This window comes from Brachycentrus maculatus, unplaced genomic scaffold (genome assembly GCF_059751285.1).
Source record: "Brachycentrus maculatus isolate JH-2025_06_01 unplaced genomic scaffold, ASM5975128v1 h1tg000242l, whole genome shotgun sequence".
In the NCBI taxonomy this organism is placed as follows: Eukaryota; Metazoa; Arthropoda; class Insecta; order Trichoptera; family Brachycentridae; genus Brachycentrus; species Brachycentrus maculatus.
In genome coordinates, this window is record NW_028280993.1 from 404,017 (window position 1) to 648,209 (window position 244,193).

At 32.8% G+C, this 244,193-nt stretch overlaps 2 protein-coding genes and 1 non-coding gene across 5 annotated transcripts; 2 read left to right on the top strand and 1 right to left on the bottom strand.

Moving 5' to 3' along the window:
* Positions 1 to 2,877: 2,877 nt before the first annotated feature.
* On the bottom strand, positions 2,878 to 8,939 carry Aven (Apoptosis and caspase activation inhibitor). Its single transcript, XM_088265118.1, has 5 exons — positions 8,807 to 8,939; positions 6,664 to 6,806; positions 6,126 to 6,313; positions 4,013 to 4,595; positions 2,878 to 3,191 (listed from the first exon to the last, which is right to left on the bottom strand). The coding sequence occupies exons 1-5, from the start codon at positions 8,839 to 8,841 to the stop codon at positions 3,073 to 3,075; spliced, it is 1,068 nt and encodes a 355-aa protein (XP_088121244.1). The 5' UTR covers positions 8,842 to 8,939; the 3' UTR covers positions 2,878 to 3,072.
* A 1,289-nt stretch (positions 8,940 to 10,228) lies between these two features.
* Positions 10,229 to 231,254, top strand: DAAM (disheveled-associated activator of morphogenesis-like protein). 3 transcript variants are annotated; one of them, XM_088265074.1, is made up of 20 exons: positions 10,229 to 10,939; positions 55,769 to 55,850; positions 175,850 to 176,005; positions 202,304 to 202,432; positions 211,439 to 211,606; positions 212,937 to 213,170; positions 214,700 to 214,840; positions 216,564 to 216,792; positions 218,209 to 218,436; positions 219,528 to 219,862; positions 220,375 to 220,530; positions 221,693 to 221,767; positions 222,244 to 222,573; positions 224,051 to 224,190; positions 224,308 to 224,469; positions 225,655 to 225,834; positions 227,489 to 227,612; positions 228,137 to 228,376; positions 229,408 to 229,593; positions 230,383 to 231,254. In XM_088265074.1, the coding sequence occupies exons 4-20, from the start codon at positions 202,388 to 202,390 to the stop codon at positions 230,722 to 230,724; spliced, it is 3,315 nt and encodes a 1,104-aa protein (XP_088121200.1). In that variant the 5' UTR covers positions 10,229 to 10,939; positions 55,769 to 55,850; positions 175,850 to 176,005; positions 202,304 to 202,387; the 3' UTR covers positions 230,725 to 231,254. The 3 variants fall into 3 exon arrangements, with proteins under 3 accessions (XP_088121200.1, XP_088121199.1, XP_088121202.1); XM_088265073.1 differs by lacking the exon at positions 10,229 to 10,939 and adding an exon at positions 55,523 to 55,684; XM_088265076.1 differs by lacking the exons at positions 10,229 to 10,939; positions 221,693 to 221,767 and adding an exon at positions 55,523 to 55,684.
* Positions 45,060 to 45,132, top strand: TRNAF-GAA (transfer RNA phenylalanine (anticodon GAA)). The gene has a single exon. It is a non-coding gene; the product is annotated as a tRNA-Phe (tRNA).
* Positions 231,255 to 244,193: the final 12,939 nt, after the last annotated feature.

A 244,193-nucleotide genomic window follows, 5' to 3' on the forward strand; every position in this document is an offset into this window, starting at 1 on the left:
AAAAAAAGATAAATTTATATATCCTTTATTAACAAATAATTAATTTGTCACGAAAATAAAACGCTAAACGCAATCACTGTCGCTTGACTTATGTACTGTACCCTATTTTTTTTAGAAAAAAAAACTTAATTACTCTTAAAATGTTTGCAATATTGCGAGAATTTCCCAACATTGCCTATATATAATAAGTTTGATTACAACGATTGACGGATTATTTAAAAAAAAAATGTGTATATTTTGTGTATTTTGGGGTCATACTTTATGATAAATGACCGCGAAAGCAGTCATATATCATAATATATGACTGCAAACAAAAAGCGATTCAAACCGTTTTTTCATGATCACAATAAGTGGATTCTACTGTACTTCCTTTTGAAATATTTGTCAGTTTGCATTTTTAAAACAAAACACTTTGCCTCCTTATTTCGGGAAAACTTATTTTTTTAAATGGTGTAACGTGCGATATGCAGATAAATATCAATTATAGGTGAATTTTAAAATTTGTATAATGTAAATATGAGTATTAGAGTCATAGCCCAAAGATAGGCATTTAGCGTGTGTAAAGAGATAAATATATGCATATTTTAAAGGTAATTTACCAAAATATTTTATGTATACCTAAGTATGTGGTTTTTATTAATGAATTTATCAGCCTGTCTGCTAGTATCAAGTAGTTTTATGTCAAAATGCAATGCATATAATATGTAGGTGTGTTTAACTCTTTTCCCGCCATAGGGACACCTCTGTGACATCTTTGTCCACCGCGTGTTTGGCACACTGCTTGTGACACCATTGAAAGTGCCCACCGTATGTTGACACACTGTTTGTGACACCTTTGATAGTATCCAACGCGTGTTTGGCACACAGTTAGTGACAGCATGTTGACTGACATTTAAACCTCAATTTGTCTGGTCTGAGTGTCACATTATAATGATTTCTAGCTTAGAACTTAGCAAATTTTTCACATTACTAACATCTGTGAAAATAATCCTGAAAAAAAACTATTTTATTAAATTACATGATACAATTATATTATATTTAATATTTTGCATGATGCAATGCATGATTTATTATCATAATGGTTTGAAATTTACTTAAATGTCTGTAACTGTAGTAAAAACCTACATAGTTTTACAAAAAAATAAGTGTTTTAAAAGTAATTCATAATCAATGTCATAATGTTGTAAATGTGTCACATCTGATTCCAAACGCAGAGTAATTTTCAATAGTTTAAAACAAAAATTTTAATAACCGTGTAATTAAATTTTTTGTTTTAAACGCGATAAATATTGTGGATTAGTTTTAGAAAATAAATCACATATTTACGATGTAGTTACTCATTTGTTGTTGTAATACGTCATTAGTGGGTATAACTCGCATGAACGTATAGTGCACATTGGATGTTGTCAGTAATGCAAAAAATATTAATCAATTTATATTGTAAGAAGCATAATATATCGTTCACTCCTTTCAACAACGCCATGTATCAAAAAACTAGATTTTTCAGGAGATCGTGCTTAAAGTTAAAAAATATATTTAAATGTATTCAAAATAAATATCAAGCCACTTATTGAACTTTTTACTGTGCAACAGATCTTTTTAGGTAAAACCTGAGTATTTTTTATGCATTTGAAAAATATTTAGTGTACTTAAAAAATAATTAAACAATACATTTTCTTCAAAATGCAAAAACAACACTTTCTGCCCTGTAGCGGGTAAACATTAAGTTAAAAATATGCCGCTTTTGCTGAGATATAGTACATTTTCTGGGCATTCCGAAAACATGCGCAACTGAAAATTGACGATTTTTGATATATGACGTTGTTGAAAGGAGTGAGCGATATGTCCTTATTGAAATAATACCACAATATTTCTGTAGGTTTTTGATCTGTAACGATGTTATTGATGTTATCGTCACACAATTAATGTTGCAAAATGTACCTTACATGAATATTAATTACGTAATAATGTATCCGTTAATCCACATTCCTAAAATGTACCATTATCATTACATAACATATTATTAAATAAATAAAGATGTATCTAAATGTTATTTTATTTTTCCTCAATCCTTTTCCCTTACAACTTTATTTTTATATTCCAATTTACAAATACACTCAGACCTCGCTTTGCGTCGTTTCACTTTGCGTTTTTTCGAAGTTGCGTCATTACTGAATTAATACTCATTTTCGCTGTGGGTCGTTGTTTTTTCGATTAGCGTTGTTTTATAAATACAGCATTTTGAGTGTGTCTTATTTTTGTGTTGTTTAATTTTGATAAATTTAACTTCTACAAAATCTGAATTGACAGCTGACCAGAAGCAAAGTTAAAGCTGTCTACACTATGTAGTTAAAACATTAGCTTCCGTTTATAATTCATGACCTGGATTGGTGCCTGAAGCGCAGGATTGATCAGCTTGCCTTCATGTAATTAACACATTGTTTACGGCGTGCACATACAATATTTGTGCATTTCAGAAACCTTCAGTTCCTTTAAAAAAAAAAATCTCATCTTAAACGTTCGATTTCTTGTCATATTTGTTTTTCTGTGTAGCGGACAGGTGTCACTATAATGCAAAAATGTTATCAACTTTTTCTGGTTTAAAAATATAATTAAATGTCATAACTCTTTTAATGCAATCTAATATTGCCTGCGCCAAAATACATTTCTTTAACAAAGTTCACCTTATCTAATGTGTTAACAATCAAGGTAACTAGCAAAATAATTCAGTGTCCTATGCTACATTGGGTGTATATAAGGTTTTTTTTAACCTCCATTCGTTTACGAGATACAAACATACATACATTACAAAATACATTGTAATAACAATAATTACAATACATAGGAGGAGAAAGAGATAGGAGAAAAAACAAAAACAATGATTATTCTTTTTTTTATCTCCTATTTCTATTGGATAAGGGTAAGAAGAAGTTATTTTTTTACAGAAACGTAATAAAATTTATAAGCAAAGAAAGTTAAGTTTTTTTTTTAAATATATTGTTGATGTGTATAATTTTCATAAGTTAAAACAGTGTAATAGAATAAAAAATATAAAATGATCAGATTTTATGATTACGATTCTAAATAGTCATCAAGCCATTTATCAAGGTCCAATTCATTAGAATCAGCAGGATTAAGAGATTTCTCTGGTGTGGGAGTGACTTCCAATACATTTTTCATAGGGCTGTTTCCTGAAAGAAGAGTTTTTAATACATAGTTATTTAGGTTATACAGATATTACGGAGGTCATTACCGTAGATAATGTGTTGACAAAACAGTTATATCTTGAAGCATGCTGCTTTTAACCTCTTGGATATATGGATAAACCTGAGGTACCACACAAAATGAGTCCCAAAGAAATCTGAACAAGGTAGCAGAAAACCCAATTATCAATAGCTCTTTTACAAATGTTTTTATTTATTTAATGATTTTATGGTTAATGCATTTTAATGTTATTTTATGAATAGGAATTTTCTTATTCGACTGTGAAACATGGCACCTTACAAAGGCTAAAACCAGCCGTGTGCTTAGCTTTGAGAATAGGTGTCTGCGAAGAATTTTAGTGACTTTGTGAGGAATGAAGAGATAAGGCGTAGGACGCATTATATCTTGGTCACAACTGTCATCAAGAAAAGGCGATTCAGTTGGCTAGGCCATGCACTCCGCATGCCTCCCAAGAGCCGCCATCAAGCTTGCCTCTTTTGCAAGGCATCAGGTTCGCCCCACCCAGGACGACCACTGCTGAAAATTCGTGTGCAGTTATCGCGGACCTGACCGGAGGATGCAAGGGAGCTGGCAGCCGACAGAGGAGCTTGGAGACAGTTTGTGGACTCCACATGTTCCACATGGGGAGCAGATATGGTTAAAGAAGAAGAAGATGGTTAATAGGAGAATGAAAGCAAAGTTCGTTTGACCAAACGAGGTATATGTTTTGATGTGTTTTTGCATTTTTAATCTTGTGGTTCTATGAAAGTTTTCATGGAGTGTGTAATGTATTGTAATTTGCGAATACCTGTAATTTTCACTGGTTCAGTATTGGTAAGTCCTAAAATTTCATCCAATTCATCATCATGGTCGAAGGTAGCTTTTTCCATTTTCTGTACCTCGACATCTACACTGGCTGGTTTATTAATAACTTCGTCTGGCTGTTCATTGGAACAATTTATTTTGTCGATATTTATTGAGGTTTCTGACGATTCCAGTTTAAAATCATCCACATTTATATTTTCATCTCTAACTAATTCTGCATCCGTTACGTTGTCCTTTGTGCCAGGTTTATTTTCATTTAAAGAACGTTTCTTGATAAGAGACTCGGTAATTTCTTTTTCCTGTTTTTCAATTGGCAAATTCCTCTTGAATTTGGCTAGATTTTTGTCCGCCGCGGCCGACATTCTGGCCACTTGTTCGCTCGAGAACATAGAAGGGTCTATTCTATTTCTTTCGTAAAACGGAATGCAAGAGAGCGCGGATGATACATAATTTAAATCTAAAGAAAATATGTCACTGTACTGCGATGATTTCTTCTGAGTTGTCCATGTTTTTTCATTCTTGAATTGAAAATGTCCACCCTGTGATATCGGCATGTGAAGAAGTTGCTACAAAAAAAACTTATTTTGTCAAAATCCAAATAATGTTTGATGTATTATAATGAAATCAATCAATATGTCACCTGAATACGGAACTATTTTAACACATTTCGGACGAGTTAGTTTTACACCTGTGGACCGCTGGCGACGGGATTTGATAATTATGTACATATTAGTTAAGACCTTAATCTCTTTAGATTGATACATAATATTCATTAAAAAACATTGAATATGTAATTCCTTCTTTTCTGACTTTTAAATGAGGCCAGCACAGAAGGTAGAAACGCCCTTCCCATCCTTAACCTGTTAACTGGGCGGGACGCATAAATACGTCCAACGCAAACAATATCGGGTATGGGAAGGACATATGAATACGTCCTTGAAATATGTTTATTATATTATATATGTGGAAGTATATTTATCGAACAACAAAGGTATTAGTCATCCACACATGTCTCGACATCAATTTAAGAGACGGAGTGAATCAGTATTCGCACCCCTTACAAGTTGCGTAATTGGACAGCGGACCGCCCGGTTAACAGGTTAAGCATCAATCGACCGAGCGGGTTAAAATACCTTTCCCGTCCTTAGTGTGTTAAATTGCATACAGTCAATTTCTTTTTTACACATTTATTGTGTTCTTTATGCTACCAATTTTGCTGTGCAGAAAGTTTTAATATTAAACAAATAGCTATTTAAACATTACGAACTACATATTCAAAAGAAAATAATACTAAATAATTGTCAGAAAACGCTTCCAATGTTTAATTGCCTCACCTGTAAACCTTCCCTACATGCATCTAGGATAGTTCAGTATACAGGTGATGAATATACTGTTCAATTTTGGAATAAATTGAAATATGAATATTTTCCTCACACTTGTCACATAGTCATCTATATCCTATCAAACATTTCATTGCTATATCCATGAATCTGGAGTACAGGATTAATTCCTGTTGTCATATAATCATGATCGAGTGAACACCGTGTCGCTTTCGGCAGATTGCCCTATGCACTAGCACTTGGGTGCAAAAGAAAATATTTATACGTAATGAAGAGTGCAGCTAACACAAATTAGAAACTTTTTCATTTGAGTTTCACTTAGTAAATACCACTATTTCTTAAAATCTATTGTGACACGTGTATCAATGCATTCCGGATCATTTTCAAACACCGTATGTGAAGCTAAATCTAAATTAAAAATAAGAAACAGCTCCTAACCCCTCTTCACCCTTTAATGTCCCAAGGACACAACTCTAAAATTTAGACTTAGCTTCACATACGGTGTTTGAAAATTATGCGGAATGCATCGAAACCCGTGTCAGAATAGATTTTAAGAAATAGTAGCAAAAATAATTTTAAAAATAGATGATTTTACCACAAAGTGACTGCCGAATCAATTAATGAAATTAGAAACTTTTTGAATCTTGAATTTCTGTTTTAATATTTATTTAAATATATATTTTTAAACTTGGTGACTTTGTTGCAGTGTTTAGACACAATGTGACAATGATTTTAAAAAATTGAATTATAACATACTTCGAAATCTGCTCCGTGTGTATTTTCCTCAACAATTTCATAATAATCATCGGGAAGCTCATAGTTCTTCCAATTACTTCTGATTTCTCTTTTAGCGTATGATTTACTAATGTTGTCGGTGATCACGATTTCATTATCTTTTTGATCTGCGAACGAGGGTGACGAATCTCTCTGCGGCTGGGGAGCAACTAGAAAGACAAAAAATAAAAGAACGCTTTATACTTCGTCCGTCTCCGTGGTGTAATGGTCAGCGTGTTTAGCTACCGCGCTGGAGGTCCCGGGTTCGTTTCCCAGGGGAGGGGGGAAATAAATCTTAGTGATTTTACACTGTAATATTTATTTAATATTACCCTGGACTGGTTCCTGAAGCGCAAGAGTGATCACCTTGCCTTCATGTAAGTAATGATCAAGATTACACTGCGGCAATTCGATGCAGTGCTCTATGCACCATTGAGTGCGGATAAGGGTTATAAGTAAGTAAGTATAAGTTAAAATTATAGTTTTTTTTATGAAAATTTAAAAAAAAAGTTTTAATTACCAGAGGTTTCGTTAGCAGATTTTGGAGCTGGTTTTTTTGGAGCATGTTTATCTTGCTGCTGAGCAGGCTTCTTTTGGTCATTAGCACCACTTTTAGCAGATTTATCTTGTTTTTTATGTGGATCTTTCCCTTTGTTTTGAAATCTGTAAAATAAATAATAATTAATTAGGCAAATTAGGGGGTGAGAATAAATATTAGTGAATTAACACTCTAATATTTATTTGATATCACCCTGGACTGGTCCCTGAAGTGCAGAAGTGATCACCTTGCCTTCAAATAATTACGATCAAGATAACATTGCGTCAATGCGATAAGGGTTAGAGAGAGAGGCAAATGAAAATAATAATTTGAAATTATTTATACTAGGTCTGTTTATTGATTGTCAAACCGCGTCATTGGTGGCATTTTTTTGTTGATTATTAAAAATTAAACACTTTTATAAAATTACTAAGAAGCACGATTAGTTAAAAAAAAGTTTTTGTGATCACCTGTCGGTGAAAACATCTGTAGTTTTCAAAACTAGTCGTGTGAAATGAAATAAAATTCAATTTGTGGTCTAATACAAACAAGTGTTTAATTTTTAATAATCTACATGTCATTCCACAAAGTTGATGTCAAATCAATAAATATTACCATTTTCTTGTCTTTACATTTAACAAAAACTTTTAACTCACATCAAAAGTTTAATACAACAATATATGTTTACGTGGCGTGGAATATGTCTGTTTTTTTGTGCCTAAAAACTATGATTTGTAGACAGCAATGATTTTATGTTACTATTTAAAGAAAGTGATTTTTTCACTCTAATATTTATTCAATATTACCCTGGACTGGACCTGAAGCAGAAGTTAGATCATCTTTCCTTCGTGAGTTCGATCAAGATAACACTGTGTTTGTATAATGCAGTGCCCTATGCACCATTGGGGTGCAGATAAGGGTTTGAATTGAATTTAAAGAAAACTGTTACAGAATCTCATTGAATGCTTGTCAAAGCTTACAGAGAGCGTGCCCTCAGTAAATCACAGAGCTATGAAATAATAAAATTTAAGTGGATAATTTTGACGGGAATAACAAAGAATGTGAAAGACAAAAAAGAATATCTGAAAATGCCAAATTGCAAGCATTGTTGGATGAGATTGATGCTCAAATGCAACAACTTGCGGATCAATTAAATGTGAGATGAGAAGCCGTCTCTATACATTTGGAAGCCATATTGTTTTGAGGATATATTAATCAAGAAAATAATTATTTAATTAATTAAAAGTCTTATACTCTATAACAAATAAATGAAACAAAGATGGCTACCACTATTTTTTTTTTAAAAAGGCAATTTGTGTTGCCACAAACAGTGCCTGCTTGCGTTACTTTTTTATTGAGTTACTATGTCCAAGTACATACATCGCTCACTCCTTTCAAGAACGTCATAAATCAAAAGTCGTGAATTTTCAGTTATGCATGTTTTCGAAATGCCCAAAAAATGATTTATATTCCAGCAAAAGAGGCATATTTTTAACTTAACATTTACCCGCTACAGGGCAAAAAGTGTTGTTTTTGTATTTTGAAGATAAGGTATTGTTTAATTTTTTTAAAAATAAACCAGTTATTTTTTAAAGGGAGAAAAAACCTTCAGGTTTAACCTAAAAAGATCTGTTGCACAGTAAAAAGTTCAATAAGTGGCTTGATATTTATTTGTAATAAATTGTATTATATTTTTAAACTTTAAAAATGTTCTCCTGAAAAATCACGTTTTTTGATTTATGACGTTCTTGAAAGGAGTGAGCGACATGTCCTATACACTTAATGTCCAAGTGACTATGACATCTGGATTATGCATCACCGCTAATCATGGCCCTACTAGGCTTCAACTTTAAAAGTTTTATAGCCTACACCTACTCATGAATGGATTTACTCTTTACGTTTAAAGTTACTATAATTTCTTGTTATTCATAATTGAAAATTCTAGGCAAAAACGCTCGCATACTTGCGTTACTTATTCAAACATCCTCCTTTTATTGTGGTTTCTCAGCTATGCCACAAATTCGCAAAAAAATCACAGAACTCCATTTGTTCCACCAATGATGGATGGCTTCAATATATTTATTTCATTTCACACACTAAATAAAGTTATTAAAGATTTACTTACTTTTTATTCCTTGATTTTACTTCTGCCTTATCCATTTTATGTATATTTATTCAATTGATAAAAAGATATGAAATTCAATGAACGGACCAACAAAGCGTATACATTTGTATAACCTCAAAATGAGTTGAAAGTTAAAGTGACAGTTGACAGCTGCCAAATACGAAATTATTGCCATGCGCCATTTCATAAGTAGGTAGGTACCGAAACAATGGATATTTTATAATAAAAATTATTTATTTACCTTGGCGTAAGAATGGTAAATAATAATAAAAATATTTTATAAACTGCATTTTTAGCGGTATAAGTAATTGTAAATGATAAAGTTGCAAGTAATGAATAAAAAATCCTGTAAATCGGACTACAAAAATTTATAAAATTAAATTTTTAAAAAAATTATCTAATTTCCTAAGGGGGTCAAGATACATAAAAGTGCCTTTTCATTATTATATTTCTTAAATGCTACCCTTGACTGGTGCCTGAAACGCAAATCTGTTCACATCGCTTTCAAATTAACGATCAAGATGTGTCGATGCGATGCCGTGCCCTATGCATGATTGGGTGTAAATAATGGTTACAAAAATAATAATAATTTTTTAGGTAGGTGTCAGGTTGTGGTCCCGTGGTTAGTATCGCTGACTCTTGGGTTAGAGTTTCTGGGTTCGAACCCACTCTACCTTTTTGGGCATTTCGAATACAAAATTTCCCCCTCTCTCCTTGGTCTCCTTTTCTTTGACCTCCATTTGTCAAACGCCCTTACTACATGTTGGACTTGGGCCCGATTGATAACGCATGTGATTAATATATTGTGTAGGTATAAGAACGTGAAATTTTGTACTGATATGTCTTGGTGGAACAGCGTTTTATGAAATATGGATAAAATAACAACTACATATATAGTTTTTTCCACATATATTTTATTTTACCAGTGACCAGGTTTCGTCGTTACCGACATCATCATAAGTCTAATAATATATTTTTTTAAATGTCTACTACAAAGATAATACGTGTAATATAAAAATATTGTTATATTTTTATATAAATAAAAATATATTGTACATGAAAACAAAAAAAGAGTATTATTTTATTATTAAAAAATATGCTCACCCTTTTTTTTTATTGATTTGGCGTTTAATTTGTAGAACTCCATTTAAATTTATTTTTAAATATCAAAATCAAACAGATTCAAAAGATTTCTTAGAGTCTACTAAATTGTATTTTATTATTAAAAACACAAAAAATAAAAACAGCGCTAATTGCTTTGTCTTGTTATTGCATTATCAAACTTATGTGAAATAACAAACTCTAAAAAATCAGTGTTGGATTTTAATATTAAAAAAAAAAAATTGTTTACTTACCGTAAATAATAAGAACATCTCAATATTTGAGATTCAGTTGTGTCGCGATTGTTTTCCCGTCATGCGCGTAGCATTTTCTTGTTAAATATTGTAGTAGGAAAAACAATTTGTTAGTCTGGGGAAAACTCCTTGTCAGTTGCACTCGCTCCGCGGGAAATCGAGTGCGTTGTTTCAGTTGATAATAAATAAAACAAACGTCACATTCACCAGATTAAAACACCATTCAAAACGGAAATTATACATATTTTTAAAATGTTGTGTTACCAAAATATTATTACTAGTATATCTACAAAGTGAAATTCGAATGTTGTATTGGAGAGACGCTTTAAATATGAAATAAACAAGGAGTATTATGAATATTAAGTATCAATAAATGGATCAGAGTCGTGCCTGATATTTATGCACTTTTGTGGTTAAAATATAATTTCCACTGTGTCTCGAGAAAAGTGGGTTTGTCGTGAGCTTACTAGCGGTTGCAAATTGTATTGCAGCGATTTGACAGTTGTCGTAATAAGCTAACAGCTCGCAGACTGCGGGTACAGCAAGATAGAAATTTAGATGCTTATCAGCTGTGAATAAAATCGTGTTAGATATTTTTATTGTAGTATTGGGTGCCGTATTATCATCTCCATGCGTTATCGATCGGTTTACCCCTAGACTAGTAAGGGAGGGGAAAGAGTGCGGACTTTCAGCGTCTCTATCACTGCACCGGCGGTCGAACAACCGTCGGAAAGGGGAGGAAATAAAAGGATTTCAGAAGCGGATTGCGACGGTGAAGGTATGTAGAAAAAGCCCCATTGTTTGTTTATGATTCGCGTCGAGTGCTCGCATGCATGCATGCATTGTGCACGTGGAAGCTTTATGATCAATAAAACCGTCTGCTCTCGAGAGGTTCTTACAAGTGGGTAGGTCTGACTTCCTGATGAATGGGCTAACGAACTGACTTTTAAGAAAATGTAATAATGCTTAAAATGATCGAGTTCCTGGAGCTGCTGTTGGTGTTGAATCAGAGGAGGGATATTTTGGAAATGTTTGGAATTCGTATTATATCTGGCTAATTACACGAAGCGTTCAGTTCCTTTGATAAATATACATATTATGGGAACGCGGTTTAGAGATGAAAAATGCGATGATTCATTGCATTTTTCGAGTTTATATTTATTCATCGCTAGTATTAAGATCACGTCATGCGTAACTCCTAAATATCTTAATGCTTCCATAAATTATTTTCATATAAAGCATACATATTTAGAATTTTAATTGAAAGCTTTTGAAGAATGTTGTTTGCATATTTGCGTTTGAACTTATCTTATATTGAGATGTCAAAATTTAAAAATAACTCCTAAGTGGAGAAACCCAGATTTGTGAACAAGTATTTGGACACACTCAAAATGTTGTGAATTAATACATAATTTATGAAACAAGCACTCGTATAATGTACCCTCGCTATAGCAAGACCCAAAGAGAATATATTATGTTATATTTGATTGTAAATGTGTGTATGATTAATATTATATTAATTTTAAGAGCTAGGCTCTTGTATATCTAGCATCTTCCATCGCCCGCTGTCCCAAGCCAGGCTTATACTACACGGCGCTTGTTTTCTTTTAACTTTACCACATAACTCCTTGGTCTTCCTAGATTCCTCTATATTTTCCTCTCTATTCCTGGAGTGATAGGGTCATCGTACCGCTGGATGTGTTAGATAAATATAAATTAATGAATAAATGTACATAGGTTGGTACGTAACAGATAAAATGCCAGATTTATTATGCATTACTCAACAGCACCAATCAACCTGAAGCTATCCATCCATCCATATTTGGATGGTAATTATCGTAAGCTTTGATCTACCGATCCATGAACATTTTCTTGCGATAATATTGCAAATTTCCTTTTTAGACTCGATGTTTGGTTTGGTTTATCTAGTTGTCAGATGATATCTGTAGGTGCGAGGTAAACGATCGTGATTCCAAAACGTGGAAGGTTTAGGAGATATAAAAACATTTTTTTTACAAATTTTCGCTGACAGCTTTTTGAAAGAAAACTTAATTTTCTTTTTCTTTTTTGATTTGCCTCAATGGATAGGGCAATGCATCGGATCGACACGATATACCGTCAATTACATAACGAATTATGAATTTGTTGGTGCTAAGGCGCTTTTTTAATTTGACATCAATTTGCTTTGTGGGAAAACATGATGGTTTAAATATAAAAATAAAACACTTGTATAAGACCATTTTTAGTGTATTTTTTAGAAGACTAGTTTCGAAAACATCTGTAGTTCTCGAAACGAGTCGTGTTTATATCAATAAACTCTTAAACAGGTGTTTCATCATTATATTTAAGTCCTGTCGCGTTTGTGTGTTGTAAATTTGAAACAGGACTCGGACTTCTTCGGTAAAAATCTGGCTTAAAAGATTTAAACAACCACTAAATAACAAATTTTTGTCATAGCTTTGTTTTTTATTTCCTCTAAACTTTGTTATGTAATATTAAATTACTGTATTTAATAGACGTTCGTAAATAAATGAAATAAAATTGAAAATATACGAGTACATAAAGGCAAGGTGTCCTACACTTCAGATTTTTGGTATAAAAGTAGAATTTATTTGATGGAATACAGATGGCGTCAATCAAGGAGCTCAGGGTGAACGACGGTGCGGATTTATGGAAAAGGAACTGGAAGAGGAATATTATGTAGGAAAAGAGGAATAGCAGTACATAATGGTAAGGGCTGCATATCCATACTCGTATCAGTTTGTGCGGCTTGCACAATGCTAATTACACGTCCCTTGACGAATTTATGAATAAATCTAATATTTGAAGATATAAAATGATTATTTTTATAAATGAGATTTTTAAAAGAATTGTTACTATTAAAAGTGAGAAATTGTATTAAGGACGGTAAATATATTTTATTGTATATGAGTACGTGTTTATTTTCTCGACATTTTTATAATTCGTAATCTACGCGTTGCAGCTTCATATGCATATTTGCATTGCACAAACTCCATAGTTAAGTAAACAGAAAATATTATACTACTGTAACACGAGCTATGCTATTTACAGACATGCATATTTATGTAAAAAGGACACTATAATTTATTAGATAATGAAATAAAACCGAGTGAAAAATCTTCTTTCTTGAAGAAAATAAGTGTTCATATAATTTATATCTCCGCATTTTCCATTTTGATAAATTCTCTCTCTAACCCTTATCTGCACCCCAATGGTGCATAGGGCACTGCATCATATAAACGCAGTGTTATCTTGATCGTAAACACATGAATGAAAGGTGATCAGCCCTCAGCTTCAGGTACAAGTCCAGGGTAATGCTGAATAAATATTAGAGTGAAAAAATCACTTATATTTATTTGAGCCCCCTGGGAATCGAACCCGGGACCTCCAGAACGGTAGCCGAGCGTATTATTCTGTTTTAAAATCATCGAAATATGCAGTTTTCTTATATTTGATTCGAGTTTTTACTATTTATTTATTATTACATATCGCTCACTCCTTTCAAGAACGTCATAAATCAAAAATCGTCAATTTTCAGTTGTGCATGGTTTTCGGAATGCCCAGAAAATGTACTATATCCCAGAAAAAGTGCCATATTTTAAACTTAATATTTACCCGATACAGGACAGAAAGTGTTGTTTTTGCATTTTGAAGAAAAGGTATGTTTTAATTTTTTTTAATATTCTAAATATTTTTCAAATGGAGAAAAAACCTTCAGGTTTTACCTAAAAAGATCCGTTGCACAGTAAAAAATTCAATAAGTGGCTTGATATTTATTTTTAATACATTGTGTTATATTTTTAAACTTTAAAAACGTTCTCCTAAAAAATCAAGTTTTTTGATTTATGACGTTCTTAAAAGGAGTAGGCGATATGTTAATAAAAATCGTTTATATTTTTTTATTGATTAGACGTATGAAGGCGTCTCTAAATGAACAAATAGTATGTAAACCGATTGACACAAGAAAATAAATATGTTGATAAGAAAAATAGAACAAGTTAATTTTTTTATAGAAATACCATCAAAAGATAACCTAAAATGATTATTTCAGATAAACAATACGACACATAATTTTTCTTATTTACGGCGGGATAATGAATAGTCCACGACTTTATTTTCTTTAAACCCAGGTAATATTTGACGTGATTGAATTATTTGCTTAAAATACCGTTTTAGTATTGAAAAAAATAAGTTTTCTTCGAAATAAATATATGGTTTTGAAAAGTAAAGAGTTATCGAAAGGCAAGAAGAAATTTTATTTTAAAAAAATGTATAAAAAAAAAACAAATTCTAATTTGTATTCTAAAAAAAATAAAAAATAAAAAATGTGCGCGGAGACTCGTCCGCCCCCTCGCGTAGCCGTTCGTTTACTGAATTGTATGTTTGCGAGTATCGCCTTATTATTTTTAAACCCTTATCCGCACCGGCTGGTGCATAGGGCACTGGATCATGTAAACGCAGTGTTATCCTGATCGTTAACACACGAAGGAAAGGTGATCAGCCCTCCGCTTCAGGTACCAGTCCAGGGTAATATTGAATAAACATTAGAGTGAATAATCGCTTGTATTTATTCAACCCCCCCCTGGGAATCGAACCCGAGACTTTCAGTACGGTAGCCGAGCGCGCTGACCATTACACTACGGAGGCGGACAATAATAAATATAATATTTTTTGACATCTCATCAAAGATGAAGAAGAGTATGGAAGTCTTGGCATTTACGGGGCTGACGACCGTCATAGGCTGGTTTAAGTGATCACTTTACACACGTGTAACATTCACCAATTCTACGCGATGTTGACAACCACACTACTCAAATTCTTGGAGGTTCTATATATCGAAGTCATACAGGAGAAAGTGACCAAGTGCATTGTTTTACAAATACGTGATCATTGACTATTTGATATCTTACTAGCTTAATATTGCCCTGAAAAAATCCCAAACCATTTTAAACTTGGAGGTATAATATATTGACTTGTTAAAAATGACTAACTGCATTGGTGTTTATTTTCTTGCCAAGTAAAAGTGACTTAAGTAGCCCTCCTGAACATTTTACGTTTTGATACTTGGTCACTTTCTCCTGTACGACTACGATATATATATATGAACCAATTTTTAAACATTATTCTTGAATCACTAATTTGTGATTGGAGATAATCCAGATTTTGTGAACAAGTATTTGGACACACTCAAAATGTTGTAAATAATAAATATATAATAACCATATCCGCTCCCTAGGTGGAGCATATGGAGTCCACAAACTGTCTCCAGGCTTTTCTGTCGGCTGCCAGCTCCCTTGCATCCTCCCAAGTCAGATCCGCGTCCCGAAGTTCTGACGAGAACTGCCGATAAATATAGCTGGTGTTTATAATTTAAAATGAGATTTCCCTGTTAATGGCAGGACAAGCGGGAACAATGTTCAGCATCACTTCTCAATGGGCGTGTTGATGTTGATCTCGTTGGTGTTATGTTTTTGCAGGTAATTTTGACGCAACGCTTTCACAGTTCACGGCGAATGTCCGCAGCTTCCATCTCGCGGTACTATTTCTGAATTTCATAAATAAACCGTGTGTTTTTTTCCGCCATGAGATGCGTATTGGGCGCGTAGTATGCGAGAGATGTTTGTTAGGTTAGTTTAGATCAAAGAATCTGTTGAAGAGATTTACGAAGTCGGAAATAGCCGGTGTGGCGACATGGCGAAAATAAATAGTTCTCGTACCAACTTTATGGTATGAAAATCAAGAAAAAAGAGTGATATAAAAGAATGCGTTGCAAGTGATTCAATAGGTAATGCCTTCGAAAAACTTTCAGACGTAATGATATGTAGTAGTAAACCTAGCACAAAGGAACAAAGTAATATATTACCCTATTTTTTTGACATCTCATCAAAGATGAGAGAAGAATATGGAAGTCTGGGCATTTACGGGGCTGACGACAGTCATAGGCTGGTTTAAGTGATCACTTTACACACTTGTAGCATTCACCAATTCTACCCATTATTGACAACCACAATACTCAAATTCTTGGAAGTTCAATATATATGGACCAATTTTGAAACATTGTTCTTGAATCACTAGAACTTCACTAGAGACATCTATTGGTGAGATGAAAATATTTTTTTATTGAGCAGAAACTCTTTTATTAGTATGTGAGGTTTTAATCCTGGATTATAATCACACACATGAGAAACGCCAGAAAATAGCATTTAAAAATAATGTTCTCATTTTCAAAAAAAAATGTTTTTTCGATAAAATTTGATCGAATCATAGAAGTTCAAAAATGTATTACTTCACCTTATTTATCGATTTCGCGTTAAATTTGTAGAACTCCATATTTATATAATATTTTAATTGTCACTATTAAATTATGGTACTGTATTTGTCAGCTCTTTAACACGTGAAGTAATAAATATTTTGAATATTAAAATCAAACGCTTGTTTAAGTCTACTAAGTCTACTAAAAAAAATTGTGACAATTGTTTAGCCTTATTGTTTCACAAGGCGAAAAAATTGTCACGAATTTTAATTTTTTTGTTTTTAAAAGAAAAAAAAAAATATACAACTTATAAGACTCAAATCACCATTTGATATTAATATTTAAAATATATGTACACATCTTCACCTGTTAAAGAGCTTACAAATACAGCACCATAATTTAATAGTGACATCAGAATACTTAAAATTCAAAGTTCCTGTTGTACAATATATAATCATTCGGAGATTACTCAAATTTTCCACCTATGGGAATCATAGTTATGTAAATATTTTCCATAATTTGAATATAAACATCTTTAAGCCTTTATTACACGCAATTTATGAAACTAATGCGACCATTAAAAAGGTAATATGTCTCTGGGTGAGGATACATTTTTTGTCCGCATTTTTGTTTTGGAAGAATGTGACATGTCACTGCCAAAATATTGTCATCCGACGTGACGTGTGTCCAATCAATTCTGGGATAATCCTGATAATAATTAATATCAAAACATGGAGTTGTCCTTGTATTGCGAATGAGATATTCTCTTATATAAAAGGAAATACTTGTTTGTCAGCAAGAATGAATTATTTTTGCACTGCCTACAAGGCGTTTCCGCAATCCTGAATGTGAATATATTCGTAATAATATGTAACTAGCGGATAACAGCCAGCGATTGCCACGACCGCAACCGCAAAATATAATAAACTAAAAATATCGTTAATAAAAATTCTGTCTTTGCAAACATTCTTCGCCTCTTCCACATTCCCTCCTCATATACACCCGTCGATTATTTCCACTTCCGACTTCAAGTATTTGACATACCTGATCGTGCCAAGTTGTCATCTGTCTTCCTCTACTTTTTTTCCGACTACATTCGCCTTATAAATTTGTTTATCGTTCTTTCATGTCATGTGGTTGTCGATGTCGCATATGGTGTGCTCTCAGGGTTTTTTTGTTTTTTTTTTTAATTACCTAACGTCCAAGTGACTCTGAAATCTAGCTACGGCTTATGTAACACCGTTTATCATGTCCCTACTCAGGCTTCAACTTTATACGTTTCATAGCCTATGCCTACTTGTGAGTGGATTTACTCCTAAAACAAATGTATTTTAAAAACGAATAAAAAAGTGTTTAATGCTATTCATATTTTGACTCTACATCTATATTGTTCATACATATGTAACTACTTGTAATCTTCATGTAGACCTAAAGCGTGTACCTTCAATTAAAAATAGGTTAAGGTGTATTCATTCGTTGAAAAAAAAAAAAAAATATATAAATATATATATATATATATATATATATATATATATATATATATATACATATATATATATATATATATATATATATATATATATATATATATATATATATATATATATATATATATATATATATATATATATATATATATATATATATATATATATATATATATATATATATATATATATATATATATATATATATATATATATATATATAAAAAATAGAATAACAGAATTTATTAAGTGTATGTCTGGGCGAGAGCCGGACGTCACTTCACACCCGATAAAATAAAACTTAATTTATTTTTTAAATTTTTATATAAATAAATACGGAAATTTTTATTTTATTTTATTTTATTATTTCCTTAGCTTCCCATAACTCTTCATTTCAAAACCATTTATTTATTTCTAAGAAAAACTCATTTCTTCATTACAAAAACGGGACTTAAAGAAAAACTTCAATTTCGTCAAGTGTTATCTGGGTTTAAAGAAATTAAGTTGCGATTTAACGTACGAGCATGTTGGGCCTTAACCACGACTTGTGTGTGTATTATGGCGTTGATGGTTGATAGGTTGCTCGCTGAAGGGTGACGGAATCGTTGTTCCGTGAAATATTTGCAAATTGTATCGTGACATGTGAAGACGGACGGACGGAAATCGGAAATCGACAGAGACCGGCCATTATTTAAACATCGTTGTATAATTGGCTTGTATTTTCAATAATAAAGACCTTGGAGCTTTTTAATTGTGAGTTTCCGCATTAAAGACAGTAGGAAAAATTCGATGCCGCAGTCAATTTTGTTTGGAAAAGGCATATTTTTGTCTAATGAAGAATCGTGAATCGTGACACGCATGTTACAACAATTCGTCAAAACCACGGAATAGTGTAAAAGAGTAGAGTTATTTAGTCTTACATTTTATAAATGTACCTATAGTATAAGAGTTTTGTCCACTTCCGTTGTGTAAAAATATTTAGTGTATTTAACTACTGTGCTGGAGGTCCCGGGTTTGATTTCCAGGGTGGGAGGTCAAAATATTTTTAGTGATTTTTTCAGTCTAAAATTTATTCAATATTATCCTGGACTGGTACCTGAAGCGGAGGGCTGATCACCTTTCCTTCACGTGTTAACGATCACGACAACACTGCGTTTATATGACGCAGTGCCCTATGCACCACCGGGTGCGGATGAGGATATGTAGAATGAAGGATAGTTTTATATTTTTTTTACATAAAGAGTAAATCCCTTCCATGTATGAACAGACATTGAAAGTTTAAAAAATATATAATTATGATTATAATTAGTAGTGTTGCATAAGCCTTTGCTAGAATTTAGAGTCACTTGGATGTTAGGAAATTTCAATAAACACGATAATTTATATTAGTAATATTAAAATGTTTTGAATAAAATAATCTGGTGGGGCATTTAGGCTAGTTTAAGTGATCACTTTACAAACGTGTAACATTCACCAATTCTGCCCATGATTGACAACCACAATACTCAAATTGTTGGATGTTCTATATATGTGATCCAATTTCGAAACATTGGGCTTGAATCACTAGATCTTAACTAGAGATATCTATTGTGAGATGAAAGTAGCTTTTTATTAAGCACACCCACACTTCCATATTTTTCTTCATCTATGTTGAGATGTCAAAAAATAATGAGAAATTAAAACTCAAATGATTTTATTCAAGTGTTTTCATGTAGTTTGTTTTAGCGATATGTGGGTCGTTTATTTTTTATACATTATCTGCTGAAGATTGTTTTATAGTAACAGCTGTTTCGTTTAGCAAATGGATATTCGAACTAGAGGTGCTTCTCATTAAATATAATTTATAGTATCTGCTCTTATCTATGTAAAAGAAAAACAATGCTTTTTACTATATAGAAACAAACTTCAAACGTATGGCAATTATATTATATTTCAGCACGAACAATCGCTTCAAACGCCTATGTTAAACACAGGGGTAGTTTGAGAGGCCACTCACATCATTATAGGGGTGGTCGGAGTCAATTAGCCCCATTGACAACACGAGGATTCATTTTAATCTTCAGTTTTATCATTTGAAAATCTACGAAAATATGCTTCACATCAGATTAACTGCTTAATTATTTGAATACTTGCGCAAATTGATGGGGTGATGTCAATTATTTAGATTGACCTAATTTGAACCACTCGAAGAATAGTATGAAGAACTTTGAAAATAAAAATTATATTAGAAAAAGACGTGATATTCGATAGCCCGCAACTTAATTTTCTTCAAAACCAGGTAACATTTAACGTAATTGATTTTTTTCTTCTTAAAATATCGTTTTTGTAGTGAAAAAATAAGTTTTGCTTCGAAATAAATATGTGTGTTTGAAAAGAAAAGAGTTAGTGAGTTTAACACTATTATTCTAGTTCTACTTATAAAACCTATACCCTTATACCCTTTACTATGACTAAATTATATTGTATACCCACACACAGGCCATGCCTTTGTGGGATCTTTTTTGTATTCATTTTTATATTTTATTCATATTTTTTTGTATTTGAATTTATGTTATGTAATGCAAAAGAATTAAAAAAAACAAAATAAATCAATATATTTATATTTATATATATATATATATATATATATATATATATATATATATATATATATATATATATATATATATATATATACACATATATATATAAATATATATATGTATATATATATTTATATATATATATATATATATATATATATATATATATATATATATATATATATATATATATATATATATATATATATATATATATATATATATATATATGTATATGTATGTATAAATACTTAAAAATATATTTTTTCAAATAATGTTCTTCAAATAAATTTAATTCCAATACGCGGAGACACGTCTGGTCACTTGCACAGCCGATCACTTACTGAATTGAACATTTGTGAGTACTCCCTTAAGCAAATCGAATTTTGACTTTTTTACCTATACATACATGTTTTTTTTTTCAATATATTATTATTATTTATTTATTTTTAAACTAATCCCTCCCCCATCTATGCCAGAGAGACCTTGTCAAAATATTACCAGTCTACTATTGCCTGTATCCCATTAAAATGTCAAAAAAATTTAACAACAAGCTTCATAAAATCCGAATAGAACGAATTCCCACTAAAGAGAAAAAGAAATAAATAAATACATACAAGACCTTAAGTCAAATTTTATGGCCTTTTTTTACATTTCGTTTTTATAAACTGATCGGTCTAAATTTAGGCGCGTTCCTTTGTTCCCTCTAAGTCCGCGCGCGTGCGCAGCGCCCACATCACCGAACTTCCTTTTCATTCTTTGTTTAGTCCAGAACCACTACCTAAACGGTTTAGCTGTAATCGTATAAAATAATAAATAACAAAGGTGTTTTTTTAAATGCCATCTAAATATTTTGAATGTCGTACAAGTCAATCCAATGAATTTTTAAATGCATTTTTCTAACGCCATGGCAGGTAGCTTTAGTATTTCATTAGTTGATTCGGCAGTCAGTTTGTGGTAAAATTTATCAATTTTTAATTTGTGTTTTACTTAGTAAATACTACTATCAATGATTAAAGCGTCCCTTCTATTGTCTATGTTCCCACTGATAAGCTCCTACCCTCTCTTCAACCTTCAACGTCCCAAGGACACAACTCTAAAAATTAGACTTGGCTTCACATACGGTGTTTGAAAATTATGCTGAATACATCAAAGTACGTGTCGCTATAGATTTTAAGAAATAATGGTATTTATAAAGTAAACCTTTAATTAAAAATCATAGTATTTCGTTTCAAAAGTATTAAATGCCTTCGTTCCTCATATATGTATGTAGATATGAGTTGGAGACGTCTAGTAGAACAGTGATATATGTATATGGACATCAGTTGGAGTCATCTGGTAGAACAGTGACATATATGAACATGAGTTGGAGACGTCTGGTAGAATAGTGATATATATGGACATGAGTTGAAGACGTCTGGTAGAACAGTAAAATATATGGACATGAGATGGAGACGTCTGGTAGAATAGTGATATATATGAATATGAGGTGGTGGCGACCGGTAGAACAGTGACAAATATGGGCATGAGTTGGAGACGTCTAGTAGAACAGTGACATAAATGGACATGAGTTGGATACGTCTAGTAGAACAGTGACAAATAAGGACATGTGTTGGAGTCGTCTAGTAGAACAGTGACATATATGGACATGAGTTGGAGACGTCTAGTAGAATAGTACAGAAAGAAAATCAGAGATTCCTCCTTTAATTTATAAAGATTATCATAGGGTATATTCCCTTTTACAAAAATACCTAAATTGGCATAGTGTGAGTGTCATCGAAAATACACATATTCTTTCAGCGTATTGGTACATATCTGTAAGCCATTTGTTTGGACCAATAAAGGTTAACAATGTTAACACTAATACAATGTGTATATCACACATCAAATATGTATAGCACCCATCAAAATTAAGGTCCCTGCCCACGGGGTGCCAAATTCTGATATTGTATGAGCAATCTAAGTGCTCCGTGTGAATGGCGCTTAAATATGTAGATGTGTGTGTAATCCCGATTACAGGCTCATAGTACTGTGAAATAGGAAGGACGAGGTACTTGGAAACGATTTGTTTATTATTCATACGGCGCGGGAATCTTCCAGGAAACGGATGCAGAATAGATAAAATCCACAGAAACTACTATTTATTTATACAATTATTAGATGCACACGCGGGCGCCTACGGACACATCTTCTTTACGTACATTATCGCAGCTCTCTACCAATGGGCTAACTAAAACATCATCAAACAAAACCCTCATCCGCACTCGATGGCGCATAGGCCACTGCATCATATGAACACAGTGTTACCTTGATCGTTAATACACGAAGGAAAGGTGATACAGCCCTACGCTTCAGGTTGACCAGTCCAGGGTCATATTGAATAAATATAAGAGTGAAGAAATAACTTATATTTATTTGACCCCCCTTCGCTGGGAATCGAGCCCGGGACCTACATGACGGTTGCCGAGCGTGCTGACCATTACACTACGGAGGTGGACAACTAAAACTTACTTAGTAAATAATAATATTTATTTTTTTTTAATTTATGAGAACCGAGTAAAATATATTTTAATTGTTTTTTTGTGGTTCTCACGCATATCGCTCACTCCTTTCAACAACGTCATATTTAAAAAATCGTAAATTTTCAGTTGTGCATGTTTTCGGAATGCCCAGGAAATGTACTAAATCCCAGCAAAACCGGCATATTTTTAACTTAATATTTTCCTGCTACAGGGCAGATAGTGTTGTTTTTGAATTTTGAAGAAAATGTATTGTTTAATAATTTTTTTGAATTTACTAAATATTTTAAAAATGGACAAAAAACATTCAGGTTTTACCTAAAAAGATCTGTTGCACAGTAAAAAGTTCAATAAGTGGCTTGATATTTATTTTTAATACATTTCATTATATTTTTAAACTTTAAATCTCCTGAAAAATCAAGTTTTTTTCAAGAGTGAGTGATATATATCGTAGTCATACAGGAGAAAGTGACCAACTAACAAAACGTAAATTGTTCAGGAGGGCCATTTAAGTCGCTTTTGCTTGGCAAGAAATCAAACATCAATGCTGTTAGTCATTTTTAACAAGTCAATATATTATACTTTTAAGTTTAAAATCGCTTGTGGATTTTTTCAGGGCAATATTAAGCTAGTAAAATATCAAATAGTCAATGATTACGTTTTTGTAACAAATGCACTTGGTCACTTTCTCCTGTATGACTACGATATGTCCATAAATTATGACTTTTGATGTCAAGCAACTTTTTGTTTCAAATTATGACTTTCGATATTAAGTTGTTTTTTTTTCAAGAGATGAGGGAAAAGTTAGTGTAAGATAAAGTAGTGTACTATACACAATTGAAAAAAAGAAAAAAAGGAATCCTATTCGTAGGTAGTCAGTCCTACCCGACATGTATTTTGTGGTTTTTTGGTACCAGGAAATCAGAAATTTGAAATCATCGATTGGAACGATGTCGACGCTGAATCAATTTGATGTCCTCGAAATAATAAGTCACGGTTTAAGAGATTTCAATATAACGATGTACAACAGAGATGTTGAAAAAATAAGAAAATATAAATATCACGAAGGAATGCAAAGCTGAGATAAGCATTATCGATAAAATTAAGAAAGGTGTGTTGAGATGGTTTGGACATGTAGAACGAATGAGTGAGGAAAGAACGGTAAAACAAATTTATGAGGCGAATGTTAGTGGGAAAAGAAGCAGAGGAAGACCGAGAAAAACATGGCACGATCAGGTATGCCAAATACTTGAAAGTGGTCAGGTTAGGAGTCGTAACAATCGGCGGGTATGTATGAGGAGATGCATGAACGTGGAAGAGGCGAAGAATGTTTGCAAGGACAGAGTGGTGTGGCGCTCTATTCTCTCTGCCTACCCCTGCGGGGAAGCGGCGTGATGGTTAGTTAGTTATATAAATATCACGACTCATACTCAAATGATAAGGCTGCATCAAATCAATTTTAAAGAAGGATTCAAAAACGTATCACAAAACACAAATTTTAACACTCTCCTTATCATTCATCGTTCACTATATTACCATACCACAAAGTTAACAAACTAATTAACTAACTAGCCAACACGCCGCTTCCCCGCAGGGTTGGCAGAGAGAATCGCCACACCACTCTGTCATTGCAAACATTCTTCGCCTCTTCCACATTCATGCATCTCCTAATACCTACCCGACGATTATTAAGACTCCTGACGCGGCCGCTTTCAAGTATTTGACATACCTGGTTGTGCCAAGTTTTCCTCGGTCTTCCTCTGCTTCTTTTCCCAACATTCGCTTCATAAATTTGTTTAACCGTTATTTCTTCAGTCATACGTTCCACATGTCCAAACCATCTCAACACACCTTTCTTAATTTTATCTTAATCAATAATGCTTATCTCAGCCTTGCATTCTTTCTTTATTTCATCATTCGAACATCTATCAAACATCGTTTTGCCACGTATTCGTCTGTGGGATTGCATTTCAAAGTTAACAATGCTTTTAATATACAAAACACATTAATTTTGGTCATTATTGGATTTTTACAGCAGTAAGAAATAAGATGTACATTATAGATACTTTACTTTGATAAATTTCAGACTCTGGACATGTAGGCTGAGACTCGTATTCTTAAAACCCACATCAATCACCCTTTAAAAAATGTAATCTCCAAAAGGAAGAACTCATTTATTCAAGTAACTAAAACCTTAATCTATCTAAAATGCTTCTTATACTAAGTGCCACTGGTCTGATGGAACCTCTAATAATTCAGACTCATCTTGAATATGTTAATTTTGTTAAAAGCGACGTTGTTTTGTAAAAAAGAAGGATTCATTTGACGGGAACCAAGGGTTTCTGAATAAATGGTTGAAGTTTTTTGACTAGTTTTCTTGTTTTGTGTGAGCCGGTGTTGTTTTGAAGACGTCGTTTTGGTCCTTATATGGAAGCCGGTGGGGTCCGTGAACCTCTCCATCTTATTACTTTACATTTTGATATTACAAAGCCCAGGGGAGGAGGGAGCATGTGGCATTGTGTCCGATGTCCAATAGTTCCATATTCTGGTTTCTCTATTGCTGGCTGTGGGAAGAATGTGAAAATACGTGGGCGCCTAGATTATGTTGTGATACGTCCAAGAAAAGGTCACCTTCTACCTTCTCTGGAACATGGGACATATATCTTTTAGTAATCGAAGACGTATTTTTATGTTATAACAGTTCTACCTCCCATCGACGTTTCGGCCATGTTTTGGGAATACATACATGTATGGTGAGTAGGCATATACCCAGTACATAAGTAAATTCATATCCTATGTACACACAAGTGAAATCCTAAAACTAAAATCATATACCTAAATAGCTTCAATGGTAACATACAATTATTGAATTGTTTAAAATCCCGCCTTTAGCGAGTATTTTTAACAAGAATTTGCACTGATGAATTACATGAAATTATAGTAATTTTAAACGTAAAGAGTAAATTCATTCACAATTAGACAAAGGCAATAAAACCGAATAACGTTTAAAGCCTAACGGGCCATGATAAGCGGTGTTACATAAGCTGCAGCTAGATTTTAGAGACACTTGGAAATTAGGCAATTAAAAAAACCACGCTTTGGGGTCTTGTTTAGGACACTGTGATTTGAAAATTATGTCAAACGGAAAAATATACATAAGTACAAACTCAAAAACTGTTTGTATTTTCACACGTTGGGTTGATGAGAACATCTGTAGTTCTCAAAACTAGTCGTGTTTACATAAAAACTCATCATAACATGTCATAATGTTATTCCACACAGTTAATGAAAAATCAATAAATAATGTGAAAAAATTCTAATTGTACCCATAGCCCAAATTGTGAGTGAGTGGTATTCATAATATGAAGTGGTATTCATAATATGAAGTGGTATTCATAATAGAATTGTGTTCTCATATTATGAGGACACAATTCTTCGTCAACTCTATTTAACAACATTTGGACATACTTCGTATTGTGAATGAAGATATTATATCAAACTGTATTTTAATTTCAACGAAGGCGATACTGGAATGATCATGTAAACAGAATGTCAGATGACAGACTTCCACGTATCGCCCTTCAAGGAATCCCTGAAGGACGCAGACCCCCAGGCAGACCTCCAAAAAGGTGGAAAGACAGCTTGGAGTCAACATCCCAAGAGCTACAAGCGGAGGCATAAACAGATCCTCAGGATCTAGAAAAAGAAGAAGAAGAACTATTTTAATTTAATATAAAATATATTGAGCTTATCAATAAAATTAATACACTCGTATCTGTGTACTGAATACGGATTGACGGCTTGTCAATGATATAGTATGATACTCAACTTCCACAGTATAACGTGAAGATATAAATCTTACATCTTGGGGGTCAAAGCGCTCCGATGATGTCATGTGATGTGTGAGAAATTGTCTAATCAGTATGCTAAAAGTCTATCAGGAACCTACGAGGAGCAGTGGCAATGTCGCCAATGTCAATATTATGACAAATAATTACTTTTTATTGCTTCCGTCATGTCATTCGTCTGTAATGACAAACAGTTAGTTTGCCATTTATTCATATTTTAATTTATTGTCTCTACATATTTTTTATTGATTATAAATCATCATCACCCAATTTGATTGGAATGCACAATCCTTTAACTAGATAATATCGACGTGCCCTACGTAAAGTGCTCTAACTACATTTTTGTCAATTTTGAGATATTTGGTGTACGTTATCAACTGACCGTTACCTACAAATATAAATAACCAAAAAAATATATAAAATAAATTACGCCTAGTTTTCAGGCGTCTAAAACGCTATCTACATTGAATTTTCGAAATTAACTGAACTCCTAAAACGCTAACTACTTAATTTTGACAAAGCATTAAGTTTTAAAACGATTAAATACATTATTTTATCTTGTTTTTAATGTATAATACTAGTTTAGAATTTCAGATAAAACCATTAATTGATAAAAACAAATCCGTTGAAAAAATCTTCTTAGCTCTCTCCTGTAAAGTAACAGATTTGCAGATAGAGTACTTTACGTAGGGACCGTCGATATGTTCTCTGAAGCCATGATTTGCATTCATTTACACATAAGCACACACAATTTATATTCTACTCTTTTGGGAAAGCGCAACAAGTTCGTGTGGATTGATATTACTGAATTAAGAAATTCCAGAAATCCGTCTCGCTGCAGTCTCAAGTCATTTTTTTGTTTGTTAGACCTTCTTCTTCTTCCTTCTTATAAAATCTATAGATCCTAGGATCTATCTGTTCCGGTATCCGCCTCTTGTGATGTGGACTGCCAGCTGTCACGCCATCGCTTTGGAGGTCTTCCAGCTCTTGAAGAGCTATTTGGTCCAGTCTGTTTTCTTGCATTCCAGAATCGACTTCGCTGTCTTGCCCATCTGACTATATTTTCCGTACTACACATTTTTTGAATTTCCGTGTTCTTTATTCGGACTCTTCTTGTTTCCAGTTATGCACCTCAATGTCCTCATTTCTGAAGTTCTTTGAAGAGATTTGGTTCTCGCTGTATCATATCTTGTCTCCCGTATGTGGCAATCGGTCTTACACATTTAATATTCATGTCATTTTTACTTTGCTTTCAATATTTATGTGTTTATTCTTCCAGATATTTTCTTGTTTGATAGACCCATAATCAGCTTAACTACAACTATCCACTCTAGATACTACAGATGCATTTATTAGGTGCAGCATCTACTGTCAAATTCTTGCGAATGCTCTTAATAAGATTCTTAAGATCAGTATACATGTAAGAACACGCCCGATGATGGAATGTTACCACAATGTAGTATTAACTACAGGATATCTGATTCTAGAAGCACTTCAGAGGGCACAGGATCATAGGACGTAAAGAGATGTAATCCGCAGTACGCAGGAACAATTTAGCAGTACATAGTGTCAGTTATGAATCATACTATGGAGAAAAGAAGATTGACTAAGGTTAGGATACTCTGAGCAGTTCTGAAGCGCTTTTTTATTTTCTTAACATTTGTACATTTATATGTAAAGTTAAAAAAAACTGAAGATATATTTATTTGACCAATAATACTGTGATTTCAAGTCGTTAATTTTTATTCCTAATATAGCATTAACACCGTTGACCAAAATGCTAAGACGACAGTCATTCAGAAGCTATTTATTATAATAGCTAATGCCGCTTAGACATCTTATCATAAATCATAACGATACACCTATCATGAATTAGTTTGCAAAAGCGCAAAAGCAAACAGCGATAAAAAGATCGTTTATCTTATTGATGTTGGTTTTAACTCAGAGAAAATGCAAAGAAGGCTACGCTGATGCGAAAGACGCACAAAAAAAGGCAATCTACTAGTTTTAAGCCTTCACTAGGCATAAAAAGTAGGTTATGAACGGAATATTACATATACCTACCTAAAACATTGTGCGTTAAACTAATGATAACTACCGATTAAACGATATAAAAATTTGTATCGACTTGAAATCGATATAAATTTTTCATGCGTTATTTGTCTCGAATTTTATATATTTTTTATCGCGAGGTATGATCTAGTTTTAACACAGTTTTATGGGTATATATGACTGTTATCATATCATAAATTTTTGATCAGCTATGAAAAAGGTAAATAATCTAGTAAAAATCTAATTGGCAATCAGACGTTTCCTAACCGTATAAAAGCGTAGGGTAAGTGCAATAATCAATGAGTTTATTAAAATTTCTACTTACTTTCCTTGGATTTTTTGTTTAACATAATGCAACGGGTTTCGTTTATATAAATTTTAAGCATATGCATTTTATATGGATGAGGTCAGAATATACGTGACAAGGTTGGACTTTTCGTTTCAAGATCAAATTTTAACAGGATTCGTGTAGAAAACTAAAAAGCAATAAGCATAAAAGTTATAATAATGTAATGCGAGTATACTGTAAGAAATCGATTTAAAAAATAGTATACAGTATTACGTAGCTCCGTTTTAAATAAATATACATTTTATTGAATTTTAGTGCGCAAATGGATTTCTATCCGTCAATGAGAAAATAATAATTACATTTTCATAATTATGTAATGGAAGTAAAAAGGAAGAAAAAATGAGAGAAGTCGTATCGAAGAGTGACTGAACAGGTTTCATAGCTCGTTATTATGAAATGAATGAAGCTACGCCTGGCTGCGACAAATTCGATTTTATTATTTGTCCAGTCAACGTCCGAAACTGTGTCCAGAATGAGTGATGACCAGCATTGTCCCTGCTTCGTTCTGATGATAAGGGCTAAATGAATAACGACCCTGTCTGCCACCCCTAGCAGGCTCCACCCACGTCGCCTGGCCGACTTTATCAGACTAAATATTTTACTCGTCAGCAAGCACAGTCCCCTATGATTGGGGGTGCATTTATCTCGTTTTTGAATCCAGGGCAATTATTAAATGTTCGGCTTACTTGGTCGAATTAAAATGACATTAAAATTAACTATCAAGGGGACGTAATGGTTAGCGTGTTTAGCTACCGTGCTGGAGGTCCCGGGTTTGATTCCCAGGGCGGGTGAAAAAAATATTAGTGATTTTACCATGCACTTTAATATTTATTTAATACTACCCAGAGGCGCAGGAGTGATCACCTTGCCTTCGTCTAAGTAACGATCGAGATAACACTGCGTCAATACGATGCGGTGCCCTATGCACCATTGGGTGCGGATAAGAGTTGGTACAACGTTTACTTTAATAAAATGCTTAACATTGGGCAAAAATAGTCTGGCTGCGAAGAGGTAAGAGAATAAGCATGTCATTTATATGAATGAGTTAAAAATTAAAATACGGAAAATGATACAAAGGAAAAATTATGTATTTCAATCTTAATTGAGTAAAATAAATAAACATTGAGTGTAAGTCCCTCTTCACGTAAACTTTAAAAACGATCTCCTGAAAAAACAAGTTTTTTTTAAAAATATATGACGTTGTTGAAAGGAGTGAGCGATATGATATGTGACGCGTTTCATCTTATTATGACATTATCAAACACTCTGATAATGTCTGGAGTGTTTGATAATATCTTAATAAGACGAAACGCGTCACATGTCATTTATACAAATAAAAGTAGAATTCAATCAAATAACCGTGTTTAATTTTGGATATATTACCCAACAGCACATTTAAAAGGCTGCTGAATTTTAATAATAGTAAATATTTAAAAACATTAAATTCTACGTTACAAAATTTGACAATAATTATTAAAACTTTGGCTCAAGGTTTTGTCTCGATAATTAAGGTGGATAATTACGTAAATGTTACCAAGAAATTGAAATTGAAATGACATTGGAGTAAAGGATTGTATTATGGAGAAGATTTATAAGGATCCAATAAATATTAATTAATATATCTGTTATACAGAGATATAATATTGATGTAAAGTTGATGGACACATAATATGAAATTGTAATGATTTTATCATCTCAAATGAAGATCATTGCGCGATCTTAATGATGTCAAGTATATTTTAATTGTAGGATATAAATTCGCAGATGTTTATACCGTGAATAACTCCTAACATCCTGTTTCAATATTTACATACACATGTTTGGTATTGCATTGTTACAGCGATGTCAACACCAACGCATTTATTTTTATCGAAGGCAAATAAATTGAAGAAGTGTGGACATAAAGATCGCTGGGTATCAGTACCAAAATGACATATTTCACAAGATAATTACGAATATCGCTTCTCATTGAGCTGGTAGTTGAGAAAAACTTAAATATTCTTCTGAGTCATGGTTCTTGTGACTGAAGATGATGATGTTTTCTGTTGTGACGTGCATCATGGCTTCTCTCCATCTGAAATGATATTGTGCCATCCTCAGCATTTTCAGGAATGAGATTCTTGTATCAATTTCATATTATTTGGCTTCTTCATCGCGATTATCTTTCTTTTACTGTATCGATTTCCACGACTCTTAATATTTTATACACTGTCTCCGGCACCTCTATAACCTAAGTGCTGTAGAGTTTGCAGTAGGAAGAGTTTAGGTAGGCGTTCTCTCACATGCAGTTAGCTGATTATGAAGTCATAACATTTTACAAAAACAGACTGATGTTCACACAGAAGTCCAGAGGAAGACAGAGAAGATGGAACATAACATACTCGTATATCTGTTTTAATATACACCCTATCTTCCTTTTCTTCTATGTTATATAGTGCGGTCAGGTAGAATCCAGATTACAGATTCTGATTGATCAAATCACAATGAGTTTTCTTGCTTCATGGCTTATAAAAGGATAACCCTTGAAGCTTATGGTAAATTGCTATCAATAGATCGTTTCGTATGTCATATGATACATACTTTATGGTGTAAGAACATGCTGTTATTTGCATACCACGAAATGTTGGACACATTTTTAAAATAAAAGACAAAAAGCCAGTAACTCGTTATACAGTGCTAAAATCACTGAAGTTAGATCACCTTGTGTGATACATACGAGTTACATATCGCTCACTACTTTCAAGAACATCATAAATCAAAAATCTTCAATTTTCAGTTGTGCATGTTTTCGGAATGGCCAGAAAATGTACTATATTCCAGCAAAAGAGGCATATTTTTAACTTAATATTTACCCGCTACAGGGCAGAAAATGTTGTTTTTACATTTTTAGAAAAGGTATTGTTTTTTTTTTTTTAAATATACTTAATATTTTTCAAATGGAGAAAAAACAGTCAGGTTTTACCTAAAAAGATCTGTTGCACAGTAAAAAGTTCGACAAGTGGCTTGATATTCATTTTTAAAACATTGTGTTATATTTTTAAACTTTAAAAACGTTCTCCTAAAAAATCAAGTTTTTTGGTTTATGACGTTCTTGAAAGGAGTGAGCTATATGTAGTGTCAGATTCATGATCTCATATGCTCAAATTTCCTGTCTGTACCGACTACGGAAAGGTTGGTCGTCGGTTGCTACTCGGTTAAGTTGAACTTCCAGCTTCCAGCGATGACGTCAACAGGTCAGTTTGCATTGACTCGTGACCTGCTTGGTTGACAGAATGTCCTTTTCGTCGCATTGTGTATTTCTGTTTGGCTAAGTCGGAGTTCAGAGCCAGCAGTGGTAATAAATACGCGGATTATTGCGGCGCAGTGACTAATAAATGCCCTGTGACGGGAGACGTCGGACGAGAGGGACAGACGTATCCGAGTCTGGACCGAATGACTACATCCGCACCGTTCTCGCCTGGAACACTATGAAATATTTGAGCAGAGCAGGATTTGGTGTGTTAATTTATAATACATGTATTGTTGTGTTTAATTGATTATGCTATGTGGCGTATTGGTTTTAAATGTTTAAAAATTAAGTTTTTATAAAAACTTTTTTTTTGGTATTGTTGCAATATACTCATAGTTTTTCAACCACATTAAATTGTCTCATTTGAACTTTTTTAGATTAAGTATTTTTTCATTTTTAGTATTTGTTTTTAAATGCAAATATCAGCAGTTTAGGATTTGTTATAATTAAGCCTTGTTAAGCATTGTTACTTATTTCATATCTATTTAAAAATATTTAAATTGAATTTTGTTTTGTGACAAACGATGTACGCAATGGTAAAAAAATTGAAAATCAAATGAACGAGCGCCTATTTTAAAATTCAATTTCGATTTTTTTCTTCCTATCGTGCCACTCCTTGCTCAAAGCTTGAAATCATGGCAACTAAAATGTTTTCTGCAGACGATCTAAACAGCATCTTAGAACCACAGTGGAACCCCTTGCTTAAGTTTTAAGCCAATATATATATATATATATATATATATATATATATATATATATATATATATATATATATATATATATATATATATATGTATATATATATATATCTTCTCTGATACTACATTGATCAATTGATATTTTATGTTAACATCCTTTAAACGGTTTTTAAAAAATTACTAATTTGTTTCTTCAGAATATTTAATGTTTTCGATTTACAAATCCTTATCAAGCACCTATCGATTTTTGGGGTTGCTTTGTTTGTTCTGGCAATCCATCTTTTAAAAAAACTATTGAAGACTAAAAATATGATTTCATCCATAGTCGGTCACATGAAGCTAAGGTGTCTTTAAATCGATAGGGTTTTATTTGAATATTTTACATTGAATGTTTATTTATCTGTTTATTGATTTTACTGCTGGTGTTTTTTTTATATAGCCCGATAAATAATCGAGGAAACGTAAGTTATATTTTGCTAATTTAATGCTATCCTCGCGTTTTAAGAAACGAGAGATAATTTTTATAAACCATTTTATTAACGGTGACACAACACATGATTTATTTTTACATTAGACGATTTCAGTACTACGGTGCTTTGAAGAAGCGTCATGTGAGGGTAGCTGGAATGTAACAATAATACAGCATATAACTATAAAAAATATATAAGTTTTATATTAGTGACCTACGTGCACATTTGACAACAATATTCATCGATTAAAACGCATTTGTCATGAATTTATTTTCAAGTGCTACTAAATAAATGTAATGATTCCTAACTTAGTTTGCTCTGAAAGCTTCCGCCTTACTCGCAGGTCTGGTATAGAAGCTCTTGGTTTCCATTCGGACCCAAGATTTAGTATGCTGAATATTTTTTATTTATTTACATAGGTACCTACATGATTGATGGTTGTGCAACCGATCCGGCACTGCTCCACCCCACACAAAAGTCTACCCCAAACACAGCACACGCCAGGCCGGCTATTCAGTCGATACAGCTGTCTGGCGCGGCTATCATCTACCGCTGACGGCGACGTACTAAATTCTCCATCCTTCCTCCGTCGATCGCGTGCAGTAATTCAACATTCAAACTTCGAATCTCTTATAAATTAGCACATTGTCCCAAGTACCTACCGGGACAATTATTTTCAAGTGCATTTCGGACCGTTTGATCAATATTTATATTTTTTAAACTATTGTTCAAAAGTTTTTTTTGTTGCAATTACTGCAATTTTTCTGTGGTTTTCGTATGTTTTTGGCAACAATAGCATTGAGAGATTTATTGTGTAATTATTTCTAAAATGGTGTTTATTGAGTATCATGACGGTTAAATGTTTATTTTCGTAGAATAGTAAACAAAAGTGACATTGACGTTTGGGTGGGCGAGATATAAAAATATCTGTGTGTGTTTGACCGTGTTTTTTTTACCAGTGGAATGTGTATACGATTTTGATCATTCTGTTCAATTTTCTGGGATTTATATCTTACGGATATATTGGAAACGTGTTTTAAATCGTAAGTGAATAATTTTAGTACCAATAAAATGTCGGTTTTGATTTTGAAGTGTTATGGGGTTCCATCCCTTGAAGGGTATTATTGATTTGTTGTTTTCTGTGGGCGTCATGGGGTTTTCAACATATTTTATTTTATTTTTTGACACAAGGGTTTTGTATTTCATTACGAACAGATAAAACATTATCATAATTCATTTTTTAAATATGTTTTATTAGGTTAACACTGCGTAGCATTAACGCAGTGTTATCTTGATCGTTAATTATACACATGAAAGCAAGGTGCTATTATCTTATTTGATCTCAAATATTGTTCGTATTATTACTTTATATTCTGTTATAATAGATTAGGAAGAGTTCTTTGCGGTGGTATGGACATGTGGTGCGAATGGATAACGAGAGAATGACTAAGAAAATCTATGTGGCGTATGTGAGAGGGAAAACAGAACGTGGACGACCGAAAAAGACTTGGCACGATCAGATCAATTAGAACCTAAAATTTGGCGGTGTCATAAGTCTGCGTAATCGGAGGGCATGTATGATAGATGTATGGATGTGAAGGAGACAAGGAGTGTATGTCAGGATAGAAGAGTGTGGCGTTCCATCCTCTCTGCCTACCCCTGCGGGGAAACGGCGTGATAGTAGTAGTAGTAGTATAATAAATGTTTAAGATCATACTGTACCATTTTAATATTGGATGCAATGGATGATGCAATGTTTTTAAAAGAAAAAAATTAATGTGGAATATTGGCAATAATGCAATTCAAAATATTACTAACTAACTAACAATCACACCGCCTTCCCGCAGGAGTAGGCAGAAATAATAGAATACCTGACCACAATCAAGTACCCATTTGAAATACTTGATTATACTAAGTTTTTTTGTTGTTGTATATTTTGGTTAGCGTGTTTAGCTAACGAGTGGGAGGTCCCGTGTTCGATGCCCAGGGGGTGGAGATAAAAATAAATATCAGTGATTTTGCGCTCTATTATTTATTTAATATTACCGTGATCACCTTGCCTTCATGTAAGTACCGATCAAAATAACGCTGCATCAATACGACGCAGTGCCCTATGCACCGTCGGGTGCGGATAAGGGTTTGATGAAGGTAAACATAACGGGTCCGTCTCCGTAGTGTAATGGTCAGCACGCTCGGCTACCGTACTGGAGGTCCCGGGTTCGACTCCCAGGGGGGGGTCAAATAAATACAAGTGATTTTTCAACTCTGATTTTATTCAACACTACCCTGGACTGGTACCTGAAGCGGAGGGCTGATCACCTTTCCTTCGTGTGTTAATGATCAAGATAACATCGCGTTTATATGATGCAGTGCCCTATGCACCATCGGGTGCGGATGAGGGCTTTAAAAAAACATAACTTATTTATTATTACGATTTGATTGTATGTATGCACAATGTATGGTATACGACTAAGCACAATATTTCATAATTTAGTGTAAGCATCTCTCCCTCACTCCCACACAGAACCGAATTATCCCTCGGCCGGATAACTTATGAATATTGTTCTCGGGTTGCCTTCGTTTTTTCGGTCGGCCGTCTCGCCTTTATCGCCTACAAATCAGGGTTTAGTTGTTTTGTGCGGGCCTCCCTAATTTATATGCCATCGCCGCGATTCCACGACGCCTTCTCACTATGCTAATGTATCGCATTCGTCAAATAAATTAAAATGTATTGTTGCGCTTCTAACCTTAGATTTGTCATATTATTTTTTAACATCTCATTAAAGATGAAGAAGAATATGGAAGTCTGGGCATTTACGGGGCTGACGACCGTCATAGGCCGGTTTAAGTGATCACTTTACACACGTGGAAAATTCACCAATTCTACCCATTATTGACAACCACACTACTCAAATTCTTGGAAGTTCTATATATATGAACCAATTTAGAAACCTTGTTCTTGAATCACTAGAACTTCACTAGAGACATCTATTGGTGAGATGTAAAGAAGCTTTTTACTAAGCAGAAACTCTTATATTATACTCTTAGATTTGTCATTATTTTTATTGTTATTGTGGTTGACCAAACGTTGTGACAGTTTACTTGTCATAAAAACAGTTCAGTATCGAAAATTGGCGTTTATTGTAAATAATACTCGTGATAAAATATCGCTCACTCCTTTCAACAACGTCATAAATATATAAAAAATATCGTGAACTTTCAGTTGTGCATGTTTTCAGAATGCCCAGAAAATGTGCTATATCCCAGCAAAAGCGGCATATTTTTAACTTAATATTTACTTGCTACATTTTGTGTTATTTTTGCATTTTGAAGATGTATTGTTTAATTATTTTTCTAAATATAATAAATATATTTTTCAACAGGAGTAAAAACTTTCAGGTTTTACCTAAAAAGATCTGTTGTACAGTAAAAAGTTCAAAAAGTGTCTTGATATTTATTTTTAATACATTGTATTATATTTTTAAACTTTAAAAACGATCTCCTGAAAAATCAAGTTTTTTGATATATGACGTTGAAAGGAGTGAGCGATATGTTCTCTTTTCAACAGTAAGAAGGGTTTTTTTTCTTACCTATAGATTTAGCGTTCAATATGTAGTATTTTTTTACATCCCATCAAAGATGAAGTAGAATATGGAAGTCTCACCAATAGATGTCTCTAGTGAAGTTCTAGTGATTCAAGAACAAGGTTTCTAAATTGGTTCATATTTATATATATATATATATATATATATATATATATATATATATATATATATATATATATATATATATATATATATATATATATATATATATATATATATATATATATATATATATATATATATATATATAATATATATATATATATATATATATATACATATATATATATATATATATATATATATATATATATATATATATATATATATATATATATATATATATATATAGAACTTCCAAGAATTTGAGTAGTGTGGTTGTCAATAATGGGTAGAATTGGTGAATGTTACACGTGTGTAAAGTGATCATTTAAACCAGCCCATGACGGTCGTCAGCCCCATAAATGCCCTGACTTCCATATTCTTCTTCATTGTTGATGAGATGTCAAAAAATAATGTGAAAATAACTCCTGTAATTGGAGATAATCCAGATTTTGTGAACAAGTATTGGGACACACTCAAAATGTTCAATATGTAGAACTCCATTTTAATTTATGCATTAAATTTGAAATCAAACACTGATTTTTTCAGTCTACTAAGTTGTATTTTATTGTTAAAAACACACAAAAATAAATATTTTGACAATTGTTTCGCCTAGTTATGGCATTTTCAAACATGGGTATAAGGTGTTGTAATATCTGTGAATTGACTGATTTTTTTAATGCAATATTTTAATGCAATACCTTCTTCGTCGCTCGTCTTGTGCCGTTATTTTTCGATTTTTAACGACTTTTTGACAAAATTTATGTCTTAACCACGTTGTAGGTAATTAAAACAACATTATTGACTTCTTCATATAAAAACAACTTATTAAAATACGTATTCATTTAGAACTCGTAAATCATTTGAATCGATGAAATATGGTCGCAATTAAAATGCATTTTAAGTATCTTTGATTCAATAGAAGATTTATGAATGGTATTTACTATATCCGCCTCGGTAGTCGTGTGGTAAACACATTGTGCTCTCATCCATGAAGTTTAGATTTGTTTTCTGTCGAGTAGTTTTGCTGATAATATTACAAGATACTTTGAAATATATTTTTTTGAAGATGGGAGTTGCATTTATTTACCTTGCTTATTATGTACAAGGGTTATCATAATAAATCGATTTTTGTTTCTTCTTGATATTTTATTTAATTAATTTTATTCTGTGTTGGCAACAGGAGGGATAATCTAGTGTGGACCAATCAGGAACTTCTCAGCATTTTCTCATTGCTGGGAGGAAACCACGTAAAACTCCTCAGGAGAAGTCAAAATGTTGACTGTCGTCATTAGACCTTCCGTTCCACTAGAAGAGTGTTTGGCATTTTGTGTCGTAGCTTGGGATATTTTGATTCATAACATTTCCCTCAGACGAATGAATTAAAGACGATGGAATTAAAAGTGAAGAAATTAATACCAATGTAAGGCTGAACTAGGGATAGTTGAAAAGATAAAGAAAAGTTAAAAAAAGGTAATATTAGGCATGTGGAGCGAATGGATAACGAGAGAATTTGATTAAGAAAGTATATTTGGCAAATTTGAATGGGAGAACAGAACGAGGTCGATCAAATAGAACCTAAAATCTGGTTGTGTCAAAAGTCTTCATTACCGGAGGGCATGTATGCCTAGATGTACGGATTTGAAGGAAGCTAGGAGTGTGTGTCAGGACAGACGAGTATGGCATTACATCATCTCTGCTTACCCCTGCAGAAAACGGTGGGATGGTACCTAGTAGTAGTAGTAGTAGTAACAGTAGTCGTTTCATTACTTTTAATCTGGGTTGGAATGTTATATGGCATTTTGCTTACTTTTAATTTATCAGTAAGATAGCACAGAAATAAATTAATTCACTGTATTTCGTGTGTAGATAATATTAACTAACTAACTAACTAACCATCACGCCGCTTCCTCGCAGGGATAGGCAAAGAGAATAGAACGCCACACCACTCTGTCTTTGCAAACATTCTTCGCCTCTTCCAAGTTCATGCATCTCCTTATACATACCCGCCGATTGTTACGACTCCTAACCTGACCACTTTCAAGTATTTGGCATACCTGATCGTGCCATGTTTTTCTCGGTCTTCCTCTGCTCTTTTTTCCACTTACTTTACTTTAGATAATATTAGAACAGGATATTTCATCATTGGTATAATTCCGTCAACCAAAAACAAAAATAAGCCTTCTGAGACAACGAGTCGGTAATCAGTGAATCAATGAATCAGTGAACGGGAGAATGAGCGGATCGGCGTTCGTAAACGTGATTCTATTAAAATTGAGATTCAGATATCATGGTCTGTTCAGTATCCGGACGTATCATTAAGATCCATTTGTTCACGAACGACCCACATCTGGTATAACAAGAAGCGAAGCAAGTCAAACACAGATGAGTTTGGCAATCTATACTACCTTTACGGATGGTTAGGTGATTAGTTAGCAATCCAGTCAAATGGCGATTTTGGCGTTCGTGAAAGAATGCAAGGCCAAGGAAAAAGCCAGTGACTTCAGATAAGAAAAGGGTAGATAGGTACCTTTAATCTTTTGCTACTGTTAACTCCCTTCAGGTAGGCACTTTGAAGCGACTTCTAGCGAGATTTTTGCGAAGTAAACAGCAAAATATATTCTTCAAAATTTTACATATCGCTCACTCCTTTCAACAACGTCATATATAAAAAAACATGATTATTCAGGAGCACGTTTTTAAAGTTTAAAAATATAAAACAATGTATTAAAAATAAATTACTGGCCACTTATTGAACTTTTAACTGAGCAAATGATCTTTTTAAGTAAAACCTGAAGGTTTTTTTCTCCATTTGAAAAATATTAAGTTTATAAAAAATAATTAAACAAAACCATTTCTTCAAAATGTAAAAACAACACTTTCTGTCCTGTAGCGAGTAAATATTAAGTTAAAATATGCCGCCTTTGCTGGGATATAGTACATTTTATGGGCATTCCGAAAACACGCACAACTGAAAATTGACGATTTTTGATTTATGACGTTCTTGAAATGAGTGAGCGATATGTGTAGATATATGGATGTGAAGGAGGCGAGGAGTGTATGTCAGGACAGAAGAGTCTGGCGTTTCATCCTGTTTGCGTACCTTTACTGTCGTGATGGTAGTAGTGAGACCCAACACCCAATACTTTATCGTTCTTTCGGCGCGCTGAAGTGACTCGCCGGCGAATTGAACCGGGTCTGTTATTAGAAGCGAATTAATCATCCGAAACGTCTGCCTAGGTACCTACCTTGTAGGTAGGTAGGTAGGTAGTTAGGTACCCGCTCCTCGCGCGGACTTCCTAAAATGGCGCTCGTCCATCAGGACTCGTTTGTGAGATCGGGTATACTGGAGCAACATGTGGATGTGGAATGCCATGCGCTGTGACTGACCACTGACCGGCGACTGCCTAGCAAAGTAGTCTATTAATACTTTACACACATACATAATAATTTCATTCTGGATTACTTTTATAGTAAAGCATCAACTCAATATGAAATATAAAAAATATATATATAAATAAGAAACAGCTCCTACCCCCTCTTCATCCTTCAAAGTTCCAAGGACCTAGAATTTTCACTCATGAATTACATGAAATTAAAGTAACTTTAAACATAAAGAGTAAATCCACTCACGAGTAGGCATAGGCTATGAAACTTTTAAAGTTGAAGCCTGAGTAGGGACATGATAAACGGTGTTGCATAAGCCGTAGCTAGATTTCAGAGTCACTTGGACGTTAGGTAATTAAAAAAAAAAACAAAAAAACACAACTCTAAAATTTAGACTAAGCTTAACCATATACGTATATGGTGTTTGAAAATGATGTCCAATAGATTTTTTAGAAATAGTGCTATGTACCAAGTAAAACTTAAATAAAAAAAAAAATATTTAAATAATTGTTTAGAATGAATTATTGTTTACACTCGGGAATATATCATTTTAGGTTTATTTTGAGCTTCTTCTTCTTCTTCTTCTGCTACAAAGCTTCTTCTTCTTCTTTTTCTAGATCCTAAGGATCTATTTGTGCCTCCGCTTGTAGATCTTGGGATGTTGACTCCCAGCTCTGCTGTCCAAATTTAAAACACAGTAAGGGACATTTTTTTGTGGTACGTTTTTTTTTGCATTTATGGACTAAGTAGACTCTACTTAGTCCGAAAATGCAAAAAAACGTACTACAAAAAAAATGTCCCTTACTGTGTTTTAAATTTGGACAGCCGAGCTGTCTTTCCACCTTTTTGGAGGTCTGCCTGGGGGTCTGCGTCCTTCAGAGATTCAAAGGATATTTTGATAATATATGCAAATAATAAGTCTGGGCATTCATGGAGCTCACGACCTGGCACTAGCTTGTTATAAAATATATTGTTATAAGTTTGTAATTATACGCTGTTTAAAATGTATATTTATGACATTATCTATAATATACGAAGTGCTTCATTTAGGAATATGACAAATTGAATAGTTTCCGGTGTAGTTTATCGTGATATATATATGTGATAGACGATAATTTATGCAAATTCATTGTTTTTGTACGAGCATTCAAATCAAACGTTTTTTACACCAAAGTTTTGACCATATATAATAATTGGCTACAGATTTATGCTTCTCTAGAACAGTGTTCCGCAAAGCGTGTGCCGCGGCACACTGGTGTACCGTCTAGTTTTGTGAAGACAACACACCTACAAATAGCTGAGCTTAATTAAGCAGGCACACATTTCGTATTTAACATAATATTTTGTGTATGTTTTCGCATCATATTAGTTTTAATATGAAATAATCTTCGATATTTTCATTGGTGGACCTCTAAAATTTCTTGATTTGGCAGGTGTATCTTGAATAGAAAAAGTTTGTGGAACACTGCTCGGCTTTCCAATCTTAAAACAAAGTAAGGGACATTATTTTTAAATAAACTTTTTTTTTTGCATTTTTGGACTAAGTGAATCTACTTAGTCCAAAAATGTAAAAAAAAACATTTAAAAAAAATGTCTCTTACTGTGTTTTAAGTTTGGACAGCCGTGCTCTATCTAGAGCATATATATTTGAGCAATTAAAACCCAAGCATTCAGAACGTATGTACTTGATGAGCAATGAGCAGTTATGATTCACGCACTTTATCGGTGTTCAGATCTCGCATAGGTGTTATTGTACCTTTGCTCTGAGCAGACCTTTGTTCCTTTCCATGACCCCGACTGAGATCAATAATAGTACAAATGTAGGTCCGGTGTCAACTCGTCCACTCGCCACATGTGTTATACCGCTCACTCCTTTCAACAACGTCATATATAAAAAAAATTGATTGTTCAGGAGATTGTTTTTAAAGTTTAAAAATATAATATAATGTATTAAAAATAAATATCAAGCCAATTATTGAACTTTTTACTGTGCAACAGATCTTTTTAGGTAAAACATGAATGCTTTTTCTCCATTTGAAATATATTTAGTATTTAAAAAAATTATTAAACAATCCCTTTTCTTGAAACTGCAAAAACAACACTTTCCGCCGTGTGGCGGGTAAATATTAAGTTAAAAATATGTCTCTTTTGCTGGGATATAGTACATTTTCTGGGCATTCCGAAAACATGCACAACTGAAAGTTGACGATTTTTGATATATGACGTTGTTGAAAGGAGTGAGCGATATGTGCTCTATCGCCATCTTCATTACTAATCGCTAGAGTTGCATTATTTTCTCGGACCTTATACCGCGTCGGGTTTCATATCTGGGCTATTGTTGCCTATAATCTCGAATGCTGATTCGTCGGATCGTGATGTTTTGGATCCATATTTATAAGACACAGGTCTTATACGGATTGCTGTTGTCCCTTTTGGAGCTGCATGACGGTGCATAAATGTATTATTTATAGAGGCACGTTCGTTTCGCCGGCAGAGAGAATCGGATGAATCGGTATTGTTTGGGAATAGCACACTTTGTTGTGATATGTCGAATAGTCATATTTTTCACTAAAGATTCGCTTTCATAACTGCGATAATTACATGCGGCAAACGTCCCGTCCCGTTCACGAATAAATAATCGCCATCGGAGGAACTCGCAATCAGTGATCGGCAGCGCTAGAAGCCGGTCGTGTCTCTGCGCACGACTTAAAATAATATCGAAATTTGTCTTTTAAAAATAAAATGTAATATTTAAAAAAAAAAAATATTACGTATTTTTTCATAACACTGTTTTCGTATTGAATAAATAAGTTTTTCTTCGAAATAATTACATGTTTTTGAAAAGAAAAGATTAATTTGAAAAATGTAAAAAAATATTTCTTCAATGTATCTTCTAAAGAAAAAATCTAATTCTAATATGTAATATAAATAAAAAATGTGCGTGGAGAGACGTCTGACCCTTCGCGCAACCGATAGCTCACTGAATTGTATGTTTGCGAGTACTCCCTTTAAGACATTAAGAATCAAGACTTAAGCTGTTTAAAACCATATAAAACTAATTACAACGGATCATTAAAAAATAATCACTCAACTCAACCATAGATGGTGCCCAGAACTCGCATGTGAAAGAAGATGTCAATTGAACGATATGTATACAACTTCCAAAATTTGAATAGTGTGATTACTTATACACGATACACGTGTGACATTCAACATTCTACCAATCATGGGTAGAATGTTGAATGTTACACGTGTACAAAGTGATCATTTAAACCAGCCTATGCATGTCGTAAGCCCAATAAAAACCCACACATATTCTTATTCACCTATGTTGAGTTTATATTTTGTTGCTTGATAGTGAAAGGGATATTCGTGATTCACTTTAGCTTTTCTTATCGATTCAACTTTTTATACAAACGCGCGTAAATTGGTACCGGTTTTTTTTAAAAAAATAATGTATTTACAAGTATCATATAGTCGAATCGTAATAATTTTATTTTAATGACCTGACGATGGAATGATTTTCCGAAACCGGTAGTCACGAATAAGTGTTTATAAAAGTGGTATTACAGAAAGTAAACAATGTATGATAAGGAGAGTGTTATATTACCATACCTACCACAAAGTTATTAATGCTTTTAATATACAAAATATATCATATAGTTCTTAGCAAATACTAGGCCTAGTATTTGTTAAATACTAACTTAATTTTCTTTAAACCCAGGTAACATATGACGTAAATGTTTATTTCAAATATTTTTAAAAACCGTTCTTGTATTGTAAAAATTAGTTTTTCAAGGAAATAAATAAATCGTTTAGAAAATAAAAGAACTTTCAAAAGGTAATGAGTTAAAACAATATATATTCTTAAAAAATCCAATATGTTTTCTAAAAAAAATGCTAGCGACCTGACGACCGGCTCTATGCGTTGCTGGAAGCCAATTGAGTTTTATTATTGCGAGTATTGCCTTAAGTATCAGTTTAATTAAAAACATGCATAAGTTTTTATAAAAAAGTAAAAACTGTTGACATATTGATAAAAATATATAAAAAAATAATTTCAAATAAAAAAAAAATTAAAATTAAAAAAAAACTGTACTAACATGAAAATTGTTTTATATTTTGCGTATTCCGCGATAAGAGATAATTTATAAAAAAAATATTCTGTATTTAGGTATAAAGTTAAAGATACTATTTCATGTGTTATGACAGTTCTTTTTGGCGCTAGTATCGTCAGCCGAAATAGCTCAGTTGGGAGAGCGTTAGACTGAAGATCTAAAGGTCCCTGGTTCGATCCCTGGTTTCGGCAGCAAATTTTTATTGTGTTAATATTTTTAATTTATTTTATTTTATTAACATTGAATTTTTTTTATGTAAAAAATGCTTTTGAAAAAATATATACAATACATATAAAGTTGAGATATTATATTTTTGTCTGACTTGCGGTGTTTAAATATAACTAACACTGCCAACTAACAATCACGCAGCTTCTCTGAAGGGGTAGGCAGAGAGGATAGAACGCCACACCAATCTGTATTTGCAAACAATCTTCGCCTCATCCACATTCATGCATCTCCTCCATACCCAAAAATATTTATGCTTTTATATTTATGTTAATTATCGTTATGTACAGTACTTTATTAATAACAAGTACTAAATTTATATATTAAATGTTAAAATCTTAGTAGGCTCAAAAAAACACTGCTTTTTGAGCCTACTAAATTGTATTTTATTGCTAAAAAAACAACATAAATATTAATTTTGTGACAATTGTTTCGCCTAGTTATGGCATTTTTCAAACGAATGTGACGATTATATGGACAGATTGTCCTTATATAGCTATAACGAAGCAAAACAGTTGACATAAAAAATATTTTTTGGGTTTAAAAAAAATTAATAGTTCTCAAAAAATCAGTGTCTGATTTTAACATTTAATTTGGACCTACCTAAATTAAAAGGTAGTTCTACAAATTAAACGCCAAATCTATTAATAAATAAGCAATTATGTACTTATTTTTTAAGCCAATCCAGTTCAATTATAAGTGATCACTTAAATCACCAAATGACAGGTCGTAAGCCCGGTATATACCCAGACTTCCATATTACCATCTCAATGCAAATTTAATTTCTGCTGCGTTTTCCATACCAGAATGGGAGATCGACACCTTGTTATTATCAAATGTCAAAAATTAGAGGTTAAGTGTGGTTTGAAAAATAATTTGGCACATGCGCAATAGTGTCAGATATCAGAAAAATTGCTGAAATTGACGATGTTTTAGCGAGTATTTTTGCCTAGAATTTTCACTCTTGAATTACCTACATGAAACTATAAGTAGTAAGTTTCAACATAACGAGTAAATCGTTTAATCTGTACAGCTCTATTTAAATTTATGTATTAAATAGAGCTCTACAAATAGATCAAACACAGATTTCACGAGTCTACTAAGTTGTATTTTACTGTAAAAAAACACATAAATTAATATTGTGACAATTGTTTCGCCCAGTTGTGGCATTTTCAAACGAATATCTTGTCTTTTGAATATTGAAAGCATTAACTTTGTGGATCATATTGATATATTATTATTTAAATGTGAGTGGATCAGAACACAAAGTATTTTTATTTCTCGAAATAAAATAGAATATCTTATCGTTCGTTTGAAAATGCCATAACTAGGCGAAACAATTGTCACAATATTAATTTGTATGTGTGTGTGTGTGATTTTTTAAAACAATAAAATACAACTTAGTAGACGCATGAAATTTGTGTTTGATGTAACAATTAATACATAAAATAAAGAGTATATCCATTCTCAAAAAGTTATAGGCTATAAAAATTGAAGCCTAAGTAGGACCATGATAAGTGGTGTTTAAAAAAAGTGGTTACACGATCAATGCTCAAGAGTGGACGACACAGATAAATCCATCTCCGATCGCGCAGTCAATATTTTGTTTCTGTTGATATTGACCATTGACGTTTTCGTATTAATCTTTGCGATGAAATTCAGTTAGTTTTTCGACAGAGTTGGATGCGCATCTTTCTCCCCTAACATTTACCGTTGCCTCACAAATAAAACTATTCCTGTTCCCCCTATTAAACGGGGACTTTTAATTTTAAGGGATCATCTATCGTGACAGCAAAAGCCGTGTCTGTCTCAGTAGCTTTCCGAGAACTGTTAATCCCAGTTGGGGATACTATGAAGAAGGTGAAACTATTTTTGTAATAGGGCTTCTGTCTGAGAAGTAATATGATAATGTGATACTGCACGGCGTTTAGGAGGGGAACAGTGGAATATAGTGTTAACCTTTGGCTTCAAAAGTATTTTTAAAAACCTTTGAAAGCGTGCGAAGAAAGAAAAAAATCTTGTCACCCATATGGTGCATAGAGAACTGCTTTCGCTTGATGTGATGCCAGTTCAATCACCAATTATAGGACTATCAGTCCCGGACTCTTATAGTTTCTTGGATCGTCTTCGTGAGTTTACAATCTTTGTTTAGTCTTTCTTTCATGGTCACTCTTCAACTCGACGTACCCGCTACGACGCATTTCGAATATAATTTTAAGCCAGGTTAAGCCGCATCCGTAGTGTGATGATCAGCACGCTCAGCTACCGTTTGGGAGGTCCCAGGTTCGATTCCCAAGGAGGGGTCACTTAAATATTAGTGATTTTTCACATTTTTATTTATTCAATATTACCCTGGACTGGACCTGAAGCGGAGGGCAGATCACCTTTCCTTCAAGTGTTAACGATCAAAATAACACTGCGTTTATATGATGCTGTGCCCTATGCACTATAAGTTACGGATTTTGAAGAAGAAAAAGGTCAAGCAGGTCGTTCTCTGTGGTTTCGCTGTGTCTGCTCTGGTCTCTATCCCATATGCGGCAATCGGTCTTACACGTGTCTTCTACATTTTTACTTTGCTTTCAATATTCATGTGTTTATTATTCTAGATTTTTCCTCTTAGGCAGCCCGATATTGCAGCTGCTTTATTGACCTGTCTTAGAGTCTCATCATAGAGGTTGCTAGCACTACTGACGCCAACTCCCAGATACTTGAACTCCATATAGCTAGGAATCTTCCAAATGTATATTTTCTTTCTACGGCGCTGATCACCAAACTATCTCACTAATTAGCGACGTCTCCACGATATGTCCATAATTTATTGGACACCAGTTGGCTTCTTCCAATCTAAACAGACTATAAACTTATCCTTTATTTAAACCCAATTTCGTCCGTGAGTCAGAAACTTCGGAACTGATTTGAATACGAGTTCGGAACAGCAGTCGGCTCTAACGAGTGCCTATTTTTAGATCGCAAACTTGAACAAAGACTTTATGGCGTACGAGAAGCATTTGCTAATTTTACGAGACCCTAAAAATGATGTATGCTGATATTTTTAGCAATGCTCCGTGTATGATTTAAACTTTTTACCATATGTCCACTTTCATTTATGAGCTCTAATTTTATTATGTTTAAATTCCATCATTATACTGATGTTTTCGGCAACAATCCCTTATGCCTTATCCGTACCCAATGGTGCATTGCATCAAATTGAAGCAATGTTAAGTTGAATATTAGTTTCATGAACGCAAGGTGAACAATCTTGTGCCTCGTGTACCATTCCAGGGTAATATTAAATACGTTTTACGTGGTAAATACCACTATTTCCTAAAATCTATTATGACACGTGTTTCGATGCATTCCACGTCATTTTCTATCCGCATTTTCAAACACATACGGTGTTTGAACACAACTCTAAAATATAGACTTAGCTTTACATACTGTACATGAAAATGATACGGAATGCATCGAAACACGTGCCACTGTAGATTTTAATACAATAAAATGTTGTATTTACCAAGTAATACTTAAATTAAAAATGGATAGATACTACCATTAATTTCAATTAATGAAAATAACACATTTCGCTTATATTAAGTAGCATTATATGCGCACATTAAAACTGTCACATTTCAATACAATTTTAACTCAAGATAAAAAGTATCTACTTTATTAAAGTTATGTGCAAATTATGCAGCATTTTGAGTGTGTCCAAATACTTGTTCACAAAATCTGGATTATCTTCAATAATAGGAGTTATTTTCGTATTATTTTTTTGACATCTCATCAAAGATGAAGAAGAATATGGAAGTCTGGGCATTTACGCGTCAGCCCCGTAAATGCCCAGACTTCCATATTCTTCTTCATCTTTGATGAGATGTCAAAAAATACCTAATTTAAGTTTATCTATGTGTTGTTTGATTAGCCCTCTTTTTATCCCAATCTATTAATCAATTAAATTTCATTAAAATGCATTTCTATAGTTTAGGCAAGCGGTTGATGACAAATTGGGAAACATTTATTAGTTGTAATGAACCCCAGATTAGATTAATGTGAAACTAGTCTTAATTAGTTGGGAGATTTATGTAACCAGCTTTATACCATGTATTACATGATCAAATTAATTAAAAGTGCTCTTAATTACTATTAAGGGAGATGGAAGTTCTTAAATATATGTATTTTATCATGAACACTTTACTACTACTACTACTACTGCCATCACGCCGTTTTCTCGCAGGGATAGGCAGAAAGGACGGAACGCCACTCTTCTGTCCTGACATACACTCCTCGCCTCCTTGACATCCATACATCTAGCCATACATGCCTTCCGATTACGCAGACTTTTGACACCACCGGATTTTAGGTTCTGATTGATTTGATCGTGCCAAGTCTTTTTCGGTCGTCCTCGTTCGGTTTTCCCGCTCACATTCGCTACATATATTTTATTAGATATTCCCTCGTTATCCATTCGCTCCACATGTCCACCGTAAAGAACTCTTCCTTATCTTTTCAATTATTCCTTGTTCAGTCTTACATTCCTTTCTTAAGTCTTCGTTTAACAATGATTTTCCACACATTCGTTTGAGGGAGTACATTTCAATAGCGTTCACTCTGCTTTTATCCTTCCTCTTCCAGTTTCATGTTTTGCTTGCATTCATGTCGGTACCAGCACGCCGTTTACTTACGAACGATAAAATCAATAAATTAGATCAAACAAAATGAACAAAAAAATAAAGTACCGAGAATCAAATTACATCTAGGCACTTTTTCTAATCCTTATCCGTACACAGTAAAGTAAATGTAAAGTAAATGCATAGGGCACTACTTCGTACACAAGCAGTGTTTTTATAATCGTTATGTACAATAAGAAAATGTGGCCAACCGCAACCCTGCGCTTCAGATACCAGTTTAGGTAATATTAAATAAGTATCAGAGAGAAAAATCACTTAAATTTATGTTGACATAATAAAAAGAACAAATTTATATAATAATTATAATAGCGCCATTTTGACCCCCCTGGGAATCGAACCCGGGACCTCAAGCATGATCTATGTATTAACTTTATAAAACCCTCATTTTTGCTTTCAATTTTTCTCATATTAAATATCTAAAACTTGAGAAATTAAAAATGAGGATAATGAATGGTGGTAAGCAATTAATTTTGAAATTTTTATAGAATCTAATTTTCTAATTCATCATTCGAAAATAAAAAGTTTATGGTCAAATAAATATGAAATATGCGGCTGAAACGTCTGCTTAAAGTACCAACACACAACGGCATAATATCCTAAATATAAATAATCATATAAACGGCTGTGAAAATCTAAGAAATTTAATTTAAAAAAATCATTTTACGTTATGTTATATAATATTATTTTTTTTCTTCTGAATCCCTTAACTCATCAAATATTTTTCAAAATCGAATTTTTCTTTCACTTCGAATAAGATTACATTTAATAACATTTTATTCATAAAAAGGTTTTTTCTTTTCTTTATTTCTTTTTTCTTTTTTATAATGATGAGCACACAGTACACTCCCACACATCCAGTTTCCGTCACGCACGCGACCAACAAAAAAACATTGTATGCATTTGAGAGTTTAAATACCCACACCGCATCACCTGAACCCACAGCTTCCCAAACTCATTACTAAACTTACATCATTATTCATATTTTAAATATTATTTTTTATTCAATTTGAAATATTTGGGAAATAAATACACCAATAACCTTCCTACAGATGTAAAAAAAATTAAGAAATTAAAATGCTATAAAATAAATTAAAAGACTTATGTTTATACTCGTTATAATAGATATAATACTTTTGTTAATCAAAGAATTAAAAAAAATATATATATATACAATATATATATATATATATATATATATATATATATATATATATATATATATATATATATATATATATATACATATATATATATATATATATATATATATATATATATATATATATATATTTATACTACTACTACTACTACTACTACCATCACGCCGTTTCCCCGCAGGGGTAGGCAGAGAGGATGGAACGCCACACTCTTCTGTCCTGACATACACTCCTAGCCTCCTTCACATCCATACATCTAGTCATACATGCCCTCCGATTACGCAGACTTTTGACACCGCCAGATTTTAGGTTCTGATTAATCTGATCGTGCCAAGTCTTTTTCGGTCGTCCACGTTCTGTTTTCCCTCTCACATTCGCCACATATATTTTCTTAGTCATTCTCTCGCTATCCATTCGCTCCACATGTCCATACCACCGTAAAGAACTCTTCCTAATCTTTTCAATTATTCCTCGTTCAGCCTTACATTCCTTTCTTATATCGTCGTTTTTAATTCTGTCATACAATGATTCTCCACATATTCGTCTGAGGGAGCGCATTTCAACAGCGTTCACTCTGCTTTCATCCTTCCTTTGCCAGTTCCATGTTTCGCTTCCATACATTAGTGTCGGTACTAGCACGCCGTTGTGAACCGCTAGCTTGGCTTCCATGGACATATTCTTATTCCCAATCACTCTGTTAAAAGCACCATTTATTCTATTCCCTGCATTCACTCTTCTCTCAATATCCTTATCCACTTTTCCATCCCTTGTGAACATGCTTCCTAGATATAAAAATTCTTGCACCTGTTCTAGGGATTCATTGTGCACGATAATCTTGCATTCTGTCAAATCTTTCTCTCTTTCAAACACCATGACCTTTGACTTACCTTCATTCATTGCCAGATCATTTTCCATACATACATCGTACATTCTTGACACTATTAGTTGCAAGTCCTCCGCGCTGCTCGCTAGCAGTACGGCGTCATCCGCATACAGCAAGCAACTAACAGTTATATTCATCATTTTCGCTCCGACTCCCATACTTTCAATCTCTTTCATACAATGGTCCATATAGAGATTAAACAACCATGGTGACATTACACATCCCTGCTTTACGCCTTTGGATATTGCAAACCATGATGTAATGTCCCCATTCACTCTTATACTAGCTGTGCTGCCCTCGTAGAGGGAAGCAACTGCTTGTATAAGTTTATTGTCTACTCCATATTTTTCCAGCACGCTCCATAATTTTATCCTATCAACCTTATCATACGCTTTCTGCAAATCCACGAAGGCACAGAAGAGTTTCTAATTTTTAGCCAAAAACTTTTCCGTCAGCATTCGTAGTGCAAAAATTTGATCTGTGCAACCTCTTCCACTCATAAAAGCACCTTGCACATCCCAAATCCGTTCTTTCGTCACCATTCTAACTTTTTCAATTATAATCTTACTATAGAGTTTACCGACAGAGCTTAGCAGGCTTATCGCCCTATAATTCCCACACTCTGCGCGAGATCCCTTTCCCTTGAATAGAGGCATGATTACTGCCCGTCTCCAATCCAGAGGTGTGTATCCTTCCTCAAGACACAGGTTAAATAGTCTGTGAATCCATGTGAGGGTGGTCAGTCCACCACATTTTACAAACTCTATAGCAATATTATCATACCCAACAGCCTTACCGTTCCTCATTAATTTTAAGGCATTCGTTATTTCTGACAAACTTATCTCACATACCATACCCTCACTCACCCTTGCCTTATGGGTGTCTCGGTGGAGACATTGCCGTTACTTTCATAAATTTCCATAAAGTATTCTTTCCATCTTTCTTTCACTTATATATTATATATATATATATATATAAAGAGAAAGAACTCTTTGCGGTGGTATGGACATGTGGAGCGAATGGATAGCGAGAGAATGACTAAGAAAAAATATATGGCGAATGTGAGAGGGAAAACAGAACGTGGACGACCGAAAAAGACTTGGCACGATCAGATCAATCAGAACCTAAAATCTGGCGGTGTCAAATGTCTGCGTAATCGGAGGGCATGTATGACTAGATGTATGGATGTGAAGGAGGCGAGGAGAGTGTGGCGTTCCATCCTCTCTGCCTACCCCTGCGGGGAAACGGCGTGATGGTAGTAGTAGTAGTAGTAGTAGTAGTAGTAGTATATATATATATATATATATATATATATATATATATATATATATATATATATATATATATATATATATATATATATATATATATATATATATATATATATATATATATATATATATATATATATATATATATATATATATATATATATATATATATATATATATATATGTATATATATATATATATATATATATATATATATATATATATATATATAATATATATATATATATATATATATATATATATATATCACCCACAAAAATAAACAGTAAATAATAAGTCTTAAATTTCAAGTTATGTTCATTTAAATTTAAGTCTCACTCGTACACGAATGGAGGTTAAATAAAACAATCCCTCTTCAAGCACAAGAGCTTAGTCTCTTTATTGGAAAGAACAGTGTTAATATTGTAGAGTAGAAATGTCTAGAAAATTAATCAAATTATAAAAAAAAACTCTTGTAACCGTATTAAATACATAAATCTGTGATAATATGAAATTAAGATATGCTTTTAAATATTATATTACGATTATAAAATAATATATAATCTACTGTTTATATTATTATTTCGTGATCAGTTTGAGAACCACATTATAGGCCACACCTCCCACGTGTGTCGGACGTGACGTCACATTACTATCTGTCAAACTGTTGCAGACGTTCAACAACAGATGGCAGTTGTATCTCTACATCAATCGATAAATTTTAATAATAAAAACGATATATAAAATTAATAATTTGAACCCGGGACCTCCAGTACGGTAGCCGAGCATGATGAATATTACACTACGAAGGCGAACAAAAATATATAAACTAACTAACCATCACGCCGTTTCTCGCAGGAATAGGCAGAGAGAAGGCAGGCACGCCGCATCAATCTGTCTTTGCACACAATCTCCGCCTCTTCCACATTTATACAACTTCTCATACATACACGCCGATTATTCCAACTTCTTACCTTAACACTTTCAAATGCCAAATATATTTTTTTAACATTTTTGTTATTGTTATACGGATGTTTTCATCTTTTCTGGTAAAAATTAAAGCTAATGTTTATGTTTTAAGTTTTCGAAACTAGTCGTATATATAAATTAAACTCATTTAAGTGGTATATTCAAGTGTTTAATTAAAAAAAAAACAACATATCATTCCACAAAGTTAATGCCAAATCAATAAATAATATAAGGTTTATGTATGTATTTTTCAAGAAAAAAATAGTTTTTAATAATATTTTCAAACTTATTTTATTTTGTAATATAATTTAGGTATATTATTATAATGAAAATGTAATATAATATGATTTGGTATCACCTGGTCACATGTGAATAAATATTATTTAGGGTGAGTTAATTTGAACAGCTGTTGCGAAACTATGAGGGTCGTTCCAAATATTCGCACTGTGCGCATGCATATCAATTATAATAACTCTTTTTATGCGTTGGATAAAATAATCATTCAACTAAACAAATAGCGTGTTTAGCTACCGTGCCGGAGGTCCCAGGTTCGATTCCCAGGGGGAGTACGTTGAAAATAAATATTAGTGATTTTACACTATAATATTTATTTAACATTATCCTGCTCTGGTCCCTGAAGCGCAGGAGTGATTACCGTGCCTTGTAAGTAACGGTTAAGATAACACTGCGTCATAACGATGCAGTTCCCTATGCATTATTTTATGCGGATAAGTTTTGAATTAGGACGTTTCAATTTTCAAAAAACGAAAAGGTCTTTTCATTAAACTTACTATTATTTTTAACATTCTTAGTAATTTTATTTTAATTTAATTTTATTTGGAAATTTAACAAAACAGTTATATACATTTGTTAACATCAACGAGTAACACAAAACAGGTATTTGTACCATTCCAGTTACAAAATTTCATATTTGCATCGTTTAGAAGCAGTGTTATATTGATCGTTAATTGCATGAAGGAAAGGTGATCAGCCTTCCGCTTCAGGTACCAGTCCAGGATGATATTAAATAAATATAACACAGAAAAACACCTATATTTATTTTCACCCTTTTGGAAATTTAACCCAGGACCTCCAGCATGGTAGCCTAGTGCACTAACCACTACACTATGAAAGCGGATTTTTTATTATAAGTTAAAATATTAACTAGAATTCTGAATGTAGGTAATAGCCTATCAAATGGCGTCGCGAAAGTGTCACAAATTCAATTTGAAAAAGAAAGTCATATATTCGATTCGATCTGCCTCGGAGTGATATATAATGTTTATCAAAAGGCTTCTTAAAAAAACTATAGTTTGATTGATCGCACAAAACTTTTTAGACACACCTCTCGTATGAATTTGTTATGACTTGTCACTTTGTGTGCGTTGTGCATAATGCCATGTGATTCGAATTACAGTGGCTACAAGTAATTCCTGCGGATTGAGTCTTTTTACAAAAACAAAGACGGTATATTTATCAGTTTAAAAAAGTTGTTTTACTTTGATCTTCGTTGTTATATTAATGTGGTTTTTAATTTGGCAAATTAATGGTTTGTTCATGAATTCCATGATGAAATTGATATAGAATTTGTGTTTTTAGCGATGAAACTAATAGTATGTTTTTGATATTTCAGAAGTGTGATGTGAGAACGTGAATCCTGACTATTGCTGCTCCACAAGGGTTGTTTGAATAACTCTATCCTTCAAGGACGAGGGGTAAGTTCTATACAAAATATTATTTTATTGAATGCTAAATAAAATTATTTTTTCGAGAGTGTAAAAACCGAGCAATACACATTTTACTTTATAAACTTTTGAAATGTAAATTTATTTATTTAAAAAAAACATTGGTTGACATGTTATTATTATTTTTATTATTGTGTCGGGTTGTGATCCCGTGGTTAGAGTCGCGGACTCTTGAGTCAGAGTTTCTCGGTTCGAACCCTCTCTACCTACAATTTGATACTTATTTCTAATAATTAGCCGCTTAGGCTCATTTAAATAGTATGAAATTAAAGTATTTTTGTAAATAGTAAAAACACAAATATTTCTCTTTTTTCATAAAATAATTAATTAAGTATTTTTTTTGTAATTAATAACCAAGTAAATTTAAGTAATAACCCTATTTGAAATATTTTACCTAGTCCTTGAAATAAAATAAAAATAAAAACTCCACGCCTTTAATCCCTCTAATTTCAAACATCACATAATTATAAACTCCTTTATCCTACGAATATTTTTTATTTCGGGTTTAATACGTATCCGTCCCCAAAGAAGACAAGCTTTTCGCTATATATACAAGCTAAATATTATTATCGTATATAATTTATTGTTGTTTTAATCAATCGTTATGTACATTTCAGTTATTTACTTTTTAATAGTGTTTTCAAAACAATGGTGTATTATTGTCGTGTGGAGACTAACCCGATTTGGTCCGAAATACGCAGTCTGCATTACAAGAGAATTCCCGCGTGCTTTGAATAAAGTTTTTGACAGTGTTTTCCTAGAATTTGCCAAATTAATGCGTACCTAGTTGAGGTGTTTTTGAAAAACAAAAAAGCACGGAATGAGGTCTTACTAAATAAATATATAAATAACTTTAACTTTCCTTCTTGTTTGTATTTATAATATTTTTAGCATTGTTAAACTGGTTATTAATCGCCAGGAAGTTTATGATTTTCAAAATAAAATTAATGAATATTATCTTTTTTTGACTATATAGAATTAAAGGTAAACTTATCGACACTACGTAGTTAAAACGTTATGATTCATATGTGATTGATGTTAAGAGTTTCTATATGGACAACCCTTTGAGTGTGTACAAATACTTGTTCACAAATCTGGATTTTCTCCAATTAGAAATAGAAATCTATATGGCAGTTTATTTTGATTATTTATTTATAATTTGAAATAAAAATATACTCATGGCATTATAAACATCCTAAAATTCTTCTTTGGTGACATCGTCGTATTGTTATCATCCGCGCCACTGGCATATATATACATATATATATATATATATATATATATATATATATATATATATATATATATATATATATATATATATATATATATATATATATATATATATATATATATATATATATATATATATATATATATATATATATATATATATATATATATATATATATATATATATATATATATATATATATATATATATATATATATATATATATATATATATATATATATTGTACTTGTTTGAGGATCATTTTTCATATAACTCAATTTGTTCACCGTTACAGTGGCGTCCCAAGAATATAAATCAGAGTCTCTAAAACAAAATATACAATAAATAGTTAGTCACGCACTTAGCGCGCGACTATTTACTACGTGATATCAATGTGAAATCATTTCAAAAATGTCACCGGGCCACTGCCCCATAAGGACATAGGAAATTGATGCGTCGATATAACACTGATTCTATAACAGAAGAGTTTGATCGATCTGCAAATTCATCTGCTATGATGATGATGGTGATAAACATAGATTCGTTGACAACATTTTGAGTGTGCCCAAATACTTGTTCACAAAATCTGGATTATCTCCAATTACAGGAGTTATTTTCATATTATTTTTTGACATGAACATAACTATATATATATATAAATAATATAAATAAAAATGAAAATGGTATTTTCTGGCGTTTCTCATGTGTGTGATTATAATCCAGGATTCGGATCTCACATACTAATATAAGAGTTTCTGCTTAATAAAAAGCTTCTTTACATCTCACCAATAGATGTCTCTAGTGAAGTTCTAGTGATTCATGAACAAGGTTTCTAAATTGGTTCATATATATAGAGCTTCCAAGAATTTGAGTAGTGTGGTTGTCAATAATGGGTAGAATTGGTGAATGTTACACGTGTGTAAAGTGATCACTTAAACCAGCCTGTGACGGTCGTAAGCCCCGTAAATGCCCAGACTTCCATATTCTTCTTCATCTTTAATGAGATGTCAAAAAATAATATAGATTCGTTGATTTTGGACTCGCACAATCGACCAGACAATATATCGTGGGTATACTGGCAAAAAACGTTAACTTGAAAATATGAAATTTTGACTAAATGATGCATATTATAATGTTTTCAACGTTCTATAAACTGACGAAATACGCTAAGTAGTTAGAAATGTCATATTTATGAGGATTAAATAGTAAATTCAACATTAATTTTATTAGCAGGTATTTTATGAAAGCTAAAAGCTGTATAGAACAGGGATTATTCAAACAGGGTTTTAAGAGTTCACTTTTTTTGCCAGTATACATGTACGTATATATGTACGTTTGTATAGTAAAGAGCCCACACCGCATATACCCGACGTAATTTGCATCAAATGTGAAAACTGAACCGGGAACCCACGCCGTGTCAAGGATGATGGGCCAATAATAAGCCAAGGATGCGAAGGATTCAACTATCAACATTGCAGACACAAGTCGCCGTCCATGACGCAAATGTCAAGTGAGCTATTATATTACGATGCACTTGCATAAGATATCATCGTAAGAGAATCATATGTATACCTATATTAATACAAATATATATGGTTGTTGCAAATATCAAAATCTCCTAAAGTTTTATAATGAAAATATAACCAATATTTTTAGCTTTTCCACTTTATTTTTATTTAACCAGCGACCGGGTTTCGTCGTTACCGACATCATCAGACTGGTGGGAGGCTATACAAATTGTTATGTTATATATAAAACAAGGCAGGAGTTGATAACCATGATTTGATATAATTTTATTGAGAAATTAATTTAATCAAATCATGGTTATCAACTCCTGCCTTGTTTTATATATAACATAACAATTTGTATAGCCTCCTACCAGTCTGATGATATCGGTAACGACGAAACCCGGTCGCTGGTCAAATAAAAATAAAGTGGAAAAGCTAAAAATATTGGTTTTAACCTAATAATATATAAAAAATGCAATTCCATCACGAAGTGTCAGTGGATAATATAAATCTATTAAGAAAATATAACCTCGTTTTAAAACCATAGGTGATATTTTAATTATAAAATGGAAAATCACAAAGTTATTGCTTCAAATATAAATTATATTCTCCTCAAGCTATTCAACGATTAGGTACTTAGAAATTTTGACACAAAGTTGCATTTAAATAGGCTCGTGTTTTAACACAAACCTACGACTGGTGAAAATATATTTTTTTGAATTTTTAATACAGCTTTTTAAATCAGTAATTATAATAATAATAAAACCCTTATCCGCACCCCAATGGTGCATAGGGCACTGCGTCATATAAACGCAGTGTTATGTTGATCGTTTACACATGAAGGAAAGGTGATCAGCCCTTCGCTTCAGGTAACAGTCCTGGGTAATATTGAATAAATATTACAGTGAAAAAATCACTTAAATTTATTTTACCCCCCTTGGGAATCGAACCCAGGACCTCCAGAACGGTAGCCGAGCGTGCTGACCATTACACTACGGAGGCGGACAGGCGGAAATCAGTAATTAAGTATAGAATAATGATATGTTTATTATATCATTAATTAAGTATAAACAACAAACATTGATTGCAGGTTCCTCTCTCAGCACAAGAAATTAGTCTTTTTTTGAGAGGCACAGCGTAGCTAGTGAAATATCTAGTAAATGAATTATATTTCGTTTATCAAAAGCATTGATAACTTTGTGGTATGGTAATAAAATACTCTCCTTAGCATCCATTGTTTACTTTGTGTAATACCATTTTTTTTCTAAAAAAAGTGGTATTACACAAAGTGAACAATGGATGGTAAGGAGAGTGTTATATTGTAATATTTTTTGTATATTCATTCAGCTCTAATGTTAGTGAAGAACTTTATGACGTTGTTTCTTTTAAAGTATATGTAAATTATTTGCAACTTTTTAAAATTTCAATATAATATTACAGTACTTGAGTAGCAATACAGGTACAGTACTGTATATTTTACTAACTTTTTAATTATTTTCAAACAAAATTAGGTTATACTCGTATATAATATAATAATTTTATGTGATGATAAACGTGTTCTTCAGTTTTGTCATGTTTTTCAAAAGTTTTCCTACAAATGTTTTTCTTCAAAATCATGTCCGGATTTCGGATTTCCTGGGTTCCACTACAAAATAAAATGAAATAAAATTAAATACATATGGTTTAAGCGTGGTTCTAAATAAGGAAATTCCTACGACAAAGTATAGAGGTCACCGATAGATTGTTTAAAATAATTTCGCTATATTTGCATGGAGAAAGTGTTTGAAGTAATCTGAGTAAACTAATGCTTAGCTAAATGTGGACATCCGGATTTTTGCACTATTGACACTGCGATCAATAACAAAACGGAATGATTGCTTTTAGAATTTTCGACACATTTTAAAAATCACTTTCGTTTATTGATATTAACTAATTATCACGCTTCCCCGCAGGGGTAGACGGAGAGAATAGAGCGCCAGACAATCTGTCTTTGCAAACAATCTTTGGCTCTTCCACATTCATGCAGCTCCTCATACATATCCGCCGATTATTCCGATCCCTGACGTGATCACTAAATATTTCAAATTTGACCGAGGAAAACTTGATTGTGACAAGTTTTCCCCGGCCTTCCTCTACTCCTATTACCAACCATATTCACCTCATAAATTTGTTTTACCCTTCTTACTTCACTCATTCGATTCACGTGCTAAAACCATCCCAATACACCTTTCTTAATTTTACCGATAATGCTTATCTCAGCTTTGGATTCATTAAATCCTAATTTCATATTTCGATCATCTATCATACATCGTTATGCCGTACATTCGTCTGAGAGCTCGCATTTCGACCACGTTCAGTCTTCTTTCATCTTTCTTTTGCCAACTCCATGCTTCACTTCCATACTTCCAAGGGTTTGGAACCAGAGCTCCGTTGTGTACTGCCAGTTTAGCTATCAGTGTAAACGAAATTTACTCATGTAAATGGGGACATTTGGTAAACACACATGTCACCCAAAGTGTGTCGTTGGTCGCAGACAATCGGACGCTCCGTATAGAGCCGGACTCCTGCGAGTACGTGATCTGAACTCCAGCCGAGGTCACGTCCGCCCGCTTCGGAGAATCCGATCCCAATAGAGTGACGGATGGATCACACAGTGAAAATGTTAACATAATTAAGGCTGACTCTAAATGACATTGAAAAGAGGCGAGAGAAATTAACCTTCGCGGCAAATTACATACGAGACACACACAAAACATACGTGTTAACGTAAACGAATAGCATACTCTAATGGTACACATTACTATGTCAATGAATTTTTCCTTTCCCCGAAAATGAATATAAGTATACGTACCTACATATATGCCCCATCAACTATTGTTGTCTCCCGTAAATTATTACTGCACATGTAAAAACTATTACCTGAGTACCTAGACGTGTATAGCTATATAAGGACCGTCAGTCCATTTCATCTTCACATTCGTTTGAAAATGCCATAACTAGGCGAAACAATTGTCACAAATTTGATTTTTATGTGTTTTTTTTAAAACAATAAAATACAACTTAGTAGACGTAAAAAATCAGTGTCTGATTTAACATTTAATACGAAAATAAAATGGAGTTCTGCAAATTAAACGCCAAGTCCATAAATAATTTAATGGTGGAGACTGACCGCAGCATTTCGTCGTAACGTAACACGTTACGATGCGAGCATTCAGGCAGTCAGTACAGCGAGACAGAGTGGTGTGACGTTCTATTCTCTCTGCCTATCCCTGCGGCGTTATGGTTGGTTAGTTAGATGATAAGGTGATATATATTTAGATGGAAGTTTCATTTATCATAAACAAAACAAAAATAAAGGATATCATGTATCGCGTGGCATGACTCAAATGGAAATGGGCAGGACATATTGCAAGACAGGACTCTACAAGATGGACCCCAATTTTTTTTAAGATGGAATACTTGGGAGAATAAAAGAGGCGTCGGAAGACCCCAAAAGAGATGGTCCAACGACATAGCTGCTAGGGGGGGGAGGGTAAAAATCGGCTGCAAGCAGAAACCGACCAAAATAAACGGAAGGATGGACGGAAGAGGCATAAATGCAGCAGTAGAGGACAGACGCAGACGGTTAAAAAATATTTTTTGTATTTGTATAGTTTCTTGCATTTTTTGTCGCTAGTCGACGCAATTTGGCAGCCTTGATCGATCGTTATCATCTATTCGGAAATCGCTCGATAATCATATCGGTGATATTTTGTTGAAACAATATTGAACATGTACGGCACCAGAAATGCCCATCGCTATATATCCGCGCACCGAGGAAGTCAATAAGACCACGCAAGGCCGTTCGACACGCATGAATACCGATGTGTCCACAATAACAACTAACAAAGTCAGGTTTAACATGGAAAATTCTCCGATTTACGATCACTCACCCTTACGATTCTGAATTCAGATTGAATTGAACCATGTTTAAGTATTACTTTATTTGCCTTTGTAAATTTTGAAGAAATGTCAGTAGATATTGTTATTATAGGTATGTATTTTTATTATCAAAGAATGAAACATTTTTTTAACAATTCTCTCATTATGATTCGTTGTTCTTCTTATCCTCCTTCTTTTTCTTCTTGGTGTAGGCCTTGTGGCCTGTTTTTAAGAGGGATTAGCCTCTAAAAAAAATGTGCGAGAGTCTGGATGGTTCCATTCTCCTCACATGAGCATACCATTGTTTTCTTCGTTTGCCTTCCCCACCTAACGACATCTTCAATCTCGCATATTTCTCTTATCTTGGTGATCCTTATTCTATCATATTCGTCGTTTACTTTGTGTTATACCACTATCTTTTATCTCGAATATTGAACACTATCTATTGACGTCCTAGATCAAACCAGTAAATTACCTTAAACTACGTGGAAATGCTTCAATCTTGGAAGTGAATGTTGAGAGTGTTATAAATTGTCTTTCAATTGATTGTATAGATAGAGCATCGAGCTATATATCATGTCCTTCGTATATTTCGTATTTTTTTCATCGTTGAAATTTTGTATGTTAAGTACGAATTCCATGTCGCAAGTCGAGGATGGCTTGCGCTAGAAACGCACACATGTTCGCGAATAACTATTATTCTCGTCACTTTGTTCGTGTCTAACTGTTTCCGCACCTCCTTTGATACAAAGTCATACTCCGACACGTTCGTGACAAGTTGGCTTTAGATAGTTGACCCATTTAATAACACTCATTTCGGGCTTTGATTTATGGCTGCGTTTTGCCTCTGCTGGGCGTTGGCCGCTGTTGTTTTTAGCCAAACTGCTGTCTTCACTCGGCAAGGGTTGGATGGTACATTATATCAGTGCTCCGCAAACTTTTTATGTTCAAGATACATCTGCCAAATCGAGAAATTTTTGAGGTACGCCAAAGAAAAAACAAAGTTTATTTAATATTGATTTATTAGAAAAATTAATATAAAGCGAAAACATTTATAACATATCATGTTTAATGCGAAATGTGAGCCTGTTTAACTGAGCGTGGGCGATCAAAAGATGGAACAACATTTTGAGTGTGACCTAATACTTGTTCTCAAAATCTGGATTATCTCCAATTATAGGAGTTGTTTTCATATATTTTTTTAACATATGGAAATATGTTTATCATGTGTGTGATTATAATCCAGGATTTGGATCTCACATACTAATAAAAGAGTTTCTGCTCAATAAAAAAAGCTTGTTTTCATCTCACCAATTACAGATGTCTCTAGTGAAGTTCTTATGATTCTAGAACAACGTTTCGAAATTGGTTCATATATATATATAGAATTTCCAAGAATTTGAGTAGTGTGGTTGTCAATAATGGGTAGAATTAGTGAATGTTACACGTGTGTAAAGTGATCACTTAAATCAGCCTATAACGGTCGTCAGCCCCGTAAATGCTCAGAATTCCATATTCTTCTTCATCTTTGATGAGATGTCAAAAAATAATACGAAAATTTTGAGCATTGTTCATAACGATGATCTTCAAAAAAGTAGACTTTTTTCCGCGGCACGCCAACTAATCACCACGGTACACCAGTGTGCCGCGGCACACACTTTGCGGAATACTGTATTATATTATAGGTGACCTAATTGATAGCATTTAGGGGTGCAGAAATAATGTCAGATCTCACGCCCTTATACGTAAAAGGTGAGCTGAAGGATTCCTGGAAAATATTACGAAAGCGTGATTCACCAACTTCAATGAACAATTCTCCTATCTATGATATTTTTTTTATAAATATCACTCATTAAATGCGTTCCCTTAGACGAATGTGTGGAAAATCGTTACATGGCAGAATTAAAAAAGAAGGTATTTGAAAGGAATGTAAGGCTGAACTAAAGATGGTTGAAAAGATTTGATTTTTTAAAATATTAATTACCTAAGAAAATTTGTCTTGCCTATTATGTACAAGGATATATAGGATATTCAGTTTATGTATCATAAAAATGATAGTGGTATGTATAGTAAATAATAAATAAATAAGGTTGATCTCTAAAAACTGTACAATAGATACAATGGATTCAATGTCTTATATCACTCGACATTTCGCTCACTCCTTTCAAGAATGTCATAAATCAAAAATCGCCATTTTTCAGTTATGCATGTTTTCGGAATGCCCAGAAAATGTACTATATCCCAGCAAAAGCGGCATATTTTTAACTTAATATTTGCCAGCTACAGGGCAGAAAATGTTGTTTTTGCATTTTGAAGAGAAGGTATTGTTTACTTATTTTTAAAAATATACTAAATATTTTTTTAATGGAGAAAAAACCTTCAGGTTTTACCAAAAAATATTTATTGCACAGTAAAAAGTTCAATAAGTGGCCTGATATTTATTTTTAATACATGGTGTTATATTTTTAAAAAATTATTTCAAGAAATAAAAATACTTTGTTTTCTGATCCACTCACATTTTTATTTTTCCAACTAGTTTCGGCAACAACCTGTTGCCCTTCACTTCAGGGTTACATTTATAACTTATAAGTTTATATTAAGTTATAAATGTAACCCTGAAGAGGGCAACAGGTTGTTGCCGAAACTAGTTGGAAAAATAAAAATGTGAGTGGATCAGAAAACAAAGTATTTTTATTTCTTGAAATAATTTATCAAGATGATCCACAAAGTTAATGCTTTCAATATTCAAAACATTATATTTTTAAACTTGAAAAACGTTCTCCTGAAAAATCAAGTTTTTTTGATTTATGACGTTCTTGAAAGGAGTGAGCGATTTGTCACATAGTTAATTTATTTGTCTTATTCGTCTTGTCATATTTCATGAATAAGACACCACTGAATCTGATAGATCTTCATCCCCTATTGAAATTGAAAAGATTGAGAAAAATTCTTTGAGGTGGCATGGACATGTGGAGCGAATGGATAGCTTGAAAATGGCAAAGAGGACGAGGGTGGATGGAAAAGTCTTGCCACGACCAGATCAATCAGAACTTAAAAACTGGCGGTGTCAAAAGTCTGCGTAATCGGAGGGTATGTGTGTCTAGATGTATGGATGTGAAGGAGGCTAGGGAAGTATGCCAGAACAGAGGAGTGTGGCATTCTATCCACTCTGCCTACCCCTGCAGAGGAACGGCATGATGGTAGTAGTAGTAGTCACTCATATTACATTTTGTTACTACAAAAGGCAAAGAAAATGTTTCTTTGTGAAAAATCATAAATTTAAACATGTATTATTTATTGATTCGGCATTAACTTTGTGGAATGACATGATTATTTTAATTAAATTAAACACTTGAATAATCCATTGAATTGGGTTTTATTTTTATTTACGACTAGTTTCGAAAACGACAATTGTTTTCATCTTCTGGTTTTAACCCCCCTACCTATATTTATTAACCTATATATACACCTAAATATATTTTTATTCGTTTGTTTTAATTTGTACCAGAAGATGAAAACAATTGTCGTTTTCGAAACTAGTCGTAAATAAAAATAAAACTCAATTCAGTGGATTGTTCAAGTGTTTAATTTAATCAAAATAATTTAAAAATGAGTCATATTTAAATTGATGATATCAAGTTCCGTATTATCATTTTAATAAAACCATGGATTATTACTTTGCAAAACTGGTTTTCGCGTTTTTATCGAGAGAGAAGAGAGATGCATTATTAGCTGGCAAGATGCGTTTAGCATTTTTATACACAAACACATAAATTGTAATCAATTTATTCATTCCCCATGACACCAAATTCTATTTATACCACAGCTCACAACGAATTTATTAAATGATTATAAAGTGACAAGGTCTTCTCGGAGGATGCGCGAATTTTGCTGTTAAGAGGGCAGCATTAAAAAACTCTTACTTTTAATGAGCATGTCTTTTGAGTGATTAAGATATAAATTTGAATTTATTGATTATATCGTAGTCATACAGGAGAAAGTGACCAAGTGCATTTGTTACAAAAACGTAATCATTGACTATTTGATATTTTACTAGCTTAATATTGCCCTGAAAAAATCCACAAGCGATTTTAAACTTAACAGTATAATATATTGACTTGTTAGACATTACTAACTGCATTAATGTTTATTTTCTTGCCAAGCAAAAGTGACTTAAATGGCCCTCCTGAAAATTTAAGTTTTGTTAGTTGGTCACTTTCTCCTGTATGACTACGATATATGAATTGATTATATAATTAATTGATTATATAATTATAGAACAGGTAGATGATTTCATATATTTGGGAAGTATGTTTTCTAGGGATAAAAAGGTTGTTAAAAATATAGAAAGAAGAGTGAATGCTTTTAACAAAGTGAACGATACACTAAAATCAGTTGTAGCGAATAAAAACCTATCTAACGTAGCTAAACTGGCTGTACACAACGGAGTCCTGGTTCCGACCCTAATGTATGGAAGTGATGTGAAGTGAAGTGTCTGTCAAAATATAATTTTATTGAAAACTTTGAGCCAAAAAAACATATATTCAATATTCTTTTGCTAACATTTTTTGGGGTAAATACATCTAATAATAAAGTAACAACTATTTAGTTTTCTCCATATTTATTTTATTTGATCAGTGACCGAGTTTCGTCGTTACCGACATTACTAGTCTGATGATGTCGGTAACGACGAAACCCGGTCGCTGGTCAAATGAAAAAAAGTTTAAATAAACTGTATAGTTGTAATTTTTTAATATATATATTTAAAAGTTGATTATTTTAATTGTTTTCTGGAGGAAAATGTTAAAAAATAAATCATTTTTGCCTCAAACCAGGAGTGAAAAGTATTTTGCGCTATTTGTATTTTTTTCTTCTTCTTTTTAAAATTAAGAGTCTTTTGGTGTTTGATTTTTATTCCTTAAGATTTTTAGTGCAATATAATGAAATAATAATACATATTATTTTATTTCTATATAAAGAAAAGGTTCCTTAAAAGACATTGAAGACTATTGGTCACAGGTCATACTCATAAAAGGTATTAATAGCGAACGCTCACACCTTAATTTTTGAAGTGTATAATTAATAACAAAAACAGTTTTATTGTATTTTTAATAAAATTGATTTATTATTATTGATGCCAAAAGTCTCACAGTAACAACATAATGTCGGAACGAGTACGAGCTTCCAGGAGTTGAATTATTAGTATGGCTGGATTCCGATAATAATATACCCATGCGTTTTTTCTTCTTCATATTAAATATCAAATGTTTGTAAACATTTCCTCGTGTCTTCGCTCGAAATGTCAACTTCTTCTTTGTTTAACCGTGACTCGTTTAAATTCTTTTAAAATATCAAATTCCAAAACAAACTATTTATATTTATTATATAATATAATGCCCGCCTTCGTAGTGTAATGGTCAGCACGCTGAGCTACCGTTCTGGAAGTCCCGGGTTCGATTCCCAAGGGGGGGTCAAATAAATATCATGTGATTTTTTTTACTCTAATGTTTATCAAATATTACCCTGGACTGGTAACTGAAGCGGAGGACACCTTTCCTTCATATATTAACTCTCAATATAACACTGCGTTTATATGATGCAGTGCCCTATGCACCGTTGGGGTGCGGATAAGTGGTTGAAGAATATAATATAATATGTAGTTCTCGAAACAAGTCGTGTTTGACTTGATATCATCATGGATGAAGAAGAATATAGAAATCTGGGCATTTACAGGGCTTACGACCGTCATAGGCTTGGCTAAGTGATCACCTTACACACGAGTAACATTCACCAATTCTACCTATATTTGACAACCACACTACTCAATTTTTGGAACTTCTAGATATATTGATCAAACTCGTGACATAGTACATGTGAGTTCACGACCGCCATCTATGTTGGAATAGAAAAAGCTTTTTTGAAGCAAAGACTCTTTCTATTTGTATGCAAAGTCCGAATCTTGGATTAAATTCACATACTTGAACCCCGCGTGAAAACAATGGTTTTAAATTTTTATGTACAATAGCTTATAAATTGACCAGTTATTGTATTTGTAACATTTTGAGTGTATCTAAATACTTGTTCACAACTCTGGATTATCTCCGCTTAGGAATCATTTTTAACGTGTTTGACATCTCAACGTAGATGAAGAAGAATATGTAAGTCTGGGCATTAACAGGGCTTAGGACCGTTTATGCCGATGCGAACCAAGCCTATGACGAACGTAAGCCCTGTAAATGGCCAGACTTCCATATTCTTCGTCCATTTTGAGTGTGTCCAAATGGTTGTTCACAAATGTAGACAAATATTTGGACACGCTCAAACTTTTGTAGTCCTGTTAAGATTGATAAACTCAAAAAGTGGTATTACACAATTGTGTAATTTTTATTTACAACATTTTGAGTGTGTCCAAATACTTGCTCACAAAATCTGGATTATCTCCAATTACAGGAGTTATTTTCATATTATTTTTTGACATCTCATCACAGATGAATAAGAACATGATAATAAGAATATATTTTCATCTCACTTATAGATGTCTCTAGTGAAGTTCTAGTGATTCAAAAATAATGTTTCAAAATTGGTTCATACATGTATATATATATATATATATATATATATATATATATATATATATATATATATATATATATATATATATATATATATATATATATATATATATATATATATATATATATATATATATATATATATATTTATATATATATATATATATATATATGTATATATATATATATATATATATATATATATATATATATATATATATATATATATATATATATATATATATATATATATATATATATATATATATTTATATATATATATATATATATGTATATATATATAAATATATATATATATATATATATATATATATATATATATATATATTTATATATATATATATATATATATATATATATATATATATATATATATATATATATATATATATATATATATATATATATATATATATATATATAGAACTTCTAAGAATTTAAGTAGTGTGGTCAATAATGGGTAGAATTGGTGAATGTTACACGTGTGTAAAGTGATCACTTTTACCAGCCTTTGACGGTCGTCAGCCCCGTTAATGCCCAGACTTACAAATTCTTCTTTATCTGTGATGAGATAAGTAATATGTAATTTTTATATTGAAATCATCATGTTATTCAGCAAAGTTAATGTAGTTTAGTGATGAGATTGAATTTAGACAATTGAAAAGGTAATATTATAAGTTGGCGGATTTAGGTTACGGCGTTTTGTTTTCGTGTCGAGAAAGTCTGAGCTAGAGATGAAAGCACCTTTGATTAGAATGAGCGCAGATACTGACGGGTTGTTATGGTGGAAATTGAATTACGACCAGTTTTCTAAAAGTTGGAGTCGCGTGCGCACGAACCCTGACCTCCAGCTGCATATCAACCTACTTTACTCGCAAAATGCATCTTGCATTAGATTATCCTGCCGGTAATATTGCAAATTTAACGAGAAATTTAAGTAACATTTTGTGTGTGTCCAAATACTTTACGAATCTGGATTTTCTCCACTCAAACATATCATAAGTGAGCTTAGCGTAGTGAGTGTGGTTGTCAATCACGGGTAGAATTGGTGAATGTTACATGTCACACGTAAACCAGCATATGACGGTCGTAAGCCCCGTAAATTTCCAGACTTCCATATTCTTCTTTATCTATGTTGAGATGTCAAAAAAACTCCTTTTATAAGAAATAATCCAGATTTGTGAACAAGTAGTTGGACACACTCAAAATGTTCAATAAAACTCAATTAGCGGTGTACTTTTATTTGCAGTATGTATTTGATAATGTCTTAATAAAACCTGAAGGTTTTTTCTCCATTTGAAAAATATTTAGTATTTAAAAAAAAAAAAATTAAACAATACCCTTTCTTCAAAATGCAAAAACAAAACTTTCTACCCTGTAGCGGGTAAATATTAAGTTAAAAATATGCCTCTTTTGCTGGGATATAGTACATTTTCTGGGCAATCCGAAAACATGCACAACTGAAAATTGATGATTTTTGATTTATGACGTTCTTGAAGGAGTGAGCAGTATACGAGTAAGTAAATAAAAGTAGAATCCAATAATCGTGTTTAATTTTGGATATATTACCTAACAATTCAATTTGGAGTTCTACTAACTGTCTGCAGTTACAATAAGTAAAATCAGCACGTCTAGATGGTTCTGTATCAGATCCGGGAATGCAGTTGGGACAGCTTTCATTACAGTTTCGACTTGTGACCAGGAAGTAATCACGTCACCGAGCGGGGGTCCAACTTTCGTCGGATGATGTTGTACTGCACTCGGTTGGACGCATCTCGGCGCATCCATCACGGTGACATTCGGACAGGTAACAGGTAACAGGTTCGGGTTTTATTATTAGATGAGCGCAGGGATCGGATCCGGTTCACCTGGCAGTTATGATGCATTCGTGAAACGAAAGATTCGGTTTTGCTTTCTCCTCTTGCCAAAAATATATAATGTTATAACAGCAACGAAAACTTATTTCAAATATGCCTCAAGTTAATAGATAGGTACTGAATAGGGTCGTCACCACTATCATCACGCCGTTTCCCTGTAGGGGTAGGCAGAGAGGGTGGAACGCCACACTCCTAGCTTCCCTCACATCCATACATCTAGTTATACGTGCTCTCCGATTACGCAAACTTTTAACCTGATTTTAGGATCTGATTGCGCCAAGTCTTTTTCGGCCGTCTTCGTTCTACTCACATTCGCCACATATACTTCTTAGTCATTCTCTCGATATCCATTCGCTTCACATGTCCATACCACCTTAAATAACTCTTGTTAATTTTTTAACTATCCCTGGTTTAACCTTACATTCCGTTCTACTGAAAACGTCTTTTAAAAAATCGGCAGTAGCGTTTCAATGTTTTGAATATTCATGATGTTGCTAACGATGTTACTTTATTCTTCTCCTCACCCTTATCTGCACACTAAATAGTGCATTGGGCACAACGCCGTTTTAATGTTTGATTATAATGATGAATACATCTGGGCATTTACAATCCTTATGACCTGTTTATGTGATCAGCTTAAACACGTTAACACTCACTATTCAACCTATGATTGACAGCTATAAAAGTTAAATTCAAAGTTGTTAATTTTTTACATATCTCATGTTATCATTTTTATTAAGCCCCAGAAAGGGCTAGGGAATCTAGGGGACCCCCACGCCGAGAGTACCCGGAGGACCTGTTGGTGGACGTGCGCTGCTCATATGCACATTACAAAAGAGCCGCACAAGACAGGGAAGAATGGAAGAGAAGAATAGAGGAAATTGCCGCAAACCAATCCCAGGATTGAAACCAGAGAAGAAGAAGAAAGGGCTGTTGCTACGAATTTTTCTTCAATGACTCCGCGGCTATTTTAAGACTTGACATATCAACATCGGAGCAATCTCCTCGAATTTGCTTTGGAAATTAATATTTCATTGAAATTTGCCATCGGCACGTGAAATCTAAACGCCGCGCTCGTTCCCCTAATGCTCCGCGCCGACACGACTAGTTACGTAAGCGTGTACGAGTGGATATGGAAAATACCAAGTCGGTGTTGGTGCATTCTTTCTGCCGTTCACGATTAACATTTACCTCCAGATCAGACTGTCATCTCGCCAACAGCAGGGGTGATCAACCTTCCGAGGTCTCTGAAAGCCGAAACATCGAGCTAATTTATTGTAACTGCAGACAGTTGGTAGAGTTCCATATCGAATTGTTGGGTAATTTATCCATTCAATCCAACACGGTTTGTTGGATTGAATTCTACATTTATTTATGTATATGTTAATACGTGACGCGTTTCGTCTTCTTAGGACATTATCAAATACTCGAGCCAAGCCGATATCTGAGGCTATTCACAATATTTTGATTGTGGACAAATACGGTTTCATAAATCTGGGTTTCCCAACTCAAGAGTTATTTTACATCAGAAGAATATGGAAGTCTGAATATTTATAGGGTTAACGACTTTTAAGCTGGTCGAGTGATCACTTTACATGATTGTAAAATTCACCGTTCCACCAATGAATGACAACCACACTTCTTAAAATTTCGGAAGTCGTTCCATACATATCGCTCACTCCTTTCAAGAACGTCATAAATCAAAATACTTAACTTTTCAGGAGAACGTTTTTAAACTTTAAAAATATAATACATTCTATTAAAAATAAATATCAAGCCACTTACTAAACTTTTTACTTTGCAACAGATCTTTTTAGGTTTTTTCTCCATTTGAAAAATATTTATAATATTAAAAAAATAATTAAACAATACCTTTTCTTCAAAATGCAAAAACAACACTTTCTGCCCTGTAGCGGGTAAATATTAAGTTAAAAATATGGCTCTTTTGCTGGGATATAGTACATTTTCTGGGCATTCCGAAGACATGCACAACTGAAAATTGACGATTTTTGATTTATGACGTTCTTGAAAGGAGTGAGCGATATATGATCAATCTCAGGACGTACAAAGATGATTGTGTTCATAACAGCCATCTATGATTGGATTTAGAAAGCTTTTATTTAGCAGAGACTATTTTATTGCTACTTAATTTTCTTTGATCCCAGTTTATATATGAGATAATTGAATTTTTGCTCAAACTCGATTTTGAATTATTTAAAAAATAAGTTTTCCTTCGAAGTAAATACATGGTTTTTGTTAAAAATAGTTATTGACCGATAAGAAGTTAAATATATATGAATACACATATAAATATTTTTTCAATAGATATGCTACAAAAATTGAGCGCGTGAATACGTCAAGCCCCTAGTGCTGGGATTGCATTCTGAATATGAACGTTCAAGATTTTTGTAAAAAAAAAATACATCTGAAATTTAAATATATAATAATAATAATAAAACCCGTATCCGCACCCCAATGGTGCATAGGGCACTGCGTCATATAAACGTCATATAACACTGCTTTAAATATTCCATACGTTTTATTCCTTACTCAAGATATTCTTCTTTTGTCTTTTCTACGTTCTATGATACATGAGAATTTGGTAAATATCAGCCCTGTAAATGAAGCGGATATAAAGGCGCAGTTTGATGAATAGCACGTTCGAACAATTGAAGATAAAGTTATAACGGTTCTCCAAAGTGTTTCCTATCTCTGCTCTCAAATTAAAGTTCACATCCATATAAAATAAAACAATACAGGTTCAAATGGCGCTCCAATCTCTTCGAAGCTACGGAAAGGATCGATATTAATTAATAAAAACCTTGAATGATATAAAGCGAGACTTTTTTGTTTGTCGTGGGAGGTCTTTTAGTTAAAGGTGAAGTAATATTTAGCGTTCGGAAATATTATCTGCTTATAGTCAGGAAGATTTATCGCGACTCGGATCATTGTATCCCATTTAAGTGCATTTAAATCGTTTCCTCGTTTTAATTCATACTGTACTTCGTGATCTCATTTCTCCGGTTTCGAATAATATGAATTAGGGAAATAAAACTTTTTTAACTTGGAAAATGCGACTTTATCTTAATGTATTGTGACACGTATTTTGATGCATTCCGCAGCATTTTCAAACACCGTAAATGATGCGAAATGCATCGAAACACGTGTCATATTAGATTCAAAGAAATGGTCGTATTTAAAAAGTATAATTTAAATTAAAATATACTTTTTATTTATAATTTAAGTTAAAAATGTTTGTAAATGCTTTTTGAGGTGGTTTTAACAACGCGGAGCGAAAAGATGTCTAGAAATTTACTTAAAGAGTATATTTCCACTAATGTGATTAGAAAAATAGGACAAATACAGTTTCAATTATAATAAAATTTTTAGAAATAGTGGTATTTACCAAGTAAAGTTTAAAATAAAATGGATAGAAATTAATACTCTCCGTATCATTCAACGAAACACGTGTCACATATCGCTCACTCCTTTCAAGAACGTCATAAATCAAAAAACTTGATTTTTCAGGAACGTTTTTAAAGTTTAAAAATGTAATACAATGTATTAAAAATAAATATCAAGCCACTTACTGAATTTTTTTACTGTGCAACAGATCTTTTTAAGTAAAACTTGAAGGTTTTTTCTCCATTTGAAAAATATTTAGTTTATTTAAAAAATAATTAAACAATGCCTTTTCATCAAAATGCAAAAACAACACTTTCTGCCCTGTACCAGGTAAATATTAAGTTAAAAATATGACTCTTTTTCTGGGATATAGTACATTTTCTGGGATGTCGAAAACATACACAACTGAAAATTGTCGATTTTTGATTTATGACGTTCTTGAAAGGAGTGAGCGATATAACCATACCACAAAGTTGACAATGTTTTTAATATACAAAATATATGGATAGATATAACCTCAAAGTGACTGCCAAATCAATGAATGAAATTTTAAATTATCTCTAACACAGCTCTACATTCTTTTCTAACATTATTGATACATCCGTCGATTTTTCACTCGTCTAAAAAATCGCATTTCAACAATAAATAATTAGAGTAAGTCCCTCTCCAACCATAAGAGCTTAATCTCTTTATTGGAGAGAACTGCGCAATTAATTTTAAGGTTGTAAAGTAGAAATGTCATGAAAATAAATTTAATTATAAAAAAACTCTTGTAACTACACATATTAAATAAATAAATGCGTTCACTTTGCTGTAATCGTATTTTAGTTAATCTCGTTTATATTTTATTTTCAGTTAATTATTTTCTTTTACTTTAAAACTTGACAAAATTGAAAGTATATCTGAAATCAATATCAAACAGTTATACAATTATAGGTTCTCAAAACCGTTGAAATAATCCTGAAAGTTAAAAATAAGATATTTTTAATAGAACATTTATAAGCCAATGAAATCTAACCTCATATTATTTTTTACATCTCATCAAAGATGAAGAAAAATATGCAAGTCTGGGCATTTACGGGGCTGACGACCGTCATAGGCTGGTTTAAGTGATCACTTTACACACGTGTAACATTCACCAATTCTACCCATTATTGACAACCACACTACTCAAATTCTTGGAAAATTCTATATATATGAACCAATTTTGAAACATTATTCTTGAATCACTACAACTTCACTAGAGACATCTATTGGTGAGATGAAAAGAAGTTATTTATAAATAATTTGAAAATAAGTCCTGTAATTGGAGATAATCCAGATTTTGTGAACAAGTATTTGGACACACTCAAAATGTTGTGAAATCTAACCTCGGCTAGTTGTAACATCAAATGATCGTTGTGACTTTATAACACAAAGTGCAAATCAAATTGATGCGGCAATTGTTTGAAGTCGAATCGTGTTGCTAAATTGCAACATATTTAATCAAAACGCATAATACTTCCTCGTTGCATCAACACATAAACCATCTTCTATTGTGATGCATCAAATTTATTGACGACAGTCCTCATTGTGTCACCTGCATTCGATTTGATATGAACATAGTTTTTTTTACAATGATTAAAGAAAACACTTCGTTTTTTACCACTTGAGTTTTATTATAGACTACATGTTTCAGAAGTTAAACTTCCATCATTCAGGTCTGTATAGTAACTAAAATATAAAATATAAAATTGTTCTATAAATAAGGAGAGGGGAAAGTAAGGGGAAGGGGTTAGTCAAGGGACGGAGTTTGAAAACAAAGGAAAAATGGAAAGCAATGGTGAAGAATTTTGAAACAATATATTATTTAATAAATTATTATTAGAATTCAGGTTTTTTTGTATTTCTAAATTTTCAAGATAATTCATAACGTGGCCTTTATATGGATATTAATTATTACACAAGGTGTAATAATTTTAATTTATGAGAGTAAAATGAGTGATTCTGTGATTTGCAAATTCCGAAAAATAATTACTAACAAGACCGCTATGATGTTCTTTAATTCTAATCTTTAAATTTCTCGCAGTTTGGCCAATATATTTTTTATCACAATCTCCACATGAAATTTCATAAACACTACTTTTTTGTAATAAATCAATTTTAGATTTTGAGTTATGAATTATCTTGAAAATTTAGAAATCCAAAAAAACCTGAATTCTAATAATAATTTATTAAATAATATATTGTTTCAAAATTCTTCACCATTGCTTTCCATTTTTCCTTTGTTTTCAAACTCCGTCCCTTGACTTTATTTTACAGACCTGAATAATGGAAGTTTAACTTCTAAAACATGTAGTCTATAATAAAACTCAAGTGGTAAAAAACGAAGTGTTTTCTTTAATCATTGTAACATGTCTTACCACAAAGTTAATGCCGAAACAATAAATAAAATATAGTTTTTTTTTTATATTATGACATCTAAACAGACGAAAAAGAATATGGAAGAATGACCTATCATAGGCTGGTTAAGTTATCACTTGTGTAATGAGAACGCTTTACCAGCCTTGAAAAGAACGTAGTAAACACCCAGACTTCCATATTTTTCTTCGTCTACGAGTATGTTGAGATGTCAAAAAGTAAAAATAAATTAAATTTATTTATTACGAAATAGAGGTATTAACTTAGAAGAATGTGCGACAAAACAATGTATGATAGATGTGCGAATAGTGAAATAAGGAAGGAATGCAAAGCTGAGATAAGCATTATCGATAAAATTAAGAAAGGTGTGTTGAGATGGTTTGGACATGTAGAACGAATGGGTGAGGAAAGAACGGTAAAACAAATTTATGAGGCGTAAGTTAGTGGGAAAAGAAGCAGAGGAAAACCGGGAAAAAAATGGCACGATCAGGTATGCCAAATACCTGAAAGTGGTCAGGTTAGGAGTCGTAACAACCGGCGGGTATGTATGAGGAGATGCATGAACGTGGAAGAGGCGAAGAATGTTTGCAAGGACAGAGTGGTGTGGCGCTCTATTCTCTCTGCCTACCCCTGCGGGGAAGCGGCGTGATGGTTAGTTAGTTAGTTATTTAGGTATTAACTTAGTAAAACTTACTAAGTACTACGAAAGTTAGTAATTTGTAAGTACTACAAAATACTGGTATTTACTAAGTAAAACTTAATTTAAACATTAAAACATTTTTACTTTTAAATAACTGCCTAATGAATTAATGAAATTAAAATTAAATACTTTCAATTGCATATTAGTACATTTGGTATGTAGATCTCTTCTTTAAGCAATAATTTAGTATTTTGTTGTTGTCGCCGTTGTTTTGATATTTGTATTTAATTTATACAGCAGCATTAAAATTTATTTTAAGCTTATGGCATACAGATCGATGGTAATTTACTAGATAGATGATTGTTTTTACTACATAAGGTTTGGGTACAAGGGGATGAGGATCGGCCTAAACTCATTTATTTATACCGATTTCTCATTTCTAGGTCAAATATTACCAGGATTTCTGAATACTGAAATAGTGTTAAATTTTGGCATCGCAGTGTAATCTTTCCTTTCTCTATATTTTTAACTCTCGCTTTGATTCGATGTCTCGTTAATTTGAGTGCATTCTTATGTAGCCCATAAGTCTATAGGTTTATTGGAATCGTTTTAACATCACTTTGCACCTTTCACAATCGTTATTAGTATTTCCCCATTGTTTGTCGATTTCCTTTTGGGCTTGTTATATCAGACGACTGTCGCCACTCGACATGCATGTATTTTGTTTTTGATAGTCTATTTTAATGAGGGCTTAATCAATCATTGTCTTCCGATGCTTTAGTAGAAAAACAAAGGATAATTTAAGCGTAAGCATATGTGTATAACTTTCACCTAACGGGACACGCTAAAACATTCGAGAAACTCGTGGACATATAAAAAATGGTTACATAAATTGGTTCACACTATTGCTATTTTTCATGTGTGTTTTTGGCAAGGTAAGAAATATTTTTTCGACATAAAATTTACCGAATGTTAAAAAAAATACGGTGTATCCGTTAAAATAAGAGTAGATCCTTTGGTTACATTCAAGTAGGTAATAATGCTTAAAAATGAATTACATCAAATTTAAGGCTTTACTCGCAAACACAGAATTCAATCACCGGACAACCACCGGAGGGGTCACATATCTCTTCACGCTCGATTAAATAATTTGAAATTGTTTTTTTTTTGTTTTTTAGAATATATGTAGGTATAGAAAAAATATTTTTATATATTTTTTTACCTCATTGCTTCTCAATAACTGTTTTCTTTTCAAAACCGTATTATTATTACGAAGTAAAACCTATGTTTTCAATGCAAAATGGTTTAAAAAAAAACAATTACGCAAAACGTTACCTGGATTTAGAGAAAATCAAGTTGCGACTTAACTTAACGTTGCGAATACTGGGCCTTAATATCACCCTGGACCGGTAGAAGATGCGCAGGGGAGATCACCTTGCCTTCATGCAATTAACGATCAAGATATCACTGCGTTGCTACGATGCAGTGCCCTATACTGGGTTCAAATAGGGGTTTAAAAAAAATCAGTTAAAATCTTAAAGCTCCAGTGTAAATTTGACAAAATGGCTCGTCAGTATTTCCCTTCGGTTTGGTTCAAAATTAGATCTTTGACTAAACTGGCTAGATAAGAAGCATCACGAGCGCCGTTTCGGGTAATGGCTGATATCTATTTCCGTTTTGCGCTCGCCGAAGCTGTAAAAAAGGGCGCCAAAAAGCTACGGCGAGCGGTAACGATCTCTCCGAGTGGCGACAAAGCGGCGACGGAGGTGACGCGCGTCTATATTTACATTTGTGGCGCCTGCGGAGATGCGAGTCATCACTCATTTTTTAAATTATACATAAATTATTTCGCTCCAATCACTCAAAACAATCCAAAGGTAGCCCTTATCAAGCTTTTGTTTTATTTTATTGAGGCCCACAGTATTCGATAAGTCGCAAATTGATTTTCTTTAAGCTCAGGTAACATTTTAATTAATTGAATTTATTCTTAAAACATGGTTTTTGTAATGAAAAAATAAATAAATATATGTTTTTGAAAATAAAAGAGTTTTGAAAGCAGATACTAATTATATTTTTTTTACACAACATCCGGTTTTTAAATGTACTGTTCTTCTAACCGTTATCTGCTCCCAATGGTGCATAGGGCACTGCAAAGTATATATATATATATATATATATATATATATATATATATATATATATATATATATATATATATATATATATATATATATATATATATATATATATATATATATATAATACGCGGTGAGTGTTAACTTGATCGTTGAATACACGAAGGGAAATGATAAGCCCAGCGGATGAAGCAGCAGATCAGGATAGTCTTAAGGCCCAATATACGATAAACCTCATCTTAATTCTCACTAAACCCTGGTAACATACGACGTAATTGTTTTTTTTTCTTCATAAAACACCGTTTCCGTATTAAAAAAATAAGTTTTGCTTCAAAGTGAATATATGATTTTGAAAAAGAAAGAGCTATTGAAAAGTAAAGAGTTAAAAAAAATAGATTTAAAAAAAAAAAACATATGTAATATTATAAAAAAAACCAAAACAAAAATCCAATACATATTCAATTCACACCTTTTTAAAAGTTTTTTTTAAAGGAAATATCAAGTTAAAAAAATGCCTCTTTTACTGGGATATAGTACATTTTCTGGGCATTCCGAAAACATGAACAGCTGAAAATTGACGATTTTAATTTATGACGTTTTTGAAAGGAGTGAGCGATATGTTGATATCTCGATAGGCACGTGGAACAATGGCAGTGTTGAGGTGTTCGCTGGAGGGCTACAAGCTACAAGCACCATGGATTATCGCTATTCACGCTTCGGCTACTTTCTCGGCTGCTGGTCACGTGTCTTATCTTGGCGTCTTTCATCACCATTATCTCAGATATTGAGACTTCTTTTGATGGCAGCAGCTAACCAAGGCAAGGGTGCGAAATGGTATGTGCAAGGAGGTACATGAATGTGGAAGGGGTGATTTTTTTCTCAAACAGCGCGTTCTATTCTCTCTGCTTGACCCTGCAGTGAAGCGGCGTGATGGTAAGAGGCACTGAAAATATGGTCAGTATTTTTTCATCCACAAAATTTTGAGTGTGTCCAAATTCTTCTTCTTCTTCTAACCCTTATCCGCACCCCGATGGTGCATAGGGCACTGCATCGTATAGAAGCATTGTTATCTTGATCGTTAAATGCACGAAGGAAAGGTGATCAGCCTTCCGCTTCAGGTATCAGTCCCGGGTCATATTAAATAAATATTAGACTGAAAATCACAAATATTTATTTTGACTCTCTTGGGAATCGAACCCGGGACCTCCAGCCTGGCGCGCTAACCACTAAACTGTGGAGGTGTCCAAATACTTGTTCACAAATCTGGGTTTCTCCACTTGGGAGTTATGTTTACAATTTGACATCTCAATATAGATGAAGAAGAATATGGTAGTCTGGGTATTGACATGGATTCTGACCTGTAATAGGCTAATTTAGTAATCACTTTACGCCAGTGTAATATTACACGTGTGTAAAATGATCACTGAACCAGCGTTTGACGTTTAAATACCCAGACTTCCATATTATTCTTCATCTATGTTGAGATATATATATATATATATATATATATATATATATATATATATATATATATATATATATATATATATATATATATATATTCATTGGTTGATGACGTTTTGTTGCTGTTTTTTTTTTTTTTTGATGAGATGAAGAGAAATTGTGTATCGTCACGTAGAATGTTTTTATAACGTACATAAAGATACGTAGTTGCGAACCTATTTTCCTTTATAATACCTTCATGTCCTACGCTACTCGTACATTTATCTAATAAATAAAATTCATAACTGTAAATGTCAAATGTACGTTTCACAAGACGTTAAATTAACTTCAATACGTGCCTACACGTACATTCATATAAAAATTCAACGTGAATTACGTGAACGACTCTAATTTATATTCATACATTACATGATTAAATGTTCTATGTAATTTGTTCATTTAAACCAGTGATTCCCAAAGTGGTCTATATCGATCCCCAGGGGTCTATGACAACTTGCAAGGGGTCTATGTTTTAATTTGAATTTAAAATATAAATGTATAAAACCTAACATGTGTGGTTCAAAGTGAGTAACACTACATATACCGGCTGTCAAAAATACATTTGAAGTTAATGAATTTGATAAAAAACAATATCAGGTAAGGCAAGGGGTCTACGAGATAAAAGAGTTTGGGAACCTCTGATTTAAACTAACTAAGTTACCATCACGCCGCTTCTCTGCAGAGGTATGCAGAGAAAATAGAACACCATACCAATCTGTCTATGCTAAATAATATCAGCCTCTTCCACATTCATGCATCTCCTTATACATGTCTGCTGATTATTCCGACGCCTGACCTGAACGTCCCCCGAGCAAACCTTCTCAATAGACCTTTATAAAAAAAACGTTGTGTTTGTGTAAGGAGTGTGGAAAAGGCGAAGGTTGTTTGCAAAGAATGAGGTTATGTGGAGTCCTATTTTTTTGCAAACACCTGCGGGGATGGGGCAGATGTGTTGCATGCATGAGGTATTAATATATGTAAATGTATTTTTATATATATATATATATATATATATATATATATATATATATATATATAAAAATATATATATATATATATATATATATATATATATATATATATATATATATATATATATATATATATATATATACACATACATACATTTATTTATATTCCATTTTCCTTTCTTAAGTCTGCCTTGCTATTATAGCGTCTCATTTTGCTATGACGAATGTATTCATATCACCACATTACAATGTTACAATATTTTGTATCGCTGCCTTGTTTCTCTTTATGTTTATGACGCCCTGGGCTTTCTACCATTGTAATATGGCGCCTGGCGATTTTCCCTTCTTTAGATTAATGGTCTTTTTTCTACCACGTCTTGTTCGACTGCCTACCTTTATTAGCTCCTCCGAGATACAACAAAACATAAGATTCATTTAACGGTCGACTGCCGTAGAGGTAACACGTCTTTCAACGCCCGATTAAAAAAATATATTGGATATTTTATGTTTTTAAGAATTAAAATAGTTTTTTTTAAACTTCATTCCTTTCATTGGATCTTTTCTTTTCAAAACCATATAATTTTTTTCGAATTAAGACTTATTTTTCAATACAAAAAACGGTATGTTAACTAAAAAGTTTAACAAAAAGCACAGAGGCTTGTGGCGTTCCATCATTATCTGGCTACCCCTGTAAAGAAAATAGAACGAGCAAGGCCAAGAAAACTTTGTAGGAAATCTGAAATTTGTGTCATAAATTTACACAACTATAGGAAAATGTATGACTAGATTTAAACATGGTAAGGAAGCCAGGAATGTATGTAACGATAGACGCTTGTGGCATTCCATCCTCTCTAGCTACCCATGCAGCAAGCGGCGTGATGGCATTAGTAGTAAAAGTAAAAAGTATATCTCTCTTACCTGATGTAATATTTTTTATCATATCTTATTCAAATACATTTGAAAACAAATAATAAAAATAAAACCTTTTTAAAAATGGCGACATTTATATTACGTGCAGTAGAGAGGTGCATAGACACGATTCGTCATATTTTAATGATAAATTAATGAAGGTACCTAGTGTGCAAAATATACAATGTTTCCGTATCGACTGATAGCGGAAATCGATATTCGTACATTCATCCATTATTTAGGAACTGATGTGGTGAATGAAAAAGCGCTATAGATTGATTACTCACGTAAAATAAGTCGTGCATATACTCCACACGTATTATAAAAAAGTTTTTATTTGAAATAAATTGAAAAAATCGCTTTCCAATATATATTGTAAAAATATATATTTTGCGCGGAGACACGTGTAGCTCTTCGCGCGTCCTGTCGCGTACTGTATTGCATATTTGCGAATGCACCCTTAATTCGGCTATCGTAGAATAGGTTACATAATGTAACCAAGCTGGGATTGATAAAAAGTTTTTTAAAGAATTAAAGTAACGGAGAGCTATAATAAAATAACAAAGTATTTAATACTCCTTTTGTCCGCCTCCGTGGTGTAATGGTCAGCGTGTTTAGCTACCGTGCTGGAGGTCCCGGGTTCGATTCCCAGGGGGGGGGTGAAAATAAATATTAGTGATTTAACACCGAAATATTGATTTAATATTACCCTGGACTGGTTCCTGAAGCGCAAGAGTGATCACCTTGCCTTCATGTAAGTAATGATCAAGATAACACTGCGTCAATTTGATGCAGTGCCCTATGCACCATTAGGTGTGGATAAGAGTTATAATAATAATAAAATTTAATAGTCATTGCCCATTGCGTAAAGTGCGTACCGACAAATATTCGTACCAATAGTTGTCAACGTTACTGCAATCGTTCGACACCATAAGTCATTTTGTGTTGTGACATTTATTGGTTGTATTGTGAACCGTTGTAATAGATTGGATCTATCTTTGAAGTACAATATCGTACGAAAAGAATGACTTGTAGCGATGTTTATGGCTGATAAGGTATCGTACGTCAAACACGGTTACATGAAATTACTATGCTTAATGTCTGGAGTCTAAACTCTGAACCATAGATTCTCAACGAGGAGGTAGCACCTCCCAGTGGGGGATGGAGGGGTCTTCTATGGAGTCCTAGGAGATTTAGAAGACAGAATGGAGCGTTTGGAAGGAGACATACACATATATAAACTATAAATAAAATGCTCTTTTTTTACCACTCGAGTATTATATTACTACGACTAGTTTTGGAATTTACAGATACTTCTTATCTACACGTTTGAAAATAAACTGAAGCATTATATGCTTTATATTTTTTTTGATTCGGTATTAACTTTGTGTTAGTTTAAGTTCGGTGTTAACTTTGTTTATTAGTCGTCCACGTTCTGTTATCCCTCTCACGTTCACCACATATATTTTCTTAGTCATTCTCTCGCTATCCATTCGCTCCACATGTCCATACCACCGCAAAGAACTCTTCCTAATCTTTTCAATTATTCCTCGTTCAGCCTTACATTCCTTCCTTATATCGTCGTTTTTAATTCTGTCATACAATGATTTTACTTTTTTACCTACGTAAACATTTTCATAATTTGAAAACCATAAATAATCAATAAAAAAATAAAACGTCTCTAATGTATAATTAAGTAGATAATTTTTTTTAAATGTTACTTTACACCTAGTTGTGTTTGTATGTTTTAATTACTGCGTGGTTTGTTTCGACGATGTTTCCTAATTTTATGATTCTCGATACGGCCGGAACAGATGGTAGATTAAAAGACGAACCATTGAAATTTCTCCGTTGACCTTGATCTAACTTCCCACAAACTGTTCGATACAATATCGATCAGGATATATATTACATACAGAAGTAAACGATTTAACAACACTGTGTAACTAACTTTTACTTTATTTAAGTTTATTTAATATTATAATACCCTGGACAAGTCCATGAAGCGCAGGAGTTTTCACCTTGCTTTCATATAAGTAACGATCAAGATTACACTGCGTCAATATGATGCAGTGCCCTATGCATCGTTGGGTGCGGATAAGGGTTTTTTTTATTTTTAAACCCTTATCCGCACCCCAATGGTGCATAGAGCACTGCGTAATACAAACGCAGTGTTATCTTGATCGTTAACCATGAAGGAAAGGTGATCAGCCCTTCGCTACAGGTACCAGTCCAGGGTAATATCGAATAAATAGTACAGTGAAAAAAATCACTTACATTTATTTTACCCCCCCTGGGAATCGAACCCGGGACCTCCAGAACGGTAGCCGAGCGTGCTGACCATTACACTGCGGATAAGGGTTAGAAGATACTTATGTAATGAACGTTTGTTTGTTTTTTACCGAATATAAGTAATGTTAATGTTATAACTACATAGTGTAAATGACTAACTTATATTCAGTAAAAATATGTTTTTCATTTATTTTATTTTCGAAATCTCTGTAACTCTATATTCCATGTGCTAAAAATCAATATATTCGCAACCCAGTATCGTTAAGTCTAACAAAAATTTTAAAGATAATAATTATTAATTTGGAATAACTTTCTTACGTTTGTTTGCAAAGCAAAGCATTGTTGTGCTTTCGTTCATTCAAGATACGTCAGTTATGTTAAGATGTTAAGATGTTAAGATGTCAGCGCAAATAATTTCTGATAAATAATTTTGATGCACAAAGTATCCGAGTATTTTTTTATGAGTATAGCTGGTTTAAAATATGTAGTTAATATGATAATTTATCAATTTTTCTAGATGTGCCCTAATACTTTTGTAAAATGATATATATTTTTTAATTAAGCTAGGTCTAAAAAATTTAAACATAGATATTTTTGTTAATAATTTTTATTTTATTTCTTGTATAAAGGCCTTTTTTTATTTTATTTCTTGTATAAAATAAAATAAAACATAAAATGATTAAAACAAATAACGAATAAAAAATAAAGGTGATAATACTGCTGTGAAGGCTAGTTTCTTCAACTTATTGATAATTAAACGATTTTTATTACTGTTGTGAAGATGGCATGTCATACGATTTGTTGGATTGGCAAGAGAACAATTTACCTTTTAAAATTGAAATGCCTTTGTCTCGCTTGCAATTAAATAAATAGTGTCATCACACCAGCGCCAGCGCCGGCGGTGCAATGCCGCATCGGATGGAGCAACTCCTCGTGGCGTAATTGTAACTCTTCGCTTTGCTGGAATGCACAATTACAAAGGAGAAGAAGCGATATTTCAGAGGATAATAAAACGAGATGAAATCATTAAAAAATGTGTCATTAACTTTTAGGCACGGTTTACACGGAGATATTTTGCTGCGCTTTATTTGCGTCATGGGTTATTTTTAGTAAAATTGCGTTTACACTCTAGATCAGTGTTTCCCGACCATATTTGTACCATGCCCCATGACAAGTATTTAAAAATATCCACGCTCCCAACCCCTAAAAATTTTTTAATAACTAAAAAAATTGTTTCAAATAAACAATGCACGTATACAATATTTACCATTAATATTATTTAATTTTCACAAATAAACGATATGTACACATATTATATCACATTGCTACTGGAAAGAAAATAAGTGCGATCCTTAGTTTGATGTGAGCTGCAAAGAGTTGTGAACTTTAACGTTAGGTAATTAAAAAAAAACCCTCAAATATTATCACGTGAGTAAAGGCCTTTAGAAAATTCAACAAATTTAAGTTGTTTCGTGGTAAGCTATAGTTTAGCGTAACTCGATATCTTCGTGTAAACGCCGCTCACGTAATCCTCGAGATATCTGGAGACGCCACCGTCTCTAACATACGTGTCTAATTGCGGACAGTTTCAAAATTTAACCAAACATCTAATCGCTGCATTCTGTGGTGTCGCAAACCGAACGAACCTTATAATAATTCACTTTTATTCTCTTCACAGTTGTGGACATGCCTCTTACAATCCGACATAATGCAATCGGAGTTTTGTCGGCGATAATTATTATCCGAATTGAGAAATTAAATTTACGACAGATGTTTTGTAGGAAGGAATATTTTTTTACGGACGAAATGCATTCTTGCAACACGGGTGTAAATCATCGCATATGAAATTTATGGCTACTGGATTATGAGTGAACTTGAAATGGTTGCCAGAAATGACAACGTTCCTTTCTACCCACTATGCTGCATCAAAGAAACTTATGTAATCATTTGAATGTTTATGATCACACTTATAATACACGAGTACTTGAGTTTGTAATATTTTTAAAAGCATAACACAAACACACACACATCTATAAATTAGCTACAACGTTTGTTGTTCTTACTTAAAAATGTAAGAAAAACATCCTTAGTAGCGAATGTGTATTTCCTATCCTTTTTTTCCTAATCCACACCAAATGGTGCATAGGTCACTTTATATCAATGTAATGTTCGTTAAATTGATCGCTAACAGTCCAAATTTAGATAAAACGTAAAGTATAAATTAAAGCAAATTTGTGTACGTATAATCTTGCTGCTACTGCTACTAGGATCATGCCTTTTTACTGCAGGGGTAGGCAAAGGAGATGGAACGCCACACGTATTTGTCTTGCAGATAGACTCTTATCATCCATACATCTAGTCAACTAGCCCTCCGGTCAGTTGACCTTCAACACGACCAGCTTATAGTCATGGTTTTTTTTTTATCATGGCTTATGTCGATAAATGGTTGGCAGATGTCAAGTTATCTTTTTTATTTCCCTAACTTTAGACGAACTCATTAATCCTTATTTGGAATGACTAGCTTTTTTCAATAAATTGATCAATACTCCTTCATATATCATTTAGGCACTATACACGTGAGTTCACTAGAGCCATCTATATTGAATTGTGAAAGCTTTTATTTAGCAGATACCCTTTTACTTGGATGTATGCAAAATTTGGATCTTTTTACGTACTGGCAAACGCCTGAAAACATGATTATCAAATATTTATTATGACCAGTCTATAAACCATGGCCAGCCTATAAACCATCCTATAACGGGTCATAAGCCCTGTAGATATCCATACTTCCATATTCTTCTTCATCTATGTTGAGATGAAAAAAATGTGAAATTGATCAATTCATTAAAATTCACAGATTCCACATAACTGTTTTGCTCAAAATGTTTGCATAATTACAGAACCCCATCAAAAAACAATTAAAGTCCCCAAAGCGGCCTTACTCCTACACTCATGGAAATTCACAAAATGTCTTTCTGGTAAGGCGAATAACCGTTTAGTGATCATTTTTAGGTGGAATATTTAAAAAAAACATCTTTCCAAACGATATAGACATAAACGCGATGTAGCTAGATGGAAATTAGATAAATTTCTTTCAATAATGTGACAGCCATGCCGAATAATTTATTTTTAAATGCTTTTAATTCACATATAATTGCATGATTATAATAAGCATTGAGAAATTCATTGCATCTAAATTACTCCTACGTACATCTTTTTTTACCTCACTGAAATATATTTAACTATTTTAAATTGAGAATATAATAATGAACTTGAAAGTGGTCAGGTCAGGAATCGGAATAATCGAGTGCGTATACATATATGAGGAGATGCATGAATGTGGTAGAAGAGTACAATGTTTGCTTAGATAGAATTTCAATTGTATCCTTTCCGCCTACTCCTGCGGTGAAGTAGCATTATGGTTGGTAAGGTTGTTAGTTATAAGAATATCTTCTTCTTCTTCTTCTTGGTACAGGCCTTGTAGACTTTTTAAGAGGGATTTAGCCTCCTGCGATGTCGTTTTCCAGCTGTCAATACATCTCTTTAGTGATCTGCCTAGGAATTGTCTACCTTGGGGTTGGCCGTCCAATTCAATGTGAGGGAGTCTGGATGGTTTCATTCTCTTTACTCTCGACTACTTCTCGACATTCTCAAGTCACATTTTTGATATATTAACAAAGATGAAGAAGAACATGGAAGTCTGGGTATTTACAGAGCTTACTACCTGTCATAGGCTGGTTCACACGTGTAACATTCACCATGAAATGGATCCGTGATATTGTAAATAATCTAAATCTAATGTAATATAAAACCTATTTGCGGTTCCTTTAATATAGAAGATTTTTGAATAATTATTTATTACACTCAAAGGTTATCGAGAATTTTGTATAATATACAAATTTAACGCTAAAATATTTGTCATTTATATTTAAATTCAATACTATTACTTTCTTTTTTTCTTATACAGACACATTCCATTGATTAAGAGCAGCTTTAATGATTTTATTCGTTAATATTACCAGCTAAGGATGATATATATTAAGCTGAAATACTTTATTTATTGTTTCGGCATTAACTTTGTGGTAAGACATGTTACAATGATTAAAGAAAACACTTCGTTTTTTACCACTTGAGTTTTATTATAGACTACATGTTTCAGAAGTTAAACTTCCATCATTCAGGTCTGTATAATAATAGTTTTTATACAACATTTTGAGTGTGTCCAAATACTTGTTCACAAAATCTGGATTATCTCCAATTACAGGAGTTATTTTCATATTATTTTTTGACATCTCATCAAAGATGAAGAAGAATATGGAAGTCTGGGCATTTCCGGGGCTGACGACCTTCATCGGCTGGTTTAAGTGATCACTTTACACACGTGTAACATTCACCAATTCTACCCATTATTGACAACCACACTACTCAAATTCTTTGAAGTTCTTTATATATGAACCAATTTAGAAACCTTGTTCTTGAATCACTAGAACTTCACTAGAACTTCCAAGAATTTGAGTAGTGTGGTTGTCAATAATGGGTAGAATTGGTGAATGTTACACGTGTGTAAAGTGATCACTTAAACCAGCCGATGACGGTCGTCAGCCCCGTAAATGCCCAGACTTCCATATTCTTCTTCATCTTTGATGAGATGTCAAAAAATAATAGTTATTATACAATATTATAGTTATTATAATAGTTATTATACAGACCTGAATGATGGAAGTTTAACTTCTGAAACATGTAGTCTATAATTAAACTCAAGTGGTAAAAAACGAAGTGTTTTCTTTAATCATTGTAAGCTGAAATACAAATAAAGGTTTAAACTAAAATACAAGTGTGACTTATGGGTAACACCTATTTTTTGGCTACCCAGTTAAGGCCCAATATACGATAAATCGCAACTTAGTTTTCTTTAAACCCATTTAACATTTAACGTAATTAACTTTTTTGCTTCAAATACCGTTTTTGTACGGAAAAAAAAATTTCTTCGAAATAAATATACAGTTTTGAAAAGAAAAGAGTTGGTGAGTTAAAAAATATTGTTTTAAAAAATAAATAAATATGTATTCATAAAAAAAGTCTAATTCAATTCACTAGGTAACCATCACGCCGCTTCTCCACAGGGTTAGGCAGAGAAAATAGAACACCACACCACCCTGTCTTTGCAAACTTTCTTTCCCTCTTCCACATTCATTATTCCTGTTATTCATTATGCCGATTATTTCGATTCTAGACCTGATAAGTATTTGACATACTCGATCATGCCAAGTTTTACATACATATTTAAAAAAAAAGTGTGCAGAGACGTCGACCGGCTACTAGCGATGCCGGACTGTTATTGAATTGGATGTACTCGCAAACAACCTAATATTCTCCCTTATAGTAATTATTATTATGTTTACTGCCGAATAAATGTGGAATTGTGTAATTGGCTTTTTTTATTAATGTAACTATTTTTTATTATATACTTTTACTAAATGTAAAGCTGTACAATTCCCGAATAAATAAATAAAAAATACGTTATTCTATGATTTTTTTTATTCGATGGTTGCTTTCAGGTTAAGGTATAAACATAAAATGTGTGTTAACGAAAGGTATCTCATACTGTTTTACATCGGGAAAGTTTGATGATTGACAATGTCGAAGCTCGAAATATCTTTATTGCCGAGTTTGTATGCCGTGTGTTGTGTTTAACTTTCGTTTTAACAGTCCTCGGTGCTCGGAGTACTTGGCTGCATCCGGGAGGCTAATTTATGGCACCACTAAGCGACCGGGAATCATATCATTTAATTATTTGGTGTGGTCACAATAAAAGTGATTGATTTTATGGCGAGAGAATACTCGGACACTCTGGCTGTGCAGTAATAAAGGAGAGATGTAAAGTGGACGACATGTGGTCGGAATAATGACGTCGCGTGTTCAATCTCCTCGTCTTCTCCCGACAGAAGAGATTCCCGTTTCCATGGTACGTTTATTGATTGACTAATATACGGGAAACTCATAATTGTGCCAGATAAAAATCCCGATAGTTTATATTTTGTACGAGTCAAAATCCCGCCAGCTCATAGTTCTGTCAGCTAAAAATGCAATTAATTCAATATTCTTAGAACTCATAATCCTGGCATCTCATAATTGTCTCAGCTCGTAATAATAGAAGCTCATAATTCTGTCAGCTCAAAATGTCAAAAGTCTATATTCTTATAACTCATTATCTATGAAGCTCATAATTCTGTCAGCTCAAAATGCCTACAGTTTAATATTCTTAGATCTCAATCCTGGTAGCTCAAAATCCCGCCAGCTCATAATTTTGTCTGCTCAAAATGCCAATAGTTTAATATTCTTACAACCCTTAATCCTAACAGCTCATAATTGTGTCAGCTCAAAATCCCGTCAGCTTATAATTCTGCGAGCTAAAAACGCCAATGTTCAATATTCTTATAACTCACAACCCTGGTAGATCATAATTCTGCCAGTTTAAAATGTCCATAGTTTAATATCCCTACAATTCGTGATCCTGGCATAATTCTGTCACCTCAAAATGGCTATAGTTCTAGTAGTATTACACAAAGTGAACTATGATTGATAAGGAGAGTGTTACTTGCGAGTAATACTGGAATACACTCAGTTTTCCGATAGTTTTGACATATAAATTAATCCTTCATAATGATATAATTTTCCAAACCAAATATCATTCTAATTGTCAAGTTATTTCTTTGTTTTAAATATGCGGTACCGCATATAGATTAAAACGCCTACAAGCTGCTGGTATGGTTATCAGAACGCTATAAATAAATTAATCGTTATATTATGAGCCTAGAATTAAACCGGCGATATAACCCACATGCCGTAATTATTTCCGCGGTTATTTTTACAATACTGGTTAATACATGCTAATACAGTTACCGAAATGCACGGGTTATTATTTGTGCGCCATTTTTTGAGAAAATGAATTTAAATATCCATACATTACAAGTTTTTTATTATTGATCCTATAGAAAAATTATGACGCCACGTTTTTTTCGTAGATCAATCAAAAGATATTTAAAAAATGTTTTCATAAATTTTATGTTAATTCAGTTATATATTTAGATTGACAATAACTATTTGAAATAAAAGCTGTCAGTATTATTCAGAATAAATCAAACATACTTCACAGTTTCATAAAAATAAAAATAGGTATATTATTATCATCAGTAAACACTATGTACATACATAATGTTTTCATGATGGTTATATTATATTTTTTAGACGAACAGGTGATATTCAGAATAAATCAGACATATTTCACAGTTTCTAAAAAATTAATCTAGAAATTCTCGTCAGTAAAAACTACAAACAGAATGTTTTCAAGATGGTTTTATTATATTTTTTTAAGAAGAACAGATGATATTTAAAATAAATCAAAGATATTTCACAGTTTCACAAATAAAGCTAGAAATGATCACAAGTAAAAACTACATACATACTTTTCCATGATGCTCATATTATGTTTTTTAGACGAACAAGTGATTCGGGTCGCATGTGCGGTCAGTTGTCAAATACGAAATTAGAATATGGGTCGAGTGAGGTAACAGTCCGCCTCCGTAGTGTATTGGTCAGCACGCTCGGCTACCGTACTGGAGGTCCTGGGTTCGATTCCCAGGGGGGGTCAAATAAATGTGATTTTTTCACTCTTATATTTATTCAATATTACCTTGGACTGGTACCAGAAGAGGAGGGCTGATCACCTTTCCTTCATGTGTTAACGATCAAGATAACACTGCGTTTATATGATGCAGTGCCCTATGCACCATTGGGGTGCGGATAAGGGTTTGAATGAATGAATGAATGAGGTAACATTAGAAATAATAAAAAAAAACCAAAAACATTTATGCCAACGTTTCATAAATATCTCTTATATCTGTGGAGAAAATATAGATCCATTTTTGTATTATCAAAAATTCAAATTATTATGAAAAGTAGTAGATAGTAGCAAGAGTTGGAAGGAATATTAAAAATAAACAGATTATAAAATAAAAATATCATTTTATTTTGAAAATTTGGTCGAGTAGCAAGAGTTGGAAGGAATAAAAAGATTTTACAATTAAAAATTCAAATTATTATGAAAATTTGTTTGCGGAAAAAGGAGTTGGAATAAATATTAGAAATCCATCCCGCCTTAATATAGGAGAGGGTTAAAAAAACGTCATAATAAGGGCCGGGTTTGCTGCTTGCCCTCCCGTTTCGTGCGTTTTCACCTGCACCTGAAACGGCCCCGCGCCAATCCGTGTTTTCTTTCTCCGCTCCACCTGCGGCCGCAGCGGCCGCTATCTGCCGCTCGCCAGTCGAACAGCGCCTTCCGCCGGGCGAGCCGTCTGCGCGAGATCATAGTAGAGTCATAATACTGCATTGTAAACACCGCGCGTCGCGAAAGTTTACGTATATATATCGGTGGACCAAAATAATACCGATCAATTAGTGACTGAAAACTGTGCTTTGTGGATGGGTTTGCACGCAAATTTATGACAATTATTCGGGAATATCATGCCAAAATAATATGGTAATTTATCGCCGGTTAATTAATTGTTAACGTTTATTTTATGATGCTACTGTAATTGAAAAAAGTAGCAGAGGAAGACCGAGCAAAACTTGGCACGGTCAGGTGTGCCAAATACTTGAAAGCGGTCAGGTTAGGAGTCGAAACAATCGGCGGGTGTGTATGAGGAGATTAATGAACGTGGAAGAGGCGAGGAATGTTTGCAAAGACAGTATGGTGTGGCGTTCTATTCTCTCTGCCTAACCCTGCGGGGAAGCGGCGTGATGGTTAGTTAGTTTATTTTATACCAAATATATGAGTGCATTATTTGCACACTTTAAACTTTCTTGTAAAAAATATTATCAGATAATACGTGTATATTGCGATTAGTATTTCTATCTAAGGTATAATGATCAAGTATTTAAAATACTTGAAAGTGGTCCGTTCAGGATTAGGAATAATTGTCGGGTATTTATGAGGAAATGCGTGAATGTGGAAGAGGCGAATATTGTTTGCAAGGACAGATTGGGGCTCTCTGTCTATTCCTACGGGGAAGCGGTGTGATGGTTTGTTAGTTTGTTAGTTTAGTATAATATTTAGATACCAAATACCATGTATGCATTATTAGCACAATTTAAATTTTCATATGAAAAGGTTTCTCAGATAATAGGTACATATGCATGTATTGAGTTTAGTGATTTTAAATATATTTTCATGTTAAGGATATGGTTCTAAACGTTATTTTTTGACATCTCATCAAAGATGAAGAAGAATATGGAAGTCTGGGCATTTACGGGGCTGAATGCCAATGACAATGCCCAGACTTCCATATTCTTCTTCATCTTTGATGAGATGTCAAAAAAATAATATGAAAATGACTCCTGTAATTGGAGATAATCCAGATTTTGTGAACAAGTATTTGGACACACTCAAAATGTTGTTCTAAACGTTATTATAAAAATACGTTTAGCTCATTATTTTGGCAAAAACAATTTTTTGTTTTTATTTTGTGGATGATTTACAGTTTTCTAATATCGTCCTCATTTCTATATTTAAATTGAACACCTTCATCATTCATCAGGATTCTTCAATCTCCGCATTAAGCTAAAGAGTCTGACATTTTGATCTTGAAATTAATTAGAATAATTAGTAAATTAACTTAAAATGCAAATAGGGGCATCTATATGTTAATATTGATTCTCAGCTACATAAATATTGACTTTTTAAAAAAATTTATTAAATATATATTTTTAATGTAAACAAAATGCAAATTAATATCAAATGTATTGGTATGAAAAACTCTTCTTTCCACTTCAAATGTTTTGGTACATTTTACGTTAGTCATTTGTATATTATTTCTTCTTACTTAGCTTAGCTTAGGTTATTTAAAAACAATCCATATGGCGTTATCCTGATGAAAAATTACACGAATGTCGATAAGTTTTACGTTTGAGATGTCTGTAAGATAAAAACGTTGCTCGTAGTTCAATAAAACAATATTACAAAAAAGCATTACATGGAATAATTAATAAATTTATTTAATATCTGTCTGGAATTGAACCAACACATCCTACAAAAGGATAAAGTGTTTTCTTGAATGTTTTTTACAGATACTTTAATGAAACTTTATAAAATAAAAATCAAACTTTGTTTTTAACCTCATTAATTTTTGGTACTTTTATTCAACTGGTTTCGACACAAACTTTGTCATATTCAGGGATGGACATGTACATCTATCCCTAAATATGACAAGGTTCTTGTCCAAAAATTTTGACAGAAAAGTACCAAACAAAAGTAGCTAAAAACAAAGTTTTAATTTCATTAAGTTTTGACAAAGGTTTCGCTGAGACACCCTTGGGGTAAAATAATTCATTGTTTTCGATCGAATTATTTTATATTTATGATAAAAATTATTAAGTCTTTTAACCATTTTACTATCATACATTTTCGATAGAATTATCTAGAAGCGCGATCGCGCTCTTCGACACACAACAATTATTCCAGAATAAGTCATAAAAATATACGTACTTGTATACCAATATAAAAAATACATATACACAAGTATTATTACTGTTAAAAAATTCAAGTACCAGGAAATGTTTGTTCAAATGTATCATAAACACACAGTTCTAAAAATACAAAGCGGTTTTTATTAAATGGCTGTGATTTCATATGCCAGTATTCAAATATAGTTACCGAATTGCTATATTTAACCCGGGTCTAGAAAAACATGATTATGATTTTTCTAGGTATTACTTTTTTTGTAAGCTAGTGTAATAGATATACGATATTGTTTATCGTAGACAGATCTACATAATTGATTATACAGGTTTTTCACTTTTGATTGGACGTTTTACTAACCAAATTGGACGTTATATTGTATTTAAAAAAAAATGATAAAAGGTATTCAAATTACTACTACAAATACCGTCAGTGTAAATACCTGCCCACATCTTTTATTCTTAAGACTTGCAAGTGCGTCGGTCGTCAAGTTGGCAAGCCGGCGCGATGTCATAGTCTGTGCGCGCGATGTGTACTCAAGTTTTCGGACAAGATTTTCAATACTGCTTCGAAACATGAGCACTACTTTTTAAAAAAATGTCCGCCTCCGTGGTGTAATGGTAAGCGTGCTTGGCACGGCAGCCCGGGTTCGATTCCCAGAGGGAGGGGGGTGAAAATAAATATTATTGATTTTACACTCAAATATTTATTTAATATTACCCTTGACTAATTCCTGAAGCGCAGGAGTGATCACCTTGCCTTCGTGCAAGTAAAGATCACGATAACACTGGGTCAATACGATGCAGTGCCCTATGCACCACTGGGGGTGGATAAGGGTTACAAGAACTTTTTTTAAATATATAAATTACAATATAACGTCCAATTTGTTTTGTTAAACGTCCAATTCGATTTGTCAAACATCCAATTTGATTTTTAATACGTATAAGTTGAAGAACAACATGTATGCGATATTGTATATCGTTTAAAGATCTATATAATTGAGTACATCAGCAGACTTCAGAGCGCCTCAGATAGACGAGATACAAATACGTGAGCACACACGTACATAATGTAATTCCAACTCGATATGCGGAAAGACATTTTTTACTAATACATTTTTAAATAAAGTAAATAGTTCTGCATTGTTGAATAACATTACCGCAATGGACGTTTTTTGCTGTTGTATTTTTGTTGCCATAACTGTTAAATTGCTCGACTCGCATGCCTCGACCTTCAGCCGCCGGGGATTTGCATATCGTGTGGAACCTGCTTTTAGTGTGGTTCGCGTTTTTTCGGGAGACTGCAAGGGCCATTACCGGACGCAGTGGTCTGAGGAATAATTACTAGTCAACGCTTCCAATCAATCCGGAAGTGGTTGAGAAATTCTGAAAAAAAAAACAGTTGACTTTAAATAATGATTTACCTAATTCATAATTACGTTTACACGTATTTTTCCTAAGGCCGTACTCACAAACAAAGAATTCATCAAGCCACACGTCTCTTCATGCACACCCTTTTTTCTTACACCCTCTTCTTACACACATTTTTTTTAGAATATATATTTAAATATTTTTTTTTTAGAATATTATATTTTTTTAAGAATATAAACTAACTAATTAACCATCACGCCGCTTCCCCGCAGGGGTAGGCAGAGAGAATAGAACGCCACACCACTCTGTCTTTGCAAACATTCTTCGCCTCTTCCATGCTCATGCATCTCCTTATACATACCCGCCGATAGTTACGACTCCTAATTTTTTTTTAGAATATGTATTGAAAATTATTTTTTAATTTTTTTTAAACTCCTTACCTTTCAATAACTCTTCTGTTTTCAAAACCATACATTTTTTTCATTACTAAAACCATGTATAAAAATAACAGTTATGTTTAATGTTACCTGGGTTTATAAAATAAGTTGCTAGCTGTTGGTTACTGGGCCGTAATATAAATCGAAACAAGATTTTTATGAATTAATTTATATTTGCGTTAGCTTTTTCGCCTTGCTAGGTTTTGATTATAATACGTTTTCGCAATAAATCAGTTGCCCGTAAATAAGTACAAAATTTGTTCAATGCAGTCAATAAAATTTCTTTTTCTTGGTGTAGGCCTTGTGGCCTGTTTTTAAGGGAGATCAGCCTCCTGCGATGTCGATGCCCAGCTGGCAATTCGTCTCTCACATGCGCATACCATTGTATTCTTCGTTGCCTTCCCCACCTAACGACATCTTCGATCGCGCATATTTCAAAGACAGAATGGTGTGGCGTTCTAAACTCTATGCCGACCCCTGCGAGAAGCGGCGTGGTGGTTAGTGAGTTAGTAAGATTAGATTTGAATGATCGAATCCAAAAAAATGTGGTTCTACTTACACTGTAGGTAGAAGCATGTGTTTTCACAGCTGACTATTATCTACGCATATTTTTTGCATATAATTATTTACGTTATTTTCTTGTTTTGTGGACCGCCTCAAGAGAGGCTTGTCTCAAATTATATATGATTAGTTCTGATTTATCGCCATACTTCCACTTTCACCCATTCGCGAAGGAATTGTAATCCGACCAGCTACCTACCCGAGAGGGTTTCGCTTTTAACGATGCGTTTTTAGATCGCGGATTTGATTAAATAAATTTAGTTAATTGAGACAGGAAAGGTGCAAAGGAGGCAAGTGCCATATTATACTTTTTTGTAAAAAATAATAAAAAAACTTACATCTTCTTCGAACCCTTATCCGCACCCAATGGTGCATAGGGCACTGCATCATATAAACGCAGTGTTATATTCATCGTTGACACATGAAAGAAAGGTGATTAGTCCTCTCCTGGTACCACAGTTTAGGGTAATATTGAATAAATATTAGAGTGAAAAAATCACTTCTATTTATTTAACTCCCCCCCTCCAAGGGAATCGAACCCGGGACCTCCAGAACGGTAGCCGAGCGTGCTGACCATTACACTACGGAGGCGGACAGAAAACTTTACATTTATTGAAATATTTATTAACATTATATAAATGTACTGTTTAACTCAATTCTTGTTATATTATTTATTGATTCGGCATTAACTCTGTGGAATGACATATTGATATTAAAAAAAAACACTTGTATAATACCACTTAATAAGCATGACTAGTTTCGAAAACTACAGATGTTTTCATCTACAGTTGAAAAGTAAAACTCATACTTCATACTTCATAGTCAGAGTTTATTGGTTTTGAATTCACTCCACTTCAACTTAGTGCTGCTCAGTTCTCGAAAGAAATTGAATTATGTATGATTATAATAAAAACAAAAATATTTATCATTAAAAAAATGGTCTTACTTTGTAAACATACATTGTATAAAATGCTCAAATTGATTTTGGTATATAAAGCGCTTCTCTACAATATTAGTGATACCCTTTACGTCATTTTTTGGTACCTATATAAATATTTCAAATATTAAAGAAAATAGAACAATCTCCTTTTTACCTTAGCTGCTTCAATTATCACCAAATGGTATTGGATACTAGAAAACGATAACAGAACATGATTAATGATTATTGCACTACACTTTTACAAAATGGGTCTTTTTTATTATTATTTAAATGTCAGTTATTCACACTTTTTAATAGGGAAAAGACTATAAAATTTTATTAACGATCAGCGTTTATTAAAGAGTTTGTTTTAATTAAAAGTATTTCCTTTGCGCATCATAAAGTAAAAAGAGGAAATACTAAGTACTTAACTTCTCACGATGTGCTCTCTTTATATTGATTATCAAAAATGAAATTTTTTATTGTCCGTTAATAACAAATACTGGTTTCGCAAGCTTTGAAATTGGTTCTAATAATGTTCATATAATTGAATTTCTAGCATAGAGGGTGTGGTACGGTAGCGGGTTTATTGCTATAAAACAGTGTTTTAAAGCAGTTATATATGTATATATCGCTCACTCCTTTCAACAACGTCATATATAAAAAAATCTTGATTTTTCAGGAGATTGTTTTTACATTTTTAAAATACAATAAAACGTTTTAAAAATAATTATCAAGCCACATCTTGAACATTTTACTGTGCAACAGATCTTTTAAGGTAAAACCTGAATGTTTTTTCTCCATTAGAAAACAATTATGTTTATTTAAAAAAATAATTAAACAACACCTTTTCTTAAAAATGCAAAAACAACACTTTATACCCCTGTATCGGGTAAAAATTAATTTAAAAATATGCCGCTTTTACTGGGATATAGTAAATTTTCTGGACATTCCGAAAACATAACTACTAAACTAAAAATTAACGTTATATATGATGTTGAGAGGAGTGAGCGATATAGTATACCTGTCATAAAAAGCGCCCTTTTATTTAATGTAAACAGAATTTGTTTATACCATCTACCGTTTACTTATGACGCTATATGAACTCTTAAATGTACTTTATTTTCAACCACTATCTACCCTCTGATTGCAAACAGCTATATAAGGTATTAGTTGGATGATAATGCATGAAGATATTCTTAGTAATAAGCCTGCCAATGTACATTTTTTTCTGTACATAAAGTACATAAAATAAATAAATAAATAAATGAGAATTTATTAATGCATATGATAAGGTTTAACCTAACCTACTTTTTACTAGTAAAATAAATACTCGAATAACGAGATAACTTCGTAATGTACATAAATTTTAAAATAAAGTAAAGTTGATTGATCTGAAAGTGACCACTCCGTATTAGTTCCAAACAACTTTTTCAACGCATTCCTTCTAGAACCGCCAACAATGTAGACGTCGACACTTCGCTCCACACGAGACCGATTATCACTGATCGAATGATATCAAAATTATTTCAACCGAACTCAACTGGTTTTACAATATTTATGCAAAATATCGAGCAATTTTCCGTTTTTTTGGCGGCAAATGCAAACCAAGGAATGTCGGTAAACTTGAGGATTTTTTGTTTTGTGGGGTTTGTGGTTAAGTCTTTTTATGTCAACCGCATGATCATATTGGATAGATAGTTTTTATCGATCACAGTCTTTCATGGTCACTCCGGCAGGTGCAATATGAGGAAGAAGAGGTTGTTCTACGAACAGGAAAATTGTATCACTGTCTAAAATGAGTCAGTGGGCATTTTATAAAAGCATAAATCGTTTATCAAGATTTTTATTTAAAAAAACACTTATACAAGACCACCTTTGAGTTTAAAACATAATATAGACACGACTATTTTATTTATTGTTTCGGCATTAACTTTGTGGTAAGACATGTTACAATAATTAAAGAAAACACTTCGTTTTTTACCACTTGAGTTTAATTATAGACTACATGTTTCAGAAGCTAAACTTCCATCATTCAGGTCTGTATAATAACTAAAATATAAAATATAAAATTGTTCTATAAATAAGGATAGGGGGAAAGTAAGGGGAAGGGGTTAGTCAAGGAACGGAGTTTGAAAACAAAGGAAAAATTGAAAGCAATGGCGAAGAATTTTGAAACAATATATTATTTAATAAATTATTATTAGAATTCAGGTTTTTTTGTATTTCTAAATTTTCAAGATAATTCATAATTTAATTTTATATTTTATATTTTAGTTATTATACAGACCTGAATGATGGAAGTTTAGCTTCTGAAACATGTAGTCTATAATTAAACTCAAGTGGTAAAAAACGAAGTGTTTTCTTTAATTATTGTAGACACGACTAGTTTCGAGAACTACAGATTTTCGCATAAACAAGTGAAAACAAAGACCATCCATAATTTGTATATTTTTATTTGATAAGAGCATCACTTTTTTCTCGAAACTAGTTGTGTTTACATTGATAAACTCAAACGTGGTCTTTTGTATATTTTTTTTATATATAAAAAAATCATCATGTTGTTCCATAAAGTTAAGGCCAAATAAAAAAATATATATCTCAACAAAGATAAATAAGTACGTTGGTAATTACCAGTATTTGTAAAAAATATATATGTATTATAAAAAAACCAAAAAATATCCAATTGAAATTATTTAAACAAAAATCAGCGCGAAAAGATATGTGACCCCTTTGGTGGTCCTGTGGAATGATTTGTGTGTTAGCGAATAATCCCTTCATGAAAATATCACGATCACTCATACAAAAGGTTCCAATAGCATTATTTTCCATCGAACAGTGTTGCCCTATTTCACTGCAGACAGTTTGCGAAAGCCGACCGCAGTATGAAGTATTCCATAATACAATTCTGTAATCCGTAATACTATTCCAATCCATTTAGTTATTGTATGGTACGTGAAACTGCTCGCATTCTGTATCGCCGTCTCTCTCCGTCCCGCCTGTCCTCGCGAGGGAGCGAATGAGACAGACGTAAGGTTCGACTATTATCGGCTTGAGCTCACTTATTGGAATTGGCGACCCCAATTTCGCTAATGCAACCGTTTTTACGTATAAAGTGGCCCTTTGATCAATTTCATATGAACGGTGACATAAGCTTAAAAAGTAACCTGTATATAATATATATATATATATATATATGGTGCACACTGGATCAGGAGTGATCACCTTGCCTTCATCTGTTAACGATCAAGATAACACTGCGTCAAAACGATGCAGTGCCCTATGCACCATCGGGTGCACAGTGGCGTGCACAGTTTTTGATCCGGGTAGGCAGAAGGGTTTTGTAAGGATATTGAAAGCTGTCCCACCGCATGCCCCGATCTGATACAGAAGCATCTAGGCTTCCTGACAGATTTGCTCTAGCTAAGCATTTAAAAAAAATTAAGTTGCGAAATTGATTGAAAATGTGAAACAATATAAAATTGTTTCCCGATTTTACTATGAATTGACTTTTTTTAAAGGTTTCGTAAGGATAAGGCATAGTAGGCACTGGTCGTGTTTCTATATGGGCCGATAGTAATCCAAGATAGGCGCTGCTTTTCTGCCCATATAGAATGCACGCCTTTGATGGTACATATAAAAAGGCGATTTCATTTCAATGATCTATGGACCGCTTTAAAAAAAACGATCAATGGTAATTTTTTTAAATAACGATTAATAGTCATAGAGTATCTCTGTTACGTCACGCATTTTCTATCTGTCATTATGACATCAATTTTCTTCTTTACAATAAGTCGTTACGATTCAGATTTTCGATTCGATTATTAAACGCCGATTAGTGCTACATTTGGTATCAATTGATTAAATTTTGTGTTTCTAGCTCCCGATGTATTTGATAGTATGAAACAATAACAAAAAAACTGGAATAAAATGTATGCATGTTTTCTCAAATATTTTCAAACATTGTTAACGGTTATTAAAAATTAAACACTCGTATTGGACCACTAATTGAGTTTTATTTCACACTACTAGACAGTATGGTATACGGTGTTTAAAAATGATGCATCGGAATGCATCGAAACGCGTGTCATAGTAGATGATGAAGATTTTAAGAACTAGTGGTATTAACTAAGTAAAACTAAAATAAAAATTGGATATATTTTACCACATAGTGACTGCTGAGTCGATTAATTAAACAATATTTCCATTTCGTTTGTAATGGCGGTGCATTATAACCAGTTTGGACTATACTAACACTTGTCGTGAACTCGTTATTCTTATTAAGGTCTGAGGTCTGAGTTATGTGTGTCACATTCTGAATTCCATTCAATAATGATTTGATTGTTATTTTTATTACATTCGGCTGTCCATATTGCAAAAAGGATTCTAATTTCTTACCATAATGTATGTAGCAATATTAATTAGTCCTCGTACTAGTTGGAACATATTCACGTGGGTTTGATTGAGATCTGTTTTTCAGTAGTAATTTTTATGAAACCGGAAAAAAATGTTAATAAAAATTTAATTCTAACAAACTCTTAATGTATTGCTTTGCTTTGTATTTAAATAAAAATATAAATGTTGTTCTGTTCAAAACCTTAAGTCTCTCAATAATAATTAAATATCTGGTTAAATTATATAGCGCCATTTTCGTAAAATACTACCTCAAGGGCGCTAATAGTTATTCACCGATTACTTTGAAATTTTAATACAATTTGTATTCGAATATGCGCGTGTTTTGTATACACCTATGACAGGTATTTTTTAAACAGCTTTTTGCTGAAATGGCAGCGCCACCTGTTGAATGTAAGAGCAACTCATGCAATCTAAACATTGCTCATGACGGACAGCATGCTCCTCGATAGCTAGTGTCACCTAGTATAAATATTTTCAATATTTTTGATTGCAATTTTTGTTTGATATTTTTTAATATTTATTTTCATTGATTCATAAGCATAGTGAAATCAAACATATTAGAAATGTATGCTTTCCAATTTTTTTCTTTTCCATTTAACTTGACTAAGGCACGGCAACGTATTGCCGGATGTATCTAGAATATAATAATGATCAGAAGTAACCACCACAATTACATGACTTTGTTTTTATTTTTAAATTTTAATATTTAACCCGTCATTTGCTCTAAAAAACTTTGAAATCCTGAATTTAGAGGTAATTTTACCAAATGTATCCAGTCAAATCTAATTTTTTTGTGACTCTTTCATTTATCAGGATAATCGTTTAAAAAAATCTCCTCGAAAAAGAAACATAGAGAACCAATGTGTTATGAATAAAAATCAATATACATATACGAGTATGTAGATGATAGATCAAGAATGACTTTCTGATTATTTTCATAAAACATTAAAAATCAAGAAAAATAGGTATTCAAAAAATGATTATTTACGATGTTTTAAATGACATAAACCGATATAAGTATAAATACTGATAATATTTTGTGCATTTATTTAAGCCCCAACGCGAATATTCCTGAATTATTTTAAGACCCCTTAAGAAAGAAAATTTATACCCGGATTTCATCGACAGCTTATCAAATGTCTCATTAGCTTTTTTAGCGCACTGTTTTGACACAAACTTAAGCTAGGTATTGTAAATTAAATCCTTAAGTCGTAAATAAGTTAGTATTTCTTCCTGATACACAAATTTTATTGGCTCTAATACTATTATGCCAATAAATTAACATGCTGTTTGTACAACGCTCGAACAAAACCGTTGTATTATTATGTTTAATTACCCAATATTTTAAACGTAGCAATCATAAAGCGATTATTTTAAATATTTAAATCACTAAATACTACTACTACTACTACTACCATCACGCCATTTCCTCGCAGGGGTAGGCAGAAAGGATAGAACGCCACACTCTTCTGTCCTGACATACACTCCTCGCCTCCTTCACATCCATACATCTAGTCATACATGGCCTTCGATTACGCAGACTTTTGACATCACCAGATTTTAGGTTCTAATTCATCTGATCTTGCCAAGTCTTTTTCGGTCGTCCTCGTTCTGTTTTCCCGCTCATATTCGCCATATATATTTTCTTAGTCATTCTCTCGCTATCCATTCGCTCCTCATGTCCATACCACCTTAAAGAACTCTTCCTAATCTTTTCAATTATTTTTTGTTCAGCCTTACATTCCTTTCTTATATCATTCTCAGTACAATATCATTATAAATAGTCGGATTGGAAGCGATAAAAGATAAAATCGTTATGTTTCTCCCAATTTACTAGAATTTAGACACTTTACTTAGGCTTTTACTATGTACATATTGTAGATAACTTTAACTTTACTTCTATTAGATATTTTCACCATTTACAATAAATCTTTACTTTATCTTACTGATAATAAGGAATAAAGTCCTATTTAAGAATACCTTAGACATTACTAATCAAAGCCAAGAAGTAGAGATTAGTTATTTATTTATAATATTTGGGGGTCATCAAACGACGAGACACAAATATAAGGCACTATAAAAAAATAATTGAAATAATTATTGATGAAAATATTAAAATACAGTTATAATATTAATGTAAAAATACATTAAATAATATCTTATGTTAAAATTATTGATCAATTATTCGGCAGTCACTTTGTGATAATATTTATTTTTCATTAAAATTTGACTTGGTATATACCACTATTTCTTTACGTTACAAGACTGTCTTTGAAAATGATGCGGAATGTATCACAATTGATTTTAAGAAAAAGTTGTATTAACTGAGTAAAATAAAATAAATAATAAAATCGACCTAGTTGGAGCGTAATATTTCATATTGAATCCCAGCTATGCTTTTAGGTGCGACAGCATACAAACTTCGGCATTATTACCTCATTGAGATGGAATGGTTGCATTTTGACAAAAAATACCAATTATTATAAGAACCCCTTGATGCTTTGCGATTTGACCGCAAAAATCGGTGGATTTCAAATTTACGGAAGTCGTTATGCATTCAGAGCGTTTTTAGTGGGTGGTATTCCGAAAGCACCCGGTTTCTCTGATCTTCGATGATGTGGCCGATAATTTGAATCTAATGGCAGGGTGGTCTGCGGTTTGGCTGAACAGATCACCGCTTCCTGCGAAGCCTCCACTGGAACGTGTTTTGGACAAACGGGGAAAACAATTATCGGGTTTGAAAATCTTAAAGGACTCTGGAGATTAGTCGAGTTGGGAAGTAGGCAGTGTCTCTTGTAAGTCAAGTCGCGTCTCGTAAAGATAATGTTACTTAATCTTCTACTTTGTCAAAAGTCATTTAATACAAAAATTTATTCTTCTATCCATTATCTACACCCAGTTGTGCATGGGGCATTGCATGCCATCAAATGCAAGAAATTCAGAAAGGCAAGATAGATTCGTATTGCGTTTCAGTAATCAGTGCAGGGTGCTATTATATATATATATATATATATATATATATATATATATATATATATATATATATATATATATATATATTTGTATTATATATATATATATATATATATATATATATATATATATATATATATATATATATATATATATATATATATATATATATATATATATATATATATATATATATATATATATATATTAGTGTCTAAAATTACTGATGATTGAACCTCCCAGGAATCAAACCTGGGACCTTCAACAAGGTAGCCACATGCGCACGCTACTTTATGAAGGCGGACAAATATTTAAAAATCTTCATAAAATATGTATTTTTTAATTATTCAAGATTACAATACGTTTTATCAATTTTGCTAAAGCAAGTAAAGTCTTGTTTTTAGATGGCCATAACATACGCCTTTTAATTTTTTTTTAATTAATTAGTTTCGTAACAATATTTTAATTGTATACAATTTACCAGCATGTGAGAGGTATCAAGTCCTGTAAATACCCAGTTTTCCGACTTAATAACTTCTTCATATATGTTTAAAAATTTTTATGGTGAACATCTTAAAACCAACCATTTTTTATTAAAAATCCAGTATTTGTGTACACAAATATTCGCATTCAAAATATTGTTAATATATCGTGACGCTGTTTGACCAACACATATTGTATCACAACACCCACAACGAATTTTATAAACACCACTTTAATGTGAGTACAAAAATGTGTTTATAAGCAGCCGAGAAAAGTATTAAAAATATTATTGAACAGTAAAATATAGCAGAACGCTCCCTTTTTTATTGCGAAATAATATTTCGATTGCACATACATTTTCTGACGCGTTTTTATCAATGATATTGATCGGTACTTACGATCCATGTAATGTTAAATGTAATAATATAATAATGATTGTCGATGGTCCTAGACCGCAGGTAATAAGCCATAAATATATTATCTTCACCTTGTGTGAACTTTTAAATTACAGGTGTGATCATATTAGGCAACTTTTAATCCTAATGTGATAGATATTAGTCACGTAAATTCAATCACATCATAAAAATAAGTACTTAGAACGCAGTCTATGAACGAGCGACCTTAGGTATTATATTGACACGCAATAACACGGCTTTTACTGATACAATAAAATTAAAAGATACCAACGAAAAAAGGATACTGATTATGAAATTTCTAAAAACCTAGATAATTGTACCTCTTGGTCATTCTACAATAGTATCTTATATGTACACTATGAGGAGTGATGCTGGTGACACGAGTGTATGACATGTAAAAAATAAATTGATGAATGTTGGTGACAAGTTTCAATTTATGATTTTCAAGGTCTACCCAGTATGTAGGTCTGAGTGAAAAATTGTGGTTCGAGTAAATGGTGAAAACGTATTTTTTCTCTTTATTTTAAATTCTTTTGCATTGTACAAACATGACATAAATTCAAATACAAAAAAATGAATAAAATATGAATACAGAAAAAAGATCCCACAAAGGCATTGCCTGTGTGTGGGTATACAATATATTTTAGGTCATAGTAAAGGTATAGTATTTAAATTACAAATTGTATATACTTCGCGCAATATATGTATAAAAACACATAATAATAAACACATAAGAGTAATAATAAATATTATATTGTACACACACATTTAATTTTTTTTTATTAATTGTTAAAAATGATTTACCGCTAAAAACTCAATTCTAAGCTAGAGTAACATCAAATCAAACAGACGTGTTGTACGTTTTTCTTTTTTACCTTAAATTTTTAGAGCTGAAATATTTTTTATTGGTGGTCCCTTAAGGCTCTAATCTAGGACTCCATTAAAACTTAAAGTACTATTGCTTAATGCTATTGATTTTGTTACAATGATTAAATGATTTTGTTGTTAAAAACATTCTTAAATTAAATTAATCGCTATTTATGAATCTAAATACTCAAAAGAAATTGCTACTTAATGATTTAAAATTTCCTTTAAATTTTCAATCAATGTTTTCCTTATATGTGCATCAATATTATTTGCTTAAATATTCGTATAAAAATAACAATACTCTCAACATTACGTCATTTAAAAGTCAAGTTCATTTTCATCTCGGCACTAACTCAAGCGTACATTCTCGAGTAGTTATCGTCGAGTTTATATTTAGTATAAAGTGTTTTATTTATACAGATACTCGCTGTATTGCCTGACCTTTCGTTGCACTCCTGAGACTAGTGAAAAAGTCAAAACAAATTATGATATTTATTACACAATAAAAATCACTCATGGCATCGTAAAGTTGTTCGTAATAAATAGCCTTGGATTCATCAAAAAGAGCAATATTTTATATAATCCAAACAGATATCGTATTTCACTCATATAGCATGACATAATTCAAGCTTAAAAATCAATATTTTGATGGAATATACCCGTTTATTTCAGAGGCTCGTCTGCATCAGGGCGTGCATTTGATATAGACAGAAAAGCAGTGCCTATCCTAACTTACCCGCGTGACATAATATACAGACGCAACTAGTACCTACCCTTCCTTACTAAGTAGTACTTAGCTTACCTTACTACCTACCTTTACTGCCTACCCGAATTAATTTTCTGTGCACGCCACTGGTCTGCAATTAGTATCCTAGTAAGAAAAGGAGTGATAAATGTAAAAAAATATATTATAAATATCCGAGACCAATTGAAAAGAAATATTTCTTGAATTCGTTTTGCATTTGGCGATAATCGATCTCAATGTAAAACCCTTCTTTCCTTTAACCCTTATTTTCACCCAATAGTGCATAAGCCACTGCATCGTATTGACGCAGTATTATTTTGATATTTACTTACTCGAAGGCAAAATGATCACTCCTGCGCTTCGGGGACCAGTCCAGGGTAATATTAAATAAATATTCGAATGTAGAATCGCTACTATTTATTTTCACGGCAGCTAAACACGTTAACTTTTACACCACGGAGGCAGACTGACACTCATATAGTCACTCATATAGCCTAACATAATTCAGCCTTTAAAAATCATGCAAATATAATAACTCGCATAGCTCTTTATTTCATAGGTTTGTCTGCAGGTAGGATAGTGAGGAAAGGGTTGATTGATGTATAAAATACATTTCAAATATCGAGACTAATTGAAAATAAATATTCCTTAAATTGCCTGTGATATTAAAAACCTTTTCTCGTTCTTTAAAAGCCTCTCCACGTTCTCTATTCTTCAATTTGACACTTTCATTTTTAAATTCTCGTAAACCCTTCCGTTAGCTTGACCTGAGCTTTTAAGAGATGCATTGTAGCCAACTTCACAGCTATCTACAATATTCATATACGAATATATTACTTTATGGTATTATTCTCTGCGCTAGAGTGTAGTGTACCTACCTACTCACCATTCACAAGTGTAACTCTCTCACGTTTCAACGGTTTATTTGTGTCAGATTCTACGAGGTACATCTAACAGCGACCGCAGAGATTTATCATTATTATTATTATTATCATTATTGTTATTATTTTGACATCTCGACATAGATGAAGAAGAATATAAAAGTATTTACAGGGGCTTGCGACCTCTCATAGTCTGGTCAAGTGAGGAGTTTTACGTGGTTTCCTCCCAGCAATGAGCAAATGCTGAGAAGTTCCTATTTGACCCACACTAGATCACCCCTCCTGTTCCCGACACAGATTCAAATAAAAACATATTTCATTAGATAGAAGAAACAAAAATCTACTAAATGATCTATAAACCTTGTACATAATAAGCAAGGTAAATAAAAAATGCAAAAAAAAAAGTCTGGTCAAGTGATAATATTACACAGGTATATTCACCATTGTACCCGTGATTGACAACCACACTAATAAAATTTTTCAACAACAAACTCCTAGATATATCGTACAACTCATAACGTTTTACATATAAGTTCACTGTAGTCATCCATGGTTGGTTTGAGAAAGCTTTTATTAAGAAGAGACCGTTTTCTTTAGATATTTGCAAGATCCTAAAGGGATTATTCTACATAAGTATTTGGAGACGCCTGAAAACATTATTTTCAGTTTTTTTAATGCAGCTTATAATTTTGAGTGTCCAAATCCTTAGTCACAAATCTGGGTTTATCAACATAGGAGTTTTTTAGCATTTTTGACATCTCAACAAAGATGAAGACGAATAAGGAAATCTAGATATTTACAGGGTTTACGAACTGTTATAGGCTAGTTGAGCGATCACTTTACACACGTGTAACATTCATCATTCTACCCACGATTGACAACCACACTACTCAACTTTTAGAAGTCATATATAACGCTCACTCCTTTCAACAACGTCATTTATAAAAAATCGTCAATTTTTAGTTGTGCATGTTTTCGGAATGCCCAGAAAATGTGCTATATCCCAGCAAAAGCGGCATATTTTAAACTAAATATTTACCCGCTACAGGGCAGAAAGTGTTGTTTTTGCATTTTGAAGAAAAGGTATTGTTTAATTATTTTTTTAAATAAACAGAATATTTTTTAAATGGAGAAAAAACCTTCAGGTTTTACCTAAAAAAATCTGTTGCACAGTAAAAAGTTCAATAAGTGGGTTGATATTTATTTTTAATACATTTTATTATATTCTTAAGCTTTGAAACCGATCTCCTGAAAAATCAAGTTTTTTGATATATGACGTTGTTGAAAGGAGTTAGCGATATGTATATATGATCAATGTCATGTACTCATATAATACATATATATATATGTATACACATATAATATGTATATATATGGTATACGACAGGACTTTTACTTTATTAATAACACAAAGAAAATGGCTATCGTTCTCACACTATATTATTCCAACCGGCGACTCATCTTGTCCTACTTGCATTTCTATCTCCAAATATCGGCCCTTCGGCACTCCAGCGGTCGCAAGTACCTACATAACATTGTATTCTTGTGTTATACCTGATAAAGCGTACTCAACGGAGAGACGAGGCACTATATGTAGGTACTATACTTGAGAGAACGACGTGTTCAATGATTGATGCTTTGTGAGAACACACATTCTGAATTAGCATACGGCAATCTCATTGTATGCCCATCGGCTGTCATTAGATACATACTTGTGGAAATAGCCATTACCTTCTTTTGACTGAATAGTGCATAGGTCTCTGCGCAAGACACCTGAATTTTGACCAAAAAATTACAAATCTGAGAGTCGCTTTGAATTACGTAATGGAAAATTTATTGGAGGGCGGCATATGTAACTGTATGATGAGGGTGTTTTTTTGTTATTTAATATAGTTCCAAAAGCTTTTTAAATAATTTTTATGAATTTCCTAGATATTTCTACTTACAATCTTAAAGTCAATAACGCAGCTCTCTCCAATTAAGAGACTGAGCCCTTGTGCTTGGAGAGGGACTTACACTTATTATTTATTGTTTATGTTTGTTGCAATACAATTTGATAAGTATTTTCATATCTTTTTTACCCATCCTTGCTGACCTACCTGACCACATATATATATATATATATATATATATATATATATATATATATATATATATATATATATATATATATACATATATATATGTATGTATGTTATGTGTAAGTGTGTGTGTGTGAGTATGTTGCGTGCATTTTTATGAAAATGTTAAGTAATTTAAGTATTTTCATATCTTTTTTACCCATCCTTGCTGACCTACCTGACCATATATATATATATATATATATATATATATATATATATATATATATATATATATATATATATATATATATATATATATATATATATATATATATATATATATATATATATATATATATATATATATATATATATATATATATATATATATATATATATATATATATATATATATATATATATATATATATATATATATATATATATATACATATATATATGTATGTATGTTATGTGTAAGTGTGTGTGTGTGAGTATGTTGCGTGCATTTTTATGAAAATGTTAAGTAATTTAAATGTTCAAATGAAGTTATAAACAGGTACAATAACATTAGCTGATTGGTATGTAAGTTAATTGATATTATTACCCAACATTGAGTCTAATCACACTAGATATGTGCTATTTGCGAACCTTTCAACGAGGCAATTAAAAACCTTCTAAAAGCATTAAAACTAAGTGATTTGAACGATGAGTTCATGAAACTGAGTAATCTTTACAAATTGCCATCTAATAGTGCTTCCGAAAATAAAAACTGTTGCTCACGTTTTTACTATATGGTACATGTTTCATGATTTGCATTCAATGCTTTGTGAAATTCTTCTCTAAGAGTGTAATTAAAAAAATAAAACCACTCTGAAGGATTCCGGAAGCGTTAGTATATTTTACTTCCATTAGTTTAATGATGTTAACAAATATTTATAGTATTGTGTATGCATTTGTTCAATTTCGTTTTCTATATGTTTTTATTAAAAAAAAGACACTTAGGCAAGACATAAGGGGGAGTTATAATTTTTTAACGTTTTAATAAAGATGAAGAAGAATATGGAAGTCTGGTCATTTACGGGACTTAAGACCGTCATAGGCTGGTTTAAGTGATCCCTTTACACACATGTAACATTCACCAATTGTAACCATGATTGATAACCACACTACTCAAATTCTATATATTATATATGATCTAATTTCGAAACAGTATGCTTGAATCACTAGATTTTCACTACAGACATCTATTGATGAGATGAATTTAAGTTTTTTTATTTAGCACAAAATCTTTCATTTGTATGTGAGTTCCGAATTCTGACTCTTTTCTTATCAAAACGATATTCCGAAGAGAACCTTATTTTTTCATTACAAAAACGGTATTTTAAGAAAATATATCAATTTCGTCAAATGTTTTATAAATGGAAAAAACTATACGATATTTCGTATAGTTGTTATTTTATTTTATTTATTGTTTCAGGTCTGTATAATAACTATATGTTATTATACAGACCTGAATGATGGAAGTTTAACTTCTGAAACATGTAGTCTATAATAAAACTCAAGTGGAAAAAAACGAAGTGTTTTCTTTAATCATTGTAGTTGTTATTTTATTGTACAACTTGAAATTATATTATTTAGACAAGAACTTCATCTTTTCGTGTAGTGTCATCAACGTGTACATAATCCAAAAACACTGTATTAAATATTAAATAATACAAATAATATTAAAAAAAAGTTTTCCCTTCATTTTAATTATCACACATCGGTAATTTTACACGATAATGATAGTATACAAGTATTATTATTATTATTATTATATATATTTTTTTGACATCTCATCAAAGATGAAGAAGAATATAGAAGTCTGGGCATTTACGGGGCTGACGACCGTCATAGGCTGGTTTAAGTGATCACTTTACACACGTGTAACATTCACCAATTCTACCCATTATTGACAACCACACTACTCAAATTCTTGGAAGTTCTATATATATGAACCAATTTAGAAACCTTGTTCTTGAATCACTAGAACTTCACTAGTTTCTGCTTAATAAAAAGTTTCTTTACATCTCACCAATAGATGTCTCTAGTGAAGTTCTAGTGATTCAAGAACAAGGTTTCTAAATTGGTTCATATATATAGAACTTCCAAGAATTTGAGTAGTGTGGTTGTCCATAATGGGTAGAATTGGTGAATGTTACACGTGTGTAAAGTGATCACTTAAACCAGCCTATGACGGTCGTCAGCCCCGTAAATGCCCAGACTTCCATATTCTTCTTCATCTTTGATGAGATGTCAAAAAATAATATGAAAATAACTCCTGTAATTGGAGATAATCCAGATTTTGTGAACAAGTATTTGGACACACTCAAAATGTTGTAAATAGTATATAAGTATTACAATACATCATTAAGACACAATTATCGTAGCCAGTTATTTGATATGTTGTTTCAACGTTAATTTTTCATAGACCAATGTCTTTCCATCTTGGATAATGGGTGAAATTTAACAACAGCTTTTGTAATTGGCCATGATCCCGTTATCCCTGAGTCTGATTGTGCCACGCCCATGGCTCGTTCTAATGTCTCTGATGGGGGCATGATGGCTTTCCACCTGGCGTTATGGGCGCATGGATGTGGTGTTTAGCTCCTAGCTGACCGCCATTAGCTCAGCTCACAACGTACGTGCTAAAATTACTTCTCTCCCGAGACATAGTATTATATTTACTATAAATTGATTTACCGTTTGGTTCGGGTTATCGTCTGTCTGAGATGTGAGCGAGTGTTTTTGCCTAGAATTTTCACTCTTGAATTACATGAAATTATGGTGACTTCAAACATAAAGAGTAAATCCACTCACGAGTAGGCATAGGCTATGAAACTTATAAAGTTGAAGCCTGAGTAGGGACATGATAAGCGGTGTTGCATAAGCCGTAGCTAGATTTCAGAGTCACTTGGACGTTAAGTAATTTAAAAAAAACTGTCTGAGATGTGTGTTATTCATATATATCTCCTTGTTACTTGCAATACCATCTAAGTTTGCAAATAAAAATATTTATTTAAAAAGAAAATGTAAAAAATGTTTCCATTTCGAACCCCTATCCGCACCCCAATGGTGCATAAGACACAGCATCATATTAATGCAGTGTTATCTTGATCGTTAACACACGAAGATAAGGTGATCAGCCATCCGCTTCAGGGTAATATTGAGTAAATATTAGAGTAAAAAAATCACTTATGTTTATTTGACCCCCCTTGAGAATCGAACCCGGGGCCTCCAGTAAGGCAGCCGAGCGTGCTGACCATTACACTACGGAGGCGGAAAAATGTATCTACTATCTACTCGAATATTAATAAATCGCAATAATTTTTTTAACTACTTGAATACATCATCATAATTATTAAAATATTTATCGTACATTGGTACATAAATTAGATCATTTAATTAAGAGTCCAGTTACACTATTGCTCATGTTAACAAAAAGCGATGTAATCGAATTTTAAACGAAAAAAAACAATGATGAAACAACTGTAACCGCAAAATGAGTTCCCACAGGTGGGAAGTAACTGTTCGTACTCCATACAGTACCGCGATGCACACAATTGCTAATATGAATTTCACCTACATATTACCAATTCATTGACTACGGGCCAAATTGATGTATCATGAAAAACGTATTGTGCTTATAAAATTCAAAGTGTATGGCTTAGTATATTTTTGACTTCGCAATATAGATGAAGAAGAATATGAAAGTCTGGGCATTCGCAGGGTTTACAATCGTCATAGGCTTGGTTCGAATTTGTTAAAAGTTGCCAAAAATGTTTAAAATCAAACTTTTTAATATATTTATATTATCCACTGACACTTCGTGATGGAATTGTTTTTTTAATATATTATTAGATTAAAACCAATATTTTTAGCTTTTCCACTTTATTTTTATTTGACCAGCGACCGGGTTTCGTCGTTACCGACATCATCAGACTGGTCGGTAACTGTCGGTAACGATGAAACCCGGTCGCTGGTCAAATAAAAATAAAGTGGAAAAGCTAAAAATATTGGTTTTAATCTAATAATATATTAAAATCAAACTTGATTAAAAGTTGATTAATTATGTGTAAAATAACTCTTAAGTGGGGATAATACAAATTTGTGAACAAGTATTTGGACGCACTCAAAATTTTGTGAATGCTTCGTGTAGTTTTGTACTGCTATTTTTTTGGTAGAACTGCATTTTATATAATATAATAAAACAAAAACTACATAGTTGTTTTCATACATGTTTTTTTTTAACACGAAAAAATATGTATTTTTCTCAATTTTGACAGAAAATCTTTAGTGTTACACAAATATATTGAGGGCGTACTCTCAAAAATACAATTCAGAACGCGACCGGCTGCGTGGGATGGCACACGTATTGCCCGCGCAATTTTTTGTAGAATATACGAGTATATTGGAATTAGATTTTTTTTTAGTTTACATATGTATTGAATTTTGTTTTATTCGTCATTTTTAACTCCTTACCTTTCAATAATATTTTCTTATGAAAACCATATATTTATTTCGAGGAAAAACTTATTTTTTAATATAAAACAGTGTTTTAGGAAATAAATTCAATTAGGTACGTCAAATGTTAAATGGGTTAAAAAAAATGAATTCGCAATTTACGCGCATGACGTGCATATCGCTCCACTCCTTTCAACACCGTCATATATAAAATAAAAACTTGATTTTTCAGGAGATAGTTTTCAATGTTTAAGTATATAATAAAATGTATTAAAATAAATATCAAGCCACTTTTTGAACTTTTTACTGTGCAACAGATCTTTTTAGGTAAACCCTGAAGGTTTTTTCTGGATTTGAAAAATATTTAGTATATTTAAAAAATAATTAAACAATACCTTTTCTTCAATGTCCGCCTCCATAGTGTAATGGTCAGCACGCTCAGCTACTGTTCTGGAGGTCCCGGGTTCGATTCCCAGGGGGGGTCAAATAAATATAAGTGATTTTTTCACTGTAATATTTATTCAATACTACCCTGGACTGGTACCTGAAGCGGAGGGCTGATCACCTTTCCTTCATGTGTAAACGATCAAGATAACACTGCGTTTATATGAAGCAGTGCCCTATGCACCATTGGGGTGCGGATAAGGGTTTTATTATTATTTTCCTCAAAAATGCTAAAACAACACTTTCTGCCCTGTAGCGGGTACATATTTAGTTTAAAATATGTTGTTTTTGCTAGGATATAGTACATTTTCTGGGCATTCCGAAAACATGCACAACTGAAAATTGACGATTTTCGATTTATGACGTGTTGAAAGGAGTGAGCGATGTGTTGGGCTTAAATATACAATACTCGTATTATGATGTTATTCAAATAAGTGACTGTATCAAATTTATTCAGTGAACAAAATGATTGAAAAATTGCATGGCTTCGTTTCAGAAGTAGGAGCAATGGCACTCGATTTCTCGGACCGTATAATGGGTAGTTATTGTTTCTCCGTTCGTCTTGAGCCGATTGGCTCATTACAATGCTTCTTCGTTCTGCGGTCGGGATAATGAGAAATGATCACGGCAGTTCACGACGCGGTTCATCGCGGGTTCTCGCTTTGATCCATGTACTTGGAAAGTGTTACACATATGGAAAAGTTATTATTAAACGTTCGTAAGGCAAAAGGTTCAATTTTTGTTTGAGCCTTTCTCGTCTGTGATTATGATTTGCCTAACACATTCACCGCGTTAAATGTATCGCGAGCAATCACGAGATGCTGACAAAATAGCAATGTTCAAAACGCTATAATACTGTTTATTGATTTGGCGTTTAATTTGTAGAACTCTCTTTTAATTTATGTATTAATTTTTAAATTTAACACATATTTTTTGAGCACTTTATTTGATTTAAAAAACACATAAAAATTAATATTGTGAATTGTTTCGCCTGGTTAATATTAATTTTTATGTGTTTTTTTAAATACAATACAACTTAGTAGACTCAAAACAAAATCTGTGTTTGATTTAAAATACATAAACTAACTATTTCCTTTGTATGTACTATTCACCCGCGGCTCATGTTTATACGTACTTAGCGATTTTAGAACCGATACTATAGGTGCTAAATTAAAAAAAAAAACACTTTCAAGATGACTATTAAATTGAAAAATAAACTGTCCAAGACTCAGACAGTTTATTTTTCCATTTGATGAATGAATTCTTGTATGTTATTTACTGATTCGGCATTAACTTTGTGGAATGACATGATTATTTTATTAAAATTAAACTCTTGAATATACCACTGTAATGAGTTTTATTATTGTTTACGACTAGTTTCGAAAACGACAGATGTTTTCAATTTATGGTACAAATTAAAACTGTTTTATATTTTTGTTCATCTGTCGTTTTCGAAACTAGTCGTAAATAAAAATAAAACTCATTAAAGTGGTATATTCAAGTGTCTAATTTTAATAAAATTTATTTATTAAACATAAAACGGGATCTATTTCGCCAACTAAATTTCGTTTGATAAACGATATAAAATTAGAAGAGTATATAATTTTTTGTTTACGATTCATATCGCAAATCATTGCATGTTTATCGTCATAATTAAGTGTTTACCTACCGTTTTTATAGATGAACGACACATAATGCAAAAGGTATTGCGTAAATAACTAAAATGTGAAAATACAGTGGAAGTTTATGTGTAATTTTTAATAAACTACCCAAGAAACATACTTTTTTCTTTAAAAACATATCATATGTAGTGTTGTGACAAGAATAGCTTCAAAATGATGTGTAACAAGGAACAAATCAACACTTTGTTGGACAAGTTTAATGTGGTAAGTGTATTTAATTTTTTTTTTCAATATTTTTCAAAATGTGATTATTGTAATATTTTTTGACTGCATAAGAGATATTGATGCCAAATTTTATATAATACAATAACATAATATTTTTACACTGTAATATTTATTTAATACTACCCTAGACTGGTACCTGAAGCGGAGGGCTGATCCCTTATGTGTTAACGATCAAGATAACACTGCGTTTATATGATGCAGTGCCCTATGCACCGTTGAGTGTGGATAAGGGTTTAGAAGAGAAGAAGAGAAGATAGCAATGAGGGTTTGAAAACTTTTTTTAGTTTAAAGTATGAAAAAAAAAATAGATAAAATTTGAATTTTATATCTCAAATCTGTTTTTCGATACTTAACGCGAAAGCGTCTCTGAAACTGTTTGATGAATTTAAATTGAGACTTATGTTTGAAAATCAGTTGATAGGTACCTACTTGAAAAAAAAAATCAATACCTAAAAAGAAAACTCCTATAATAACACTTTTGAATCGATTTGAGCTAATGTAAATACCACTAGTTTCGAGAACTACTGATCTTCTCATCAACAGGTTGAATACAGAACATGTTGAGTGAGTCCAAATACTTTTAGGAGTTATTTTAAATTTATGAAATCTCAACACAGATGAAGAAGCATATGGCAGTCTGGGTATTTACAGGGCTAATGACATGTCATAGGCTGGTTAAGCGATCACTTTACACACGATTAAGTTCACAACAGCGAATGGAACGTCATGAGTTTGATCATGTATGTATTACTTCCACAATTTGCGTAGTGTGGTGGTCAGTCATGGATAGAATGGCGAATGTTACACGTTTGTAAAGTGATCGCTTAGACAGCCTATGATAGCCTTGTAAATACCCAGACCTCCATATTCTTCTTCATCTTTGTTGAGATGTAAAAAAAAGTAAAATACAAACTGAAGCGAAACGAAAATACAAAATCTTTACAACATATTTGACAAGGTTATATGCATAATTAAGTACGCAAACACTAATCATATTTTTTCAGTTTTAAATAAAAAATCATTTTCATATTTTCTAAATAATAACGACGTGCCCTACGTAAAGTGCTCTAACTAAATTTTTGTCAATTTTGAGATATTTGGTGTATGTTATTAACTGACCGTTTTTTTTAGATCAAGGGATCTTGCATCCCGTTATCTACAAATATAAACAAACAAAAATTATATAAAAATAATTACGCCTAGTTTTCAGGCGTATAAGACGCTATCTACATCAAATTTTCGAAATGAACTGAACTCTTAAAACGCTTAATTACTATTTTACGCTTAATAACTCCTAAAACTACTTAATTTTGTTAAAGCAAAAATTTTCAAAACTATTTAATACATTATTTTATCGTGTATTTGAATGTGTAATATTAGTTTAGAGTTTCAGATAAAACCGTTAATTAATAAAAAAAATACATTAACTGATTCGGCAGTCACTTCTTGGTAAAATCTAAGATTTTTTCAACGTATTTTTTTTAAATTAATGTTTTACTTAGTAAATGCCACTATTTCTTAAAATCTACTGTGACAAATGTTTCGATGCATTCCGAACGTTACGTTACGTTACGATGCGTCACGGTGTTTAAAAATGATGCGGAATGCATTGAAACACGTATCACGGTAGATTTTAAGAAAAAGTGGTATTTACTAAGTAAAACGTTAATTTAAAACAATGCGCTGAAAAAATCTTCTAAGTTCTCTCCTGTAAAGTAAAGATTTGCAGATAGAGTACTTTACGTAGGGGCCGTCGATAAAATGGTGGACATGAACTTCCGTGCTAAATGATAAAACATTAAACGATTTTGATTAATTCTCGTATAATATGCACATCAATCTCAAACATTCAATCAGTAAAAATAAACCGACCACTGATTGATGACTGCCAAAGGTTTTGTATTGAATTCGACAAGAGTATAAAATATTGGCAGCATTATTATAAACGCTCGCTTGTTATTTGTGACCTTCGACTCGAACACATGTCTTAACGCATAAATCGTTAATGAAAATTAAAAAATGGATCAATACCCAGTAATTATGCCATATTTATATATTTTTTTCATCAGGTTTTTTGTCCACGTATGTTGCTTTTAAAGATACTACATATTGTGTCCATTTTTATAAATAAAAAAAATAGAAGCCATCACAAACTAAACAATTTATAAAATGTAAGTACATACAATATACATAGTAGCAAATGTATATTTTTTCTACAATATTTTGAGTGTGTCCAAATATTTGTTCACAAATCTGGATTATCTCAAATTATAGGAGTTATTTTTCATATTATTTTTTGAAATCTCATCAAAGATGAAGAAGAATACAACAGATTTCTCTAGTGAAGTTACAGTGATTCAAGAACAATTTTCGAAATTGGTGGTCGTTAATCATGGGTAGAATTGGTAAATGTTACACGCGTGTAAAGTGATCACTTGAACCAGCCTATGACGGTCGTCTGCCCCGTAAATGCTTAGACTTCTTTCTTCTTTCTTCTACTTTCTTCTTCTTTCTTCTTCTTTCTTCTTCTTTCTTCTCCTTTCTTCTTCATCTCTGATGAGATGTAAAAAAATAATGTGTTTATTTTTCTTTTTCTCACCTTTATCCACACCAAATGGTGCATATGTCATTTCATATTGATGTAATGTTTGTTAAATTGATTGTGATAACAATGCAAATTTAGATAACGTATTAATTTATATATATATATATATATATATATATATATATATATATATATATATATATATATATATATATATATATATATATATATATATATATATATATATATATATATATATATATATATATATATATATATATATATATATATATATATATATATATATATATATATATATATATATATATGATGTGGCTTTTGTGATACTTCAATGGTCCCACAGCATTTTTTTGAGAACTGTGTTAGATTAAAATTAAATAGATATATGTGTGAAACGGTGATTTTTGTCCGCTCCTGTAGTGAAGTGATTACCGGGTTCGATTCCCAGGGGGACAAAATAAATATATGTATTTTCGTGTAAAGTACGACCACTTATCTAATGTATTGAAATTCAGAGATACGATTTTTATATTCCGAATCTTTTAATATGAAATTAATATAAAAAAACGACAGATCAATCTATCAGTAAGAATGTATGGTATATAAACAACCGATTAAAATATTAAAAAAAAAATATTTTAATGCAAATGATTGTTGATGTTTTTGTTTCATTAACGACTCGAGTATATTTTAAATGCATTTATAATTGAGATCAAATAATTGCCTTTGGTTACTACCTGTTTAAAGGATACGTGATTATTTCAACTCACAATTATAGTTTTGAAAAATCGTGAGTAAATATGTTAACGTATCGTTATCATTTTTTACATATTTACTGCAGCAAAAATATTTTGAAATTGATTATCAAAAAAATTTATAATCAGCAGCATTAAAAATAATACAAATTAATTTTCATAAATGTTTTAGCAGTCAATGCAGTAATATCTATTGTATATTGAAAATAATAATAACACGGTAAATACCACTTTGATTATTAATTATTGTGCTATATTGTGACACATTTTCAATGCATTCAACAACTTTATCAAACGCTGTATGTGAAACTTGGTCTTAATTCAAGATTTTGCCTTTGGGACGTTGCAATATGAGAAGGAGGTAACTAACAGCTGTTTGTTTTTTTATCAGTGACAGCATGGACAATAGGGGATTTCGTAAATATTTTATTGTAAATTAGGGAAGATTTTTGTTATGTATACCTAATAATTAAAATTTTAAAATGTATATATATAGGATTTCAAATAAATTAAATTTAGGATATCTACGTTATAGCTTTTGAACGAGTAGGTATCATTGTTAACGAGTATGCGGTTTTAGAACTAGTTATTTTATTTTCGACAAACTTGCTTGTATTTTCATCCGTTGAAGAGAACATCTGCAGTTCTCGAAACTAGTCGTGTTTATATTGATAAACTCAAAAGTAGTCTCATACAAGTGAATTATTTTTATACTTGTATAATTTTAAATATCAGCGGAGTAAACGAAGTATTTTGATAAATTATTTTAAATATTTTTCTAAAAGGTTTTCCGGAATATTTTCCCTTCCCTTCCCTTCTTGATCAGTTTTATTTGTTTACATATATTATATTATACATCAACTTCCGTTAAGGTATGATTATTTTTGAATCTTGTAAAATGTTTACATCGCCATTAATACCTACAATCGATTCGTTTATTCTACATGTTTACAAACATCTTGCTTAAAACAGATTCTCTCTTAACATCCTGTGGTCCTGGTAATACAGGAAGATGTAGCAATACATTGGCCATGAATTAAGTGAAAATTTTATTTGTTTATTACCTTATATCACATTATGAATAATTAATGAGATATAAGGAAATGGATTAACTCCACAACCGTTATGATTGGATGAACTGGCATATGATTACATTGATTTGTATGAATTTTGTATGATACACATATGTATAAATTTTATCTTTACATATGTTCATACTAGTATGGACGTGTGTAATGTAAAGTTGCAATATATTGAAGAAATAAAAGATTTGTGTTTTTCGAATTATGGGATGTGTGATGCCATAAAAAACTGGAATAAATAACTAAAACTATATTGAATTTTGTCAATAATGTCTTTATTCAGGCTAAAATCACCATCTGATTTTTTTCTACCATTTAGTTAAAGTTTAACTTAGTAAATATCACTATAAAACAGTGGTATTCATTAAGTAAAACTTATGTTAAATATAGATAGATTTTCATCCTAAAGTGACAACCGAATCATGAAATCAAAAATTTAATAAATTCAGCAAAGATTTGGACACATTTAAAATATTATGAATACATAAAAGATTTTTTAATCAATAATTTTTTACCTTATTAAGCGCTTTTACAGTGCTTTGCAATGATTTCCTATAAATTAATCGTTACGATACTTTGCCGAGTGCTCGATATTATATCTGTTAGAATTAGAATTTAGTTATGAAATTATATTTCATAATATTGTACAATATCTCGAGTATATCCAAATTTTTATCCACAAATGATGGATTTTATACTTTGACCCACTCAGAATATTGTTAATGATGAGATTTAACATAAATAAAAAAAAAACATTTTATGGGATTTAATATTTATAATAATAATAATAATTTTGGGTTATTTATATAACGCCATTTTCGTAAAATACTACCTCAAGGGCGCTTCACTGTGAATGAATTGGGGAAAAAAAGATGGTGGAAATGATTTAGCAAACAAATCGCTCACTCCTTTCAACAACGTCATATATCAAAAATCGACAATTTTCAGTTTTGTATGCATTCCGAATGCCCAGAAAATGTAAAAATGTACTATATCCCAGCAGACGCGTCATATTTTTAACTTAATATTTACCCGCTACAGGGCAAAGAATATTTTTGCATTTTCAATAAAACATATTGTTTATTTATTTTTTTAAATTTAATAAATATTTTTCAAATGGAGAAAAAACATTCAGGTTTTACCTAAAAAGATCTGTTGCACAGTTAAAAGTTCAATAAGTGGCTTTATATTTACATATTTTTAATATATTACATTTGATTTTTTAACTTTATAAACGATCTCCTGGAACGTTGTATATGACGTTATATATGACGTTGTTGAAAGGAGTGAACGAAATGTGTTTTTAGTTTTTTTCTAAAGATCATCTCATTCTCATTCTTTCAGTGCATTCCACTCCATCGGTCTCATACAATTAATCTTCTACAATCTTAAATCGATATGATGAAGCTCCTGTAATCATCCTCCCCCGTACTAATTCATACTCAACATTATCCTATGCAATGTAGTCTTGCTGCAATCGATATTGCTGATTTGATATTCCCAACGCACCTGCCCAATGATTTGGCAATACCTGCAATTGTGTGGGCTATGGAAACATAATTTAAACACCAAGTTAACTATTGTCTGCATCCACAAACTACGTATATCCAAGGCGAGATATAATAATTGTTATAGCGCGAACAACGCATTGTTTACATAAATAATTCAGCATTGTCTTGTTTCCTGAAAGGTGTTCTAAATAATCCATTTATTTGGTCTAGAGCCGTTCGATACCAACGAACAATTTACTATTCAAATTAATGTTGAAATGATTCAATGAAACGCAAACCAAGCTGTGGGAGTGAATTTATCAATGCGTTAAAAGGTTATATTTAAGTTTTGATCTGACATTTCTCGGTGAAACTGCATAAGGTATTTTTAAAAGTGGTTGAAAATAATTTGTAACATACCGAAAACCCGTAAAAATAACCTTAAAATTCATGGGTAGGTAGGTATGGTGAATATTACACTCTGTAATGTGATCACTTGACAATTCTTAAACCCTGTATATACAGGGTTTACGAATTATATATATATATATATATATATATATATATATATATATATATATATATATATATATATATATATATATATATATATATATATATATATATATATATATATATATATATATATATATATATATATATATATATATATATATTTATATATATATATATATATATATATATATATATATATATATATATATATATATATATATATATATATATATATATATATATATATATATATATATATATATATATATATATATATATATATATATATATATATATATATATATATATAAACAAAGTAGGTATACATAATACTTTTATTATTTTTTGTAAATAAAACCAGGTCTTCTTCATAGCATTACCAAAATACCAAGTTCAAATTGAATACCGTTCCGTTGCGAATTGTTCAGTAATTCGTCTCTTTTGCCTTCTGCAACTTGTCGCGAATTGAAATGATTTCTTCAAAACTTCATTTCAATTTAGTTCAAGATGCAGGAATGTTTCCGAACTCATGGTTAGTAGACCGTCTCGGTTATGCGCAATCTTTGGCTCGGTAATAATAAAGTTACTGGAAAAATGTACTTTAAAAAAAAGTAAATTACAAAAACTTGCCTATTTTAATGCATTTTCAAGTGTAAAATCGACCCAGTTATAAGTATTTAGGTCGTCTTATCAAAGTCGTTAACATTTTAACATCTCAACACAGATGAAGAAGAATATGGAAGGAATTTTGGGTATTTACAAGGCTTACTTGTCATATATGTACCTGTCATTAGGCTGGTAACGTGATCACTTTACACACGTGTAACATTCACCATTCAATCCATGATTGACAACCGCACTACTTACATTTTTGGAACCCCTAGATATATTGATCAATCTTATGACACAGCACACGAATTTACATATTGGATTGATGAAGCTGTTATTTAGCAGAGACCCTTTTATTTTTTAGTAGTGTGGTTGTCAATTATGGGTATAATGGTGAATGTTGTGCGTGTGTAAAGTAATCACTTAACCGGCCTATGACACATTTTTTTGTACTTTAAAAACATTGTTAATTGTGGGATGGTAATTTAAACTGGCATTACACAAAGTGAACAATGAAAGATAAGGAGAGGGTTATAGGATATTATTATTTAAATGAGGGTAAAATTAAGGGGTGGGGCAAAGGTGTTAAAGACAGTATATTTACGTGAATTTTCCGGTCAAGGTAAAATTTTAACGGGGTTTCTGAATACGTGAAATAAAACTTCAAAAAGCAGTAATGAATTTCAAAAAACTGTTAACAGTTTTATCCATTTTTCGTCTGTTGTACGCTAAGTTACGGGATCGAATTTAAATTAGCGGTGTTAAAACTTTGTTAATTCCCCAACAATTCGGTTCGCTTTTGTAGCGAGAGTAACGTTAGGCCATTAGAATAACTGAAGACAATAAGTACTGCAAAGAGCACATCTGCCAGATGGTATAAGGTTTGAGGTTTTGCAAAAAAAGTAAACGGAGATTACAGTTCATGGATTGCGGAATTAATGGAGTAGATAGCAGTTGTTTTTTCTCGTCAAATCTATTTTAACAGCGGTACAGTGTAATTCTAATACCAGGCTTAACAATTGATTTTTAAACAAAACAAAAATATTTCAAATGTAGCCTGGTACTGTCATTTGAAAGTCAGGTGTAAGTTGTAAATGGCTGTCAATGTTCCACGTAATCAGATAGTAAAATTACATATTTTCTTCAAACTGAGATTCATAAAAACGCAGATAAATTAACGTCAGCTAGATCCGATTCCAACGTTTGCCGGTACACAGACGCCTCCAAAACCCCGACCAGCACAGCAGACAGACACGAAACACTGCCAAAGCATTTGCAGAACATCTTCAGGCATCGCATTTCCAACTCAACCACTATTCATCTTCTTCTTCCTGGCTCCATACCAACTTATCATCTTTGTAAACTGTTGGGTTCAGCTCTCCTCGTCCTCAGGTTGTAGGTCCTTCTGTCACATGCAACGTCACCTAGGGTCTAGGTCTTGGTCCTAAACCATGCCTTTGAATTTTTTTTTGCAGCATCCATGAATTCTTTGTTCTTCTTTTAGATGTTTTTCGAGGAAGATCCATGACGCTTGTCCATACCATCTCAATTGCCTTTCCTCGATTTAACTAATGATGTTAGTTACACCCAGGCTTCCACGAATGCCTGAACTCTTTATTTTATCTCTAAGGGACACTCTAGCTAACCATCTAAACATTCGAATTTCAGCAGTTTATATTAGAATAGAGTAGGTGTTATAGAGGAGAGAAGGTCTGATAATTGTTTGGAAGACTTTTCTCTTCAGCTTGGCTGGCATTTTCGGGTCACAAAGAACTCCCGATCGAATATTGATGTCGGTAATGACCATCATATAAAATAAAAGAAGACCTAAGCTAAGAGGATGTATTTTGATTATAAAAAATGCAGTTCTACCTTCTGGTCTTCCTCTAGATGTCTTTCAACCATTATTCATCGACATTTTACTACGGATCCCTTTCACACGTTGTGTTTTTTGTTGTTTTTGCCCGCGCCGCGAATACTTAAGTGACTTATACGAAGACATGGGCTGCTCAACGTATGAGGAGCTGAAGAGGGTTTAGGAAAATAGATTAGAAAGGTGAAGGAGATCTTATTTGTTGCTGCAGATCAATCCACATGATTGAGACCAGAGATGAAGATGTAGATCTGCTATAATTTGGCGGAAGGAAGTCTCTGTGAGATGAGTCACCTGCATGCCATTTCTCGCTAGTGGGTATACTATATAGCAGGAGTAAAGTAAGACCACGATATGTTGGCTCGGTCAGATGTAATGTGGCGTCTGGAACCGGTTGGGAGTCGAACCGCCCGCGGCTGGACCCGCCGCCAGACAGGTATCCGACTGGACCGCGTGACACACTGACACTTTTTTCATTTCGCCGACTGTCCAACAACAGTTGTGAGCTCTTTGCCTTTTTTGCGCGTACGGGATCTAAGATTGAGCATTGCAATGCCAATGCCAGCCTACATGATAAGGAGGAGTGGTTTCAACCCATAAAAGTTGAGTAACCGAAATTGTAATGAAGAAACAAATTATGGACATCCAATGTTATTATTATCCGACCATATTAACCAAATGTGGTACGTATTTGATTCTGTTTGATGAGTTTTTGATCTTGTGGTTTTGTATATGTTTTTTATATAGTGTGTTTTTGATGATTCTTGAATAATATTACGGTATTGTATTGAATCGACCTTTACGATTTTTTGTATACATGGACTTTTCGTTACAAGGTCAAATATTAACAAAATTGGCTTATTGACGTCTCTAGTTTCAATCAGCTTCAACATTTGCTATTGGTAAAGTGATCTTATCAGCTCACAATAGCGCACTTAATTTTGCATGGAATACTCTTTCACGCGCAGTATATGGCAGGGAAATGATTTTTTTTAACAGAGAAAAAAAATACGCTCTTAAGTGGAAAATAATAAAAAAAACATAATTTTGAATATGTATTTCAATAAAATCATAATATTTTTTTATATTCGTAAAAATGGATAGATTTCATAATTATTAGAGTAATTTTAAAAACAAACTATTGCTTGTAATTACACGTGAAAAACTCAATATTACGATAAAGTTATCGTTAAAAAGATGAAATCGTGTTGAAAATGCAACTCACAATAATTTAAACAAAAACTTAAATGTTTTTGAAGTTTTTCCATGTTGTGTAATTGCGGTAAAATTTTCCGTAAAAAAATCACTAATTATTTATAAATTAATGCTCCATGCTATTTTTACATTATAATTTTATCTTAATTTCAAGGATCTATCTGGGTTTAAACCAAATTTATAATTTATTTTTATCCATTTTGAGAACGAAATCATTTATCATTTTTTAATCATTCTCTCACCTCTGTTCCTGTCATTTTAGTAAAAATGATTCCAATTATTTATTATTATTATTATTTATTATTATTACCGAGTGTTATATTAGACACATTATTTTATTTTTATTTCTAACCTTGTGGGTGAAGTATCAACACGCAATGTGTCGTGTTAAATTAGATTTTAATAAATAATATTTTCATATACAACAATGTAACCAATGTGTGGGTTTGGCGAATAACTCGATACGTTATATTAGTTCAAATCGTTATATCCGAAGTGAAATTCGTAAATCACGCCTTTAACCCTAAATTTAAATCTTTTCGCTGTATTTAGAATGACTAAATAGTGTTAATTTTTTCTTGTTTTTTTTTGTTGGTTAGTGATATCGATTTACTATACCGGCAATAGTCATTTCAATGTAATTTTAAAAAATTCTGATGTTAATTATCTTTCTAACTCTCACGCATAATCTCATTTTCATTGTAAAATTTCATTCTCATTGTTTTTATCATTCTTATCTTATATAATTCTCTTTACAATTTTCATTCTCATCAAAATTTTCATTATCCTTGCAGTTTTCATTATCATTGCAATTATCATTGTTGCTGTAATTGTCATCTCTCATTCATATGTATTCTCACTATAATTCTCGTTATCACTGTCATTCTCATTCTCAATACATGTCAATTGTGGTCCTCATTATAATTCTCGTTCACAATAATCATGCGTTTATATTATTGTCTTTAGGGACTTCATTTAATTTATGTATTAATTTTAAATCAAACACAGATTTTTTGAGTCTACTGAGTTGTATTTTATTAACAAAAACACATAAAAAATTATATTGTGACAATTGTTTGATAATTGAAACTTAAATGAAATATAATTTATATACAAATAACTACATACAAGAGTGAAGTTTACAGAATACACAATTAATATAAGTATATTTTTTTGAAATATTTTTTATTGCTTTCCAACAAGTCAGTACAGTATTCTACACCGTAATTTTGAAAATTCCACTCACAATATTGCGTAACCCTAAAATTTAAGCGTTCGTTAGTGTCAAATTGATCAATGATCAAACTTGTCGAAAATCAAAGAATATAAATCAAACACTTAAACACACAGAAAACAACATGATTTACTTTAATTAAGAGCATTTAATGAGACAAATATCATGTTATAAGACTATTAAAATATATATTTTACGAGTCTTAGATATATGTTGATTTGATATTTTACAAGCTTACTGCTAACACGCGCTATATGCCAAATTAGGCTTTATTGGCCATTATCGTAAGTGATCATGTTCGCGTATACAATTCGCCGTAAAAAATGACCTTTATAGCGATTGAAGGCTGAGGTTGTAATAATAGGCACTAATTCGGACCGGACAGTAATGAGGAGAGTTTTATTGCCGCCTCAGCCAGCGACAGTGGGTTAAATGGACCCGACTTGCAGGTGCTGTTCCCCGACTTGCGATATCTCGTACTAACGACCAATCTTAAAATGCATAATTTATTTAAAAACTGAAATTACGATATTTGGGCTACAGATTTTTATCATTATCATTTTACTGAATGCAGTCGAAATGCGTTCTTTCGGACGAATGTGTGACAAAACGTTGTAAGATAGATAATCAAATGGCGATATAAGGAAAGAATGTAAGGCTGAGATAAGCAATATCGATGAAATTAAGAAATGCGTGTTAAGATGGTTTAAGCATGTGAATCGAATGAGAGAAGAAAGGATAGTTAAACAAAGTTATGAGAGTAATGTGGTTGATAATAAAGCAGAAAAAGATCGAGAAAAATTTGGCATGATCAAGTATTTCAAATACTTGAGAGTGGTCAAGTCAGGAGTCCGAATAATCGGCGTGCATGTATGAGAAAATGTATGAATGTGGAAGAGGCGAAGATTGTGTGCAAAGACAGATTGGTGTGGCGTTCTATTCTCTCTACCTATCCCTACGGGGAAGCAGCGTGATGGTTAGTTAGTTAGACTGATTTCTTGGAATGGGATGCTGAATTTGTAATTGAAATTTTTTTATTATTAAATGGCTGATATATTGTGAAATAATATCTATTTAAATATTGGCTAATCTAAAAAAATCGTCAGCAGTAATAAAGTTAATATTAATGATTGTAAATTGGGAAGCTGGAGTAGAAGTATTATGTATTTTTTTTTAAATTTACACATCGCATGAAATTCGGCTTACGCCTTTGAAAGCAAGCTCGTAACGCAAGTGGGGGCCTACCTGTAGGTATGTATGTTCTGGCAATCATTTGCATGGATTGTAACAAACATAAGATAATGGGTACCTATACATTTATTTGAATAGAAGTTAAATCTGTGTTGGTTCTTGTTCTATGAAAGCTATTGATGTTTTAGCGACGTCTGAACGTTTGAAATTATTGTATATGTAGTTTCTCTATTCACCTATGCAAGTTTTCTTAATGATAGTCTTTGACAGTTGTGCGCTGTACCTACCACAAATGGTTCATATATATTGTAAGAAGATAATGTGTCATACATTACTTCCAGATGTATTGAAATAGAATATTTCAGGTATTTCCGGTATATATACACGAAACATGAATGTTTATAGGTAAAAAGGGGTGATAATCAAAGGGGATTCATGTAACACATGGGTCGAGCCTGCAAAAAATATTGCATATTACCCATATTTTTACTATTATTGCTATCGTTTTTACCCATTTTTATATACAAAAAGGAGGTGTAAACCAAAGGGATCTAAGTGAAAAATATTCGAAAAATAGGTGAAATATGCAATAATATTTTCAAATTAATAATTTAATGCTTAACCTTTATTTAGACCATTTTTTACTTGAACCCACTATGGTTTTTCTTACATTTTTTTGCATACGTATATTAATTTACGAATCATGTATTTAAACTAAATAATTTATTTACATACATTCATATTAACTACGGTCTACAGAGGAAGACCGAGAAAAACATGGCACGATCAGGTATGCCAAATACTTGAAAGTGGTGTGATGAGGAGATGTATGAGTAATGAGGAGATGTATGAACGTGGAAGAGGCGAAGAATGTTTGCAAAGACAGAATGGTGTGGCGTTCTATTCTCTCTGCCTACCCCTGCGGAGGAGCGGCGTGATGGTTAGTTAGTTAGTTTTTATTCGTACGGAAATCCATAAATTTATATTATTTACCGTCATAATAAGATCCTTACAAAAAATATGATTATAATGTTTATCACGGAGTTTCAAGTGAAATATTGAATAATTGTGCGATATATTGGCAACAATTAAAAAAATATTATGAGCCAGGATTTTTTCCATTTAATATTTTCCCCGAAATCAACAAAAAAAACGTGTTTATCACATAAATCCACCATATGATACTTATAGTATTATTAAAATTTAAACACCACTCTTCTAGGAGTTCAAACTTAATATTAGGTTTGATATTCATCTGCCCGTGGTTTTTTACATAAGGTATTTAGAGGCTTCATAAGTTGAAATTTTTGTATCTAAATTACGCCATTATTTCATTGTTGGAATGACTTCTGTATTGCTAATTTAATTGGCCATATCTGATTGAGAAATTCTCGTTATTAGATTGCAATTAACTTCCATCTATCAATCTTATACTTGATTGAGGCAGAATATATGAGTAAATCCGGTTTTTACATTATTTTAAATAATTTTTGCGTGTTAAAAAAAACATAAACTTTTCATTGTATAATTTTTATATGATTTATTTAAGTGAAGTCAGTCGATAATTTACAACATTTTGAGTGTGTCCAAATATAAGCTTAAATAATATAAATGAAAATGATATTTTCTGGCGTTTCTCATGTGTGTGATTATAATCGAGGATTCGTACCTTACATACTGATATAAGAGTTTCTTCTCAATACAAAGCTTCTTTTCATCTCACCAATAGATGTCTCTAGTGAAGTTCAAGTGATTCAAGAACAAGGCTTCTAAATTGGTTCATATATATAGAACTTCCAAGAATTTGAGTAGTGGGGTTGTCAATAATGGGTAGAAGATTCTGAGCATCCGAGGGCATGGACCATCTGAATAATTAGCAATGAAGAAAAGTTATTTATTTCATGTCATCTTTTTGTTTAAAAAAATATTACGCTGTATATATATATATATATATATATATATATATATATATATATATATATATATATATATATATATATATATATATATATATATATATGTATATATATATATATATATATATATATATATATATATATATATATATATATATTGTATATATATATATATATATATATATATATATATATATATATATATATATAAATATAATATATAATTTGCATTTAACGTAAATATATAGCTCCACATTTCACATTATACTAAATTATTGTCACTTCCTACTTCCTGACGTTCAGCCACTCGCGTTTTCTGAATATCTACCCGATTTACTTCCTTTCAGTTTCCGTTTCGATAAGAAGCATTGCCTTTTAACTAATAGCAATCCAGTTTCACTAACTGCTCGTAATGTGATGGTGATTTTGCGCCGCCAACAGATCCTGTATGTGCGCTAAGCACACAGCCTGTCCCCGGGGCATACATACATTACTCGGCAAACAAGGTACAGAGATATTACGCAGATATTGATCTGAACGTTTCCAGCGTTTTCACTTCAACAGGCGTCGGCGTCATTTAATTATGGGCTTTAATTACCAAATGCCAATCTCTTAACGAGAAACTGTTTTTCTTTTTATTTTATTATTATTGTGTGTGACAGGTATGAAAATGTTATGATTTTTTTATAAAAAAGGTCTTCATTCTTCAAATCCTCAATGGTGTATAGGGCACTGTATCTTTTTCTTTCAAGTAAAAGAGAAATATTTGTGTTTTTATTATTTACAAAAATACTTCAATTTCATACTATTTCTGTGAGCCTAGGCGGCTCTATTATGAGAAATATAATAGGTATCACATTGTGGTAGAGTGGGTTCGAATCGAAAACTCTGACTCAAAAGTTCGCGATACTAACCACGGGACCACAGCCCAACACATCTATATATCTCGTAAACCCAGTATTATCTTGATCGTTAACACATGAAGGAAAGGTGATCAGCCCTCCACTTCAGGTACCAGTCTAGGGTATTGAATTAATATAAGAGTGAAAAATGACTTTTATTCATTTACCCCCTCCCCCTGGGAATCAAACCCGGGACCTGCATAGTAGTAGTTAAACGTGCTGACCATAACACTACGGAGGCGGCCTAACACCCGCGGGGAAGCGGCGTGATGATAAGTTATTTATAAAAAATAAAGCATATTTTGAATATCAAAACCATACAATTATTTCGAAAAAACTATTTTTTTCAATGCAAATACGGTGTTTTAGGAAAATATTAGTTACGTGAAATGTTACCTGGGTTCAGAGAAAATTAAGATGAGACTTATCGAATACTGGGCCTTAAAGAAAATTAATTTGCGGGCCATCGATTATCGCGTCTTAATGCCGAATCAATAAACTTATATGATTTCTTATAAATGTATGGCATTAACAGTGCATGACCTTATCTGCACCCTATGCATCCCTCGTATGTAACATATTATGGAGGACGCCCAAATGAATACAATTATAATTTGACATACGTAATGTATTATGTTTTTGTGAATGTATAGTTTTATTGCTATACATGATTAGTCAACGTTTAAAACCGGCCTATGTTAAACTTTAAACCTTGATCTGTTTTTCTACTTTTTTTATTGTGTTTATATTTTTTTCAATGCAAACATGAACCGCTTTGGATATAATATATATATTTATATATATATATATATATATATATATATATATATATATATATATATATATATATATATATATATATATATATATATCATATATGTATAAGGAATTATAGTCGAAATTCGTATGTGTGGCAAAACGTTATTGTTTTGTTAGTTAGATGTTTGAATGGTGATAGAAGGAACTATCTAACGAACTAACTGACCATCACGCCACTTTCCCGTAGGGTTGGCAAGATAATAGAACGCCACACTATTTTGTCTTTGCTAACGCATTTTTTTTGCAACACATGCATCTCGTGCATCTTCTCATACATAGCCGCCAATTATTATGACTCATGACTCGACCACTTTCAAGTATTTGACATACCTGATCATGGCAAGTATTCCTTGGTCTCCCTCTACTTCTAATTACACATTCGCCTCGTATATTTGTTTTAGCGCTCTTTTTTCACTCATTCGTTCCACACGTCCAAACCATCTCAGCACACCTTTCTCAATTTTATCGATCATGCTTATCTCGGCCCTGAATTATTTCCTTATTTCACCATTCTAACATCTATCATTTAGCCATACATTCGTCGGAGTGATTGCATTCTCGAAAAAATGGTTTAGTTAGATGTTTACGCACTAATTGAATGTTAACAAGATAAAATAATTTATTTCTCAATCATTGGCTGGTATATTGATTTAAATTCTACATGTAACAGATAAGGTTATTCAATTAAACTAGATAAATAAATTCATCTCTCTGCCTACCCCTGCTGAACGCATTATGCAGTTGGAATGGCTCACTTAGCGCGAGTTGGTAGTTAATTAATACAAATCATTTGCAAGTCACTTTGTTCTATCCGACCCGTTCAAATGTCAAAGGTAACAATGTATAACGTCATTAGGAGTCAAGTGGCATTCTGAATGAATAATACTCTTGCATTGTAACCCGTTTTTGCAAATTGTATAAATCACTTTTAACTATTTTGTTTTAATTATTTATTAAATAGTCCGCCTCCGTAGTGCAATGGTCAGCACGCTCGGCTACCGTTCTGGAGATCCCGGGTTCGATTCCCAAGGGGGGTAAAATAAATATAAGTGATTTTTTCACTGTCATATTTATTCAATATTACCCTGGACTGGTACCTGAAGCGGAGGGCTGATCACCTTTCCTTCATGTGTAAACGATCAAGATAACACTGCGTTTATATGACGCAGTGCCCTATGCACCATTGCGGTGCGGATAAGGGTTTTATTATTATTATTATTATTTATTAAATATCCGTAAAGTAGAACATTTTCATTATTTTTTATTACATCATACACATAATAAAAAATTGCAATGATGTGCAATAATGTAAGGTTTCACCCACTGAGATTAGAGAGAACTGATAAATATGCAAGAGCGAAGATGTCGTTGGGTGGGGAAGGCAACGAAGTAGACAATGGTATGCGCATGTGAGGAGAATGGAACCATTCAGACTCCCCACATTGCACTGTACGGCCAACCCCAAGGTAGACGATTTCCGGGCAGACCACCAAAGAGATGGATCGACAGCTGCGAATCGACATCGCAGGAGGCTAATCCCTCTTAAAAACAGGCCACAAGCCCTACACCTAGAAAAAGAAGAAGATATCTCTGAATCAACGAATCGATGTATGTGTGATTCAGTAAACCAGTGAACGGGTTTGCGAGCCAGATTCATTCAATATATCCGGTCAATATTAATGAACGGGTTTTAGATAAGATCGTTCACGAACCACCCACATCTACTTGCAGGTCGAATTCCATCTCTTGCATTAAGATAAAATGAATTTTTACAATACATAAATTCCAATGCAAACGTAATAGTATCACTTTATTTCACTGATCTAGACCTTTTGTCACTTGTCTGGTATATGTCCTATCTATATTAATTTAGAATCTAGATTCTAGATCATGAAACGATATGGTCAGCAACGTGAATGTGCTCCAAAGAGCTACAGCAAAAAGACAGTTGCTGCTGATATCAAGGTCCGGAAGGTGTCTTATCTGGAGCATATGCTTAGAGGAGAGAAGTACAGCTATTCCACCTAATCATAAAATAAGGTCTACGAGGTGTGGGCAGAAGGCAGATCTCTTGGCTCCAGAATATACGAGATTGGACGGGGTTCAGAACTGTATAGGCGCTGTTTAAAGTTGCCCAAGACTAGGACAATTACTCTCAAGTGATCAAGTGAAGTCGCCGTCAAGGGGACCTGACATGAAACGCACAGAAGACAAAGAAGAAGATCTTATGGCTAATGGTGTTTAGATTTATGAAGTGTTTTATTGATGGAAGTAGCTACGACAGATGTTAAGGCTTACGATTCAGTAGCTATTTTAAATTCCATGGTTTTCCGTAGTGAATAATACACTGTGGACTTATTTGTTTACCTTGTGATATTCACCGTTAATATATTCATGATTTTGCTTATTTGAGTACGCAGAATCGATGAGCCTTTTGATTGATTAATAATATCTGACGGTATGCAAATTATTTGGCAAAGCGGGATCTATGCTCCACATACCATACATGCGTAATTAAGTACCCTTATTGCAGTTAGCGAGCAATGGCGCAATTTAGTCTACTTATAACTTTTATTGTTAAGGCACAGATACACATGTTACTTTGGTCACCTCGTGTGTGTGTGCGTTATTAACGGGAAGCCAGAAAAGGATATTTAAAGAAATCTTACTTGCAGATCGTTTATTTATATAAGCTCATACACTACAATTACTATTGATATTAACTATTAATATTTAATCTAATTAATTAATGAAATATAGAAGTAAAAATGTTAAGTTAGATACACGTCCGTTAGAACCAAGCGATGCAGGCGAATCTCGGCCTCTTCTCTTCGGTTGGCCGCTTTTGTTGATTTCGTTCGGGAATCTCCGTAGCGAATTCGTATTATTCAGCGGTGCGAACTTGGCAGTGTAGCCAGACGCCTACATTACTAATAAAGCATGCTTAAGACGAGCATGCTCTTAAGATATATATATATATATATATATATATATATATATATATATATATATATATATATATATATATACATTGGCTTGAAAGAAGCATGCTCGTTTACATACATCGATACTACAATAGCATGCTCATGCTCAATATTTATTCATAAAACTATATGAAAATAATTTACAACATTTTGAGTGTGTCCAAAAACTTGTTAACAAATCATGATTATCTCCAATTATAGGAGTTATTTTTCATTACATACAAATGAAAGAGTTTCTGCTAAAAAAAAAAGCTTCTTTCATCTCACCAATAGATGTCTCTAGTGAAATTCTAGTGATTCAAGCACAATGTTTCAAAATTGGATCATACATATTTGAGTAGTGTGGTTGTCAATCATGGGTAGAATTGGTGAATGTTACACGTGTGTAAAGTGATCACTTAAACCAGCCCATGACGGTCGTAAGCCCCGAAAAGTCCAGACTTCCATATTCTTCATCATCTATGTTGATATCGCTCACTCCTTTCAACAACGTCACACATCAAAAAACTTGATTTTTCAGGAGATCGTTTTTAATGTTTAAGAATAAAATGAAATATATTAAAAATTAATATCAAGCCACTTATTGAACTTGTTACTGTCATTGATTGTTATCACAACTGATCTTTTTAGGCAAAACCTGACTGTTTTTTCTCCATTTGAAAAATATTTAGTATACTTAAAAAAATACTTAAACAATATCTTTTCTTCAAAATGCAAAAATAACACTTTCTGCCCTGTAGCGGGTAAATATTTAGTTAAAAATATGCCGCTTTTGCTGGGATATAGTACATTTTCTGGGCGTTCCGAAATTTCACTGGGAAAGCTTCCTTAATTAGGTTTGGACGATGGTCGGTGTTTTCAAACGAAATTTCCAAATTTCCTATAATAGACGCTGATTGACGGGACAAAGGCTTTATAAAATGTTTTGAATGTAGTATAACCCATATAGGTACAATGTTGTGTTTGCCAGCGGCATTTTCAAAGACAATTACGATTTTAAAATTTGTAATTACAGCTGTTGATTAACCAAACCGATCTTTAGAGAAACCGGCTGTCGGTTTGAAAATTCATTCATGAATTTGTTTGAGATAAAAGAATAACGAATGGCTTTAAACAAAAAGATACATGTTATTTTTACAATTTTATAAAATATAACTTTGTTTAAAAATCACTATAAATATTTTATTATACTTTAATTATAATGTCCACCGGTTTCGAAGCTAACCGGTAAACATTATAATTAAGTTATAATAAAATATTTATAGTGATTTTAAAACAGAGATACATTTTAATTATAAAATGTAAATTCTCAATGTTAGTGCCTCAAATATAAATGATATGTTATTTTTTAAATAACTAATGTCTAAGTGACTCAGAATTCTAGCTACGGTTTATGCAACACTGCTTATCATGTATCTACTTAGGCTCCAACTTTATATGTTTTAACCCTATTCCTACTTGTGAGTTGGTTTTATCTTTATGTTTAAAGTTATTATAAGTTCATGTAATTATTCATGAGTGAAAATTCTATGGAAAATCACTCACTTCGTTCAAAAACGTATTTCTCATATATAACGCGTCTTCAATATGTTATTGTGCTGTTAATTTTCGTAATTACTACAGGCATTGTGTGTTTAATCATATTTTCCAGTGTAAAACGATATTTTTTCAGTCAAGAATCGAAATAAAACCGATTATTTGCACAAATTGATCGAACAAAAGCATAAAAACGGCAAAATTGTTCTTTTTTCCCCAAATTTGTACGTATTATCGTTGGAAATTTTATTGAAACGGGTGGCATTGATATCGATTTGCACATGGATATCGTCGAAAAGAATAGCTTTGAAACTAAAAATGATGAACTGACGAATGATTAGCAGTACTTATTTGTTTTATATGATTTAAGTTTTGTACTGAAATTTTTCGGTGAGACTACATTTTATAGAATAAAATACAAGTACTTATGTAGTTTTTTCCACATGAATTTTATTTGACCAGCAAACGGGTTTCGTCGTAACCGACATCATAAGACTGATGAAACCCGGTTGCTGGTCAAATAAAATTCACGTGGAAAAAATTACATGGTTATTATTTTATTCTAGTATTTTTAAGTTGTTATTTTTTAAGTGTCATTCATAAGCAAAAATTAATTGATAAAAGTAATATGAATATAAATATCACGTTGCGATTTTGCTAAAAAATGTATACATTTTTCTAAACATGCCAAGGCTTAACAATTTAAATGGCTATGTTAAAAAATATATGTATTTATCAAAGACAGGATTAAGTATAAATACCTTTCCATGTACCTACCCAATTATTATTGCTCGTTGAATTACTTTTAATTTTGCATAAATTAAGTTCCTTTAATAGGTGGGTACTATTTCAACACCGGCGTCTCAATATTTCGTAAGGACAGTGCCATTTTGAAGTTGCTAAAAAATAAATAAATGTGGGTGCATTTGGCCATACGACATGGTGTGGTACTTGCTTTAATAGTAATATTGTCTTCAAAATATCCGAGTTTCGCAACTTAAACTGCATTCTGCGCTCTAGGTGGGATATCTTAATTGTTTCGAAACTTTGTCCTTTACAATCTTGAGCACTTAAATTTATCGAGAAATCCCACTTTATCAAGAAATGCGCGATAGTAATTAATTTACACTTGATTTGCATTCAAATGCACTTTCGATACTGTTTTATTCTAAATTAAGGGAAATAGTACCTACTTCGTCGATAAAGGAAATTAAGTTCGACCTTATTTACATACCAGTATTTATAATACACACAATGATTAAAGAAAACACTTCGTTTTTTACCACTTGAGTTTTATTATAGACTACATGTTTCAGAAGTTAAACTTCCATCATTCAGGTCTGTATAATAACTAAAATATAATATATTTTTTTTTTTTTAGTTATTATACAGACTTGAATGATGGAAGTTTAACTTCTGAAACATGTAGTCTATAATAAAACTCAAGTGGCAAAAAACGAAGTGTTTTCTTTAATCATTGTAACATGTCTTACCACAAAGTTAATGCCGAAACAATAAATAAAATATAATACATACGTTATACTTTGCTTTTTACATCTAGCAATTTTAATATCGTGAAACGTCGATATCAAGAAAATATATACGGGCTTACAAAAAAATATGCGCTCTTATATCATGATTTCAAAAATGATATTGATTGGCCAAATACTTGAAAGTGGTCAGGATAGGAGTCGTAATAATCGGCGGGTATGTATGAGGAGATGCATGAACGTGGAAGAGGCGAAGAATGTTTACAAAGACAGAGTGGTGTGGCGTTCTATTCTCTCTGCCTACCCCTGCGGTGAAGCGGCGTGGTGGTTAGTTAGTTAGTTTTATATTAATTTGATATTTTTGCACAATGTACTTATACATATGGAATTTTATTGATTGACTCGGCATTCACATTGTGACGTGTATTGTGTAGATGTATTGTATTTACATCTCACCAATAGATGTCTCTAGTGAAGTTCTAGTGATTCAAGAACAAGGTTTCTAAATTGGTTCATATATAAAGAACTTCCAAGAATTTGATTAGTGTGGTTGTCAATAATGGGTAGAATTGGTGAATGTTACACGTGTGTAAAGTGATCACTTAAACCAGCCGATGACGGTCGTCAGCCCCGTAAATGCCCAGACTTCCATATTCTTCTTCATCTTTGATGAGATGTCAAAAAATAGTATGAAAATAACTCCTGTAATTGGAGATAATCCAGATTTTGTGAACAAGTATTTGGACACACTCAAAATGTTGCGGTTTTATATAATTGCAATGTTGATATAAATATTTCTTTTATTGTTTTCACTGAAGGAATCGTGTCATGTTTTGAAGGTGTGGTTTTTTCTGACTCACTCGCTCCTCGTGATTTCGCTTCCGCATGTGTTCAATCCATCTCCGTTGCAAAGCGAATTAATAATGATTGTTACAAATATATTTTTTAAATTAGATTATTTATCGGAAATTTCAGCAATGAAGGTCTCTCTCCTCGAAAATAATGATTACATTTTATTAAAAATGTAATTTTCATTGCATGTATGCATTTGAAGTTTTTCAAATCCGGATATTTCAAATCATAATTATTTGCCTGTTGTTCTAGAGCATTTCATTGATGTATAATTATCTTTTTTTTCAATTATTTCAATTGTTTACCCGTATTAAAAAACATTGTTAAAATTTATCTTTTACCAAACGCCTGTATAAAAATGTCGGTTCCCGCAAATGATTGCAAAATCAAATTCATATTATAAATAATTTTTATATATAAAATAATTTATTATTACATTTAAAGTAAACTTCTTTTCCTTCTTATTCCTCATTGCTGAGGGCTGTGACCCTTGCAGAAGCAATGACTCTTCTCCAGTTATCCCTTGACTGCGCTGCACGTAGCGCTCCAACTACTGAGGTGCCTGCTGCTACCTTAATTTGATCGGCCCATCGTGTGGGGATCTTCTTCTCCCTCACTTTCCTTCCAGGCTACCGATCACAACTAGTCGTTCCAGGCTATCCTCGTTGCCACGCGCAACGTGTCCAAAGAACTGGAGAATCCGTCGGGTACAGATATTGGCCAGAGTCAAGCCATCCAAGCGTAGTTCCTGGCGGATGGAAAATAAAAGTAAACAGTGATATACATAAGTATCTTTTAGATTTTGAGAGGTAAGGAATTAAAAAATTTATATATTATTTTCAATATATATTCTTAAAAAAGTCAAATTCATAAATATATATTTTAAAACAATTGAGTGCGAAAGACGTCCGACCTCTAGCATGGCCGATCGCGTTCTAAATGTAGACGTTCGAGATCTCAGCCTAAATGAAAAAAATATATATATATTGTCACCGTCATTATTATTGTAACAAAGTTTGTCATAAGGAATATTGACAAGCATACATATTTTAGGTGGGTACATATGTATGTAATATTTTTTTTCTCCATCGGTTCTCCGTTCTCTTGTACCTCTCGAAATGGGCTTGAATTAGCGGCAGTAATAGTTTGAACACATGTGCTGTGGGAATGCGGTAGTCGATGGAGTTATTCAAACAATCGATTGTGTTACCATTTTTTTCCTTACGAATTTGCTTATGAATGCGAGCATTATCGCCCGACAACACTGGGTGTTGAATAATTCCTCGTACGAGTATTTATAGGTAATTCAAGATATATTCAAGATATTTCGGAGACAAAATGCCGATTTTGCGGCTGATATCTTTTTTATTCAAAATCATTTCTACGTGATTATTTTTACTACTATCATCACGCCGTTTCCCTGCAGGATGGAACGCCACATTCTTCTGCCCTAAAATACACTTCTAGTTTCCTTCACATCCACAAATCTTTTGTACACCACCAGATTTTAGGTTCTTATCGATCTGGTCTTACCAAGTCTTTTTCTGCCGTCATCGTTCTTTTCTCCCGTTCACATTCGCCAAATACACTTTCTATTTTTCTCATATCTTTGTGACTATTTTTATATTCACATAATATTCTTGTCCACCTCCATAGTGTGGTGGTTAATGGGTTCGGCTACAGTGCTGGAGGTCCCAGGTTTGATTCGTAGAGGAGGGCTAAAATAAATACAGTTGATTTTTCACTCTAATATTTATTTAATATTAAACTGGACTGATACCGGAAGCATAGGGGTGACCACTTTTTCTTCATATGTTCAACGATCAAGATAACACTGTTTATATATGATATAGTGGCCTATGCACCATTGGATGTGAATAATGGTTAGAAGAAGGTAAAGAATGTTCTTTTTGTTAAATATTAATTTATCAATTTGATCAATATGATAGGTTTATAATACTTTCATTAAAAATATCTGCCTTCCGTATTTGGTACTAATTAGTAATATTTTCCGGAATTTGCTTACATATTTTATGAGTAAATTCTTATTTTTATATTATGATTATGTTTGTGAAGTAATTTTCGCATTAGTGCCCCTTCGCACTGCAGTAAATCTCGCTTGAATTATTGCACCCGTCACCTCACTATTGGTAAATGCAGTTTCCAATTCGATTTTCTGTCGACATTTTCTGTTAACAAGTGGTGCTGCTACTGGTAAATCCATATAGAGTCGTCACGATGCGATTTCTGCTACGCGAAGGGAACTTAATTTGAATACTTTCAAAATCAGATGAATGCATTTCTCAAATCTCGCTTTTCTGAATTTAATGCAGCCAAGAAGAGAGATATGCATAATCTCTGTCAATCCGTGACAGCTTTCAACAAATCGACTTCTAGCTGTCCCAATTAAGACCTGAGACTTGTACTACCATTGCTTACAGAAAGCATGATAATGGTCATGATAATGTCTTTGACTTTTCCTTTTTGAACGCAAATAAGGTATTAATTATTTATAATTCACCATGAAGCGCCCTTGAGGTATTTTTTTTACGAAAATGGCGCTATATAAGTTATCCAATTTTATTATTATTATTATTATTATTATCATGTTATGTGGACACCTTATATTCGTTTCATTCACTTGGTCCCTAGACCCGAACCTTGAGGCACCCCAATCAAAATTAAAATTTCGAATTTTAAAACATTACGGACGGGTGTTTTCTTACGCCTGCGGACCACTGGAGACGGGATTTGATAATTGTGTACATATAGTTTAGACCTTAACAAAAAGATTGGGATATAATATTTATACAAAAGCATCAAGTAATTTCTTCCTTTCTGACTTTGAAATGAGGCCGGCTAAAATAGTATTAAACACTCTCCATTATTATTACGATTCGACAATTTTATTTTAATGACCTGACTATGGAATGATTTTCCGAAACCGGTAGTCATTAATAAGTATTTTTAAAAGTGGTATTACACAAAATAAACAATAGACGATAAGCAGAGTGTTTTAATACCATACCACAAAGTTGTCTTTAATATGTAATGCTTTTAAAATATAAAATATAAAAATACTATTCCCGTCCTTAATCATCCATCAATCTTATGATGCTTAATCATTGAGTTCACAACAGCCAACCATGGTTGGATTGAGAAAGCTTTTATTTAGTAGAGACCTTTTTTTATTTATCTGTGTCCTAGTGGAGAAACTCAGATTTGTGGCATTTTGGACATCAAGTATTTGGACACACTCAAAATGTTGTGGGTAATGGGTAAAGTTAGTCGATATTGTGGTAGGTGGTGGAGTTGCCTACCTGCCATTAGCGAGGAGCCGACTATGAAATAGTTTAATGTCATCGGGTAAGTGGAACACCGCACCTGGTTGCAGAGCTATTGCATAGCCGAGGCTTTAAAGTTCAGGTCCTACACCGGCCCCTTGAAGGTACCACCGCTCCGTTACGGCTGGGTGGCGTGGTTACGTCACAATTCGACTCGGAAAGATGCATCCTCGAAGGGAGCGGTTTGGCAGTGTGTTACTAGGTCACAATTATGTTATTACTAGCATTTTACTCATCCCAATCGGTCAATTATGTGTTATGTGGATATTAAAAAAAAAATTGTCCAAAAAAAAAAACAATGAATGCCACCCTGTTCAAAAAATCAATGAATTCAATCGCCTTCAATCTGTCGTAAAAATATTCTCAATTCTAAGCATTTCTTGTGTAAATAGCCTCAATTTGAAATTAGGGCTTCTCACTTTGTCTTCATGTGATTGACGATCAAAATAACACTACTACGATACAGTGCCCTATGCATCATTGGGTGCGGATGATGTTTGTAATAGAAGAAGGAAATTTTCGGTAAATTACCATAGAGGAAGCATCAATGTTCTTAGCGTTGGCGGTTTTATTTGACATACACATATATGCCTTAAATATATAAATATATAAATATAAATGTATATATTTATATATATTTATATATATATATATATATATATATATATATATATATATATTTATATATATATATATATATATATATATATATATAAATATATATATACATATATATATATATATATATATATATATATATATATATATATATATATATATATATACGTATATGATACATAATAAAGTGATCATTCAATAGACAAGTCTGGTTCGCAGGAAATTCAGTATAATTTTGATATTGCATTACGGCTCATTAAATTAAACATTAGTTGACATTTCATTCGCTTGTGTTTACAATAATTGGTTGAAAATACCGATCGCTTGTATTGTCGCCCCCACAAATCTACATACTCGTACAGTAGACGGTAATTATAACAGCTTCATACATATATCTACTGCGTGAGCTCAACTTTTGCAACTAGTGTGTATTTATGTAGTTCACAAATGTGTACGTTGGGCGCAAAAATATTTGTTTCTTTTTTTGCATTTGAAAAAAAACTTTAAAAATAATGGTGGGTTTATATCGGAATACTAGTCGATGCGCATCTTTGTTGGCAAACGAAAAATGGGAAGTACCATTATATGTGTAGTACAAGTGTATAGGGGGTGGTGACTGTTTTAAGAAGGGATGTTGGAAAAACGTGAATGCCACAACATAAAGTAAACATTCGAAACTTTTATACTGTGACTTACTACTAAGCGCCCTTGGTGTAGTATGTATTTCACGAAAAGGGAGCTACATAAATATTCAAAATTTATTATTATTCCCACCAAATTTATTATTATGTCCACCTCCGTAGCGCAGTGGTCAGCGCGTTTGGCTACCGTGCTGGAGGTCCCGGGTTCGATACCCAGGAGGGTCAAAATAAATATGGCCGATTTTCACTCTCATATTTATTTAATATCACCCTGGACTGGTACAAGAAGCGTAGGGCTGATCACCTTGCCTTCATGCAATTTACGATCAAGATAACACTGTGTCGCTACGATGCAGTGCCCTATGCACCATTGGGTGCGGATAAGGGTTAGAAGAAGAAGATTATTATTTTTTTTACTACTGATTACGTTTTTTCCTCTTTACTACTTAAAACCATTTCATAATATAAGTGTTTATTTTATTTTCAGCATAGTAAAATCTAAATCATAACTGCACATGTTAAAACTATTATTATTACAATTACATAAGTACCTAAAATTGTTTAGTTACATAAGGGCATAAGTTTGAAAATGCTATAACAAGGCGAAACAATTGCCACAAATGTAATTTTAATGTGTTTTTAAGAATAAAATATAGTTTAGTAGACTCAAAAAATAGTGTTTGTTTTTAACATTCAATAAATGTATAAATGAAAATGGAGTTCTACAAAATAAACGCCAAATTTATAAATATTTTAAAATCACTCATCTTGTTATATACGTAAATATTTATTTTAGAAAAAAAGGAGTCTTGTTGTAATACTTTTAGATAAGTAAATTAAATCATAAATATGTTAACAGAAATTAAAAAAATATTTTTTTTCACTGTGTCAGAAGTTTTGTCCTACAGTGTACTTACGTACTATGTATCTCGGTTCTGACGTAAAACCTACTCATTACAGATAATTGTAGCACACATTAATAGTCGTTATAGGAACGCTAAAAGCATCATCTTCGGCACACTTTATGAATAATTATTACTGAAATTATGCACGAGGTGAAAATACACGAAGGAATGCTGAAGGTACGGAACCAAATAATACTACATTTTTACATCTCAACAAGGATGAGGAAGAATATGCAAGTCTGGGGTATTGACAGGGCTTGTGACCCATAAATAATGCATTTGCATTCAAATAAAAGAGTCCCTGCTAAATAAGAGTTTTCTCAATCCTACATGGATGCTTGTTGCGAAGTCATATATTCTGTGTCGTGAGATTGATCAATATATCAACGATCGAAATTTTGTGGTTGTAAATCATAGGTAGAATGGTAAATATTGCTTTCAAATGCAAAATTGCCAAAAACCCTGCAAATACCCAGACAGCTACATTCTTCTTCGTCTATGTCAGAGATGAGAGTCAAAATTTGTCGAGATTTCGAAATTTTAAAATAACCCGTAAGTGGAGAAAATCCAGATCTGTGAACAAGTATTTGAACATACAGAGGCACAGCAAAACTAAAATTATAAGTTTGCCATATCGCTCACTTCTTCAACAACGTCAAATATCAAAAAATTGATTTTTCAGGAGATCGTTTTTAATGTTTAAGAATATAATAAAATGTATTAAAAATAAATATCAAGCCACTTATTGAACTTATTTTTACTGTGCAACAGTTCTTTTTAGGTAAAACCTAAAAGAGTTTTTCTACATTTGAAAAATATATTTAGAAAAACAATTAAACAATACCTTTTACTCAAAATGCAAATACAACACTTTCTGCCCTGCAGCGGGTAAATATTAAGTTAAAAATATGCCGCTTTTGCTGGGATACAGTACATTTTCTGGGCATTCCGAAAACATTCACAACTGAAAATTTACAATTTTTGATATACATATTAGGTTGTTGAATCCTTTCAAGCGATTTGGATAGAAATTGTGTCGAATTGTATTAAAAAATATAACTATATTAAATGAAATAAAAAATATTTGAACACCCTCAAAATGAAGTGAACCAAATTATAAATACCACTTATTTTCTTATGATGAGTATTTTTCTTACGTAATATTCAGATGAGATGCTCTACTGTTGGTCTGTATAAAAAAAGACAACATCGATTGCGTGCAGTTAGCGCTGAAAATTGCATTGTATATATTATTACATCACTCAGAAGTCAATCCACTTGCAGTGATTACGAAATACGAACTGATTTGCATTCCACTGCATCGATTGTCTATTTTTTCTCATGCAGATTTTAAGATACAATGAGCTGATCAGCTGTTACTCAGTTATTTCCAAGGCGTGAGTTACATATACATATGTAGGAAGTGTGTTAAGTGCGAGTTTCTTCTTACTATTACTATGTATAATATCATGCGTGGTAGTCGCAAGACAGACACATTTGAGTGTGTCCAAATACTTGCTAACAAATCTGTGTTTTCTCTACTAAGGAGTAACTTTTACATTTTTTTTGACATCTCAAAATGATGAAGACACACTCAATACGTTGTGAATAAAAAGCCACATAAAAAAATAATAATCATGTTTTCTGACGTTTCCCAGTATGTAAAAATAATCCAGGGTTCGGATCTTGCAAATATTCTCTGCTAAATAAAAAGCTTTCTCAATCCAACAAAGATGGTTGTTGTGAACTCATATGTACCATGATCATTGATCACATATAATGAGTTCCAAAAATTTTAATATTGTAATTGTCAATCATATTAAGAATGGTGAATGTTACACATGTGTAATCACTTAACCAGCCTATGACAGGTCATAAACCCTGTTGATACCCAGACTTCCCTTTATCTTCATGTTGCGATTATTTATACACACATATATATATATATATATATATATATATATATATATATATATATATATATATATATATATATATATATATATATATATATATATATATATATATATATATATATATATATATATATATATATATATATATATATATATATATATATATATATATATATATATATATATATATATATATATATATATATATATATATATCGCATTCTTTGAATTCAATAAACGCAAATACCTCTTCACGATTGAATGCATTAAATCAGACAGCATCGATGATTTCAATGACAATCGGTGTAATTCCTTTTACCGATTACAAAAATAATGGTGTTAGGAAAAAAACACTGCAAGGCCGTTCGCTCGAGATCCGTCTGTTACGTACACGTATTTATACGTGAAGTGTTGCAACCAGCCGTAATGTTGCCAACAGTAATGCGACGAAAAAATCCCATTGTCGGAACCGCCCTCTTTTGTAATGCCAACACCACGATTTATCGGATATTAGGATGGGTTTCCTAACCAATATTTAACAGCTTAATTTTTTACATATGTATTTATATATATTAAATATTTACGATTTAATAACTTTAGATGGTTATCAAAGGTCAAAGTTTTTAGGCATATTATTAGAAAATTTCAATGGTAAAGATAAAAAAAATAATAATTAAAAAAATTGGAACAAGGTGTACCACATATCACGGAGTTCAAACAATTTTTTTTTTTTAAATTTAAGTTTTATTTCGTAAATACCACTATTTCCTAAAATCTATTGTGAAATTTGTTTCTTATTTAAAAATAAACACTTATATAATACCATTTATTCAGTTTTAATTCATTACACACGACTAGTTTCCAAAACTGCAGTTATTTTCATCGACAGGTGATTACTAAACCTAAATTCAGTTTGAGTTATCTGCTATTGAAAACAACTGTAGTTTTTGAAACTAGCCGTGTCTAATGAAATAAAACTCAATATTTTTTTTCAATAATCAACATATCATTCCACAAATGCCGGTTTAAAAAATAAGACAGGTGTTTCGATGCATTTCGCATCATTTTCGTGCATTGATTTTTGATAATGATGCGGAATGGATCTAAACATGTCGCTCACTCCTTTCAAGAACGTCATAAATAAAAAATTGACAATTTTCAGTTCTGCATGTTTTCGAAATGCCCAGAAAATGTACTATATTCCAGCAAAAGCGGCATATTTTTAACTTAATATTTACCTGCTACAGGGCAGAAAGTGTTGTTTTTGCATTTTGAAGAAAAGGTATTGTTTAATTATTTTTTTAAATATCCTAAATATTTGTCAAATGGAGAAAAAACCTTCAGGTTTTACCTAAAAAGATCTGTTGCACAGTAAAAAGTTCAGTAAGTGGCTTGATATTTATTTTTAATACATTGTATTATATTCTTAAACTTTAAAAACGTTCTCCTGAAAAATCAAGTATTTTGATTTATGACGTTCTTGAAAGGAGTGAGCGATGTGTCACAATAGATTTTAAGATATAGTGGTATTTACCAAGTACAAGTTTAAAAAAATTAAAAATATATAGACATTACCACAATGTGACTGCCTTTTCAATTATGAAAATAAAATATGAAGAGGACATATCGCTGACTCCTTTCAAGAACGTCATAAATCAAAAATTTGATTTTTCAGGAGAACGTTTTTTAAGTTTAAAAATATAATGAAATGTATTAAAAATAAATATCAAGACACTTATTGAGCTTTTTACTGTGCAACAGATCTTTTTAGGTAAAATCTGAAGGTTTTTTCTCCATTTAAAAAATATTTAGTAAAAAAAAAAACTAACTAACCATCACGCCGCTTCCCCGCAGGGGTAGGCAGAGAGAATAGAGCGCCACACCACTCTGTCCTTGCAAACATTCTTCGCCTCTTCCACGTTCATGCATCTCCTCATACATACCCGACGATTGTTACGACTCCTAACCTGACCACTTTCAAGTATTTGGCATACCTGATCGTGCCATGTTTTTCTCGGTCTTCGTCTGCTTCTTTTCCCGCTAACATTCGCCTCATAAATTTGTTTTACCGTTCTTTCCTCACTCATTCGTTCTACGTGTCCAAACCATCTCAACACACCTTTCTTAATTTTATATTTAGTATATTTAAAAAAATAATTAAAAAATACCTTTTTTTCTGAATGCAAAAACAACACTTTCTGCCCTGTAGCGGGTTAATATTATGTTAAAAATATGCCGCTTTTGCTGGGATATATTACATTTTCTGGGCATTCCGAAAACATACACAACTGAAAATTGACGATTTTGATTTATGACGTTCTTGAAAGGAGTGAGCGATATATGTATTCAGGAAGTGAATGGACTATGAAACTCACCTGGGAATTCCTCGTCAAATTATTGGAGCGAGTAAAATGTTACCGGAACAAGCGTGGTAGAAATAGGTCATGGTTTTGAAGTAATAATAGGTCACGGTTTATATTCCAGTTTATTATTATTATTGTAGGTGCACTAAAATTTCTCATAATGTTCCCAATTTTACACTCATACGTCGAATAGCCTCTAGTTTATTATAACCAACTAACTAAATAACCTTCTCACCGCTTCCCCGCAGGGATAGGTAGAGAAAATAGATTAACACCAATCTGACTTTGCAAAAAAAACCGAATATTCCAATTCCCGACCTGATCGTTTTCAAGTATTTGACATAAGTGATCATGTCAAACTTTCCTCAGTTTTCTTCTGCTCCTATTTCCAACTTCATTCGCCTTATAAATTTGTTATGTAAATAAGCCCGCTGATGGTAAAACAAATTTATGAGGCGAATATAGTTGGTTATAGAAGGGGAGGAAGAACCCTACCCTAACCTTGCGGAGAAGCGGCGTGATGGTTAGTGAGTTAGTTATGTTAGTTTATTTAGTTGAATAGTATACTTTATTTGAAGCTCAATAAATAATAGAGTCCAATTCGGAATCATAGAATATAGGTCCATGTTGTGTAGAGTCCACTTGCAATGATAAATCTGCCTACATGATATGCTATGATCGTGATTCGTGACCATTCGCATTGATTATTCACGAACGTACTGAACGTGTTGGAGTTATGTACTTTTAAGTGGAGAACGAGTCGATGAAAGCAATGTGGGTAATTTAGGTAATTTAGATGTTTATTTGTAATGCACTCTTTACATAATGCAGGGATATTTTATATACACATATATCTTCTTCTTCCTGGCTCCATCCCGACTTATCGTCTTGGTAGACTGTTGGGTCAGCTCTTCTCTTCCTCAGGTTGTAGGTCCTTCTGTCATGGGTAATGTCACCTAGGCCATGCCTTCGAATCATGCTTTCTTTCTACGGCATCCAAGAGTTCTTTAGTCTTTCTTTACATGTTATTCGTAGAAATTCCACGGCGATTGCCTGGTTTAATGTGGTCAGGTTCTCATAGTACTCGTACACTGCATCATATCGACGCAGCGTTTTGTTAATCATCAATCAAATGACGGCAAGGTGATCAGTCCCGCCGTTCACCAGTCCAGGGTTATATTTGATAAAATTTAGGGTGAGAATCACTGATATTTATTTTGACCACCCTGAAAATCGATCCTGGAACCTTCAGCACGACAGCGAGACGCTCTAACGACTACACTGTGGAGCCGGACATATAAATATATATATATATATATATATATATATATATATATATACATACACACACACACACACACACACACACACACACACACACACACACATACACACACACACACACACACACACACATACACACACACACACACACACACACACATATTCACATATTTACATATAGATATAATGTTTTGGTTACATGCTTGGTATACGAAAATAGCAACGTGTTTATAAGTGATGATGTGATTACGGCTCTTACGATTATGATAATTGAATAAAAAATTATGAAGCGAAATGAGCAAATACAAAAAGAATGCAAGGCTGAAGCACTATCGATGAATTTGGGAAGAGCAATATCGGCTCAGAAAACGAAGAGTGAGCGAATGATGAAAGAGCGGATTGGTTGATTTACGACGCGAACTTTGTTGAACATGTACGATTAGAGAGGTCACGGACGACATGAGGTTGTTAAGAAGAGTAAACGCAGAGTAAAAGTAACTAGAGGAAATAAATATGGAATATGTTTTAATATTTATTATCTTGTACGTATGTATTGAAATTTGTAGAGGATTACAAAGTCCTTCTTTCTTCCATCTCAACTTATTGTCTCTCTAGACTGTTATAGTCAGCTCTCCTCGTCCTCGGGTTGTAGGTTCTTCAATCGTATACAACGTCACCTAGGTCATGCCTTTGAATCATGTTATCTTTCTGCAGCATCCATGATTTTTTTCGTCCTCTTCTAGATGTCTTACGAGAAAGATCCATGGTGATCGCCTGGTTTACAATATGTTCATATGAGTAGTACAGAGTTCAATGTATATTTTTCTGATTAAATTCGTAAAAATGGTCTATGCTCTAAGGAATTCATGAATTCATGAAATATGAGTAGAAAGAAAAAATAAAAGGGGTAGGTTTTAAACAAACGACAAATGACAAATACAAGTTATAGGTTGAAGACGGGTGCAAAGGTCACTTGAAGATGGCAGTGTCTAAATCTATCCAAATTTTCAATGTTTTAAATTATTAAAAGTTACTAATTATTGAAAGGGTAATATTGAATAAATATTGGACTGGTACCTGAAGCGGAGGGCTGATCACCTTTCCTTCATGTGTTAACGATCAAGATAACACTGCGTTTATATGATGCAGTGCCTTATACACCATCGGGGTGCGGATAAGGGTTTGAAATGATAAATGATGAATTATTGAAAGTGGTCAGATGCATTAATGTGAAAGAGGCGAAGGTTGTTTGCAAAGACAGTTTGACGGGCGTTTTCCTTTCTTTGCCTACCTCTGCAAAAGCGGCGTGATGGTTAGTTTGTTAGTAAGTTCAAATTATCCAGTTGCAACGGACAATTATGAGGCTAACCGAAGGTTATTCCGAATACGTGACACACAACCTATAATTATAATATTGGATTAATTAAATAATAGTTCAACGTGACTTTCAACTTATCTTATTACATCGGTGTGTTGTGATATCCATTGTGTGATCAGCATTAAATATGGGATAATTAAAACGCGCAATGTCTCAATCAACACCAAATTTTCCGGGTCTTGTTCTATTGGCTCAGTTTTGCTATAAACTAATGGCAAGTTTGATATTAGGTTTATGTTTTTACATTAGTATAGCCTTCATTAAAAACGATTGCTTAAAAATAATATTACTAGGCGCTGTGATTTTACTTTTGTGAACGATCTTCTACGCCATTCAAACACTTTGGTTACATTTTAAGGGATATTTCTGCGGCCATGTTCTGATTTTTTTCTCCATTTAAAGAATATTTAGTATATTTAAAAAAATAATTAAACAATACCTTTTTTTTTCAAAATGCAAAAACAACACTTTCTGCCCTGTAGCGGGTAAATATTAAGTTAAAAATATGCCTCTTGCTGGCATATAGAACATTTTCAGGGTATTCCGAAAACATGCACAACTGAAAATTTTCGATTTTTGATACATTACGTTCTTGAAAGGAGTGAGCGAAGATTGAGACCATAGATGAAGTATCCTACCTGTTATACAATGGATATTGACGCCTTTACTTAGAGTACTTGTTCACAAGGGAGTGATTAGTAGATGTACAAAGTTTATAAGTTAGTAAGTCAAAATTATTTCCTATGTGGACGTGTCGGGTCTTGGTTACGTCTTATTTAGTCTGTTCGGGCTCATTGTACCATCGTTGCTTTCTTTTCTTTCTAAATAATGAATATTTATTGTAATTTTTGGCACAAACCTCGGTCATAAATCTGGCGACCCGAACAAAGGGGTCTCGCGGCGCATGCGCGTGTCACACCGCATTTAGGTATACACGAATTTATTTCCTTATATTGTCGTTTGGGTTACATTATAATATATTACTATCATACGCGACACTAGAAAGTGTTGATACATGGTGATGACATCATCGTCTAATGGGTGGCTAAAGTGCCTTGTTGCTGAGAGGTTGCAGCATCTGTGATCTAATCGTGACCTCAGAAAAACAAGGGTTTATATAACTACTACCATCAGAGGATGGAACGCCACACTTGTCTGTCCTCACATAAACTCCTAGCTTTCTTCACATCTATACATCTATTCTTACACGCTCTCCGATTACGTAGACTTTTGACGCTACTAAGTTTGAGGTTCTGATAGATTTGGTCGTGCCAAGTCTTTTTTGGCCATCTTCGTTCTGTTCTCCCGTTTGCATTTGCCAAATAAACTTTCTTTGTAATTCTCTCGCTATCTATTTCTTCCACATGTCCATTCCACCTTAAAGAACTTTTCAGTTTTCTCTAGTTCAGTCATACATTTTTTTCTAATATAATCATTTAAAGTTATGGCATACAATGATTTTCCAGACATTCGTCCGAGGGAACGTATATCAAAGGCGTTCACTCCGCTTTCATCCTCATTTTGCCAATTCCATGTTTCGCTTCCATACATCAGTGCCAGTACTAGCGCTCCGTCGTGAATTACCAGTTAAGCTTCCAAGGAAATATTTTCACCAGAGCGTCATTTATTCTATATCCTGCATTCAATCTTCTCTCAATATCTTTATCCACTTTTCCATCCCTTGAGAATAGGCTTCCTAGAAATACAAATTCTTGCACTGAATGGTCTATCTTTGCCTAAATTCTTTCTTGTACATAAGTAATTTTGACTCAATCAGGGTTTTAATCAAGAAAACCAATTAGTTTTTTTTGCTGCCAAAAAGTGTCTGTAGTGCTAGATGAGTTTCATTTTAATTGTTAAATAATTCAAACATATTTCCTGCTGTCGCTGCAGGCAAGTACTTTTTGGTCGTTGGTAATTTATTAGAGAATGTTTAATAATACATAAAGCGGAAGGCTTCATCGAGAGTAAATTTGATTGTAAAATTAATGAGCTCGTTGTGTATAAAAAAATATGTCTCTAGTATCTTACGTCTTAATTACCCCCTGCGATGTCACTTTGCTACCATAGTTACGATTGAAAAATAAATTACCAATATAAAAAGATCACTTCTGGTCACGAAAGATCTTGTTAAATTTTAATTGAAATGTATTTAGTCGACAAGGTTATAATGAACAAGTGAAAATTATAACAACACATAAAGTAGGTGCGTCTAATCATGTTTTGTGTATGTATTTAAACCATTAAACTAATTCATGACCCGGTGACCTTAAAAGGTACCCTGAGGTACACCGCTTGGTCTGATTTGGTATTCGCGAAGCGTCCCTGGCAGTAGGCACTTGTGACTCACTTCTGTCCATCGAATTTAATGGCCACGGCCGATTGGAAATCGGATACATCACAATAAAAAAATATAGAGCTTTCAAATAGTTCGTAAAGGGGGCATATATAGCATACTTCGTAGATTTTTCGATGTGTTTTTTTTCTGTAATATTATATTTTTAATGTAATATTACATTTTAATAAGAGAATTTGTCAACTTAATCATTTAGAAGTTTTAGAAATAAAAAAAGCTGTTCAACAGAACTTAAATAGAATCAACAATCAAATAATCTTAAGGCAAAGTCCCATTTTAATATTTTTCCTATAAAATCCCACCCAATCTAAACACAGTTATCCTCTTCCTTGCTCCTACCCCACTTTAAAATACAATCACCCCCACCCCTATCCTTATCGAAACGCAACAATTTGTTCACTGTAGTTGGTTTTTAATAATAATGTGAGTGGATCAAAAAACAAAGTATTTTATTTCTCCAAAATAAATTTATTAATCACTAGGAGTTACAAAAATTTGAGTAGTGTGGTTGTCAATCATGGGTAGAATGGTGAATGTTGCACGTGCGTAAAGTGATCACTTAATCAGCCTGATATGTTATAAGACCTGCAAATACCCAGACTTCTGTTTTATATTCTTCTTCATCAATGTTGAGATGTCAAACAAATGTAAAAAAAAAATAATTAAAGTGGAGAAAATCCAGATTTGTGAATAGGTATTTGTACACACTCAAAATGTTGTAAAATGAGAAAAAAGAATTTTCACATCGTCTGCGAACTCTTAGAAACCCCTTCGTAGTACATTAGTTTGGCTAATTTGGCTAGTTCCGCAAGTCATTAATAGTACCTATGCTGTTGCCTGCAGACTTTATTGCGGTGTAGGATTTAAATAGGTGCATCTATTATACTTTCACGGATGTTGGCTTCGGAAATTGACTTCATGTTTCGGCAAGGTTTTTTTTAGAACAATGAAGTGATTAAAACGAACGAAAGTCACATTCGAAGGCTGGACGTGATGTGTGGAATGGATAATGCATCTAGATTAATGCATTTGGAGCATTCACTCGACGAAGCGGAATTTCTTGTATAAATCTTTGGCGCTGTTTATTTATCGTGTCAATTAGTTGCTTTTGCAAACAGCGATATCAAAATATTGTGAACCTTGAATAATGAACTTGACATATTCCCGAGTAATACATCATGTAACTTTTGAAATATTAAAGACGAAACTATTAAAATAGGAAAATAGATGATCAATCTGGAAATTGTGTATTCATTAATTTTTAATATCGGTGAATGTGTCAAAAAGTAAGGTTGTGTTACTCACAATTTTTTTGATTTGATATTAGTAAACTTGTAAATTTGACTCACATTTTACTACTGATTTAATTTTTGTACGGATTTTCTAACTTTGTATGGGTATGAAAAAAAAACACTAAATTTAAATGTAGAAACTAGTATTTTGTAAGGTATGATTAATATTTTTTATTGGATGGTTTCGTGGAAAGAGGGAAAAGTATCTTATAAAATTGTAGTTAAAAATTTAAATAGTTGTTACGATACAGACGAAACAATTAATAAAAATCATATTTCTTACTACTAATAAAAATGGAAACATTGTGTTACGTCGTCATAATCAGAGATACATAATTCTTGAAATATTGCATAAACAAACACACACACACACACACACACACACACACACACACATCCCTCGAAGAAATATAAAAATTGCGGTAATTTTCAAAGACAAAGAAATAGTATCGTTTAGCAGGCAACACTTATTGTGAAATGTTAAGCAAATTATTGGTTTGAATGTCGAGGTCAATGTTTCCTTACCATTACGACCGTAACGCAAACAATGCACTAGAGGTGCAAATTGTTACCTAACTGACCGTAGAAACAGGAATAATAGGGACTTCTGGAAACACTTCCCCGAGAATAGGCGATGAAGAGTGAACCCAATGAGCCGTGTTGCCTTCCGCTGCAAGCTGCTTCTTCTAACGAGGCTTTGGAACAATTGACCCCAGAGGTAATTCATCACACTGCAGTGCCAGCGCCTTCAACAATAGAACATAATGCCTGCTAAGGTTCATCGTTTTACTTTCTATTTTTTAGAGTATGCTATAACCCATATCCGGATACGGAGAATTTTAAATGTATTTAAATATACAATTCAAATAAATATTTTTTTTTTTACCATCCATTGTTTACTTTGTGTAATACCACTTTAAAAAAAGGAGAAAAAAGTGTTATTACACAAAGTACACAAGGGATAGTAATGAGAGTGTTTTATTACGAGCTAGTAATGCTTTTAATATAAAAAATATCATATTTTTATTAGATTAAAGTTTTGCGCTGATATTTCTTGGTGGAACTGCATTTTGTATCATAAAACAAAAACATTCTCAGAAAAATGTATGGCAAAACGTTGTATGGCTGATGTTCGAATGATGATATAAGGAAATAATGCAAGACTGAGATATGAATTATCGATAAAATTAAGAAAGGTTTTATTAAGATAAAAATAGGGTTTGGGCATGTGAATCTAGTGAGTGAAGAAAAGACAGTTTAAAAAAATATGGGGCAAATGTAGTTGGTAATAGAAGCAGATGAAGATGAGGAAATCTTAGCATGATCAAGTTTTTCAAATACTCGAAAGTGGTCGTCAGGTCAGGAGTCTAAACAATCGGCAGGAATGTATGAGGAGATGTATGAATGTGGAATGGGCGAAGATTGTTTGCAAAGACTACCCCTGCGGTGAAGCAGGGTGATGTTTAGTTTTATTCGTGCTTTCAAGCATTGGATTTTTACTCCTAAAGACAAAATCTTTATCAAGATAAATATCATGTTTTCAAAGGTATTTATTTATCTCACAATGTTCTTAGCATATGGCAGCATCATCTGTCAGTTCCAGCTAATAGATCAAATGATAATTTAAGCCAGCTAATGCCAGGAAATTTAAATTGTAAAGCCTAGTTGTTATGACCGCATTTTGCACCCCATGATACCCCACAAGATGGACCCCAAGAATTCTACGATGGAGACCTTGGGAGAACAAAAAAGGTGTCGGAAGACCCCAAAAGATATGGTCTGACGATATTATCGCTGTGGGAGGTAAAAACTGGCTGCAAGCAGCAACCAACCGGAGGAAATAGAAAGAAAGGGAAGAGGCCTATATCCAGCAGTGGAGGACAGAGGGTTCATAAAGAAGAAGAAGAAGAAAACCAGATATCGATCCGAAAACCAGAATGTTGATTTCAGTACTGTTCTTCGAATTCAGGTATTTTGAAAGCTACTTGATGATAATGATTACGTTCGGACAATTTGTTTTGATCATCGTTCTTCATCTTGTGATCTTTCCGATCGGAATTATAAAATGGTCATTTGTGCTGTGGACTATTTCTGTTGAGTAATAGAACGCCATTGAGGAACCCTATAATTCCATTTCCATTACCGGTCGAGTGCTTTGGATTATTCCTTGAAAGAAATTAATTCCATTGAATGGCCCGAGGAAGTGGAGTTCCGACACGTACTCGACACAGCATTGAAGGAGATTTCGACTCAACAAGTAAATTCGACGTTCTCTCTGTCTCGCTTGGATCCACGCACTCCAAGATGGGAGTGGATGAGATGGTATTAGTATTTTGAAATGGTTTTACAATACGTGCGAGCTGATATTCCAAGCTAAAGATTCGTATAATACTTTTCAGTGCCTCCTAGATCAGAAAAACAAAAGAATACCATTCAATTGATTTAAGTAAACCTTTCAATAATATGTTAGTACTTTTCAATGAACTATACTTAAATGATAAAAAATGTGGTTGGAAGTATCATATGTACGAGTATTAGTAGTCAATATTATTCAAATTTAGTTTTAATTTTTAATTCTCACTGAAAAAAAAACTACCCAAAATAATATATTAAATTCAGGTTTCCTGTATTGTTCAGGAATCCTCTGTAGAAACAATATTTTGAGTGTTTCAACACACATCACTTAAAAAAACTTTTTTTATTTAAACGTGAGAGAGATTCTGAATTATTTCGCATGCGAGGAAACGCATGAAAATATAAAAAATATACAAACATTCGATAAATTTCTTCATCTACGTTGAGATACCAATCAGAAATTGAAATAAATAGTGTATTCCAGCATTTGTGGATAGTATTCAAAAATTGTGAAAAATATAATAATAACAGTGCATAAGCCCTGTTAATACCCTTTTTTCTTTATTTCTTATAGTTAACTTCTTCGTCTATGTTGAGATACTAAATCTTTTTCTCGTGAAAAGGTTCTTTATCCATTATTCTATTTTTTAGAGAAAAAAACTGTGTTTTGTTTGTATTTCTCACCGTAAGTACCCCTTTAATATGCATCGTACTACCGTGCGGTATCATGGTCGAATCGTCTCGAACAATGATTGGTTCCCTTCAGCTCAAGTAACCCTTTACAATCGTATCTTCTGCTTAGCAGTTGCCATCTTGTTTGCTCTTTCTCCTGCTTATCGAACAAGTCCTTCACTTAACAGGTACATTTCATATCCAACATTTACTATTATTACATCTTTCGTTTGTTTCAATTTCCAATGCTAGTTAAAGACTATGACAGAATATCTCTTTTTTTTCTCAGTTGTTCTGCTCATCGCTTTACATCGAGGTCTTCTGATTCACTTTTGCAGCGCAAACTGTCTTACTCCACAGGTCGTGATCCTGGAAATTGTTCAGAGTGACATGCATTAAATGAATAAAGAATATATTATTGATTTCATCTTATTCCTCATTACTGAGGGTTGTGTTGTACCCTTGTAGAAGCAATGACTTTTCACTCCAATCACCAAGGTGCCTGCTGCTGCCTCAACTTGATCGGTCCATCGTGTGGGGATCTTCCTCTCCCACTCTTCCCCTTCAAGCTACCGGTCACAACCAGTCTTTCAAAGCTATACTCATTGCCACGCGCAACGTGTCCAAAGAACTGAAGAATCCGTCGTATATAGACATTGGCCAGAGCCAAGCCAACCAAGTTTAATTCCTGACGAATGGACTCGTTAGTGCATCTATCTGTCATGGGATTCGGAGCATGCGCCTCCAACACCACATTTCGAAAGCGTCTATTTTTCTCCTTTCTGCTGCTTTTATGGTCCATGTTTCAGCAGCATATAGAAAAATGGAGTGGACCAAACCACTGATTAGTTTATCTTGGTATTGTTACTCATACCTCGGTCTTTCAAGATTTTGTCAAGCTTAGACATGGCACTCTCTAATGATTATTAATTTAGTAAAACGGAAAAAAAACTAAATTATTGTTGAGGTACCTTCCAAAAGTGTGCAATGGAGTTGTTCCTGAATTATTTTTGTGTCATATTAAATGTCTCTCGGTATCCCGGTGCGTCGTCTTGTGTAATTATTTACTCTGTAATAATAGTGCTCTAAGTCACATTTATTATAAATGTGACGTCATTGTTTGCCAATTATCTTTTCGACTGATACAAGAAGACCTCTGTTTGGTGGCGTTACTGCGCAGGCGCAAGATAAGTTTAAAAGAAAATGGATTTTCCACAGAGCTACGGATTGTAATTTTTTAGTTGTAGTCGCGTCCACGACATCGCGTGACCGCGTTCGAGAATGCCGATGCATTAAAAATCGAAAAGAAATTGTAAATAATAGCCATCGAATCAATTAAAAATTAATACTGTGTTGGTAGTGCAAAAAAGTTTAGTTTTAATTTAAAAAAGGGGGATTAAGTAATATTCTTCTTCTTCTTCTGTGCGTGTCACTATCATTTGAGAGTAATTGTCCTTGTCTTGAGCAGCTTTAAACAGCGCCTTGACGGTCCTGATCCCCGTTCAATCTCGTATATTCCGGAGCCAGGAGATCTGTCTTCTGCCCACACCTCGTCTGAGGGTGGGCGTCATTTTTACTGTATTCAGTCTACTTTCATACTTATTTTGCCAACTCCATGCTTCGCTTCCATATATAAGGGCTGGAACTAGGACTCCGTTGTGTACTGCCAGTGAAGCATTGCTGATAGGTTTTTATTTGCTATAACTGATTTCATTACACCACCTATGTTCCCAGCATTCACTTTACAAAAATACTTATTAATTTATATAATTTATATTTGAAGCAACAACTTTGTGATTTTCCATTTTATAATTAAAATATAACTTTGTTTTAAAATCACTATAAATATTTTATTATAATTTAATTATAATGTTTACCGGTTTCGAAGCTAACCGCTTCTTTTTCAGTATTTTTCAGTTTTTTCCATTTTTCAGTATTAATCAGTCTTGAAATTTCGAAGTCAACAGCTTCTTTTTCAAGACTAATTAATACTGAACAATGGAAAAAACTGAAAAATACTGCTATAGAAGCGGTTAGCTCCGAAACCGGTAGACGTTATAATTAAGTTATAATAACATATATATAGTGATTTCAAAGCGAAGTTATATTTTAATTACTTATTAATTTATTGAGTACTTTTAATTTAATTAATTTATTGAGTATTTATTTAGGACCAGTACATATAATTTGCAAGAATAATAACTTTAAATTAGTCTAGTATTGTCACGGTATTGAAATCGAATTCTCTATTCTGTATGTTATATTTTTAATGTCAGTATGTCAACAGTTGCCTAAATAGCTATTTGCCTGGCTAAATACCTCGTAAAAATTTTCAAACTAATTACTTCAATTAATCTAAGTGGCAGCCATTAATAAGCGACCATTATTCAGTGACAAGAGGTTTGTTATTATAATAAATATTTAGAACTGCGTTCGCGACAGTAAAATGTGAGCTGTTTTAAAATAAGTGGATAGAAGTGCATGGGAAAAAATTCGCAGTTTTAAACATGACTGGGGGACATCGACTCATGTGGGAGGTAAGATTGGCCATACATATATATTTTCTTACTAAAATACAAAGAATATCAATCAAATAATGTTTCGGGGTCCTGGTTGGGAAACCCTATTGTTGGGAAGTGAAGCATAGAGTTGGTAAAAGAAGAATGAAACTAGACTGTATGCAGTCGAAATATAATCTCTGACAAATGTGCTGCAAAAAAATCTTTTAAAACGTTACAAAGAGAAATATTGTTTAGATCTATATGACTACTTGATTATTTGTTTAACAAATGTAAGTTATAATTTTAAATAGTCATACTTATGCACATAACAGTTTTTTTAGATTACTTTTAAGTGACAACCTGGAAATGGAATAATTTTGAAAAAAAAATATTTTGTAAATATTCTGTTGGTTTTTCAATAAATAAATAAAAATAAAACAGCAATGTATTATAGATGTATGAATTTGTTAAACGTATTATAATTGATTTATTAATTCGACAGTCACTTTGTGGTAAAATCTATAAATTTTTAACACCGTTTACGGTGATTAAAAATGATGCGGAATGCGTCGAAACACGTGTCACAGTAGATTTTAAGAAAAAGTGGTATAATATTTTGAATTTAAGTAAAACTTAAATTCAAAATGTATTATTATTGCATTGCTGTTGTTGTTTTCGTATTTTGCATTGATTATGACTACTATTTTGAATATTATTTGACCCTGCATAAGATGGCGTTTGATTGGCAGGCAGGTATAGCTGTCACTGAAAGACCATTTATAACGCCATAACTTGTGGTTCGGTTTTTATATCGATTATGTTAATGAATTAGATTTATGAACCTGAAAGTGATACATTCCTGACAGGCCATTGATTAAGCAGAGATTTAACCTCCGTTCCGAATGGAAACAGTTGAACTTGTTTAGTAGCCGCGAGGTCGAGTGTGGTACATTATCATAATCAGTTACAAGTTCACATCTCAAGCGAGAATATCTGCCCGTTTAGGAATGAAGTTTACTTTTGCCATGAATAAGCATATTATGCTTTATTTTTTAACGTCTCATCAAAGATGAAGAAGAATATGGAAGTCTGGGCATTTACGGGGCTGACGACCGTCATAGGCTGGTTTAAGTGATCACTTTACACACGTGTAACATTCACCAATTCTACTCATTATTGACAACCACACTACTCAAATTCTTGGAAGTTCTATATGTATGAACAAATTTTTAAACATTGTTCTTGAATCACTAGAACTACACTAGAGACATCTATTGGTGAGATGTAAAGAAGCTTTTTACTAAGCAGAAACTCTTATATTAGTATGTTAGGTCCGAATCCTGGATTATAATCACACACATCGCTCACTCCTTTCAAGAACGTAATAAATCAAAAAACTTGATTTTTCAGGAGAACGTTTTTAAGTTTTAAAATATAATACAATGTATTAAAAATACATATCAAGCCACTTATTGAACTTTTTACTGTGCAGCAGATCTTTTTAAGTAAAACCTGAAGGTTTTTTCTCCATTTGAAAAATATTTAGTTTATTGAAAAAAATAATTAAACAATACATTTTTTTCAAAATGCAAAAACAACACTTTCTGCCCTGTAGCGGGTAAATATTAAGTTAAAAATATGCTTCTTTTGCTGGGATATAGTACATTTTCTGGGCATTTCGAAAACATGCACAGCTGAAAATTGACGATTTTTTATTTAAGACGTTCTTGAAAGGAGAGAGCGCCGTAAGAAACGCCAGAAAATACCATTTTCATTTTTATTATTTATTGTGTATTATATAATATGCAGTTTCATCGATAAATGTCATTGTAAAACATTAATCTAATTAAATAAATATTTTCTTCTTCTGTGCGTGTCATGTCAAGTCTCCCCGACGTAGACTATCAATTAAGATTATGTAATTGTCCTTGTACGAAGAAAATATATGCATATTATCTAGGTATCTACCCAGATGGTATACCTATTGATGCGATAGAGTATGCATGTGTGATGCAGGGGAGAGTTGACTGTATTAACACGTGTCGTATCCACGTCCGTTTGGCGGCTACCGAGGTACGTTATATCAATACGAGAGCACTGTACGATAGAGTATAATGGGTGTGTAATGTGGGACGCAGGAAGTCGCCTCTGTACTGGACATGTGGAAATAGTATCGAACAAATATACTACAGTACCTAAGGACGGAAGGAAGAAACGGCCGACGGAGGATGTGGTTCTCAAAAGAGGAGAAACGTACATACGAGTATCTATTTATAATTGATTTATTTATTGGAAAACCAACAGAATATTTTTAAAAAAATAACAACAACAAAAAAAATTAATTCTAATTACAGGTTTTCACTTAAAAGTTATCTAAAAAAACTATCATGTACAATAATATTGTATTTTTTTTTTAAAAAACCCTTTTCCGCACCCCAATGGTGCATAAGGCACTGCGTCATTTAAACGCAGTGTTATCTTGATCGTTTATACATGAAGGAAAGGTGATCAGCCCTCCGCTTCAGGTACCAGTCCAGGGTAATATTAAATAAATATTACAGTGAAAAAATCACTTATATTTATTTTACCCCACTTGGGAAACGAACCCGGGACCTCCAGAATGGTAGCCGAGCGTGCTGACCATTACACTATGGAGGCGGACAGTAATTAATTTACTTAGTTTAAAAAATAATAATTGTAAAACGAACTCCCTCTCTAAACACAAGTATCTGCTTTATTAGAGAGGTAGAAACGTTATATTTATAATGTTTTGTATATTTACCAACTATTTTGTATTATTTAAACATGTACTTTGTAAAAAAAAAACAAAATTCCAAAAAAAAAATTAATAACTAAATAATATGGTAACTTATATTTCTTTATCAAATAATCAAATAGTCAAAAAGACATCAAAAATATTTCTCTTAAACGTTTTAAAATATTATTATACATTATTGATATCTACAATATTTCATTAAGCATTATATTCTACATATCGCGGGCTCGATTTAAAAATGAATTTTGGCATTATATAACATGTTCAAATCCTTTTATTTTCATCTAATTATGATAACTGCATAAAAATCGTAATGAGCGATTCTTTAACCCTTATCCGCACCCTATGGTGCATAAGGCACTGCATAGAAGCAGTGTTATCTTGATTGTTAAATACACGAAGGTAAGGTGATAAGCCTTCCGCTTTAAGTTATACCAGACCAGGAATTTATTAAATAAATATTAGACTGAAAAATCACTTATATTGATAATAAGATGTGCCTACAATTAAATTTTTTAATATCAAATATATATATATATATATATATATATATATATATATATATATATATATATATATATATATATATATATATATATATATATATATATGTATATATGTATATATATATATATATATATATATATATATATATATATATATATATATATATATATATATATATAAATTGAAAACAGGGATATTGTGAATGTAATAAAAATTATATAAATCGTAAAAATTCAGCAGAATAATGGCTGCCCAAAAAAATTGAATTTTTACATCAAGATAAGTGTAATCAAATGTGATGATTGCGTGTATTTGATAGTCATTTCAGATTTAAAATAATTTACGTAAACTTTCCCATGACAACGTTTTCTCCGCGTAGTTTAATTGAATTGTGACATGCGCACTCTGCATCTTCTCCGGTAATCGTCTTAATCGCATCAAATAATTACATCAAAAGTATAATTGTAATTCCTTACGTATACGTGGGGTCAGTAGTCAAGCATTTATTTGGAAAGTGAACCAATTACATTTGTGATTCGTTTTGATTTTGGGCCGCGTTCACATTGATTTTAGCACATGGTACACAGAGCGACGGTAATTTACCAGATAATTAAAAAAATATATATATTTTTTTTATTTGTATACATTTATTTAAATCACAATTTATACATATTTTAACTTTTTTTTTGCAGAGACCCACCAAGCCACCTTTTGTGTCTTGTCGGTGGAGTTCTTTTTTAACATATGTGCATTTTTATATATATATATATATATATATATATATATATATATATATATATATATATATATATATATATATATATATATATATATATATATATATATATATATATATATATATATATATATATATATATATATATATATATATATATATATATATATATATATATATATATATATATATATATATATATATATATATATATTATATAAAACAATAATAATCGCAACTTATTTTTCAATAACAATCGGTGTTGTAAGCAAAAATTCAATTACGTTTGATGTTACCTGGATTTAAAGAAAATCAAATTGCAATTTATCGTATATTGGGCCTTAAAACAACTTTTTCATCGATATAAATAGATGGTTTTGAAAAGATAAGAGTTACTTAAAGGTTAGGAGTTAAAAAAATATAAAAATATTTTTTCATGTCAATTCCAAAAAAATCTAGTTCCAAATATATTTTTTTTAAACTTGTGCGCGTGTATATGTACGTCTGTATGTCGCGTACTAAATTGTATATTTGAGAATACACCCTACCCTGCACAAATCATAAGTCACAAGTCATATGTAAGAATCCTGCTTGGACAATTATATACAACATTTTGAGTGTGTCCAAATACTTGTTCACAAAATGATTATCTCCAATTACAGGAGTTATTTTCATATTATTTTTTGACATCTTATCAAAGATACACATATGTAAATTGATCACTTAAACCAGCCTATGACGGTCGTCAGCCTCTTAAATACCCAGACTACCATGTTCTTCTTCATCTTTGAGATGTCAAAAAATAATATGGGTAATTATTATTTGTCCCACCCAAACATCGTCTAATTGAATCTGTTTGGTCACCGATCTGTTTGGATGCAGGATGCAAGGATCATGATCTATATAATCCTCGGCTCGGTAGAGTCACGCTGGACCCGACAATGGGGACACGAGATGTACATAGAATTGAACGCACTGATTGAAGGATGTTTACGACAAGGACTCAGTCAATTTCAGACCGCGTCGGGACTCGTCACTTGTTGCGTAATATGGAGATAATGTCGAAATTTAATCGTTTGTTGTGAACATTTATTTGCTTGCATTGTTTTCAGTTTACGGTGTCAAGTGACAATAGTATAAAAGTGTCGTATTTCAGGTAGGTAATCAAATGACGTAAATTATTCGGTCACGAAGAGACGTATGGCTCCTCGCGCAGCTGGTACCTTACTGTATTCTGTGTTTGCGAGTAAGGCCTTAAGTTTTGTTTGTTAATTACCAAATAAATTATTTACGTTAAATGTCACCCGGGTTTAAATGAAATTAAGTTGCGGGTTACTATTACTAGGCCTCAACTGTGTGCGCTTAGTTTCATAGATTCATTCCGTATATTTTACTCGGAGTTTGATCAATCGGTGAAAATAATAATTATCCCAATTTATCTCGGCTATTGTTTTCGAATCGAGGCCGAATTAAAATTAGATCATTGCTCTTCTCTTTATTTGTAAGGACAATTTCCGCCTGAGGTTGGTAATCCAATAACACCATATTTCAATGGACCTGATTAAAAAATAAAAAATAAAAACTAGTAAATATCTGAATAGCAAATCGCTTAGTTTAACCTTCAGCGAACCTTCTATAATATCTCTTTTGTTTTTTTTTTTTTAAATGATATTTAAAGAAAGTCGTTGACATTCTTGAATTAAATTAATAATACCTAAAATCGCTTAAGTACTTATAGTATTTTTTTCTTTATATCATATATTTTCTAACCCCAATGCCAGACAGTGGTGCATGGGGCACTGCGACGTATCGAAGCAGTGTTGTTTTAATCACAAATTACACGAAGACACAGTGACATAGACCGAAGTGATATTAGATACATATTGTAGTGAAAAATTTATAAAATATATTTTACTTGGTAAATACCTTTATTTCTTGAAATCTATCGTGACACGTATTTTGATGCATTCCGCATCTTTTTTACACCATTTCATGAATGTATATTTTTTTAAATGTTTTTTAAACTTACTTTTCAATAACTGTTTTCTTTTCAAAACATTATAACTATTTTAAAGAAAATATATTTTTTTTAATACAAAAAATTAAATTAAGTACGTTAAAGAATTGGGTTCAATGAAAATTAAGTTGCAGTTTAGTGACTATCCCGCATTAAGGTCCTAAAAAATAGCTTATATTAAAAACGGTTTTGTCCGCCTCCGTAGTGTAATGGTCAGCACGCTCGGCTCCCGTTCTGGAGGTTCCGGGTTCGATTCCCAAGGGGGGTAAAATAAATATATGTGATTTTTTCACTGTAATATTTATTCAATATTACCATGGACTGGACCTGAAGCGGAGGGCTGATCACCTTTCCTTCATGTGTAAACGATCAAGATAACACTGCGTTTATATGACACAGTGCCCTATGCACCATTGGGGTGCGGAGAAGGGTTAAAAAAAAACGGTTTTACTGATTATGACTTATGAAAAGACTTTATTATATGTGCAACGTCGCACTGATATTTGCATACATACGTTTATGTGCAACGTATAATTATATCCATATATATTTACGTTAAATTATGTAAACAAACATGAAGTAAACAGCCGATCTTCATAAAGATTACGGGAGATAACGCAACGCATTGCGACATCATTTTATAATATTTTCTTCGTCCAACTCTCGCGAATATATCTGAAAGCAATACGATAGTCTGTGAGATAAAGTTCTGGTCGTAAATAAAAAGAAGTATTATTGACAATTTATTGGCTTGAAAGAGTCTTAAATTAAATTGAAACAGAGAAACTCAAGTATTTATTCTCAATAATTTTTTAAATGAAAATATGTTCAAAATTAGTTTTTTTAACAGCTTATTTTATAGATATCCTTAATCGATTATATATGTATAATCCGGATTTTCGATAGCCCGATAACTAATTTTCATGAATAGGTAACATTAAAATTTTATTTCTTTTTTAAAACACCGTTTTTGTATTGAAAAAAAATCTTTGAAATAAATATATAGTTTTGAAAAGAAAAGAGTTATTGAAATATAAGGAGATAAAAAATTACAGTTATATTTTTTCAATACATACTCATTAATACGAAATAATTTAAAAAAAACTCCTAAATGGAGATAATCCAGATTTGTGAACAAGTTATATGGACACACTCAAAATGTTGTTTTTATTTAGTTTAAATACCCTCACTGTTTTATCATTTGCTTTATATAATTGAATCAATGGCCGACCACCGGAGAGGTCAAACGTCTCTTTACGCCCGATTTTTTTAAGGATGTTTATTGGATTTTTTTTCAAGAATACAAATAGAGTTTTTTTTAAAACTCTTTACCATTCAATTTTTCCGCCTCCTTAGTGTAATGGTCAGCACACTCGGCTACCGTTCTGGAGGTCCCGGGTTCGATTCCCAAGGGGGGTAAAATAAATATAAGTGATTTTTTCACTGTAATATTTATTCAATATTACCATGGACTGTTACCTGAAGCGGAGGGCTGATCACCCTTCCTTCATGTGTAAACGATCAAGATAACACTGTGTTAATATGACACCGTGCCCTATGCACGATTGGGGTGCGGATAAGGGTTTTATTATTATTTATTTATTACCATTCAATAACTACAAGTATAACTTCAAGAAAAAAAAAATGAATTACCGTAGAACTTTACCGGAGCTACTTGAACTTTAATGTGTTACTTGAGCCCAGTACAAAAAAGAAATCCACTTGGTCTACAATAATGAACGTCAGGGAATCAATGAATCATGTCGATACGTTCATTATTGTAGACCAAATACAGATTTTTTTTTTTTTGTACTGGGCTCAAGTAACACATTGCTACTGCATACTGGGCTCAAGTAGGCTGCTTGCATACTGGGCTCAAGTAACACACTGGGCAAAGTTCAAGTAGCCTTATTCTAGGGTGCGTAAAATGTTACCTGAATTTAGAGAATTATAATTAAGTTGCGAATACTGGGCCTTAAGTTCGAGTTTTTACGTTCTTATATCGTTTTTGAATTTCAAGACGCGAAAGGTTATACTAGGTATAAATATCGCTGAACATTTCCAAACACCCACGTTAGGAATTATTATTATTTATATAATAATATATGTATTATACCACACATATTCGCGTTGCGGAACACTTTCTCCGATGAAAATACAAAAATACAAACACTGGTTTGTGAGCGAAGCTATTAAAATTCCTCGTCCGAGTTTTTGACACCGTAATATTCCGGTTTTCGCCTCATCTGGCCGTTAATTATTAGACGCACATTGGAGCTGTCACAAACGACAAAATATTTCTCTTCCTGAAATCTTTGTTGCGCGGACGAGAATGTGCCCAATATGTGAAATAAATTCTAATTGATTTATTTTTATCAATAAACTCTCAAAAAAATATAAAAATCATCTTATACATGTATAATTCACAATATTATAAAATGTTGTGAATAATAATTACTGTTCAAATTAAAATCTGCATAAAAAATTAAATTGTGTTTTCAAGCGTTTCCCAGTATGTAAAATTAATCCGGAGTTCGGATTTTACACAGATCCAAATGTAAAGGTTCTCAATCCAGGATATATGGCTGTTGTGAACTCATATGTAGGTACTGTCGTGCCTACATATGAGTATTTGCTATATATCTAGGAGTTCCAAAAAATTATATTGAAAATAATTTGATTAACAACCACACTACTGTGTGGTTGTCAATCATATTATTTTTTATTTGTACTAGTAATTTTATTATTATGTACATAAAAAATAAACCGTACATACAAAAATAAAAAAAAAACTCAAACAGTACAAAATCATATCCAAAAGTATTTTTTTCTAATTCCGGGTGCATTATTTTATAATGTTTTCATCAGTTTATTATTTTTATTTTTATTTTTTTAATATTCATATATGATCTTTTGTGTAAAGTGGTGTCAAATTCCACCCCTTATTGCACGCCAACGAAACATAAAAAAAATGTTTAACAGTTTAAAAGTATACGAAAAATATAAGTAATTGATTTTTTTTATTAAGTAAACTTTATTTGGTAAATACCAATATTTCTTCAAATCTATTGTGACAACGTGTTTCGATGTATTTAACTTAATCGTCAAATACCGTTAAACGTTTTACAATGGATTTAGGAAATATTGTACAATTTACGACGTAAAAAAATAAATAATATAATTTCACAAATTCTGCTATTAACTAAGTAAAATTTAAATAAAAAATGGGTAGATATTATCACAAAGTGACTACTGAAAAGAAAATTGGATTTTTTGCAAAGCAATATTAGCTGAACGCTTTTAAGAATCACACTTTTTTCTGGAGTCTTAAATTGATCATTTTGACAGTGAAACAAATATAGAAAACAAAATAACTAAGAATTAATCGATTAACCGGAATGATCGATCACTTATTCGAATGAATGAGTGCTTGGTATTGAAATTATCTTACAGATTTATGTAGATTCGAAATCGTATCCCTGAAGGCTTTCAGCAGCTGTGATTGACTGGTCGATCGCAATTGGCTGTCGACTGTTTACCCGCCTTTGCCATAAACAATGCTAACGATGGATACCTAATACTCTTGTCAGAGCAGTTGAAAGTAACAAGTGGCCTGCAGTACTTTCCTAGATTGCCATTTTCTGCATATCTGTTGTGTTTTACATCAGTACATTAAATGAAATGAAAACCAGCCATGTTTTCTTGTTTGTGCGTCTCTGAACTGGTTCGTGATGCTAAAAGTGACCTCGTACCTTGGTGGATAGCAAATAGGTAGTATAATGCCAATTCGCTTTCTTCGGTATAGTTCTGCCCGAAGTTAGATTTATCAAGAGAAAACTGTGGTTTGGTTTACCTATGGTATGTGTAGACTTACACGTCTGATTCGTGGCAAATGAGACAATGAAAAAAAATAACAGTCTTTATTTTATAAGGCAATATTATTTTTTGACATCTCATCAAAGATGAAGAATAATATAGAAGTCTGGGCATTTGCGGGGCTGACGACCGACATAGGCTGGTTTAAGTTATCACTTTACACACATCCACCAATTCTACCCATTATTGACAACCACACTTCTCACATTCTAGGAAGTTCTGTATATGTGAACCAATTTTGAAACATTGTTCTTGAATCACTAGAAATTCACTAGAGACTTCTATTGGTGAGATGAAAAGAAGCTTTAAAAAAAAACTCCTAAAATTAGAGAAAATCCAGATTTGCGAATAAGTATTTGGACACACTCAAAATTTTATAAGATAACATTAGTCCTCTTCATCTTCTTGACTTTGTGGTTTTTACCATACTAGTTCTTAATAGTTCTTATGTATATGTTTCATAATGTTTATTGCAACAATAATAATGCTTAACGTGTTTTTTAGATTTTATTCGCCATTTTAATCCGATACATGATCAGTTACGAAATGATATATTATTCGCTGCTGTTGGAATACTAATTCAATAATGGAGAAACTTGTTTACTTTCCTCTTATGCTGCACGCTATCGAGAAATACCGATAATTTCTGAACTTTATGCCTTGGATTTGCAATGAAGACCCGTTCTGATCTGACAGAATCTAAGAAACATATTATTCTCCTTTTTGTTCTTCTTTTTAATGCAGACCTTTTGGCCTGTTTTTAAGAGTAATTAGTCTCCTGCGATGTCGATTCCTAGTTGTCAATCCAACTCTTTTATGGTCTACCTTGGAGTTTGCCGTGCAGTGCAATGTGGGGGAGTCTGGATGGTTCCATTCTCCTGTCTTCTTCGTTGCCTTCCCCACCTGACGACATCTTCGATCTCGCATATTTCTCTTATCCTGATGTTCCTTATTCTATCTCGTTCCCCTATTCTGGTGTAACTCGTAGATTCTTGTCACATATGCTCCTTGATTAAGCTTAGATTTGCAACATTAGGTCGTGAAGTATTAGATTACCTACGCTTCGATGAAACTAAATATTAGATATGGTAGGCATTACTCACGCAATCGAAGCAGATCATCTTAAATGGCTCCTATTAAAAAAATATTTACTTTGTTAGTGATGAAAGGACAGAACTGATGAGCGCTTTCACCAGAAACAATTAACTTATCAACTTGTCATACGCTTCATTGACGAACGTGAGAACTCTCAGCTGACGCCAAGGCGACAAGTCAACAGCGCTTAAGTATTTTTAATTAATGTTTTACTTAGTAAATACCACTATTTCTTAAAATCTACTGTGACACGTGTTTCGATGCATTCCGCATCATTTTCAAACAGAAACACGTGTCACAGTAGATTTTAAGAAATAATGGTATTTACTAAGTAAAACATTAATTAAAAATGGAAAGACAATTAATGAAAGCATTTAAGTACTTATCAGGGACTTAAGTAATTGATCTGAAAACGAGAATACTCTTCAAGACCCTAACCAATTGGCACTGATTTTTGATTTGCGATTATTAATGCATGCTTTTCAATCAACTCGACAATGCAGTCAACAAAGATGAGATCATCGAAATGGTATTCGAGAAATTGATATATTAATGTTATACAACGTGATTGGGTAAAATCTAATAGAAAGGAGAAAGGAAGATCACCGATTAGTTTAAATCAATTTTATATCTATCAATTTTCGCCTTAAATGAAATTAATGTGAGCAATATGATTTGTGAAATTGGCATCAACTTTGTGGAATAATATAATGATTTAAGGAGATATTCGCTGGAATACTTCTTACACAGAATTCATTCCACTGGAGACCTTCGGAGAGGTCACATGTCTGTTCACGCACGATTTTTTTTAATAAATAAAAATTTGTTTTTTTTTTTATTAAATATGTTTAAATATTTTTTAACTCCTTACTTTTCGACTCTTTTTTCAAAACCATATAATTATTACGAAGAAAAACTTATCTTTGCAATGCAAAAATTTTGCTTTAAGTAAAAAATCAATAACGTAAAATTTTACCCGGATTTAGAAAAAATATATACTTTATTTCTGACACTCTTAGCGCGTTTGTTGTTGCGGTGTCCGCTCTGCATTCGCTCCCATATGATATGATGATATAATCCAAACAAATAAAAATGCAAATGTTAATTTTTTTCAAAATCTTCAATATCCTAAAATTATTCCTTGATAGCTTTGAAATTTCATTAAATACTGCATTCGAACACGCGCGGTTGCTGTACAGGTAAAAACATGTTTATATATTTAAAACATATTTTTACCGTTATGGCAGCGCCATCTGTTGAACATAACAGAAATACTTATCATCGCTCATGCCGGACGGCGTTCTTCTTGACAGCTGCGTCGTGAAACTACATGGATATTTTATCGCCTATGCCCAGTGGATATTTTTATGGCCTATGTGCAGTGTTTTGATGGGTGTTGTCTCGTCTTGTTGCAGGGCGTCCCCTCGTGGTCGTCAGGAGTGGAGGCGGCCCGCGCGCGCGTGGCGCGCCTGCGCTGCCCCGCGCTGCCGTGCCCGGGGCTCCCGTGCCTGCCGCGCCCCAAGCAGCCCCCGCTGCGGCCGAGGGGGCGCGGCCTTTGCGGCTGCCTGCAGGTACCTCTCCTCACATCTCCAATACCAATACTATCTATCTACAAGGTTTATACATCAGCTTCCGAGATCGATAGCTGTACGTGTGATGATGACACACCTCGGGATGTCCCTCACCTGTTGATGCTTTGCCCCCTTTCAGCTTTCGAAGTCAACAGATATAGAGGTCTTCACCAAAAAGTTACATTTGAAATATTGCACAAAAAATCGTTCTGTATACTGTATTCTATCAATCTTAATTAAAGTTGCGACAACATGTGACCAATCCTGTGTTAAAACAATATGAAATCATTAAATCGAATTAAAACGTAACAATTCTACAAGGTAGAATACCTGATTACTTTGAATCATGTACCATATAATGGAAATGTAACGTTTTGGTGAGGACCTCCACAGATGGAAGCGCGTTGCAGGCGCCTGGGTGAGTCAGTACCTACTCATTCTAGATATCTTTAACTATATATATATACCTTCAACTTTACTAGTGAATTACGCATTCTAGATAAGTTCCACTTTACCAGCGAACTACTCATTTTAGATACCTTCAACTTTACTAGCGAACTACTCATTTTAGATATCTTCAACTATACTTGTGAACTACTCATTCCTTGGTATTATACAATGGATAACTTCGGCTTTATCAGAGAACTACGCATTGTAGATACCTTAAACTTTACTAGTGAACTACGTATTGTAGAAAACTTTAACTTTACTTCTAGACACTTTTTCTAACTCATGCGTCTTTAAACGAATTGTCGATCAGTATTGTTAGGAAATCAATGATACCCAATAACAAAATTAATATTTTTAATACGCGTTTATCAATTTGCAAGCATTATCATACGCGTCGGATTCAAAATGACTGTTATTACTATATTGTATGACATGTGATTTTCTTTTCTATTGCTTTTTGGCATGATAATATAGTGTTCAATGTCCAATGTAATGGGAGGCGTTTATTGAGTCATGCATTTTAATAACTATATTTTCGATAACAGTCGTTTTTCGAGAGGGAAAGTTTCTCGTAATAATCCGAATTTTTTGCTTACGTACTAAACGATAATGTTTATCGATTTTTTTGCAAACAAACGGCATTTTTAAGCTGGATAAAATAAATTAAAAAATACAACATTTTGACATCTCAACATAGGTTAAGAAGAATATTGAAGTCTGGATATTTACAGGGTTTATGACCTCCCATAGGCTGGTTAAGTGATCACTTTATACACGTGTGAATTATTCATCATTCTACCCATGATTGATATCCACACTAGGTACTTTTTTATTTGGAACTCCTACATATGTCTTGAATCTCGTGACGCTTTATGTGTGGTTTACTGGAGCCATCTATGGTTGGTTTGAGAAAGCATTTTTTTAGCACCCGCTTATTTAGATGTATGCAAGATCCTAACCAGATTATTTAACATACTGGGAGAAGCCCGAAAACATGATTTTCAAATTTTAAGCAGCTTATAATTGTCAAAAATATTTGCGAAAATAAAACATACATAGCCATACGCGAAATACATTAACAGCGATAAAAAAGCTTGTCAGAAATATGGAATTTAATTCCTTACCAGAATAAATTAAAATGGGGGAAGATAACGATAAATTTAAAAAGATTGATTAGTTGAAAGTAGAAATATACAAGACATGTGTAATACCGATTGCCACATATGGGATAGAGACCAGAGCAGACACAGCGAGAACCAAATCTCTTCTTAGAACTATGGAAATAAGGACTTTGGTGTATAACTGGAAACACGTTAAAAGACCGAATGAGGAACACAAAAATTGGGAAAATGTGTAGTACGGAGGATATAGTAAGATGGGGAAGACATCGAAGACGACTCTGGAATTCCCATGTCAATAGAATGCAAAGAAATAGACTGGTCCGAATTGCTCTTCAAGAGAACCCAGACGGAAGAAGACCACCTGGAACACCTCCAAAGCGATGGCGTGAAAGCTAGCAGTCCACGTCACAAGAGAAGGATAACGGGACAGACAGATCCGAGAATCTATAACAAGAAGAAAAAGAAGATTTGTTTAAAAAAAATACATTCGGCGAGTGGAAAACTTGTTTAATTTTAGTGGGTAAACAAGGATGTTTTTCAAATAAATACATTTTTTTTGACATCTCATCAAAGATGAAGAAGAATATGGAAGTCTGGGCATTACGGGGCTGACGACCGTCATAGGCTGGTTTAAGTGGTTTAAGTGATTACACACGTGTAACATTCACCAATTCTACCCATTATTGACAACCACACTACTCAAATTCTTGGAAGTTCTATATATGTATATATATATATATATATATATATATATATATATATATATATATATATATATATATATATATATATATATATATATATATATATATATATATATATATATATATATATATATATATATATATATATATATATATATATATATATATATATATATATATATATATATATATATATATATATATATATATATATATATATATGAACCAATTTAGAAACCTTGTTCTTGAATCACTAGAACTTCACTAGAGACATCTATTGGTGAGATGTAAAGAAGCTTTTACTAAGATCCGAATCCTGGATTATATTCACACACATGAGAAACGCCAGAAAATACCATTTTCATTTTTATTATTAAAGCCTAATACAATAAAAAGTAGAAAGTTATTGCGAATAAAGATTGTTGTTACAAAAAAAAATCAAGTTACCCTGTTTTTTCATAGCATACCATACTTGAACTAAAACTAAAAACGTTGAAAGATTGAGAGGAACTGTTTCTTATTATTATTATTTTTTTATCACTGAAAACATGAAAAATATGGGGTGAGTTTTATTTAGCCTTTGGTAAATATGCGTTCATTACTATTTATATTTGACGATTTTCTGTTGTTTCAAAATGTGCATATTATGCATATTATGACTTTTCGTATTAATAAAAATACCTATTGTCAATACGCTTTAAATCTAACTAATTAACTAACCACCACGCCGCTTCCCGCAGGGGTAGGAAGAGGGAATAGAATGCCACACCACTCTGTATTTGCAAATATTATTCGCCTCTTGCACGTTCATGCATCTCCTGCGAGTGTTTTTGCCTAGAATTTTCACTCATGAATTACATAAAATTATAGTAACTTTAAACATAAAGAGTAAATCCACTCACAAGTAGGCATAGGCTATGAAACTTATAAAGTTGAAGCCTGAGTAGGGACATGATAAACGGTGTTTCATAAGCCGTAGCTAGATTTCAGTCACTTGGACGTTAGGTAATTCAAAAAAAAAATCATGCATCTCCTCATACATACCCGCCGATTATTTCCACTCCTCACCTGACCGCTCTCAAGTATTTGACATACCATACTTGTAATTTATGTATCGAGCTACCTATTAATATATCAAACAAGTGAGAGTTGTGAGGTATAACATTAAATTGTCTTCCATTGGTGATGTCATATTTGCCTTTCGTGGCAAAGTTTGGGTTCCGTATAGATAATGAAGTGATGTTGATCAAATCACCGTTCGCATTTCTCCTGCGTTTTGCTGTAATATATTCCAACGACCTATTGTTATCGATGATGCATTTGATTGAGTGCGCTGTAAATCTTTCTCGGTATGCTAAACAGTCTTGTTTGTCTTTTTGATAATACATATTTTTTCATTCGCTGGTCGTATCATTGATCATTCGGTGAATTTGGAGAGTGAAACTATTAATAGCCTTTGGTCAATACAGTATACAAGTACTTGTAGGCACAATGGGTCGCTTGATATGCTAATGCTTGTAACTTGAAGTCTCCGGCTATGGTGGAATTTCTAAAGTAGAAATTTATTACTGCTCTTATATTTATCAACTTTTTTGCTTTCATTTTTATATCAAACTAACTAATAAACAGGCGGTTTCCTCGCAGGGGTAGGCTGAGATAATAGAACGTCACACCAATCTGTTTTTGCAAGCAATCTTCGCTTCTTCCACATTCATGCATCCCCTCATACATACCCGCCGATTATTCCGACTCCTGACCATATATATACATTTATATTTATAAACATATATTTATATATATATATATATATATATATATATATATATATATATATATATATATATATATATATATATATATATATATATATATATATATATATATATATATATATATATATATATATATATATATATATATATATATATATATATATATATATATATATATATATATATAAATATATGCGAAATGCGAATGCTTTGATGGTCAGCTGGAGAGCCCTTTAGGGACAGCATAAAGAGTTCATGCATTCGTGAAAGCCTGGGTGTGACATACATCAAAAGTAAGGTAGAGGAAAAGCAGATGGTATAGGCACATAGGACGCAGAGAAACTAAACATATTTTGAAAACCAGGCAATCGCCATGGATCTTCCTCGAAAGACAACTAGACTAAAAAATTCGTGGATGCCACAGAAAGATAACATGATTCGAAGACATGACCTTTGTGACGTTGTCCATGATAGAAGGACCTATGACCTAAGGATGAAGAGAGCTGACCCCAACAGTCTACAAAGACGATAAGTTAGAATGCAGCCAGGAAGAAGAATATGAGATAGAGGTCACGGAATGTCAATATGTTTGGTCGAAAAATTATTCGTAGGTATATCATGAGTTGACATTATCGCTCGCTGTTTATATTTTACGGCTGACCACCTCAAACGCTTTCTTTAGATTTAATTTTGTAGTTATGCGCTCTCTCTGATTCGCAAATATTTTGATAGATTTTAAAGCGTGTTATTTTAGCTGTTTGTGGAAATTATTTGCCAGGATATGGGCTAAGGAAGAGTGTCTTTTACAGTGCTCTCCAAACTTTTTTCACCGCGTACCCTTATGACAAAATAAGAATAAAATTGTAAAAAAAAATATATAAATATATATATATATATATATATATATATATATATATATATATATATATATATATATATATATATATAAATATATATAAATACATATATATTATTTATATTTTATAACGTATAGTGAGTATTTAAAAAAATGTATTTGAGAAATTGACGGATTTATGAATTATATTAATGTTTTTAAAATAATTAAATGAAACTACATACTTATGTACATCCAATTAATAAATTACAAGATAATTTAAAATAACAATTCTATGGGATTAACAATGTGAAAAATGATTCCCTCTATTGATGGAAATTCGAAAATGTAGTTGTAGTTCATATTTGTATTCGTTTTTGGTTTTAATTATTGTCATTGTGAAAAACGCCGCATTCGACATTGAGCATACTAAATCTATTTATTAACTTTGTAATTTTACAATAATATGTTATACTCGTAATTTTGGGTGTGCAAGAAGGTATAAAGTATTTTGAAGAGAGATATGACGTATCTTCTAGAATTTTCTGAATACCCCTCATGGTACGCGTATCCCATTTTGAGAGCCGCTGGTCAGTTACATCTGGGCGGGTCGTGTTCGTGAACTTGTTGCGTATTTGCAGAGAGGGTCATGTTGACGCCTAGACGGACTATTGGGTCATGAAATCCAAACAAATTGTTCGCGCAGCTACTTTCGATTCTCAGAATTGGAGGTGTTTTAATTTGTCATTGTGTTCTCTGATTCCCACGACGTGGTTTTTATACCACGGACAATACTAATCTAGTCGTAAAGATGCGTTTGTTTCTCAGTAATTACGGTTTTGTTCGCTTTTTGGTTTGATGCTCAAAGCTCGACGAGTTTCAAATTTAAGTAGCCATTTTTCGTTGTTGTTATTTTTTGCATTGTTTTTCTGCTTTCACCAAATTAAAATAAACCATCATAGAAAAGATCTTAGAAAAAAATAACCCTGTACTTAGTGTCTATAAAAGTTATTTTTCTCACTGTCAAAAGTTATAAAAGTTATCCTCTCAAAGATGAAGAAGAATATGGAAGTCTTGGCATTTACGGGTTTACGACCGTCATAGGCTGGTTAAGTGATCACTTTACACACGTGTAACATTCACCAATTCTACCCATGATTGACAACCACACAACTCATATCTTGGAGTTTTATATATATATATATATATATTTATATATATATATATATATATATATATATATATATATATATATATATATATATATATATATATATATATATATATATATATATAATAATAATAATAATAAAACCCTTATCCGCACCCCAATGGTGTATAAGGCACTGTGTCATATTAACGCAGTGTTATCTTGATCGTTTACACATGAAGGAAAGGTAATCAGCCCTCCGCTTCAGGTACCAGTCCATGGTAATATTGAATAAATATTACAGTGAAAAAATCGCTTTATTTTACCCCCCTTGGAAATATATATATATATATATATATATATATATATATATATATATATATATATATATATATAATATATATATATATATATATATATATATATATATATATATATATATATATATATATATATATATATATATATATATATATATATATATATATATATATATATATATATATATATATATATATATATATATATATATATATATATTTATATATATTTATATATATATATATATATATATATATATATATATATATATATATATATATATATATATATATATATATATATATATATATATATATATATATATATATATCCAATTTCGAAACATTGTGCTTGAATCACTAGAACTTCACTAGAGACATCTATTGTGAGATGAAAGAAGCTTTTTATTAAGCATCAACAATTATTCATCATAATATGATAAATAGTTAAAATGATTAAGGAAACATGGAAGCTAAACTTCCATCTTCAGGTCTGAATTTTAACTGAAATAGGAAGTTTAGCTTCCGAAACTAGCAGTCATTAATAAACTTAAGTGGTATAAAAACAAGTTTTTTCTTTAATCATTTTAACATGTCTTACCACAAAGTAAATGCTGAAACAACAAATGATAAATAGTTATTGATGATACTATATCGCGCCGGACTGTGGACATCTCTATGTTGAACACATGTGCGTTTTCAATAAGGTTGGTCAGTGAATGGGCGCTGGAGATCATATGGACGTGATCTCATGCACTGTCCACTTAGCTCATGGCTCCGGGCTGGGAGATTATAATGTACAAATTTAAATTCAAAGTTGAAACACTTTTCCACACACTTTATCGAGAGGAATGACAGACACGTTTTTGCTCGCTTTGTTGTTGAACTCTCGGTATTCAGGGTTGTAAACAAAACTACTAATTGGTTGTGAAAAAGTGTGCATATGATAAACTTTCCCAGATTGAATATATTTTATTTGAACTAAATTGTCTTGCCTTGCAATTAACGATCAAGTTTATACTTACATTTTGAGTGTATCCAAATACTTTTTCACAAATATTTGGACACACTCAAAATGTTGTAAGTAAATGAACTATTTCAATCATGAGCTAAAATAATAAAATGAAAAGGATATTTTCTGGCGTTTCTCCTCTGTGTGATAATCCTGGATTTGGACCTTATAAAAAATAAGTTTCTGCTCCATAAAAAAGGCTTCTTTCCACAGACGTCTCTAGTGAAATTCTATTGATTCAAGCACTATGTTTCGAATTAGAACTAATATTGCCCTGAAAAAAATCCCAGAGGATTTCAAACTTGGACTTCCAAGTCAATATACTTATATTGACTTGTTAAAAATGACTAACTGCATTGATATTTATTTTCTTGGTAAGTAAAAGTGACTTAAATGGCCCTCCTGAATATTTTACGTTTTGTTAGTTGGTTACTTTCTCCTGTACGACATCGATTTATATATATAAATATATATATATATATATATATATATATATATATATATATATATATATATATATATATATATATATATATATATATATATATATATATATATATATATATATATATATATATATATATATATATATATATATATATATATATATATATATATATATATATATATATATATATATATATATATATATATATATATATATATATATATATATATATATATATATATATAGAATTGAGTAGTGTGGTTGTCAATCATGGGTAAATGTTACTCTGTGTAAAGTGATCACTTAAACAAGCACATGACGGTCGTAAGCTCCTTTAAAGGCCCAGACTTCCATATTCTTCTTCATCTATGTTGAGAAAAAATATTACATATATTAAAATTTTGTGGTAACCCTGAAGTTTATTGTTACCTTACAAAGGCACCTACAGCTTGTTAGAGAAAAAATACCATAATTTGAATCACTTTCGGTATCGCCACGGAATCGCTCGCCGCTCGCTAATGTAGCCGTCCGGATATATATACATACAAACTCTATGCAGTATGAGTTGGTGTAGCATGAGAGATTAGGAATGATTGAACTATGCCAGTGGTCGGCAAGCTTATTACACAAATAGCCAAATATGCACATTAAAATTATTAAAATTTATAAAACTTGATAGCCAAATCTGTTTGCAATGCTTCTTCACTTCACTTTAAACCCTCATCTGCACCCGATGGAGCATAGAATACTGCATCATATAAACGCAGTGTTATCTTAATCGTTACCACATGAAGCAAAGGTGATCAGCCCTCCGCATCAGGTACCAGTTTAGGGTAATATTAAATAAATATTAGAGTGAAAAAATCATATATATTTATTTAACCCCCCCCCCTGGGAATCGAACCCGGGATTTCGACCTCCAGTAGCAATTCTAGTAAACCTTTATTATAATTTTAGGCCCTTATTTAATTACGGGTATACCCAATAAAACTTGATTTCACACTAATAGGTATTTTTTTCATTGATGAAAATTCTTTTGAAATTAAGGTATTCATAAGAACATGCAAATAATGCATCCTTGCATCTCCTTTGAAAGCTGGATGAAGTCAGGTTTGTATGTCGTTATTTTCAGTACATTTCCAGATTCTCGTCAGTAAGACGGTTTCTAGGTTTGCTTTCAATAAGGTTCATGCTTCAAAAATATTTTACGCATAAATACGTAGGGTCGAAGAGCCTTTCCCCGCGGACATTTGTGCCGGAGTCCCATTTAAAAGGTCAAAGAACCGCATGTGGCTCGGAAGCCACACTTGGCGGACCCATGAACTCTATAGCGTGACTCGAGCCTCGGGCTACGTTTTCATTTGATTTAGTATACCGTATCGATGTATTGCACGTGCATATATACATATTTAGGTACAGTCGATGATGCTGGTTGTAGGGAAGTCGTTCAATCAGGGTAGCCACTATTAGGGCCAAGTCCATACTAAAAGTATTTGCTTTTTACTTTAACGTTTGTTCACGCAAAGGTGTTAAACACCCATTGAATGGGTCGCTTACATCGCTAACTCCTTTCAACAACGTCATATGATTTTTCAGGAGATCGTTTTTAAAGTTTAAAAATATAATAAAATGTATTAAAAATAAATATCAAGCCACTTATCGAACTTTTTACCAGAATGTTTTTTCTCCATTTGAAAAATATTTTGTATATTTAAAAAAAAAAATAACAATACGGTTGTCCAAATTTAAAACACAGTAAGGGACATTTTATTTTGTAGTAGGTTTTTTTTGCATTTATGGACTAAGTAGACTCTACTTAGTCCAAAAATGCAAAAAAAACCTACTACAAAAAATGTCCCTTACTGTGTTTTAAATTTGGACAGCCGAATACCTTTTCTTCAAAATACAAAAACAACACTTTTTGTCCTGTAGCGGGTAAATAGTAAGCTAAAAATATGTCACTTTTGCTGGGATATAATACATTTTCTGGGCATTCCGAAAACATGCACTTCAGAAAATTGACGATTTTTGATACATGACGTTGTTGAAAGGATGTCCCCAATAATAACAAATTTGAAATAGCTTTTTTATTGTATTCTAGTTATCATACTGTATATTGTATTCTTGCAAGGGCCCTTATATTATAACCTAAAATAAAATGTATACCCACACACAGGTCACGCCTTTGTGAGATGATTTTTGTATTTAAAATTATATATTTTTTGTATTTGTAATTATAATATATTGTGAAATGCAATAGAATTCAAAATAACGAAGAAAAAAGTGTCGGTTTGTGGTCCCGTGGTTAGTGATGCGGACTCTTATGTCAGAGTTTCTCGGTTCGAACCCACTCTACCGCAATTCGATACCTATTTCTAATAATGAGCCGCTTAGGCTCACAGAAATAACTGAAATATTTGTGTAAATAATAAAAACACAAATATTTATATTAAAAAAAAACCTCTATCTCCTTCTTTACCTTCCTTACCAACGTCTCAAGGGTACAACCTTGAAATGTTTTATATATCCTAGTGTTTGATAATGACATTGATTACATCAAAACACGTGTCAGAATATGATTTGATAATTAGTGGTATTTCATTATTAATTTTTATTTGTAGCGGTGTTCTCTTTTTTAGTCGTCGTTTATTAACACTGGATTTACTAGATGTGTATGGATGGAAGCGTCTATTGTTTTTATACGAAGAAGCTGAGAGAAATGAGCATTTCAAGGCTTACGACCTGGGGTTTATACCAGCCTAAGACAGGTCGTAGGCCTGTATGCCCTGTAAATGCCCAGACTTCCATATTCTTCTCATCTATGTCGAGACATCTACAAAAGTCATGCATCATCTTCCGATCGCGAGCATTTAAGAAAAGTTTACAGTTTTTTTTTGTGTTTGTATGGAGTACATATGTAGTTAGTTGAAAGTATCGCCTGCAGTCTTTCTTCTAAATAAAACTCTCGATTACCGTATGATTATTCTAGAATTGTGGACAATGATTGATGGATGGTTGGTCCGCTGGTGTTATTGAACCGTTTTACTCCTCCGACGGACCAAAAAAATACATCAAATTCTCTAAACGTTCCTACACTTTCGCTATCCAAAACTATCATCTCTATTTAATACGACTAAAATTGACAATTAAAATATATTATTTATTTTTTTAGTATTTAGTTCAACTTTATTTTCTTTAAATCCAGGTAACATTTAAGGTAGTTGATTTGTTTTTGTTAAAAACACCGTTTTTGTATTAGAAAAATAACTTTTATTCAAAATAAATATAAAACATGGTTTAGAAAAGAAAAGAGTTATTGAAAAGTTCCGAGTTAAAAAATTTAATATATTAAAAAAAAATGTGTTATAAAATAAATTGTTCCCAGACTACACGTCTGGCTTCTCGCGCAGCCGGTCGCGTTCTGAATTTATTAATTTTTATTAATTTACCATTTCATTCTTTCCTTATATCACCATTCACCATTCGAACATGTCGGGTTGTGGTCCCGTGGTTAGTGTCGCGGACTCTCGAGTCTGAGTTTCTCGGTTCGAACCCACTCTACAACAATTTTATACCTATTTCTAATAATGAGCCGCTTAGGCTCACAGAAATAGTATGAAGTTAATAGTATTACAAATTGTTCGTGAAATTGCACAAATATCCCACCATGAGGGTTGAAAATGTATCGCCCACTTTCCAGCTTTCCCTTCTGTCTCCTAGGTTTACTATTACCCCCTTGAAGACCTCTCCAGTGCCTATTGGGGAGCGGTACCTCCCCAGTTGGGAACCAGTGGTTTAATTACGTTTTTTTCGCATTCTGTTTTCATCATGGGTTAAGTATTTAGAAGTCGGGTCAGGGTATCTGTGATCTTGACCGTCGTTCACCGGCGTTTTAATTCGGTTAAACCGTAACTGATGGCCACGACGCCTTTATTCAAACCTGGTTTCAGCCGGTTTAAGGTTAAACTTTACTAGCAGCCGGTATCAGAATCACTTTCACCGTAGGAATGAAATTGATATGATGATAACACTTGTCCATTCCGCTCCTAGAAATTACTTAAGTTAATAATAAAGGCAGCGACTCCTGTTATAGACATACATACATTTACGAGGGCCATTCATAAAATATGATACAATGAAAAATGAAAAATATATATACAGCTTTTCCTTAGCATTAAACATAATTTCAAAGCTTAAGACTTACTCTATTTTTTTTTAAATAATCGCCGTTTCTTTCTAAACACATGAAAATCTGCGAAAAATTACCTCCACCCCAGATTAACTGCTTAATTATTTGAATACATGCGCAAATTGATGGGGTGACATGAATTATTTAGATTGACCTAATTTGAATCATATTATTATTTGACATCTCATCAAAGATGAAGAAGAATATGGAGGTCTGGGCATTTATGGGGCTAACCACCGTCATAGGCTGGTTTAAGTGATCACTTTACACACGTGTAAAATTGACCAATTCTACCCATTGACAATGGCAACCACACATTGACAATGACAACCACACAACTCAAATTCTGGGAAATACTAAATATATGAACCAATTTGAAACATTGTTCTTGAATCACTAGAACTTCACTAGAGACATATATTGGTGAGATGAAAAGAAGCTCTATATTGAGCAGAAACTATTTTATTAGTATGTGAGTTCTAAATCCTGGATTATAATCACATACATGAGAAACGGCAGATAGTATCATTTTCATTTTTATAGTTATAAAATTCTGCCGCCATTTCTTTGAGAAATCGAATAACCTCTTCCTTAACTTCATCGTCATGGGTAGAACGGTATATGTTGCACATGTGTAAAGTGATCACTTGACCACCCTAATGACAGGTTAAGGTCCTGTTGACACCCATACTTCCATATTCTTCTTCATCTATGTTGAGATAATAATAATAAAATAAAAATCTTGAAACAACAAAAAAATATCTTTTAGCTCGGTGTGCGCTAAATGGCTCTCGTACCATAAGGTAAATAAAAAATAATAAAAACATGCATTTAATTAGACGTGTATTTTCTAATGATAGTAATTTCGTTAATTTTTAATTCGCTTTTAATTTTCTTGCTGGAAAAAAATACCGAAACTTAGATACTAGATTTCAAAGTAGAAACTTGTATTTTGTGAGGTATCATTAATATTTTTTATTGGATGTTTTCGTTGTGAGAGGAAAAAATATTTTATAAAAAAAGATATGGTAAATGATAAAAAGATTAAAATGTGCAGATAAAAATTAAAATAATTTTTACGTTACAGACAAAACAATCTCTTAAAGTCATATTTATTAATGCCAATTTAAAAAAAAGTCAAAGTCTTTTTATGTCGTCATAATAAGAGAAATTAATAAAAAAAATAATCGTCTTGAAATATTACGCAGAAAGTATATTAAAAGTTATTAAAAGTATTAACAATTCAGAATCACCACACAAAACTATGCAAAATTTTTAAAACGAAATTTGAAAGAAAAATATTTAAAAAAATATTCGTCTTTCGTGCTGCATATCCCGGATTTGGTTCCCAGGGTTGTCAAAATATTACAAATATAAATTATTTTCGCTCTCATGTTAATATACATATGTATATAAAGCGCAGGTTGGATCACCTTTTGTTTATGCAATGAACGATCAAGATTACGATACGTCGATACGATGCAGTACCCTATGCACCATTTATTGCGTATAAGATGGGTTAAAAGAAGATTTTTAGTATTTCAAAGTACTTTCTTTTACTTTTTGATGTACTTTATCTTGTAAGTGTTTCGGCTCAACACAGGCTATGCCTTAAGAGCCAAAATGTAGATAAATTATATGTTCATGTATATATATATATACATATATATATAAAATAAATAAATAAATTTAAATTAACATTATTTTTTGACATCTCATCAAAGATGAAGAAGAATATGGAAGTCTGGGCATTTACGGGGCTTACGACCGTCATAGGCTGGTTTAAGTGATCACTTTACACACGTGTAACATTCACCAATTCTACCCATTATTGACAACCACACTACTCAAATTCTTGGAAGTTCTATATATATGAACCAATTTAGAAACCTTGTTCATGAATCACTAGAACTTCACTAGAGACATCTATTGGTGAGATGTAAAGAAGCTTTTTACTAAGCAGAAACTCTTATATTAGTATTCTTCTTCATCTTTGATGAGATGTCAAAAAATAATATGAAAATAACTCCTGTAATTGGAGATAATCCAGATTTTGTGAACAAGTATTTGGACACACTCAAAATGTTGTAAAATTAACATTAATAAAGTCTGCGACGCTTATTTTGTATCTTGATCGAATCATACATTTTTCAATTCAATGTGATATGTTTTTGTTGAGGAGTATTGAGTATTTAAGAGTGTCGCGTTATTTTCTCAATTGTCAGCTTAATAAGTGTGGCAGCTTTAGATTGCGCACTTTATGGCCCTCTAAAGAAGCTGGACACGTCCTGACCTTTGCGCGAGCTGCAGTCTGTATATGGTGTATGGTATATGGTGTAAAACTCGACAACATTCTTGCGTCTCGCGCTATGGGAGATGTGAGATATGATACCGGCCATATCTCACAGCTGATCGCGGATTGCCCGACTCGGTGCGCCAATCAGACGATATAAATTACAATTTTTATTGTTGTGGCGCTCATTTTAACACTTATAAAAATAAAGGGATAAGTAATACAATTTTATTTTTAAATCTTTTAAAACATCTCAATATATATGAAGAAGAATGTGGAAGTCTGTGCATACTCAGATCGGCTGTCCAAACTTAAAACACAGTAAGGGACTTTTTTTTTGTAGTACGTTTTTATGCATTTTTGGAATAAGTAGAATCTGATAAATAATAAAACCCTTATCCGCACCCTAATGGTGCATAAGGCACTGTGTCATATAAACGCAGTGTTTTCTTGATCATTTACACATGAAGGAAAGGTGATCAGCCCTCCGCTTCAGGTACCAGTCCATGTTAATATTGAATAAATATCACAGTGAAAAAATCACTTATATTTATTTTACCCCCCTTGGGAATCGAACCCGGGACCTCCAGAACGGTAGCCAAGCGTGCTGACCATTACACTATGGAGGTGGACAAAATACATTTTTATTACATTTTTGGACTAAGTAGAATCTACTTAGTCAAAAAATGCAAAAAAACGTTCTACAAAAAAATATCCCTTACTGTGTATTGAGTTTGGACAGCCGAGATGTCTCTAGTGAAATTCTAATGAATTCAAACACTATGTTTCGAGTTCGATCAATATATTTAGAAATTTGTCAAACATGGGTAGAATTGCTGGATGTTACACGTGTGTAATGTGATCACTTAAACACCAGCCTATGAGGGCCGTAAGCCCCGTTAATGCCCAGACTTCCATATTCTTCTTCATCTTTGATGAGATGCCAAAAAATAAAAATAATTTTTTTATTAAAATTGGATACAATCCAGGTTTTCAAGTATTTTGACAAACTCAAAATGTTAAATGTTAAATACATTATCATTTTCATTTATTGAATTAGTGCATTTGGTAGGAAGTAACGTTTAAATTTTCAGATAGGTACATCTCACGTTTGGACACCCATAATATAATTTATAGGGAGAATAATCTAGTGTCTGATACAATAAATAATAATAAATTTACGAAGTTTTTTTTTTTAAATTTATACGGAATACGACATATCATTGAGTTTTTATTTGTAAAATATCTTCCTTAAAAGAGATACAGTTTTGGAAATAAAAATTCGTACTTACATGGTATATACCAAATTTATGTTAGTTAAATTTATTAATTATGTAATTACATTAAATTCAATGATTCAATGTTATTTTGAAACTGTATTTTTATACGATGCGATCCTCTTACATCATTGTCGTGTAAAAAATAACAACAATAATTAAAGTATCGGTACAATAATTTTCGTTCATGGTGACCAACAATCTGCTATCGGGATTTAAAAAAATAAACAATCGTAAAATATTTTTATTTCGATTCGGACTTGATTCATACAATTATAAATTGATCAACTTTCGATTTTTCGTGTCACCTTCCGAATGGACAGTCGTGGCCCAAAGTACATTCCTAGTAGTAAAACCAAACTAAAAAGATTTATAATTAAAATATAACTTTGTTCAAAATCACTATATTTATAGTGATTTTAAAACAAAGCTACATTTTAATAATAAAATAGAAAATCAATAAGTTAGTGCTTCAAATATAAATTACAAAAATATTCACTTGTAACAAAAAGTCAACACAAAAATAGATTAATCATAATTCATTAATTGATTTGACAGTCACTTTGTAGTAATATGTAACTATTTTTAATTAAACGCTCTCCTTATCATTCATCGTTCACTTTGTGTAATACCATTTAAAAACACTACTTCACGTGTCCGGGTTTCGGTTATTTATTTATTTATTTTTAATATTTTTTTAGCTAGCTTATATTACATTTGATACAAAATATTTTTAACATTTAATTTACATCATATTTATACATATTTACATCTTCTTACAGTAAACAAAACAGACTCTTTTCATTCTTCATACATTCAGGCATCTCATCATACATTTTCTAACCCTTATACATTATACAATTTTGCGGTTCTGTTTGTTTAAAAAATTCCCAAACCGGTAATAATAAATAATAATAATAAATTTGGATAACTTATATAGCGCCATTTTCGTAAAAAAATACCTCAAGGGCGATCATGAAGTAGTGTTTTTAAGTAGTATTACACAAAGCGAACGATGAATAATAATGAGAGTGTTATTTAAATAAAAAAATCAAGTTTTACTTGGTAAATATGGTATTTCTTAAAATCTACTGTGACACGGGTTTTGATGCATTCCGCATCATTTTCAAACACCGTAAAATTACGTAGCAAAAGCTGAGTATAAAAATCATTCTCTTCGATCCATATTTTTCGACAGTGAAATTTAATTACTGTTTCAGGTTTCTTGATTTTGTACTAGAGTCTAAACTAAATAAAAATACCCGTATTTAATTTATACACAATCGGCGATTTATATGAATAAATAATACCCAAAAGGCTTTTTTAATTTCTACATTACAAATCGTTTCTAATTTTTCATTTTGAACCTCGTTATTTGCCCATTCATCCTAAATTAATGCTATTAAATCGTTAAAATAAACGTTTTCTACCTACCTGAGCAAAGTGTGATTAATTTAGGTATATACCCAACAGTCGAGCAGTGTTACAGGCTATTAATAAAATAAATTATACAGCTAAATACGTAATATGCAGATATTTTTTATTCAAATTTTCGGTAGGTCCTGTCACATCAATTATCAAATTGTAATCGCATAAAAATCATTGAATAATATAAACGTTAGTTAAAAAACTACATTTTTTATTTACTTATATGTTACATCCGGGATATTTTGTCTTGTCATTTTAAAAGGCTCCAGAATTTTGTATCAAATTGTGTTCCAGTTAGGTTGTTGCTTACTTAGTTACGTTGTATTATTTATTTATTGGTTTGGCGTTTTATTAGTAGAACTCCATTTTAATTTATGTATTACATGTTAAATCAAACACACATTTTTGAGTCTACTAAGTTGTATTTTATTCTTAAAAAACACATAAAAATTAATGACAATCGTTTCGCCTAGTTATGGCATTTTTAAACGAATGTGAAGATTAAATGGACTGACGGTCTTTATGTAGCCAAACATTGTCGCAACATTGATTTTATGTGTTTTTTAACAATAAAATACAACTTAGTAGACTCAAAAAGTCTGTGTTTGAATTAACATTTAATACATAAATTACGTTGTATTCTTTGTATTCTGAAGACTGGAGTTCTACACATTATCACTGCAATTCAAAAAAAAAATTTTTACGTTTTATGAATTTATTATTAATATAAGTTTTCCACTTACGCAGGTATATTTGACAACCTTAAACTGGTATCAGATAAATAATAATAAATAGTTCAAAAGTAATAATTTTTCTGCAATGACAGTAATTAAAACCAAATACAGAAATAAATTAAAATTAGAACCAGATATTCGAATTGTATTAACAGAGGGAATCAAGTCAGATTTTTTATATTAGTCACCAAATTCAATGACATTGTTTCCATTTAATTATAAATTATAATATTTATTATTTGATATTCATGTATTGTTCCACTCAAAATAAGTAAATAAAAAAAAACACTTAATAATTATGTACATAGTTAAGACCTTAACAATGATATTGGTACATAATACATAATATTCAGATACAAACATTGAATATGTATGTAATTCTTTCTTTTCTGACTTTGAAATGAGGCCGACGCAGAAGGTAAAAATACCCTTCCCGTTCTCAAGCACCAATCGACCTAACGTGTAGAAACACCTTTCCCGTCCTTTTAAGATAAAATGCCTGTTGGTTTGTAGTACCTCGCCTAGACACCGGTAGGTACCTCTATTACTCGTTCAACCGATCGATTCGTGCTTAGCCGATTTTTTTATTGTCTCTGGTATCCATTACAATGTTGTGATCCATGGCTTCCGAGGAATGCCTCCGACTCCTCCCCCCTGGCCGTGACACCGTGTCCTTGTGAGCTGACAACTCCTGGCTATGTGGTTCGTGACCTTGTGGCCGACACAGTGGACGAGATTCCTGCGAACTATCGCGATTGTATTATATATTATCGACCGCCCTGCGATTTATTGTTATGAAGTAATTATTAAGGCCGAGATCTCAAACAATACAAAACAGGATCACTGACATCTTAGCGCTTCGCATGAGTAGAACAAACTCTAAACAAGGTTCCTATATTTATCGTTCATTTAAATTGGTCAACGATGAATATGGGAATTTTGATGTGTTCTACTCGACATTGTCAGCTCTGAGATCTCGTGCGTAATTTTTTGACTTAAACACCGTTTTTGTGTTGAAAAAATTTGTTTTTCTTCAAATAAATATATGATTTTGAAAAGAAAAGACTTATTGAAAAGTGATGAGTTAATAATGATGAAAAATTATTTTTCAAAATAAATTATGTTAAATGTTACCTGATTTAAAAAAATGCAAGCTATCGATTATCCCGCCTTAATTCATACAGTACAATTTATTCAACTTTTTTTAGTAAGGAATTATTTTACATATCGCTCACTCCTTTCAAGAACGTCCTAAATCTAAAATTGGCAATTTTCAGTTGTGCACGTTTTCAGAATGCCCAGAAAATGTACTATATCCCAGCAAAAGAGGCATATTTTTAACTTAATATTCACCCGCTACAGGGCAAAAAGTGTTGTTTCTGCATTTTGAAGAAAAGGTATTGTTTAATTCTTTTTTTAAAAATATACTAAATATTTTTCAAATGGAGAAAAAACCTTCAGGTTTGACCTAAAAAGATCTGTTGCACAGTAAAAATTTCAGTAAGTGGCTTGATATTTATTTTTAATACATTGTATTATATTTTTAAACTTTAAAAACGTTCTCCTGAAAAATCAAGTTTTTTGATTTATGACGTTCTTGAAAGGAGTGAGCGATATATTTATTTCCGTGACAGGTCGAGCTTCCAAAAGTATATTAATATTATAAGATAAAACAATCATTAGTGTAGTTCGAATACCTCCCTGACGGATATGGTAACACCGCACCGAGAGCGTTCAAAATAGCCAAGTCACGCCACCAACATTTTCGTTAGGTTACATATTTTCACGATTACACACTTAACGATTTTTTTATGAACAGCCCTGGCAAAATTAAGATGATCGTTAAAATAATTCAATTTTGTAAAAGCAAACTGCCAAAGCGAGTATTTTGAATGAACGAAAGCATAGAAAAAGTGGAGAGTTCATAGTTTTCTAAATTTCTGCCTACTGTCGTTGAAGATCGCGCTAAACACAACGAAATGGGCTTCGTTTCTTTCGAATTTTGGCACATGGGTCCATTTGAAATCATTAATGTATGTAGTTTAATACCGATAAATCTGCAGGCAATGGTGATTTCAAAATGAAGTTTCGTTATAACATCGCAAAACTAACCTGATTTCCAAATTTTTTTTGTTGTTGTTTATAAGAACACTTTTTTTATCATTTAAAATCCTTCTCATTCATTATGAGAAGGATTTTTTTAAAGGAATTAGCCGCAAAGCCTTTGCTTTTAGAGGCTTGTCTGCAGGTAGGATAATAAAAAATAATAATAAAACCCTTATCCGCACCCCAATGGTGCATAGGGCACTGCTTCATATGAACACAGTGTTATCTTGATCGTTTACACACGAAGGAAAGGTGATCAGCCCTCCGCTTCAGGTACCAGTCCAGGGTAATATTGAATAAATATTACAGTGAAAAAATCACTAATATTTATTTGACCCCCCTGGGAATCGAACCCGGGACCTCCAGAACGGTAGCCGAGCGTGCTGACCATTACACTACAGAGGCGGACATAGCAGACACTGCAGGTAGGATAGTGAAGGTAAACGTGAAAAATAAATTGCCACCACCCAGACAGACCAATTGAAAACAATTCTTTCTGAATTATTTTTGCAATATGTGGGAATCGAACCCGTGACAGTTTCGCAGTCCAGCGTCTACACAACATTTTTATATTTTGACATTTCAACATAGACGAAGAAGAATATGCAAGTCGTGTACCCAGACTTCCTTATTCTTCTTCATGTATATTGAGATGTCAACATGTAAAAATAACTCCGAGGTGGAGAAACCCAGATTTGTGAACAAGGATTTGGACACACACAAAAATGTTGAGAACTTCATTTTTTTATTATTTTTTTTATTCTCCGTCAAATTGGTATATTAAAATTACAGAACACCTACACCTAATAAGTTTATCAATCAGTATCCTGTACCGTTTAGAAATTATATTTTATTACTCCGTTTGTAGTAAAGCGACATGTAATAATAAATATACAAATCGATATATTCTTGAGCGACTACAATCATTTGGCCACGTAGTGTACAAAGTTATTGTTATTGATATTATTCAAGATAATAATAAAAAATAAAAAAAATACATGTACCATTTAGCATTTGATTCTAATAACTAGTAACTTACGAGTTATCCACATACCATAGTAATCATATTAGCATCAATACAACAATATGTAATAATAATAAAAAAAACACTAATTGGTATTATAATTCTTTATATATAATTGATTTATTTATTATTTTCGTTTATTGTTTTTTACCATACAAATATTTATGACAATGTGTCCTCATTAGGTATTTTAACCTGTCGGGGAGTGAGTTTCTGCGGACAAATCTGTATCTAAGGATTGAATTTGTTTTTGCTATTCTTTTTTACTTTTATAATTTTCCATCATAGTCGATGTTATAAGCAACATATTTTATTGAATAAACAAAAATATTTACACCAGTAAACATGATTTATATCAAAATTTTCGAAATATCGATAAATCATATTTTTAACAGGTTTTGATATAAATCTTGTCATAAATCAGATTCCGTATCGGCCGTACATGTACGGCCATACTCCCGGACAGGTTGATAAGTCAAGGAACCAAAGTATTATTGTTGCATACTTACAAATTTCTCAGTGTACTAACTTTACTCATTTTGTTAATATAACTGCATTTTTATTATATGTTACAATATTTATAAATTAAAAATAATATTTTATTTATAATGTAAATGAACGTCTCGTCACGGGTTCTGTTTAGTGAGACGTTCATAAAAAAATTAAACATAAATTGTTAAAATAAATAATAATATATGTATTAATTTTAAATCAAACACAGATTTTTTGAGTCTACTAAGTTGTATTTTATTAAAAAAAAAACACATAAAAATTATATTGTGACAATTGTTTCGCCTTGTTAGGGCATTATCACATTCGAACATTCGTTTGATAATGCCCTAACAAGGCGAAACAATTGTCACAATATAATTTTTTATGTGTTTTTGTTAGTAAAATACAACTTAGTAGACTCAAAAAATCTGTGTTTGATTTGAAATTAATACATAAATTAAAATGGAGTTCTACAAATTAAACGCCAAATCAATAAATAAATATTAATACTTAAATAAATAAACAAATACTTGTATAAAAACTCCTTACCTTTCTTTTCAAAACCATATAATTATTTTTTTAAAATCTTATTTTTTGAATACAAATACTATGTTTCAAGAAACAAAAAAATCAATAAGATACGTTAAATATTAAAGGGTTTAAAACAAATTAAGTTGTGGGCTATCCATTATCCCGTCTTAATGACTTCAATTAACGTCATACGTTTTATTCATACGTCACTGTGCGATGTTTTTAATAATGCTGAAGGCATCGAAACACGTGTCACAATAGATTTTAAGAAAGAGTTATATTTACCAATTAAAATTAAAATTAAACATGGATGAATATTACCATTAAGCGACTGCGGAATCAATTAATGAAAATATAGTATTATTTTATGTATTAGTCGTTGAATCAAACAAAGATTTTATGAGTCTACTAAGTTGTATTTTATCGTTGAAAAACATGTAAAAATTAATATTGTGACAATTTTTACGCCTCGTTATGGCATTTTCAAACGAATGTCATTTTATATTAATTTGGAACACATTCGTATGAAAATGCCATTACCAGGCGAAATTTTTATTTGTTTTTTAACAATAAAATACAACTAAGTAGACTCATAAAATCTGTGTTTGATTGAACAATTAATACATAATCGGTGGGTTTGTATGAGGAGATGCATGAACGTGGAAGAGGCGAAGAATGTTTGCAAAGACAGAGTGGTGTGGCGTTCTATTCTCTCTGCCTATCCCTGCGGGGAAGCGGCGTGATGGTTAGTTAGTTAGTTTTAAAAGCCAAATCAATAAATAAATATAAAGTATTATCTTTATTGCCGAATTATTTTGAAATGTACAATATATTATTTTTGGCAGCTCCGATGGCGTGCTGCTGTTATCTCATGCAGCAAAATGACTACGTTTTTGCTGTGTCACCAAAACGTGAAGATGTGAAAGTTTTGCAATCAAAGGTGCCGAAGAGTACCGGATGTGAACGTTTTGTTTCCAATCTAATGGCGTAACGACTCAATTAATTTTCTGCCATTACATAATGTGTTTATAACGTCCAACTGTCAATTAAATTGTGATTCGCGGTAATTTATTAGTCGTGTTTATTTTGTTAAATTGTTGGCTGTATGTATGAATATAATAAGCCACACATGTAGAATTTATAGTTAGCAGTGGCGTGCTGAGAAATTTTAATTAGGGTAGATAATAGGAGAAGAAAAAGCGTAATATTAAAAAGTGTAATAGAACTAGATTGCGTGAAATTTATTAACAAAAACACATAAAAAATTAATATTGTGACAATTGTTTGAAAATGCCATAACTAGGCGGAACAACTGTTACAATTTTAATTTTTTATGTGTTTTTGTTAATAAAATACAACTTAGTAGACTCAAAAAGTCTGTGTTTGATTTAAAATTAATACATAAATTAAATGGAGTTCTACAAATTAAACGCCAAATCAATAAATACGACTTCTATGGTTTGAAAAATGTAAATTGTATGGAATGATTCTGTTTGTGAATTTAATGGATTATCTCAAATAATAAGGATACTATTATGTGGAGCAATATATTAAAAAAATATTGAAGAGTATTACATAAAAATACATCGAATTCTACATTCTAGTGTTTTTAGACGATATTTTTTTACGTGGCTTTTTTTTCTTTTGCTTAAAAAATGTTATTACGTAAATTGTAATATGAAAGGCATCGTTTTTATTTTATTTTATTTTATCTATCAACCAAATCGACTTGGTATTTTTCCTAATCAATTAGTTCTACATATATCCAGAAAACTAATTACGTTTCATTAAAATGGTTCAATGTATTGTTTTTTTGCATAAATTCCCCACGACCTAATAAAGGTCGTGATTCAACACGAACGTCGACGAAAAAACCTAACTCCAAAATCCAAGGACACGAAGCCATAAATCAATCAACAATTATATATTTTTAAATTATAACAACTCGAGATCAGAGCATGGCTAATTTGCATTTTTTTTCTAGACGCCCATTTCATTATTTAGTTAGGTACCTACATACTTAACTTATTAATTTCAGCAGAAACAATAAACAACATTTTGAGTGTGTCCAAATACTTGTTCACAAATCTGAATTATCTCCAATTATAGGAGTATTTTTCATATTATTTTCTGACATCTCATCAAAGATGAAGAAGAATATGGAAATCTGGGCATTTACGGGGCTGACGACCGTCATAGGCTGGTTTAAGTGATCACTTTACACACGTGTAACATTCACCAATTCTTCCAATCCAGGATTCGGACCTCACATAATAATAAAAGAGTTTCTATTCAATAAAAAGTTTATTTTCATCTCACCAACAATGTCCATAGTGAAGTTTTAGTGATTAAAGAATAAGGTTTCTAAATTGGTTCATATATATATAGAACTTCCAAGAATTTGAGTAGTGTGGTTGTCAATAATGGGTAGAATTGGTGAATGTTACACGTGTGTTAAGTGATCACTTACAGTGACCACAGTGACCAGCCTATGACGGTCGTCAGCCCCGTAAATGCCCAGACTTCCATATTCTTCTTCATCTTTGATGAGATGTCAAAAAATAATATGAAAATAACTCCTGTAATTGGAGATAATTCAGATTTTGTGAACAAGTATTTGGACAAAACATTTATACAAAATGTCCATAGAGAAATTCGAATCGATACTGAAAGTGATTTGCCAATTTAAAATTTCTATGTAACGAAATCAACGCGATCGTGACACTTCCAATTTTCCATTATTGGTCCAAAATAAACCGAAAAAAACAACCCAAAGAGGTGAGTTCATTCCTCCGCCGGCCGAGAACAACGTGAAGGAATTTGACGTCTTTATTTTCCAATTTTGAATGTCACGTCCATAGACAAGACAAATAATAAAAAAAGCGACTATCGAAAATCGACCGAATCCGCACGGCCCTATTCGGAAATATCCCGCCATTTGACACGTTTTTCTATTGGTCTAATCGACTACTTTTCTATTCACGCTCCAATGCCGAGGTGTTCGTAAATCGAATTTGCCAATAGCGGCGATCTTGTAAACTTTAGTGTTGTGAATTTATTACGTCGGTAGCTACTTGCCTAACTTCGAATTTCGATTTCATTTTTCATCATTGTTCAAATTTTTGCGTAGATATTTTTTTAAGATAAAAATGTACACATTTGAAACAATTATAACACATGGTTAGCTAGTAAGTTAAATTATCTGTGCTGCGTACTGTTAGTTTATTTTTATACTTTTATTTATTGTTCATACACAACTCAAAAGGATTACTTTTTACTATCCTAACTGCGAATTCATACACATACAAACACTAGCACACACACTTAAAAACCCTCATCTGCACCCAAAGGTGCATAGGGCACTGCATCATATAAACTAAGTGTTATCTTGATCATGACCACAAGAAGGTGATCAGCCCTCCGCTTCAGGTACCAGTCCAGGGTAATATTGAATAAATATTAGAGTGAAAAATTCACTTATATTTATTTAACTCCCCCTGGGAATCGAACCCGGGACATCCAGAAAGCCTTCAATTTTACTTTGTGACCATACCAGCTGCAAGCGAGACCAGAAATGGTTGCCATGTACCAATTCCCTTGAATTTAGACTTGAAACTACTACTACTATTACTACCACACCATTTCTCCGCAGGTATAGAAAGGATGGAACGCCACACTCTTCTGTCCTTCACACCCATTAATATAGTCACGCATGCCCTCCGATTACGCAGGTTTTTGACACCACCTGATTTTAGCTTCTCATTGATCTGATCGTGCCAAGTCTTTTTCGACCGTCCTCGCCCTATTCTCCCGCTCGCATTCGCCATATATACTTTCTTAGTCATTCTTTCGCTATCCATACGCTTCACGTGTCCATTCCACCTTGATCTTTTCAATTATCCCTAGTTTAGCCTTACATTCCTTTTTTATATCTTCGTTTTTAATTCTGTAATACAATTATTTTCCATACATTCGTCTGAAAGAGCGCATTTCAACAATGTTTGATCTGCTTTCATCCTTCCTTTGCCAGTCCCATGTTTAGCTTCTATTTCATATTCGTTTCTGATATCTTCGTTTTTAATTCTGTCATACAATTATTTTCCATACATCCATATGAAAGAGCGCATTTCAACGGCGTTTACTCTGCTTTCATCCTTCCTTTGCCAGTTCCATGTTTATCTTCCATCTTTTATTCATTTCTGATATCTTCGTTTTTAATTCTGTCACACAATGATTGAAACTAAGTTGGCAAATTCACCTGATGAAAAAAGCGATGTGTATTATATTGAAAGCTGTCCCACCGCATGCCCAGATCTAATACAGAAGCATCTAGGCTTCCTGACAGATCTGCTCTTGCTAAGCAATTTTTTTTTGAAGACGATGTGTATTAAATTATTTGTTATTTTTTGCAGAATGACGAACCTCCGGAGATCACGTACTGCGTGGTGGACCATGCAGGCACCCTGTCTCTGCAGCCGGTGGCGCCCGCCCAGCCCATGCCGCCGCAGGAAGAGCTCGATGCCAAGTTCGCCGAACTTGTGGTGAGTGGTCGATAAGTCGGCATCACACATCGCTCACTCCTTTCAAAAACGTCGTAAATCAAAAATCGTCAATTTTCAGTTGTTCGTGTTTTCGGAATGCCCAAAAATGTACTACATCCCAGCAAAAGCGGCATATTTATAACTTAATATTTACCCGCTACAGGGATGAAAGTGTTGTATTAGCATTTTGAAGAAAAGGTATTGTTTAACTATTTTTTTAAATATACTAAATATTTTTCAACTGGAGAAAAAAACCTTCAGGTTTTATCTAAAAATATCTGTTGCACAGTAAAAAGTTCAATAAGTGGCTTGATATTTATTTTTAATACATTGTATTATATTTTTAAACTTTAAAAACGTTCTCCTGAAAAATCAAGTTTTTTGATTTATGACGTTCTTGAAAGGAGTGAGTGACATATGGACAATGGCTCTCTAGTACCTATGTTGAAACTTCTTCTCCGTCTAAGTCATCATTACTGAGGGTTGTGACCCTTGTGGAAGCAATGACTCTTCTCCAGTTATCCCTTGACTGCGCTGCACGTAGCGCTCCAACCACCGAGGTGCCTGCTGCTGCCTTAACTTGATCGGTCCATCGTGTTAAAACATTTGTAGATATATACCGGATTTCACATCCGAGAGATCGTTATCAAGATATTTCATAAATGAAACTCAGCTGTCAATCCATCTCTTGGTGGTCTGCTCGGGTATCGTCTACCTTGGGGTTGACAGTGCAACGCAATTTAGAGTCTGGATGGTTCCATTCTCCTCACATATACAAGGCATTGTTTTCTTTGTTGCCTTCCCCACCTAACGACATCTTCGATCTCGGATATTTCTCATCATTTATTTATTCATTCATTCATTCAAACCCTTATCCGCACCCCAATGGTGCATAGGGCACTGCATCATATAAATGCAGTGTTATCTTGATCGTTAACATATCGGAAGGAAAGGTGATCAGCCCTCCGCTTCCGGTACCAGTCCAAGGTAATATTGAACAAATGTAAGAGTGAAAAAATCACTTTTATTTATTTGACCCCCCTGGGAATCGAACCCGGGACCTCCAGTATAGTAGCCGAGCGTACTGAACATTACACTACGGAGGCGGACAATAAAATACAAGTAAAATACTCAAAATATAAATATATTTAAAAAATTATACTTTGAGTATATTTATACTCAAAGTATATATATTTTTGGTGTTACTTTGAGTAACATTTATCATTTTGCCAGTATACTTTGATATAAAAAATATATATATTTTCAATATATACAATATTTAACAAACCCTTATTTGCTCGCTCATTAGCGAGTTCAAAGCTCTATCTCTTTAGATTTTGTTAACAAAGCTCTTAAAACATAGAGTAAATATCTTACTTCTAATGTCCCGAGATCGCCATTGTCTATTGAGGTTTAATTATTATCAAATAGACAATACAAGGCTTTTCCTCAATCGGGCATCGGTTATTCCATATCTATTTATGGAATATAGCTTCAGGCTTAGCAGTGCGTTACATAGAATCATTTCAGCTTTAGCTTGAATTTGTAATTACAATAATTGTTAGACAATGATTTGACGAAAACACCTCGAAAGTCGTGATTTTGAAGGTCAGGTCTTGAAATTAGATTTAGGTTATAAACTTTAACTTTGGGAATCATTTTTGATTGAATCACTCAATAATTGATTGATTTTTGGTATGTTTGTTTACATGCGTTGATACATCAATTTATCGGCTCTTTCGACCTAATTTCGTGAATTTGTGCTGTTATGATGTTGAAACTTTGAAAAGGGACATTTAATTTGAAACGGATTTGTACCTACATTAACGGAACTCGTAGAAAGGGTATTGTTAGAACCACTTAATTAAAACTCACGGGATAAAGAAAACTGTGGTGACTTCGATATTCAGGGATTGTGATCTTTATATTAGCATCATAATATATCGAAGTAGGTATTGTGCCGTTGAAATTTAACCATTTGTTTGGATTTGTTTGTATTTTGATTGACTCGTGGGAATTTTGATCAAATCTCTCAACGAGATTTATCTGGGCTTGCACCATACTGCTACTATTTTTTTTAAATAATGAAAGCAATACAATGATATTGTAACATAATTATTTAATTTATATGTATAACAAATTCGCCCATAGTAATGTTAATATATTTATTCTGGTAAAAATTGACGAATTTTATCGTCTGATTAAGAAAAACAATGTACAAAAAAAATGATATTTTTCAACTGCAGCAGCATTTGGCAGGAATTGTTCCTAACAGTACTTACAAACCGCTTTAAAATGTTGTATGGTGTCTTTATTTTAGGTATCTTTAGATCGTTTTACTTTATGTATCTTTAGATCCTTTTAAGGCTTAGATCAGTCGGAGGATAGTTAGGATATGTTAGGTTAAGTTCCGTTAGGTTACGTTAAGTTAGGTTAGGTTAGGTTGAGGTAAGATTAAGGTTATGGTTAGCGTTAACGGAGGAGTGAAAAGGATGTAAATTTCGTTTTTTCGGTGGATCAGTTACATTGATGGATGGACCAGATTGGTACCGGATCTGATGCGCGCAGTGCTGGCGAAGGAACGAGATGTTGGAACACGTAAATGGCGAAGACGTTTTATGTGGCCAATTTTTCAATTCAATTAAGTAAAAATTAACATTACAAGCTAAAATTTAAAGCGTTTATATTAACACAAAATTATAAAGTAAGCAAGAAAACTCTTGTTAATGATGGAGAAGAATCCCGATTCGGAATACCCCTCAGACACATGGAACAGATCACTTGTTCAGCATAGCAGTAGCTCTTCCTACAGGCATAACCATCGGCAAGTTCCGTATATAGGAGTATGAAACAATCTATGCCGACGCTGCTTAGGGAACTATTGGAAACACACAGACCAATGCTCCGGATAATTTCAGGATTATCGATCATACCGCGCAACAATCGATAAAATGCTTTCAATCTCAGCAGTTTCGGGTATCGACTTACAATGTTGCAATGTCTGGGATAAGTGCCTCACAATCCCCAAAATTTTGAAATTTTCATTTGATACTTTTACTATTGGCCATAATGGTCTTGCGTCACGATCAAAACGCGAAGGTAGTCAAAATTACTTTCTTTTTTTATTAGTATACCGTTATATTATCTATCTGTCAAAATATTACCTACCTGTCAAGCTTTAGATTGAATTTGCAATGAGATAAATATGATGCTAGAAATTGAATCGATTTCATAAGTGATTGTCCAATTGAATTCCTTTCAATCATATTTTAATCATTTTATTTCGACGATATTAAATAAATGGATAACTCAACCTTACTCTATCTTACTTAATTTTCATAAATCGTATTTGAAAAAAATATAAAAGACATGTATAAGACCGATTGCCACATATGGGATAGAGACCAGAGCAGACACACCGAGAACCAAATCTCTTCTAAGAACTTTAAAAATGAGGACGTTGAGGCGTTTAACCGGAAACACGTTAAGAGACCGAATAAGGAAAACGGGAATTCGGAAAATGTGTAGTACCTACGAGGGGTATAGTCAGATGGGGAAGACAGCAAAGACGATTCTGGAATGCCCATAGAATGCAAGAAAGTAGACTGGCCCGAATTGCTCTTCAAGAGAACCCAGACTGAAGAAGACCTACTGGAAGACCTCCAAAGCGATGGCGTGACAGCTGCCAGTCCAAATCACGAGAAATTGATAACGGAACAAACAGATCCGAGTATACATAAGAAGGAAGAAGAATTATTATTCTTCTTCTTTTTAATGGCTTTTCACCCTTCTTGAGTGTTCTATCTAGCCAGTGTCGAGTAATTTTTATTTAAACTTTTTTCACTTGACTTTCAATTGTTAGGGCGTTGTGCACTAACCGTAATTTTACCATCCGGTTTTGAAAAATGAAAGGGACTACGACAGTTTAGCGTGAACGAATTTACGCGCAACGTGTTCACGATCCGAAGAAAGATGGACGAAAGCACAAGCCAATCCATGCCAATCATTGTTTTAAAACGCTAACTGACGTGCCGGACGGTGAAAATCCGTGTAATTCACACAAACGTCTTTAGTATTCCTGTTAGATTAGTGGGGATAGTTTTATTAGTAATGTTAGTTTGTTTAGTGAGTTATTTTACATTTATCATACACCTTTACAAATTTATAAAATGAATTTTGAGATATATACAAATTATTTTATATTCAAGTTTGTTAGGGAAGGTTAATAAGATTAAGACGTTAGTGGGAAATGGAATGTTAATTCTGGAGACAGAAGAAGTATTCGATATTTTTAGTGAATTTTTTTTGCGTGTTTATCTTTGTTTTAAAAAAATAATTCGTTCGAATTTGAAATATGAAAGATTGATGTGCGAATCGTCCTCCCCAATGGCCGACAAACATTTTGCTCACTCCTTTCAACAACGTCATATATCAAAAAACTTGATTTTTCAGGAGATCGTTTTCAAAGTTTAAAAATATAATAAAATATATCTAATATAAATATCAAGCCACTTATTGAACTTTTTACTGTGCAACAGATCTTTTTAGGTAAAACCTGAAGTTTTTTTCCATTTGAAAAATATTTAGTATTTTTAAAAAATAATTAAACATCACCTTTTCTTCAGAATGCAAAAACAAAACTTTCTGCCCCGTAGCGAGTAAATATTAAGTTAAAAATATGCCGCTTTTGCTGAGATATAGTACATTTTTTGGGCATTCCGAAAACATGCACAACTGAACTGAAAATTGACAATTTTTGATATATGACGTTGTTGAAAGGAGTGAGCGATTTGTTAATGTCCAGTCTACGTTTTTACGCTGCCAGTGTTGTATTTCGTTCTGATTAATGTCTCGCTTTACCGGATTTTAATTATCTGCGGACAAGCCCAAGGCATCTCACCGTCTCCATTCTCTTCCTCCGTTTGGATGGGACTAGTTATTCAAATAAGGCCCTTCTTCTGTGATTTATCATTTGACCGGCCGGCACAAAATCACGGTGAAATTTATTTCAATTCATATATCAACGTACTATATTGAATATCAAGTGAGACAATTGAAGCGGTCAATTTTTTAAAATACCTGAATTACTCTTTACACAACTCTTTGTTTAAATTTATCAACTGAAAGTATGACTTCTAAATTTATTAATATTTTAAATAGTTGCAATAATTTTAAAAGAAAAACTAATTATTTTAAAAGTAACTTCTGATGCCGCATATGCTGTTCGGGTTGTGTCCCGTGGTTAGGTCACGAACTCTCCGGTCAGAGTTTTTGGGTTGAAACCCACTCTACTACAATTTGATACCTATTTCTAATAATTATCCGTTTAGGCTCACAGAAATAGTATATAATTGAAGAGTTTTTGTAAGTTATAAAAACACAAGTACTTCTCTTTAAAAAAAAACATCAGCTGAAACAAGTGAATTTTTTAATGGTTTCATGCTATCGCAATCAGTTCCATCATTGATACATTATTGTGCATGAAACGTTTACCATGTCTAACAATTATTTTATTTGAATTTTTCAAAAAAATAAACAAGTTTCTTACCAGATAAGGTATTCTAGGGTAAGGTTAGTTCGTAAAACATAATGTTTACCTGTTATCTACTTTTATCATTGCTTACTTTAAGCATTAAAGCGTAGCCATTGGTTGATACCAAGTACCTACATACTAACCGAAATATCTACATTTTTACTGTCTCGTTTAGAGCAAAAGTAAACCCATTTTCCTTATCGCAATGCTCTCAAATTAGTTAATCAGTTGCAATTAGGATGGAATGCAGACCTTGAAGCTGTTCATAAAATTACGCAGGTTCCGTAACTAACAATTTATAATACACAGTCGGCAAGTACTCGTATCTAAATTTTGTTTTAAATCTCACAGAGCACGCACCGAAGAAAATTAAGAATATCAGGCGTATTTATTGTTATTATGTTTAATCGAGTAGGTACTTGCCTACCCATGCTTAGTTAGAAATTTAAAATAAATTTTGCACCTGGCAACACGCGACGTGAGCGTTGGCGCGCTGTCAAAAAGATGAAAAAGAAAAGATGGCGCCTATGCTTACTATTATTGTTATTATCATTATTTTTATATTTTTTCGTGGCATGATAGATTATAATCGTAAATGGACGACAGTAAAGGGAAATTTCGACATGTTCCGGAGAAATGGGCTATTTGTCTTGTGTACTCGCGCAGTTTTCGCCTGTCAGGTCTAACGACCGAAATTTGTCGGGCATTTTTCTCATGTGCGAGTAGGCAGCATCGGTAGGCTCGAGTCATTAAAATATTTAAGGTCATTTCGAGACCTTTAATAACTCAGATCATGAGACTTTTTGTGCTAATAAATCATTGAGCGTCGTGTTGGGTCGGAAGGCTTTTGAATTAGTATATTTGTACCTTTTTCATACTAAAATAATGGTTTGATTAGGGTGACCAGATTTAAGCTTATGAGAAATATCTTTGAAGTTTTTCCCTGATGATTGTAATAAATATTGAACGATATTTATCGACGATGATCGTATTATTTATTTAAAATTCAAATGTAACTTTGTTTTACGCATAAAATCACTTTAAATATTTTATTATAACTTATTTATGATGTCTACCGGTTTCGAAGTTAACCGCTTCTTTTTCAATACTAGAAGCGGTTAGCTTCGACACTTGTAGACATTATAATTAAGTGATAATAAAATATTTATAATGATTTTAAAACAAAATTATATTTTAATTATAAAATGGAAAATCACAAGTTATTGCTTCAAATATAAATTATATTATTTATTAATTCATATATATTTCAAACACATACCCTCCATATTCTTTTGAACGATGTCAAGTTTAAAAAAATGGTCGTCACAAAATCAACTACTACCGCATTGTAATATATTCATATTTATTTTATCAAAAATTCGAATACTTACGAATTTTATATGTATAAAATAATTTATATCACTAAATATATTATCGTCAATCGAATTTCATACACGTACTGCCATTAAAACAAAATATTTTCAAATCAAAGTTAATGATATTTTGAGTATGAATAACCTTAGAAATAAAATTAAAAATATATATAGGTTTTCATTAATAGGAGTTTCTATGAAATTTTATGTATGGTAACTTATATATTTAAATTTATATTTTTTAATAAATATATATTTCGGAAGTACAGAGTTTGTAGCACTTTCTATGAATACGTTTGGTCGTGATGCATCTAAATAATAAAATAAAATAAAAACTTATTCGTAAAATTATTTTTATTAGGTTATACATTTTTATCCGAAGAACAAGCGAAAATGCAAAAAATATAAATTTTCCACAGTCATTTTCGTATGTTGACTGTGGCGCCAATGCTATTGTGTAATTAAAATGCCAAAAAAACGAATGTTAAAATGTTGCCAAGATTTAAAAATATATAGGTTTTTTTAATTTAAAGACATTATTGTATTTACCGTGTTTATACGAACGTACTCGTATGAGTAACGTTCAATGATGAATGATTCATACAACTCAAGTTCAAAACCTTACCCGACTACGATGGATATAGTAAAGAAACCAGAATTACAAGAAAATAAAATAGAAATGGGGTAATGAGGTTGATTGATTAATAAAATATTCTAATAATGACCTTGAAATACCGGAAAATGAATAAAAACATCGTTTTGACTCAAAGTCGTGTGCAGAATGAAAGCGATATCTAGTAAATCCACTTTTTCAATTTTACTTTCCAGTTTTACGACTACTTAATCTATTACTTTTATCGGATATGTTTGATTTTATAGGTTTGCTATAAAAATATTTCGTATCTGCACATTGGGGGGCCTCGATTAAAAGTGGTAAAGGTATTTAACATAACTTAGTTTGCCAATGAGTGATTTAACGAAAAAAAAACGAAGTACCCATTTTATTTTAAGACATTTTTATGCAATTTAGAAAATTGGTACTTAAAAAAAACGCTCAAATTTTAGCCCAAAATAAGAATTATTCAGTTTGGTAAATATTTAAATTTTGTAAAAGAATGGTCTGCAAGTTTTTAATAAAGTTATTAGTTGATAAAATAATAAATAGTCAATAAATAATTATTTTTGATCAGAGACCAATCCGTAAGCGTATGGTTACCATATACATATGAAGATATATTTAAATAAAAAAAATATTAAAATTCTAACTGGCACGTGCGTGCGTGCGTGTGTGTACATGTATAAATACGACTAATTTTATTTAATTGGTGGAAAATCGAATAAATCTTATTGTATTATTTTCTGACATCTCATCAAAGATGAAGAAGAAAATGGAAGTCTGGGCATTTACGGGGCTGACGACCGTCATAGGCTGGTTTAAATGATCAATTTACACACGTGGGACATTCACCAATTCCACCCATTATTGACAACCACACTACTCAAATTCTTGGAAGTTCCATATTCTTATATGAACCAATTTTTTAATCATTATTCTTGAATCACTAGAACTTCACTAGAGACATCTAATGGTGAGATGAAAAGAAGCTTGTTATTGAGCAGAAACTCTTTTATAAGTATGTGAGGTCCGAATCCTGGATTATAATCACACACATGAGAAACGCCAGAAAATATCATTTTCATTTTTATTATTTAAGCTTGTAATTTGACCAGACAATTTGGACACACTCCAAATGTAGTAAATCTTAATGTATATCCTTCAAAGTTTTCATTCGGTAATTGAGTGCTATTGCACTTTATAAAAAAACAAATAAGTTGGAAATATTCTTCTCCGTCTTAGTCCTAATTACCGAGAGTTGTGACCCTTGTGGAAGCAATATATCTTCTCCAGTTATCCCTTGACTGCGCTGCACGTAGCGCTCCAACTACTGAGGTGCCTTCTGCTGCCTTAATTTGATTGGAAATATACTAATCTCACTTGATTATTATTGTAACTTGAACGCACTTTCTTAACTTGATTGGAAATATAATTATGTTAATTCCTATGCTTGTATTAAAAATACTTTTTTCTCCCGTTTGCAGGAGGAGCTGGACCTCACGGCGCCGAATAAGGCGGCCATGTTGGCGCTGCCGAGTGCCAAAAAGTGGCAGATCTACTGCAGCCGGCGCCCGGCGGGGCCCGCTCCCTCTGGGGACGCGGCCCCGCGGGGCCCCGACGACTACGTGCTCATCCTGAGGCAGATTTACAACGTAAATACACTTATGTCTTAAATCCACTGCTCTCTAATTGTTTAGCTTTTCAGTTCAAAATAGAAAAATCGATGTTGAAAATCGATATTGAAAAATAATTGACTATCGCTATTTGCGAACTGTTAAAAAAACTGCTTTTAATAAGTAAGCCTCTCTGCAAACGGACCTGTTATTCATTCGGAATTACGAATGCAGATCACTATCCCATCATTATCGATTTCATGTCCAGTCACAAACATTGTAATCTGAACCGCTCTCCTGGGGGCTTGCACCGACCGAGATATATCACTGCAGGCCCCAATTGGAAGGACTTCTCGGAAAGTAGAAAACAGGGTAAAGGAAATGCCAACTCCGACAAAAGAGAGTGCGGTGGAATGTTACGAGACCCTAGCATCGCACATTATCTCTTCAGCTAACACATGTATTCCTATAAAAACAAAAAGCAACCGAGCAAAACCTCCCCCAGCCCCATGGTGGGATAAGGAATGTACAGAGGCCATCATGAAAAGAAAAAAACAGGCTGAAAATTATTCAAGAAACATAAGCCTCGAGCATAAGCATAAGTGGAGGGTAAAACCTCCTTTCAGGTAAGGACTCTTCGGCCCACACGGGAGCGGCCTTTTATCGCCAATACAATAAATTAAAAAAATTGTTTAAGCTTCACCGGAAGCATCGATATTTACTGCGGAAAATATCGCCATCATAAAGGCTGTAAAAAATGTGTTAAATTCACAAGAAAACAAGTTCCTAATTCTGTCGGATTCTCTGAGTGTCCTACAGAAATTGAAGTCTCCTCCTTTCCTATACCCCGAATGCTGCATCGAGACCCGATTTTCTTACTATGGGCGGCCTCGTTGAGTAAAAAGATACTATTGCCTGGATTCCGAGCCACTGCGGCATAGAAGGAAATGAGAAGGTGGGTTCCCTGGCGAAGGAGGCCGTCCTTAGCGGGGGCCCAGAATATGTGAATGAACTCAACATCGATGACCTCCTCGTTATTGCAAAGAAAAGACTTTTTCACTCATGGCAGAAATATTGCGATACTTCTGCCCAAATAAAGGGTAAAAATCTATATTATATATCTCCTCTAGTAACGGAGAAACCCTGGTTCTCCCGGATAAATATGGCCGATTTTCACTCTCATATTTATTTAATATCACCCTGGACTGGTACAAGAAGCGCAGGGCTGATCACCTTGCCTTCGTGCAATTAACGATCAAGATAACACTGCGTCGCTACGATGCATTGCCCTATGCACCGTTGGGTGCGAATAAGGGTAAGAAGAAGAAGAAGAAGTAAATTGTATTATTTTGACGTTATCCATTTCCAGACCTTGGCAGCATGCGAGACCATACCTGAGGAAGAGCTAGAGCAGCGCATCTCCCAGACGGAGGGTCTGAAGACGGCCCTGCGGACAGCGGCCCACTCCTTCGTGCTGCAGTTTGTGGAGCTGGAGGGCCTCCCCGCCCTTCTGGACGTGCTCGGCAAGCTAGACTGCCTGACGGGGCGCACGGCCTTGCACACGGGACTCATCGGCTGTCTGAAGGCCCTCATGAACAACTCGGTAAGGATACTTCTTGTCAATTTGCTTACGTCAACGAACCGTTGGTGAAGTGGCTATGGACTCAAAGTCCTTGAATAGTTTATGTATTAATTTCACTTGATTCGAAGCCTTAGTAAAAGCGATTTCCTCGTGTATTGTGGGCGGTTTTTTTACCCTTTGAGGTACGTTTTAACAGTATCTAGCGTTTGGCATTTGGACCTGATTGATGAATAATGGAACGGTCCTTCGGATAGGTTTGTTAGTAGATGTGACATAATTTAGTGGATACCTACGTTTTCATATCTACTTCTGGTTTTACATATCGTAGTCGTACAGGAGAAAGTGACTTACTAACAAAATGTTAAATGTTCAGGAGGGCCATTTAAGTCACTTTTACTTTGCAAGAAAATGAATATCAATGCAGTTAGTCATTTTAAACAAGTCAATATATTATACTTCCAAGTTTAAAACCCTTTGGGATTTTTTTCAGGGCAATATTAAGCCAGTAATATATCAAATAGTCAATGATCACGTTTTTGTAAGAAATGCACTTGGTCACTTTCTCCTCAATATGTTCAGAGAAAAATGAGTGAATATGTTGTAGTCAAATCTGTTGCTATGTTGCTCCTTATAATGGCAGACATTTCACTATTAAACATTCTAAACCAACGATACTAAAACATTAATTGATCGGCAGTCGCTTTAAAACTTTTATTTAAAATAGATGCTAAAACACAATGACTTGAAAAGTCGTATCCAATATAATTCATTTGGGTATCGAATTTTGGCTTACTAATCAAATCTCTCGTAGGATTGACTCGTCAAACCAAGCAGTAGCTACGCTTCAGGTTTCGATTACAATACGTATCTTCTATTCTTGGTCAGTGTCTTACGCTGTAGTCTGTCTGAGAATAAGCTACTTAGGCTCACGAAAATAGTATGAATTTAAAATATTTATGTGTAAAATTGAAAATTATTATTTCCATATTTTATATGTAATTATTAAAGTAATTACTTTACTATAATTCATTAAATTCCAATTTATTTTGTCAGAAAAATTATATGGCATCATAGTTTTGAACACCTAATTTATTGTGTATTAACTCTTACCACTCTGCAGGCCAGACATTCTGGCCCGTATGATTCTAGTAGGCAGCTCCGTGGGCCACAATGTCTGGCCCGGCGCAGGTATAACTTTAATGACTGATTTCTCTATCACCCAAGTATATTCTACCATAAAATATTTCAGATAAATACAGTTAATCTTAATTAACATGGTCATACGAATTACCAGACAGAGTATCTCAAAATTAGGGAATCAAAATATTTATTTAAATGGTAGAAAAACGTTGCATTTTTTTTTATCAGAGTAGCTGATCAGTTATGAGAAAAAATAATCAGAGTGGAAAAGGTTAACATATTGTTGTGTATTCATAGAATTTTGTCTAACCTCTCACCAGTCTGATGATGTCGGTAATGACGAAATCTGGTCACTGGTCGAATAAAATAAAGGTGGAAAAATATATATTTCTTATTCTATTGCTTTACAGAATGGTCGAGCGCATGTCCTAGCTCATCCGACAAGTATCAACATCATCGCTCAATCTCTCAACACCGATAATATCAAGACTAAGATAGCCGCCTTGGAGATCCTGGGAGCCGTGTGCTTAGTTCCCGGTGGCCATAAAAAGGTTTGCTGATATAAAAATTCTTACAAAATCTGACTCTTACGAAGGCAAAAATATAAGCAGTCACATCATGTAAAACAACCACAAAATGAGTCGATTGTGTCTCAGTTGCTTAATTTCTTTTTGTGACATAATATTGTCCATTTAAGATGATTATGAAGCATATTTAGGAACGTCATTATTGCTTACGTTAATCAAAATTTCTTCCCACTCTTATTTTTAATATAATAAAAATAATGTAAATGACATGTGATATTGCAGAAATATACGCACAGAATGAAGGGCTTGATTGTGTTTATGCTTTTGATCTTTATACCTTTTTACTCATTAAAAATGGCTCTGAGTAATACACTTAACATTATAATTCATGGGGTAATTACTACAACTAGGTAACATGGATATAATAAAAGTCGGTGGTAGCCGAGGAGCAAGTAACAGTCAATCATGTTATCTACTAGTATTTAATTAATATTACCCTGAACAATCAAGTTAACACCCCATTCATTTGATGCTAGCGAATAAAAGTCGGTGGTAGCCGAGGAGCAAGTAACAGTCAATCATAGTATCTACTAGTATTTAATTAATATTACCCTGAACAATCAAGTTAACACCCTATTCATTTGATGCTAGCGAATAAAAGTCGGTGGTAGCCGAGGAGCAAGTAACAGTCAATCATAGTATCTACTAGTATTTAATTAATATTACCCTGAACAATCAAGTTAACACCCCATTCATTTGATGTGGAAGTACCACATCCAAGCAGGATTCATTTTCAGGGATAATTATAACAATGCACCATTTTTCCATTCTAATATTCTTTTCATTGTTTCAAAGTTGTTGATGTGGTAGACCATACGATTATTGCCAGACTAAATGGCAATGGGCAGGTTATGTTGTGAGACAGGGAATGGACAGATGGGCAGAACTCTGGTTCTGAGGTGGAGACCATGGGACATGAAGAAAGGAATATGCCAGCCCCAGAACAGATGGGCTGATGACATTGTCCCTGTAGCAGGTAGTAAATGGATTGAAGAAGCCCTTACAAGAAAATTCTGAAAAAAATATAATAGAAAATAGAATCCAGCAGTGAAGAGATGGCTGATGGAACAGAAGATTCTTTTCTTATTCAGGGGACTGACTTTTGAATCGCAGAACTTATATTATTCCATTTATGTATTTGACTATCAACATAGGATTGCAGTGAGCAAAATGTTCTATGCACCATTGAATTTAAGAGTTAGATAAGTAATTAAATGTATGTATGGAGTGTGCTACTGTATGGCTGCGAGACATGGTGCCCATCTGAAAGAGATAAGAATAGGCTGATTACGTTGGAGATGTGGATCTATAGAAGAATGCTTGGGATATCCTGGAGAGACCACATCTCCAACGACGAGGTACTACGATTGATCAAGGAAAGGAAGTAACTACTTGCGACTATCTCCAAAAGACGCGCCGAATGGATCAGCCACGTGCTAAGACAAGAGGGTTTCCTGCACCAAATAATAGAGGAGACGATGTAGGGAATAAACGCCAGAGGACGCCCACGCCGCGAATACCTAAGCGACTTATACAAAGACATGGGCTGCTCGACGTATGAGGAGCTGAAGAGGACTTCCGAAAATAGGCGAGAATGGCGAAAGAGATGTCATCTGCTGCTACAGACCCATCCGCAAGATTAAAACCAGAGAGAGAGAAGTAATAAATGAAATTTTTCAATTTTTAGGTTTTGGAAGCAATGCTGCACTATCAGAAGTACGCGTACGAGAGGACGAGGTTCCAGGGTATCGTCAACGACCTGGATCGTTCCACCGGAGTCTACCGGGATGAGGTGAACTTGAAGACCGCCATCATGTCATTCATCAACGCCGTTCTCAACTACGGCCCGGGCGTCGAAAGCTTGGAGTTCCGACTGCACTTGAGATACGAGTTCCTCATGCTGGGCATACAACCAGGTACGCTTCTAATCCCACATTCTCTGTCATAGGAAGTTTACTTTGGAGGGGTGGAAAACTGGATACAGATGTTGAGACAAGAGTGAATGCAGGGGAAAAAATAAATCGTATTCTGAATACAACAGTGATCGTTTTCATAAAGTGAACTTGAAGATTCAATTCAGCTTTCAAGAAAGTTAAATTATAAATTTATTTAGTATTCTTTTTAAAATAATTTTAATACGTTATCTTTATAACTAAAAATGTTAACCACTCAGGTAGTAAAATATTAATTACATTTTAAAATATTGTTCAGTTGGTAAAACATGAAACTAGCCGATAAATGATTTAATTGTGTTGTATCATCAGTTGATGTAGTCCAAATCTCGACTTTATCCGAAACTATTTGAGAAGTAATCACTACATCTCATACGTGGAGCCATATGCTATCTGACCTGGTATTTGATGGACCCACGGTTGGGTGGTATGAGAGGTCAAAGATCACTTGTTCAAAATCTTTTGGTAAATCTCTCTATTCAGGTGACAAGTAAAAACATGTTTTGAAAAAAATTATATGATGATAATATGGAAGTCTGGGCATTTGCAGGGCTAAAATCTTGTAAGAATCTCACATAGATTTCACTTTCCAGGATGTACGCCTTCTTTCCATGTTGCGTTTACCTTCCACTTTGCCTTATAACATATCGCCCACTCCTTTCAAGAATGTCACAAATCAAAAAACTTGATTTTTCAGCGTTTTCAACGTTTTTAAAGTTTAAAAATAAAGTACAATGCATTAAAAATAAATATCGAGCCACTTATTGAACTTTTTACTGTGCAACATATCTTTTTCGTTAAAACCTGAAGGTTTTTTCTTCATTTGAAAAATATTTAGTATATTTCAAAAAATAATTAAACAATACCTTTTCTTCAAAATGCAAAAACAACACTTTCTGCCCTGTAGCGGGTAAATATTAGGTTAAAAATATGCCTCTTTTGCTGGGATATAGTGCATTTTCTGGGCGTTTCAAAAACATGCACAACTCAAAATTGACGATTTTTGATTTATAACGTTCTTGAAAGGAGTGAGCGATATTACTTTGTATTGCTCTCCCCTCATAAAATGGCCAGAGTACTCTAGCTTTCTTTTATTTTTTCTTTACATATAGTGTATAGAAACTATAGTTATAGAGCTTCTCTCTCTTTTCCCATTTATCTTGAAATATCTTGGCTTGGAACTCTCTCAACCCATGATATTTAGAGCATATTTCTCTCCATGGTAACACATTTGGAATGCTTCAATCTTTTTTGTGGTAGCTTGAGTGAGAGTCCGCAGCTGGCTGTTGACACTATAGTGAAGCACAGAAAAGATGAACCATCTTACGATTTTAATGCGCAGATTGAGGTGTTAATGTTTGATATTTGACTATTTCACAGTCATTGATAAGCTGCGACTTCACGAAAACGAGACGCTCAACCGTCACATTGATTTCTTCGAAATGGTTCGAACGGAGGACGAACGCGAGTTGGGGAGGAGGTTCGACAAGCCGCACGTGGACACCAAGAGTGCTGGCGCCATGTTCGACCTCATCAGAAGGAAGCTGTCTCATACAGCTGCCTATCCCCACTTGCTGTCACTTCTGCAGCACTGCTTGCTTCTGCCGTGTAAGTATTACAATTTCTTTTACTTGGTAAATAGTACTATATTTTAAAATCTATTGTGACACGTGTTTCAATGCATTCATCAACATCACTATTAAACGTTATGTGAAACTCAGGCTAAGTTACGCAGTTACGCCCTTGGGATGTTGAAGGTTTCTTCTTTTTCATCAATGGAAACATAGACAATAGAGGAGACGCCGTAGTCATTGTCATATTGTTAATTATGGATTTATTGTTATTTATATGTTTGTGAACCTTTACTGTTTCAAAATATTGATGTTTAAGACTTATAGAACCAGTAATTTTTAGGATTTCTACGTTATTATCATTTGTGGAATAAAGGCTAAATTTTACATATCAGAATGAGGAAGAGACATTTTTTTGCAGTATTCACATATTAAATTAATTACATCATCTTTAAAGCTTAAAATGATAAACTACTGTCTAAATTGTTTATAATTACGTAATAAATTTGTTACTGTAATAAATTTTTGATGCTAAAAATGTTTTAAACAATGAATAAAAAGATGTCACAGGTTTTCTGCATAGTGTAAATATCAAAACTAATTCCATGTTTGATTAGGTTAATTAATTTTTTCTGAACGTATTTTAGTAAATATGTATATGATATGTAATATGAAATAAGCATTACACTTGAAAATTGGACACGGGTGATTGAATTAAAAATGGCTTTTTTCAAAAGAAGCGGTTAAATTATTTGGTTTTTAGATTTGATAATTTGAATCTAATCACAGCACGGCTGTCCAAACTCAAAACACAGTAAGGGACTTTTTTTTTGACAAACGTTTTTTGCATTTTTGGACTAAGTAGAATCTACTTAGTCCAAAAATGCAAAAAAACGTTGGTCAAAAAAAATGTCCCTTACTGTGATTTAAGTTTGGACAACCGAGCAGTCAGTGCACAAATTTTGTAACATATTATATATTTCTAGCCCCTAATATATTTGACATGATGATAACTTTAGCTGGAAAGAAATATAAACCATGAAAAAGTGACAAAAACCATTCCAATCAGGTAAACGAAAAAATAACAGTTACCAATTAGTCACCTCTCTATTATAACCCTTTTTTCAGTGGAATACAATCCTCACGCACAGCACTGGCTGCTACTGGACCGCATAGTTCAACAGATCATCCTTCAGTCCACCACCAACGCCTCCAACTCCACGAGCTCGCAGGAGAATCTCAACGACAAGTCCTCGACGCTGTCCATCGATCAGTCGGAGAAGGGCAACGGCTCCATCAACAGCAACGGGAAGATCAACAACCCGGACGTGACTCCCATCGACATCAACGTGGCGGAGATCGTCCATCTGCTGGCCAAGGAAGAGGAACTTGTTGCGGCAAGGATCAAAGCCGACACTCTTGAGAAAGAAAACACGGAAATGAATGAGAAACTGTCACAAAAGGTAAAATATAAAGATATCGCTATTAACACACTGTTGTGGGGCAGTTTTTTCATCAACCCCGATCCTAATTATACTCAGTCTGCCGCCCAAACCTGAATATACGAATCACAAGTAACCGCAAACCTAATTCCAATCTGTACAATATTTTTTAATGTCTCTCGCGCTCTTTGTCATTTTTTTTAATTTAAAGGAATAACCTTCAAAGCCTTTTCGTTTAGAGGCTTGACTGCAAGTAGGAAGGTAAGGATAGGGAATGTGAATGTGAAAAATGCATCACAAACACCCAGACCAATTGAAAATAAATCTTTCTTGAATTTATTTAGCACTTGACGGGAATCGAACCTGCGACGCCAGTTTTGTAGTCGAGCATTAACCCAACTACGCCACGGCGCCTGTCTAAAAAGCGTTCCTATATAAAATATCATCATTTGATATTCCTCTTTTTTCTGTCTTCAAATATTATTATATAAATACTTTCCTTCATTTAAAGTACCCCTTTATCCACTTATCAGGAGCGCGAGTTGGACTTGAGATCGCAGGAGAAAGAAGACCTGGAAACTTCCACCCAGAGACTGAAGGAAAGGCTGGAACGGGAGTCTGCGGCACACGCGGACGCGGCAGCTAAAGCTAGGCAGGCTCAGCACAGAGTGGCACAGCTCGAACATCAGGTAAACACATTACGTGCTAGCATAAGCTTTTCACAATTTGCGCTGTGTCGCTTTGAAGTACTTATATGCAAACAAAATAACAATTTAAAAAATGTATATTTAAAGCACTCTAACTTTGTGATTTTTCACTATATAACATAAGTATAATAAAATAACTTTGTTATAAAATCGCTGTATATCTTGTTACAACTTAATAACTAACCATGTTTCCACTTATTAATCATTCTGGATTTCTTCATCTATAACTAGATGTCAATATAAAAATAGCCACTGTAGATTCCTACCCAAGCCCTACTCACCACCAAATAGTTAGACAAATTGATATTAACCTTCCCCTCCCTGTGATATCCATAACTCAAGTTTAAAAATGAGAATATCAGTATATAATATATAATAGATACGGGCTCAGATTTTTTGTATTCCTCCGTAATACTATAATACTTTTATGTGTTACATAAAAGTATTATAATATAAAGTTGTTCATTTGCAGCGACAGAAATAAATAAATAGTTTAATAAATCGGGGGTAGAATCACCAATACACAGACGTTTCTCAGAGTATGCTTGCGTGCCGCACATTACGTACACGCGCAAGCGGCTTCATAATGTTTCGGACGATCTCAATTTAGTTGCGTACAGACGTATCTTACTACATATTTAGAAAAAACGACTATAGAATCCTTCTTTTTCTCTGTCTTACTCGTCATTATGAGGGTTGTGACCCTTGTGGAAGCAATGACTCTTCTCCAGTCATCCCTTGACTGCGCTGTACATAGTGCTTCAACCATCGATGTGCCTTCTGCTGTCTTAATTTGATTGGTCCATCGTGTGGGTGATCTACCTCTTACTTTTTTACCCTCTAGGTTACCGATCACAGCCAATCGTTCCATGCCATATTTATATCCACGCGCAACGTGTCCAAAAAAAGTAAAGAACAAATAAATAAAGAAGCGATATTGCCACAAAGTGACACATGTTGAAACAATTAATGAAAAAATGCACTTTGGCATAATTACTCACTATTTTGTTTTGTAATGACTTTGTTGATGAACTTGTTCAATAACACGTTTTATTACTAATTCAGTTTGTTTCCAACTAACTAATATGACTGTTTTTTGTTTCTCGTGTGTAATGTGCGAATGTGTCATTGTTTGGTGTCGTAGGTAACGCAGGAGAGGGCGGAAAGGTTGCGCTTTGAAAAGCTCGTCAGTGAAGGCAGTATCCCCGATGATGCCAAGGTAATTTAATCATTTAAAATGTTTCACTTGAAATCAAACATGTACTCGTATGTTTTTCATTTATCTCCATGATGCACGGTTACTGCATTTGGCTACAGTGCTGGAGGTCCTGGGATCTTTTCCAATGGAGGTCAAAATAAATATTTTTCACTCAGATCATCATTCTGGAATAGTGTCAGTGCAAGATGCACTTCTGAGTACCCTAGTTGTTACTGTTAATTTCCTTTACCCACCTACAATTTATTCTCCATTTCCTCTCCTGAAATAATAATAATATAATATATCTGAACTTTACCAACGCAAAGGGTTGGGACATTTTTCTTCATAAATAGGTTACTCATATATCCACGCTTATATCCTGGTTCGACTGTAATAATTGTTTTTTCCAGCATATCATATACAACAGTCTTGTAGTTTATCCTTTATGGTGCAGTTCTTCCATATTTCTGAGTACTCACAATGGTTTCCCATTCCAGATGATGAACCTCAAGTGCGACTTTGTCCCTCCGCCCCCGCCGCCGACGCCGCCATGCGCGCCGCCGCCGCCGCCCATGGGCGCCGCGCCCCCCGGGCCGCCGCCGCCGCCGCAGCCCTGCGGCCCCGCGCCCCCGCCACCGAAGGAGCACGCCCGCAAGAACGTGCCGCAGCCCGGCAACCCGCTCAAGAGCTTCAACTGGAGCAAGCTGCCCGACGCCAAGCTGCACGGAACCATCTGGTGCGAGATAGACGATACCAAGCTGTATGACGCCATGGAATTAGACGTCATCGATAAGATGTTCTGCGCTTACCAGAAGAACGGAGTTGCGGTTAGTATTTATATTCACAAATCCTTTTTACATAATGTTTCTTCTTCTTCCTAACCCTTATCCGCACCCAATGGTGCATAGGGCACTGCACCATATAGAAGGAGTGTTATCTTGTTCGTTAAACATACGAATGGGCGACCATATATTTTGTATTTTTTTAAATAAAGCAGTTGTTATTTTAATTAGGTTTTTACATTAACCGCCTAAAGCTAACCGCGATGATCAGTGCACGAATTTAGTTGTGCGTTGCGTATTTCTAGATCCTAATATATTTGACCAATATAAGGTTTGCAGACGACACAACGCTAATAGCCAACAATGAGGACGAAATGGCTGAACTCCTCCATAGAGTCGAAATAGAAAGCCAGCATTTAGGACTTCAAATAAACAAAAGTAAAACCAAGGTTCTTGTCATCGACCGATTCGGCACCCTGATAAGGAACAATTCTTTAAGGGATTATGAAGAAGTGGACGACTTTATCTATTTAGGTGCACTCATTTCTAAAGACGGAGGCTGTGAAGCAGAGGTCCGGAGAAGAATTGGAATGGCAAAATCAGCAATGTCTAGTCTGGCGAAGATATGGAAAAATCGGTCCATACTGAGGAGAACGAAAACCCGTCTAGTGAAATCTCTTGTATTCTCCATTGCGCTGTATGGAGTGGAAACATGGACACTGAGGAAAAAGGAAAGACATATGCTGGATGTGTTTGAAATGTGGTGCTGGAGGAGGATGCTGCGCATTCCTTGGACTGCAAGACGCACAAACGTCTCCATTCTCCGCGAACTGTCAGTGACAGAAAGACTCTCCACGACTTGCAGGAAAAGGATTCTGTCTTACTTTGGGCATATCGCCAGAAAGAACGAGAAGAGTCTTGAAAAACTGGTAGTAACAGGTACAGTTGAAGGCAAGCGGGCAAGAGGACGGTCTCCAACAAGATGGACAGACCAAATAAAGGAATTAACCGGATCCTCGCTAAACGCTGCCATCAAGTTGGCCCAGGACCGGGAAGAATGGAGAGGACTTGTGCACCAAGTGCCTGACATTCCAGAAGACCACGACGCTCAGCATTGAGCAAGAAGATGAAGAAGAAGAAGAATATATTTGACATTAAAAACCTAAGTTACATAGAAATACAAACCGAGAAAAGGTAACGAATATCATCCCATTAAGGTACCTAACCGAAAAAGTGACAGTTTCCCATCAGACATGTCTACCATAAACTAGAGTTGGACTTTACGGATATTCCAAACAGTTGCAACTGTTATCATTTTTACAAAAATAACTATTTAAAAAATATTATTTATGAATCTTGCTGCTATTTCAAATTGTTTTAAAATAACTGTTTCATTAAAATGACTAAGAATGCTTTTTCTGAAGTGCCACCTTTCTATAAGTCTAACAGCTTACATAGAAAATTTATGCATAATGACAGAATGCAAAATTAATAACTAAGTATATATTTTTTGTATTTACAGAATGATGGATCGATTGAAGATCTCCGACAACTGGGAACGAAGAGTCGAACCAAGATCCTGTCGGTGATTGATGGTCGCCGGGCTCAGAACTGTACCATTCTGCTCTCAAAACTCAAAATGACTGATGAGGAAATTTGCAAGTATGTCTAGTGAGATCACTATTGTTTAAATTGAAAATATTACAATTTATGTATCATTATACGAAGTAGAATAAAATGAAATTGGATCTTGATAAACTATTTTCTTGGTTTTTCCAGGGCAATTCTCTCGATGGACAGCGGTGAGCAGTTACCGATTGATATGGTGGAACAACTCCTGAAATTCACACCGAGTGCGGAGGAAGCTGCCCTTCTTGAAGAGCACCAAGATGAGCTGGACAACTTGGCAAGAGCTGATCGATTCCTCTACGAAATATCCAAGTATGTTTTTTATTATCTTAAAATAACATAGTAAAGTTTTATTAAATTTCACTGTATACAGATATAGAATCTGCCTTTTGCCCACATCTCGACAACCTTCTATTTTGCCTTTTATGATTAGGTACAATAGGTCGTATTTATCTCCTCTAAGCACATGCCTCAGATAGGATATCTTCTGGACTTTGATATCAGTCAGCAACTGTCTTCCTAGTCTTGCTCTTTGGAGCATATTCACGTTGTTGACCATGTCGGTTCCTGGAATGCGTAGCATTCTACAATGTCCATTGATTTAAATATTCTCTGGTCACATCTGCCGATATCGCGAATGTGAATGAAAATAGTTGATTTCAACAATATGTCCCGACTGATATTGATCATTAAATCACTCATACTCACAGATATTTGAGCAATACAATATACAACCAGCATTAAATCTTGTGTATTAAACCTGTCTGGAACCTGTATCAAACCTGTCTGGAAGTATGGCTGTACATGGTCATCCAAACTAATATTTTCCTAAAGGAGTATGGGCTAAAAAGTATCTAAACTAAAGCCATTTGTTTCTTCAAATCAAATTGGTGACATTTATTTCCAAATTGGTACTTGTACTGCCATCTGTGGTTGTTTTTAAACACTAAAACCATACTCCAGATTATTTTTCTGTTTTACCTAAGATATTTTACTCAAAACAAAGTTTGTGTTATGTCATTGTAATGAATGAAGCTGTCAAAGAAAACCTTTAAAATAAAATATAGATAATTTTTATATAAAACATGTTTACTGGTGTAAATATTATTTTAATTCAAGAAAATATGTTGCTTATAGCATCGACTGTGATATAATATCAGAAATGAAAAAAAATATATAAAAACTCACTCCCCAGATATAGTTTTGTCCACAGAAACTCATTCCCATATATGTTTATAGTAAAATCATGTATTTATAATCTCAACTGTGCAAGACCTGATAAACATTGCATGATTTATTTCATTACTCTATTACCACTGTAGGTGGGCACTACATAAAACAAAAATAAATAAATTTAAACCTTGTGTCTTATGTCAGCCATAAAAGTAATGACAAGTATACTTTTTGATGCAAATAAGGGTCAAAGGAGGAAAGAATTTCATTTCAACTGTTTTAAGTCAACTGGGTTATTCATTCTGTGTTGTTATAATTGATCAGGATCCCCCACTACCGCGAGCGAGTCCGTTCACTGCTCTTCAAGAAACGTTGGGCTGCCAACAGCTCCGAGGTTGCCGCAAGAGCGGCCGCAGTGCTTAGGGCGTCGCGGCAGGTGGCGCGCTCCCGGAGACTGAGACGCCTTCTGGAGATCGTTCTAGCGCTTGGCAACTACATGAACAGGTAGAGAAAATTTTGAAAATTGTGTTTTATACCCTTATTAAGACATTTCGGACGGGTGTTTTTTTGCGCCTGCGGACCGATGGCGACGGGATTTGATAATTATTTACATATAGTTAAGACCTTTACAAAGAGATTGGTATATAACAGTCATATAATAACATTGAATATATTCTTTTCTGCTTTTGAAATGAGGCCGGCGCAGAAGGTAAGTATGTATACCATTCTCAACCTTAAGCATTAATTGACCGGGTAGAAATAACTTTCCCGACTGAAGTGTGTTGATATATGTAAAAATATCTTTAATGCCTGCATCCTAACTGTACTGCTCTATGGATGCAGGTCATTCTACATCACTAAAACTCAGAGCAAAAGAAAAAAGAACTCAAAAGTTTTGAAAATAGGTGCCCGAGACGAACACTGAATGTGACTTTCTCAGGAATGAAGATGTGAGGAGAACGCAGCAGCCCTTCCTATTGGAAGTCTTAAAAAAGGAGAAAAAGAACATGGTTGGGACATGTCCTTAGAATGCCAACTGAGAACATTAATCCCTCATGTCTCTTCTTCCAACCCCGAGGATTCCGGCGTCCCAGAAGACCGCTGACGGCCATTTACCGACTATACTCAACAGAACTTTGGGGTATTGGACTGACCTGGAAGGAGAAGACTTTTGATGACCACATGCTCTACCTAGGGGGTGAACATGGGGAGAGAATAAGACGTGTTTTGAATATTGAAAGCATTAACTTTGTGGATCATATTGATTAACCTTTTAAACGCGTTAACTTTGTTCCTGAGAGACGCCCGTGCGCGGCTGTATTTCGCCGTTTTTTAAATTATTACTTTTATCATGTATTTAGTTATGAAACGATTTATTTTCCTAAACAAAAACGTTCAATGGGATTCATTGTGCCTTTTTGGTACTCTATAATACACGTGTGTCACATTATTCTTGAAATATATCGTAATATAAACAAATAAGATCGTAACATAAATAAATCAAAGCACGCATCGTGTGTCACTCTTACCCACTGGCGATGCGTAGCGTCGAGAGTGAGACAGATATAGGGCATGATTATGGCGCGGACTAATTACCGACCGCAAGAAAAATCAGGGATCTGTTGTTTTATTTATCCTTGTGATATTACAAATTATTAGTCAGATATTTCAACAGATGTCATAAGGCCGAGGATTGACGTATTATTTTATCCAAAGTTCCACACCATGAAAAAATCCCTCCAAGTTGAACTGAGGTTCGAAACTTGGAGCAAAGTGAAAACACAAACGCTTATGTCAGCCGCGTATGGGGCATGTCTTGTAAAAACACAAACGGTTATGCGAGCCGCGTGGATCCGGTTAATTGATAAATTAAACCCTGAAGAGGCAACAGGTTGTTGCCGAAACTAGTTGGTTGTTAATAAAATTGTGAGTGGATCAAAAAACAAAGTCTTTTTATTTCTCAAAATAATATAAAGAATAAGACAATTGTTACAATAGATTACAGATCGAAGTTTGGACCATAATTTTAGTACACAAGTAAATATATATTGTGCCTGAATAATAAGTACAGCTCTATGCGAAAATATCTTCAGCTCTGAATAGCATGGCTGCATGGTATTGAATAGATTTAATGTGATTCATTGTTATATGATTTCAGAGGTGCCCGTGGTAACGCTTCCGGATTCCGTCTGGCGTCCCTCAACAGATTGGCGGACACCAAGTCTAGTCAGGCACGCAACACAACGCTGCTACATTACCTGGTGCAAATATTGGAAAATAGGGTAAGTGCACCATAAGGATGATAATTCATTTTATTCAATTTATGAATGTAGTTGGAAATAGGAGCAGAAGAAGACCATGGAAAACTTGATTTTATTGAATATTTCAAATACCTGAATAATCAGCGGATATATATGAGGAGAGCATGAATGTGGAAGAAGTGAAGATTGTCTACGTAGACAGATTAATGTGGCGTTCTATAAGTATATATTGTGGGTATATTGGCAAAAAAACATTAACTCTAAAATCCCTGTTCTTTAAAGCTTTTAGCCTGCATAAAATACCCGCTATTAAACTTAAAGTTGAAAACTTTTATAATATGCATCATTAAGTCTAAATTTCATATTTTTGAGTTAACGTTTTTTGCCAGTATACCCACGATATATAACCTTATCTTTTGGCAATTGTACAAAGTAAGCCTTGAGGGTATAAAATGAATGGTGGATTATACCCACGATATGTAACCTTATTTATCTTTTGGCAATTGTACAATTTGGGTATAATTATGAACGGTGGATTTGTGCAGTTCAAGGACGTGCTCCTTCTGGAGGAGGATCTGCCGCACTGCCGCGAGGCGTCCAAGGTGGCGCTGGGTCAGCTGGAGAAGGACATGGGCACGCTGCGTGCGGGGTTGGCCGACATCCGGCGCGAGATGGAGCACCGGCGCTCGCAGCCCCCGGAGCCCCTCGACCGCTTCCTGCCCGTCATGGAGGACTTCTGCGCCGGCGCCGGCTGCCGCTTCGCCGAGCTAGAGGACCAGTTCCAGGTAATGAGGAAACACCTCGCCTCTTGGTCCTTTGCCCCCTTTTCAGAGACATTTAAAGGCAACAGCTGGAGCCTGGGTGAGAACCTATCCGACATCGTCCGTGATGGTTCATAAATCACGAGAGGTGGTATCATACATGATAAAAATAGAGAAGGACATCTATGTCGAGCTGCCAAAAATGTAATCTGACTGTGCATTATACTCACTTTTAACCCTCAGTTTACTGCGAACAAAAAATATTGATAACTATCATTCTGGATCCAATGAATCCTTATGTAATGTATGCTACTTTGTTATACCTTTGAATGCCGGAAGGTATTATAATATGGCCGGACCCAGCAGGCTGTGATTTTTTTTCTAGAAAAATGTGAAAGCTTTTAGAAAGATGACTGTATCTTTGATAATATTGGTACATCGTAATATTTTAGTATTTCTTTATCTTCCCAATAGATGTTTCTATATATTCTAATTAAAAAATATTGCAATTGGATTTGATATTGGCTTGCGACAAGCTCAAACAAGAGCGCATTTACGCACTCATTTTGTATAGCTGGCCTAGCGAGCATGGAATTGGAGAGCGCGTTAACGCGCTCATGGCATCGAACGGGTTATATATTATTATCTCCATATTATTTGCATATTACATTGAGAATTTCAATATTGAAATGGGTTTATACCCAGCATTAACTTCGGAATGGGTCCATTGGACCCGTTTGATAGACAGAGGGTTTAAACACAAGCTGTCGAGTTAGTATCGCAAAATACAGTGCAAGCCAGAAGAAGGTATATTTTGTCTGATTACTGATTTGATCGGCATTTTGTGTCCTAGCTTAGTTTATGGTACCAATGTAGTTCACTTTTTTTATCATGTATGATACCTTTTTTATCTTAAGATTAATTAAGGTACATATTAATAAAGGTAGGTCTCCCTTGCAACAAGCCATATTGCACGGGAGACTCCATTCAGTCCAGTGTGTGGGATTGAGAAGAAAATACCGAATTAGATGGATCAATATTTTTGTCGTTATCAGGATATGAAGTCGCGGTTCGAGGGTGCCGTCCGCCTGTTTGGGGAGGACGCGGCAACCACGCAGCCCGAGGAGTTCTACGGAGCGCTGGACACCTTCCTGACCTCGCTGGCGGAGGCACGGGCGGAGAACCAGGCTGCCAGGAGGAAGCAGGAAGACGATGAGAAGAGACTCAAGCAAGAACAAGAGGTAACTTACTTCATATTTATACCTAGAATCATAGAACACTTACTTCTTCTCCGTCTTAGTCCTCATTACTGAGGATTGTGACCCGTGTCGAAGGGATGACTCCAGTTATCCCTTGACTGCGCTGCACGTAGCGTTTCGACTACCTAACACTTACTTATTTACTTATTACTTAAGTCTTCTTCTTGTGTCCAGTATTAGACAAAGGCTTCCCTCTTGGAAATTTCACAGCTGTCTGTTGGACACGACTCTCTTCCAGTGCAGGCTCCCGCCACTTTCTTAATGTCATCAAACTATCTAGTCCAGAGCCTACCCACGCTGCTGAGTCCTGTTCTAGACCTCTAATCAAGCACCTTCTTCGTCCATCTATCCTCAGACATACGTGCCACATGACCTGCCCAGTTCCACTTTTGTTCCGCTATTCTTTGAGCCACATCTGTTACCTTGTTCTTTTCCACTATCCAAACATTCGTTTTTTGGTCAAGGGATATGTTGAGCATCATTCTCTTCATTGCTTTTTGTGTTACCCTATATCATTATCATTCTATTCACAAGTGTATCCAAATTTTTGTCACAATATTGTGAGTAAATAAAAGGTTATCTACCTTTTGGTTGGCTATACAGTGCAATTTGGGGGAGTCTGGATGGTTCTATTCTTGTCACCTGCCCATTGTCGTCTACGTTGTCTTCCCCACCTAATGGAATCTTTGATTTCACCTATAAAAAAAATTTGGATGCATTTTTTTTTTATGAAAAATTGAATTGGATATTTAATGAACTTGAACATTTTAGCTCAAGAAACGCACAATGGAGAGAAAACAAGCCTCGAGCCTCCTGTCTTCGGTGTCCAAGTCGCTCGGCCTCAGCAAGTCTCACACCAACGGGTCCGCGAACGGCCCGGCCGTCCACGCCAACGGCGACGCCGGCCGCGACGTCACCAACGGCCAGGCCAAGGGCGAGTTCGACGACCTCATCTCGGCGCTGCGCACGGGCGACGTGTTCGGCGAGGACATGGCCAAGTTCAAGCGGGCCCGCAAGGGCTCCAAGGCCGCCCAGAAGGGCCGGGACTCCCCCCCGAGGGCCATCTGCCGGGAGGACTCCCGGGAGAGGGCGCAAGTCGGCGGCAGGAACTAATCCCACTCAACATATCGGCATAGTCAAATCGTGTATATATAATTTTTGTGGTACGAGTTACGAAAAAAATACTCGCTTTGTTTTTGGATGATGTGGTGACATTTTACTACCGTATTAACACATTTCTGACGGGTATTTTTACGCCTGCTATCACTTGAGAGTAATTATCCTTGTTTAGGGCAGCTCTAAACAGCGTCTCGACGGTCCTGATCTTTGTTCTGTCTTCTGCCCACACCTCGTCGACCCTCTATTTTGCCTTTATGATTAGGTGCAATAGCTCGTACTTCTGTCCTCTCAGCACATGCCCCAGATAGGACACCTTCCGGACCTTGATATCAGCCAAAAACTGTCTCCCTGCTCTTGCTCTTTGAAGCACATTTTCGTTGCTAACCATATCGATGGAATATCCATCGATATGGTTAGCAACGAAAATGAATGATAGTAGAATGAATGATAGTAGAATGAATGATAGAAAATGATAGTAGAATGCTATGCATTTAACCAGCAATCAAAAAAACAAAAACAAAAAACTTAATAATCTTTCCACATCATTCAAAAACATACCGAGTCAACCTGTTTTTTTACAACTTTATGAACAATATAAAATTATAGGGATTCTAAATTGAATGTAATACCAAAATATGTATATTTATATGCTTAAACCTATAAACACTAATGCTTAGGAGGTTTTATCTAATTTTGACCATGCACTCTTTGTGTAGTATAAAATTACCAGTTTTTATTTATTATTAAAATGTTGCATGCACATTACATGAAATATGTTTTTGTGGAATCTTATCAATTTTATTTTAACAAATTCATCAAAGATAAGGCAAAAATGTTTAATATTTTGCTTTTATCTAAACCAGGAATTTAGCGTACTTCGTTGTGATGTCACTACCATTTCAGTTTTGAAAAACTACCAATTTAAAAACTTACAAAAAATTGTACATGCCACCAATTGAAATTGGTAGTTTATACTATCATGATAATGCCATGATATAATTTGAATTAAAAATTTATCTTTAATGTGTTTTTTTTTGCAATAACTCAAATACAATATTCTTTTAATGGATTTCAACTGTTTCGGAATTATCGTGAATAAAAAACACTTGATGTTTATTATAGAGATGGGACATTCAATGTTTTAAAATAAGTAAGCTAATACCTTGCTTAACAGTTATTTTAAATACGTTCTTAGTATAACATCAAGTTGTCTTATTTGCATTATGTGTTATACATAATACTCATTATTAGTTCAAAAGGATTTTATTATATTAAAATGGATACTTAAAGTATGAGTAAATCTATTTGGGATATCTCAAATTTGGCATCAGTGTTGCGAGTCATGTTGATTCTAATCCCTTTCCGCTCCCTATTGTGGATAGGGTGATTCATCATTTTCTTGTGATCAGCGTTATCTTGATTGTTGATTACTCGAAGCAAGAATCACTCGTGTTTACGTTGACCCTCCTGGAAATCAAACCCAGGATGTATTAATATAGTGGTACCAAAATTCCGCTACATGGCGAAGTGTTTTATATTCCTGGTTTAAATTATTTTACACATTTTTTAAAATTTAATTAAGAGAGAAATATCATGAAAATATTTATTGGTTACAAGCATATCTGCGGAGTTTGAACCTGGGTCCTTTTAGTTCCAGGTTATGCACTTTTTGCTCTGATATATTGTCATTAGATATGTGTCTTCACTTACATTAAGATCGAACGTATTAGCTATGTACAATTTACACGAGCTAGGTGAACAGTTATGCAATATGGGTGCCCTATACTCTCTTTCCTCTCCAATAGTACCAGTATATGTAGTACTTTGGGTACCATTCAACGGTGACATTAAATAATCCATATTTAATATTCCTGTATTGGTAATATTAATAATATTATCCTGTTAACCGGGCGGTCCGCTGTCCAATTACGCAACTTGTAATGGGCGCGAATACTGATTCACTCCGTGTCTTAAATTCATGTCGAGACATGTATGGATGATTGATAAATACCTTTGTTGTTCGATAAATATACGTCCATATATATGTAATATAATAAACATATATTTCAAGGACGTATTCATATGTTCTACCCGTACCCGATATTGTTTACGTTTGATGTATTTATGCGTCCCGCCCAGTTACCAGGTTAAGTATTCTTCCATGGGAATTGAACCAGGGTTCTCTTTACTGCATGCCAGTTAAACACGTTAAGCACTACTAAATTACAGTAATGGAAAGTGACGTCTCCCTGCTATTAATAAATTAGTTTTCAATGCAAACTTTTTTCGATCTGCATCCATATGCCACTTACGGTTAATGATTTACTCTCTTAATTAAAAAAATGTTTTGAATTTTATTATTGTAACAATGAGAATTGTAAATTTGGAATTGAATTCTTTATTGTAATGTAACGTTCCTATCGTTGTAGGAAAAATATTTTATTTGTAACGCTCGATGTGAATTACGTAACCATGTTTTATTTCAAATTAAATATATATGTATGTCATTTGTATCTTTAAAATCTAACAAGAATATTAGAAGCAAGTTGATGTAGAACGTGTTGCCATAATATGTTGTATTAATATTGATATGTATCGCTATGAGTATGAAATGTCAAAAACATTATGTAAGTTTTTATTTAAAAAATAATATGTACTATTTGATTATTTTATGAATTGAATTATGTATTTACGATTTATTAAAATTTTACGTGTACGTAGATTTCGGTGAAAATTTTAATATATATGATAATGATAATTATTTCTAAATATGAGACTTAATTTTTAAATTTTTTTAGATCAAGGATGCGAGTTTTTAATAATTTTTTTAGTGAAGTTGAGAGTTGTAGTGAACTATCAGTTTGAGGGTGTAATTTCTTAGCTGCGGCTGATAAAAACGATGGACGTTCCAGTTATAAATGAATTACGTAATTTATTCAATGAATTATTATTTGAGAGAATAATAATTTGCTGTTGAACCTCATTAATGGGAATTTTACTCATTTGGAAACTCATGAAGCAGTATATTTATAGCTCAATGGCTGTTAGTATTCTTGTATACCTTTGGATAGTTTTTCTTCGACATCTTCAATTTATTTATTGTCAAATTTATAAAGCATAGAAAACACTTCAAGGGCCCTTTACAATTGACAGTAATGACTTGCCTCTCCGTAAAAATTTTAATTAATTTATTAATGTGACCGTCCACCATTTTCCCCAACCGCTGGTAAGAATTTAGACATTAATAAATTCGGTAATAACCGTTTGATAAAGTACATAATGATTTGTGACTGAAGTAAATTTAATATGAAAAAATAATCAAATGTGTGTTTATGAAATGAAATAGTGGACTTTTCCTTAATAGGTAGTCGTAAAGTTGTAGATTTTTGAATATTTATGTGTAAAATAGTATTACGAAACATAGTTATCAGACCATTTAATATTATAGATGTTACGTACGGATACAAAATGCCTTTATCTTATATACAAATAAGTCAGAACTGCTTATTTCCTTTTATTGTGTTACAGATTTGATCTTACCTTACCAAATTCTAAAAATAACCTTGAAATCCTATTGATTTCTGAATGATTCTGTTCTATTTATTACTTTTTTATGTAATATTTCATCTATTTGATTATTAATAATGGATGTGTGGGTTTCCATTGATCAACAATGTGTTTGTGAAAATTAAGAGCTGTGTTTAAAATCACCTACAAATATATTACTGACATTACATCTCAGAGGAGAAAATCTCACCTATGATCGGAAAGGCAAAGCTATTTACTTCACAAAATTCTCAACAGATGGCAGTAAGTGAGATATAAAGGAGGCTGTTGAAATACTCCATTTAAACTAGCAATTTTCAAGAATTCAAGCAATATAAATGTTCAATAATGGGCAGAATGGCGGCTTAGTGTATAAATTAAGCCAGCCAATGCCAGGTCATAGACGCTGTGAAAGACTTATAACATAAGTTACAAAATATAAAGTTCAAATCTGTGAGACATCTAATAAAAAATATAGCTCAAAGAAATTATTCTTATCAGACCGGCATTATAATTTTTATAAACTGATTTATAATGGAAACTGCACACAATTTATGATTTTTTTCAATTTTAATATTAAACATATGAAGTAAATGAAAAAGTAGTAAATTTAACTTAAAAAACATTTTCATATTTTTTTAAAAGCGCTGCAAATATTAAACATGCTTCTAAATCAAATATACTAGCATATTAAAATATTATATTATCGACAATTTCGATTTTCAATTTTGTTCAATTGAATAATACAATTGTATTCAACAAAAAAATTAATATATACTTAACAAACAATATTCAAGGCGTATATATTAAAAGTAAGGCAAGAAGACTTATCCCGTTTCGAAAAACTCCTTCGGACACATGGAACAGATCAATATCCAATGTGATAATGTTCAACTTAGCGGTAGCTCTTCTTACAGGCATAAGCATTGGCAGGTTGGTCCTGTGTATAGAAATGTGAAACAATCTATGCCGACGCTGTCTTATGTAACTATCGGGAACATACAGACTGATGCTCCGGATAATTTCAGGATTATCGATCATACCGCGCAACAATCGATAGAAATGCGTAATCAAATACGCATTCCTTCCAGTCACTAAACTATTATAGCCAAGCATACCCTGGAGAAACTCGGTTGGGTAGAGCCAAGGATAATAGCCGTACTCTCTCACGTAGAGATACCTGAGAAACTTCTTTTAGACTTTCTCTACCATAAGAGAGTTCTTAAGCTCATTATATTACTCTACCAAAATAACATTTTGATTTTTTCATTGGATATTTTTTATTCTCCGCTTTTAAACTTGGGATACTTTTAATCTGAACCTCACATTAAGGATTTGAAAAATATAAAATAAATAAATTAAAAACACACAAGTCTGGTTAAAATAAGTACTATATTGTGTAAGAAGTAAATAAAATTTTGATTACTTGGTAATTATACAATGATATTATAAGCACAGTACTGTGGTTTATATTAACTTGTCCATTTTCTCTCCATTAATTATGAAATAAGGTTTTTTCATCGTTTGACACATTGCAAATTTTTAAAACAAATCCTACACAATAGTAATACGTAAGAAATCTAGGATTTTCAGACTGAATAACGTTATATTGAATATACTGGAACCTAATTGAATACATTTGATATGTACACATTTTAAATTGAGCCTGTAAACATTTTATTGGTCCATTTTATAATTTTATATCTTATCTGGCGTGGTTGGCTTTTGTATTTTTGTAAATAATTTTTTAATATAGTAGAATTATACATGTTAATCAGAGATTTAGTGAATAAAATATTGAAGAAATAATTATTGTCTTTCTTCTAACCCTTATCCACACCCAATGGTGCATAGGGCACTGCACCGTAATGTCACTGTCTTGATCGTTACTTTTGTGATGGCAAGGCGATCGCTGCTGCGCTTCATGGACCAGTCCAGGGTAATATGAAATAAATATTCTGTTTTTTTTTCTTCTTTTAATCTCTATCCGCACCCAATGGTGAACACGGCACTGCATTGTATTGACGCAGTGTTATCTTGATCATTAACAGATGAAGGCAAGGTGATCACTCCTGCGCTTTAGGGACCAGTCCATGGTAATATGAAATAAACATTCTGTTTTTTTATTCTTTTAACCCTTATCCACACCCAATGGTACATAGGGCACTGCATCATATTGACACAGTGTTATCTTGATTGTTATGAAGGCAAGGTGATTGCTCCTGCGCTTCAGGGACCAGTCCAGGGTAGTAGGAAATAAATATTAGAGTGTAAAATCACTTATATTTATTTTCACCCCCCACTCCCCTGGGAAGTGAACCCGGGCCCTCCAGCACGGTAGCTAGACACGCTAACACCAGGGAAGTGGATAAAAATGATTGTTTTTACTTAATAATTTATCAGGTGGACTTGTAATTTTGGAACCACATTAGACATGGGCGATCTAATTAAAAAATCGAAAGCAATAACGACATCTTTGAATGAAGTCGTAAATCAATTTTGTTTTTTGATTCAATTGATTGACCCTAGACCACGAGACTTGTTTCAATGTACCTTAAAACGGGGCTATCGTAAAATGTACGAAGATAAGAAAAACTGACATTTTACCAAAAACTTTTACTAAAAACATTTTTTTTAAAATGCTAAATGTTATTTGAAAACTTTATACTAAATATGAACCTAAAATGTTGGTTAAAAAGTAAGACACATCGCTCACTCCTTTCAAGAACGTCATAAATCAAAATACTTGATTTTTCAGGAGAACGTTTTTAAAGTTTAAAAATATAAAACAATTTATTAAAAATAAATATCTAGCCACTTATTGAACTTTTTACTGTGCAACAGATATTTTATGGTTAAACCTGAAGGTTTTTATTCATTTGAAAAATAACTACTTTATTTTAAAAAAATTATTAAAAAATATATTTTCTTAAAAAAGCAAAAACAACACCTTCTGCCCTGTAGCGGGTAAATATTAAGTTAAAAATATGCCTCTTTTGCTGGGATAAAGTACATTTTCTGGGCATTCTGAAAATATGCACAACTAAAAATTGACGATTTTTGATTTATGACGTTCTTGAAAGGAGTGAGCGACATGCTAGTTGTCACTACATTTTTTTATGTGTGTTGCCTAGGTGCTCCCCACCGATTGGACGTCCGTCGTAAATTTTACAAATGTCCCGTAATCGAGGGTTAAATCTATTCATGACAAACAGTGCCCAAATTTGATTCTGTATTGCAAAGCTTGTAATATATCTGACATTAAGAACTTCATGACAATGGCATGTATGGAGAATGGAACCACCCAGACTCCCCACATCGCACTGCACGCCACCCCAAGGTAGACCACCAAAGAGATGGATTGATAGCTGGGAATTAACGTCGCAGGAGGTAAACCCCTCTTAAAAACAGGCCACAAGGCTTATTCCAAGACGAAGATAAAGAAGAAGAAGAACTTCATCTGGAAAGAAATATAAACCGAGAAAAAGTAACTAATTTATTTCCAATATAGCCGAAAAAGTAGCAGTCACACATTTCAAATGTTAATACAGAATTTCCGATCGTAAATTAAATTGAAGTTTAACTTACTGCCGTTAATATTGATGATAAAAGAAAATTGAAAAAAAAAATTGAGAAAAATAATTGTAAAGCGTGTTTACCATCTTTGCAAAGTATTAAATAAACAAAAACAAATAGTTTATGATACTACTACCGACATCTGTCTTTCAGAAGCCGAAACAATATTACTTCTGTGTATAACGTAGTTATCCTAATGGCCGGTAGATGCCAAAACTACATGATGAAATACGAGAAAACCATGAATTTATTTAAAATTGCATTTTTTATGTTATTATTATTATTTGACTTTATTACTTTTTAACTATAATTTTTTTTTTCATTGTGAGATGTGTCACCTTTTCCAAATAAGATACCATCAAATCCGATAGATCCTTATGTCCCATTTGCCTCATCAATTTTTGTCAACTGAATGGCCTGTTTTGCACATTCTAAGGTAAGGGGTTAGGATTGAAAAAATGTAAAAATAAAACCATGATGTTTGTAAATATTTTATATTGTTAATACAATACAATATTAGTATGTTGAAGTTTTTTATTACAATTAATTAATTTATTTCTAAGTACATGTTACGTTTACGTGTTTGTTTTTCCAATGGAGGATTACATGTTTTAAAAAAAATACTAGACTGAACTATTTGTACAAGCTCTCAAAGAAGATGCATAGTATACTTTAAAGAATATGTTATACAAATATCTAAAAGAAGATACATAGTAAATTTTAAATAATATATACCTCATAGCAGATATACAGTACATTTTCAATAATATAGGTCTTCATACATAGTATATATTAAATAATTTATGCCTCATAGAAGATACATAGTATATTTTAAATAATATATGATTCAAAGTAGATACACTGTATATGTTCAATAAAATAGGTCTCATAGAAGATCCATAGTTATTTTGAACGATATGTATCTCTAAGAAGATACATAGTATATTTTCAAAAATATGACTCAAAGAAGACACACAATATATTTTCAATAAAATAGGTCTCAAAGAAGATACATAGTTATTTTGAACGATTTGTATCTCTAAGAAGATACATAGTATACATATTTTCAAAAATATGACTCATAGAAGATACACCATATATTTTCAATAAAATAGGTCTCAAAGAAGATACATAGTTATTTTGAACGATATATATCTCTAAGAAGATACATAGTATATTTTCAAAAATATGACTCAAAGAAAAACACCATATAGTTTCAATAAATAGGTCTCAAAGAAGATACATAGTTATTTTGAACGATATATATCTCTAAGAAGATACATAGTATATTTTCAATAATATGACTCAAAGAAGATACACCATATATTTTCAATAAAATAGGTCTCAAAGAAGATATATAGTTATTTTGAACGATATTTATCTCAAAGAAGATACATAGTATATTTTCAATAAAATATGCCTCAAAGAAGATACATAGTTATTTTGTACGATATTTATCTCAAAGAAGATACATAGTACATTTTCAAGAAAATATGACTCAAAGAAGATACACAGTAAATTTTAAATAAAATAGGTCTCAAAGAAGATACATAGTACATTTTCAATAAAATATGACTCAAAGAAGATACACAGTATATTTTCAATAAAATAGGTCTCAAAGAAGATACATAGTTATTTTGAACGATATTTATCTCAAAGAAAACACATAGTATATTTTCAATAATACAGGTAAAATATATCTCGAAGAAGATACATAGTAAATTTTAAAGAATATATCGTGGGTGTACTGGCAAAAAGCATTAACTCGAAAATATGCAATTTTGACTTAATGATGCATATTATACGTTCTATTAACTGGCAAAATGTACAAAGTTATTTGAAATATCATATTAATGTGGTTTTAAAAGAAAATTCAATTTTTAGATTAACAACGGGTATTATTGAAAATAATATTTTAATTCTTCCAAATAAAAAGAAAAACATTTGATTTATAATTCTCTCTTCGTAAAGTTACTAGTATGTTTTTTTAAATATATATGTATGTATGAGTGTAAGTCCCTCTCCAAGCACAAGAGCACAGTCTCTTTTATGGAGAGGCACAGCGAATCGAAATATAAAAATTCTCCATGTTATAAATGATTCAAATGTATTATGTTATAAATAAAAATGTAAATATATTAAATGAAAAAAAATGTTGAAAATAAACGATTTTTCTTCATTATTTTTAAAGATAATAAATAATTACTTTGTTAGTCTCAGATGAATTCTTTAATGAAGTATGTATCTTACTTGTACATTTTTTAAAAATACAATCAGAAATTCGGACTTGACGATACATATATAAACGAGTTTAAACATTAAAAATAATTACAATAATTATTTATTACGTTGCATTTACTTTACACATTTTAAATAACTAATTAATCGAAAACAATATTGCACTTATTCGTAATGACTTATGAATTAAACCTATCGTTCATCGTAAATATAATTAACTTTATCTTGTTTGCACAAATTTTAACCATCGACCTATAACTAGCCTTATTTTATATACATGCAGTTTTCTCAAAATTGAGATTCGTTTTCATAGCTAATAATGTAGGTTTTTTTCTCAATAATTTTTCTAATTTATTCGAAAAACCACGTATATATATATATATATATATATATATATATATATATATATACATACAAATATATATATATATATATATATTTATATATATATATATATATATATATATATATATATATATATATATATATATATATATATATATATTATATATATATATATATATATATATATATATATATATATATATATATATATATATATATATATATATATATATATATATATATATATATATATATATATATATTTATACATATAGATATATTACAGTATGAGGCCAAAAAGTCTTCAATGGGGTTTCAAAATACAATTATATATATTAAAACGATATACAAGTTACATGTTTTATAATTTAATTAAGGAAAAAATGGATTTATTAAATGATTTTATGCAGATAATACCGAAATATAATAATATATTTCGATGTGAAAATGTTATTACATAAAAAATGTAATTACGATGTGGTGATTTTTCATATTTTTATTTTTCATATTAAGTACCCAAATATTGAGTCTCTGTAATTAATATGTGAATCACATAGCTGTAATTTTATTTTAATTTTATAATTTTGATATATAATGACTTTTTATAACAAAGTTATATTGTGCTATTGAAAGACGTAATACACATATCGGCTGTCCAAACTCAAAACACAGTAAGGGACATTTTTCTGTAGTACGTTTTTTTTTGCATTTTTGGACTAAATAGATTCTACTTAGTCCAAAAATGCAAAAAAAACGTACTACAAAAAAATATCCCTTACTGTGTTTTAAGTTTGGACAGCCGATACATCTTGGAAAAAATTTGAATTTCTTTTATATTTCATAGAGATGATTTTTATCAATATTTAATTAGTTAAATAATACACAGATTTTACAAAAAAATCAGATGTACTAGCGGGGATATCAAAAATATTTTATCGCAAAAATACAAATTAATATGTATAATATAATATGTAATATGTTTATATATGTAAACCAATATTTAGGAAGCGATATTGTATCCGGTAAAATATTTTTTTTTGGATTTCGTTCTAATCTTATATTATAAGTTATATTTATAAGTTTTCGATGACTATATTTTATTTATATAATAAGTTATAAAGAAATTACTATATAGTCGTTAATTTTATTACCAGGAACTTTATTATTATATTGGAATGTTATATTCTATTTTTTTTTCTATAATATTTTGTCGTTGACGCATGTTGCAATTATTATCAATATTTTTTCGTTGGGTTTTTTAGATGCCTGAATGTGTTAAAAATATTAGTACGTATGACACCTTAGAGGGCAAACATACTAATTACAAAGTACAGTATTGTTTTTTTTAAGCTTGGAAAGTTGCTAATTGCACGATTTCTACCACTTTTTTTATTAATAAAATGACAAAATTTCTCTTTCCTTTAAACATACTTTTATTGAGTTATCGTATTTATTATTAAAAGTAATATTTAATGTTAAAAAGTAAGTTTAGAAAAACCTCGATATAACAAACTATTTGGGAGGAGCAGGTGTCCGTTAAAGCCCTTATATAAAAATAGGTATAAATCAATTAAAAATCTTTTTTTGTTGAAAATATATTTTAGATATAAATAAACAATACAAAATAAAAACAAAAATTCGAAAAAGAAATCAAGTTTTGTTTCTGTTTTCGAGTTTGCTGTATTACTTACATTTATAATAAAGTCTCTAAAATTACGAAAATGTGATCGAACTTCATTATCTGACGAACAATTATTATTTTACCGGATTTTTTTCGTTAAATCTGAAGTTCGTCAAATAGAGGTCCGTTATATCGAGGTTTTACCGTACTGTCGTGGAGAAAATTGCCGCCAATTTATCTGAAAATTGTGTGGATTTTGTCATAAATATTACTATAAATTAAAGTCCTATAAGGCTTATGTAGGCTTTTGGATAGCTAATAATAGTAATAGTAGTAATAGTAAAATACTTCCTCAAAAGCATCATGTCTGCATATGTCTGCCTATATCTCGAATTTCCATTGTCTGTAATTGGTACGTTTGCCCCCCGAGGCATCGCGACATATTCATACAATTTATCGTGTAAAAAAACTGCCTTTTCTTTTTTATACAAGACATACAGTCAATTTATATCTTAGATCAACAAGGTAACAACTGTGAATTTGAGCTGATTTGAGTAATCGATAAAAAAAGTTCCAACTAACATACCTAACTACTTCGCCTAGTACATATTGAAAGAATCAGTACCTTCTCAGTATTTTTTTTTAATTTGGTGAAGAAGGAGAGCTACATACAGAGCCTTTTATCTTTGCAAAGTTTGTTAGGTACTACAATTTTGAAATACATATTCGATTTGGTAACTTTATATTAACTTTAAAAAACATATTTTTTTGTAAAATAAAAATAGAAAATCGACTTATGTATCCATCCTGCAAGGTTAAATTAATTTGATTTAAATGAAAATATTTTTTTTTCTTAAATACACATTTATGAAGCTTGACCAAAAATTTAAAGGGTTGGACTAATTAGTATAAATTTGTAATTAATTTGAATTTTATTTAATTAATGTTTTCATCAATTAATGAGAACTGTCAATTAAATTTTTATTCATAAAAACGCTGAAAGCTAGTCATAAACATGAAAGACAAATGGTTGAAAATATTATTGTTAAAGGTATGGACACTTTTCACTATACAGTAAACCCCCCTATAACGATGAGATAGGTACCGCGTTTATCAATGGGATCGTTACAGGAGGTTATTTAAAAAAATGTATTTTAATTTTAAATGACTCATTTCAGTCTCTTCCGCTGATTAAAATGTAAAAATGCAGTTTGAAAAATTAACCACTTATAACCTCTGAAAATGCGGTACCTATCTCAAAGTTTTTTTTTTGTGAGGTCAATGGATCTTGCATCCCTTATGTCACTGCTACCATATTAGGTCTATTGTGACCTATATCACCTCAACGTTAAAGGGGGTTATACTGTATAAGATCGCCGACTTAGTGTATATCTGCGTACCTGCGAGAAATCAAATAAAACGCACCGCATAATCCAATCAAACGCTGATTACTTTTTCGCTTTTATACCTTCCTAGTACACAATACCAGATCTAGTGTGGCCCGACACTTAAGGGAAAAGGAAGGGAGTTTACATGTTTTAAATTAACACGAACATATTATTGCCTCATCCCTTATTATCAAGTGGCAGGCCAGATCCGGCACTAGGACGTATTCGGCAGTTACCTATGGCGAACGCGGCTGCGTTAGAAAACCGCAACAAGTAAACTTAACCTTTCCCTTACGTTGCTAAAATAAAAACGCGCGTTCTGGTGTTGGGTAGTCACTACACAATAAAAAATTAGCGTTTTTAAATCGTAAAAATCCGGCATTCATAGCTAATAATTAATTATAAATGAAGTAAAAATTTATAATAATTTAGATTAATTTGCTGAAAACATTAAAAAACCATCTGGCAACGCTCACGGAACAAGGATAGGTCCACTCTAGTTGCAAGCCCAAGAGCTAGTGCCGACTGCCGCTAGCCGGAGGAAAAAAACACGACTAAGAACCTTGAGCTTTTAACTCCTCGCGCTTGCACAGTGCAAGTATGCAAGAGTGAGATGCGAATATAGTGTCGCGCTTCCCGCACACTCTTCACGCGCTGTTTATACGCGAATTTGTTTCCGATATTCACAAAATACCTTCGATGTTCCCGATAAATTCTGATTATTATTGACATTATATTTTAGATATTGA

Bases quoted from the DNA above. Each gene is read 5' to 3' on its own strand.
- Aven (XM_088265118.1), bottom strand. From the start codon at position 8,841: ATGGATAAGGCAGAAGTAAAATCAAGGAATAAAAA. The intron at 6,314-6,663 runs GTAATTAAAACT...TTGTCTTTCTAG, and splicing joins ATCTGCTAACGAAACCTCTG to TTGCTCCCCAGCCGCAGAGA. The intron at 3,192-4,012 runs GTATTCGCAAAT...CTCTTCTTTCAG, and splicing joins TGAACCAGTGAAAATTACAG to GAAACAGCCCTATGAAAAAT.
- DAAM (XM_088265074.1), top strand. From the start codon at position 202,388: ATGCCGCCGCAGGAAGAGCTCGATGCCAAGTTCGCCGAACTTGTG. The intron at 220,531-221,692 runs GTAAACACATTA...TTGGTGTCGTAG, and splicing joins TGGCACAGCTCGAACATCAG to GTAACGCAGGAGAGGGCGGA. The intron at 229,594-230,382 runs GTAACTTACTTC...TGAACATTTTAG, and splicing joins GACTCAAGCAAGAACAAGAG to CTCAAGAAACGCACAATGGA.